This window comes from Lygodium microphyllum, chromosome 10 (assembly GCF_053477565.2).
Source record: "Lygodium microphyllum isolate KBCC chromosome 10, Lygodium_microphyllum_v1.1.10, whole genome shotgun sequence".
Classification (NCBI taxonomy): domain Eukaryota; kingdom Viridiplantae; phylum Streptophyta; class Polypodiopsida; order Schizaeales; family Lygodiaceae; genus Lygodium; species Lygodium microphyllum.
In genome coordinates, this window is record NC_141144.1 from 84,018,633 (window position 1) to 84,306,990 (window position 288,358).

Genomic DNA, 288,358 nt, shown 5'->3' on the forward strand with positions numbered 1-288,358 from the left:
GTTTTACCCCCCTCTCAGAGTCAACAAAGCCATCAGATTTGGGTTTTGAGCAGCAAAGAGGGAGCTGTAATTTTGATGCACATTTTATTCTACGAAGAAGCTCCAAGAGCTCTAATGCTTGGAGATTGCTTTTGAGTAGTGCAAAGATTCTAGATTCTTTCAATACATATTGATTCAATTCATTGTGCTTTGTCTTTATGGTGTTTACCACTTGTGTATTCTCTTTCTTCTCTTCAATCTTCTATCTCTACTTCCTTCTACATCTTATCCTCGATGGATTCGACCTTTCGACAAAAAACCCCTCCGACAACATGACTGTTCACATTTATTCAAGTACCCCCATTTTTATTATAAAACTGTCCAAAATCCTAAAAAACACAATAAAAACCATTTAAAAATTTTTAAAATTTCATAAAGATAGAAAAACAATTCTCTATCAAATTGGGAATTCTTTGAAATATTTTTCCAAAATGAAATGTTGGCAACTAATTTCTAAAAATTCCAAAACTCAACAATTCCTTTCAAATATATTTAAAAATAGATAAAATTTGTAAAAATAAAAAATTAATTCAAAAAAATATTGGAAATAGTCAGATCTTTTTTTCATGTTGATGAATGATAAATGGATATTCAATTTTTCAATTCATCACTTAATGATTTTTTGTTTATTGAAAATTATTTTCAAATACAAAAGTACTTAAAAATTTGTCGAAAATTTTAAAAACGACTAACAAATTCCAAAAATATTTCACAAAGTTTTTTTAAAAATATTTTTAATCTTTGAAGCTATTTCAATCACAATTTGACCAAAACAAATAAAAATAATAAAACTAAAATTTTAAAAAATAACAATAACACACAAACACTAATAAAAACCAAACAAACCAAATAGGACCATAGTAACCATTCCTTGATATTTTCTCTTTTTAATGAGATGTCACATTTTTTCCAGTTAGTGGTTTTTGTCTTTTTGGACTCATTGTATTTTTGGACTGATATGTGCGCATCCAGTTTCTTACATACACACCCATGCCAGGTATTTTTTAAATATTTCTTACTTTTTTTATTTTGGTTACCTCACAACCATGGTTAATTATTAAAATAAAATTTAATCACTCACTTTTCGACACACACTCGTGCCAAACACACATTTTTTTATTAAATTAAAATAAACACGTCGTTCACTTAACACGCTCTTCTTTTTCTACAGACCAGTGTAATTTTAATTAAAAATAAACCAATCGTCACAAAAAGCATGCGCTGGTAAAAAAGCGCTCCACACACCATTAATTTCTAATAAATAAAGCTACATTTAGAGACCTTAATCTAGAAAACAGAGTCTGGGTTTTGTTTAATGCACCCTTTCACTCTAACAATTTGTAATTAACATTTTAAGAAGGAACTGTCGTTTTCTTTTTGAGGTTTAATGCATAATAAAATTAAACCCATTTTTAAATAATTTCTTAAAACGATCCATTCATTAAACTAATATCTATCACTGCACTTTTTCCTCTTTTCAATTAATGTGCTTTGTGGGATGGGAACGTATCGTCTTTCGAGTTATTTCTATTGTCCAATTTGATTACAAAAGTTATGATCATGTCCTGAGTGGGTTATTGTATTATGGTTTGGTTGCTATGACAGGATTACAGGTACGGTCTGTAGTTTTCATTTTTGCCTGATACGGGGCTTCAAGGTGTCTATCTGTCTTACACCGCATGAAGCTTTCGGTCGCATATGTATAGAGGTCATGTCGAATTTTTTCTAGGATGTGGATTGCTTGGGGTGGTCAGTCGGTCGATGAGGCGAGACAAGCACGAAAACTGCACTAACGCAAGCGAGCCAAGGCAGGGAATGTGAAGAGAAGGTGATCAAACGGCCCACACGAGCTAGGCTAGATTGGGTGCACGGTGTGCGCGAGGACTTGGGGGCGTGCCATGACACACAAGGGCCGAGGCCAAGAAAACCCCGTCGAACCGAGCGGAAGGGGGACAAATCGATGCGGCGGGGGGCTGAATCTCAGTGGATCGTAGCAAGTCACGTCTGTGTGTGTCTATTCTGGTCAATCTCTTATTTACGGTTATCTTATTATTTTGCAGGCATTCACTGTGATTGTCTGTGTGTGTGGTGTATGTGTAAAACCATTTGAATAGTGCCTTGTACCCCTTCCCTGATCTAATATGTCCCTCTAGTATCACATGATTACTCCTTATTATTGGATTTGGACCTTGTCGCTAAAGCAAACTTATCCAAGTTTGTGGATTTTTCCTTACCACTAGTTCCAGATGCTCCTGCTCTCTGTTATCACTTTCTAGCCTCTTACAGTAAGAGGTCTGGTTCTGTCCATGGTACTACTATTTGAAAGGTGAGAAGGATCGAAGCTTGCACTCGAGAGCTATGGCGGGAGAGTAAGAGCAAAAAAGAGAGAGACAAGAAATGGGAACTCCAACAATCACAATGTGTGACCGGGCCTTCCTTTATTCAAACTATCACTAAAAGAATAAAGAATAAAGTGACGGTGATGGGTGCCCGCCACCTACAGTGTGCAGTGGTAGTGACTGTCAGTGTAGTAATACATGAGCGTCTAGGCGAATGCGCCTTTATCCCCAACAACCTCCCACTTAAAGGCGAATCTGCCCTAGTGAGGAACAAAAAGAAAAAAACAAAAAAGACAGTACAACATGTACACATGCACAACAGGATGAGGAAAGACGTCATCTCATCCCACACCCATCAACCTCCTGAGAAAGGCAAAGTGCTCTGTAGAGAGGCTTTTCTGAGAAAATCTGTAGGATTTTGGTCAGTCGAGATCTTGACAAGATCAACAGACTTGTCCTCAACGACCCCACGTATGAAGTGATACCTCATCTCAACGTGTTTCGTCTTCGCATGGAAGACCGGATTCTTGGCTAACTGAATAGCACTCATAGAATCTAAATGCAGTGTAGGGATAGCATCAATACCAAGGTCAGCAACCAAACAACCCAACCAAATGGCCTCCTTGCAAGACTCAGTGGCTACAACATACTCGGCCTCTGTAGTAGAAAGGGTCATGCATTTTTGCACCCTAGACATCCAAGAAACAACACCTCCAGCATAGGTGAATACATAGCTGGAAGTGGACTTCCTACTATCTACATGTCCTGCATAATTAGAGTCAATGTACCCCATGACTCCTGTATCTTGGCTGCCATAGAATATGCACATATCTACAGTGCCCTCCACGTACCTCATGATACCCTTCACGGCATCCCAATGCTTCTTGCCAGGTGTAGCCATATAGTGTGCCACAATACCAACTGCAAAGGCAATATCTGGATGAGTGGCTATCATGGCGTACATAAGACTGCCCACTGCGGATGCATAGGGAATCTTGGCCATCTCGGCCCTCTGCTCATCTGTCTGCAGACAATCAACCTGTGATACCTTTACATAAGAAGTCAATGGACAGCCAATAGGCTTTCAATCCTGCATGCGGAAGCGCTCAAGGACTTTATGAATGTAGTCCCTCTGTGACAAGTAGAGGAGTCCCTGATGCCTATCACATCTAATGCACATACCAAGTATGTGAGCGGCCTGTCCCAGATCTTTCATCTCAAAGCTCTTTTTGAGCTGAGCCTTAAGAGCATCTAGCTCATCATGAGCTTTTCTTGCTATTAGCATACCATTCATATAGAGTACCAAAATCAATAAAGAACCATCATGGGCTTTCTTCTGTAAAGACACGGATCCATAGCACTCCTGCTATGGCCCTGTGATTGCATAAAGGAATCAAACTTATGATACCACTCCATAGGTACCTGCTTCAAGCCATAAAGGCTTTTCTTCAATTTGCACACTAGGTGCTCCCTGCGAGGTTCTACAAAGCCCTTAGGCTCCTCCATATAAATCTCATCATGCAAGTCCCCATGTAAGAAAGCCATATTGACATACATCTGGTAGAAATCCAAGTCAAGCTAAGCAACCAAAGCCAAGACTAAGCACATGGTGGTCATCTTAACCACAGGAGAAAAGACCTCATCAAAGTCCACACCATGCTCCTGCTTAAAACCCTTTGCTACCAATCTAGCCTTGTATGCCGGCTTGGGGTGTCTAGGGGTACTTTTCAGCTTGTACACCCACTTACATGGCAAAGCCTTCTTGCCCGTAGGTAAGGAAACCAAATCCCAAGTGTCATTCTTATGCAAGGAGTCTATCTCAGACTGCATAGCCCTCTCCCAGGAATGACTGTCACCCCTGCGCATAGCCTCATCATAAGTGAAAGGCTCTCATGCATCTGTAACCAAGACATAATGCATCAAGGGCTAAAATCTATCAGGTGGATGTCTGTCTCTAGTAGACCGTCTCACGGCAGGCTCTGCTGCCTGCCCAGCTGCTTGTCTAATACCCAGACCATGAGCATCTGCTGCAACTATAGGCTGTACTGGCTATGTGGGAGCTCTCGGCTCCTCTTGCAATATGATCCTGTGGATCTCAACAACTCTCTCAGGCTGCCGATGCATCTTGTCTTCATGGAAGACTACATCATGACTGGGGATGACTTTCCGTGCCTACGGATCCCAAAGATGGTAACCCATCTTGCCTGCATCCCCATAACTAAGGAAAATGCATTTGACACTCTTGGGATCCAGCTTACTTCTCTTGTCCCTGGGCATATGGCAAAATGCCTCACATCCAAAGACACGTAGATGTGCCTAAGAGGGAGGTTTTCCAGTACATACCTCCTCTGCAACCTGGAAATCCAAACCACTAGAAGGTGATCTATTTATGACATGCATAGATGTACTAACTGCCTCAGCCCAAAAGCTCTGTGGTAGGCCTGCATGGCTAAGCATACTGCATACACACTCTTGGATGGTTCTATTTATCCGCTCAGCCAAACCATTCTGGGGGGGTATAGGGGGCAGTCAACTGACGCTCAATACCCCTCTCATCACATAGCTGCTCAAAAGCATGTGAGACATGCTCACCCCCATTATCTGTTCTTAAGCATTTTAGCCTATACCCATACTAGTTCTCAACTAATGCAAGCCATCTCTGAAACATAGCCAAGACATCAGATTTCAGCTTAATGGGATAAGCCCAAACTTTCCGTGAAAAATCATCTATGAGCGTAACAAAATACTTTACACCACCCATAGATTGAAAAGGCATGGACCCACAGACATCCGAATGTACCAATGCCAAGGGCTCACTCATGCATGGCCTACCAGACTTCTTATGCGTAGACCTAGTCTGCCTGCCATAAAGACAATGCTCACATGAATCAAAACATGCATAATCAAGGGGTGGTAAGTACTGCAAACCAGAAAGTATTTTCATTCCCTTCAAAGACATATGGCCCAAACGGGCATGCCAAAGAGATACATGTGGGATAGAACCCACAGACAAAACATTATCAAGGGAAGAAGCGGATACAATCAAGGGATAGAGACTGCCAGCCTTGGCATCTCTTGCAATCACAAGTCTGCCATGAGTGATCTTCGATGCAGAGTCTCCAAAAGATACATGATAACCTGCGTCATCAAGTTGTCCAGCTGACAGGAGACTATGTGTCAAAGCAGGTACATGACGTACATCCTGTGTAACAAAACTGCTGCCGGAAGGAAACTGTAGCCTAACATCACCAATGCCCACAATATCAAGAGAGTTGTCATCACCCAAGCGCACAGAACCTGAAACAGTACGATATGAATGAAACCACTCTCGGCAAGGTGTCACATGAAAGGACGCACCTAAGTCCAAAAGCCAACACTGTGCATACATAGAGTGTATCTCTACCATCTGCGAAGCACTAGAAGAAGCTGCAAGGATATAATCATCATCATCAACATCCTTAGGCTGCATAACATTGATCTCTTCAATTTTAACACTGGACTTTGCAGGCACTATGCTGCAATTAGAAGACTTATCCTGCACTTTGTCTTTCCCCTTATCTTTGTGCTTTTCATTGCGCAGTTCATGGCATTATGGCCTAATATGGCCCTTTTTTCCACAATGGTGACAAGTAACATCTCCATTCCTGCCACGGGATTTGCTACGTGACTTCCCACAAGACTTGGACCAAGATTTCTAAGAATCCCGTCCACGGCCACTGCCACTACCATGCTTTCCATATCCATCATTCCTACCTCTAACTGTCATAGCATGCGATACACGAGAGGCATCCAAATTCTTACGGTTAACCTCTTCCTACAGAACAGCACTCTCAGCATCAGATAATTTCAAGGTAGTAGTAGAGGCACATAATGCAATGCGGAATACATCCCATGACTCATTAAAAGTACAAAGCAAGAAAAGAGGAGTGACATCCTCTGCAAAAGTGATGTCCTACGAAGTCAAGCTCTTAAGTATAGTATGGAGCTGGCTCAAGTGAGCAGACATGGTCACATTCTCCTTCATGCGCAAATCCATAAGCTGCTTCAGCCAATACATCTGACTCATTGGACTTTTCTTGTCATAGAGATTCTTGATTTTATCCCATAATTGCCATGCACTCTGTTCTTCCTCAAATACATTGTAATGAACCTATTCTGTGAGAGATAATACAATAGTGGACTTGAATAACTCATCAAGCTCAAACCATTCCTCATCTCACATAGTTGCAGGCGGTTGCCCGCTGAATCTCAATGGTTTGATTTGCGATTTCTGCACCAACACCTGTCAAAATTTGGCTCTTCCAATAAGAGTAATTCGTACCATCAAGCTTAGTGATGTTGAAAATAGCATGATCAGTGGAGGACGAACTCGCCATAATGCAGGCTGGAAGATTGTAGACAGTTCAAAATTGCTTGCTCTTTACTGCAGAAAATGACCAAAAAAATCACTAAAATCGAGAGAAAATGGCAAGAAAAGTGTAACCAAAGCTACTGCCCACCAAGTACTAGTGAAAGTACAGCATTTCAGAATATTTCAGCATGAAAAATCCATGTCGTTCCAGAGTTATATGCTTGCTGTAATAAATGACAGCAGGGTATTGTGAGAGTCAATTTCAGACCAAATCACTGCACCAAGTCAATAAATGACAACCAAGACATGACCAGCCATAAACGGGCATAAATCAGCACAACAATCTCATCAAGACCCTTAGCAAACACCCAAACATGTCACCAAAGCATCCCTCAGTGAGTAGGCATACCCCCTGGACAATAGGGCAAAGTATACATAACACTGGCAAGACCTGACACCCGTAGGTGTATGCTCACAAGAGTGCAAAGCCCAAGCTTAGGTCAAAAGCAACTCCAAGATATCAGTGCATGAACCATGCAACATTTAAGTGTAAGAGATTCCAAAGTCTCAAGTATCTACAAAATGCTCAAAATAGCATAAACCTCCTGCTCAATGTCTGTCAAGCATACAAGATGCTCCCACTAGCATGAAAGGCAAATAAACGAGCTCAACAGCTCAATCAAACCAAGTCAGAGAACCAAAGACAAGTAACCAAGACAATGCCTCAATAGCATCCCAAGAGCATGATGGCTACAAAGCAACTATAGGTAGCATCCATGAGCAAGACATATATCCCAATAAATATATCTGACAACCAAAATAACAACCAATACAAAAATTTCAGAATAGCAAATGAGAATCCAAGCCAAGTCTTCAGAGAGCACTAAAGCTCAACAAGTACATGGTACATTGTGCCAAGACAAATGCATCAAGCCGTAGGCATCGAGTAAGCATGTACCCAAATAGCATATAACTATCAAAGCACTGACCACTATCAAGCATAGACCAATGTCAATAAGTGCAGGCTGAAATAAGCTCAAGCTTCCAAAAGCATCCAGATCCAATGACAAGCTCGAAGTCGTCCCTCGAAGATCAATACATCATAGCATAACCCAAGACATACACCGGAACCAAATAGGCATATGTCAAAGCATAACAGATAGCTTCAGCCCAAGAGTATTCAACATGCATATAATCTCTGTAAATTGAGAAAATCAGTGCTCAATCCAAGCTCAAATCCACGGGCAAACCATAGGCATACATTCCCGTATGTATAGGCACCAACCGGGCATAATCGAGCATCAAATGCCAAGACTTGTAAGTATAAAATTGAAGTAACAAATGGCTGCCCTATTTTGGACAGATCTGGGATTGTTCAAAACAGTCAATGGCTGAGCTAAATCAGCTCCAAATGCGTCTCACATGAGAGGCATAACATCCACAAGTGATTCGGTATCAATAGACATCAGTAGAAGCATCACATAAGCCATAGGTATACAAATACATGTTGTCTTAGACCTGAAATCTGTTACAAAATATTTTGTCATCAAAATTTGGCAAATTCAACATCATCATCACATTCATAATGTGCCAAAATCCCACGTTAAGACTCTTACCTTGCCTAAATTGGGTTTTGAATGCCCCAGATATGACAAAAAGAGTGATTTTTGGGCCAGATTTTGAAACAAACGCAAAAAAAAGTGAGCTGGCTGGGGGGTCTACTATCCCACGTGTCAACAATGGGGCCCAAAGTGGGCACAAATAGGGGCCAAAGAAGGCCTACACCAAGCCTTAGCAAGCCTTGATAGGCTGGAAGCAAGATCCAGGTGAAGGACGCTCCAAGAGGTGTGAGCTATGGCTGCCCACAACCTGTGAAAACCCTATTTACCTAGACCTGTGGACTGAGATAAATCTCTAAAATAATGAAGCAATACCTCAATGTCAATGCCCTGGTGGTGCCTCAATAGGCCAGGAAGAATCTCGAGAAGCCGGGGAGTGACGGGAACTCAAGAGAATGAGCTATGGCTGTCGAGAAGGAGACCCAATGCGAGTGGGGAGTCAATGGGAAGCTGAGAATGCCACAAGCCAAGCTCAAGAGTCGGGAAGTCGTGCTCTGATACTAGTTAAAAGGTGAGAAGGATCGAAGCTTGCACTTGAGAGCTATGGCGAGAGAGAAAGAGCAAGAAAGAGAGAGACAAGAAATGGAAACTCCAATAGTCACAATGTGTGACCGGGCCTTCCTTTATTCAAACTGTCACTAAAAGAATAAAGAATAAAGTGACGGTGATGGGCACCTACTACCTGCAGTGTGCAGTGGCGGTGACTGTCAGTGTAGTAATACACAGGCGGCTAGGCGGAGGCGCCTTTACCCCCAACACTATTCTTCTGGTGCCTAAGAGTATGGGCAAGGCTTTTTGTCTGCCATATTATGGGGAGTCTATCCCTACTACCCGTCAATTTTTTTCCAATGAGGATATTTTGAAGTTGTTGCAAAAGCAGACTTAGGATGTTTTAGATTCAAAGAAGGTTATTACCATGTCAGGGGTCAGTGTCTCCATGATTGCCAATCCCCTCTGGAAGTAAACATGCCAATTCCTTCATAAAAGGTTTGTGCCTGCCAAAACCCCATCTCTTTACCTCTCCAAGGAGTTGTTCATAGCTTCCTGTATGGTTTTGAAAGGTATCACTATTGATTGGAGTACCTACCTCCTATCCAAGATGGATCAACATTCTGTCCGAGTCACTCGAGGAAATGTGACTAATGCCACCTTTGGGTCTTTTCTTCATGTCTTCTCGACACATGCTGCTCCTGCTAAGGAAGTCCCTTTCCCTCCAATTCATCCTCCCGAAGTTTCTCCTCCTCCTAATGAAGAGGCTGATGTGATCATTGAGGATGATGATGCTCCCCCTCCATTAGTCCTGTAGAGAAAACACCTTAAGAGGGTGACTGAATCAGTTCCAGTTCCTCCTCCTTCCATTCCCATTACCGTTCCTACTCAATCATGCAGCGCATTGCCTGCTTTCCTTTAGACGTCAGATCTTTTCAGAGCCCATAGAGAAGGGATGCTGGACATTACTATTTCTTTTGTGCACCGCCTAGTAATGGGAGATGCCATTCCTTTTTTGTGCAAGGATATCCAGAGTTCCATTGAACTTTTGATTACTACTTTTATACAATAGCTTTGTTCTTCATTTTATGAAAAAGTTTAGCAATCTAAGAAGGAGCTGAATAAGGCCAATATTGAGTTAATCTCTGCTCAGGATAAATTTTCTGACCTTTGTATGCAAATAGAGCAGCAAATTAAGCTCATGGATACCGAGACAGATAAAATCTCTACGTTGAAAGCTAAGTTGGCAGAAGCTAGATCTCAAGTTGTTACTATAATAGAGGAGAGGAATAAGTTATAGGAGGGTCAAGAGATGAAGCCGATAATAGCTGTCCAAGCATAGCAATTTAAATCCACCACAGCTATCTTAGACCAGAGCCATGCTCAAATCCAAGAACTCAAAGATCAGTTGGCTTAGTCTCGGTCTACTACACAAAGTCCTGGGCAACCAGTTTCTACTTTATCCCTGCGGACTTGGCAGTTCTCCGCCGACAAGCCACATTATGTCCTTTGTTCCAAGCTAAAGTGGAAAGGCTTCAGTCCAAGATGGACTTATTATGGTCTTCATTTGAGCAATTTCAGGAGTATATTTCTCCCAATCATTCCTTTTTTGTCCACTATCAGTTGTAGAAGTTGGCCTTCTATATTAAACTCTCAACGACTGATCTACCTTTTCCTAAGGATGGTTGGAGTGGAGCCTGGTCTTCTGATTTGCTAATAGAAGTAGTCTGTATGGTCTTTGAAGACTCTATGACTTTGGATACAATGCTGATGTCTTATATGTATTTACAAGGTGATCTCTCGATTCCAGATGATGAAGATCTAGCTTAGTATGTAGGGGATGTGGTCTTACAGGCTTCTTTGTATGTCAAACATTTGGAGTTGAGGATCGATGAAATATTCCAGTGCTATTCTTCTAAAGTGGTTGCTTGCCTTGACACTGTATGGCATACAATAATCGATTATGTAGTCCTAAATCAACCACAAAACAAAGCCTCTACTCATGTGCAGAACACTAATCAACTGAGGGTAGATCTTTTAGCTTATCTTTCCAAGCACCATCCATTTGATTCATCCTTCTTTGATGCTTACCATCACCGATATGCTTTAGGTCCATCGGCTCCTACCTTATCTTACTATCAACAAATGGCCCATCGATATGATGCTTATTTTTCCCTTTATCAATCCAACTCAACCGTCATTTTACCTCCCCTTTTCCAACCTTAGGGTGCTCCTCAAATTCCAATTGTTACCTATTGTTCTTTCATAGAAGATTAAGTGTTTTTCCCTTCTCCATCTTGTCCTTTCCCATCCATACATATTCCTTCCACTTTTCTATCAATTAACACCTTTTCTAACCGATTTGCCTAAATTTTCAGCTAATTCTTTTTTAGCTTACTGCTAATTTAATGATTTTGCATATCCATCTCTTCATCCTATTTTATCCGTTCCTCTTCCATCTCCTACCACTTCTATTTCTCAGCCCCCTCAGTTGGTTGGTGGATATGAAGGGTTTGATCAAACGATTTCAAGAAGAAGAGGATGGAGATCAGCTAATTCTCTTACTAGATTGTAGATTAATTGGCCATTAATTCCAGGGGAGTGGACAACTGCTAGTCAAGCATACCAAAATTATCTCCATTTTACCCAACAATATTCACAATCTCTAGATCCTTCAATGAGATTGACAATCCACTTTGCTTGGTACCTAGCATATATGCATAGGCATTCACATAATAATCAAAAGGCCATTCCAAAGTTATGTATGAATGTCAATGTGAATATTGATTCCCAACAATTGGATGTCCTATATTTTCGTGCCCTTTGTCTGCCTAATAGATACCTTGTTTTGCTAGAAAGGATGTGCTACCTTCAATTCTCCCAGAATCCTCCAAAAACTTTTGTAGATGAATCCTTATCCATGGATCATTTTCGTAATCATCAAGCCTTCAAGAGCGATAATCTTCACTGATACGCTTGGATATATCTTTTATGCTTCTTAATGATATATGTCTCTTTTGGCCATTCAGACTCCATTCAAATGGTTGTTTTTTATTTGTGCTATGTTAATTTCTATGTGATGAGTTCATGGTGGTTGAATATTGGATTTGTTCGAGAGCTCTCTTTTCGACTATTGGCAATGATGGTGATGGTGGATGAGAAGCTTAAGATGCAAAGCTGACAAACCTCTCATATCCTTTACAAATTTGTTAGATTTTGTTGTTGTTTATATGATCTGTTGAATGATAAAGGTGTTTTCCTTTCGTTGTATTCTTTCTTAGATATAGGTGATAAGTTGGGGTCGTGGTTGGGTGGATTATTGAAGATACTAAAGAATATTAACTTGAGCTCCTTAATGAGCTTATATTCTCTTTTTCTTAGGTTGTGAGGACGCTCCCTTATTAAGTGTGGGAATATGTTGAATGCTGAAATGACTTGGTTTTTTTGGTTGATTTTTGTTGATTTTGAGGCCTGAATTGTTGATTTTTGAAGAATTTTGAGCAATTATTGATTATTTTGAAGTTTTTGACAGTGTTTTGGATGATGTTGATTATGTTTTGGAAGCTCATGATGATTTTCAGTAGAGATATGAGGCTTTGTGATGTTCTGATAGGTTTTTTTGAGGATATTAATCTCTTCAATCTTACCACTTGAAATGCTAGGGATGATGTTGTGATTATTATTATTGTCATGTACTTTACCCTTGCCCTTTTCTTTGCGCTTGTCTTTGCGCAGTTTATGGCATTTCTATCGAATATGTCATGCTTTCCCATAGTAAAGACAAGTCAAGGAGAACCGATGGCCACAGAACTTACTGCAAGATTGTCCATGTGACTAAGAGTGAGAATATTAAGAATCTCTCCTATGGTGAGCATTACCGCCCCTACCATTATTGCTTCTAATTGTCAAAGTATGAGAGGTGCAGGAAGCATCAATATTCTTTTTGTTAAGATCTTTAGTCAAGAGTGCACCCTCTACATCCTACAACTATCTCCCATCAATAGACATATGGGCACACATAACAATATCAAATATATCCCATGATTCAGGCAATGTAATTATGAGAAACAAGGGGAGAGAAGTACCCTTGAATTCAATCCTCTGCAAAGACAAATGACTGATAATGGAATGCAACTATTTTAAGTGAGCTAACATAGAAGTGCCCTCTTTATATGAAGTTCCATGAGTTGTTTCAACCAATACATCTGAGAAGTGGGACTCTGTTGGTCATAGACATTGCGAATCTTTTCCATAAGTCCCATGTAGACTTTCCATTAAAGACAACATTATAGAATACCTACTTAGAGAGGGACAATATGATGGTAAACTTACATAGCTTATCTAATTCAGCCTGATCCTCTACATCAATATGTTTGGGCTTGACACCTTTATGTTTCAAAAGCCTAACTTGCATTTTCTACACTAAAACTTGCTAGATTTGGGCCTTCTAGTAGATATAGTTGGTTTCATCCATCTTATCAATATTAAAGATAGCATTATTACTCAAGCCACCAACTACTATAATGAAGGTAAACAAGTGCACAAACTATCAAAGCAGGTTATTGTAATCACTACAAGCTGCTTAAAAACCATTACAAAATCAAGCTAAAAACAAGGGATACTAACCACGTAATGAACTGTCCACAAACTCAATGCAAAGAGCTGTCAAATAGATGTGATTTCTTGCATAAACAACTGGTGTGCAAATCGGATGTTGTATGCGTGCGTAGTGAACACCAGAAAGTCCCCAAGAACAATGAACTCTATAAAAGCTCATAAAGCAAGAAGAAAGGTTTGCACGACATGAGACAAAAAGACAAATTGGATACAATCTCCCCCCGTGCCTTGTGTGAGCGCTCCACAAGGCATGTATTTATAAATTTATTAATCTCCAAGCTCAAAAATAGCCTTATTTACAATTAGCATGCTTTGGCTTTTGTGTTTGCTTTTGTCCAAATAAAGAATAAAGCAGTTGTGTATCCCAAAAATCAGGTTGTGCCCAAATACAAGGTCCAATAATGAAATATTTAAATCGAGCTCATATGCGCATACAAAATTATAAATGTTTATCAAGTACTTCAATAAATAAGCGCACCTAAATAAATATTAGCACCACGTCTTTAATGATAAGAGGGGTGCCCATCAAAAATAATAATTATTCTAGGTAATTTGAATACACTCCATTGCCTAGTGCTTCCCAACGCCACCGCTGCCTGCTCTACACATCAACTGAAGCATTCACAATTGTTAAGAAATAATAAGATAAAATCCACAAAAGTGAATACCTAACAGTCTTTAGCTACAAAATAAATAAATAGGTTGGAACTCTGTCTTAGCCTTAATTTAATACGAGTGCACTCTAAACTCATAAATGTCTATTAATTTAAATATGTATTTTACGAAATCACCCACTGTGGAATCACTCACGTGCACATTAAATTAATCTGATGCCCAAAAAGGACAGGCATCCCTGTCAACTTCTCGCACAAGAAATCCACCTTGTGTATGAGCCTTGACAAATAAATATAGTTTTACGAAATCCATTGCAAAACCTCACAGAATCCACTGTGGAATATGCCTCCTGGCATCACACCCACGGGGTGGGATAGCAATTGTCCTCGATTGCTATTAGCTCAATGTGGAGCAAGCAGTTGGGGGTAAGTACTTAGGTCACGGGCGTGCATCCATTGGGCTTCTTCAACAAGATGATTTTTAAACTTTACCAAATATCTAGAATATCTACGGCTAGTTCTAGTGGTCATAAAGTTAGTGTCTAGAATAGTTTCTGGTTCAAGTATTTCAGTTTCTTCTTCTAACAAAGGTGGGTTTTCATAAACAGGGTGAACATGTAATTGGCCTCTAAAAGGTCGTAGTAAATTGAGATGAAAAGTATTGTGGATTTTCCAATGTGGAGGTAGTTCTAATTTAAATGCATTGTCATTGATTTTGTGAATGATTTTGAAAGGTCCATAAAATCTAGATACTAATTTAACAACAGGGTGTTTCTCAACACTTTGCAGTCTTCGCTTTTCAATGCGTAACCAAATATAATCATCAACATTGAAACTCATGGCTTTTCTTTTCTTGTTAGCTTGTTTAGTATATGATTGCTAGCCTTTTACAATCATGTCTTTGACTTCAACGAAAATAATAGCATGCATATTGGCAATATCATTAGTAGCTTTAACTTTGTTTGACAATGATGTAACAAGTGTAGGCAATCTATATCCATAAATGATTTCAAAAGGTTCTTTATGTGTAGCTATGTGTGGTGTATTATCGTATACACATTGAAGTAGATGCAAATGTGTATCCCATGTTTGTGGTTTTGAGATTGTGTATGCTCGTAAGAGATACAGAATTATACTGATAGTAGCTTCTGTTTGCCCGTTGGTTTCAAGATGGAATGCAAATGAGAAACCAATCTTAATACCTAAATTAGAAAAAAAAAAGTCCAAAATTTATTACAAAATCTATAATCATGATTAGAAATAATAACTTTTGGCAAATCATGGTTAGTGAAAACAGTCTTCAAAAACAATTGTGCAACTATTCCAATTAGCTTGAAAACTGGGATCATGGTCATATGTATCTTTCATAGAGATAAGGGAATCAAAAGATATAACGAAAATATTACGGATACTTGGTCTTCTACTCAATGCATCAGCAACAACATTCTCTCTTCCGGGTTGATATTGGATAAGTGAATGAAAACTTTGAATGAAAGCAGCCCATTTAATATGATGATCAGAGATTTATGACTGACTAAGGATATATTTGATACTTTGTTGGTCAATTTTGATCATGAATTTAGATCCCATTAGATAGTGTTTCCATTGACGTAAGGCTTGTACTATAGCTAACAATTCCTTACTATAGGTAGAATACTTCAGTTCAGAAGGTTTAAGTTTGTAACTAGAATAGGCTATGGGATGTGAATCTTGCATAAGGACAGCTCCTATTCCTAATCCACTAGCATCAATGGACTACTAGAAAGAATGGTCGATTAAAGTTAGATATTTGCAAAACAGGTGCATGTGTTAAAGCATGTTTTAGTAAATCAAAAGACTTTTGTTGGTTATCGAACCAATGATATACAACACCTTTATTTAACAATTTTGTCAAGGGTGATGCAAGTGAGAAAAAATTTCTCACAAATTTTCTGTAAAAGCTAGCAAGACCTAAGAAAAAACGTAACTCATGTACATTTTTTGGGATTGGCTAATTCAAAATTGCTTCTATTTTTTTAGGATCGACTTGAATACCATCAAAAGAAACAATGTGACCTAAGTATTCAATTTGGGTTTGGAAAAATTCACTCTTGTCAGGGTTAGCATATAATTGATTTTCTTTCAACAATTTGAAAACCAAAGATAGATGTTCATAATACTCATTCTCATTCTTACTAAAAACCAATATATTATCAAAGAAAGCAATTTACACAATGTTGATACTTCAAGAATATTCGATTCATCATACAACTGAATGTAGCTGATGCATTAGTCAAACCAAAAGGCATAACAACGAATTCATAATGACCAAACTGAGTTCTAAATGCAGTTTTAAAAATGTCAGGTGTATCCAATCATACTTGATGATATCCAGATTTAAGATCTATCTTGCTAAAGATAGTGGCTCCTTGTAGTTTATCCATGAGGTCATCTGCCCATCCTATAGGTATTATTTTTTCTTAACAGTGATCTTATTTAGGGCATGATAGTCAATGCACATCCTATAGGTATTATTTTTTCTTCTTGACTAATAGGACATGTGCACCAAAAGGAGAACTACTAGGCCTAATGAGTCCTTGGATTAATAATTCTTCAACTTTTGCTTGGATTTCTTTCTGTTCAATTTGATTGTGTCTATAAGGTGATTGAGAACTTGCAATTAAGTCTATTTTATGATATATGGTAAACCAGGGGGCAAGTCAACAACAAAATAATCTTTAAATTGTGAAAGAAATTGTGCATGCCTAGGATGCATCTGATTTTTCTTAGCTTCAATTTCATTCACCTATACTAAGTATGATTTACTACATTTTCTCAATGCACATTTAGCTTGTGTGTGACTAACCAATGAAAAATTATCAAAAGTGTGTGTTTCGTGTAATGTGATTTGTTTTCTGTTAGAATAAATTGTCATGGAATGTATGGAATAATCTATATTGGGATTATATTTGTGACACCAAGGCATTCCTAAAATAATGTCACTAGCTTGCAAAGGCATAACCAAGAAATTTTTGCACTCAACATAGTCACCAATTTTAATTTCTAAGTCATGTACTTCTTGTATAACATTATATCTAGTGGCTAAGAATGCATCCTTTATGCGATAATGAGTTGGAACAGTAGGTAAATTTAATTCTTTTACCAACTTTGCAGAAATAAAATCATGTGTGCTCTCATCATCATGCAAAATAATCTTTTCGTGGCCATGCACAAGACATTTCATTGTTAATAATGAATGAGGATTTGGCATTCCTGGTAAAGTATCTGAAGCACTGCTGATATCTTCATCACCTTCTATAAAATCTCGCATATCTTCATGGTATTCATCTTTAGTTGCTCCCAAGTAGTTGATTTGAACAACTGGCTTCTTGGATTGACAATTCATTGTTAAGTGTCTAGGTTGATGACACGTGTAGCAAACCATAGGTTTTGCTTTGGAAACATTCTTGATAATGGGCTGGAAGTTTGGGTATGTTGGGATTTGGCTGGAGAGATGGTTTAGGGTTTGAATTTGTGTTTGATGGTAAAGCAGGGGGTTGAGTCTAGGGTTTACAGAAAGAAGAAGGAACAAAGCGATTTTGATTGTATCTTCGAAAGCTAGAATTGAATTGCTTTGTACCAAAGTTAGCGTTAGTTGGAAATTGTTACGGTCACTTTTCTCGTCCATGAATTTTGTCTTAAGCATCATGGGCTAAATAAATAGGATCCTCCAAAGTCTTTAGCTTGAACATGTTCACTTTCGCATAGAAGTAACCAAGCAAATCGGACATATACTTGCGCTTGTGGATCGCCTCAGGAACATCTTCAAGTATTTGAAGTTGCAGTAAGGCACTCCAGAAACGCTCAATGTATTGCGATATAAATTCACAATCTCTTTGTTGTAGTAAATCCCACTGTTTGATTGCTTTTTCATGGAATTGAGGTGAAATAAAATTTTGCAAAATTTTCTTTTGAAAGGCCTCCCAAGTAGTAGGACAATCAATACTCTTGCCGACAACAGTCCACCATAATGATACTCAGTCTACTAGATGGTTAGTGATGCATTTAAGTTTATCTTTTTCAACATACTGTTCTTCATGGAAATAATCATCAAACTGACTTATAAAAGCAATAACACTTTTTCCATCATGTTGCCCATTAAAAGTAAGAAATTTGAAATTTCTTTTACTTATCTTGGCTTCTTTCCTGAGAGACTGTGCTTCGAGTGTTGCGTCAATCATACGTCGAATAACATCTTCGGGTTGTGCTCCATCTTGATCGACAATGGATCATTGAAGTGTGGCGAGTTGTGCTTGCAAAGTTTGATGTGCTCTTCGTTCCTCTTGAAGTTGCATCATAATTAGGTTCAATTTTTGCTCCATAGTTGGTTCCGGTAAATCACCTTCGGCCATAAAATCTTCCATGTTTTGATCGAACATCCTGCAAAATCTCAAACAACCTCACACACTCGAAATCTTGTTAGAGAGATGAGCCTAGGTCAAATTTGGGTTTACAATACTTTTTTTAAAAAATATAGCTTTTTGCAATCTTGTTTTTTGTGCATACGGTAATTGATGACGGTCTTCTTCCAAACGAATACGTCTTCCATATAGTCTGCGTGTGACAATCTGCTTGCTGACAATCAACTCTATCAAGGTGCAGGTGTGAACAGGGGCTTGTTGAGGTTGCAAAGCGGGTTCAGGATTGGTTCCGTGTGAACTTCCACTATGGAAAAGATTGAAGATTGAGTTTTGAACCTTCAGCAAGGCTTAAAAGCTTTGAGCTTTAGATAAAAACAAAGCTTAACTAATTGTTTCATCAGGGTGACGATGACGACAGCTTTTTCACGGCGATCCTATCGCCATGGTTTGTTGAATTGTGATGAGCTTAAGATTTTTATAAAGCTTATTAAGCTTTCTAATCTCAAACTTAATGAAAGTTGCTTATCTACTTCTCTAAGAAAAAAACGACTTGCAAAGGAGCTTGGAAACTGGTCCTCTGTCGCTTGAAAGTGGTCCTTCATGATGTAACAGCACAGCAGGGGGTTCTTCACCACCAGGAACATGCCGGTATTGACGGTTCATCATGAGACTGCTTGTAGAGCCCATTTATTCTAGGAGCTTCGCCTTCATACAAGATGGTAAGCGATTGGAAGCCTTGATCTCAGCTTCGCTCTGATACCACTAGTGCACAAATCAAATGATGTACGTGCGCATAGTGAACACCAGAAGGTCTCCAAGAACAAAGAACTCTACAAAAGCTTATAAAGCAAGAAGAAAGGTTTGCACGATAGGAGACAAAAAGACAAATTGGATACAATCTCCCCCCATACCTTGTGTGAGCACTCCACAAGGCATGTATTTATAAACTTATTAACCTCCGAGCTAAAATAATATCCCAATTTACAATTAGCATGCTTTGGCTTTTGTGTTTGCTTTTGTCCAAATAAAGAATAAAGCAGTTGGGCATCCCAAAAATCGGATTGTGTCCAAATACAAGGTCTCATAATGAAATATTTAAATCGAGTGCCTATGCGTATATAAATTAATAAATGTTTGTCAAACACTTAAATAAATAAGTGTACTTAAAATAAATATTAGCACTACGCCTTTAATGATAAGATGGACACCCATCAAAAATAATAATTTTTCTAGGTAATTTGAATACATGCCATCTCCCCGTGCTTCCCAACGCCACCGCTGCCTGCTCTACACATCAACTAAAGCATTCACAATTGTTAGAAAATAATAAGATAAAATTCACAAAAGTGAATACTTAGCAATCTTTAGCTACAAAATAAATAAATAGGTTGAAACTCTATCCTAACCTTAATTTAATACGAGTACACTCTAAACTCATAAACGTCCATTAATTTAAATATGTATTTTGTAGAATCACCGGCTATGAAATCACCCATGTGCACATTAAAGTAATCTGATGCTTGAAAAGGATAGGCGTCCCATTCAACTTCTCGCACAAGAAATCCACATTGTGTACGAGCCCCGACAAATAGATACAGTTTTGCAAAATCTACCACAAAACCTCACGGAATCCACTGTGGAATAAAAACCTCACGAAATCCACCGTGGTCTCACGGAATCCACTGTGGAATATGCCTCCTGGCATCAACAATGCAATAAATTGCAATTATAACATGTTGAAAATGAAGTATAATAGTAAGATATCAATGCCAAGGATGGGCAATCACACTGATATAATATAGAATACCTCCAACTAGCAATGAGTGAATGTTAACCTTGATGTAAAGAAAGTAAAGAAAATTAAAAAGATGTAGATAGGATAGAGCAAAAGAAGGTGGCCCAACAAAAAAAAACAAGAGGAAGAGAGCCAAAAGCACAAGAAGCAAACTCAAAAGTCCAAGGCAATTGCAAAAAGGAAAAGGCATATTTTAAATATAAAAGTGCACCCTAAATCCTTGTAAGAGAGCGCCACGCTCCCTCCTATGTAATTTGTAAATGTAGACGGGCATGGGTGACGGACCCATGTAAATAGGAAGGGAATAGAGAAAGAGGACCTAACCTAAAATGACTGATCATGCAAAAAAGGGATGGGCACCCAAAGAAGAGTACGGCATGTATAAAAAGACAAAAATTGAATGAAGAAGCTCATTCTTATGTGTGGCCAAAACTAGCTCTCTTATTCTTATTCTTCTTGCTCTTGCTTGTGCTTGTGCTTGTGCTTGAGAGAGGGAGTGTGAGGGAGTGAGGAAGTGAGTGTGTGAGGATGAGGGACCATGGAGGAGAAGCTCTACATCTTCTCCTCTCTTCTTCTCTCTTCACTTGCCTCGTGCACGGCAATGGAGCTTGGAGTTTGGAGCTTGGAGCTTGAGGATCGAGCTCACTTGAGCTTGCACCTTGGATCATGGAGCTAGTAGAGAGCTTGAGAGATCCGTGGGTCTTAGCGATTGAGCGAGAAGCTCCCACATTGAAATTAACAATAATTTTGTGTAAATATATATTATTATACATTATGCTTATTATATAGATTAACTTAAATATTATTTTTATTCAATAATTCTTTTTAAAATATAAATTTACTTAATTTTTCCTAATAAACTACTCATTGTAACTCAAAACATATTAGTTCCATGCCATATTTCTACGAAGTATAATGTGATCAGTGTCATACATGACATGTACTGTCACGATTATGTGGTAAATAGACAATGACAATCTACACATAAATAGTCTAAATTCATCTTATTGTTATAGTATTTTCTATAATATTGCAATCTCACAGTATAAGCTGTGATCCCTATTCCTAGCCTTATAACCTATAGAAAACTCACAAAGTAACAAGTAAATTCTATTTTTCATAAAAACTGAAGCAGTATGGTTATGAGCACCTTGTGGCATTTGGGAATTCAAGATGAAGACCAAAATTTGGTAAGAAGTGATACCCAACATTGCATCATCATTGCTAAAAAGTCACTATTTCATACACATGCCAAATATATAGAGATCCAGTATCCCTATATTTGTGATTTGATTGAGAATGGGATAAGTAAAGCTTATCCACTATCCAATAGAGGATAATGCAATATATATCTTCACGAGAGCTCTTACAAAGGATCTACTTCTTTGAGTCCATCTTTAAAGATGAGGATGTAGTTTACTTGTAGGTGGACACTTTGGGGGTAGGGGGGACATTCAAAGAGATCCTTACCCCACCCTCATAAGGTGCCACCAATGATTCGTGATGCTCAAAGTCACAAGGCATCCATTATGAGGAGAAGCCATATGTGAACTCGAGTCCTCACTTTGTAAATCAGGTAAGGTCTATGTGAATATATGGCTTAAACAATGTAGTGAAGTTGGTAGCAACTTGAGCCTAATAGCAAAGGAACAAATTTTCAAAATATACCCTAATCAATTAGAAAAGGTTCATAATGTGATAGGTCAGACAAGTTGACTTGACCACTTTTGCATTCTATAAAAGGAAGACTCCTTCTAGAGTCATCATCATCTATCTTTCATACATTTAGAGTTCATCTAGCTAGCCTTAAGCTCTTCACCTATCATTTGTTTAGATAACCATCTTTGTGTAAAAAAATTTGGAATTAAAGAAACTTTAGTCTTCTTTTATTTGCTATGTACTCTCTATTCCTTTACCAAAATGTGTACATTGCAACCCATATAATTTTTACAAAGCTTTAATTGCATATAAGGATGCACTTTATGCTTTAAGTAAAGGTTTCTTGATTGGAATAGTGAATCATAATTGGTTGAGAATTGAGCTAAAGTGAGGAACTGAAGTAATGACTTGTGGGAAGAAATGACCAATCAAACTCAAGTCTAAAATAAGAACAAATAAGGAGTTGAATAAACACAAGGCCAACAACTCAAGTTTGATTAAAATGCACAACTCCTACTCTAACCAATGTTTAAAAAGCTTCTTAAACCTAACCTAATCTGTAAAAGAAATTGAATAGCCTCTGACTCCCTTACTTCCTACCTAAAATCAAGTGTCATTTTGGAGTTGAACTCCTACTTCATCACTCGATTTGGAGGGTTTAAGCACTAAAGGCTTGAATCCATTGGTTCGAGTATCTATTATTACAAAGCTTCCCTAATTTTCTTTATAAAAGCAACAAGATCACGTGAAAAACAAGGGAACTAGGTAAAAACTTAGTCTTTTTGTTTCTTCCTTATCTTAAGTGGGAATTTCTAGCTTTTGGAGTCGTTTCAAGATTTTAGCATGTTTTGGGTGCAATGGTGATGTCAAAATGTCATAGTTCAATATGCAGAATTTTCTACATCATTGTAACTAGCTATAGCAAAACTCTTAATATATAAAACTCTATAGTTTGACTAATATTTACATTTTCCTTGTAATAAGATATATGATTTAAATGTAAATAGCTACATAGTCAATATTTCATAGTAGAGAATAGCAAACTATGGCTTTTGCCATTGTGAAGGTTGGGTCCTACCATGTGTTTTTCTCTTGCTCTTTGTGAATATATTAACTTATTCAATTATTTTATGTTTCATAACATTGCCTATAGTTTACACTTTTATATATTAGGTTTACCACATTATCTATTTTGCAAAATCTATAGTAGATAATGTCGTTGTTGGTTCCTTCGTATTGATCCAAGAGTCTAAACCGTCACCCATGAGGTTTGTAGCCTCATACGCCTTCTCTAAGAAGCTATAAGAATCACCCTTGAGTCTATACTCTTCTACTTTTTTGGCAATAAGGGGAATTTTTATTCGGTCTCTATTTTCAAGCATGTTCCCTATTTCCATTAGCAAGGTATGGACCATGTGTGTTTCCAACCTAGAGCATATTAGAGTTATCAAAGAATATGCATTGAATTGAGTTTAATATAGAATTATTAGATGACCCTACTATTCCTACAATTTAGAAGCATCTTCTTAATGATATCCATCTTAGCTTGCATATTAGCTAATAGAGTTGTTGCTATGCATCCACAATAAGGTCTACAAGTTTACTGAAGGGGCTTATGCTCTAATCCTTTAAGACCATGATCCTTTGCTTAAGTGTCATCTTTCAGAGATCCAATTTATAGTAATAGTATAGAAACTATCTAGGGACTCCTAAAGGTCTATTAGAATATCACTTGAGTGAGCATTCTAATCTAGCCATGGTGTTGTTGGTAAGTTTCATTGTCTCTTGGTTGATGAGTTCAATGACTTTAGCAAACATATAAAGAATTGGAGTATTTTTAATGTTTGATTTTCCAATATCTCATTCAAGGCTAGGATTCCTTCCCTTTTCTAGGATTGGGACCACTAGGACACTGTAGAATTGCATGTACCTATGATTCCTAGGCTCTTATGTAGCTAAATAGGTCATTCTTATCTCTTGGGATCTTGATTATTGCCTTAAGGTTTGGCTTGTTCTTGTTTATATGTGTTAGTGGACTTGTGTTGTTAAACCCTTTGTTTGTGCTTCTTTCAATCTGAGTTTGATTGGTCACTTCTTGCCACAAGTCATTATTTTAATTCCTCACCTTAATCAATTCTCAACCAATTATGATTTAATCAAACAATTTTTGCTCAACGTACAACATGTACATTTGTGTGTAATCAAAGCTTTGTAAGAATTACATGGTGCAATGCACAAAATTTGAGCATGGAATATTGAGAAAATAAGAGAATAACAAAAATTTCTTGAATTCCAAACAAATTTATACAAATATGGCTTTATCCATGCATGCACTTCCACTATGAAGCTTTGGTGACAATTTAGAGAGATAATAGGTGAATAGCTTAGAACTAGATGTTTGAAGAACTTTGACTAGATGCAATGATAGTTATGGAGGAGTCTTTCTTTTATCACTATGTTAGCCTACTAGACCTACCATATTATGAAACTTTGCTAGTCAATCAAGAATATTCTTTTTTTGTTGGGGAGGGTACTTTCCTAAGACTTGCATTACGAGGTGAGACCCCCCAAGTAGAGGCCATTTCGATGGCTCATGGTTCCCAAAATAGGGGTCATTGATAACTCCCATACCTTGCAACCCGATGGAGTATACCTCGAGTTGATATTCACTTAATTACTCTATCTAATTGAAAGGCTACACTACAAGATATAGACCTTATAGCGACGTTTAAAGCGACGAAAATACAAACAACAAAATTTGCCCCCGTCGTCGCAAAAAGCGTCGTTATTGACGACGCCATAGAATCATCGCTTTATGCGTCACTATATGCGTCGCAAATGCGACGCATATAGCGATGGTTGCAGACAATTTGCGACGCTCATAGCGACGCCAATAGCGATGCGTGCAGTAAATTTGCGACGCAAATAGCGACGGTAACAGAGAAAAAAAAATTGTGGCAGGGCAGCAAGCTGCCCTGCCACATATAGCACTGTGTGCTGTATGAAAGCCATACAAAATAGTTTCTGCATTGCTGCATACAAAGCGTTTGCAAACAAAAAGAATGTATACTGAAATCATAAAACTGATACATGAAATAAATACATGATCGCATACAATGCGATTGATACAATCATGAAACGATATCACTAATACATAGAAAATGTCTACATAGATCGAGCGACTAAAAACTAAAGGTGTGTGAGCTCTAAGGATCCAAGGGCGAGCTACAAATCCTCGTCCCCCGAAAGCTCGTCCCGCTGCAAAGGAGCATCAAACGGATTCTGCAGAAAAAGAAACAACATATCAATCCACCATACAATAATGCATTTAAATATCTCATGGTAACTACGGACAAGAAAGATGAGTGACTTACAGGGCCGCCGCGTCTATACAATCGGTCGATCAATGCCCTGAAACCGTGCCTCTCTGCATATCGAGTCTCAAGGCCTTGCGGATCGCAATTTGTAACGGAGTGCTGCAAAGAAAACAAAATACTAACTGTTAGAAACATGATTGTCAGTACAAAGAATATCTCAAAAAAACAAATAAGCAAAACAAAAGAGAAACTTACAAAGTCCTCCAAATATGTCCTGTGGCCGCCACTCCCAAGATGATGTACCGATCCGGTCTCGATTCGTGCCCTCGCCACCTCCCGCTACTGACTCCAACGTCCTGGCGAATTTGTAGTCTCCTCCCTCAGTCGGCGCCAGTCGTCTGCATCTAACCACTCGGGCTTTGGAGCCCCACTCTTGATTGCCTTGCGTGCGTCGGATCGTCTATGTGACATGTATGCACGCATGCAATCCATCATCCAGCCCGTAGAGAATCTATCCACTGTGGCTGGCACCGGGAACTTCTCGTGCAAGGATGCTACTATGTAGTCCTTGCTCCCCTCCGGTATGTTCCTCCAATGATCCAGGACGTTGTGCCGAAAAACTTGTTGGCACAACTCCCTCATGCGAGCCATCACCCTCCTCCCCTCATCATTCATGATGATGGCTCCTGACCTGCTATCCACTAGGTATCCATAACCCCTAGGAGTCTGCCTAAGATGGGTCCTCTCCCATCTCCGTCCATGCTCCTGGGCATATCCCGGAGACCCCTGTACATCCGGTATACCGACAGGGATACCCTCTCCCGGAGTGCCACTCAAAGGGGTGACACCACAAGGAGTGCCACCAAAAGGTGTGCCATCTGCCGACGGCTGCGCGAAAGCCGGAGTAACTGGAGTGGACGTCCCCACAGGTGTGACAAATCCTGGAGGTGACGCAGCTCCAGCTGAACGACGAGACGGAGACACCACGTCCGTGTCTCCACAGCAGCACCCCCCTGATCCTCCTGCAGTCGCAGTCCCTCCCTCTGGCCCAAGTCGCGAGCGTCGAGATCGTCTGCTCGAAGCTGAAGCATCTAATCGCGCTGAAGCTGATCTAGCAGAGCGCCCTGACGAAGAACAAGACAGCTCCTGATCTGCCATCTCTCTGAATCTCGCGAGCTGATCTGGAGACATGCATGCCATCATGTCCTAAAACTCCTCATCGCTCATCCCTCGACTCATCCTGTCGGGGGTTTGGATAGAAGATTACCTGTTCACAAACACTTACAAAGGGAGTTCAAACCATTGTGACATAAACCATGTCGTATTACAATTAGCAAGCAAATGACTATTTGTACCTGTTCACAATGGGCCGGCAACACAAAGGTGTCACGCAAATCCATCAATTTTTGTTCAAAATCTATTTCGAGAAATCCAGATGGACCTCGTCGAACTATTGCTCCAGCTCCTCCAAGTACCACTTTGAACCACTGCACATCGAATAGTATCATGGAGAAGCTACGGTAATCCACCGTAATAATACTTTGCAAGTTCCCAAAATACTCCATCTCATCCACAACCGTGTTCAGATCCGTTGCTCGTTGCCGGCTCTCTTGCTCAAACCTTGCCATGACACCACAGTCCATTGTGGAGCGCATTTGGTCAATACGCTCCACCCAAAAATGCCGTCCGCGCGACCACGCTGCACTATATATTTTGTATTGCACATTGAAACACTCAAATTAGATGTAGCAAGCAAATTTAGATACGACACATTCTAAACCCCTCATTACCTTTGGACTACATCCCCTCGAGAACTCCCACTCCTCCATTGAGACGTCTGTCGGTTCGCTGGATGCTGTGGTCAAGGCTCCATGCAACCATCGTGTTGACATAAACCGTGGCATCTCCTCCATGCCTTTGGGATATCGAATCGGTCGGTGACGCGTACTGCGTCGGAATTTAGCTCGCGCTTCCTCTCGATCTTGCCTTGCAATCTGGTACTTGGCGAGCCACGTCTCCATGGAGGCATGGTGCAACATACAAAAGCGATTCACCTTCTCTTCCATTGAGGCATCCATTCTTTTTTCTACCCCATTTCCAACCACCACATCTCCAGTCAGCCTATCATCGTCCTTCAGCGTCCATAGCATTTCATTGTCTGGTTCCACCGTTAGTAGCCATTGTGAGATATGCACTAACGCCTCTGACACCAACCAACCTTCCACCATGCTACCTTCCGAACGAGCTCGTTGTCGCACAAAGCCTTTCAGGGTTTTCATGAAGCGCTCCAGGAAGAACATCCATTGCGTATGGACAGGTCCAGCAATCTCCACTTCGTCCACAAGATGCACAAGAAGGTGAACTTCTCAAAGAGACAGACCGTCTCAACTGCTCCCCGCCTTGCGGATTCAATAGAGGACGTCTTAATCTCTTTCTGTGAGATCCATTGCACCAAAGTCGACAACTTGTAAATGGCCCCGCGAATTTCTGGAGTTAGGCATCCCGCGATCGTGGTCGGTAGAACAAACTGCCACAAATGAGAAAGCATTAAGAATAATGGTCACTTTTCAAATTTCAAAATGTCCACGCTAATTAAAATCCATTCTGTTCACAAACCTGACATATCTTATGCCAATATTTAGCCCAGACATTTGGTCATCTTTAGAAAATGCGGACCTGAGAAAACGCATCATACCCGTCGGAGTGCGGATAGACTTGATTACTTGCTTCACAATGCGCTCTTCTTTGGTAGATAAAACCCAGGGAGTGCGAGGAAGCTCCACTCCCCCTTCAGCACGCGACTGCGGCCAAAGCGCCTCCATCTTACCTACTTCCTTTAAATCCATTCGTGACCCTATAGTGTCTGTCTTTCCTGTGATGTAATCCCATAGCAAGCTGCCCACATTTTTGAAAATATGCATGGGATCCAACAAGTGGTTGACCTGTAAGTGGGTCCAATATGGCAACTCGTAGAAAACTGAGAACCGTCGCATTCCATTTGGATGTGATTCCGGGTTTACCATTTTCAGTTCGTACCAGCTTGCAGCGTTCATACGTGCTGGAGGTCGTCCAAGAAAACCTTCCCTGAGTTCATGATCCTCCGGCAAGAAAGCGGCGTGTCCTTGATATACCATCTTCTTCATGGTTCGTGACCTTCGGGAGTCTAACTGTGGCCCACACAATGGATATGCATGATAACCTGAGGTAACCAGACCTACAAGGCGATCCACGACCTAGTGAATACTTGATTGAATGAAATAAAATATAGATATTACCAGCGAGAACAAAGGTCTGCTCACCTGAGCACTCTCCCAATCCCAGAAAGTCATGCATCGTCCACATGAGAATGGCTCGAATGTTGGCTGACCGCCGACCATCGCGCCTGCTCATATCTTGCACCGTGACCCCCTCCTCCCACAAAATCTTAAGCTCATCGACTAATAGACGAAGATACACGTCCATATTTTTTACTTTGTAGCGGCCCGGGACGAGCAAGCTAAGGATGAGATGTCCTTTCTTCGTAGAAAGCCATGGAGGGATGTTGTAGTTGACAAGCACTATAGGCCACACACTGTAAGAAGTCAAGCGCAGACCGAATGGGTTCACAAGCAAAAAATAAAGTGATTTAAACATCCTCCAAGCAAAAGGGAGAGGGAGAGATACAATGCACTCTCCCTCTCTTTCTCTTTCTATCCCTCTCTCATTTCCTTCCCCTCCCTCTCCCTCTCGCTCTCTTTCTCTCTTATTTCCTCTCCTAAACAAGCAAAAAATAAAGTGATTCAAACATTAAACAAGCAAAAGGGAGAGGGAGAGAGAGAATGCACTCTCCCTCCTTCTCCCTCTCTTTCTCTTTCTCTCCCTCTCTCATTTCCTCCCCTCCCTCTCCCTCTCCCTCTATTTCTATTTCTCTTTCTCTTTCTCTTTCTCTTTCTTTCCCTCTCCCTCTCCCTCTCCTTCTCTTTCTCTCTTACTCTCTCGTTTCCTCTCCTAAACAAGCAAAAAAGAAAGTAATTTAAACATTAAACAAGCAAAAGGGAGAGAGAGAGAGAGAATGCACTCTCCCTCTCCCTCTCCCTCTCCCTCTCCCTCTCCCTCTCCCTCTCCCTCTCCCTCTCCCTCTCCCTCTCCCTCTCCCTCCCTCTCCCTCTCCCTCTCCTTCTCTTTCATTTCCTCTCCTAAACAAGCAAAAGAGAACGATTTAAACCTTCAACAAGCAAAAGAAAGAGAGAGGGAGACTCACCAATGAGATATGGCAAGCGTGGGCAGCTTCTCTTTGCAACGAGGGCTCCTCCTCTCCTTCGCGAACAACGGCGGTGGCGGCGGCAGCGACGGCAAGTCTCTTCCTCTTCTTCTCTCACAAAGCCTTCGCTCTCTCCCTCGCTCTCGCTCTCAAAAGGCGAAACAAAAGAAATGAAAACGGTGCTCGGGTTTCGGCCGCGTTTTTTTTCCTGCGGCGTCGCTATTTGCGACGCAAATAGCGATGCCAATAGCGATGCCGATATCCGCCGTCGCTAATTGCCCAATTCCTTGTAGTGCTAGTTCCTCAATTGTTACCTCTATGCAATCTAGTCACATAGATGTTATCTAACATGGAAATGAAGACCCAACCATTGTACTCACATATTGCTTCTCCTCATAATGGGGGCCTTAGAGCTTTAAGCACCATGGTTCATTACTAGCATCTTATAAGAGTGGGGCATTGAGCATATATATGATAAGGTTTGTTTTTTCTACATCTGATCCAAGAAACCTTTGATTTTTTGTTGCATTTATGTATACGAACCCATATCACTATATAGTATGCATATAATGAAAGATTTTGCATATTAAATGCAATGATTAAAACTTGCAAATTATGTCATTTCACAATCACATAGCCACACAAAGACCATCATAAAACTAGGTATCATACAAGTTTCAAGATAGAGAAAAGATGGAGGAATTAGAAAAAATAGTCATTATGAATAGATATATGACTTCTCAAGCATAAATTTCATATCCTAGAGTGTGGGATACAAACCTAAAAGTTCAGACTATTTGTAATAAAAACTACTCCAATATTCATTTATTCCCTTGGTATTGAAATTGTATTTGTATATGGTATTTATCCATTCTCTTAATGACTTGATGGGCCAAGAGAATCCAAATTTGAGGCATGTTGATGGCTCATAAAGTAACCTCTTTTGCCGTATCCTCACCAGGTGTGGTTAACATACTATAGGTATGCATGTATCCAATTATAGTAGGGAATGTTAAGTTGACTATGTCTAATCGAGCCAAATCCAAACACCATCTATACATAGAAGAATACTATCAAGAAATACATCCACCTTAGCAATGCTATCAATTACTTCATGTAAAGGTAAACAATTGGCATCATTAGTTTCATCCTAAGAATGGGGTTTGTTATTTCAATTATTTTAAGCATAGAGAGTTCCTCTAGTGTTGCAATCATCATCTTGACCATAACAAATTCACTAAAGTGATGGTTAATCTCACACTTCTAGATCCCCCTAGTCCTAGTCATTACTCCCATAGTAAGTATCACTTATTTTTTATCATGTTTCCATTCTCAAGAGTGGATAATACACCATAGCAAGAGAATGAGCGAAAAGGAAAAAAGAAGATCATAAAAAAATGATAATGTAATTGGAAGGGACAAAAAATGTATAATAGAAGATTGTCACCAAAGGGTATACTTGAGAATAATCCTAAAAGATTATGATATCTCATTTTACAAGTTCTCCGAGTTTCAATTTGCATTCAAAGAGACAAAAGCTTTAGGTCAAAATTTTGAATTCGACACACTATTTCAACCTCCCCTTGGGGCACCTCGATGTGCTGGTAGCAGATAGACACTAGAAGCTAGTAGCCCCACAACCTACAATAAAGCATACATGCTGCAATGGAACAAAAACATGAAGAACTTACTTTCCTTAAACTGTGAATGGATATTTACTTAGGGGAGAAAAGGATCCCAAAAGAAAGGTAACTTGAAAAAGTGAGGGAATAAAGAAGACACGTTAAAGTTGATGAGAAGAACTCCACTATAAATACTAGGGATGTCTTTGAGTTATCCTAAATATCACATTCCATAATGAAACTTAACATACCAACATTTTCATAAGCACCAAACAAAATTGCTACAAAAAGATATAAACCTATGACAACAATACTTTCAAGAAGATTGGGATTAAAGAAAGCAAGCGCTAGGTATAGACTACTGATGAGATATATAAAGTATATATACGATAGAAAATTTATATAAGATCACATTCAATATTTTACTGTGATGAGATTAAAAAAGGTACACTAACCATGCTATAGCCTTTTCCAAAAGTAACGAGTATCTATATTTGATTAACAATGTTTATTCTAATCAACAATGGCCATGGCTTTATATATCTAGGCTTTGCAATCACAAAACAAATTTTCATAAGAGAGAATACAGAGTGTCCAAGAGTTAGAGTGTGCACCTATAAACAAATGATTCAAGATTGAAGAGTCTATGTGTCTGCCAAAGGGGGGTTGAGGCTATAAATATCCCCCAACACTACTAAAATTTGGCCGACTAGCACTAGTAGAGGCCATAAATCTTGGCCAATCAATAATAAATGCTAGTCCACAAAAGAAAAATGCTTTAAAAATATGGAAGGCCTTGAAAAAATTCTAGATGACAATGACAAATTTTGGTAGTTGTAGGCAATTTGTGGAAAGTAAAACTAGTGTAGGAATGCACATAGGAAACTGATAACTAAAGAAAGTGCACCTAAATTGCCAAAGCTCCTATGTCTCCATTAGACTCTTGACAGGAGCTCAAACCAAGAGATGATAGACTAACATCGGCAAGCTAACGCCCCCTCTTAGATCTTGGGAGTATCTGAAAACCTAACAACTTCATGGGATGAAGCATAAAGGCCTTGGGCAAAGGCTTCATGAGAAGAGATCCAATGTGTTGTTGTCATGGAACAATAGGCCACTCCTAACTCGAAATCCATGATCCTTTCTTGAGCATAGTGATACTGAACCTCTATGTGCGTCATGTGAGCATGAAACACAAGGCTCTTTACCAAAGCTAGAGCACTTAGGTTGTGCACACGCAACTTCATAGGTCCAAGCTGGGGAAAGTCACTCTCTCCCAACATGCGGTGAAGCCCAACTGCCTCCATAGCTATAGAACACAATGCATGATACTCCACCTCTATGTAGAAGAAAGGGCCATAGTAGGCTGCTTCTTTACATGCACAAAGAAAAACTTTGTTGTCATAGATAAGGTGGCCTTTGAATCCTTCTCCTTTGGCTTTATATAGGGGTACTTTAGCCAACACTTCTCTTAGGGATGAGTGCTCTTCCCACAGTGTTGGTACTTGTGCTTCTTCTCCTTTTTGCATCCTTGTTCTCCTACTTCTTGTTCTTGGTGTGTACCTTCTTCTTCTTCCCTCCACTTTTACCTACAATGAATGCCTTGATGGAGCCAGAACCACTAGCTCCAACCTCTCTAAGTCACTCGTCATGCTCCAAGACAAGGAATGAAAGCTTCTTTCATAAGAGTGTCTCGAGGGTCCTCGATGTAATAAGGCTAGTGTAGAAGACATCAAACCAAGAAGATGGTAGCTAAGTCAAAAGGATCATAGCTATGTCTTCAAAGGATGTCATTTGACCAAGAGAGACAAGCTCACCCCTTATGTCCTCGGTGTTGTGTTGGCTCTCCATCAATACCTTTGTCTATAAGGCTTGGGCTTTTTTTGTGGTCTTCTATGATATTTGTAAGTCCAAAGCCTATCCTTGGCATTGTCTCCTAACCTTCTTATTTCAAGCATGGCCTTGCTCACTGGTTCTCTATGTTCAACATGCACTTGTATAAACTCTTTCAACAAGCCCTTGCTCTCGTTACTATACTTGCTTGGTATGTTAGAATATTCCTTGTCTTTCCCTTGAGGTTTTATGAGGTCACCCTTCCTAAAGGTTGTGATTATCCTCACACCCGTAGTGTCAAGTGTGTCCTCTGTGTTACATAATTGGCCTCACACTTCATCACCCTTTTGAAGGGTCTTCCTAGAAGGGTTTGCTGTCCACAATTTGCACTATTTGGAGGAACATGAAATAGGATAGGCAAGCTTTTCATTTCAATAGTTACAAGGATTCTACATTTCCCTATAAGTACTTGTGGGTGTCTCTCGTAAGGATTAAGAGTTGCATTAGTCGGTGTGAGCTCTAGTTGGCCTATAGGGTCCATGCTTCATAGGTCAAGATATTAAATTTTGCTCTTTGTCTATGAGAGCATCGACAGTGTGCTCTTTTTTGTGGTGAATTTAACCCTAAGGTAAGCAGGTGGTACTATGTCTTCATCTTTCGGATCTTGACTTATAAGTTCAAGCCTTCTAATACATGCCTTTCAGTCCCCAACTGCATAACTAGATGTGGATTCTCTACTAATGTCTTGGGTCATCTGTGTAGTGCCGTTCAAGGTGCATCTATCATCAGAATTGTCATGTCTAGCAGTTGTAGCTTGATGTTGTTGAATTCCGCTTTGGCTAGATGCAGAGTCCGAATGCAACATATACATGTTTTTGTGGTGTGGCCTTTTTGCCATTGTTGGCTAGATTAGCCCATTGAGGTTTTAGGGTCTTTGTTTGGGTATGGGCTTTGCTGTCTTGCAAGTGAGAATCTATGCTTATGCAGAGCCATTACTACACTAGGATCTAATTTGGAGGACTTGTCACGGCACGTGTTTTCTCTCCAGCCTACTTGGGGGAGGTCAGAGGGGGCAAAGTCCCCCTTTGCGAGGGTCTGGGGGTCAGTCCCCCCAGCCTGCAGGGCCGTTACACTAAACACCATGCACGATTTGAAGGACTATTTGTAGCCACGTTTTGAACTACTTGCTCTAGATTTCAACCCAGTGATAGATCTATGATGTGCTTTTAGCTCTATATGGTCTCTAGGTCGGTTTCAGGGGTTAGATGTGTCAAATTTCTATTTTGTTCACCTGTTTGATTTTGATAGTTTTCTGTCCAATTCTCAGAAGTCCGATTATTAGAATCGAACATCTGATTTTGGGTTGTCTAATCGGCCAATCGGAGGGTCTGAGTCCGAGTGGTCCTCGATTTTGGTTAGTCCAATTCTAGTGGTCCGATTTTTGTGTCTAATTTTCATGCATCCAATTCCTAGATAGTCCGATTGTCCGAGCATCTGAATCGAACGAGTCTTGTGTGTCCGATCAGACGAGTTTTTAGGGTATCCGAGTCCAAAAATCAGAATGTGCGAGTCCGATTCTAGGAATCGAACTTTGGTAACAGTGCCTAATTTCTGCAGATAAGTTTTCAAGGATGACGAAAATCAATTCAATTCTAATTATTTTGGTTATGAGGAGTAGCATAAACTTCTAGAATGTAAGAATAGACCCTAATGAAGGATTGTATACCTAGAATAGCAAATAAACTCCAAAATACAAATCGACAAACAAATAAAACCCTCTTACCCTGTTATGACATCAGAAACCCTAATGCTTGTTTTTCTTTTTTTTCTCTCTCTCTATTTTTTCCAACCCTAATGCATCCAAATCATACATCAAACACCTACACTACTTCAATCTGCTTTTCCAAATCCAAAAAACCAAAAACTTACTTGCTAAGAAGATCGAACACCTCTTCAAACTCCCTTGTTTCCTACCTATCTACCTCAAGCACCGATTTGGGGAAAACCCTACTTTAATGCTCGATTCAGAGAATGCAAGCACTCAAGGCTTCAATTCGTTGGTCTCGGCAATGAAACCAAAATGTAGAGGCAAGCTCAATCGCCAAGACCCACGGAGTGGTTATTATTCAAGTGTTTCAAGCCAAGCACTAATGGCTACCTCTCACATAGCCAACATGCTATCTCTCTCTACGAGTGTAGTGAGCTTACCTCCATGCTCGATCGAGTTGCCTCCTCTCCCGAGCACTCCGGTAGCTCCACGATCCAAGTGCAAGCTTCAAGCGAGCTCAATCCTCAAGCTCCATGCTCCAAGCTCCATTTTCGCGAGCAAGAGAAGATAAGATAAGATAAGATAAGATAAGATAAGAAGAGAGGAGAATATGGAGAGCTTCTCCACCACGGTCCCTTACCCTCAAACACTCACTCCCTTACACTCTCATACTCCCTCTCTCAAACACAAGCTCAAGCAAGCAAGAAGATGAAGAGGAGAACTACTTTTTGCCACACACAAGAATAAGCTTCTTCGTTCACTTTTTGCCTTTTATACAAAACCCTAACCCTCATTTCCTTTGGCGGTCACATCTCCTTATCCCCTTTTTGGTCCAAGATTGGCCCATTCCTCCAACCCTTCTCCTCCTCTTCCCTATTGGCATGGCCTCAACCTGTGCCTCTAACCATTTACAATTTACATGGATGAGAGCCCGACACTCTTTTACAAAATAAATCATAGTGCGCCTTGTGCTCTTTTACAAAAGTATTGACTTGCACTTTTTCTTGTGTGTCTCTCTCATTGATTTAAGAAATTTTTACACTTCTTGTGTTTCCTGATTTTTATTGGCACACTTTCGTCTTCCGTTTCACTTTTACCTTGGCCTTGTCTTCTACTTTATATTTTTCAAAATTTTCACCTTGTTTATCTGAGGGTTAACATGGGATTTTGTCTATAAAAACATAGTGTGTGAAAGGCATAGGAGGATGCTAAAGCACATAATAGTAATCGTGGTCCACATGAGTCAAGTAAAGTAAGAAAGCCAACACAACGATTGTCATATGATAGTTATGTATCTCATCACTATGCACACATGGCTAAGGTTATGTAGGATATGGGACCCACTTATTTTGAGAATGCAGTGGGGGTAATGAGTATTGGGATTGTGCTATGGATGAAGAAATGATTGTACTTATGAATAATGACACATAGGATTCGGTGCCTTTACTTAAAAGCAAGAAAGCTATTGGTTGCAAATGGGTTTACAAGGTTAAGATTGATAGGTCTATTTGAGTACTATAAGGCATGATGGATTTCCAAAGAATATGCACAGACTCATGGTATTGATTATGAATAGACTTTTACTCTAGTGGCTACAATGGCCACTATAAGAGCTGTCATAGCAACGATGTTGGGGGTAAAGGTGCCTCTACCTAGCCGCCCATGTATTACTACACTGACAGTACCCGCCACTACACACTGCAGGTAGCAGCCGCCTCTCACAATCACTTTATTCTTTATTCTTTTAGTGAAATTTTGAATAAAGAAAGGCCCAGTCACACATTGTGACTGTTGGAGTTCCCATTTGTGTCTCTGTCTCTCTTCTTGCTCTTGCTCTCCACCATAGCTTACTTCCAAGCAAGCTTTGATCCTTCTCATATTTCAATTGGTATCAGAGCTTTGGATTAGAGCTTGATCATGGAGCTTGGCCTGGCATTACTTCAGCCCGGATTGAAGACCTAGAGCTTGGAGCTTCAATGCCAGCCATGGCTTCTTCCCTCCGAGGTAAGATTTCATCTCCCGCCTCTCCCCGGCCCTCATAGGCTCTTTGTAGGTGTTGCTTGGCTTCATTGGGCACCTTGTATGTCCCCATTTGCCCCCTTATCCTCAGCATAACTAGCAGGCCCCACAATCAGCTCATGTTTTTTTTGTGCATGTTTCGAAATGTAGCTCAAAAATCCTATTTTTTCTCATATCTCGGGCATCCGGAACCCGATTTAAGCAAGATAAGAGTCTAACTTGGGGTTTTGGCACGCCCTGGAAGGGTGGCGATGTCAGATCTGCCAAATTCTGATCACAGAAATTTTTGCAACAGATCTAAGTTTATTTACAACAAGAAAATGTCATGCTCTTAGCTTATGTGATGCTCTCAAGGCTTGGTATTTGATGCTCAGATACTTTGAGGATGTTTGCCCAATATTTTGAGATGCTTTGGGACTTGGTTTGAGCTTCCATAGCTTGATTTATGTAGAGATTTATTGTTGTACATTGTTTGGGCAGCAAGGTTTTATCAGGGACGGCTTATTCATAATGCTCTTTGTTGACATTCGGGTGTCGTGTTGGATGTATTGATGCTTGGTCATCATGGTTTATGCCTGGATATGCTATTTGAGAGCTATTGAGCCTTGATTTAGATGCAGACACTTTTGTTGTCGGTTGGGATTTATGCTACCTTGATTGACATGTTATTTTACCTCCATTTTGGTTATGCCTATTGGTTTTGGGCTATGTCTTTAGGATATGCAATGAAGTATTGACCTTTAGGGTACGACATCAAGCTTGTCTTTGGTTTCGGATCTTCATTTGAGCTTGAGCTCGGCTTTGAAATGCATTTGATGCTCTGTCTTGGATGTACACATGGCATGTATGTTACCTATGTCTGACCGATCTTGACATGCTTGGCCTATGCCACTACTACATACTAGTTACATTGTTTCTATTACAGAATATACATCATGTACCTATGCTTACACGCAGTCTTATGTCTGCAGGGCAGCTTGATGATGCTGGGTTTCATGTTTCATTTGGGGATTCTGCTTGGAAGATCACCCGTGGTAGACTTGTGCTTGCTAGAGGTGCCAAAGCTGGTAGCCTCTATCCTCTTGTAGTTGATGGGTCCTCTGTTGACCATGTTTTGTCAATGAGTTCCATTCCACATGTATCTCTTTGGCATGCCCGTTTGGGCCATATGTCCTTGAAGGGAATGAAAATGCTTTCTGATTTGCAATACTTACCGCCCCTTGAGTACGCATGTTTTGATTCATGTGAGCATTGTCTTTATAGCAAACAGACTAGGAATACACATAAGAAGTCTGGTAGGACACGCATGAGTGAGCCCCTGGCATTGGTACATTCAGATGTCTGTGGGCCTATGCCCTGCCAGTCTGTAGGTGGTGCAAAGTATTTTGTGACGTTCATTGACGATTTTTCGCATAAAGTCTGGGCTTACCCCATTAAGCTTAAGTCTGATGTCTTGGCTATATTTCAGAGATGGCTTGCATTTGTTGAAAACCAGACTGGGGGCATAGGCTGAAATGCCTTAGGACTGAAAATGGGGGAGAATATGTGTCACATGCTTTTGGGCAACTATGTGATGAGAGGGGTATTAAGCGTCAATTGACCGCCCCCCTATACCCCACCCCAGAATGGTTTGGCTGAACAGATGAATAGAACCATCCAAGAGCGTGTACGCAGTATGCTTTGCCATGCAGGCTTACCACATAGCTTTTGGGCTGAGGCAGTCAGTACAGCTATGCATGTCATAAATAGATCACCTTCTAGTGGTTTGAATTCCCAGGTTGCAGAGGAGGTATGGATTGGGAAACCTCCATCTTATGCACATCTATGTGTCTTTGGATGTGAGGCATTCTGCCATGTGCCCAAAGACAAGCATACTAAGTTGGATCCTAAGAGTGCCAAATGCATTTTCCTTGGCTATGGGGATGCAGGCGAGATAGGTTACCACCTCTGGGATCTACAAGCGCGAAAAGTCATCCGCAGCCATGATGTAGTCTTCCATGAAGACAATATGCATAGGTAGTCTGAGAAGGTGGTAGAGATATGCAAGGTTATATTCCAAGAGGAGCCACGTGCTCCTGCACAACCAATTGGACATCCTGCATCAGCAGTTGGTACACATGGCTAGGATATTGGACCGGTTGTAGAGCCTGCCTACTAGAGATAGACGTCCACCTAATAGATTTGAGCCCTCGATGCATTATGTCTTAGATGCAATAGAGCCTCTCACTTATGATGAGGCTATGCGCAGGGGTGACAGTCACTCTTGGGAGAGGGCTATGCACTCTGAGATAGACTCCCCGCACACGAATATGACTTGGGATTTGGTTGCACTGCCTCAGGGCAAGAAGGCTTTGCCATGCAAATGGGTGTACAAGCTAAAAAGTACCCTTGGAAACCCCAAGCTGGCTTATAAGGCAAGACTTGTCGCTAAGGGTTTTAAATAGGAGCATGGAGTTCACTTTGATGAAGTCTTTTCTCATGTGGTCAAGATGACCACCCTACGCTTAGTTTTGGCCTTAGTCGCACTGCTTGACTTAGACTTGTACCAGATGGATGTCAAGACTGCATTCTTGCATGGGGATTTGCATGATGAGATATACATGGAGCAGCCTAAGGGCTTTACAGAGCCTGGCCAGGAGCACCTAGTGTGCAAGTTGAAGAAAAGTCTTTATGGCTTGAAGCAGGCACCTAGGGAGTGGTATCATAAGTTTGATGCATTTATGCAGTCACAGGGCTATAGCAGGAGTGCTATGGATCCGTGTCTTTACACGAAGAAAGTCCGTGATGGCTCCTTACTTATTTTGGTACTTTATGTGGATGATATGCTGATAGCAAGGAAAGCTAATGATGAGCTAGATGCTCTTAAATCTCAGCTAAAAAAGAGCTTTGAGATGAAGGATTTGGGACATGCCTCTCACATTCTTGGTATGCGCATTAAGCGCGGTAGGCATCAGGGACTACTCCACCTCTCACAAAGGGAGTACATTCATAAAGTCCTTAAGCGTTTTCGCATGCAGGACGTAAAGCCTATTGGCTGTCCATTACCTTCTTATGTGAAGGTTTCACAGGCCGATTGTCCACAGACAGATGAGCAAAGGGCCGAGATGGCCAAGATCCCTTATGCATCAGCTGTGGGCAGTTTGATGTATGCCATGATAAGCCACTCGTCCAGATATTGCCTTTGTAGTTGGTGTTGTGGCACGCTATATTGCTACACGTGGCAAAAAGCATTGGGATGCCATAAAGGATATCATGAGATACATGAAGGGCACATTATATATGTGTATTTACTATGGCAGCCAGGATACAGTAGTTGTGGGCTACATAGACTCCGATTATGCAGGACATGCAGATAGTAGAAAGTCCACTTTTTCCGGCTGTGTCTTTACCTATGTTGGAGGTGTTGTTTCTTAGATGTCTAGGGTTCAGAAGTGTACGGCTCTCTCTACCATTGAGGCCGAGTATGTTGCAGCCATTGAAGCTTGCAAGGAGGCCATATGGTTGGGCTGTTTGGTTCATGACCTTGGGATTGATACTATACCTACGCTGCATTCAGATTCTATGAGTGCTATTTAGCTAGCCAAGAATTGAGTCTTCCATGCGAAGACGAAACACATTGAGGTGAGGTATCATTTCATACATGGGGTCGTGGAGAATAAGTCTGTTGACCTTTTCAAGATCTCCACTGATGAAAATCCTGCAGATCTGCTCACAAAAAGCCTCACTATTGAGTGCTTTGCCTTCCTCAAGAGATTGATGGGAGTTGGATGAGATTACGTTTTTCCTCATCCTGTTGTACATGTGTACATTGTATTGTATTTTTTTTCTTTTCCCTCCTCACTGGGGTAGATTCACCTTTAAGTGGCAAGTTGTTGGGGGTAAGTGCATCTGCCTAGCCGCCCGTGTATTACTACACTGACAGTACCTGCCACTGCACACTGTAGGTGGCGGGCGCCCGTCACCATCACTTTATTCTTTATTCTCTTAATGACAGGTTGAATAAAGGAAGGCTCGGTCACACATTGTGACTATTGGGGTTCCCATTTGTGTGTCTCTCTCTTCTTGCTCTTGCTCTCCGCCATAGCTCACTTCCAAGCAAGCTTTGATCCTTCTCACCTTTCAAATGGCTACATCAAAGGGTTGGATCATGCATCAAATGGATGTAAAAAATGCCTTCTTGCATATGGAGTTGAAAGAGGAAGTTTATGTGGAGCAACCCAAGGCATGACATGACAAGATTGCAGAATACCTTGTTAGCATGGGATTTCACAAAGCACAAGCTAATCACTCACTCTATGTATGTGAAAGTGATACAGATATTGTGGTCATTACTATACATGTGGATGATTTGATCATTGTGGGTGATAGTGAGATAGAGATTGACCATGTGAAGGGTCTCCTCAAGACAAAAATTGACATGAAGAATTTGGGAGAGTTGCATTATTTTCTTGGCATAGATATAATAAAGGCTCCATAGGGTATATAGTTGTCACAGAGACAATACGCATTGGATATGTTGAAGAAGTATGGTATGGTTGATTGCAAGCATATTTCTATACCTTTCAATGTTAATGCTAAGCTTAGTACACATGAGGGTGACTTGATTGAGGATGTCACTATGTATCGAAAGATTGTGGGCAACCTTATCTATTTGATGATCACTATGCTAGACCTAAATTACACGATTGGTTGCTCACATTGGACTATGCCTTATTCTATGGTGCAAGTGTACCATCCAATTTGCATAGTTACACGGATGTAAATTGGGCTCATAGTATTTCAAATAGGAGATCTACCAGTGGTTTTATGTTTTTCTTTGGCAATGTTGTTGTTACTTAGAGTAGTAAGAAACAATTGATAGTTCCCTTGTCTAGTATAGAGGTGGAGTACATAGGTGCTACAATTATAGCATAAGAGATAGCATGGTTATGTAAGCTACTTGGTGATTTGGGGATGTAGGTGGACAAGAAGGTTATCGTTTATTGTGATAATCTTAGTAGCATTCAATTGGCTAGAACCCAGTAAATCATGTACACAAACCAAACACGTAGAGATTCATTACCACATCATTTGGGAGTGGGTTCTAGTAGATGATATTAACTTAGTTTATGTCAATTCAAAGGATCAAGCTGCTAACATTTTCACTAAGGTCTTGGGAGGTAAGAATCTTCAATGCTCCATGACTATGCATGGAGTTCAGGAGCTTATGCTGGAGCTTGAGGGGAAGTGTTGAGATGTCGAGCTTTACTTGAGCTAGTATCCACTACATGCCTTGGTGATGTGGTAAGATATTATTAATTGGCATGTTATGTGTTGACATGAGGATATGCTAGCAATTCTATAGCTAGACTATACCCACTTAGTCCACCCTTGGGAATGGCACACTTATTGTGCCACCTCTTCTTTCCTTAGTGGTTTACACTTAGTAATTGCATGTACATACGCTATACTACTTTTCATATTAGTCTTTTATCATATTGTAGACTTAGCTCTTTTGTGTGGAAGAAGGAAAAAGAAGAAGAACAAGATTTTAGTCCTGCCTCTTTGTTTTCTCTAGTCTCAATTACTTTTGTGTGTGTGCGCTCTTGGATTCTTCATCTCTCTCCCTCTAATCTATTTTTAGTTAATTAATAGTAGCTATAGCAACCTTTTGTTTCAGTGATGTTCAATTAACTTGTAGATCAATTATAACTTAACTTCTACTTGAATATTTCTCTCCTTTTTTGTTTCCTATCTTAATTATTGCCTAGAATGATGCAAATATATTGTAGCATAATGACATGGGAATAATCAAAAACAAGATTTAAGTAATCGCCAGAGAATATACTCACCAATGGCCACATCATGCTCCTTGGCTACAATCATGTCAATAACCTTCTCAAATTGCCAAACTTCCTTCTGAGGGCTACATGTTCCTACAAAAAAGTAAAAGCTCCATGTGTAACTGCTAGTCTTAGATCAATCATAAAATGCTTCATGTGCTTTTAGAGGCCTATGCATTGATTTTTGTGTGCATCAAGAATATGAACAAGTACACTAAATTTGCACATTTTAGAACTAATCAATATTGATGAGCTTGACCTATCATACATTTCCTAGGCTAGGGTATGTTCATGCTAGAGCTTCACATGCAACCCTATGATACCTACATTTACTTAGCCCTATCTTAAGAAACCAAAAGAGACTAGATAGTAGAAAGTGTACATGTGCATAAATCACTTGCATACTGCCACACAATCTTGATGTAAATATGCACATCCAAACATGCATAAGCATACATGCTCAAATTCACAATGCATGTACTCGCCAAGCACAAGTGCATGGACATGCAATGCATGCATATATATGCACAAATCGAGACACATTTAGGGAGCTTATCCATCATTCATGTTTATCGTAGAATTGATAAACCATGTAAATGACAACAAAAAAGAAACATGCTAATTAAGCTTTGATCCCACCAAAAGTGGCCATCATAGTTGTGTTAATCCAATGAATATCCATGCTTAATATAAGCTCTTGTAGCTTTCACATATGCTCAATAATCTTTATCCTCCTAGCCTACCTATAGTATAAGCAATGTGTGTACAATCTTACTCGTTAAATAGGTACATGGAGATGTGTGTCTTCTATATTTTGAAAACAATTAAACAATTCTAAAATGTTATGAGGATGAGTGGAAAAATCTCTTTTGGCCCTCGCTTTGTAGAAAGTTGCATTAAAAAGGATCTATCCAGACTTGTAACACTCACTAACCCACATTGATTTGATAAAGCATTACACTTTGTAGAATCTTGCCATGTAAAATAAACACTATTACAATGTGATAATCCCACACAAAGTATACAACCATATAGAGAATCACATGTAACCATTAATTATGACCTTATTAGAGTGCCATAGGATAGCTTTTCTCATTGCCCCTTCCTCTTTTCCTTGTACCACCATCATCCCAAGGCCCCAATTGATGATTCCCCAACATTGAGAGTCTAGTCTCTTTTCTATTAGATGAGTTTCCTAATGATTGCCCAAGATGTGTGATAAACCTCTTGCACAAATGCAAGAATTGTCTGCACTAATTGAATACTTTGTGATCAGGATATACTAAACACATAGGAGCCTTCAAAAGTGTATGATTTGTGACCACAATCTTGTCATGTTCGTAGGTACTGATGCAAGTTTCTTTTAGGAGTAGAGATTTCTAGGACATTGGTACACCACCACGTGTATTAATTTGAAATAAGACAAAGAAGGATTGTTTAGATGCAACAAATAGGTATGCAATTTATTATATTAAGCCAAGAAGTGCCTCCCTTGTGGGCAAAGAAAGAGAGAGATGTATTTATGTCTCCAAAGGCCAAAATGGCTCATGAGACAAAGAAATGAGTACATCTAACCATGATGACTCAACTAAAGAATAACAATGAAAATGAAAGGGATTAACTATGATTACTACAACTATAGGCTACCATCGTGTACAAAATGATCTCTTGATGATCCTTCCACAAACCTACAGGATCCTACCCTAATCAATATGACTCTCTACAAATAATGTACCCTCCTCAAGGCAAGAATATATACTCATCTTTGATGTGGCGAGTAAGAATGGCTAAAATTTGTTAGAGGTAAGGTTGTTGGGCACAATGAGGGGGTGTGCGCACCATGCTCTACGAATTGTGGTTGGTTGGTCTGCTATGACCCCTCTAACTTATGGATAGTGTGCTAAAGTTGATGTAGTGGTGACATCTATAATGGTAGCATGTAGTGAGCTAGCTTTAGAGCTAGTACTAAAAAACTCTATAAGAACTCACTAGCTCACTGACTCTACCTCTATGTTTGTGTTTCTCCTCAGCAACTTCCCTCTTTATGCCCAAATCTCCAATAATAATAGTCTTATGGGCATCTTTGGTCCTCGTACTCCATTACCCTACAGAAAGGCCGAAACCCGTATTGAAAAAGGCAATGAAATCTCTCTATGAACTCATAACATGAAATACATCTACAAATACAATGCTCCTTAAACTCAACCTCGTGGCTGCATAACTAGCAAATGTGTGCCTCCTCAGATATGTGTGTATACCATCCTGTCTCAATTTTGAGCTAGTGTGATGATGCTTGTATTTGTCTAGTAGCACTACATATCCCATGGGAGAGGTGGATATCCATGGATGGTGGCCTAACAATGAATTCCTTTTTCAACACACGTAGAAAATTATGCCAAAACTCTACCATCTTCATACCAAGGGACTTTAGGGGATGCATCTATGTATGATATGTCATAATATTTGCCCCTCGTTTGCCCTGATAACTTGATTCCATTTTGTATGTGTGAGATCTAAGTATGGGAAATCTAAAAAGTACTCGAGTGGTGGAAGTGCCTCTATCTGTAATTCGTGTATCTTGAACCATGATTGCATCTCCACATACGAGCAATGTGTATCCCCACTCTCCGCTAGCCATTTGGAGGAAGTTAATGCCAATCAGAGATGTCTATATTTAGGGAGCTCCCATATTTGCTAGAAGCAAGTTACGGCTCGAAATAATGCCTCCATGACCATAGATGCTACTTCAATCTTAGCTTTAATAATCTCATGCGGTACCAATGGTTTGCTTTGTATCATACTAGCAATCATCATCACTAGTGGCTTCTCAATACCCTTCAAAGTCTTTTTGTGAAGACCTAGTCCTCGTATTGTAGATCCATATAGCAAGGTTGGGGTAACCAATGTATCAAATAGCCATACTTTAGTTCAAGGTTCTTGGAAGTGAGCATACATATATTTTCCCTCAAGTGCTCCAAGTGACACGTAACCTCTATCCAACCTAGTAGTCACCACATATTGTAATGAAAATGTAGGTCCTATAAATCTAACTTCCATATATACATAGGATCTAGCCTACTCAACCATATCGTCATGGAGAGTAATTGATGTCTTGCATGGGTCACCGAAGCTTGTTTGGTATAAAACATCATCACCTTGGTCTTCTTAAGGTTTATTGTCAATCCTCTATCCATGCAAAATGCCAACATTGCATCCATTTGTCTATACGATCCCTTGAGGGAGTCCACGATTAATACCACATCATCAGCATACAACAAGATGGTTATCAATATCCTAGCCAAGCTTGTCACACTTTGTCCTCTTAATCTATCCACAGAATTTTTGAGCTCATCAACATAAACAACAAAAGAGAGTAGGCAAAAGTGGGCATCCCTCTCCATCGCGATGGTATTATCCATCATATTAGAAAGCCCTCTTGGAGCACACACCCTCCCTATCATTGTCTCATATAAGGCATAAATCCCCCATTGTAAGTATTTTGGAGTGCCAATATCCTATAGTTGTTGCATGAGCATGGCTTGGGGCCATGCAAAATTGATTCGATTGAAATGGGCCTTTCGATCAATATTGGGTTGGTTCTTGAAAAAGGAAGCAATGAATAATTGCATTCTTTAATTGTAGCTATATACCTAAAGGTAATGTTGAAAATCTTTGCCATTGGGATAGGAATATATGTGCATTGCATGTTTGTAAAATGCTACCCATGTAGCAAATAAAGTCATAAACAGACAAACATGCATAAGCCCATACCTTGTCAAATAATTTCTACATAGGCTATTTGATTAGTAAATAGGAGTTAAATTTTCTTACCAACAAGTTAATCCCCATTCAGACTCTAGACACATTTTTTCCCAGACATTGTAATGCAGAAATCAAGTTAGGTACCAGTAGGAAGGATTTGTGAAAGGCTTTCTAGAAAACGGGAGTTTGAAGCATCTCATACCTTAAGAAGCACAAGTGCTCTCTATAGGTACCATTGGTGATTGAGAAGTCAATGTTGAAGAAGATGACGGTCACAAATCTCAAGCCATAGAGTCATTCAACTTCTGTTAAAGTCTTAGAGCCATCATTGCTGCCAAAAACGAAAAAGGAAAGAAAGAGAGGGTTCGCTCCTTGGTTATTCCCACAACACTTATAGAGCCATTGTGTGTGCCTGCGCGTGCGCGCAGGTGCACAGGCACACGCACACGCACATGCACACAGAGAGAGAGAGAGAGAGAGAGAGAGAGAGAGAGAGAGAGAGAGAGAGAGAGAGAGAGAGAGAGAGAGAGAGAGAGAGAGAGAGAGAGAGAGAGAGAGAGAGAGAGAGAGAGAGAGAGAGAGAGAGAGAGAGAGAGTGTGTGTGTGTGTGTGTGTGTGTGTGTGTGTGTTAAGGAAGATCCATCACATTAACAATGATGAAGGGAGAGAGAATCTTATAAAAGGGATTGCCATAGTTGGAGCAGAAGGAAGACTAGTGTCAACATCTTCACATGATGTTAATGTCAATAGTTGGAGCAAAAGGAAGAGCAATGCCATGATTATGAATATCATGTACACTTTTGCTCCCGATCTTGGAATGCCATGTTTGCAAATAAGCGAATCTTTCCCTTGTGTGACATAGCCAATCAATCTTTCATGTGTTGTGTAGAGGTTTGTTAGAGACATAGAGAGCACACTTGTCTATTGAGGGCTGCATTGTCGACAAAGAAGGTGGGGGGCACCACATTTTGATGGAGGGTTTGCATGATAGAATGCACAGTTTCATGTTGCTAACTTGGAGTGGCGCTTATATTGGGGTGACAATGCCACTTGGTAGGGCATTGCTATGCCCAAAAAAAGAGGGGAGTCTTGTCCCAAAATATAGGCATTTTTAAAATGTCTATTTTTCATTTTTAAAGTTAAGTTTATCTCTAACTGCTACGTGGCAACATCAGGTTTTTTGTGGGGTATAAGGAAAGGTGCAGGCCTTGGCAGCCATGTGGTTAGATGGGTGGTTTAGCCTAGAAATTGCCAGAAATGGATGAAGCCCAATAAATGTCACACTAAAAAGGCCTCCTTACCCTAGAAGGTTATGAAGAGTGACTTGGAGTAGGCATCAAGACTAGCTTTAAATATTTATGAAATCTCATTGTGTATGCAATGAGTTCCATGAAATCTTTAAGTATTTATTAAACCATTTGCGTGCAGGGAAGGTTCTATTGCGCTCATAAATGGAGACAACCGAATTAAGTAGAGTGGAGGAAAGAGAGAGGCGCAGTGTCTTGCTTTGACAGCAGGCGATGGCGGACAACAGCAACAACGTCAGTCGAGTAGAGACGGCAGCCCGGGCCGTGCTTGCTGCTCTGGACTTTCAGTCACCTCCGGAGTCGCGTCACGCGGCTACTGTCTTCCTGGAATCCGTGAGTGACCTCCCATGGCTTTATCTTTTCTGTCAATGCCTAGCTTGTCTGAATATTCTAAGGCGCACTGGTCGGGCAAACGTCTGCAAGACCGAGTCATTGCTGCAATCTTTGGGCTGGCAATGCTGAGCCATTGCATCCGTTTCTTTGTTTTCCTTGTGCTAAAAGGAAGTTTCCCTCACGCGAAAGGAAATTTCTCTTATGAAAAGGAATTCTTAGTCATTTTCTCACGACCAAGTATGGCGATACGATTTTATTTACATTTCTGGCGCTCAATGTTTTTGGGATTTGGAGCTTCTAGAGTGGCACTCCGTAAAAACTATTTAGACAGCTTGCCATGAGCGTCTGATGATATCAGCTTGTTTGATGTAGAGGGGCTCATCTACTCAGTCCAGGTCACCGCATAAAGAATCTTTTAGAAATCAATCACGCAGAAATGATGGTATCGTCTAGGCAATGCAGCAACGTCTTACTTATGTCATCTAGCGCTTGCTTGTGCCTCACTATATCCCATAGCACAAAATGCAACTTGGCTATGGCCTTGCTTGTGTAGAGGCTTGGCAATAACCAAGGGACCTAGAAGGTGCTAGCCTTAGGGTGTTGCCACCATCACGCGTGTCCATTAGCTGGTCTCTGTGAATGAAACTTGTGTCGAGTTGAGGGAGTGGTCCTGAGTGGGGGTGCATCTAGAGACCTTGGAATGGTGCCTATAATGCATGTAGTGAAAAATCTAAGGTGGTGTGGTTAGTAGATCTATTGCCCCAACCTTTAGAGTCCTCCTATAAGATTGCGGTGGAGGGGGTTATCCATATGCCACTTGCCCCGTGATGTGGCTATGAACTAGGAGCAAGAGTAGTAAATGCAGCAGGAGCAGGAGCAAGAGCAGTAAATGTAGCAACTAGAGGAGGACCTCGTTTAGGGTAGAAAGGTGCATTACACATTAAACCTTCATTATAGCTCACGAGATAGCCCGAAAACTCAATGCACTCAGTGCGTTTTGGTGTCCCATAGCAAACTCCCCACTTTTTGGTCAGTTCGTCATCTATAAATAGGGAGTGTGCTAGGTCACTTGCAGCCTGGTCTACTTTGTGAAGCATGCAAGGGTTTGCATGGAGAAAGTACATAATGTACGAACACAACTAAAACACAATAACTTAGACAAAAATGCAAAATGCAAAATGTAAAAATACAAACAATGAAGATTGATAACTTTGAAGTGAATGAATGAATGCTGTAAATGAAGGAAAGAGAAAATACGTAATGTACAAACATGACTAAAACACGGTAACCTAGACAACAATGCAAAATGCAAAATTCAAAAACACAAAAAGAGAAGAAAGATAACTTTGAACTGAACGAATGAATGCTGTAAATGAAGGAAAGAGTGTACAACATGTTCACATGTAGAGATGGTCAATAAACAGTGATGCCAAGGGAGTAGTTGGAGAGTAATGCCTATTGGAGATGGATCCTAAGGGTGTTAGAGATTAGTTATCCCCTAGACTAGCATTTCTCCCGTTACTATTGTTGCAGTCGGTTCTTTTTGAGGTACTCTTGAAGGGCATTATTCATTATTCATGTCAATTTGTGGGCATTTCCAAGAGTCGCAGTGTATGGGCATCTTTTTGGATAGGTGACTATGCCACATGGCAGGCAGGTAGGTCAACATAGATTATTTTATGCATATTTGATGCTGTCGGCTGGTTGTCGATCAGGTTGGCCAATTTTTTGCTGGTTGACTACATTATTTTATTGCATTTATTTCCTCCTATTTAGGCCTACTTGGTAGCATGCCCCACTCACTTGCTTTTCAAGTGCTGTTGGGAGAGATACGGCTCAAGGAGATATGTCAACCGCCCTTGTATATCTGTCCTCTTCATTTCAACATTCATTGACTGCAAATTTTTGCATTCTTTTGTCTCTTTTCTCTCTCCCTTTCTCCTGTGTTCATTTTCTTTCGGTCTTGTCCATACACTTCCACATTTGCTACACTTTGACAAAGGGTTGTAACCAGTTCTAGCCCTCTAGACTGTTGCCTAATGAACTAAGTCAGCCCCTAGACAGGCATTGGTAGTTTGCTATTGTACAATTAGTACTCTTGGGCAGACTTACGTATTTCCTATTTTTAGGTTGGACAATTCTATGCAATCTACAGGTCATTTCCAACATTTTTAGGTAGTTGGGCAAGCTAGGAAAGCTATGTAGGATGCCATGTGGCAGCCACATTTATTGTGCAACATCTTATGCGTTATTTATTCAACGATTGCTTTTGTGCAATAGTCAGCTAGTTTTTTATTAGTCGATCTAATTATTTTGTGTTTGTTTTTCTTGTCTATTTCTAGGCAGCCTGCCCCGATCATCATTCTCTTGGTTTTTCAAGTGGAGAGAGATATTGGCTTGTGGAGATACATTGGACATTCGGTGTATATATCTGCCTTCTTAATTTCAGCACTCATTTAGTGCAGATTTCTGCGTTCTATTGTCTCTTTTCTCCTTCTCCATTTTCTCTTGTGTTCATTTTCTTTTAATTTGGTCATATGCTTCCACATTGATTGTGGGTAGACTTGAACAAGAGAATTTAGTGCGACAAAAGTTTGTGTTTTCAGCATTAGCAAGCTGAGGCGAACAAGTGAGTGCAGGAAAGGAGTGGAGTTGCTGTTTTTTGCAGGTTTTTTCTGTTTGTGAAGGAGAAAGGGCTGTGTTTTCAGCCTTTTGGAGAAGATTTTGAGTTTTCATTGTCTGGGTTGATTGAAACAAGTTTGGGACGAGTAAAGGAAGCTCTAGTAGGCACCATTTTGTGGTGTCAAAGGGGGTCACCCTTGTTTTTGTGGAGGTTATTTAGATGACAATGTCTTTCGAGATCAATGCGGAGTTTTTAGTCTATTATGAACCATAAGATTTGCATGTTATTGGTTCTTTCTTTTGATCAAAAGCTTGACGGGGAGAATTATCACATTTGGCAGGTAATGATGCTGTTAAAAGGGCAAAACATGCAATGGAATAATGAAAGACACAAGATCAAAGAAAGAGACAATGCGCAAGATGTAACTGGAAATATAAATCCACTATGACAAGAGTACAATGGTTGAGTGCTGACTCACACACTCCACAAGCTCCCTCTCTATGCACTAAGAATTTGCAAGTACATGAATGGGTAATGGATTGTGGCCACACTCCCTCCTTTTATAGACAAAAATAAAGGAGTTGTCCTACTACAAAATGGGTTGGCCAATCACCAAATAAAGAATAAAGTGAGTGTCCATAAATTAGGGCATGGATCCTCGTGAACTTGTGATATGATCACTTCTAACACCCTCTCCTAGAGCACAAGTGAACAAGCAATGAACAAGAACACCCAAGATGCACCATGGATACTCCAGTAGAGTGTACTCTATTGGATGTGCCTCGGTAAGAAAGCACCCTGAAGAAGAAGTCCAATTGCCACCCTCTCTGAAAGCAAAGTAATTGAGCTAGCTACCTTGCACCTCGTGTAGTCACACAAGCTCCATGGATAGCTCACCTTAATACCAAGATTCCTCCACTAGAGCATTGGCATGCTCTTCGGGTTTTCTTATGCGAGACCACATGAATACATCATGTCACTCATCCTAGCACGAACTTGGCATTGGACGTACTAGTCCAAGGTTTGGATCGCCAAAATATGTGGGCTTGACAACACACATCAAATCCACTAATACAAAAGAGCATCAACATGTCCTTTCTCGACGTGCACACTTGTCTCCTCTAGCTAGAAGCATGTGAGGTCATGCAACATTACTAGAGCTAGGAAGAATCGTCCACCTGAGCTAGCAATAGGCCCCAAGTGAATTAACATGATATAGACATGTATGCAGTCTCGTGCGCTGCCAAGCATGACCGTGATATTCATCACATGAAATAGCAACATGTCTTTTGTATCTTTCTTCTCTTCAAATGCTACACTACGCCACACCATTTTGTCTCTTCACCTTCATGTGTATGACTGCCACTTTGCCGCATTGTGATGGAGGCAGAGATTCTTCTTGAGGTTGGAGCAATCCAACACCTTGGCTGAAAAGCACTGGTAAGCATAGGAACACTCAACCATAGCTCCATGAGATGCATTAGAATATTGAATCTCGCAATCACAAGGACATTGGGATGATTATAATGAAGTGAAATGAGAATAGAAAGTACTTGCTCGTTATCTCGGCTTGGAAGAGAGTAGTGAAAGGAGTGTGATTAACATGCACAAAAAACTCAATTGAATGTAGTAAAGTATGCAAGCATGGAAATGAACAACCGCAAAGGCACTCATTAATAGTGGCATGTATATATTTAAAAAAATCTCACAAGAAGTCAAAATATCATGGCCAAACTCCACACTAACAGTATGATGATGAGGACGAACGACACAGGAGCACAACTTGCAGGTCAATGCACAGGGGTAATCTGCATCATTGCTAACAACCATGTAGTAAAAGTGCAGGTGATGCCCAATGCAACACCACACGATTGCATAGCAATAGGTGGGGTCAAAACATAGCTCACAACACTGATTGTAGCCAAAGACAATATAGTACTCAATATAGTCACTCGGCACCAATAGCTGGTAGCCACCCCAACAAGCCCCACGGCCTCACAAACGCTGCCACGTACACGTAGACTAGTATACGTAGCATAGCAATACATTGGTGTAGAATGAACAAGACTATATGTATGCTCCCTGTATGCTATTCCGACTAGGTCAACGGCTCTCAAATGGTTGATAGCAAGCATCACCTCATTGAAGTAGAGGTAGGCTAGGGACCTTTGTAGATAGGTCGATGGCACAACAATCAATGCAAATGCAAGGAGCACATGTGAACAGTTGCCACATCTACTACGCACAGAGACAATGCTCAGGTCAACAACGTCAAAACGCAAGCATATTCAATGCTAAACAAAGCAAGAATAGGCCACAAACCTAAACGATGCAAAATTATAGAGACATTCAAACATAGGTACCAATGGCATAAATGCACCGTATGTGTAGGGCAATAGGAAAAGTACAAAATGTGTCAGCTCATGGCATGCATCATTGGTATTTGACAATTGCCCGGATGCTTAAATGCAAATTGAGTAGAGCAGTAGCACAACGATTAATAGGTAGCTAAGCAAGCAGGTCAATGCAATGATGGGCACGGAGGTCAAAAGACGATAACAAGGTAAGGACGAGACCAGCCGCACATAGAAATGTAAGACTTGTTCACATGGAAAGGATTCTATGAAGTTAGTCGCAAAAGCAAAAATATATCTCAATCAACAAAGTATAAACATATGACATGATGTTAGATGAGCAAAGCACACAACGAAATAATGAAAGATACAAGGTCAAAAAAAGAGACAATGTGCATGATGTAATTGGAAATAGGAATCAACTTTGACAAGAGTACAATGGTTGAGCGTTGACGTACACACTCCACAAGCTTCCTCCCTCCACACCAAGAATTTGCAAGTACATGAATGGATAATGGACTATGGCCACATTCCCTTCTTTTATAGACAAAAATAAAGGAGCTGTCCTAATACAAAATAAACTGGCTAATTTTCAAAGAAAGAATAAAGAACAATGCCCATAAATTAGGGCATGGATGCTCGTGAACGTGTGATATAACCACTTCTAATAGATGCTTGCCATCTTGGAGTTGTATGATTTGGCGGAGCTTCTGACTGAGGCTATAGACCATCCTACAGCTCGCGATACCTCCAAGCTTTTTGTTGATGAGAAAGCTGAGTTGGTCAAGGTACAGGCACATTGGGATAAATTGAATGCTCGCATCCACTCTTTCCTTTTTCTTTCTTGTACTCTAGCCATTGTAGCTCACATTGAGCATTTGATAGTTGCTCGGGATATATGGCTAGAATCAGACTAGTTGTACAATCAGACGACTGTTATGAAACGGGTGTCTTTGGAGGTACAGATGTGGACGTTGAACTCAACCAAGTCTGCTTCCATGTGGGAGCATGTCAGTAAGGTTTGGCAATTGCAAATGCAAGTCTAGAAGGCAAGGAAGCTAATTACCTTGGAGGACATGATGATAACTCTTCTATTGTAGCTATCACCTTGATTTAGTGGATTCTACTCTGTCTTGATTGCTTCAAGGTGGACAGATACCCATAAGTGGGAGGAGTTGGTTTCAATGGTCATGGTTTAGTAGAAACGACTCAAAGGTTAGAACACTCCCAAGTTGGAGCCGTTGACAGGACAATCTTCCCAACAGAAGGGGAAGAACAAGAAGACCAAGCAAGATAAAGCCAAGGAGTCTACTTGTCACATTTGTGGCAAGACAGGCTATTAGAAGAAGGATTGCCCCGACAAGGACAAGGACACCAAGAAGGAGAAAACTATGAACCTTTATCAACCGCCCTCCTTCATTTGGAGATGATTGAGGATGCTCCTATGAGGACTCTAATTTGACAATGTTTGCATCCCGTAGCCTTGTGAGTGTTTGTGGATGGTGGCGATTCTTGCTACATGACTTCTTCAGATGGTATTGCTTGCATGTGTCTGATGGATGGGTAAATTCTCATAGGTGACAACTCTTTTGTTCCTATCAAAGGCAAAGGTGATATGCAGCTGATTTCGGATGGGTAAGGTGGTGCCCACACATCAGAAGTTCTCTATGTACTAGGTTTGTGATATCATCTTCTTTCAGTGAGTAAGGTCTATGCTCTTGGTCTTATAGTTAAGTTTAATAAGGACTATTTTTGAGTTTAGCATGGAGATTCTCGACAAGTTCTTTGTGCAGGTTATGAGAATGGGATCTATAAGATGTAGACTTCATTAGTGTTTACTTCTCTACTTCTCTCTTCTCAAACTCAAGCTGAGCTATGGCATGCTCGGTTTGGCCATCTCAATTGAGAGTATCTTTAGAAGGCGGCTCATGGTCAGCTTGTGCATGGCTTGCCAGAGATTGGGATGAGCCACCTACCATGTGTCTCTTGCATTCGTGGCAAGTAGCATAGAGATGGGATTCCCAGCAAGACTTTGCATAGTGGTAAGCAGCCCTTGGAGCTTGTTTTGATAGACTTATGTGGACCGATGAGGATGGGGTTCCTTAAGGGGAGTTTGGGATATCGTCTTCTTTTAGTGAGTAAGGTCTGTGCTCTTGGTCTTATAGTTAAGTTTAATAAGGACTATTTTTGAGTTCTTTGTGGAGATTCTCGACAAGTTCTTTGTGCAGGTCATGAGGAGAATGGGATCTATAAGATGTAGACTTCATTAGTGTTAACTTCTCTACTTCTCTCTCCTCAAACCCAAGTTGAGCTATGGCATACTCGGTTTGGCTACCTCAATTGGGAGTATCTTTAGAAGGCCGCTCACGGTCAGCTTGTGCATGGCTTGCTAGAGATTAGGATGAGCCACCTACCATGTGTGTCTTGCATTCGTGGTATGCAACATAGAGATGCGATTTCCAACAAGGCTTCGCGTAGAGGTAAGCAACCCTTGGAGCTTGTTTTGACAGACTTATGTGGATCGATGAGGATGAAGTTCCTTAAGGGGAGTTTATACTTATGCTAATTGTTGATAATTTTGGTAGCATAACTTGGATGTATTTTTTGGAGCTAAAATCTGAAGCTTTCTCACACTTTTAGGATTAGTTGATTTTCAAGAAGAATAGGTTTGACAAGAAACTCAAGACCTTGTTTTCTATCAAAGGAGGGGAGTTTGTCTCCAACAAGCTAGCTAGGTTTTGTGTAGATCGCGGCGTTCACCAGGAGTTTGCCAACATGAACACATCTTAGGAAAATGACATATTGGAGTGGAAGAATCATAGCGTGATTGAGATGGCACAGACTATGATGGAGCATCGGTAGACATCTGAGTGTATATGGGTTGAAGTAGTAGCCATTGCTGTCCACATCCTTAATCGATCCCCTACATCGGCCGTGGTTGATATGATACCTTTTGGGGCTTACTTGGTCAAAAGTTGGATGTGTCTTATTTCAAGGTGTTTGGGTGGGATGCTTATGTTACATCTCGAAGAAACAGAGGGATACATTTGAGTTAATTTCCAAACAATAGGTATTAGTGAGTTATAGCTTGCAGTCCTAGGGAGACAAGCTTTATGATCCCATTTCATGGGAGGTATACACGAGTTGAGATGTTCGGTTCGTTGAGTTTTCAGATGTAGAGGGAGGGGTGGTAAGTGAAGAGTGCGAGAGGAAGCAATCAGAATATGCACGCCAATCGAGGTGTGTGTAGTTGTTGAGTGAGCAGTGAGTGAGAGTGAAGAGTCGAGGGATAGGTGTGTATCGGTGTGGTACACACAAAGAATAAAAGAATGTATTTATACTTAGGGTACGGTACACTTACACCCGCAAGGGTGTGTTCACATGTGTAAAGTAATATATACTCAGGAGTAGCAGAAGGGCCTTTATATCCAACAACCTCCCACTTAAAGATCCTAAGCGAACCTTTAACCAACTCCCACTAGTCGAATGCAATGCTCATGTTGAGCCTTTGCTAGACTTTTAGTGAGAATATCCGTTGGGTTATCCTGTGATTTGATCTTAGTCAGTGTGACTAGACCATCATCCAAAACCTGTCTGATAAAGTGATATTGCACATCAATATGTTTGGTACGTGCATGAAACATGGCATTCTTAGCCAGGCATACAGCACTCTGGCTATCACATACAAGTACAGGTGTTTTGGTGGGCAGCCCAAAATCCTTGACCAAATGACCAAGCCAAACATCTTCTTTCGAAGCTTTAGTGACTGAATTATATTCAACTTCAGTGGTAGAAAGTGCTACTATCTTTTGCAAACTAGAGCACCAAGAAATTGCCCCACCAGTCAAGGTAAATATGTATCTGCTAGTAGACTTGCGAGTATCCAAGTCACCTGCCATGTCTGTATCACAATACCCTGCAGATCTAATGTACCCTTTCCATAGCAAATACATTTTCTTTGTGTGACGTTAAGGTACCGTAAGATGCACTTCACTACTTCCCAATGTGCTTTGCCAAGATTTGACATAAATGTGGCCACAATTCCCACTGCATGAGCAATGTTAGGTCTAGTGGCAACAATAGCATACATGAGTGAACCACAAGCTGAAGCATAAGGATCACCCTTTATAGAGTTGTTTGCCTTATCATCTTTTGGGCAATCTGCTTTGCTAAGCTTAAGGTATGATGGTAAAGGAACACCAAGTGGCTTAGCATCTGGCATAGAAAAACAAGAGCTGCTGCTCTCTATTTCTCGTCACACACATGCCCAAAATGTGTTCAACTGCACCCAAGTCCTTCATTGAAAAGGCTGAATTTAGCTGTCTTTTCAATGCATTAACCTGGCTTTTATGCTTACCGGCAATAAACATATCATCCACATAAAGCACAAGTATTATAAGGCTTCCATTGTCAGCCTTCTTTATATATAATCAGTGATTTGCATTGCTTCTTTTAAACCCATGTGAGAGCATGAAGGCATCAAACTTTTTATGCCACTGCTTAGGAGTGTATTTCAAACCATACAAGCTTCTCTTAAGCCTACACACAAAGTGCTCCTTTCTTGGCATAACAAAGCCTTTTAGCTGCAGCCTGCTTCATGTACAACTCTTCTTTGGAGTCACCATGTAGGAATGCAATTCTAACATCCATCTGATCAAGTTCAAGATCCATAGATGCTACGATAGCAAACAATACCCGAAGAGTGGTCAGTTTGACAACAGGTGAAAAGACTTCCTGAAAGTCAATCCCCTCCTTCTGTGTATAGCCCTTAGCCACAAGCTTGGCTTTGTAATTTGGTTTACTATCCACACACTTGATTTTATAGACCCATTTGTTAGGAATAGCTTTCCTATCTTTGGAAAATGGAACCAAATCTCAAGTGTCATTTTGATATGATGATTTCATTTCTTCCTGCATAGCTAGCTCTCACTTTTTCTTTAACTCACACGATAATGCCTCTTTATATGTAAGAGGCTCACCTTCGTCTGTGAGCAAAATGCAGTCCATAGAGCGATGGAACCTTTGTATAGGTCTTCTGACACGTGTAGACCTTCTTACCCAATGATCTGTGTTATCAGGCAATGGATCCACATCCAAAGGGATGTCAATGACCTCATTATTTGGCTGCTGAATTGCATGTTTAGGTTGCTGTAATACATCTTCAGGCTGCTGTAATTCATTTTCAGCATGCTGATTTTGTTGCCTAAATTGGTTTTCAACATCCCTTTGGTACCCATTTTCATTTGGCTCAATGATGATACACTGATTATCATAACCAGCATCAAATGGAGCTGAATTTTCAGTGGCTGATGGTTGGCTGATCATGCAGAAATTCCCTTTTCTTTTTGTCCAAGTCATTAGATGTGACATTTTTCAGTAGCTTTGACTCATTAAATACCACATTCCGTCTGCGTAGCACCTTTTTCATGCTTGGAACCCAAACTCTATAGCCCATTTTACCTTCATCTCCATAACCCATGAAGATGCCTCTATGAGATTCCATGTCAAGTTTGGTTCTGCTATCAACAGGTACATGTACATAGCAATCGCAGCTAAAGACCCTTAAGTGGTCATATGAAGCAAGTTTGCCAGAATAAATCTCTTCAAGGATGCTAGTTTCAAGTGCATGATGTGGAGATTGGTTGCAAATATGCACCATTTTTTTAAGTGCCTACTCTTATATGTTTCCCAAAATATAGTCATCATAAAAGTCAAGCTTTGACTTTTTCGTATCAACTCTTCCAAGTGAAGAAAGTGCTTGCAAACCCTTTTGGCTCATGTATCCAAGACGCTTGTGCCATAACTCCTTGTGTGACTATACTTCAGCAACTGCAACAAACTTTCCAGGAAGTGCCTTGCAGTAGAGATAATATAGAGTTTCCTTTTTACCACCTTTAGTGACTAGCATAGACCCTTTCTGTATCTTCCACATTCCACCACCAAAGGTAGTGAAGTAATCCATGTTGTCTAGCTGCCCAATAGAAAGCAAACTCTTCTTAATGCCAGCTACATACCTAACATCATGAAGGATCAATTCCTGACCATTTTCAAGAGCCAAGTGTATGGTGCCCATTCCTTCAATATCACATGCATAGTTGTTGCCTAGATAGACTTTCCCAAGGTTACCTTTTGCATAAGAAGAAAAACACTTCAAAGATGGAGTTACATGAAATGCAACACCATTGTCAACAATCTACGATTGTGACAAACCATCATGAGCTGACAACAAGGCATTTATTACATCTCTTTTAGTGATATGCATGCCCTCCGCTATCATAGCATGTTAATCTGAAGATGCAACTAGCAAATCAATATCTTTATCTTCTTCTATCTCCTTAATAACAACATTAGATACCATATTTGCTTTTTTTGTTTCTTTAGGGGTAGAGTCGCCATCCTTTTCATTCTTTTTGTCTTTTGCATTAGCTTTCTTCTTGTGTTCTTGCTCCTTTTTACAGAACCTGCAATCGGGCTTTTTATGCCCTTTGCGTCCACACTGATAACAAGTGACATCTTGCTGTTTTCCCTTGCTTTTGCTGCGATTTGTGTTCTTATTTGCATCGTTTGTCCTTTTTTCAATTCTTCCTCTTACATTGTAGGCTGATCCATTGTTTTCCCCACTTGCACGCACTCCATCAATTGTCAAGTTGGGTTTGTTGCTCAATGACACAACCAACGCTTCCCATGAATCGGACAAAGTCACGAGCAAGAAGATAGCCCTCAATTTAAGATCAAAAGCTGGTAAGTGTGCATCTTGTAACTGACTCAAAATACTAGTGAAAGCATTTAAATGCTCGAAGGTAGGCTTAGACTCATCAAGCTTCAAGTTGATCAACGTTCGCACGAGATGTACCTGATTAACAGGAGTTATATTCTCATACGTAGCCTTGAGTTTCTCCCAAACTGCATAAGCAATAGTAAGTCCCTTGATATCAACCAAGATATCATGTGTGACAGCCATTTTAATGTAAGTAATGACCTTTTTATTCATTTTGGCCCAATGCTCATTTGACAAAGCAACTGGCTTATGTTTTGCCAAAGTCTCATCACAATCCTTCAAAAAAAGTATACCCTGCATACGATAATTCCAAAGATCAAAGCCATTGCCGTAAAATTTACAAATCTCAAAGAGATTCTTTGTGTCAGATGTAGATGCACTGCCAGCCATCTTCAACAATAAAAGACTGCAATAAAATGCTGAATACTTTCAGCCAATAGCAAGGTTGCTAAATGTAACAAGTACTCACACTTGTACTTCCAAGGTGTCAAAGAAGCAGATGTTTTGCTGCAGTTTCAGTCTCAAGTAGTGATTACAGCATGTGCACCAATAAAATCTGATACATTTGCATAAATGACAGCTTCCACTTCAGTAATACATCACCATAATGCCCAAATGCAATAACCCAAGTGCTGTATATACCACTGTTTCATTGCATAATGAGCAGTCAACAATACATGTACCAAGAGAAGCTGCCCTTTTATAACATTTGAAACATCGCAAGTTCAAATTTCTCCTACTCAGCAATGAATCTGTTGTAATTTTAGTGTCAAAGCTCAAATCGGCTCAAAATCCATCACCGATGTGAAAAGGCCCAAAATTTTTGTAGTGAATGTGCCCCAAGTGCATCAATACATTGTCCTGAGTATCAAATATGGGCAAATGTTGCAGAAATTTTACAAATTCTGCAAAACCCCCAAATTTCGAGGTCCAAATGTGCACAAATTACAATGAAATTGGCTCAATTGAGCAAAATTTCACTTGTGCATGAAAATCCTTAAAATTTTCGGGGCATATGCACACAATGTCTGCAATTTCTGGGTCAAATGTCACTGTTATGCATGCTCAACATCGAATCTGGGAAAACCCCCAAATTTTTAGATGTAAATTTGCACAGGTCCAAACCCTATGTTTGCTCGCGTGAACCCCCGTTAATAAATAAGGGGCGTGATTTTGAAATGAATTAAAAATGCCAAAAGATTGTTAGAAAATTGACGAACGGCCCAGTCGTTGACTTGTCATGTGTCGCGCTGGTCGTGGCCTACAGTTGGCACTGCATGCCTGTCGCTAATCATAGTAGTTGTCGCGAGTCCTGCATCTATCACCTACTGGAAGTGTGATGCCCACTGCTACAACAGACTCTCGAGCTTGCTGCTTGTTGTTCTTGCTGTCGGCTGGTGAGCTGGTCGCTTGCTACGTGTCCCTCTGCTGCAGACCTAATGTTGATAGTCTGTCAAACCTATTGACTGCCCATTAGACCTACACCTAGTGTTGACAGTTGTTACCTGCCTGGTATTGGTCATGATTGCCAATGACTGCTGGTCATGATTGCTTGCATTGGTCCTTGAGCACACAAACATGTTTTCCAATGCTCTAATATTAGTTTGAAGAGTGCGAGAGGAAGCAATTAGGATATGTGCGCCAATTGAGGTGTGTGTAGCTGTTGAGTGAGCAGTGAGAGAGTGAAGAGTCGAGGGATAGGTGTGTACTTGTGTGGTACACACAAAGAGAAAGAATGTATTTATACTTAGGGTACGGTATACTTACACCTGCAAGGGCATGTTCACATGTGTAAAGTAATATACACTTGGAGGAGTAGTGTAAGGGCCTTTACACCCAATAGTAAGCATCTTGTACTTGGACTCTCTTGGAGATCCAAGTGATAATCTAGTGCCTTTGGTGCCTATGCCTCTTGAGGCTCCACAATTAGTGGAGGAGAAGATTGCTTCACCACTAGATTCATTCGTTGAGGTAGCACTAATGGACGTTCGAGGAACTTTGACAGAGGCACCGTGGTGAGGAGAGAGTTGGCCTCCTTGTTGGGTGCGTGATACACTCCATGATCTAGAGATTGAGGGAGTTCTTGAGGAGTGGCAGTTGCTGTTGGATGCCCCGAGGCGTTGTGTGGTTACATGGTCAATGAAGGAAAACCAAGGAAAAAACATCTATATAAGTATTCTAGATATATGCTTATGGGATACTTACTCATGATCCGGACGGGTTTTTCTAGGAATAAAATTGGTCCATTGAAATAATCTAAGTTTTCATTATTAAGTTCTATTAATTTGATAAGAATTTTTGGGTGGATTAAAATACATGCAAGGAGTTATCTTGAGGGCTACAAGGAGTCCAAGCCTAAGATACAAAAAACAACACATTTTTCAATAGCCACCATTTTCGACTATTTTGGAGGCATTTTTGGAATTCTATCAGTGTTGGCTTGTAAATCGGGTTTGTTTGGTTCGATTTGAGTACCTGGATGACCATATTTAGAGTTCGGATGTGAAAGTTAGAGAGAAAACAAGTTACAACCAAGCTTAGGATAGGACTGTTGTCATCAAGGTTTTGATCATATTCCCTTGCTTATAGGTTTTCTTGCTTAAGGCATCTACTTGTCTAATGTTGGTAGATGCTTTGGGCTATCAACGAGCATTCTTTTGGGAGATTTTGAGTTGCAAAGGAGTGATATTTTGCCACAATATATACCCATAAAACGGGGCTGAAGTACATCTAGCCGTCCAAAGAGCATTTCAGTTTATTTTGGTTAATATGTGAAGCACAGTCTTTTATTGTATTATTGTAGTAAATAGTTTCAGATTGCATAGAGTAGTCAAGCAATCATCTTGACAGAGTTTCGTCTAAGTCATTGTCTTAGACATAGAGTTTGTAATCTAAGAAGAGTGGTTATAGTGTATAGAGTTTGTCAAAGAACTATGAGAGTGCATAACGGAAGAAGGAACAAGTGTTTAGAAACCACTTCTTAAGTTTACATACTTCATTTAGGGTTTTGCAGTGACAACCCCAAGAAGGGCTAGTATCCACATTTTGGCCACTTTTTTAGTGGGCATCCACACAACGGTGTGCCATTCTAGACAGCTTATAGGCAGTCACTTCATTCATTCTTGACTACTCTCTCTTCAGTCCTTTTTTACCACCTTCTTTGGTCACCATTACTTTTCTTCTCTCACTAGCCCCTTCCATTGTCCTCACACCCCTTCACGAGGACATTGCTGTTCGTGGCTCGTGGCTGCCTTCATCCTTCCTCTTGTGCTTTAAGCGTCTTGTTCCATCATCAAGCCTTGCGTTTGGGGCATCTTCCACTTGGCGTCACCATCATCTGCTTGGCGTCAGCACCCTTCTCCTTCAGGCTCCACCTTCACTTGCTTTTTTTAGTCTGGAGGTCTTCTCCTTGCTTGGTGTTATTATCTCAAGCTTGGCATTAGCATCCTAGCCTCTGGCGACACTCTCCATCACCGAGCCTCAGTGATTTCATCATTCCTCTATCACATGGGCTGCTGGGTTCTGCGTTTTTGCAGCTTGGCTTCTCCTTCATCGCCTGGTGTCACTTGTTTGTTGTCATAGAGGTTGCTGGGACCTGCCTTTTTTGTAGCTTTACTCATCTTCCATCATTTGGCATCATCATTATCCACTTGGCGTCAACATTTGGGCTGATCTCCCTGTGTTTGATAGCTTTGACACTCTAGGATTTGTGTTTTGCTGCCCAAGTTACTCCTTGACATTCGAGGATTGCGGTTCGCTGCGTCGATAGCTAGTGATCATCTTCTACATCTCCAACGGCATCAGAGGACTGCAGTTCGCTCCCTCGAAAGCTATTCTTGACCTTCCAGTGATTACAGTGATAGCCCATTGCCCAAAGGATTGCGTTTTGCTCTCTTTACTATGTAGATTCCCATAGGTGTTGCCGCATGATTTAGATAGGACAATGCATTTATCTTTTGAGCTTTAGCTTCGCTATATCAACTTTTCTTCTCATAGCATGATTCAGTTTACCATCACCATGTTCTTTTTGTGTTTTTGAGTTTCTCTTCTCTCTTAATGTTTGCCGTACATACTCGGTGTTACTCATGCAAGCCGTACTCTCTTTTTGCAATGTCACTTATTATGATATGGTATTAGAGCATACTTGTCATTTTTGGAGAGAGAGAGAGAGAGAGAGAGAGAGAGAGAGAGAGAGAGAGAGAGAGAGAGAGAGAGAGAGAGAGAGAGAGAGAGAGAGAGAGAGAGGACCTAACTCGAGCAACGTTTGCGCTGCACTTTGACCCATAAATATTGTATCTGCCCCAGCGCCCCATCGTGCTTTGCGTGTCGTCAAGTCGAAAACTCTAATCGTCTGGTAATGTTGCGCGATCTGCGTTTCAACAGGGCTGTAGCAATCACAGATCAAGAGTGACAGTGCTTGAGGAGGGTTGCGCACAGTCTTCCTCTTTTCACTCCTGCAGAGGGTCACGTCTGCCTTGCTTGTAAAACGTGACCTACCTGTCAAAAGATGACGTACCAGCGAGACAATAGGGTTGGCGGGGAGGAACACGGAGTAAACTCAGCAAACATGGAGAAGAGAAGAGAAGAGAGAAGAAACTCTGATGAATGGAATGATGAAGTTCCGAATCATGGAGTGAATGTGATACAAGGTAACAAGGGTGCCGTAGCACAAGGAAGATGATGAAGATAGCCACGAACCATGAACCGCAATGTCCTCCTGAAGGGGTGTGAGGGTAGTGGAGAGGCTGGAGAGAAGAGGTGACGGACTGAATGAATGAGCCGTAGGGAATGAATGAGAGAGTGGCCTATAAATAGGCACAATCAGTCTAGGATGGCGCCCCTTTTTGGGGCTGCAAACCCTAAACACAAAACGCAGAAACACAAAAACGCAAACTGCGGGTGAAGGGTATATGCCCACTCAATCTCGGGAGGTGGCTCCATACTGACCAAGGGACGAAGGCAAGAAGATGTAGAGGACCCCTAAGATCCAAGATTGCCACCACAAAGGGAACTTGTAGTAAAGAATAGTAGATAGAGTGAACTGGAGAACCCGAAACTCAACCTCGGGAGAGAAGCCACTAGCTTCGTGCATCCATGCTGGAAGAAATACGAAGGTCTCGTCACCAAGTTGTGGCTGAACCTCCGAGGTCTCGATCTAGGTCGTACTTGAAGATCTTGGATATCAATAGAAGAGATAATTGGTCGAAGATAGCCACCCTAAGAAAGTAGAGGATGGGTGAGGAACGTCATGGGGAGTAGGTTCCCTTGCTGAGGTTGGAGGGTTGAAGAAGAAGTAGATGCCCCCTTTGAGGGCAAAGAAATAACATCCCCCTTTGAATCCCCCTCTGAAGTAGATAGGAAATCCAAAAACTAATGGATCACGAACTCCGAAATGTCTAATGGTGAAGGTAGTGCCGCCGGTCGTGCTAAAGAAGGTATCTGGGGTGCCAAAGAGCTCCGAGAGGTAGCCTCTTGAACCAGAGTAGTCGAGGGTGGGGAAGGGTGGGGCTCAGAATGAGCAAGAGGTGGGCAACAGTTGTCGTCTCTCAGTGGAGCGGACTGGGTAGCCAAAGAAGAGGAAGGAGTCGAGCACCATTGTCTCTCGAAGGAGCAGACTGACGAGGAGACGATATCAAACAATCACCGTTTCTTGGTGGAGCGGATTGCAGAGCCGTAGGTCGTGGAAGCCACTGTACTTGAAAATAAGTGGGAGAAGACTGTTGCGGGCATTGCGACGATCTCTAGGAGGTCGTAGCGCCAATCGATCCTCCGTGTGCTCGAAAGGACTTAGTGCGCATCGGATGTGTCTTATTGCCTTGAGCATAGTACTCTGATAGCCGATGCAGAACGCTTATTTCGGAGTGTTGGGAGGAAGTCTTGTATTGGTTGCTTCGCATAGATCAAATTATTGGCATTCTCTATGGCCTAGAAAGGAGAGGTGGCACAAGGAGTGGCTGGTGGAAGATGTATATACTCCGGGGGGGTGGGGAGCAAAGGTCGAAGTCAGCAAGCATCGGTGGTGTATTTGGGGATGCTACACTAGGAGCACCCGGTAGTCTGGTTATCTATTGGTAAATAAGTCATGGATACCAGTGTGCCTTGTTGAAGAAGGAAGAGGTCAGCCACCATGAACCACGAACCGCAATGTCCGCCTCAAGGGATGTGAGGGCAATGTGAAGCACGAACCGCAATGTCTGCCTCAAGGGGTGTGAGGGCAATGTGAAGTACTAACCGCAATGTTCGCCTCAAGGGGTGGGAGGGTAGTGGAAGGGTTGGAAGTGAGCTTCCAGTGGGAGGAGGATATGACCAGCAATAAGAGGTTGCAACCAGTAGAAAAACGCAGGTGAGGAGAGAGAGACTAAAAACGTAGGCATGACAGCCTGCAAGAGAGAGAAAGACTAACAACGTAGGCTCCTAATCCTGCAGGAGAGAGACTGAAAACGTAGGCAGTAGGACTGTGATGACATGGCAAACTGTACGGCAGCAGGTTTGCACAGGAACAACATTTACTTGACTGGAATCAGCTCCAAACTGTGTGAAGAGGGTTGGAAATTAGGCGCCAACTGATGGAGACAGCAATGGACAGCTTCGGTTGAGATGTCCTTCGCGAACAGGGTGTGGGCAGCAAGCTGAAACACTTGAAATCTGCAAAAACGATATTTTGATGCAGCGGAAGAAGAAGAGAAGTGGAAGCCGAACCCGCCACTGTCTTTGCCTTCATTGGAGTGGAGGATCTTTGCCACTGTTTGAGTAGATCCAGCTTTGATACCATGTCAAAAGATACGTACTAGCGAGATAGTAGGGTTGGTGGGGAGGAACATGGAGGACTGTGATGATGTGGCAGGTTGTATGGCAACAGGTCTGCACAGGAACAGCAGTCGCCTGTCTGGAATCAGCTCCAAATTGCGTGAAGAGGGCTGGAAACCAGGCGCCAACTGATGGAGACATCAATGGACAGCTTCGGTTGAGATGTCCTCCGTGAACGGGGTGTGGGTAGCAAGCCGAAACACTTGAAATCTGCAAAAACGAGATTTTGATGCAGCGGAAGAAGAAGAGAAGTGGAAGCCGAACCCGCCACCGGTCTTTGCCTTCACTGGAGTGGAGGATCTTTGCTGCTGTTTGAGCAGATCCAGCTCTGATACCATGTCAAAAGATGACGTATTAGTGAGACAGTAGGGTTGGCGGGGAGGAACACGGAGTAAACTCGGCAAACATGGAGAAGAGAAGAGAAGAGAGAAGAAACTCTGATGAATGGAATGATGAAGTTCCGAATCATGGAGTGAATGTGATACAAGGAAACAAGGGTGTCGTAGCACAAGGAAGATGATGAAGATAGCTACGAACCACGAACCGCAATGTCCTCCTAAAGGGGTGTGAGGGTAGTAGAGAGGTTGGAGAGAAGAGGTGACGGACTAAATGAATCAGCTGTAAGGAATGAATGAGAGAGTGGCCTATAAATAGGCATAGTCAGTCTAGGATGGCGCCCCTTTTTGGGGCTGCAAACCCTAAATGCAAAACACAGAAACGCAAAAAACGCAATTTGCGGGTGAAGGGTTTCTCAACACTAAGGCTATTGATGTAAAAGGGAAAGGGAAGGCGGTGGTTCAATAATTTGTCTCATTTGTGATTTATCATGAGAATTGCTTTGTGAAATATGAAAGGTATTTCTTTGAGCATCAAGCAGTATCGGTTGTGGAAAGTTGTGTTAGCTGGAAATTGGGATGCTTTTTGTGCTATGGAGCATAAACAACACGCTTAGACTAGATCTTCTTATGTTTATAAGGATTATGTAGTCTTTTTTAGCGGTCGAGCTCCACATAAATTTGGAGTTATGTTGGTTGCCAAATCTTCCTTGCAACCATGATTGGTTTCTCAGGACCCTCGCGGCCGATTTGTGATTTTGGAAATACTTTATGAAGGTGGGGTTTGTGGCTGGTGGGTGTGTATGCTCCTTCTACTGCGAGGGAACACCGTCAGCCATGGCTCGTCAAGGCTTTGTCATGGGTGATTTTAATGCATGTGTATCTAGGGATTAGGCGACTTCCTCGCATTCGGTCATGGATGGTCCTGAGCGACAAGCTTGGGATACTCTACGAGCTGTGTCTTTGAAACATGACATGTGCTCCTGGATGTATCCATCACAACTAGGATATACTTATCGTTCTTTTCAGCATCCAAATACCTGGGCTAGAGTGGATAGGATCTACATTTGCTAGAGCGATTCTTTTCTTCTTGCAGTCATTGACATGTGGGTGGAAAGACAACATATCTTGTCAGACCATTACCCTTTGGTCTTGGAAATGAGCCACAGACCTATTCATGCATTTAAGGCTCTCCTTGCTCGTTCGCCTCTTCGTTTTATCCAATCTTTTTTGCAACAAAATCAGTTTTTGGATGGTGTCCAACAATTGATTGCTTCTTTTAGCTTGAGGGTCCTATCTGGAGGGATGGATGCATGGACTGTTTTTAGGGAAAATGCCCGAGCGTTTTCCAAACAATATGGTATTCAACATGCTTCCTCTTTACGAGCTGAATTGCAGCATGCTCAATCTTTATTGGCTCATTCCTTGTCTCTCTGTCAGTCATGGGATTCCAATGATGACCTGCTCACATGCATTGAATGGTTGAAAGGTAGGGTTCATTCTCTTCAAGAAGAGGAATATGCAAAATACAAATTGCTGGCGAGAGCCGAAGCTTTACATGACAAAAATTGTCAATCCCATCAATTTTTTGCTCGTTTGCACGAGAAATATGCCCGGGAAAATATAGTGCGTTTAATGGATGGGCAAGGTGTTATGGTGACTGATCCTACTTCCATCATTGAGATGACTGTTGACTTTTATAGATCCTTATTGGATATGCAAGAGATTCTTTGTGATGATATTTACTCTACTCGCCAATATATTTGCGAGTTGGTTAGTAATCAGGTCAAACTTGAATGGGTGGATTTAATAGAGGGTAATATTTCAAAAGATGAAGTGGAAGAAGTGCTGTCCCACTTGCCTCCCGAAGGAAAAACCTGGCTGGGATGGGCTGCCTAATGAGCTGTTTTCAGCCCATGTGGAGTAGCTTAAGGACCCATTAACTCGCTTGTCGACAAGTGTGGAATTCTGGTATGATGCCTTCAGACTGAAAGATTGCTGTCATTAGGTTTGTTGCCCAAGGTTCCCTCTCCAACCTCTTTGAAACAATGGAGACCCATTTTAGTTATGGGTTCTTTATATAAAATCTTCTCCAAAATCATGGTCAACAGATTGCAGAAGGTATTTCCGTACCTAGTTCATCCACGTCAATATAGTTTCATTAAAGGCCGGAATATAATGCATAACATTTTGAATGTTCAACTGGGAATTGACTATGGCAAAGCTTCAGGCCAATAGGTGGTTATGCTTTAGCTTGATATTGAGAAGGCATTTGATCATGTTAGGTGATCTTTTTTGTGTCAATTAATGTCCACAATGGGATTTGGTCCTCGCATGATTTCTCTGGTAGATACCATTAGTTAGGGTGTTGTGGATCGTATTGCACTTAATGGAGGGATCACATAGGAAATTACGTTATCTCGGTCTCTTCGGCAAGGCTGCTCTCTCAGCAGCCCTTTGCTGTTTGCTTTAGTCACTCATGCGATGCTCTCGTTGTTGGATAAGTTGATTGATCAAGGTGAGATAGTTGGCTTGTCTCTTTCCTTTGGTACCCAACTTGTGTGTCAATCTTTGGCAGACGATTCTTTTAGGTTCCTCAAGGTTGATTGTACTAATGTTAATTGGGCAATGGTGGCGTGGAATCTTTTTGCTTTGGTATCGGGTCTTCATATTAATACTCAAAAATCTACTCTACTCTCTTGTATGGAGAATGATCTGCAAGCCTTGGGTTGGCATGGTATTGTGATCTCAAAGGGAAATATAACCAGACACTTGGGATATCCTATTGGTGTGGAGGTAGTTCCTCGTGCCTTGCTGGATTGGATGGGCTCTCGGATTCATGATAGGTTCATGTACTGGAAATCTCAAGGCTGGCCTCTACATGTCAGACTTAAAGTTGCTCAATGCATTATGATTATGATTAGTATGATTTCATTTTTTCTGCCACTGTTTCCTTGGTCTAAGAAGTCCCTTTTGGAATTGGTTCAGCCTATCAGATTCATGTTGTGGAAAAAGAAAGGTAATCGTTTAGGATAGGTGTGGATTTTGTGGCAGCATGTGACCACTCCGAAAAGGATAGGGGGTGCAGCTTTGTTGGATGTAAACTTGCATATGGTTGCTTTGAGGCTAACCCTTTTGCAGGCCCTATGTGTACAGAGTCATCCTTGGTCGGATATTTCTAAAATTTTTATAGAAAAGACCGTTATTCATGCTTTGTGGTGGCATGTGCTTAATTCCACGAGGTCTATTAAGGTCTCCCAGTCTTTTCTCTTTTCTCATTTGATTGCATCTTGGCAGGAGATGCTACGTTTTACAGTTTGGAGCCCTCCTGATATTTGTAAGGAGGAGAATTCGCTGCAAGGAGAAGTACTAGCTTCCTCCAGGTTGTTAGACTGGTTGGATAAAGATTTGCAGAGAGAGAAGTTTAATCGGATGGCTCGTTTGGGGTTGCAGATAGTCCTTGTTGGTGTTATTCCTGGGCAGCCCCATCTTTATTCTTTCAGACGTATTTGTTAGTACTTCCGGGTGCCTCGCGGATATAGTGACATTTGGTCATCCATACAGGATAGACTTCAGAGGTTCTCTCCTTTGCTTGCGTTATAGCCATTGTATCCATGGCGTGATTGGATGTTTGTGCTTCCTGATGATTTCAAGAAGAGGTCAGCTAATCAGATATATCATCAGATGGTGGAACTCAACACCCATCACATCGCAAGTTCCCCCCGTTCCATTGGATTGCGCCCACCCCCTAGATCGTTCGCGGCCCCTTGCTTCGTCTGATCGCTCCCTCCCGCTCCGTCTGATTGCGCCCTCTAGATCGCTGGCCGTTTGCCCCCCCCCAAAACACACACACACACACACCCCAAACTTGGCCGTTTTCCCCCCTGTCTGTCCGTCTTGGCAATACTGTCTCCCTCACCCCGACAGCTCGTTGCTCTCCCCTGCCCGCCCCGCTCCCCCAGGCCATCCTCTGCTCCAAACTCCCCCCCGGCACATTGCCTTCGTCCGCAACCTTGGATCCCGTCCGCGGTGTGTCAAAACAACGTTCTTTCCCCCCCCTCGCCATTGACTTTAGTTGTGTTCACACTAAGAACTGAAAAAGAACTAAAGATAAACATTGGGCATTGCCCATAGAATTGGCAAATTCTAACACCCCTTTGGCAACAAATTCCTAAGAAAAATAGGTTTTGCACACACTGCTAGAGATGAGCCATGTGGATGAGGCGTGTCGTACCAAGGCCCAAGGTCTTTCTCCTAGAAAACCATAACAAACTGGTGTGACAGCCTCCACTCTAGCTAGCCAGTCTAGTGGGGCTATGCTTCCTGTGGCTGTGCCATTGACTCTTTCTGTCCCAGCGGCTACTGGACATGGGGTACGCGGACAGCCTCAACAACCTATATCCTTCAGTACTCGTGAAGGCTTAGTTGATTGGTTTGCTAATGGCTCACCTATTGCACTTTACGCATCCCTTCATAGGACATCCACTGTACCTTTTAGGACCACTTCTCCACCTCGTCGTACGCGATGGTGACCACACACTTGGCCTTTTTCTTTTTAGACTTCTATTGCATATTTACATACCCATTGCATTGCACTTCGCTTTGCTTTCTTTTATGTTTAGTTTAGTTTTTTGGAGCATCTTACTACTCACATCTGTACTTGTAGATTTTGATCTCTTTTACAAGGTTTTGTATTTCAGTGTAGGGCTAATATGCTAGAGACTGGAGATGCGTGCCGTTCCTTTCATGGTTTCATCTACTTGGAGTTTTGCTCTTCTACCAACATGGGGGCTTTCCCTTGCGGCGGATCATGCAATATCTCTCTTGATGCTATCGTGGTGGTGACTTCTATCCTTGCTCTTCCAATAGGGAAGCTTCATTATTTTCATCCATATAGTTCTTGGCACCACATGAAGATCGACATCCCTAGGCTCCTCTTTCTTCTTCGGCATCGATATCCAAGTTGAGAGGGGATTTCTACCCTTCTTAGTATTCTACAGGTTTTGGCACTTATTTTCAACATTGGCTTTTTCTCCCTTGTTGTACCTTTCCCTATGCATTGCATGATTTTATCACCTTTGTACTAGGGTGCTTGGGCTAGTGAACAATTTTCCCATGAGGGACGGTCCAAGTGGCTCCTCTTGCATGAGCATTCTTCAGCATGTAGCATACTGTGCATCCCATTGTGCAAAGCACCATTGGACGGATTCTAAGTTGTTTCCATCGGCAGATTACACCATCATTCTTCTTCACTTGATACTTCATCACCTTTCCCTTGTCATTGACAGTCTCGAGTGGCTGGGTAAGCTTGGACTGTTTTGTGATTGTGTTGGGTATACCATCTCTACTCCCATCTTTTGGGTCACTGTTACTTAAGCAGGCATCACCCCTAAAATTAACTTTCCACAAAAAAAAAGAAAAAAAAATCAATGTGGTTCCATCTGCCTTTGTAGGGCTTGGTAGGCCACTGGGTAGCCGACAACGCCCTTTGTTCTATGCCTTGTCCTCTCTAAGGTGACTACTTAAATTCCCTTGGTAATATAACTATCTTCTCTATAGTCTTGGTAGGCTACTAGGCAACCGACATGCATCCGTTGTTCGATGCCCTGGCTGCTTTGGGGTGGGACACCTTGGGGTAAACATTGCAGTCCTTTCCTTTTAGGCTTAGTTTTGGGTTTGAGAGGAGGTGTTAAGCTAAAACATGCTTTACAGCTGATTAGCATTTTTAAATAGCCCCAAAACATGCTCAATTAATGAAAAACACAAATTTGGTGTGTGGTTCGATAGAGTTTCAGTGGTTTCTCAAAACCTGAATTTTTGGGGCATACTTCAATATCTATAAATAGGCAGGTTGCTGACCATTCAGCCTTATTCTTTTGTGGAGATTTCTCACTCTATCGTGTAGATTTCAGTCATCAGCCACCTACCATCTCTTGTCCAGCCATCATCGATTGTGGCCATCACTATCCAGCCCTAGGTGGTCTGTTTTCAGCCATCGCCTTGCTGTTTGGAGATCCATTTGCTGCGTCATCATACCACCTGATCAACCTGCGTTTTCAACATCTAGTGCCAGGCGACAAGCTGTTGCCATCTCTCCCACCAGCCAACTGCAGCAGTATCTGTGTTTTTGCTATCCAGCAGGCCGTCTACATCAACAAACACCTCTCTTGTTGTCGGCTCAATTTCCTAATACTTTGGTGATCAACGTTTGGTGTTTCCCGCACTCAGACACTCCGACTGGTGGTCATAGCACTTGGGATACATATCCGGTGGATGTCACTCTTCGACACCACATTGCTCTCTTCTTCGGCATTTTGTACACTCTTACATTCATTTACAACATTCATTCACTTTATAGTTTCTTCTCTTTGTGTTTGAGTTTTGAGTTTTTGTATTTTGTGTTTAGGGTTTGAGCTTTACTTGTCTTTGTTTGAGTCTTTGTGTTTCAATCTTGGTTGTACATGTTGTGTTTCCTCAATGCAAACCCTAGCATATCTTCACACAATTGAGTGCTACAGAGCAACTAACACTCAGGACAGAAAGTCTTGCTTTTCTTACATGCCATAGATTCTTCGCAGACATATTTAGAAAAGCTTCTTGCAGATGATGCTATAGAGAATGACTTGAAGACTAATTGGGCGGATGTCTAAGAAGCAATTTCAAAATTGGTAAAGAGGCAAAGAAGACATGAGTAGTTGATGGGTTTGCAAACTATGGCTACCCCTGCACGGCTTTAGCCTTTGCCTATGCCACAGCTCGCACCAGCAAAGTGTGGTGTCATGGACGAGCTTGTGAAGACTATGAGAGATTTGTAAATAAAGTTAACAAAGTTGGAAGGACTTGGGAGAGCTGTTTCTTCATAGACTCCACCTAGGAGTGAATTTGTTTGTAGATGCATATCGTGCAATAACGTCGAGTATGATTGTAGGGACTGTTTAGGGTTTTGAGCTTTGCTTGTCTTTGTTTGAGTCTTTGTGTTTCAATCTTGGTTGTACATGTTGTGTTTCCTCAATGCAAACCCTAGCATATCCTCACACAGTTGAGTCTATAGAGCAACTAACACTCAGGATAGAAAGTCTTACTTTTCTTACATACCATAGATTCTTTGCAAACATATTTAGAAAAGCTTCTTGAAGATGATGCTATAGAGAATGACTTGAAGACTAATTGGGCGGATGTCTCAGAAGCAATTTCAAAATTGGCTATGCCACAGCCCGCACTAGCAAAGTGTGATGTCATGGATGAGCTTGTGAAGACTATGAGAGATCTGTAAATAAAGTTAACAAAGTTGGAAGGACTTGGGAGAGTTGTTTCTTCATAGACTCCACCTAGGAGTGAATTTGTTTGTAGATACATATCGTGCAATAACGTCGAGTATGATTGTAGGGACTGTAAAGCCTATAGAGATGTTATGAAGCAAAATGTGATTTTTTGGAAGGATGGGAAGATTTGGGCTAGTGAGACATATTTGCCTATTGCCATGAACTTTGGAAACGGTAGAATGAAGAAGATTTTCGAAGATTGTCTATGCAAGTTGCATATGTCACTATAGATGTTGTAGCGTATGGACTGTAGATTGAGAAGCTTGAAGGTTAAAAGACAGAGAATTGGACCTATGTCAAATGGGCAAGTCGACTCAAATAGAGTTGACGAGTATAGGATGGACTATTGGAGCTCAGACTGGAAGATAGTTTATACTTTGGTAAAAACACAGAATAGAGAAGTGATTGTAGAAGAGAAAAGATAGAGAGATAAGGGAATCTTGGTATTTCGAAGAAAGTAATTAGAGGGGGTGAGAAATTTGTACCTTTTGCTAGACTTGGATCAGAATATTATATGGAGGGTGTACAACAAATAGAGCAAAAAGAAGGGCAAAAAGAGCAAAACATAGAGCAGAAAGAGCAAAAAGAAGAGCAAAAAAACAAAAAGAGAAAAACCAAGATGCTTTGATAGAGGGCATTTCAGAGGATATTGTAGATACTTTGGCAAAGTATGATACATGTGCTTTACATGACGATGTGGATATGCTAGAGATGATATAATTGCATACTGATGATGCTTTAAGTGTAAATGCTACAATGCTTGTGAATAGAGATGGAACAATGATCATGCATGGAGATACTTTATTGTGTGAGGGTGCATAGAATATATGTGCTTTGTCTAATGACTATGCTTGGATAGTGAATGTAGAGGATACAATGATCGTGATTGTGGATGATGCTTTGCTTGAAGATCTAGCTTTACCTGAAGATATTGCAGATACATACAACAAAAGATGTATTGCTTGAGGATAATATACATACTTTGTCTGATGATGTGGTCATGTTCTCTACCTATGCTTCAATGCTATAAGCAATGGATGTAGTGGAAATAGTGACTCAGGATGCAAAGGGAATGAATGCTTTGATTGATTGATGATGATGAATTGATTGTTGATGGTAAGATGCCAAAAAGTTTGCAAGAGATTGTAATGGAGAATGCAAACTATGTAGGATACATTCAAGTTTATGGTCCAGGTGATTGCTTCAAGTAGATGACTTATGCGAGATAATGAAGTGGACATTGAACTTGGCAAGCTCTGTGTGTTGCGTGATATGTGAGCTGTTTAGATGAGAAAGGAGTGTTTGGGTTGCATATATGATTTATTGGGTGATTATCAAGTGGCTATTTGATCTAGGAGAAGGATATGGATGTATTCTACTGCCGTAGGTAAGTTTGGGGCAAATTTGATGATTTCAAAATCTGTTCTAAGTCAAAGAGGTTTGGTGATGGGTAACACCTTTTGAATGGGCATTAGGGAAGAGGCCTAACAAGTTTGTTAGTCGTCAGAGTCAGTATGTAAGAGTCATATGCTCAAGAAGGTTGATGTTTGACCTACACTATGCGTAGGAAAAGAGAGTTACAGGTTGTGCTTTTTTTTTGAGGATAGAGAAAAATGCACTTGGGGTGTACGTTAGGTGCGGCGTTAAAGGGTGGCATTCTCGCCAACAATGTATCAAGGTGTAGAGTGGTTTAATTTTGGGTGTCTAGTGATGGTCTAAAACCTTGACGTACATCAAAGACAATGTGCACAAAGACTAGATAACTTATTGTAGGTCTAAAGTAAGAGTGGTTTACTTTTGAGTGTCTAGTGATGGCCTAAAACCTTGATGTGTATCAAAGACAATGTGCGCTAAGACTGGATAACTTATTGTAGATCTAAAGTAAGGATCTATATTGAAAGAAAAGGGCATAGTAGCTAGAGAAAGCATCATAGGATCCAAAGATGGAGTCGTTTGAGCCATTGTCGATCAGTTAATAGAGAGCTTGGTCTTGTGCAAACGAAGATGGAGTCATTTGTGTTTAGGATTCCTCTCGTGGAGATATGCTAGGTTTTGCAAAAGAGAACATTGAGACTTTAGTGTATAACCACAATTGAAACACAGAGAACTCAAATGCAAATGCAAAATGCAAAAGGAAAAAGGCAAAAATGCAAAACAAAAAAACTCTGAAGTGAATGAATGAATGTTGTAAATGAAGGAAAGAGTTGACAGAGGTGTCGATGTGTGTGTTAGCCTGCTCTATTTCAGTGTTAGTCTGTCATCTCCTGGTTGTGAGCTCCTGTTAGAGTCTGGCAGGAGACAGAGGAGCTTTGTCAGTTTAGGTGTTGCTGATTTTTGTTGTGCATTCCTTTCTCGGGTGGCAATCAGCCTTTAGTGGCTGTTTTTGGTGCTGTCAGCCAGTTTTGGCCAAGTCGGCCAGATTTGGGCCAATCGGTCAGTTTAATGGCTGGGGGGGCTATTTATAGCAGTGCCCCCCGCCGCGCCCCACCACCCCCCCCCCCCCCCCCCCAAACCACCATCAGCCACATATACTGTTTTGCAGATTCAGCACACACTCCCTCCTCTCCCACTCCGGCATTGGTGCTGCCTTTGTTTCCAGCCTGATCTGGTGCCCTCACTGACGCTTGGGGCTGCGTGCAGGGACTGATCAGTCCATTTCAGTGTATTCAGCATTCATTTCAGTTAGTGCAGATTTTCTTCCTTCATTCTCTGCTTTCTCTCTCCTCTGTGTTCGTGTTTCTTCTTTCGTTGCGCACTCTCACATTGTATCATCGCCTAACTGAGAGCACGGAGGATCTTCCCCGATAGAGAGACACTATCCCCTTCTTTTGCTGCTGCCGACTTCTCTCCAACACCAAGGCGGTTCATACTGGCGGCTCCAACCCTTGTGTTTGCTGTAGGCGGCAGTTTCTGAGGCAGCCACATCATCAACACTCCTCCCCTGGGTGCGTTTTCTGCAAGGCGGTCATCCCTACAGCTGGGCGACACTCCTGGCTGCGTTTTGCTGTTCTGGAGGTCGTTCCACCTTCTGTCGGCCCTCTTCTTGCTGGCGACATCCTCCCAGGCTGCGTTTTGGTGCTCAGCGGCTTCTGTCTAGGTGATCTTCATCAGACATCATTGCGTTTTGCAGCTCTAGGTGACTGTAGGCCTCCATAGCCTACGTTTTGGTGGTTGGTGATCCTTCGGCATCGGCAAAGCTTTCTTTGGTGTGTTTGGTGTTTGCAGATTTGGAAGATGCCTTTCCAGTTTTCAGGCTTTGACGACTCAGAGGATGAGCTTTTTTCTCATATCAGGAGTTTCATGGTCGACGACGGGAGGAGTTTCCTCGCACTAGTCCTTCTGTCCATGCATCTCAGAGGGTTCCATCTATAGTGAAGGTTCCATCGGTGAAGATTGCTTCAGATGTCCGGATGCCTTCCTTGATTCCCTTGATACAGGTGCCCATACTCCCTTCCTTTCCGAAGGAAGACAAGTTGGATGGTTCCAACTACTCCCTATGGTCGTGCAAGGTGGAGTGCATCCTCGGTACATTCGACCTATGGGAGCTTGTTTCTTCACACATCGACCGTCCCCCTGTGAATTCGTCAGATGGAGCTTCTATGGACCGTGCAGCCTTGTGGGATAGGCTCAACTCTCGAGCCCGTTCCTTTCTCTTTATGAGTCTTTACGACTCGGTTCTTGTTCATGTTCATAGGTTAAAGACCGCGGCGGAAGTATGGAAGAAGCTTGCGTCTTTGTATCAGCATAAGGCGTTCGCCCACAAGATTTCTTTGGAGAAGAAGTTGCGGATGCTCAATCTTGATGATTCTTCTTCCATGAAGGAGCACATCACGAAGATGGAGGACATGCGAGGCGAGCTAGCCTCTCTTGGTCGGGTGATTTCGTCCGAGGATATGGCGATGATTCTCTTGACTCAGCTCCTATCACCCCGGTATGATGCCTTCTACACTAGCCTCATCATCTCGAGGACCCGCGAGAAACTTCTATGGGAGGAACTTTCCCCGCTTGTCTTGGAGCATGACGAGCGTCTCAGAGAGGTGGGTGCCAGTGGCTCCACCAAGGCTTTTACTGTAGGTACCGGTGGCGGCAAGAAGAAGAAGCAACAGAAGGAGAAGGCCAAGGGCAAGAAGGAGGAGGACAAGAAGGATGCGAAGGAGACGAAGCCCAAGTGCTCACACTGTGGGAAGGGTACTCATCCCGAGGAGAAGTGTTGGCAAAAGTACCCCCAATTGAAGTCCAAGGAGGACTCAAAGGCGGCCCCAGCCACGACAGAGTCTGCTTTTGTGCATGTCTTTGTTGAGGAGGATACAACCCTAGCTTCTACCACTCAGGATCTTCGTTCGAGAGGGGGCACTGTCACCATTGGTGACAACTCTACAGTTCCTGTTCAAGGCGTGGGGACTTTACCTATGTTTTCTGACAGGCGGTCTTCTTCCGCCAAAGTTCTTTATGTACCTGATTTGGGTTTTAACCTATTGTCTGTGCATGGTCTTACTCAGCTTTGTATCCGAGTCATCTTTACACAGGATGCAGTCACAGTGGAGGATGCTTCTACAGGTGATGCTCTTTGGATAGGTACACAGGAGGGTGGGCTCTACAAGCTCACAGCCTTGGTTGCAAGGGCTTCCCACGAGGCTTTGGCATGCTTGTTATGGGCATTTGAACCTTGATTCTATTCGACGGGCTTCTCGGAGGAAGATGGTGGAGGGACTTCTAGATTTCCCTGCTCTACACACTTTATGCCCCAGCTGCTTGAGGGGCAAGCAGTATAGGTGGCCTCACCCACAGGTTGCTTCCAGGAGGGCTTCTTCTTCGCTTGAGTTGGTTCACATCGACCTTTGCGGATCCATGGGCACGGCCTCCCTTGGGAAGGGCAAGTATTTGATGCTGATTGTGGACGACTTTAGTCGTTATGTGTGGCCTTATTTCTTGGAGTACAAGAGCGAGGCATACTCCTGTTTCTGTGAGTGGAAGGTGTTTGTGGAGACACAAACAACTTCCAAAGTTTGCGATGTACGAGCTGATCACGGTGGCGAGTTCACTTCTCATCTTTTCTCTCAGTTTTGCAGGGATCACGGCATTCGCGTGGAGTATTCCCATCCGAATACACCATTAGAGAATGGTGTTATGGAGCGTGTGAATCGGACCATGGTGGAGATAGCCCGATCCATGCTGGAGCATAGGAGTCTTCCTCATTCCCTTTGGGGTGAGGCGGTGGCTAAAGCGGTGCATATTCGCAACCGCTCTCCGACTTCGGCATTGCATGACATGGCTCCTTTTGAGGCTTTCTTTGGGAGGAAGCCTTCCGTGTCCCACTTTCGCATCTTTGGATGTGCTGCTTTTGTCCATGTGGACAAGAAGAAGAGGAAGACGAAGCTCGACTCTCAGTCGAGACAGCTTATCTTCGTGGGCTATAGCACGACCACGAAGGGATATCGGCTTTACAACCCGACTACACGGAAGATTGAGATGAGTAGGGATGTGATCTTCAATGAGGCTTCGGCCTCCGAGGATCCGATTGATGGTTCTCTTCCAGGTGCTTCTTCGACATTGACGGACCCTCTTCCACCTTCTCTCCCTTCACTTCCTTCCAGGATACCTCTTAGTACCCCTCCTTCTTCTTCGGCTCCTCCTGCTATTCCTTCTTCTACTTCGGCTTCCCCTCCCCTTTTGGCGGATGTGACTCCTTCTTCGAGTACTTCCACCCCTTCAGCCTCCTCTTCGGAGTCTTCTAGGGATCCACAACCATCTGATGGGGAGCCTTCTTCAGATGAGGAGGATCTAGCTTTCCTTGGTTAGGGGGAGTCCCTTTCTGAGACAAGTGCTTTACAGGTCCCAGAGGCTACTCGGTCTCCCTCGCAGCAAGAGTCATCTCTTAGGATTCCTTTGTGGTATCGCTGGCTTATGCAAGATTCAGGTGTTACTCACTTTCTTGCTTCTTCTATAGGTCCACGCAGATCAGCCCGCTTACAAGCCCAGCGAGATAGTTCACTCTGTGTGAACTATGCTCTTATGTCACAGATTCTTCAGGATTCTGCGCCTTCCACAATAGAGGATGCTCTTGCACAGGATATTTGGAGACAGGCTATGCAGGCAGAGCTCGATTCTCGAGCGGAACCGTACTTGGGAGCTTGTACCGCGTCCCAAGAAACGGAAGGTGATAGGTGTGAAATGGGTCTTTAAGACCAAGTATGTTGCAGATGGCTCCTTGGACAAGCATAAAGCTAGGCTTGTTGCCAAGGGTTTTGCACAAAGAGCAGGCTTGGATTACTTTGAGACTTTTGCTCCTATAGCTCGGATGTCTACCATTCGAGTTATTTTGGCTCTTGCAGCTCACCACTGTTGGCGTGTTTATCAGATGGACGTCAAGTCAGCCTTTCTGCATGGCGTCCTTGAGGAGGAGATCTATGTTTCACAGCCTCCCGGTTTTCTTGTGCAGGGGAAGGAGGATCATGTCTAGAGGCTGCGGAAGGCCCTTTATGGCCTGAAGCAGGCTCCTTGTACTTGGTACTAGCGGATTGACCGCTTCTTTCTTCAGAGTGGTTTTCAGTGCTCCAATCATGACGCCAACCTCTACTTTAGGGTTGCGGGTTCTCTTTGTGTTTTGGTTATCTTGTATGTCGATGATCTTATTATTACAGGGAGCGACACTCCGTAGGTGGAGCATACTCGGTCTATTCTACGGCAGGAGTTTGACATGATGGATCTAGGGATCCTTCACTTCTTTCTAGGATTGGAGATCTATCAGATGGCACAGGGCATCTTTATCTTGCAGCACAAGTACTTCTCCAAGCTTCCTTCGGAGTTTGGTATGGCCGAGTGTCGGCCTATGTCATGCCCCATGGACCCTGAGTCCAAGCTTTTGGCAGATGACGTTCCCCTTTCTGATGCCACCCATTACAGGTGCCTTGTTGGTTCACTTATCTGCTTCTCTCACTTGGCCAGATATCTCTTTTGTGGTGGCTTTGTTGTCTTCTTTTATGAAGACTCCTACACAGGACCACTAGAGTGCAGCCTTGCGTTTTCTTCGGTATTTACAGGGGACTCGATCCTATGGGATCATGTATGGAGATGGGATCACTCTTTCTGGATGGAGTGATTCTGACTGGGTAGGTGATGTGGATTCAAGACGATCCACTACAGGTTATGCTTTCATTTTGGATCCAGTGCTGTCTCTTGGAGTAGTAAGAAGTAGCCTACTATGGCACTTTCTTCTACAGAGGCCGAGTATTGGGCCTTATGTTCGACTGCTATGGAGGCCGTTTGGCTTTGTCGCTTGATGGCGGAGATTGGTTTTTCCCAAACAGGACCTACAAAGCTGCGCGTGGACAACTAGAGTGCCCTTGCTCTGGCAAAGAATCCAGTGTTTCATGCTTGCACGAAGCACATTGAGATTCAATACCACTATGTTCGAGAGCGGATCGTGGATTTGGAGCTAGCGGTGGCCTATTGTCCCACGGCAGACAATGCGGCTGATCTCTTCACGAAGCCTTTGCCTCAGGCTTCTTTGCTTCATCACATGCTGTTGTTAGGTCTTCAGACCCTCCTAGGATCTGAGAGTGGGTGTTAGCGTGCTCTATTTCAGTGTCAGTCTGTCATCTCTTGGTTGTGAGCTCCTGTTAGAGTCTGGCAGGAGACAGAGGAGCTTTGTCACTTTAGGTGTTGCTGATTTTTGTTGTGCATTCCTTTCTCGGGTGGCAATCAGACTTTAGTGGCTGTTTTTGGTGCTGTCGGCCAGTTTTGGCCAAGTCGGCCAGATTTGGGCCAATCGGTCAGTTTAATGGCTGGGGGGGCTATTTATAGCAGCCCCCTCCCCCCCACCATCAGCCACATATACTGTTTTGCAGATTCAACACACACTCCCTCCTCTCCCACTCCGGCATTGGTGCTGCCTTTGTTTCCAGCCTGATCTGGTGCCCTCACTGACGCTTCGGGCTGCGTGCAGGGACTGATCAATCCATTTCAGTGTATTCAGCATTCATTTCAATCAGTGCAGATTTTCTTCCTTCATTCTCTGCTTTCTCTCTCTCTCTCTCTCCTCTGTGTTTGTGTTTCTTCTTCCGTTGCGCACTCTCACAGTGTGATGTCCATCAGAGATGGATCCGAGCATTGTAACCACTAGTTGGGGCTGAGATGAGGCTGAAAGTGGAAGGGAAGCAGGATGAAAACCAAAACGTAGCAATCTCTAGGGTCGGAACTTGTAAATCCAGCAATGTAACTACTGAAGGGAGTGAGCCTTGAAGTGGAAGCAAGAGTTGGAAGCAAGAGTTATGGTGGAAGGAGAGAGAGAGAGAGAGAGAGAGAGAGAGAGAGAGAGAGAGAGAGAGACACACACAATGTGGGAACTCCAACAGTCACATTGTGTGACGGGCTTTTCTTTTATTCCAATGTCACTGAAAGAATAAAGAATGAAGTGATAGTGATGGGTGTCCATCACCTGCAATGTACAAGTGTGGTTATGCAGATACTATTAGTGTAACTAATACATGGGCGGCTAGGCACAAGCACCTTTAACCCCAACAACCTTCCACTTAAAGGCGAATGTGCCCCTACTGAGGAGAGAACAAGAAAAAGTGACAAAGTACAAATGTACATAAGTACAATAAGATGAGGAAAGATATCATCTTATCTAACGTCCATTAACTTCCTAAGGAAGGCAAAATGCTCTGCTGAGAGACTTTTAGTGAGTAGATCTATAGGATTTTTGGTCAGTTGAGATCTTGACAAGCTCAATGGACTTGTTCTCAATGACCTCTCGAATGAAGTGGTAACACACCTCACTGTGTTTCGTCTTCACATGGAAGACTGCATTCTTGGCCAATTGAATAGCACTCATAGAATGTGAATGCAATGTAGGGACCCATTAGTAATACCAAGGTTTGCCACCAGACTGCCTAACCAGAGAGCCTTCTTGCAAGCCTCAATGGTTGCAACATACTTTGCCTCTGTAGTAGATAGGGCCATGCATTTTCGCACCCTAGACATCCAAGAAGTAACACCTCCACAACGACTCTTATATCTTGGCTACCATTATAGATGCAAATAGTTGCTGTGCCCTTTAGGTACCTTATGATACCCTTGGCTGCATCCCAATGCCATTGGCCAGGTGTAGCCATATAGTGTGCCACAACTTCCATTGCAAATGCGATGTTAGGATGAGTGGCTATCATGGCTTACATCAAGCTATCCATTGCAGATGCATAAGGGATCTCGGTCATCTTGGCCTTTTGCTCATTAGACTACGGAAAATTGGCCTGACTAACCTTCACGTGAGAAGATAAATGACAGTCAATAGTCTTAACATCTTGCAGATGAAACCCTCAAGGACCTTTTGGATGTACTCGTGTGATAAATAGAGAAGCCCGTTGAGCGATCGCATGTAATGCGCATCCCAAGAATATGTGAGGCCTATCCCACGTCCTTCATCTCAAGGCTTTTCTTGAGCTGACCTTTTAAGGCATCCAACTCATCATGAGTACTCCCAGCAATCAACATATCATCCACATAGAGGATCAAAAATCATAAAGTTGCCGTCATGAGCCTTCTTCGTGTATAAACACGTATCCATATTACTACGGGAATATCCTTGTGAGTGCGTAAAGGCATCAAACTTGTGATACCATTCCTCAAGTGCTTGCTTGAGGCCATAAAGACTCTACCTTAATCCGAACACTAGGTGTTCTTTGCCATATTCTGCAAAGCCTTTAGGTTGCTCCATGTAAATCTCATCATGCAAGTCCCCATGAAGAAAAGCCGTCTTGACATCTATTTGATAAAGATCTAAGTCAAGTTGCGCTACCAAAACTAGTACCAAGCGTAGGATAGTCATTTTCACAATAGGAGAAAAGACTTCATCAAAGTCCACACCATGTTTTTGCTTGAAGCCCTTAGTAACCAATCTAGCCTTGTATCCTGGCTTGGGATGTCCAGGGGTACGTTTAAACTTGTACACCCACTTGCATGGCAAAGCACGCTTGCCACTAGGCAAAGGAGTAAAATCCCACGTATGATTGTTTTGCAGTGAGTCATACTTTGATTGCATGGCGCTCTCCCAAGAGTGACTATCACCTCTGTGCATGGCCGCACAGGTTGGCGTCGATCTCTAGTAGACCGCCTCAAAGCTGGCCGTGGGGTCTATACATCCAGTGGAGCGTCAGGGACCTGGGCCATTGGGGTATCGGTAGCTGTTGCAAACTATCTCACTGGTTGGACAGTAACAAGAGGCTCCTCTTGAAATATCATCCTGTGTACCTCAACGACATGCTCAAGTTGCTTATGCATTTTCTCCTCATGGAAAACAACATCATGACTACAGAAAATCTTCTAAGCTTGTGAATCCCATAGGCGATAGCCCATCTCACCTGCATTCCCATAACCAAGAAAGATGCATTTTCTAGACTTAGGAACTAGCTTATTGCGCTTGTCCTTGGGTACATGGCAGAGAGCCTCACAACGAAAGACACACAAATGAGCATATAAGGGAGGTTTTCCATACCATATTTCCTCTGCAATGTGATAGTCAAGAGCAGTGCATGGGGATCGATTTATCAAGTTGTAGGACAATACAGTGTGAGACATCTGGAATTCAGGGAAGATCTTCAATGGTAGGTCGGATGGTGCTCTCCAAGTAATATGTTTCTAGATATAGTTTGTCTGGGTGGATGTTCTCATTCATATTCTTTGAGATTAGAATGTGATGGACAGGAAGATAATGTTCAGTCAGGAGGGTGTATGGAGGCCCAAGTTCCTACTGTACTTTTGATTCTGTGCTGCTTTGTAGCTAGACCAGTATGTGGGGTCCATTTTGTCCAAGGGTTGCTGCAAACTGAGTGCATACATTGCCAGGGCTTACTCTATATCACCTGTGAGAGCAGCTTAATCATGGGATTCCTTCCTTAAATCTCTAGCCTTCTTGATCTATAATAATTTTTGATCTATATGTGGTTTTTGTTTTGTGAGTGAATGTTCAATATTCTTCTTTTTGTCATTGCAGAGAGTTTGAGTTTGCTAAAGATATACCTGCTTGCTGGCTGGCAAATCCTTGATTGGTCACACACACAATTGTATCACACCCTGAAGACAAGAAACTGAATACATAAGGAATTAATGTGCTTGACTGTTACATCCTCGGACATCTGGATGTGCCCTAGTTGCATTGGTCACAGCAGCCATGAATTGACTTTGTGCAAATCACAAATGCTAGTTGTGAGTGTAGTTCTGAGAAGATATCTGTTACACTATTCTTTGACTTTGGTAACTCAAAGTTGGGCCTTTTTTGAATTTGCGGTGCCACTTTACTCTGCATATCTGCTTTATCAATCAAATTTCTTTTCTCAGCCATAACAAATGTGCTTACAGTTCTACCTACCATTAAATTGAGTTTGTTACATATGGTAACATGCTCAATTTAATGAATAAACTTGCTGCTTTTTATGCACAGCTATGGTCTATTCTAGGATATTTTGTAACTTAGCTTGGAGCTAACACTATCTCTGATTTGGGTGCAGCTGAAAGCAGGAGATGTGCAAATACTTGGTGCTACAGCATCTGGCTTGGTCAAAGGAAGTTCATTGGCACCAGAAGTCAGACATTATGGTTTAAAACTTTTGCAAGTGAGCCTTGCCATACTTTTTGGCTTTTAGAGGATTTAATGCTCTTTGCTGACTGTCAGGATATGTGGTTGGTGACAATGCGATTCATTACTTGTCATGTAGTATTCAGAATCTAGTCACACGTAATGTATAAGCTCATGACACTGCCTGTGCTTGAAATTTGGTACAAAGAGGAGTCACTTAGGCTACACTAATCAATACTACAAACTTTCTCCCAACAGGAATCACAGATGTGCAGTACTGCCAATGTGAATCTGATTATAAAGCCCATATGGTGAAACATTAGCCCTCATTGATGTGAATAAGCAATCCATGAATTTGCTACTTACCTCATTTTCACATTGCGCATTTTTTGATGTTTATCGTTTAAGGAGGTGAAGTGGCAAAGGGATTAAAATGAAGATCAAGGAGAAGAAACAGCTACTATGCCCGTCTATTCATGGAAATTATTTGTAAAAGCATGAAAAAGTTATAAGTTTCTTTGTATGAATCACAGTGTGAAAATCGCATTAATCATGTTCCATACGAAAGAATGTGGCGTTCCCATGTATGAGCTACATGTGGAAAAGTCATGATCCATTTCTTTTAACTGACAGGTGCATTTGTTATACAAGGGAAAGCTTCTCTCAATGAGTTGTGTGTATGGATACTATGGTCTATTTCTGTATACGGGCCACTAAATTATCTAATATGCTTGGAACTGGGATATCTTAATAGGATTCCTTCACAGTAGGCTGCCGAGCTTTAAGCCCTAAGAAAGCAGGATTTTTCAATAAGCAGAGTAAGCAATCAAGGGGAAGAAAAGAAATGAAGGGAAGGACAGATCTATTTTTATACAAATTGAACTAAGCAAACTTGACCATCTGACATGTAACAACACGGTGTCCTATTTGGGAATCTTATGTTTGGATGTCATGAGCAAAGCTACTTCTATGGTCTAGTACACTGATATTGTGAAAAGCATGGATAAATCTAAGGACTTGATCTGTTCTTTTTGTTCTGTGAGTGATAATAAATATCTTCCTTTCAAGCCTTAAGAGTTTGTGCTTGGCCTGAAGGGCAAAGACACTACTGATTGTATAGTTTGAAGTACTCTTGATACTGTGAGATGGAGTGAGGATCGAAGTTCAGCTGAGAGTGTAGTTGACAGTGTGAGAGTGAAGCATGACACCCAATGCAATAGACTGAAAAAGAGTGTAACCTGAAAGTACAAGGTACAACCCTTAATCCTTAGGGTTGTAGGGGGTGTGGGGTGTTCACACCCGAACACAATAAGTGCCCATAAGTGTGTGACATAAGCACATACAAAATAAGACAATAAGTCTAGGGGAAAAACCTCTCGTATCGAGAGTAAAAAGTGCCCTAGTGTCCTACTGATCACCGACACTCCTCTACTCTATGAGTGTAGATGTGAGTGGAAACCCAATAAACCCCCCTGGAGTGAAGAGTGATCAAAAGTACAAGGATCATCCGCCACCAAAGGAGATCAAATTTAAAGCATTGCGAAATGCTTCAAATTTATCACAAGGAAGAGCTTTGACTGGTCAGTGAGCAAGTGTCTAATCCATACACATTCAACTGTGGTAGTAAAAGCTGCCTTGTATTCAGCTTCACATGATGATGTGGCAACAATGGATTGTTTCTTGCTAAGCCAAGATATACAAGATGAGCCAAGAAAGAAACAATTGCCACTAGTGGAGTGACGTGAATCATAATCACCAGCCCAATTAGAATCACGGTAAGCATGTAACTGCAGTGATCCTTCCTTGGCATAAAGCAATCCAAGAGATCTAGTACCCTGCAAGTAATGAAAAAGTCACACTTAATAGCTTGCCAATGTGATATGCGTGGTTGATGCATATATCTGCTCAGGGCTAAAACTGCAAACTATATGTCTGGCCTAGTGTTGCATAGGTAAATAAGACATCCAATTGCTGGAGCATATATGTGTATATCAAACAAATCACTATCATCATGTAATGACAACTTTAGTCCAAGTTCCATTGGTGTACAGATTGGCTTGCAATCCTGTAAGCCAAAATTCTCAAGAAGTTTACCAATGTATCTTGACTGTGATAAACCAATACCTCTAGCATCATGTATAAACTGAATGCCCAAGTAATAATGCAAAGACCCCAAGTCTGATATCTCAAAAGTTTGCTGCAAATTTTATTTGAATGTTGAAATTTGATAAGCATGTGTCCTTGTAAGCAAAAGATCAGGCATATAGACAAATGATCAGCATGGATCCCCCCTCTTTACATACATAAAGGGTAGACTTAGACGAGCTGTTTATAAACCCTTGGTTGAGCAAAAAGGCATTTATCTTTGCATATCAAGCTCTAGGAGCTTGTTTCAAACCATATAAAGCCTTTTTTACCTTGCAAACCAAGTGTTCGGATGTCTCAACTGCAAAACCAATGGGCTGTTGTACATATACTTCCTTACGAAGTTCCCCATGTAAAAATGTAGTTTTAATATCCAACTGATGCACAGTCCATTGGTAATGGGGAGCCAAAGCAACCATAGACCTAATGGTCATCATCTGGGAGAAAGTGATAGAATCCAATTCAGCTTGCATTGCTGTCATCCAATGTATACTTTGTTGTGCATCCTCAAAACATTCAGGCTCCTCATCATCAACTGTGCTTGTTGCCATAACAACTCCATGTTATGTGCAATATCATGCATATGAGCTTGCTTTCTAGTATGACCAGCCATGGGTGTATCTAGATGACTATCTTTCATAGTTTTGTAAATACCATTTATGCATTTGTCTTGCCTCCTGACTGTGCATAAGCTCTTGCTGAATTTCAGTTTCAGCACTTTGCTGATTATTCAGATCAGCCAATGACTGATTTTCTGTATTTTTCAATGGACTAGCTGGCTGAACATTAAGTTCACTAGCTGAAATTCTAGCTAAATCACCAAATGTAATGGTCAGCAGTCCTTCAAATACATCACGGGCAGCCTAATATGTGTCAAAACTGGCAAGGAACAATTCTGATTTTTCATTAAATAGTACATTCCTATTGACAAACACCTTTTTAGAGATAGGATCATAGAGTCTGTAGCCTTTGCTTTCACTACTATATCCCACAAAAATGCATTTGACAGCCTTGTTATTCAACTTTTTTTTGAGTATTTAGGGAATGTGTGCATATGTAAGACACCCAAAGGTACGAAAGTGTTCAATAGAAGGTTTCCGGCTGTTCCAAGCCTCAAAAGGTGTACTTTTCTTTAATGCTTTGGTAGGCATCTGCCCAAAACATGGCAAGCACACATAACAGCTTCCATCCAAAAACTGTGTGGCAAGCTCTTCACTTTTAGCATACATCTGGCGTTCTCCATGAGTGACCGATTCTCTCTTTTTGCAACCCCATTTTGTTGTGGAGTATAAGCGGTAGTGAACTGATGAACAATGCCCTTCTGCTTCAAGAAGGAATTCAGCATAGAGGACATATATTCCTCCCCTCTGCCTGAACGGAGAGTCTTTATTTTATAGCCAAATTGGTTCTCAACAAGTGCAACAAAAGCCAAGAATGCATCATACACTTTTGACTTTTTCACCAAAGAGTAGACCCAGTAGAATCGAGTAAAATCATCAATAAAAGTCACAAAATAGTAACATTCTCCCAATGACTTTATCTGCATAGGCCCACATATATATGAATGCACTAACTATAACCTGGCTGTGGCTCTGAAAGCAACATCACGGGGAAACGAAAACCGATGCATTTTTCCCAAAATACATCCTTCGCACAAGTGCTCAGGAGGTCTCTCCAGAAGAGCTAATCCATTTAGCATCTGTGTACGTTGTAAGAGCATCAAGCTACCAAAGTTCACATGCCCCATGCGAGCATGCAATAACTCTGCCTATATCATAACATGAGTAAGAGTGGATGCCAAGTACGCTGACTTATTAACTGAAAGAGCATCCAACTCATATAACCCATTACATAAAGTGCCAGTCAAGACCAAAGTCATGTGTTCTTTGTCTCTCACCATGCATATGTCATGAATTGCAATCCACAACGTGCCAAAGAAGAAATAGAGAGCGGATTTTTCTTTATACCTGGCACAAATAAAGCATCCTGTAGGCGAAGAATAGAGTCATCAATGGCTGTGAGCACAATCTCGCCAATACCTCTAACAAGGTATGATGCATTGTTGGCATAATGTATAGACTTTCCAATTGGAGCTGCACCAACAAGAGAAGTAAATAAATCTCTGCGAGATGTGATGTGCCTAGAAGTACCATTGTCAAAAAACCAAGTGCTTGCATCCTTAGTAGAGCTAAATGCTCGATTAGCCCAAGAAGTGTCATAATTGCATGTGTAAAAGTAATAGTCCCTGTCTACAACAAAGGACGCGGACTCAGTAGCAATGGAAGGAGCATCAGAAATAGACATTCTTGACTCCTCCTTCTCCTTGACGATATGCTTTCTACACTCAGTGATGTAGTGGCCTGGCTTCTTGCAATAATGGCATTTGTCCTTTTTGGCTTGCGTGCCCCCTTGTTTTTTACTTCTTTGTGAGGTGCCTGAAGTCCCAGAGCTCTGCAAAGCATTCTTTACTTGGCTGCCTTTGCCCTTCTGTCTAACCATAAAAGCCTGCTTAGAGGCTATGACATCCATACCACTATTTCTTCTTGTTTGCTCCTCCTCTAGAAGCAAACTGACTAACTAAAGAAAGGAAATAGGCTGTGGGGCTATCCTCATTGTGAGGTTTAGGGCAGTGTGGAAGCCAAGTACGAAGGAGGTAATAAGTTCAATGTAGTAAATAACAGTTGTGCATCTAAATAGTACTCACTAACATTCATAAGTTGGTCACTCAAGTCCTGAATTTTGTTCAAGTGATCCTGCATAGAATCACCCTCATCTATCTTCAATGTCTCTAGCTCTTTCTTTAAGAAAGAGATGCGAGTCTCATTCTTACCAGCAAACATCTGCTCCAAAGTTAGCCAAGCTTCTTGTGAAGAAGCTACCGAATAAATGTGGGGGATGATGGATTGTTGAATTGCCAATGCAATCAGTGCCAAAGCTTGTGCATCCCGTGTATCCCATGCTTTTTGAGTTGCTAATCTTTGGGGAAGTTACTGAAGTGGAGCAGGTTGAACAGGTTGAGGTGCCCGTTGTCCATGTCCTCTTGGAGGAGGAGTAGCAAGAGCCACAACTCTGGGCCTAACTTCTTCTCCATAGTCCTAAAGATTTTTTGCAACAAGTACATTCTTCATCATGAAGGACCAAAGTGAGTAATTATTACCATCCAATTTGTCCTCTTTGGATACATTGGTAAATACATCTCCTCCTTGATTTGCCATGATAATCAATACCAAAAGAAGGCAAAAGAGCAATGTCCAAGCTGGAATAACCTGGAAATCTCAAAATTTCCAGAAACTACAGCAAATAGCTTGCTGCAATTAGTACATTGAGGTACACTCTGTCAAAACTGTCTGTAATGCACCCAGTCCAAGGTGCATTCAGTGTTCAACAACACTGTATGAGCAAAAAACCCCAAAATTTCTTGCCCCAAAATTGTCCAAAACTGTCTATCTCTGATTGTGACTGTAGTACATGTGCCAATGTCTTCAAAAAATTCAAAAGCCCCAAAATTTCTGATAAATTTGCAAATAAATTTGCAACAACTGTGTCCGAGACACACATACTCAGAGTTCTGTGCCTGCTCGAGCAGAAGCCTTGTTTCTAGAAGTGAATTTGGAATAAAAAAGTAAAATATTTAAAAAATACATCTGAAATCAGTCGACCAGGTACAGGTGCAGACTGCACTCTAGGCTGGCGTGGCATAGGGTGTGGCAGGTTCCCTTGCTGACTGGCAGCGCTTCCAGGCAAGCTGGCGAGTGTTGGCTCAGGCTCAGGCGGCAGAGTCCAGACTGGCGGGCGGCATAGGCGCCTGCACAGGTGCAGGTGACAGGTCAAAAGGGTGGCGGGCGGCATGGCAGAGGCCTGGCGGGAGGGCGCAGATTGGCAAGAGCAGGAAGGCGGGCGCTGGTCACATGTTGCAGGTTGCTGGCTCATAGGTGGTGCTGGGTGCAGCGTTTCTGCTGTAGACGAGCTGGAGGAGGCGCTGGGTGGTGCAATTGGCAAGAGCTGCGGGCTGGAAAGGGCGCTGCTGTGGTGAACTTGGGGGGTAGTGGCGACAGGGGGCAGAGCTGGACTGAGCAAGAACTCCCGGAGGCTGAGCAGAGCTGAACTGAACTGAATTCAGCTCTGATACCAAATGTGAGATGGAGTGAGGATCGAAGTTCAGCTGAGAGTGCAGTAGACAGTGTGAGAGTGAAGCATGACACCCAATGCAATAGACTGAAAAAGAGTGTAATCTGAAAGCACAAGGTACAACCCTTAAACCTTAGGGTTGTAGGGGGTGTTCTCACCCAAACATGATAACTGCCCGTAAGTGTGTGACATAAGCACATATGAAATAAGACAATAAGTGTGGGGGAAAAAACCTCTCGTACCGAGATTAAAAAGTGCCCTAGTGTCCTACTGATCATTGACACTCTTTTGTGAGCGTAGGCATGAGTGGAAACCCAATAGATACGAGTGTAAAGTCATGTTAATAGGAGGTAAGAGTGTGGGAAACTCAGATCCAGAGGAAAGTGGGGGACGTGTAAAAATGTGATGCATGAAAGTGTGTCATTAAGTATAGCCTCAGGTGTATCCTGAATGCTGAAACCATTCAAAATACAAAGCTAAGACCTTTATTTGTGAATACCTTGTGGTAACTCCTTAAAATAATAAGATTGTGAAAATAATGACCAAACATTGGAAGTGTGTGCTATAAGATTTTGGATGCTGTAATTAAGTCCAAGAGAATGCACTTGTGTGCTTCAGTCATGATAAATTCTGAAGTGAAATGCACAAATCTGCAAAAATAGTGATCAATAGCTGCTGAACTTGACAGAAGCTGCTATGAACAAAAGGAAATGAGGATTCAGCAGAGAGAGTCATCCATCATCTTTGTCGTGACTCACTTAGCTAGAGGGAATCACACTTTGCACCATTTTCAAAACTAGCCAGGAACTTTAAATATCACTCTAGGCCTGTTAGCATCAGCTTAATTGTGAGAAAGGAGCAGCAGGCCTCCTCGTTGGAACTCATGCAGCAGGCAAACACCTCGGTTTGGCTGGTAGTGTGGTTACAGCACCCTAATCACTCCAGGCTCTTTTAAAGCTGTTGAGCCATTATCCAGCATTAAATTGGCATGAAACATGCTTGACATGTAAACAGATTACAGAAGACAAGGTGTTGAAATCTCTTTAAGTGTAGATTTCAATGTCTTGCCAGAAGGAAAGTTATCCACTAGTGAAGGCTATTAGATCTGTTATATTGTTGAATTGAGTCTAGCACGTGGCATCATCTGCCATGTCAGCACCTTTCACATTAGCCTCCTGGGTTATAAATAATGCTTTGCATTTAGCTTTGGCTGATGAGAAGGACACATTATCTTGTTCCATGCTGAAGATACTAGATTGCAATAACAATACACAAGATGGATTTTACCACACCTCCATGTCAAGAAAGGAATACAAATTTCCGTTTCAAACCCCGTGTTCAGTTGCTGTTTTATATTAGCATGCAGCTTTTGTGGAGAGCCTGTGATGTTTAAATCAGCAACCTATATAAAGGAATGCACAAGCCATCAAATGATGCAAACATGGTGGGATTGGAATTAATATGACAATACTGGAAGCACTTATCAGTAAGAAAGTATGCATCTTTTATTACCATCCTCATTGTTCTTGTTTAAATCTATGTAATGCCTTTTTGAGAAGACAGACTTTGTCTTTTGGTCTGAGCCCAACCTCACTGCAAGGCAAACATCTGCAAAACACACAAAAGGGATTAAGAGAATGCAAATATGTAACTGACCCTCCTTATTCATTACTGCAGTAATACTGTGTATACAATGGGGAAAGGTTACTCAATAGTCTATGCTGTATTTTGAGCCCGAGTGCACTCCTGCACTCTGTGCACATTATTGTGTGAAACACTGGATTCATCGTGCATTAGAGGGAAACTTCCACTAAGAGCTCACATACTTAGCTTCTTGATAATATGGAAATGCTCTTTCCGCCTTGGAACTAATTTTGGTGAGGATTCCCCAATTATTGGTTTGTATCTGAAGATAATGCCACGATCCTCTCGAAGATCAACTCACATTAATGATTCTTAGCCTCATCCTTTTACTAATACCCCTGTTGACCCTTGCAGAAGTTCAATTCACACTAATGCTTTTTAGCCACCTCCTTTTACTGCTGTGCTTTAGTTCAGCAGGCTCATCCATGCCCAGAATCAACTGATCCATGTTCACAATCAGGTCTGCTACACAGTTGCTTGTAGAAGTCTCCAGTGCTGTAATGAAGGTATTGCAGGTTGGGTGGCCATGTACTATCTCAAACAGTGTCTACTTGGTGGAAGGGCCAAGTGTGTTGATTGCATACCGCTCCCATGCTTCTTATGTGTGTGTCCATGTTCCAGTGGCTTGGGCATTTCAAGATGTGGTCTGCTTATGTGGGTGCTTGATATTTTATGCATTCTTTATGGCCAACTGCATTATTTTCTGGGGTCGACCTGTATTTTTGGTGGCTCTAGATGCCGGCCAACCTGATCATGATTTTGGGCCTATTTATAAGCCAGGCACTGCCTCCTGTCACTCACTCTGCATACTCCACCAGTGCCTACACAGCTGGAGACTTGTGTTGTTTTTGTACCGTCTCCCATCTTGGTATACGGATTCCATTTCTTGAGCATCTCTCTTTTTCTGAGTTCTTTGTGCATTGTTTTTCTTTTCTTCGTAAAGTCTCTCTTCTCTTTTCTCTCTTTTGTGTTACATAGTCCTTTATAGCAGTTCTCTACGCTTCCATCGCTGCATCCACTTTTGACATGGTATCAGATTTCAAGATTGGGGTTTGACTTTGTTTCCACCATCTATGATTGAGATCTTGGCGCTGTTTTCTGCTGTTGCAGGTGCGTGTTTTACACTATCTGCTGCTGATTGAACATGGCCTGAACTGCTGCAAGTGTTCTTCAGCCTTGCTGACCACCTGCTACCAATTTTCAGCCTCTTTCTGCTTTGCTCAGCCTGCGTTTTGGCTGTAGCAATGTGTGTTTTGTCTCTTCAGGCTGAGGCGACCTGTTTGCTTTCACAATGATTCCATTTATTGCTGTCCCTGCCTGTGTTTTGGTCATCAGTACCCACATTTTGAATATTTGCTTTCGTGCAGGGGTGGGCGATAGTGTTTTCAGGCTGGTCTCTGTCTCAATGTCTGTGAACTTTATGTCTTGCTCTTGCTGAGTTATGGTCTGTCCTTTCTATTTGTCTCTTTTTGTAGCAATTGCCTTGTGTTGAGTGGAAGCGGATAATGTATTTCTACTTAGGGTACGGAACACTTACACCCGCTAGGGTGAGTTCACGTGTGTGAAGTAATATATACATGGAAGATGCACGGGAGAGCGTAAAGGGCCTTTACACCCAACAACCTTCCACTTAAAGGTCCAAAGCGAACCTTTAACCAACTCCCAGAAGTCTAATGCAATGCTCATGTTGAGCCTTTGCAAGACTTTTAGTGAGAACATTTGTAGGGTTATCCTGTGATTTGATCTTAGTCAGAGTGACTAGACCATTATCTAGAACCTGTTTGATAAAATGATAGCGAACATCAATATGTTTGGTACATGCATGGAACATGGCATTCTTAGTCATGCATACAACGCTTTGGCTATCACATCTAAGTACAGGTGTTTTGGTGGGCAGCCCAAAATCCTTGATCAAACAACCAAGCCAAATTGCTTCTTTTGAAGCTTTTGTGGCTGAAATATATTCAACGTCAGTGGTAGAGAGTGCTTATATCTTTTGCAATATAGAGCACCAAGAAACCGCCCCACCAGTCAAGGTAAAGATGTACCCGCTAGTAGACTTGCGAGTATCCAAATCACCTACCATGTCTGCATCACAATACCCCTGCAGATCTAACGTACCCTTGCCATAGCAAATACGTTTTCTTTGTGTGCCCATAAGGTACCGTAAGATACATTTAACTGCTTCCCAATGTGCTTTGCCAGGATTGTTTAGCTGCACCCAAATCCTTCATGGAAAAGGTTGAATTCAGCGGTCTTTTCAATGCATTAATCTAGCTTTTATGCTTACCAGCAATAAGCATATCATCCACATAAAGTACAAGTATAATAAGGCTTCCATCATCGGCCTTCTTAATATATAAGCAGTGATCTGTACTACTCCTTTTAAAACCATGTGAGAGCATGAAGGTATCAAACTTTTTATACCATTGTCTAGGAGTCTGTTTCAAACCATACAAGCCTCTCTTAAGCTTACATACCAAATGCTCCTTTCCTTGTATAACAAAGCCTTTGGGGTTGTTTAATGTATAACTCTTCTTTCAGATCACTATGCAGAAATGCTATTTTAACATCTATATGATCAAGTTCAAGATCCATAGATGCTACAATTGCAAATAACACTTGAAGAGTGGTCATTTTGACAACAGGAAAAAACACTTCTTGAAAATCAATGCCCTCCTTTTATGTATAGCCCTTAGCCACAAGTCTGGCTTTGTATTTGGGTTTGCCACCCACACATTTGATTTTATAGACCCATTTGTTAGGAATGGCTTTCCTATCCTTGGGCAATGTAACCAAATCCCAAGTATCATTCTGATACAATGACTTCATTTCTTCTTGCATGGCTAGCTCTCACTTTTTCTTTAATTCATATGATAAGGCTTCTTTATACGTAAGAGACTCACCTTCATTTGTGAGCAAAACACAGTCTAAAGAAGGATCAAATCTTTGTATAGGTCTTCTGACACGTGTAGACCTTCTTACCCAATGATCTGTGTTATTAGGTGATGGATCCACATCCAAGCGATTGTCAATGACCTCATTGTTTGGCTGTTGAACTGCATGTTAAGGTTTCTGTAATACAATTTCAGGCTGCTGTAATTCATTTTCAGCATGTTGATTTTGGTGCTCGAGTTGATGTTCAGCGTCCCCTTGCTGCCCATTTTCATGTGGCTTAATAATGATATGCTGATTGTCATAATCAACATCAAAAGAAGCTGAATTTTTAGTGGTTGATGGTTGCTCAAGGTATTGATCATGCTGAAATTTCATTTTCTTTTTGTCCAAGTCATGAGATGTGATATTTTTCAGTAGCTTTGACTCATTAAATACCACATCCCGGCTGCCTAGCACATTTTTCATGCTTGGAAGCCAAACTCTATAGCCCATTTTACCTTCATCTCCATAACCCATGAAGATGCCTCTATGAGATTTCATGTCAAGTTTGGTTCTGCTATCAACAGATACATATACATAGCAATTGCACCCAAAGACCCTTAAGTGGTCATATGAAACAGGTTTGGCAGACCAAATCTCTTCAGGGATACCACTTTCAAGTCCACGATGTGGAGATTGGTTGCAAATATGCACCGGGGTTTTAAGTGCCTCTCCCCAAAACAATTTGTGAGAGATTAGCTGTGGACATCATGCATCGAATCTTCTCACATAACATACGATTCATTTGCTCAGCCACTCATTGACATCACAAAACCTATTGAATTCTTTAGATACATACTTTGCCCCATTATCTGTTCTTATGCATTTAACTTTAAGGCCTTTTGAGTACTTACCAATGTATAAAATCTTTTAAAAGCATCCAATGCCTCACTTTTCTGCTTAAGTACATACATCAGAATGGACTAAATCCAAGATACATGGCTTCCTAGAGGCTCCATGAGAGTATAGACTCTTTACATGTTTACCAAGAACACAATCATCATTAAAGTCAAGCTTTGAGTTTTTTACATCAACTCTTTCAAGTGAAGAAAGTGCCTGCAAATCCTTTTGGCTCATGTGTCCAAGACCTTGTGCCATAACTCCATGTGACATTGTACTTCAACACAACTGCAATAAACTTTCCAGGAAGTACCTTGCAGTAGAGATAATACAGAGTCCTCTTTTTACCACCTCTAGTGACTAGCATAGACCCTTTTTGTATTTTCCACATTCTACCACCAAAAGTAGTGAAGTAACCTTTGCTATCTAGCTGCCCAATAGAAAGCAAGCTCTTCTTGATGCCATATACATACCTAACATCATGAAGGATCAATTTTTGACCATTTTCAAGAGTCAAGTATATGGTGCCCATTCCTTTAATATCACATGCGTGATTGTTGCCAAGGTAGACTTTTCCAAGATTACCTTCTGCATAAGAATAAAAACACTCCAAAAATGGAGTTACATGAAATGAAGCACCATTGTCAATAATCCACGATTGTGACAAACCATCATGAGCTGACAACAAAGCATCTATCACATCCATTTTAGTAATATACATGTCGTCCACTGTCATAGCAAGCGGATTTAAAAATGCAACCAACAAATTAGCATCTTTATCCTCTTCTATTTCCTAAATAACAATACTAGATACCACATTTACTTTTTTTGTCTCTTTAGGGGTAGAGCTGCCATCCTTGCCATTCTTTTTGCCTTTTGCGTTAGCTTGCTTCTTGCGTTCTTGTTCCCTTTTAAAGTACTTGCAATCAGGATTTTTATACCCTTTGCGACCACATTGATAACAAGTTACTTCTTGTTTTTTTTCCTTGTTTTCATTGCGATTTTGCAATTTCAGCCTTAAGTACTGATTACAGCGTATACTTGAATCAAATCTGATACATTTCCCTTAAGACAGCTCCCACTTCAGTAATCCATTACCATAATTCCCAAATGCAATGACCCAAATACTGTATTTACCACTGTTTCACCACATAGTGAGTATTCAGCAATACATGTGCCAAGAGAAGCTGCCCTTCTTCAACATTTGAAGCATCCAAAACTCTAAAGACTCCCACTCAGTAGTGAGTCTGCTGCAAATTTCACTATCTAGTCTCAAATTGACTCAAAATATATCACCAATGTGAAAAGCCCCAAAATTTTTGCAGTGAATTTGCTCCAATTGCATCAATACATCTTCCCAAGCATCAAGTACGGGGTAATGTTGCAGAAATTTCACGAATTCTGCAAAAACCCCAAATTTTGGGGTCCAAGAGTGCACAATTTCCAAGAAATTGGCTCAAACAAGCAAAAATTTCACTTGCATTTGAAAATCCCCCAAATTTTCGAGATTCGTGCACTCAATGTCTACAATTTATGGTTCAGAAATCACTAAATAATGCGTGTGGCACCAAATCTGGGAAAAGCCCCAAATTCTAAGGAGAAAATTAGTGCAGTTTCGTGTTCTGTGCTTGCTCGTGTGAACACTCTGAAGAGGGGAAATAAAATAACCCAAAAATTTTGGTTTAAAAAGAAAATGGGGCCATTGACCTGCCCATGACGTCAATCCGTGCAACTTGTGTCGCGTGACCCTTGTCGACTTGTGCAGCTCGTCTATCGTCTGTCCCCTGCCGCTCGTCACACGTGCGCATCTCTAGCGCCTACTGGCCTTGTCGCCACGCGCCGGTCAAGCCATTCGAGCCGTCTGTTTGACCTGCTCTCCCCTTGCTCCCTGCAGCCTGATTGATTGTCACGCCCGCAGCAATATTGTTGCCTCTGCAACTTGGCGCTTGTCAGTCTGTCAATACGCACCTTGTGCTGCTCATCTGTGCGACCTGTGTTGATCGCTTTTCCTTAGCTCTTCACTTCAGCTTGACCTGATGCACATATTGAGTGTTGTCTGTTGGTTGGATTTTGTGTTGCGACTTGTGACACTCTTGGAAAGTGTGAATGTTGCAACCAACAGCTTTGATACTAGTTTGTTGAGTGGAAGTGGAAGTAGAGAGAGCAGGAACATTAATTGAAGTGCTCCATAGTATTGGAGAGAGAGAGAGAGAGAGAGAGAGAGAGAGAGAGAGAGAGAGAGAGAGAGAGTTGATGGATAGATGTGTACCAGTGTGGTACAGACAAAGAATAAAAGAATGTATTTGTACTTAGGATATGGAACACTTACACCCGCTAGGGTGAGTTCACGTGTGTGAAGTAATATATACATGGGAGATACACGGGAGAGCGTAAAGGGCCTTTATATCCACCTCCTTGCTTTTTGACCAACTGGTTTGTGACCCACTGCTTAGCTTTAGAGATGGTTCTTGTATATCCAGTTGTCATGTTCTTTGCACTACACTCTAGTCTTCTCTATTTAGAAAATTCATCCACTATCATTTTCTTTAAGTGCCCCATTAAGTGGAGTGGTTGATGTCTGCTTGCAAAGATCAATATGAATCAAGCATAGGGGCGCGTGAGCTCTATGTGTGTTCTGTTGATGCGTGTGGTGCTATTTATTGAGCTCACGTGCTAGACAGACATCCTTGGATAGATTAAGGCATGGAAGGCTCTCAACCATCTGGCAGTGTGACAACTCATATAGCAAGTCATACCCAAGGTGTTTGAAGCAATAATGCGGAAGGCGCTCATTGTTCGTGGGCTCCCATATAGTGGCTAAAGCTTGGAAGTGGTGGAACTTTGAGTCCTTGGCTATTGGCTAGGAAAGAAACGGAGTCATCACTTAGAGGCCATTAGGTTCTACCTCGTCGCGAGCAATCATCCATTCTAAAAGTCTATGACCTCAACTCTAGTCATACTCAAGAAGATTGCTTGCGCTAATCGGCAAAGTTACTAAATGGACAAAAGGTTCATCCCAAGTTGGGGGATATAATAGACATTGGCCAATGAAGCAAGATCCTGATCCTCGTCAATATTAAACTTGATGCGACCTAGACCACGGATCTTGATTGAGAAGTTGTTCCCATATTGGATAATGGACATATCTGATTGTAGGGGGTCGTGATATAAAAATGTCTTGGATGGGGATCATATGATGGGTGGCTTCACTATCCACCAATCCGAACAGGAGAAGATGTGGTTGATCAAGTAGAGTAGGCCTTTGCGGTGGCCTCATGAGGAGGCAACCCACAAATACGGACTAAGCTCGCAACCTTTGATGTCTCCACGGAGATGAGATGGGCCTCGACCCTCATGTCGAGTAGACCGGTTAGACATGCCTTTTGGACTTGAGAATGCTATTGGTTGTGATGGTCAACTGATGGCAATGTATTGTGTGGGTTCGGCCTCGCCACTGTCCCTAATTTGGGTGGCCACCATCTTGGCTCCCCTCTTAGAGGTTACTTGACTTAGGGGCGGGGGTCCGAGTCTTTTGTTTGGGTTGTGTGGCTCTTGCCTTTGATCAGCACTTATTTCAAAATAGCCATTCTTTTGATAGTGTTTGGTAGTACTTTTTTTTCTTTGGTACATTTTGCCATTTGGGTTTTAAGGATGACTAGGAGTTCGCTTATGACTCACTATTTGGGTTTTGAATTTGAATTTGATTTGTTTTTGATTTTGAGTTTTCTTGCCTTGTCGTTGCCATCTCTTTTCAGAAGAAACAATGGGAGCCTCTTCTACAAAGGATGCGCTATGAAATAGGTCGAACAACCAAGCGTAATATAGTAGTTGTGATGACATGCTAGGGTTCTCACAGAGAAAACATAGAATGAACACGGTTGAAACACAATAACTCCGACAATAACATAATAAACACAAATCCTAAATGTAAAACCGCAAAACACAAAATGCAAAATACAAACATAGACATAGAAGAAATAGAACTCTGAAGTAATGAATCAATCGTGTAAATGAATGAGAGAATGTACAAAATGCTCAAGGGCAAAGTTGTCCAAGAGCTGGTGGCTCTCATGGGTGTTGATGACTGAGGGAGGTGTCGATTTGTGGCATCCAGCAGAGACGGATCTCGAGTGCAGTAACCACCAATCAAAGTGGAGGTTGATGAAGAAAAGTGTTGAAAATATAAAAATGACCTATTGTAGATGCAAATGCAAATCAAGCTGATCTTGGAAATGGAAGGGTAGCAGGCTAGAAACCATAATGCAACAACCATTGGGGTTGGAAATGGTAAATGCAGCAATGTAATTGCTTGAAGATGATGGCAAGGAATCATTGCCAGTAGTGGGAGTTTGGGTCACAGCTATATGTCATGTAGTACCAATAGTTGGAGGCTAGATGGCTAGTTGAAAAGGGCTGATGGCTGAAATCTTAAAGACAATTATGGATTGAATTGTGGGTAGCTTGTCTATTTAGAGGCTAGATGGCTAGTTGAAGAGGGCTGATGGTTGAAACCTTAAAGACAATTATGGATTGAATTGTGGGTAGCTTGTTTATTTATAGATGTAGAACTATCCTCCCAAATCAAGGTTTTGCTTATGAAACACAAAAATCTCTAGGACCATGTACGGTTTGATGAAGCTTTTGGTAATTTACATGTTTCAAGTTGCTCCTTAAAGAGAACAAGTGCATGGACTTACTGAGGATGTGTTGAATGAGCCATTGGCTGAAGGAAGGGGAAGGGGGGGGTTGCTATGAAGGAAGAGGGTGGCAAAATTCTAGCTGAGGGTTGGGGGGGGAGGGGGGAAGGGCGAGAGAAAAGAGAGCAGTTAATTGGGGATCGGAAGTGAAGTGGATTGTGAGAAGGCAAAATAACAGGAGGGGAGGAAGCGTGGGAGCTAGCAGAAGAGGACAAAGTTAGGGGAAAGATGGGTTGGTCAAAATGGAGGGGATTGTGGTGTCGATTGATAGTGGCGAATAATGAGAGGGGAGAGAGGCTCAAATGGTCACATCTCAAATGCAGTATTCCCCTTATTGTTCCCAGGAGAGCCATGGGAAGTCCTCTAAATGGTAACTACTATGTTCGGTTTAATGAAAAAGTTTGCTTGTGTGACATTCCTAGTCCCTCCTAGTTGTTTCCTTTTCCCAAGAGGGAGGGGATTGTATTGTTGATTGGTGTGGCAAATAGTGCGGAAGGGGGGCTGCTCAAATGGTAACATCATGAGTATGTTATTCCATCTTCGTGCCTAATAGTGGCACAAGGTATGAAGATATGCTAGGGTTTGCACATAGCAAACATAGAATACATGAGCACAATTGAAACACAATAATCCAAACAAAAACACAATAAACACAAATTCTAAATGCAACACGCAAAAACACAAACACAAGAAAGAGAACTTTGAAGTGAATGAATCAGTGTTGTAAATAAATGAGAGAATGCACATAATGCTTAAGGACAGTGCTGTCTCAACAGCTGGTGGTTCTTATGGGAGTGGGCTTGAGGGAGGCGTTTGTTATATTTATTAGGTAAATTAAGGGAAACATGCACGAGGCATGACCGTCCGGGGTCTTGGGCGCCCGAACGGGGTTTAGGGGAGCCTAGAATTAAAGAGAGTCCAAGAATAGTAGGACTCAACAAAGTTCGACAGCTGGCAATCGGATCACGATGAGTGTGGCCAGCAATGAACTAGGCAAGGCTGGGAGGTGAAACGGATCTCGTGCTCATTTTTTTGGATTGGACTGCTTTCCTCTAGTCTTCTTCATCTTCGGAGCTTGACATTGGTATCAGAGCCCGTCGTCCGTCAGTCGCCCGTTGTCCGTCAGTTCGTCAGTCAGTCATTGAAGGTTACCACATGAAGTTGTAAACGCTGATCGTGACACGTCACGAAAGTGTGACACATAGCAGCCGTGATGAAAAGCGTGAGGCGATGGCTGTAAGCAACTGTGACAAAAAGCGTGAGGCGACTGCTGTGAGACGGACGGAAAAACGTTAGATGGTACTTTAGGTGTTACATGTCATACGACTGTCTTTGAGGAGTAGTTTACAGCAGGATCGTGTTCACTCGACTGAAGTCAAGAGTCAGATCGCTATCAGCTGACTGAAGTCAATCAGACCCGTTCTTTTTTACATAGAAGATATACCGGTTGTTCCCATGATTCTTCCGTTTCTATCATAGAACTTCATTTCCAGCATGACTGGTTTACTGCTTTAGTCCGGGAAGGCAGAATTTGTTCCTTACTCTTCGGGTTTATTTACGAAACCAGCAACAGTTGCCTGCCATTATAATCAGGGAAGTACTTTACCTTGTATGCAAATTTCTTATCTTTGCTTTCCAATTCCAGTGTATTAATGGCAGAAAAAGGGAAAGAGGGAGTAATGGAAGGTTCTAGTTCTGGGGACCACCCTATGGTAGATCCCCATGAATCAGAGATGCAAGAAGAACAGTGGGAAGAATTCTTTGCTACACGAGAACAATTTGATGATCTTAGTGCTCGTGTGCAGGCTCAGGGGGTTTAAATGGAATTTTAAACTGAAACACTCACTGAAATAAAATCTCAATTAACTTTATTGTTAGAAAGAGATAAAAATAAGATAGAAACCTCAGATGTCCCATCTTTATCGAAAGATTTAGATGTGACTATGCGAGATCCTAAGGAACCCCACCACAAGTTGAGTAATACCTTATAAGTTAAGTGAAACGCAGCACCAAGAAGTTGAAAGACAAATTAAGGATTACCTTGATAAAGGGTTTATCCAACCCAGTAATTCACCTTGGGCTTCGCCAATTTTATTAGTAAAGAAAAAAGATTGTTCTATGTGACTTTGTGTTGACTATAGAGCACTTAATAAAATAACGGTGAAGAATAAATTTCCTATGCCCAGAATGGAAGATCTTTTTGATCAATTACAAGGGGCAAAATTCTTCACAAAGATAGATTTAAGATCAGGCTATCACCAAGTAAGAATTAAGGCACAAGATGTTCCAAGACAGCATTTCGTACTAGATACGGGCATTATGATTTTTTGGTGATGCCTTTTGGCCTCACTAATGCACCAGCTACCTTTATGAAGCTGATGAATAGTGTTTTACGGTCCTATCTGGGACATTTTGTAGTAGTCTTCTTGGATGATATCTTGATCTTTAGTAAATCAAGAGAAGAACATTTGGAACACTTACAATTAGTATTCCAACTGTTAAGAACACATTCCCTTTATGCAAAGAAAACTAAATGTGAATTCTTTGCACAAGAGGTCAAATATTTGGGGCATATTATCTCGAAAGAGGGAATCAAGATGGATCCAGAAAAAGTTAGGGCAATTATTGTATGGCCATCTCCAAGCAACCTGGAAGAGCTGCAGATCTTCCTAGGTTTATCTGGATTTTATCGTAGATTCATTCGAGATTATGTTAAAATAGCTGTTTCAATGACAGACCAACTTAAAGGGAAAGGAAGGAGCTTTAATTGGGGAACAGACCAAAATGAAAGTTTTCAAAAAATTGAAGTAGCTATTGCTACAGCTCCAGTATTATTAATAGTGGATCCCAATAAACCATTTGTGGTTGAAACTGATGCCAGTGAAAAGGCGATAGGCGCAGTCTTATTACAAGAAGGGCGACCGGTTGCTTTTGAAAGCAAGAAATTAGACCGTGCAAAACAGAATTATTCTGTTTATGAGAGGGAGCTATATGCAATAGTACATGCAATGAAGAAATGGAGGCACTATCTGTACGGTGCCAAACTTTTGATTTTATCGGATCATGAAAGCATTAAGTGGCTTAATGATCAACGGGATCTATACGGGCGTAAAGCTAGATGGGCCGAACTCCTCCAAGAGTTTGACTATGAGATAAGATATAGAAAAGGAAAGTATAATATAGTAGCTGATGCACTCAGCAGAATGCCCATCATTAATGAATTGAGTTTTACTCAGTTCACTTCCAACTTGCTTGAATCTTTAAAAGGGAAATGCTAGGTTGATCTGGCATATTGCAATATATGGGAAGCAATAAAAAATGGGGATCCAAATGAAAGTGCTTCTACTGAGGAAGGAATATCTGAGGATGTTCAACAAGGAAATGGAGCATTAGGGGTTGATTGCTCAAACCGGTTTCAAGTGGAAGAATTTTACCATTGATAATGGTTATTTACTCTACAAGGGTAGGGTATGTGTCCCGAAAGATACAGAAATAAGGCGCCAGATACTCTTTGAGTGTAATGATACCCCTAGCGCGGGACATCTAGGAGTTAATAAGACTTATAGTCTTATTAAAAGACAATTCTATTGGCCTGGAATGAATAAGGACGTCCTTGACTATGTGATCAAATGTAATAAATACCAGGTTAATAAAGCTGAAAGATTGAAAATGGGGGACTTCTCCATCCACTAGAGATTCCTTCGGGAAAATGAGAGAGTATCTCCATGGATTTTATTGTTGCTTTACCCAGAACACAGAGGGGGCATGACTCTGTGTGGGTGATTGTGGATAGGTTAACCAAAATGGCTAGGTTCATTCCAACTTCAACAGATGTTAAAACACCAGAATTGGCTAGATTGTTCGTAGAGAACATATACCGATTGTATGGCCTTCCGGCAAATATAGTTTTTGATCGGGATAGAAAATTTGATAGTCAATTTTGGCGTGCGGTATTTAGGAAGTTGGATACTAAACTTAGCATGAGTACGGCGGATCACCCGCAAACTGATGGGCAAACTGAAAGGGTTAACCAAATCCTTGAAGATATGCTTAGGGCATATGTAAGTAAAAGGCAAACCAATTGGGAAGAGTATTTACCGATAGCAGAGTTTGCATATAATAGTGCCAAGCACTCTTCCACTGGATATAGTCCCTTTATGTTAATGTATGGGTTTCAGCCCAGAGCTCCTTATGCAGTAGGACTGCATAAGGAAAAGGTTCAGGCAGCTAAGGATTTTTTGGAGGATATGAATAGTATGTTAAAGTTTGCTCAAGAAAATATTAAAAAAGCTCAAAGTCAAGTTAGAGCATATGCAGATCCTCACTGAAGAGACATCTCCTTTGAAGAAGGAAAATTGGTCTATCTTAAGGTGCCTGAACAAACCAAAACCATGAAAATAGGACAATGTCCAAAGCTTTCACCCAGGTATTGTGGTCCTTTCACAATACTTAAAAAGGTGGGAGAACTGGCTTACAAGCTCCAACTACCTGCTGGTAGTAAAATACATCCAATTTTTCATGTAAGTAAGTTAAGGAAGAAGCTGGGTGATTTGGATAATCTAATCTTAAATGATAACATTGAGGAGCTATTAAATGACCAATCTAATCCACATGAACCAGAAAGAATATTAAATGTTCGTAATAGACGAACAAGGAGTACTATTTATCAAGAATGTTTGGTTAAGTAGAAAGATTGTTCAGAAGAAAGCTCAACATGGGAGCGAGTAAGTACTTTAAAGAAAAGGTTTTCCAATTTACAGTTAGACCTTCCAAGTATCGTTTTTGAGGACGAAACCAATTCCTAAGGGGAAGGAAATGTTATATTTATTAGGTAAATTAAGGGAAACATGCACGAGGTATGACCGTCCGGGGTCTTGGGCGCCCGAACGGGGTTTAGGGGAGCCTAGAATTAAAGAGAGTCCAAGAATAGTAGGACTCACCAAAGTTCGACAGCTGGCAATCGGATCACGATGAGTGTGACCAGCAATGAACTAGGCAAGGCTGGGAGGTGAAACGGATCTCGTGCTCATTTTTTTGGATTGGACTGCTTTCCTCTAGTCTTCTTCATCTTCGGAGCTTGACAGTGTTGATGTGTGTTGTCCACCAGAGATGGATCCTCAGTGCGATAACCACTAGTCGAAGCAAAGGCTGATGAAGAAAAGTGCAGAAAACACAAAAATGACGTGCTATAGACACAAACACAAATCAAGCCAATGCTGAAAATGGAAGGGCAGCAGGTTGGGAACTAGAACATACTATTCTCTAGGGGTGGAATTGGTAAATGCAGCAACGTAACTGCTTGAAGATGATGGCAGTTGATCATTGGCAACAATGGGAGGCTAGACGATAGCTATAGACTACGTAGCATCAGTGGTTCGGGGTTGGATAGCTAGTGGACGAGGGACGATGTCTGAACCTTGCTAGACAAGGATAAGGTTGAATGGTGGCAGTGTCTATTTATAGATGTAGAAGGATCGTTCCAAATTAGGGTTTTGCATGTGGGATATAGAAATTCTCCAGAACCACTCCCTGTTTAATGAAGCTTTTGGTAATTTACATGTTTTGGTGGTTGTTTTAAAGAGCTAATCGGTTTGTAATGCATTTTTGGACCACCACACCCTCTTAAGCCCAAAATAGAAACCAAGAAGTGATTGGAAGAAAAGCTCAAGCCCATATTTATTCCAAGGTGTCCAATCCCAAAGTAGTTGGAGTATCAGACAAAGAGTGCATGTTGGTTGGTTAGTGGCCTACCAAGGCTATAGAGGTGATGGTCATATTAGCGAGGGAGCCCAACACGCTAGAGAGGCCAAGGCATGGGACAAAGAGTGCTTGTTAGTTGCCTAGTAGCCTATGAGGACTTGCTAACGTAGATTGAACCACATTGAGTTTTAAAAAAAAGCAGAGAATAGATGATTTGTGGCTTGTCAAGTAACTATGCACTGAAGAAAGAATGAAAAGGGATGGTTAGATCCACCACATCCTAAAATAGACAATCTATCCAAACCATCTGTGGATGTCAAGAGGGAAGGAAAAGGAAGAAGAAGTATGTAGGTGTGATGGTAAGGTGGTGAAAGAACCATTGGTGGAAATAACTAACGATCTGCTCAAAGGGTGCTCTACACAATGAGATACATAGAGTAATTACTAATGCTACATGATGAGAATACGCATGTAGCAAGTGCCACTTCGATAGTGTCTCTTGCTGGGAAATTGTTCACTTGCCCAAGTGTCCTTTTACAAAGATGAGGATAATCATGCAATGCATTGAAAAGACACAACAGGGAGGGGAGGTTGATGTCAAAGACAAATGCTGGAACTTGTAGAATACCGATGAAGGGTAGGAATTCCCTCTCAACCATGGATGTCATGAACAACGTAGTTGATACTCAAATTTATGAACCATAGGCATGGTGGGTTGTGAGATCACTTGTTTTACAAAATGGAAATATTTTCTAGGCAACTTGTTTAGGAACACAACAACTTGATCCCAAGGGACTGAGGAGCCCTTCTAGTGGAGAATTTAACGAGAAGTTATTAGTACTCTACCAACTTGACCTTAAGGTCATCGTGGTTAGTGATTTGAAGCTCATGTTCGAGGTTTATATAAGGGGTCCCATCTTACGTCACATAGTGGTTAGTTAAGTATTCCAATTTGAAACTAGGTCAAAGTGCTATAGCTATGAGTGAAATTTAGGAAATAGACCTTTCATCAGATGGACTATAGTAGAGGTAGTTTTGGCCTTTCATGAGTGGACAACCTTTGGTGGAACAAGGTGCGTATTTGGTTGGGATTCTCGCCCTTGGAGAAGGTCCCACAAGTTCTTAGAGTCAAGAACGTATTTCATCAGATTTGACCAAGTGCTATAGTTAGACTTATTAAAACGAGTCTTGTCAATAAAAGCATGCTTGGTTGATGAGGATGAAGAACTTTTAGGTGTCTGGAGAGAAGGATAGGGAGGGGGATAGGGTGGATGTGTAGGAATAGGTTGAGAGGAGCCCATAAATACCTATGGAGAAGGCATAGAGACTCTCAAATGTTGTGCAACTATCAGTTAAAGCACCATAGCATAACCAGATGGTCCACTAAGAATTGTTACAGTGGCAAACTGTGGCATCAATTGGCCCACTCCTAGGTAAGTTGGGAAAGGTACCCCCTATTGTGAATATCCCAAAGATACGTAAGGTAAAGGCTAAGCCTCTCCCAATGGTGCACTAGCACCACCTAGAAACGAAGATATAGAGTCCTAAAGGTCGTGTCTATGTTTGTAGAATCCTTGGTGTGGTATGTGGTGCCTGAAAGGGGAATGTAAATGGTACGAATGGTAATGGTGATGCAGTGGAAGAAGTGGGTGGGTTTTGCAATTGAGGTGTAAATTATGTGGATGTGGATGTGGATGTGGATGTGGATGTGGATGTATTAAATTGATTTTGTTGATTTAATGATGAAAATTAGAATGAAGATAAAGATATCGAATGCATTAAAGTTGGAACACCAAACTCATTTTGACTTTGAGAAGTATAATTGAAGAAAGGAAAAGGAGAAGAAGAGTTACCGTACTTTTCCTAATGATCCCCTCTACATGGGTTAACATACAAGAACTGATATTCAAGAGGATCTTTTTCATGATCAACATGTCACTCTAACTTCCGGACGATCTTTATCAAAATGCTATAAAGGATGAGAACTAAAAGAGAAAGAAGGGTTAAAAGTAAAAACGTGTGTATCTTGCGTCAGAGTAGATGCAAGAGTTTGAAAGAAAGAAACACACTCCGGATCTGTCTGTCTAATGGGAAGGCCCATCCTTGATGGAGGTCGACGGCCCAGCAACATCATTAGATTTATTTGCAACATTTGAACTGAAATAATCATATAGAAGTTCATTGAATAAGTGTTGTGGAATTGCTATTCTTTTGTCAAGCTCTTTGATCTTCTTGGCTTTGTGAGCCATGACCAATTGTAGCTCCTTGTTTGTAATAGGATAAATTCGTGTCTCTCTAGGGTAGTTAGAAATATCTCCTCCCATGTCGAAACCTTGAGGAGTAGGTTGTGGGATCCACTCTTGTTTCATTCTCGGTATAGGTTGTTGTGGAGACTTAAGTTGGTGTGGAAGCATTTGTTGTCATCTTTCTTATGTAGTTCCTGTTTTTGAAGACAAGCTCTCCAATCAAGGGCTTGGGTTTTTTCAATGAGTACCTAGCTGTAATATCACATAAAGAAGTGTGCATGCGACTACAAAATACAGACACAATTGTACGGCAAACGCATAGACTGATACAGAAGCATAGTTACAGTTAGGGTAACATAGAGAGAATGAATTGAAGTGAGTGATGTGTAAGAAAGATGAAATGGTCAGTGATGGCGATGGCAGAGAGAAAAAAACGTGAGTAGTAATAGAGAGTAGAGAGTGAGAGAGGGACACAATGTATGGGTACAAAATGAGTTGTATCTCTTATAGGTTTTTGAGATAGATATATGTACAGTACATGTGCCAAGGGTGTATTCACACTCATGCACGTATAAAAGGCACGGTGGCCCTTCATTTCCAACAACCTCCCACCTAAAGGTAGCGTGCCTTAGGGTTGAGGAAAAGAATAAGCTAAGTCTAAGTATGTACAAAGCTGAAATACATATACTGTCCAACTCCCATCGTGTGTCGGCAATGAGCAAACTGCTCCGTTGGAAAACCCTCCGTGAGAAGATCTACAAGATTATCATTTGTAACCTTGACAAGCTCAATGCTTTTGTTGTTAAGTATATCCTTGACAGAGTGATAATCTATATGTGCTTCATCTTTGCATGAAAGACAAGGTTTTGTGCTAGGAGGATAGCACTTTGACTATCACAATGGAGGATAGGGGTCTTGGTAATGCCAAGCTCTTCCACCAGATATGAAAGCCATAAAGCCTCCTTGCATGTCTAAGTGGCAGCCACATACTCTGCCTCTGTAGTAGACAATGCAAGACACATTTTGTAGTGTGGAAATCTAGGAAACTGCTCCTCCCTGTGAAGGTGAATACATATCCTGAAGTAGACTTTTTGTAGTCAGTATGACCAACATAGTCTACATCTGTAAAGCCAACGGGAGATGCCTTTTGCTTTCTAAAGCAGATGCACAAATCTTTTGTGTCCTTAAGATATCTCATGATACCTTTCACTGCTTTCCAATGCTTTTGACCAAGATGTGCTATGTACCTGCTAACCACTCCCATCACAATTGCTATGTTAGGACGTGTAGCAACCATAGCATACATTAAGCTACCCACAATTGAAGCATATGGAACATTGGCCATTTCGGTCTTTTCATCATCAGATGTAGGGTTGTTCTTTGCACTGAGTTTCACATATGGAGACAATGGTACGCCGATTGCTTTTCCCCCCTCCATATTGAAACGGTGCAAAATCTTGGATACATACTCTTGTTGTGACAAGTAAACAAGACCTTTTGATTTGTCTCCGAATATATGCATGCCAAGAATGTGGATTTGCCTCACCAAGATTCTATATGTCAAAGCTGTTGTGTTTGTTTTGCTTCACTATATTTAAAGTATGAACATCCCTACCAGCAATCAACATGTCATCCACATACAAAACCAACATAATAAGGTTGCCATCTGTTGCCTTGGTGTATAAGCAATGATCCACTTGACTTCTTTTGAATCCTTGAGATTGCACAAATGTATCAAACTTATGATACCATTCATGCGGTGCCTGTTTCAGCCCATACAAGCTTTTGTTGAGGTTACATATCATCTTTTCTTCCCCCTTTGCCACAAAATCTTATGGTTGTTGCATGTATATGCCCTCATGCCGATCACCATATAAGAAAGCAGTCTTTACATCCATTTGTATGAGTTCCATATCCTCACATGTAACCAAGCTCAATATGGTCCACAAAGTAGTCATCTTGACTACAAGAGAGAAGATCTCATCAAAATCAATCCCATGTTCCTGCTTGTACTCCTTTGCAACAAGCCGTGCTTTGTGCTTTGGGGAGGAACCAGAAGTGACCATCTTGTAAACCCATTTGCATGGTAGAACTTTTTGCCCTTTGGGCAAATGCACCAAATCCCAAGTGCCATTCTTTAGAGATTCCATCTTTGACAATATTGCTTTATGCCATTTCTTGTTGTCTTCTCCATCCATTGCTTCCTTGAAACATGACGGTTCACCACAGTTTGTCAACATGACGTAATCAACAACATAATTTGCACTAGGAACAAACCTATCTAGCTGTTTTGTATTTCTGGTTGATCTACGGACCTAATGATCAATGTTTGTTGTCTGTGCAGCCTGCAAATCTGCATTAACAGCTTGTTGTTCAAATGGTTCAGCATGCTGTCTTGCTTGTTCCGGGGTTGTTCTAATGGCACATTTTCTTGCTGAAACTGTGGTATATCATGGACAACTTCTTGCTGATCAACTTCAGCATCATTTCTTGCATTTATAGGGTCATTTACAATAGGTATTTGCTGCTGTACAAAGAGCACTCTTTGTTGTCCTATAGGTATCTTTTCTTGGATACAAGCCTTCTAACTTCCTTAGTCTTTTCGGGTTGTTTATGCATGCAATCTTCCCGGAAGATAACATCAGTGTTGCGTATAAATTTCCTTTTCTTAGGATTCCATAACCTATATCCCATTTCACCCTCATCACCATATCATAGGAAAATGCATTTATAGGACTTTAGCTCCAATTTATTGCGTTATTCCTTGCACATGTGCACAAATGCCTCCCAGCCAAACACTCTCAAGTGTGCATACGAAGGTGGCTTGTCTGACCACACTTCTTGAGGGACCCTCCCCAAAGATGTGTTTGGTGATTGATTTATCAAGTGTACAGATGTTATAATAGCCTTTGCCCAAAATCCATGGAGTAATGCAGCATGAGACAACATGGTATATACCTTTTCTTGAACAATTCTGTTTATACTGTCACGGGGACGTGAAATTTTGAGATACTTTAATCTTGCTAGTAACATTTGATTAAGTTATTAATCAAATGTGCAAGGTTGTTTAGCACATGTGATGCACATGGCAGTTATTTCATGGGGAACGGGCCAAGGACCCGAGGATGTAGTGGGTGTTAATGGCAAAAGTTGTGTTAAGTTATGCCAACTGGGTTTTGGTGGTCAGTTGGTGCCAGGTTGGACCCTAGGACAATTGTTTGCCCATTAAGTGTTAGTGGTGACACTAGGGACTAGCATTAATTAATTAATTAATGCTAGTCTAAGGGTCAATAGAGGTTGGGAACCACTCCAAGTTGCAAATGGCCTAGCCAATTTTATTACAGATGGGCACGTTGTTTAATTTTGGGCAGGGTCAAAGGGCTGAAATTAATTTTCAGAATTAATTAATTCTGAAAAATTAATTTAATGGCTGAAAATGCGTTAGGAAGGTTGCCACTTGGCAAAACTTTCCCATGCAACTAGGGAGAAGGCTGTTGGAGGGTGGTGGAAGTGAAATTGCAGCCGTTCGGAGCTTGGTAGGGGAGAGGAGGTATCAGATTTGACTCTAAGAGGCGACGACGACTGATCACGCGCCGCAACAGTACAGGGGGCAGCAGGATTTCTCTGCCGCTTGAAGAGAGGCGTCAGCAGAAGAGGAGGGCTCGTCAGCTGAGCTGTGAGCTGATGATTTACCCCCCTTTTGAAGCTGTTGGTGCCATCAGATTTGTCATTAGAGCTATGAATCAAAAGATACGTTTCAACTGATTTTCTCTCTCTCTATAGCATTCTCTCATCTCCTCTAGTCTATGCTCAAGCATTCTTAGTAATTCTCAGCCATTGTTAGCAGAGTACAGCCAAATTTGGTGGACAACAGAGAGTTTACTGCTGTAAACCGGTTTAGCAGCCACCTTGGGACCTGTGCCATTAGTCAAAGGCATTGTACACTAAAACCAGCACCGGAAATTCGTGGAATTGTGAGGATTTCAGATGCCAGTCCATCTATTGTGAATTTGGGGCCGCATTTGACTAGTTGGGGTTCCATCAGAGCAAGTCCTGGGTGAAAATCAAGGGGCAATTCGCCCGAATGCTTTGCTGATTATTGGAACAGCAAGGGGCTTCTGAATCACCCAAGGAGATCGTGAAATCTCGGCTTGTAATTTATCCATCAGTAATTGAAATTAAAGAAATACCGAAAGGGGCGCCAGTTTTGGGGCCAACAGGGTGTCCACTGTCCAAGTTTATGAAGGTAAATGAGCATTTCAGCTTATGTTCATTTGCTAATTGCTGTAATTAAGTGCTTAATCAGGTTAAACCACCCTATCCAAGAAGGAAGGCTGGTTTCATATACGCACTACAACACCGTATTGGGGTGGATTATAAAGAGGCAATGAGCTCTCTCTTTATCCCTTTGTTGTCACAAAAGGCTTAAAAGGCTTTTGACACATCTTCTCTACCATTGTTAGAGTGAAGACACTTTAATGTCTTGTTGGTCATATTTTCAGCAAGTGCAATTTTTTTCAAAACTTATCTAATACCTTGTTTTTACAAGAGATTGGATAAACCCATACTTTGCGTGTGGCATCATCAACAAATGTAATAAATATTTATTTCCCCTTAGAGACAACCTTGAGATATCACATACATCTAAATGCAGCAATTCTAAGGGTGAAGAATTTCACAAAAGAGACTTTTTATGTGACTTTTGAGCATGCTTACAAGTATACAATGATCATAGTGGTTAAAATCAACATATCTCAAACACGGCAAATAAGCTAAATGAGAAAACATTTTCATTCTAGTTTAACTCATGTGCCCCAGTCGGCCATGCCACAGAGATCCACTTGGCTGCTCGGTTATGGTGACAACATGGTCACGCACACTAGATACATGTAATGGATATAGAGTGTCACTCTTAGAGCCTTTAGCAACAATCCTAAATCCCTTACATATCTTCCATTTGCCATTCCCAAAAGTGGTGTGATAGCCTTCATCATCTAGTTGCCTTGTGCTTATCAAGCTCTTTTTGAGTTGGGATATATGCCTCACACTATGCAAGGTGAACACTAAACCATGTTGAAATGCCAACTGCACATAGCCAATCCCTGCAATGTCACATGCATAGTTGTTTCCCAAGTGGACAATGTCATGAGGACATGTATTTTTGATGCCTCACTTAACATGTGGATTAATTTTTAATCGCATGATTAAATAAATGTTGCACATGTGAGGTGTAACTAGGGTTAAAGTAAATTTATGAGCCCGCGACTCTAAAAAATCACGAGGTGTCAAATGCAAAAGTTGCTATAAGTTATGTTGCACAGGTACTTGGTGGTATTTGGTGTCAATTGTTGGTTTAGGTCATTCATTTAGCCATAAGTGTCAGTTGATAATACTAGAGATGTGGCGTTTAATGGTAACTAACACCGATCTAATGGTCAAAGATGGCACAGAGACACTCGAAAATGGAAGTTGCCTAGCCAATTTAATTATTGGCCAGTCAGATTATTTTTCAGAGCAGTGAAGTAATTATTAGATTAATTTTCAATATTTAAAGATTGAAAATTGATATTTAATTATGGATAATGTTGGAAAAGCCATTTGGGAAGGTTGCCACTTGTCAAAAATGCCCATGCAAGATTAAAAACGTTTTCAGAGGCTGGAGAGAGCCATTTTTGGTATAATCAACCTGCAAAAGAGAGGAAGATCAAGGGTAAGAGTTCCAGAAGGTACTTGGTGAAGTTTCAGAATTATTCACCAATGGATGCCAAATGGATGGAGGAGGATGACTTGGTAGACCATCCTTAGTTGTTGCAGCTTTACCTTGATGCTTTCCAGTTAGAGCCGACTTTAGTTCGGGCTCAATCAGGTTCAGCAGAGGAGAGGTCCAGAGTATTACTTGATGCTTGTGAGAGACAGGTAAATTTGTATTTTCAAATTTGCATTTATTGTTTGATGCTGTAATTAAGTTGTAATCAAGGATTTACCACCCTATCCGAGGAGGAAGGCTGGTTACAGACAATACCTTGTCTACCACCATTGTAGTCAGAAAGCCACTCACGGTGTGGTGTCACATGGAATGAAGCACTTGAATCAAGAATCCAAGTATACATGCCATCATCAGAATTTGCAATCAATGACTGTGCACTAAAAGAAGAAGCAAAGAGTTCATCATTGCCACTGCCACTCTTGTGACTGATTACATTGACTTCCTCTATCTTCACACTGCTCTTCTTTGCATGTGGGTTGTCCTTTTTCTCATCTTTGCTATCATTTGTGCCTTTGCCCCTACCCCTCTCTTTCTTTCACTTAAAGCAATCCTGCTTGAAGTGCCCTTTCTTGCTACCACAATGATGGCACTCTATATCTTTTCCACGAGACTTGTTGCGTGCTTTGTTTTGAGACTTGCCCTTGTACTAAGGTTTGCCTCTAGTATGCAATGCATTGGAAGACTTGCTTCCTGAATTATTTTTCCTATTTAGCTCTTCCATGCGTAAAGAGCTCTCCACATCTGAATATAACAACATGGCATTGGAGTTGCTCATTGCTGTTCTAAAAGTGTCCCAACTTTTAGGCAAAGTGCATAGCAAAAATGTCAGTTTTAAGGTGAATCTAGTGGGTATTAATGCACTATAATCAATGATTTGTGCAAACCCCTTTTTGAAGTGGCTCAAAAAGGGGAGTGCCCAACCACCTCCTCGAATATTGCAGTCTCCTCGTACTCCTCCATTGCCCTAACAGATTGAAGCTACTTCGAAAGAACACACAGATGGTTGTTGATTGGGGTGCACCCTTCGGTTTTGCTAGCATTGGACTAGAGGCTTCCACTGTAGATATTGAGGGGCACTCTCTTGCCAAGAACCTCTGGGGATCACATGGTTTCCATGTTATAGGTTTAAATGTCAAGTTACTGTAGTGAATCCTTTATTCTTTACTTTTTTGGTGTGCAGTTTTGGTTTTTACACATTGGTTAGGCACCTGAATTGAGGGCATCTTTATTTGTAGGTGGAAACAAGAGAATAATGAGTGAATTATGTACCTATGTGCATACATGTGTACTCTTTTGTTGCATGTGTTACTTTCTATGTTCACTATAAATCTTACAAATGGACTGTTTTTGAAGTGCTTCCAGTTCATAAACACAATAAGCTAGCATCTTATGAAATAGACAGGAGATATGTTGTTGGGGGGTATATCTACTCACAGTACTGTGATATTTTCTTGATGATGTAACAGTATTTGGTGCGAATGCGGTGGGAAGAGCTAACAACTGAAAATAGGTCTCAGTTAGCAGATTTGGTACTTGGGATGATTTCAGAGATGGCAACACTGCATGATCAGTGGGTTTTGAAAAGCCAAACAGCAGCGCTTGTGGCTGAGGTATGGGTGTGAGTATCACTCTTCCCCAAACCCTCAACCTCCCCACACCCGTGCCCAGCTAAAATTTCAAAATGCAGAATCATACCTATATTTGATTGGAAAATTTGAATCAGATTTTATGATCTCTTGTTGAAAGTTTCTAAGGGCAAAGTCTTATGCTTGCATACAATTGTGGATGAATTTGGTCGACCTAGACCTTTACCTTTTGCATTTTGATGCTTTTTAAGTTCTATTACGAAGGTGATTTTGCATTAACTTTTGCACTTTGATGAGGCATAGTTGTGTAGGTCTATGCCTCAAAAGCTTATCATCATGCATGCAGCTTGTTGCTGTTTCAAGCTGATGAATAAGATGCAATTTGCATGGAACAGATGTTTCCCAGACTAAGTATGCTAAAAGCTTGTGTCAAACTTGTGTCATTGTGAATTTGTTTCTTTTCCAGGAAGCAGTATTGTTGTATTTTACCCAAACATATGTTGTAGTTTAGCCAAGTATATGTAGTATAGTTTCTTGATAATGAGAGTGGATTTGCAGGTGATCAGACATGAAGGACCAGCTGTCTGGGAAGGATTGCTAAAAAAATTAAATGAGCTAACGAGCATTAATGCTTCTCATGTACGTGTGCTTGAACTTTCTTCTTTTAGTGTTGAACTTCATCTCTGTATTTACTTCAATGTACAAGCACTTGAAACTTCCAGTTGATTCTGTTTACATCCACACAGCCTCTTTATTTCCTTACTCTACTGAATATGTATTTGAGCAGGCAGAATTAGTGATCACGGTTTTCAGGTGGCTTCCTGAGGATATAACAGTTTATAATGAGGATTTGGAAGGTGCGTCTCATTTGCCTTCTGATGCGTCATCTCACACTTCAATAATCTGAAGTTTTTAAGTTCAAGGTTAGTTAAACATAGCTTTTGCTGGCAGGAGAAAGACGTAGGCAGCTTCTCCAGAGTCTGACACAGGCTTTACCACATATTCTTCCTTTATTCTATCAGGTTTGTTCTGATACTGAAAATTATTTGTGTCTTGTTATTTGTCAGGACTACATATGAAGACAGTTATTTGTCTATAGAATGTTATTCATTCATGCCTCATGGGTTCCTTACTGAAATGTAGTTCCTGTTAGCTATTGTAATGAACTGTTTCAATAAATAAGAGGCAGGTCTGCTGAAAGATCTAATGAGTTTCTTAGCAGAGCATTACAGCGCATGGTGCATCCCATTGCTTTACCAGTTAAGGTTGATATCTGACTCCAAAATAATGAATGCACTTGACAGGGTTTGCAGTCTTTGAAGTTCCTCTGTGGATCAGTTGAATATAGAAAGGAGTTGGGAGGGGTTAGGTGGGGCTGATGAATTGACTTCTCCAGTGTTCAACTCTCACCTGAAAAACAATGACACACCTTCACTGTAGGAGAACTTGTCAATGTGTGGGTGAGGCTTTTCACAGAGATTTTTGCAGAGCGTCTATTTTCATTTTAAGAGTGAAGGCTTCTGCTCAAGGGGGCAAAAAGTTTATTTAGCCAATAAGATGACACACAAGAACTCTAACTTGCATTGAAGTTATATGACGAGGCTTACATTAGTATTCAAGGTTTTCTATGTTTGTGGTCCTCATTGTGCAGACAACATAAGATGATGCATGCATTACAGAATCTTTTCTTTGAAATGTCAAGGTTTGTTATAACCCATGGGAAGGGTGAGAAAGCATCCACAAACACATCTTATTTCTATTTGTGTCCTCTTGTTTTTTAAGGGTTTGTGCAAAAGACATCAGGTCCAACTGTTCAAGAATGGCCCCTCCATCAAGACTTATGGTAAAGCCTGCAGTGTATTTAAGGGCTTATGAATTATGTCGTTAGAGGTGCACTTGTGCAAACAGAAAATGGAAATTGGCGAAGGATTACATATAGCAAGCTACAAAATGAACAGCCTGATGGCATTATGGCTATTTTATTGAAGTTTGCACATGTTTGCAGTGTGATGATAATAAACAATTCAAAGTTTGCAAGGGATAAACCTTAATAATATAGCCAGACAGATAAAATGTTGGGGCTGATAGAATTTGTATACAGTATGCAGTCATGTTAAACATAGTGGATGGTGACATATGCACTGATATGGAATGGTAAAACAACAAATTTTTTTTGCAAGTAAAATGTGGCTGATTATATTACTCAAAAAACTGATTACAACGGAGTGCTCATGCTCAACAGACTAGCTGGAGCTGATGAAAGTCACAAATACTCATGTGTACAAGCCTCTCAATGTGGTCTGGGGAGGATGGTGGCAAGAAGCCATGGAGGGGGGTGTATCGCCATCTGGGGCTGCCTGCCTGCATCACGAAAAATAGGTCCTGGCCGCCCCTACCACGCATGAAGTGACATCGGAGCTCCTAATGAGCCCTGGACTCGCCCTGCACCTGATCCCATTGGCATTGGAGGGAGTGGATGATGGAGGTCCAAAGCTTTGCTAAGGTCGCATGTGTTGAAAGTCTCTCTACGTCGAAAGCCTCCTAACACTGCGCCTTCCAGATATGCCAACTGGTAAGACTCCCTATGATCTCCCATAACTCAAAGCAGTCTGCTGTGGGCTCCAGTACTTGGCGGATGGGTAGAGTCTCCAAACCAACCACTGCGCACCACTGTGCCTCGATAATGAATATCGTGTCTTGTATCTTGGCCTCGTACAGAAGGTGACGACATCGCCTGCTAGCAAAAAGCCCCCCATGAGATATATCCAAGGCTGGGTGCTATACGGTGAAGGATGCGGCGTGCTCCTTTCCACATGACCAAAGGTAATGCTTTGAGTTTTCCAGAGGCTGTTGTGTGCAGCGCTTATAATCTCCCTCTGGAAACCCCAAGCCTCCATATGCCACCAACCGTAAAAAATAGGATACCCTCCTCGACTTCTAGCTATCCCATAGGTGGTGCCAGAAGGTCCGTCGGAAAGGCTCCGTGATGCTTTGCTCCGCCTAGTGCCTGCTACCTGACGGTGCCCACTCCATATCCTTCTGCATCAGTACGTGTCTACCAATCCTGGCGGTGTACTCGAGGAACCTCGATGGCTTCTTGGCGACTGCAGTAGCCATAGCCACTCTCCCGGATCCCACTTCAGCTCATCAAGTAGCCTGCCTTCCGGATGCCTGTTGGTGAAAACCTAGTGGCCCATATCTCCCCGGGCTCTATCAGCTCTTGTATCGGGGGAGCAAGTCACTCTTGAGGTATTGTTGCGTCTATCTCCCTTCTCCTCAACTCCACTCCTCTCTGGTAGCCTGATACTCGCTGCAACACCTCCTCGTCCACCATCCTGTACACCTCCCGCCATGTCCTGATGGTACGAGCCAGGCCAGCCTCCCAACCAGCCCATTGGATGTGGGGGCGCTCGCCAATTTGTGCCCCTTTCCGATCTCTGATGTGGGGGTTCCAAATCATCAGCTGACGGTCTATCTCCTCCTGGCAGCCTGGGGGGCTTTGGATTAGGGCCTTACGGAGGCCCTGCCACATACGGAGCAAGCTACGTAGGAAAGGTGATCTGGGCTGACGTGAAGATCCATCTTAGGGACGGCCTCCACTCACCTCCAAGCCTTGATCTACAATCCTGAAGACCCTCCTGCAATAGGACCTTCCAGGTCTGTCCTCTTGGTGTGAGGTCGCGGACAACTAGCTTGCCCAAGAGGGCCATACTCTTACTCTGGATCTATGATCCCAAGCCCTCCCTCTGACCGATGCCGTATGATAGTCACCCACGCCACCTTGGCCTTGGAATCCCTGGAGCTGTTTGATTCGGACCAAAGAAAGTTCCACACTAGGCGGCGAAGCTGTACTACGCAGGATGAGGAGAAGCACCAACACGAGGCCATGTACTAGGCCGTCGCTAGGAGGACCTGGTTAACCACCAGCAGGACTCGGATTGCTAGTGAGAGGCGAGCGGTGCTTTAATAGGTCAGCTTCCTCTGAATAGAATCGAGGACTGGAAGAAACTGCTGGGCAGGAGTGATGTTGAATCCCACCTGGAACCCTAGGTAACGGACGGTCTGCCCTTTGCTCACCCATCTAAATCCCAGGTGGACGCCTCACTCGGTGTTAGAGTCTGGGTCTATGAGGAAACCAACCGACTTTCGCCAATTGATTTTTACTTCTTCTGCAGAACAGAACACCTCAAGAGCCAGCCGCACTCTCTTCAGCATCAACTCATCGTCCTCTATGTAGAGTGCTGTATCATCTGCATACTGTGAGTCTAACAACTTAGTCTCCTCTCTCACGGGAAGTCAGAGGCCGCGTAATCTGCTCACACGTGACTTGAGGAAGTGAGACATCGCCTCTGCAAAGAGTAGGAACTGGTGCGGGGCCGGGGAGCAGCCCTGCAGGATTGATCTCTCTAGCCGAAACTCCCCCCCTCGCCTACCACGTATGAGAACCTTGCTGGTGGCCAATCTGTAAAGTGCGGAGACTTGCGAATCCAAGCCTAGGGGAAACCCAACCTCACCATGGTGCCCTCTAGGAAATCCCAGTCCACCCTATCATAAGCTTTCTTGAAATCCAAGAGTAGTACGGCTAGTCTCTGCCTATTGTGCTGAGCCCATTTTGTTGTCTCAAAGAAGGTGAATACATTGTCTAGGATACTTTGATCCTAGACAAAGCCTATCTGTGTATCATGGATGATGTTTGGAAGCATGGGGCGTAGTCGCTTACCAATCATCTTTGCCAATGCCTTATAGGCCACTAACAATAAGGTGATTGGTCTCCACTGGGAATGCTCCACCTGGTCTCCCCTTTGGGGAGAAGACTGATAAGGCCTGCCAAGAGACTCCCTGGCATCTCTCCTAAAGTAAAAATCTCCTGGAAGGCCATCAGTAGGGGGTCCTTTACCACCTCCCAATAGGTACTGAAGAAGGCCTTAGAGAGGCCATCCTCCCTCGAGCATTTTTGCCCGTTCTGTTTATGGAAAGCCTCCTCTAGTTCCTTCTCTGTAAAGGGGGCTAGGAGGGAGCGTCCCATCTCCTCTGTGACGAGGGACGTGATGTGATCCGAGACCTGCTGTCTACATCGTTGTTCTCTAGCTGAGGCTGTTTCCTATTGGAAAAGGCGTCTGTAGTAGTCGGTGGCAATCTCCATCACCTCATCTGGGCTAGAATGAATCCTCCCATACTGATCTTGAAGGCTGCGTATCTGCTCTCCTGAGATGGAAGGTTGGTGCACTTGGAAAAACTCCTTGCACATTGTGTCCCCCTTACGCGCCCAGAAAGCTGCAGAGGTGCAGAAAGAGAACTCTGAGGGCCTGTCCTCTAGGCCAACAAAGGCTGCTTGCGCACACACCTCTTGTGCATGGAGGGTGAGATCCCTTGGTGCCTCCTACAATAATCTCTGCGTGGCTTCAAGGTCCCTCCCGAGTGCCCTCTCCTCCTCCCAGCTCTGCTACCTGGCCTGTATGGCTGCCTCTTTGCAGATACTGTTCGACTCGGCTAAGGCCTCTGCAACGTCCTCTGCAATCCGGTCCCTCCTGCTCCGCTCCCTAGTCCAAATTTACTCAATCTTTCTCGTAACCTCGTCCCTCCTATAGATTGAGTCCAGGATTCGACAGGATTGTGCGTTTAGGGCAAATGCTGGGGGATGAAGTGTCAGGAGAAACGGGCAATGATCGGACAGCGTGGTGCCCACCAACTGCCCAATCTAGCCTCCGTGAGAGCATGCCCACTCTCCCACATAGAACCTGTCCAACCGCTCCAGCAAGACTCCACCTAGCCGTCTGTATCCCCAAGAGAAGTCCAGTGACCTCTCTCTCTTGTGGAAGGCAGGATCTTTCCAAGCATTGCGTGCTCCTATTGCTAGTAGGAAGACGTCCCATGCCTCTTGCTCCTCCCCATTCATGCCTTGGTAGTTTTTGCCTCTTCCCTGCTAGTCCTCTAAAGCCTCCAGGTTGTTGAAGTCTCCTCCAACGAGCCAGGAGTCCACCTCTGGGAGTCCATCTGCGATCTCCACCCGGAATCTGCTGCGTGCCCTAACCTCAGTAGGGGCATAGACATTGAGGACTCCAAGGCATGAGTCCCCAATATGCAATCTGATCCATAGAATCCTCCTTGCCACTATCGTCCCGTGGTCTCGTACATAGGCGGTGAGACTCGGGCCAATAGAGGTACATATGCCTTTGCTCCTGCCGTGGGCATCGATGGCGTGCTTCTAGTAAGTGTGTGAGCTGCGCGGGAGTACCTTCCCTACCCTTTGGGTTTGGGTGGGAGTGAGCTTGTGCTCCTGTAGAAGTAAGATGTCGATCCGTTTGGCAAGGGAAGGCTGCAGCTCATGCCGAACAATCAACTTCTTGGAACCACGTGCCCCACTATATTGGAGGCTATTCACATTCCAGGATGTGAGGTGTAAACTCATGGGGAGACCTGTGATTGACCGACCAAGCATCTGTTCGGTGTGGAAGCTGCTGACAAAGAAGAACTACGAGGCATGTGGATACACTTCATTGTTGCTTGGATGGTGAACTCCATTCCCCCTGGTCGGACCATGGGGGTGATGGATGCGTCTTGTGGTACTGCCAGGGTATCTATCAACCAGGCTGAGAAGTGAGACTTTGTACATTGGTAGAAACGCGCCGCTTGTGCTAGAGGCCACTCTATCACATCTATTGGCACTCTCCCTTACGGGGGGGGCTCGAAAGATAATGCTCAGATGAGGGACCTCGGCCCTTGCCCACCAGTTGATGTCCATCATGCAACCCAGGCACTGCTGGGAGAAAGTGTCAGTCCACCTTCTCGCATCCATTGGGAAATGTGGTGTGCCACCTGGCTCTTCACCTCCTCCTCTACGTGAGTCGTCGTCCAGCCTCATGTGTGAGAGGTCTGATAGAAGAAGGCATAGTTTGGTCCATCTAGTGGTGCTAGTAGATGGATCTTGCCGCTCCTAGACTTGCGTACCACGAAGATTCCCACCTCCAGCGGTAGTGGGAACACTGCGCTCCGCAACTCTCGAGTAAGACCACGGCCCACTGCCAAAAAACTCCTGTGGTAGCAGCTGTGCATGTCTCGGGTAAGTGTGGTGGGCGGCATGGACGGATGAATTGGTGGTTGTGTGAGGGAGGGAGGGGGGGCTAGACAGCTGATGGGTGGAGGATGTCGGCGTCTGGGGCTCCTCACCTCTTGTGGGAGCGGCGGGGATGGGTGGGGGAGGGGTCACATGTACTAGGTGGGGCTCCTCACCTCTTGTGGGAGGGGCGGGGATGGGTGGGGGAGGGGTCACCTGTACAGGGTGGGGATCAGAGGGGGGGGGCCGCGGGGCAGCAGGAGTGATGGTGGGGGGGGGATTGAGAGATGGTAGGGTGGTCGGAGGCACCTCGCAGGTGTGGGGGGGGGCCCAGTGTCTCTAGAGGAGGGGGGTTGTAGATTGGGGTTGAGGGAGGGGCCGTGGGGAGAGGGGGGGGAGGAGGTGGGGGTTGTGGGCCCCCGGGTGAGGTGGCTTGTGACGCCTCTGTGGGGGGTGGATGTGTAGACCTGTGGACCTGTCGGGCAGGGTGAGGAGGGGAGGACCGCGTGGTGCTCTGTCAAGGGGGGGGGGGGGGAGGCTCGCTCTCCAGCTCCCTGTCGCGGCAGTGTCTGAGGAGCTCCCTGTGCCCCCCCCGCCGTCTCCCTCTTTGTCGTCTCTGTACTCGTGTGAAACCGTCCGCATCGACTTGAGGGCCTATCGGCGGAGCCGCCCTAGCATTGAAGCGCATGCACTCTGGTGCCTGGTGCTCAGTGCCCAAAGTCATGGTAGTGCAGGCACTGGCTTGGTTGCCCAGTCACAATGACCTATTGCCTAAAGGAGTGTCCGCCTGCCTCAATCTCTAGAAACTGTGGGATATTCTTGACCTCTTTCATTGCCACTCGTACCTTTGGGACTCTTGCGGCTGTCACTACATCCGCGAAAGACGCGGGAAGGATAGTGCCGAAGAGCCGTCCAAAGTCTTCCGCCAAATGGCGATACTCTATCGCTAGGCTGGGAAAGAAGAGGGTGACCAGATGCTAAAGAAACCTGTTGTGGAGTGCAAATACCTCCACTGTGAAGCCAGTGTACCACGGGACCATGTATGTGGCCCCCTTTGTGGACTCATAGGGTGAATTGGCTAGTAACTCATGGGCTGCTTTTGCCAAGGTGAGCCGAGAACCATGAAGATCCCTAGGCCCATTAGAACCGCCTCCACTATCTGTGTTGTGCCGATGCGCAGTGTGGAGTGAAGCCAATCTTGAAGCTGGGCCCTAGATGGGGAGTGTCCTACTACTTGACCATAGATCGTTGTTTCCTTTAGCTCCAGCTCTGTAGCCCGGACAGGTAAGAGCTGCTCCTCAGAGAGGACAACGCGCAAGGTGTTTGACTGGGGGGCACTTGTTGAATGTGCTGGCATCTGACTAGAGGTTTCCATTGCGCGTCCCTTCTGAAAAACTACCAATGATGTTGCAGTGCTACCTGAGGGGGGAAAGTTGCTGCAGATGGAGGGAGCAGATGGATGAACAATTGATTGTCAAGGCAGGATAGAGGTGTGTTGTTAAATCACTTGGGTCTTGGCTAGGTAATGTGTATATTTACTGGTGCAGATCTTTCAGAAAGAAACTGCACATAGAATAACCTATAAAGGTAAGTGTAGATGTTCATCATCCACATTGCTTGGTCATATATCCTGAAAATGATGACTCATGCAAGAAGGAATTCAGTTGTCAAGGGCTTTGTAACACATTGCTTTCAAATGATGTGTCTTTATAACGTGCTTGTGTTCAGATGATATGTCTTTTTCAGAGAGATGAGTGCTTTTATTTCTTTTGGTTTATTGTTTTTCTACATCATTTAAGTGTCTGTAAAAGGTCAGAATGTTTCTGTATAAGTGAGCAAGTTTCTGTTTCTTGTAGATGCTAGAAACTCATTTTGGTGCTGCAGTCAGACTATTTGAACAAAATCAGTTGGATCTTGCAAAGCAACATGTGGCAGTAGTCACTGCTACTCTGAATGCTCTTCTTGCATATGTTGAATGGGCACCGGTTCATAGAATGGCAGAGACTGGCTTAATTGAAGCGTCAGTTATTTTTTTCTGTTAGGTTAGGTTGTGCTTCTGTTTACTGCATTTTGTATGATATAATGTTGACACATCTTTTGGCTATCTCACAGCTGTGGATTCTTACTGAATGCCGTTGACTTCCGGCTACGTGCTGGAGACTTTTTGAAGCAAATTGCATCAAGGTTGGCTTGGAGCATTCAACAACCACTCTTGTTTGGGCTTCTTAGGATTGACTCTAATACTGATTATTCTACTGTGTCCATTCTGCTTGCCTTTATACTGCAGAAGCAATACTGCAGAAGCTATATTGAGTAGTTATTACCGTAGGGTCAGTTGATTTTTCTATGTTAAATGAGTCTTAGAGTTTCATGGATGTGTCTGTAAGGTCTTCTACATTTCATATGGGTGCGTTGCGTCAATGTTTATTTTGTCAACTCAACTTCTGATATATTTGAAAGCAATTTTTACTTCATTTTGTTAATTTGGAGTCTTACTTTGTCCATAAATGCTTCATGTGAGCTGTACCAATTTTATTATCATCCTATTCTATTATTGTAAAACTGAAGTCTGCTAAATGAAGGCCTTTCCAAAGATGGTTGGTTCTTTCCGTCGAAATGTAGAGGGTATAAGTTCATGTATATAATGTGGGAAGTATGATTGTGCAGAAATCTTGTAAAATCTATAGGAGCTGTTCTGGGCTGAACTCATGTAAAGGATAGGTTTCCACAACCCAATTCGGTTTATGGTGATGTCACCCTACATTTTTTAGTTGATAAAGAGAACCACAGATTAAATTCTTGAGAAAATAATACAGTTTGATGACATGCAGAAGGTTTGTTGATGTCTTCTGAAAACAGAAAATATGGGTATTGTTTTGTGGAGGATTGTCTTTGCATAGTTTGCATGAATTTTCTCAAGACATTTTCCATCTGCTTGCTAGAAAAGTTGTGTATTAGAGGAATACTCTAGATGACAAGACTTGATTGACCACTGGTCGTATTCAAGAAACATCATTTTGTAAAATTGCAGGAGGAGACCAATCGATGAAACCGCATCTGCTTATGATACTGCTTTGAGACGTGTTTTTGAGGTTCTTTGTCATGCCTCAGCCATGGTCCAAAGCAAAGCTTCAACAGCTGAGAGTGAAGATGACATGGAGTTCACAGAATGCCTATGTGAGGCATTGGTTGCTCTTGGCTCTCAAAATCTGCAATCAATTGCTGAACTACAGGATCACATTACAATGTATCTTCAGCAGGTGCGTCTTTTATGCCTTTTGTTTTAGGACTCTTCAAACCTGCCAAAGATTTGGTAAACAGGATGAAATTTGCTGAGATAAATTTGATTACTTGGAAAAGAAATGAATAAGGTAGATAAGCAAACTTATTATGTAATGACTCTTACTCATTAATTAAGTCATGCACTTAACAATTTGAAATCTGATAGCTTTTACAATCCATTCATACATTAGCTTCTATGCATGGCCATGGATTAGTTGCCTTTCAAAGTTGTAATGCACGAGCCCAAGGTGTTGATACAAGAACCACAGCACTTTTCCCATGCCCTGTCAATAGTGCACTTGGCTCATTATGGGTTCCTTAAGCAGCCTTTCAGGTACCTGTAGAAAGTTATGGGGATGACGCTCAGGCCAGTACACTAATAAGGATGGTTGTAGGGTTGACTTTGATGGAACACGCCAGGAGAGGAGCAGCTTCTTCTCTTGGTGCTTACAAGAATTTGGTCACTCTCTTCATGCTCCTATATGTTTGTATCATTGTTCATTTCGATCTTGATGATCATACTTGTAAAAGGTGCTTGGGCAAGTGGACAGTTCCCCTACGAGGGCACTTGTCAAGGGACGCCATTGCATTTTGCAGGTTGTCTTGTTTTACATGACACCTTGCATTACTCTTGCATCTCCCATGCATTGGCATTGTATTTATATGAAATAGTGCCTTGGGATTGAATGGAAACTCATGAAAGTAAGCATCCCTTTAAGGTGAAAGCCCTTGCATTATGTAAGCATATTCCCCTTTTACCTCTTCCAACAGTGGTCAACTTGGATCCACCATATTCATAGCAATTACTCTTGGCAGTCTCACTTGGGCAGTTACATGGCAGCTTACCCTTATCATTACTCTTTTACACCTCTGCATCGATACCCTTATCACAGAACGGTCCTTGTAAGTTTTGCTGTCCATATATGACTAAAAGAAAAATCTAAGACCCATTAAATTGGGCTACACCAAAGAAGATATCCATCACCTCTGTGATCATGGTAGACCCTTGGGCAGCCCATTGAGGCACCCTCGGGTGATGCCTTCGCTCCTTCTGATGGTACCTTTTGGGTAAGGAGAGGGTGGATAGTGGATTCTCTTTGTCTTGGGACTTGTTTCTACTTAAGAAGGGGACTTGAGCCACTAAAATTAAGGCATTTATCAAGCTAAAAGTAACATGCATTAATGCCTAAATAAATCTCCTTAAAATGGCCCCAAACAACATTGAAAAGCAATTACCAAAAATAAAAGGCCTTATTATCAAAGAGTAGGACAAATGCCCAAGGATCCTCTATGTAAGAGCATATTGTGGGCATGGCACTTCAATCCTTGATCATTCCTTCCAGCTAGCCTTCATTTTCTTGCTGGCCACACCCACTTGAGCGTCATTGTCAGGTTGAAGGAAGTCTTTCTAGCTTGTATACTACACCACCCATCATCCCCTTGTTGAGCTAAAAATGCATTACAGACTGATTAACTCTTTAAAATAGCTCCAAAACATGTAAATTACCCAAAGGTTATCAAATGGTGCGTGGTCCTCAAGAGTTTCTATGTCCCATAAGAAAAACCCTAGTTTGGGTGGATCCTTGCCCTAAGTGACTATTGCTATGTGGTCTATAGCTGTCACTTAGTCTCCTATTGCTGCCGATAATAAGCTGCCATCATCTTTAGGCAGTTACATTGTTGCATTTATCAATTCCAGCCCCAAAGATTGCTGCATTTTGGTTTCCAGCCTATTGTCCTTCCATTTCTAGCATCGGCTTGATTCGTGTTTGTATCAGCACTTCTCTTCATCAGCCTTTACTTCGAGTGGTGGTTATTGCACTTGGGATTTTTCTATGGTGGATGACACACATCGACAGCTCCCTCAGCCCCCTTCCACAAGAGCCATCGATTGTTGGACAGCTTTGCCCTTGAGCATTCTGTACATTCTCTCATTCATTCGCAACATTGATTCATTCACTTCAGAATTCTCTTTCTTCTTTGTTTGTGTTTATGCTTTTGCATTTTTCATTTCTTGTTTTTGTGTTTTTTGTTTTGTGTTTTGTATTTTGAATTAAGGATTTGTGTTTATTGCATTATTGTTTGAGTTATTGTGCTTCAATAGTGTTCGTACATTTTGTATTCTCTTTATGCCAACTCTAGCACATCTTCACATGATATAGAGCTAGTGCTCTTTTAAAGAGTATCTTGTTCGGTTGTTGTGGAGAGCTTGGTTTTGTGTGAGATACACAAACGACACGTAATTGATTCACTATGGCTCAAATGACTCCATCTTTGGATCCTCCAATTCTTTTTCTAGCTCCTTCTTTGATAGAGGCCCTAAGGAGACATTATGGTCTTGATTTGGAGGACAATGTTCCTTCTACTAACCTTTCTTGTAGGGACCACTCATTGAGGCCCAACTCTTCTTTATCTCATACTTCTTCACAAGGTGCGTCTCAATTCAAGCACTCTGCTGATGTGATTGATTATCTCTTAGTTTAGGAAAGACTCTCCACTTGGGACACAATCGAAAGTTAAAACTCTTTACAATCAAGCCTAATGACAAGTGTGTACAATCCATTTTTATGTGTGTTTGATTTCGTCTATACTGGTCCTTTTGTTATGTAGGAATTGATTGTAAGCCACCATGGGACCCAAATTGATACGAGTAAGGTTTTGAAGAAAACTGTGTTTAGAGATGTTCCACAATAATCCTTCATCCTTTGTTTCATTTGAGTATAAGTTTGGTGCTTCCCATTCACCTTTACATTTCACACCCTTCCCTCCCACAATCACTTGACCGTTACATTATTCTTTTTTCAATCTAGATTCTTACTTTAGACCTACAATAGATTATCAATCTTAGTGCAAATTGCCTTTGATGCATATCAAGGTTTTAGGCCATCACTAGATACTCAAAGGTATACTCCTTTGTACCCTAGTACATTGTTAGTAGGAATACCACCCTTTAACACTATGCCTTACACACACTTGCAAGTGCAATACCTCTATCCTCTGGTCTTGTTGTGTGGGGAATCTCCCTCTTGCACATTGTACCACCCTTGGTTATTCACACGCATGAATCTCCATCTTATGATGATCATATTTTTCTTTGAAGGAAACAAGGAGTGGAAAGGAATTGCCTCTACATTTAGACCCAATTTTGCCTTTCCCATTTGACCCTAAACATGGACCATGTTTCGATGTCGATGGTTAGTCTCCTTCTTTGAACGAAAAAGGGAGTGGTATAGTGACACCCTCACAAAGACTCTCTTGGCACTTGTTGCCTAAAAAGAATAGGTTTTGTAATTTTGCTAAAAAGTGGGCTATATAGATAATAATTGTTGCTCTAAGGTTTAGGATGTTAGACCCATATAAATCAACCTTAGCTCCTTTCGGTAGTGGTAGTGCCACCTAAGGAGGTTGAGAGGGGGGTCTTCCTTGGGGAGGTATGAGTGTTTTTCCGCTCTTTGGTATCCAAGTTAGTTAGTGGCTGGCCACGAGTGCACTCGATCATGGATCTTTTCTTGAGTTTTAGTGCCTCATGGCATCTCTGATTGGTTCAATTATTATCTTCCCTTAAGCTAGTTTCTTAGTCATCCTAGGTTATCCTTAAGAACCTTAGGCTAGTTCCCTTTAGGCTTAGGCATACTTTTTCAAGTCTTCCGCTGCACACGTCCTTTTTTCATTTAACACACCACACCCAAAATCACCTAGTTCCAAGCTAAGACTCTTCTACCCACACCAAAGTTAAATCTAATTCCCATCCCTAAATCAACCTTAGCCCCTTTTGGCAATGGTAGTGCCATTCCAAGGAGGTCGAGAGGGGGTTCTTCCCCAAGGTGGTAGTGCTGCGTCTCCACCCCCTTGGTATCCAAGTTCATTAGTGGTTGGCCAACGGTACACTGGATCATGGATCTTTTCTTGAGTTTTAGTGCCTCATGGCATCTTTGATTGGTTTAGTTATTATCTTCCCCTAGGCTAGTTTCTTAGGCATCTTAGGTCATTCTTAAGAAACTTAGGCTAGTTTCCTTTAGGCTTAACCATACTTTTTCAAGTCTTCCATTGCACACTTCCTCTTTTAATTTAACACAACATCCAAAGCATCTCAATATGAAACATGTGGTATGCAAGTTTCTTTCTTGATCTGTTCATGTTGGGTTTTGAATGTCAGTTAGGACTAACATTGTAGGTCCTACATGAGCTGAAGGTTTGTTTTTCGGTTCTTGGCTTGAGTATTAACTCCATTAGCATGGAGATGAAGATAGTATCTTCTCTCCATCTCGGGTCATGGGCATCATTCTTCTCTTGGTAGCTATCTTTCTTTTGTTTCAGTTGAGATGTTTTAATCATTCGGCCATCATCTTCTACACTTCTAGCTTATTTTTTCATGACAGCTGGACTACTACCTTGGTGGTTGTGCCTTCCCATTCTTGACTAGCATAGGAGCCATCTCTCCAGATCAAGTTTCAAGTGTGCCTATGACACTTAGTTAACAGTGGACTTATCTTCCGAGATTGAGTATGGGCACATCTTAATTGGTTTGGTGGCTGATTTTTCCTTGCTCTTCCAGTTGGGGAGGGTCAAGTCTTCCTCCGACCAATGTGATCTATTTGTATGGTGGATTGCTATTGCTGGCGCTTTTTCAACTAGCATGGAGCCATCTCCCAAGATTGAGATTTGGGCTTATCTATGCCTCTTGGTCAGCACGTGAGTCTTCTCTTGAGATTGAGTACAGGCATGTCTTGCATGTCCTGTGGCTGATTCTCCTTTGGCTATTCTAGTTAAGGCATATCAGGTCTTACCTTTATCATTAGATTCATCATGGTTCTCGACACCACTCAAAGATCGACATCAAGTTTCTCTTCCTCCGACATTGACATCCATGGTTAAGAGGGGATTCCTATCATGTTGGTATTCTATAGATTTTAGCATTTGTCTTTGATATCATTCTCTCTTCCGTATTGTACCTTCGCTTTTCATTGCATGATCATTATCACCTTTGTAAAAGGGTGCTTGAATAAGCGAACAATTTCCCTACGAGGGACAATATCCAAGTGGGACCTGTTGCATGTGCATTCTCATCATGTAGCATTACTCTTTGCATCTCATTTTGTAGAGCACCCTTGAGAGGATCTTGAGTAGTTTCAATTGGTGGTTCTTTCACCACCTTTCTACCACATCTACATATTTCTCCCTTTTCCCTTGTCATCAACACCCTCGAGTGGTCGGGATGGCTTGTCTATTTTGTGAAGTGTTGGATCTAACCATCCCTTTCGTTGGTGGGATGCCTTGGGGTAAAAAATGGGTTTAAGCTTTTCTTTTGGTCCCTTCTTGGTTCTAGTTTTGGGCATGAGAGAGGCTGAGCTAAAAATGCATTACAAATTGATTGGCTCTTTAAAACAGCCCCAAAACATGTAAATTACCAAAAGTTTATCAAACGGTGTGTGATCCTAGAGAGTTTCTATGTTCCATAAGCAAAACTCTAATTGTGGAGGATCCTTTTGCATCTATAAATAGACAGGCTGTTCACCATTCAATCCATCCTTGTCTTGCAGGTTTCAGCCATCAGCCCTCTTCCAATAGTTATTGAGCCCCAAGTGGCTATTGCTACATGGTCTATAGTTGTTGCCTAGCTTGCCATTGCTGTCAGTGATGAGCTGCCATCATTTATAGACGTTACATTGCTGTGTTTACCAGTTCCATCCCCAAAGATTGTTGCATTCTCATTTCCAACCTACTGCCCTTCCATTTTTGGCATTGGCTTGATTTGCATTTGCATCTATAACAGGTTGTTTTTGTATTTTCAATACGTTTCTTCATCAGCCTCTGCTTCGACTGGTGGTTAGTGCACTCCGGATCTATCTCCAATGGACGACACACATCGACACCTCCCTCAACCCGTTCCCCCAAGAGCCACTTATTGTTGGACAGTTTTGCCCTTGAGCATTCAGTACATTCTCTGGTTCACTTACAACATTGATAATTCTTTCATGTAAGAGTACTCTTTCTTCTCTGTTTGTGTTTGTATTTTCGCATTTTGCATTTTGCGATTTGCATTTTGCGTTTCATGTTTTTACATTTTGTTTTTTGCATTTTGCGTTTTGAGTTTAGGGTTTGGGATTATTGCGTTACTAGCTGAGTTATTGTGTTTCAGCTGTGTTCGCACATTTTGTGTTTTCTTTGTGCAAACCCTAGCATATGTCCATAGCCCACTATGTTGCCATCTTGTCTTGAGGTCTGCCTTGCTCTTGCCTGCCAAAACATGGATCTAGAACATGGTTTGAGGTGGAAGCTATGGAGGTTGGAAGGGAAAGAGTGAGTTTATGAAGACATTGACATGACTGACTGTTACACAAGTGAATTAGGTTCCAAGATGGAAGCTTGGACTCATAAACACAATCTTGTGTATAGATTGACAATGACACAGGGACTTTACTGAAGGACAAAAGTACTATAATCTATGACATTTCTTAGAAAAGAGAGCAAGTACAATGCTTTATAGGAAACTGAATGGTAGCACTTCTCCTATTGTGCTTATGGGATTCTAGTCCTGAGCCCACACTGCTCCATACAAAGAGGCTAAGTAGGTGTGACTGCAGAAATCTCAACACCCCTCCTCAATCACAATCTGAAGTACAAAGTGTGTAGAGTCTTTATTAGTAAGAGCAACACTTGCAAAGTGTGGGCACACCATAAACATGGCAAAATACCAGAGGCTATCGTAGAAAAGGCTAAGTGTGGGTACCATAAACATGGTGGACATCCAGAGGCTGTAATAGGGGCCTCACAAAGTATACAGAGGCTGTAGTACAAGGCTATATGAGGAGTTTACAAGTTTATGTCCGAACCATTAGGGCTAGGCAAGACAAGGCTAAAAAAGTCTATCTGAATAGAAGGATTGATGAGGTTTGTCCTTCTCCTGGTGGTCTTCTTCTTCTTCTTCTTCTTTTGCTCCATGTTATTCTTTTTCTTTAATAGCAACTAGATGGGTCTTTTGGGACCTCTTTCTGGCGTAGCAGAACTTCTTGATATGTCCGGTCTTTTTGCAAAAGTCACAGAAAAGTTGGTCCTTCTTGCCTTTGTACCTGTTGCCGACATATAATGTTTGTTCATCTCTAGAGGTGCTTGGTTCTTCCTTAGTTTTTAGCTTCTTTTCCTCCTCTAATAGTGATGCTTGGATATCAACAAGCTCAGGGTTTGGCATATTGATTAGATTTGTTGACACATTATTATATTCAAGAGGCAAACTTTTGAGCAGAACACCAATGCAAATATCTTCTTTCATTTTAATGTTGATTCTTGCAAGTTGGGTTAGAAGTTCTTTCATGTAATTTAGATATGTGGCAAGTGATGTGCTAGACTTCATTTCAAGTATGAAAAATTCAATCAAGAGACCATACTTTGATGACTTAGACTATGCACCAAACAAGGTGTCAAGTCTCTTTCATGTATCTTGTGAAGTATCACAGTCATCCACATGGTGGATATAGCTGTTATCTAGCTCCAATTTGATAATGGCCTGAGCCTTATCATCATTCTTTTGCCAAGTAATTGCATGGTCCACATCACAAGGCTTATTCTCTTTGCCACTGGTGATGGCCCAAAGATCCTTCTTCATTAGGATGAGCTTGATGCAGGTCTGCCAGGTGTGAAATCTGACCCCTTTGAAGTGAACTGTCGGAGAGTCCTTTCCCATGCTGGAGTTGGAGGATCAGCAACAAATTAGCTTTAAAAATTCTCAGATTTCAGTAGCAGAAGACTTGATCTTGAGTGTAGTTGATAAGCAAGTGCCAAAAAACACTAGATGAGTAGGTTCAAGAGACACTGATGCTTGTGGCTCGAAGCTTGAGACCTTCAGAATCTCCCCTCCTTGATTTGATACTAAACAAAGTGCTGGACAACTTCAGATTCAGTGGATCAGAGTGGCAGAAGCTTGGTTTGAGTGTCAGAGAGAGAAAATAATGGAAAGATGAAGCTTTGAGTTCTTGGCTATGGCAGTCATAGTTAGGGTTTGCAGGGCAGCCTGGTTTCTCACAGATTGGAGGAGCTGTATTGTGTCATTTCCAAAACTTTTTATATGGAAATGAACTTGTCTCATGGGCTTCCAAAGCCCTATCGTGGCAAATTGAATCGCGGCCTACACGCAACACACTAGCAGTACGATAGCAGCGGGCGTAATTCTGAATAGCGACGTGTTGCAAGCGGAATGCTGAGCCAATGGAGGCTTATTGTCAAGGTGTTATGTGATAGGAAGCTTCGTCTTGAGCAAAAGCGCAACTCTCTAGAAGGAAGCTTCCAAAGATATGACCTCTATGGTGAGATATCAAAGCTCCAAGTACAATAGGTCCTGTTTGGCTATGGCTGCCATGGAAGGTTGGTGAAGATAGAGTAAGAAAATGAACTCATTGGTTGGACTTGAGCTGAGCAGAGTTGGAGAGAGGCTGGAAGGGGAGTTTACTGATCTGAACTGATGTGTGCCATGCTCACCATGGCTCTGATACCATATCAAAACATGAATCTAGAACATGGCTTGAGATGGAAGCTATGGAGGTTGGAAGAGAAAGAGTGAGTTCATGAAGACACTGACATGACTGACTATTACACAAGTGAATTAGGTTCCAAGATGGAAGCTTGGACTCATAAATACAATATTGTGTATAGACTGACAATGACACAGAGACTTTATTGAAGGACAAAAGTACTATGACATTTCTTTGAAAAGAGAGCAAGTACAATGCTTTATAGGAAACTGGATGGTAGCACTTCTCCTATTGTGCTTATGGGATTTTAGTCCTAAGCCCACACTGCTCCATACAAAGAGGCTGAGTAGGTGTGATTGTAGAAATCTCAGCATTGCCTAGCCTCAGCTTGCTTTGCCCAGCCTTAGGACGTGCCACCTTGCCTTCTATAGTCTTTGCTAGCCCTTCTTTAGGTTTGTCGGGTGCTACGACGCTTCTGAGACTGTTGTGGACTGCATTTTACCTGCTGCCATAGCTTGCAATTTACTGCTGTTTATGGCCAGCTTGCTGTTGGCATCATGCCTCTGCCTTTGACTGATTATGGAGCTGCCATCCCAGCCACCATACCTGTGTTTTTGGTGCTTGGAGTCTCCTGCAACATTATGCTGCTCGAAATGTTTCACAAACTACTGCTGCCTTTGATATCATCACTAATGCACTGCGGCTGCTGCATTTCAGGACCCATCACAAGTACTAGACAGTCTTAGGGCTGCTCGAAACATCTTTGGCACCACTCTCAGCTCACCACATCTGCAATCTTTAGACATGGAGACTTGAGGCTCCATATAGTATTGTATATCTTCATATTCATTCATTCTCATCGAACATTTTGTAGGCCATTTCGTGGGCTATGCATTGATGCCCTTTGATCCATTACCCGGGCTCCGTAGGGATTTAAACTATCATTAAATGCAGTTGTTGCCCCTAATGTCCTAGGCACTAGGGGATTGGGACTTTAACTAGGATTTCCTATGATGGTTAAGCATTAGGGTTTTATTTTACTATAAGAAGACACTTTGTGCCTTGTTAGCACATAAGTGTGGCATCATTCATTGTGATCGCCTTGAGTGTTGTATTCTCTTCCACTCATTAATACGTTGCCTCTTATTTTTTGATTGAGTTATTGTGCATCAATTAATTCACTCATTATATTTATTTCTCTATCAATTAATCGCGCAATTACTTCATACCTGGGCCAACATGTTTTGCTTTTCTCTTTGTTTGCCCTAACATTTCTTTACTGCCTGATCCTTGCTATAGTGACACTTAACTTTGGTGAACCTGTTGTCATCCGCTGCAAGGTGGGATTTTACCTATCAAACAAATTGCTGTTTGGTGTGCTTGCATTTGAACCACATGTGCTCTAAATTGGTGTTGGAACTCATGGCATTTGAGGCACTAGTTGGGCTGTTGTCGACTATGAACTGCTGGTGAACTGAGTTCTTGCCACTATTGGAATGGTCGTTGGGATGCTTGGGATGTTTGAGAGTGCCAAACAAACCTTTAATACCCTTGCATTATCATGCGATTGCAAATATAATCATGATATGCAATGCATATGTAGATGCACTTTCTCATGAGATGGTAGCAACAAAGTTATTTCATCATAGGTAGTCACTTCTCCAAGTCCATTGGTTCTGTGTGTCCTACATTTTGTGTGGTTGACGAGAAAATGCACATTCCTTGGAAATATTTGAGACAGTGGGGTTTTGACAACTATTGCACCCAACAGTGATGTGCGAACTTTTCTGTGGAACTTTTAAGGACGCCATGAAGCTAGAGAGAGGGGCCATGAATTGGAGAAAACCATCAGTAACATATGAGTTATGGAGGGCTCAAATTGATTCATCCCCATTGGCAATAGAAGCATCTTTGAAAAAACTGGATATAGCAGCAACTTGATCCTCATTGCATGTGAGAACTGTAGTTGCATGTTTATTGGGCTCTGAATGCAGCCATCATCTGATATTCTTAAGATTAGATCTTGATTGATTTTGGGATATCGCAGGAAGGATCATGATCTCTTTCTACGTCCTCTAATGGGCAACATGCAACATCAGAACTTTTTGGCTTCTTATGTAGAGGGGTTAGTCAGGAGGCCATCTATTGCTAGCCTTTTCTTTGCAAACTATTTGGGTACTTTCAGCAAACCAACAGTAATCCTAGCTCCTTGTAAGATGTTGATTCATGATCTATCTTATACATATGTCTCTTTGCACAAAATTGGGAATTTAATTAGGGAAGTGGCATGGATTTGTAAGGCTTGCAGTACAAGGAGATGATAGTCTTTTGATATGTAATGCGACATAATAGATTCGTATCTAGATTAATTGTCTCTTGAAGTCCAACTCGCACATGCGCATAGATGCTTGGGGCTCTTCCTAAAGGCAGATGGTGGAGAGATGCTAAAGTTGGAAATACATTTATACTGAACAGATCTTGGCAGGCCACTACATACTGGTCAAACACATCAAAGATGTAGAAGAAGAGGGCTCAAGGAGCAACCAAGGTTGCATACGAGAATTCTTTGGACATTCAGCAATAATAAGCTCACTGATTCCAGCCGGCTGGATGGCAGCTGGGGATTTATAAACATATAGTTCAAGTCCATGAAGTGAAGTTGGGTCCCCTTTGAGAGATTCTCTAGTCTGATTGCTCTGTGGAAATCCTCCAGTTTTTACACTTTTGAAATTTCCTCACTATTCTCTATCTGCTGTAGGGATTTGTGAATGAGAAATGGATCATGTATTGAAAAGTCTTTTCCAAGAATAAACAAACCTACAAAATAATGAAACAACAAACGGATGAAACATTGACATTAATTGCCTCTCTTCTATGGTGTAGCCATGCAACTCATTCTTTAAAAATAGCAAGGTTTCATTGTCAAAGTACTAAGCATATAGATAAACTTATCCAAGCTTTAATGGACTGTTTATAAAGAGCCACTTGATTGTTCTGCAAGTTGTATCAAATTTAGGGCTTAATTTCTCTTTCAAGGAGGAGAGTGAAGGCCAAACCTCAGCCCAAGGGGCAAATTCATTCAAAAGCTTGCTATAGTCAATTTTAATAGCAAGAGACAGTTAGTTAGTGGCAAAGATCTAAGAATCTCAGTTGTACTCCATCCATTAGTTTTGGGACCAACAAGCTGTCCATTGTCCAAGGTTAAAGTAGTGAAGTGTACATTTCAGTTTATGTGAATTTTATACTTATTCTCTATTGTTAATGAGGTCATGAACCACCCTCTCTGAGGACAGCTTTCCTTAAATGCTAGTAAGGCCGTGCCACATTTGAAGGTTTTGCACATTTCTTTAGGGGAGGCAGCTAAATCTTGCTGTTGCTTCAAAGAACTTCAAAATTCAAGATGATAGTGGGCAATGTGAATTTAAAACTCACACTGCAGTGATGTCTTGAAGTAGGTTTTGAGTTTCAAGGAATTAAGGATGCTAATACTCTGTAACATCATGTGTGAAAAAGGTTGGCTGCCTACAGATGAAGCAGGATGAAGAGGCAGTGAACCCAAGGATGCCTAGAAGTAGCAGTTCGCTTGACCAGGAACATGAAATTGGTATGGGAAAGTTTGAGAATGACCAATCCCTGTCACTATATATATTATGTAGAAATATGAAATGGCTGTGGGCATGGGCAGAAATTTCTGTCATTCCACATTCTCAGGCAGCCTGGATGCCTATCCCTATGTTTATTATTGTTCATATCTCATGACTTTTTGTGCTGTGTTCTTTTCTTCCCTGTCGCTGATCATTTTTCCAAGAAAGGTCTCTTTTCTTGGAAAAAGAAAATGCACAAACTCAGGTTGAAAGTGAGAGTGTGCTTTATGCTTTCCGACTGAGGTATGTGTCATGCACATTTATATATAGCTTATTGCTGAGTGCACACACTGACCCTATGTCTATCTTTGTAGTTTCACTTTCAACATAAGGTCCTGCTGAGTCTAGATGCCCAAAACATTTTTTCAGAGGAGTTTGAACTTCTTGTAAAAGCTGCTGAATGTGTCTCATAATACTGCTCGAGAGAAACAAATTTTGGTGCATTGTGCAGGCTCATAATTTGAGCTTTTGAAATGTTGGCCAAGTTTTCTTAGCAGCTGTAACTAGCTCTGATGATGAATATAAACTACGAGGATCAAGATCCATTTACACTTGACTACAGCACTCTTTCACATTTGTCCAACATCTTCATTCTTGTTACTCCCTGTTAATCTGTTGATTCCTGTAGTTATGAAGTTTCATTAATTTGATCTTTAAATGAGTTGATTTTCAAGCAGTGGTTGTGATACTGTACAGATGCTGGGGTTTATGCAACATGAAAAAATTTGTGTACACTACTCAGCTCTGAAGTTTTGGCTGGTAAGATTCAAATCTTGTATCAAGAAAACCCCCCAAGCCGTCTCCCCTTCACTTCTGTACTTTCTGGTGTTGCTTTCAAGCTTCATGCACTTCGTATTTTTGATTTCAGGCATTGCTAAGAGAAAGGCAACCAGATTCTTCTTTCTACCCTGTAAACGATTCTGTCAAAGAAAAGCTTGGTGTTGTAGGACCAACTGTCAATGAAAAGAAGGGTATTTCAATTATTATCTCTGATGATGTGTACACCAGACTTTTGAATCTTGCATCCCATTGGTTTCTGACAAAGGGCCTGAAAGCTCACTCAAGTGAAGGGCCACTTGCAAAAAATGATGAAGATCTCTCCAGCTGGAAAGATTTAAGTGACTATCGCGGACGTTTGGTATTTGCTATTGCATTTGCTCCTTTGGAATCAAATAATCTTTGCTAATAGAAGTTCTCGTTCGACTTTTCAAATTCAATGGTGTGCAACTTGCTGTTACTGGTACTGTTCTGAAGAAGTACCATTTTCTGAGAAGGAAGTCCCCATTTATGTTTAAAGCCATTTTTATTTATGAAGATGACTTGATCATGCTGGATTATGCTGTATGCAATGCTGTGTAGTATGTGGATAGGTGTACTCCTGAGCCTGGAGACCCTGAAAGCCAAGCCTTTGTTTGAGTCTGGTTCTCATTGTATAATTCCTTTGTAGTCATGATTTGGCCTGCTGTTGCTGTACGTCAGACAGAAGTTACAGAGTCCCTCACTTTCAACAACAGCATCTTGTTCAGCCTGTATAACCTATAATACTATTCAAAATACACTGCAGTTAGTACGAGCTCTAATAAGCACTCTTGATCAACATACTAGAGCACCATAGCCTTAAGATTTTGTACCTCTTTGAATGGTATTTACTTTTGTGCCCTTCTCTAAAACTTTCAATGTTTGAACTGAAATGCATCTGTTTCATAGGAGGTCAGCATTTTGGATTCGTCTAGACAAAAAGTTACAGCATTATTGTTTTGTTCTATTTTTGTTTTTCAGCTAGATTTGGTCCGTTTGGTGGCAGTTCAGCGTCCTGTTTTAGCAATTGTTCAGATTTCTGGGAGAATCAAGGAAACATGTGGGGGTTTTCAAAGTGTAAGTCACATGTTCTTCCCGAGCCTCTGCGAGTCCTTCATACTCTATCTCATCCCACACTTGAGATCTTACTAGGCAAACACCATCTGCTATTTTTCCTTCTTTGAGCAGTATGATATCACTTGCAAATATAAATAGATATAACGGGTGTCTGTGAAAAGGAATGTCTAGTTATCAATGATAAACATTCTAGGTAATAGTTAATATGCACTCCAACATAATCAGATGGCTGTTTGCATTCTGGAATTTGAATAGTATCTTTATTTCTTTCTGATTGCTGCTAGATGTTTAACAGTTTGGATTTTAACTTGAGATGGTGCTTCAATCTTGAAACGTTGTCTGTGCTGTAATAATGTTCCATAATAAATTCTACTTCTCTAGACCTAAATTTTGCATAGTTTAGATGCTGATGTGGGTGTTTACTTCTGATCCTTTTCAGATGCACATCCTAAATTAGTATGCTTGAGATGCTATTTATTATGTCACTGACTTCTTGTCATGAACATGCCAATGACAGTCTTTGGGAGTTCTAGATAGCCTACAGAAGCTGCTGGAGGCAACAATCAATTCAATTTTCAGTGGAGAGCGTGCTGGTTTAAGTACAATGTTACCAAGCTTACAAACACATACAGAAGGTGATTCTAATGTCAGGTCTCCTCATGCTCCTGAAAAGTGCCATATAATAGGGAATTTCACCATGTGACAGGAATTCTTGACTATCTTCTTTCAATGAGATGGAATGGTGCTGCCTTGGTTGAGATTCATGGGCGGTTCTTGGATGCCATGGGTTCATTCTTGAAAACTTCATCAACTGCAACAGTAGCTGTATTGAACAAAATTTTTGAGCTTCTTACAAGCATACCTGTTCAAAAAGTAAGTGTTTGCTGAAGTATAGGTCGACTGTTCACATATTGTGTTGAATGGATCATGGCAGTGGCAATGAATTACTGCACTACAGGGACCTGGAAAAGATCCATTGGCTCTAGAAATTTCACGGGCGAGACTCCAAGTTTGTACCTCGTTTCTGCGGATTGCAAAGGCTGCAGACACAACAGTTTCTGCTCACATGGAGGTCTGTTATTTCCAACTGGAGAGTGAAATCTCCTTCGAACTTTCCAAGCTGAAATCTCTGTGACTTTTAAAGTCTTTGAAAAGTATTTCCTGCTTGTGATGTGATTTGGTATTTGAGTATTATTTCTTGTTGAAGCAAAGTTTTGATGCTATTATGAGTTCTGCCTCTCTAGCCTGCATTTTGTTTCTTTATTCTTGTTTTGTAAATTGAATTGAGGTGAGTTTCTTAGCTTCAAGCTTCTATCTGCTACTGCTTCAAAAAGTGCAGCTGCATGTTGGCGCTGGTGCCATTCATGCTGACCATCTTTGGTGTTTTTCAAAGTATCTTTCCTGCTTCCTTGTTTGTAATTTTGTTAAAAATCACTTCTTAACAAAACTAAAATATTGTTCATGTGGATGTTCTTAGACAAGGCTGTGCTGTGTATGCCTGCATTATATCAAAAAACAAAGAGGTTGCCCCTTTTGGTAGGGCATATGCACGGAAGGAGCAAGTCAATATGAACAGAGTGATAGTCAAAGGAGGTTGAAGGTAGAGTGCATGGATGAGAGTGGTGGTGGAAGGTAGAATAGACAAAGTAGACTAAATATCAATATGTCAAAAAAGGTAGCATTGTGCATGTCATGCGTTGATTAGTGGTACAATACTTTTTGAACTTTTCTATTCATGTTGGGTTTTGATCCCGCCCCACCCCCCGCCAACAAAAAAAAAAAAAAAAAGTATGTGTTGGCATCTGTGTGTGCATTCTTCGTTTTTGGTGAATCTTTACTTGTTGATGCTGATACTTCCATACACTGCATTTTCCCAATGTCTCTAATACATGTTTGTGGTGGTGGTTTCCATGGTAGGATGATGTCATGTAAATTGACTCATCAGACATTACTTTGACCAAAAGAACAGATGAAGAGAGACAGTGTGTGTATGTAAATGCTGGTACAGTCATCACTATTGGTCTCTCTGGAACTTCATGCCGAACATGATACAGATTTTTCAGCCAGTTCCTCCTTTGAAAATAAGGATAGAATTTACGCCTAGATGCTTGGCAAAAAAGTGCATGGCCTCTTAGCAATTGGAACACTTTTCGCAAATGCTCCAACATTCTCCCTTAGTTTTACTATTGATTAAGATATCATCAAGGAATACTACAATACAGTGACCTATATTTTTTTTTTTGCAAGTAAAATGTGGCTGATTATATTACTCAAAAAAACTGATTACAATGGGGTGCTCATGCTCAACAGACTAGCTGGAGCTGATACAAAGTCACCAATACATAATGTATACAGGCCTCTCAAGGCGGTTTGGGGGGGATGGGGATTAAGAAGCTGGGGGGGGTATCGCCAACTGGGGTTGCTTGCCTGCATCACGAAAGACAGACCCTGGCTGCCCAGGTGCGCATGAAGTGACCTTGAACCTCTTGACGAGCCCTGGACTCGCCCTGCACCTGATCCCATCGCCGCGGAAGGAGTGGATGATGGAGGTCCAGAGCTGTGCTAAGGTTGCATGTGTTGGAAGTCTCTCTCCGCCGAAAGCCTACTGACACCGCGCCTTCCAAATATGCCATCCAGTAAGACTCCCTATGATCTCCCATACCTCCGAGCGGTCTGCTGTGGGCTCCAGTACCTGGCGGATGGGTAGAGCCTCCAAACCAACCGTTGCACACGACCCTGCCTTGATAATGAATATCGTGTCCTGCATCCCGGCCTCATACAGAAGTTGACGGCCCTAGCTGATTGCATGCCAACAGAATGCTCCCCATGAGATACATCTAAGGTTGGGTGCTATACGGCGAAGGATGCGGCATGCTCCTCTCCACAATTGTTGTGCCTCCTCACATGACCAAAGGTAGTGCTTTGGGGTTTCCAAAGGTTGCTGCGTGCAGCACTTATAACCTCCCTCCTGCATCTGGGCAAGCCAACTTCCCACCACTAAGCCTCCATGTGCCAGCAGCCATAAGAAGTACGACACCCTCCTCGGCCTCCAGCTATCCCATAGGCGGCACCAGAACGTCCAACGGAAGGGCTTCGTGATGCTATGCTCCGCCCAGTGCCTGCTACGTGATGGGGCTCAGTCCATATCCTCCTGCATCAGTACATGTCTACCAATCCTGACAGTGTACTCTAGGAACCTGGGTGGCTTCTTGGCGACTGTAGAGGCCGGCCATAGCCACTCTCCTGGGTTCCACTCCAGCTCATCAAGTGGTTTGTCCTCCTAGATCCAAAGGCGCCACTCCTTGAGCTCCTTTTAGAAAACATAGGGATCTAGTCACCAAGTCTTCCCCTGAAGACCCACCACCCGAATCCTCCTCCACAAAAGGGCAGCAATTCCCTCATCCTGTTGCCCTCTGTCAAGGGTTAGACGTCCCCCCTTCTGAATGGCGAAGAAAGTCCCCTGCGGGGCGTCGCCCACTCTACCTATCACTTGAAGGGAGATGCTTGCTAGTGAAAACCTAGCTGCCCATATCTCCTCGGGCTCTATCAGCTCTCATATTCGGGAAGCAATCCACTCCGGAGGTATTGCTGCATCTATCTCCCTTCTCCTCAACTCCACTCCTCTCTGGCAGTTTGATACTTGCTGCAACGCCTCCTCGTCTGCCATCCTGTACACCTCGCGCCATGTCTTGACGGTACGAGCCGGGTCGACCTCCCACCCAGCCCACTAGATGTGGAAACGCTCACCTATCTGTGCTCCTTCCTAATCTTTGACCTGGGGGTTTTAGATCACCTGCCGATGGTCTATCGCCTCCTTGCAGCTTGGGGGGCTTTGGATTAGGGCCGTGCAGAGACCCTGCCACACGCGGAGTAAGCTGCGAAGGAAAGGTGATCTGGGGGGCGGGGTGATCTCGGTTGACGTGAAGATCCATCTTAGGGAGGGCCTCCACTTGTCGCCAAGCCTCGGTCTACAATCCTGAAGGCCCTCCTACAACAAGACCTTCCAGGTTTGCCCTCTTGGTGTGAGACCGCGGACAACTAGCTTGCCCAAGAGGGCCATACTCTGATAGTCAAGGTCTATGATCCCAAGCCCTCCCTCTGACCTATGTCGTATGATGGTTGCCCACGCTACCTTGGCCTTGGAATCCTTGGAACCATCAAACCCTAACCAAAGGAAATTCCGCACTAGGTGACGAAGCTGCACTACGCACAATGAGGAGAAGCACCAATACGAAGCGATGTACCAGGCCATCGCTAGGAGGACTTGGTTGACCACCAGGTCTCATCCGGCTAGTGAGAGGCAAACCGTGCTCCAGTAGGTTAGTTTCCTCCAAATAGAATCAAGGACAAGAAATTGCTGGGGGCAGGAGTGATGTCGAGTCCCACCTGGAACCCTAGGTACCGGACGGTTTGCCCTCTGCTCACCCATCTAAATCCCAGGTGGACGCCCCACTCTGTGCTAGAGTCCGGGTCTGTGAGGAAACCAACTGACTTTTGCTAGTTGATTTTCGCTCCTGCTGCAGAACAGAACACGTCAAGAGCCAGCCTCACTCTCTCCAACATCAACTTATCGTCTTCTATGTAGAGGGTTGTATCATTTGCGTACTCTGAGTCTAACAACTCAATCTCCTCTCACTGGAAGTCAGAGGTTGCGTAATCCGCTCACAAGTGACCTGAGGAAGTGAGACATCGCCTCTACGAAGAGGAGAAACATGTAAGGGGCTAGGGGGCAACCCTGTCAAACCAATCTCTCTAGACGAAACTCCTCCCCTCTCCTTCCACCTATGAGACCCCACGAATCCAAACCTGGGGGAATCCCAACCTCACCATGGTGCCCTCTAGGAAATCCCAGTCCACCTTGTCGTAAGCTTTCTCGAAATCCAAGAGTAGTACAGCCAGTCTTTGCCCATTGTGCTGAGCCCACTCTGTTGCCTCAAAGAAGGGAAATACATTGTCTAGGATGCTTCTATCCTGGACAAAGCCTGTCTTGTGTCATGGATAATATCTGGAAGCACGGGGCGTAGTCGCCTACCAATCATCTTTACCAGTGCCTTATAGGCCACTGATAATAAGGTGATAGGTCTCCATTGGTAAAGCTCCAACCGGTCTCCCACTTTGGGGAGAAGACTGATAAGGCGTGCCAAGAGACTCCTTGGCATTTGTCGTGAAGTGAAAATCTCCATGAAGGCCATCAATAGGGGGTTCTTCACCACTTCCCAGTAGGTAGTGAAGAAGGCCCTAGAGAGGCCATCCTCCCTCGGGCATTTGTGCCCATCTTGTGCATGGAAAGCCTCCTCTAGTTCCTTCTCTGTGAAGGGGGCTAGGAGGGAGCGATCCATCTCCTCTGTGACGAGGGATGGGATGTGATCCCATACCTGCTATCTACATCTCTATCCTTGAGCTAAAGTTGTCTCCTGCTCGAAAAGGCGCGTGTAATAGTCGGTGGCAATCTCCATCACCTCGTTTGGGCTAGAACGAGTTCTCCCATACTGATCCCGAAGGCTGCGTATCTGCTCTCTTGCAGTGCGAGACTGGTGCACTTGGAAGAACTCCCTGCACATCGTATCCCTCCTCTGTGCCCAGAAGGCTACTAAGGTTCAGAAAGAAAACTCCGAGTGCCTGTTCTTTAGGTCAGCAAAGGCTGCACGCACGCGCACCTCTTATGCCTGGAGGGTGGGGTCCCTTGGTGCCTCCTGTAATAATCTTTGCGTGGCTGCAAGGTCCCGTCTAAGTGCTCTCTCCTCCTCCCAACTTTGCTGCTTGGCTTGTATGGCTTCCTCTTAGTAGATTCTGCTGGACTCTGCTAGGACCTTTGCAACCTCCTTTGCTATTTGGTCCCTCTTGTCCCACTCTCTGGTCCAAATCTGCTCAATCTGTCTCGTCACCTCCTCCCTCCTATAGATCGACTCAGGGATCCGACAGGATCGTGTGTCTAGAGTGGATGCTGGGGGGTCAAGTGTCAAGAGAACCAGGCAATGATCGGACAACGTGGTGCCTGCCAACTGCTCAATCTGGCCTCCACGAGAGCCTCTCCACTCTCCCACATAAACCCTGTCCAACCTCTCTAGCAGGGCTCCACATAGTCGCCTGTATCCCCAGGTGAAGTCCAATGACCTCTCCCTCCTGTGGAAGGCAAGGTCTCTCTAGGCATCGTGTGCTCCAACTGCCATCTAGAAGACCTTTCATGCCTCTCGTTCCTCCCCAGCCATGCCTTGGTAGTTTTTGCCTGTGCCCTATTGGTCCTCCAGAGCCTTGAGATTGTTGAAGTCTCCTCCAACGGTCCAGGAGTCCACCTTTGGGAGTCCATCCGCGATCTCCACCCAGAACTTGCTGCGTGCCCTAACCTCCGTAGGGGCATAGACATTGAGGACTCCAAGGCACGAGTGCCCATTATCCAATCCAATCTGACCCATAAATCCCTCCCCGCCATTATCGTCCCGTGGTCTCGTACACAGGCAGTGAGACTCGGGCCAATAGAGGTGCAAACACCTCCACTCCTGCTGTGGGCACCTACGGTGTGCTCTCAGTAAGTGTGCGGACTGCCTGGAAGCACGTTCCCTACCCACCGGGCTTGGGTGGGGGTCAGCTTGTGCTCCTGTAGAAGTAAGATGTTGATCCGTCTGGCCAGGGCGAGTTGCAGCTCCTCCCAAACAATCAACTACCTGGAGCCACGTGCCCCACTGTATGGAGGCTATTCACATTCCAAGATGCTAGGTGTAAGCTCATGGGGGAACGTGTGATTGACCGAACAGGCATTTGTTTGGTGTGGAGGCTACTGATGAGAAGGAGAAATTGTGAGACATGCAAGTACACTTTGTCACTGGTTTGGATGGCGAACTCCAGTCCCCCATGGTGGCCCTCGGTCGGACCATAGGGGTGGGGGCCATTGGATCACGTCCCCCGGAGCTCTCCATTGTGGAGGGACTCGAAAGATAATGCTCAAGTGTGGGACATCAGCACCAGCCCACCCGTTAATGTCCATCATGCACCTAGGCCACTGCTGTTCAAACAGTGCTAATCCTTCATCTCCCATCCACTGGGAGATGTGATCCGCCACCCACCTGACTCTTCAACTCCTCTATTTGTGTAGTCGTCCACTCCCCTGAGTGAGAGGATTGAAGAAAAAAGGCGTAGTTTGGTCCATCCGGTGGTGCTAGTAGATGGGCCTTGCCCCTCCTTGACTTACGAACCACGAAGATCCCCACCTCTAGAGGTAGTGAAAACTCTCCGTGCTGTATGGGAGGGGGAGGACTACTGGTGCGAGGAGGGAGTTGGTGTGTGTAGCTCATCGCCTCCTGTGGGAGGATGGGGGGTGAGGCTAGGAGGGACCACTTGAATCGGGTGCGGATGGTGGGGGGGATGAGGATCAAGGGATGGTGGGATGGAAAGAGATGCATGGTGGGTTGGGGGGGGATTGGTGGCCCTCAAAAGGGGGGGTTGTGGGCCATGGTCAGTGGGGGGGGGGTGTGGGGGTTGTGGAAACTCAGGCAAAGTAGTCTGTGACGTGGGTGGTGGATGTGGGGGGCTGCGGTCCTGCCAGGTGGGACGGGCAAGGGGGGGCTGTGGAGTGCTTTGCCGAGGGGGCGTGGCTCCCCCCTTCTACTCCTTGCTGACGAGGCTGGGTCTGAGGGGCTGACTGTGCCCCCCTTGCTGTCGCCCTCTCTGTTGTCTCTAGACCCGTGTGAAGCCGTCAGGAGAGCTGCCTTGGAGAGCCGCTGGGAGAGCCGCCTTGGCTCCAAAACGCGAACAAACTGCTGCTTGATGCCCAAAGTCGTGGCAGCGCAACCACTGCCCTGGTTGCCCAGTCACAATGACCTACTGCCTAAAGGAGTGTCCTCCTGCCTCAATCTCTAGGAACTATGGGATATTCTTGACCTCTTTCACAGCCACTTGTACCTTGGGGACTCTTGCCGATGTCACTGCATCCGCAAAAGACGCGGGGAGGACAGTACCAAGGAAGAAAACGGTCGCGACTGGGCGGTCAGGCGGGGGGGGGAGTGGTCAGGTGGGGGGGAAGTGGTCAGGCGGGGCGGACAGACGAGGGAGACGGCCAATGAGCTGGAGGGCGCAATCAGACGGGGTGGGAGGGAGCGATCAGACAGAGTGACGGGGCGCGAACGATCTGACGAAGCGGGGGGAGCAGGCGACTTGACGGTGCCGAGCATGACGGGTTCGGGGGTTGACCTAGCCTCTCCCAAAAGCATCTCAATATGAAGCATTCGTTACGGTGACCTATATAGGATTGCAAATAGAATTCACACCTAGATGCTTGGGCAAAAGTGAATGGGCTCTTAGCAATTCTCAGGAAACATTTCTCTAAATTCCCTTGATAAATATGCATTTCCATTATCACTTATCAAAAGAACATTTTTGGTCTCACTACAAATTAGAAAAATGTAATCCGTTGGCAAAGGCCGAACAAGTATATGTCACAATACTTCTGTTAAATCAATTGTTGTAGTTCAAGTGAACAAATCAGAGAAGCGTTCATGACATCATGTTCAGCTTAAATAACAAAAGTTCTATTGTCTTTTTTGAAATTCCAAAGAATTATGATGATATATTTTTTAAAAAAGATAGTTCTAGGCTCCAAATCAATTCTTTGCCTAGAGCTATATTTTCCCTATTTGTATTCATTATTTGGAGATCAAGCTTTCCTTTATACCCTTGGATCTCAATTCCCAAACTGAACAATGTTGTGTCCCATATCTTACTATCAGGTGCTTTCATCGTTTCAATGATATATTGGTGTTGATTGGATAGTTGGGGAAGCTTAAGTTTCTTAACAAGGGAAAGATTAATAAAATTATGTTTGATTGAATCATCAATCATGACTATAGCACTATGCCCTGCTGTTGATTCATGCATTCTCACTAACTCGGTCCAAATGAGAGGGTGGGATAATGAAGTGGACACGTTACGCCTATGTGATAGTAGTGAATTCTCAATCATAGATGCAAGCACAACATTAGTACTTCCTCCCTGCATTGCCATGTGGGAATTTTCTGCACAGTCATGGCTGTTTTCTGTAACTTTGTGGTTGTTTGCAGCAATAGATTCTGTTGTGACTGTTTGTACTGATGGCTGGGATAGATATTTTTGTAGCAGATGCAGTCATGAGGCTTTTAATAGTGTCCATGTGGCAATTTTGGAAGCAGGTGCAGCATTTAATGCTGTTGAGTTGTCATTTCCATCAGTTGCTCACTGTTTTAGAGATTGGTGCACATTTGCTGCAGTTATTACTTTATGAAATCTTTTAAGCAAATAATAATGACTTATCTTTAGTTCCCCGTTCAGTTTAGGCTCTGATACTGGTGATACATAAGACTGAATTAGTCTGATTTGTAAATCTAAATTTTTGCACTTAAACAAGAAAGAGGAGAGAGAAAAGAGTGTTTGAGCTGCGTGATTCAACCCCAGCCTCAGCACAGCCACTTTTGATATTAATTATCTTGCCTGCATGGGCTAGTATTTCGGTTTACTTTATTTGACACTGTTATCATTCTTCTAGCAGCTATAATAACGATGTATTCCATGAGTCAAATTATCTTTTCAGATCTTGTATGGCGGTTTGGCTTTTTGTAGCTATTTAGTTAAGATCCTCTGTCCCTCCTTATTCTTTCTCTAGAGCTGCAATCTAGAGATTGAAACTCAACAGAAGGCTTTTGCAAGCATTGTAACTATAACTTGTGGCTCCTGGTGGGAAGGTAGGACATGAAAGTCCTTATGAAAGCTTTCACTGACCTTGATGGGACAGTCTGTGATTTGAAAATTGCATGTTGGCTGGTGAAGTGTGCTCGCCCTTCCATGTGTTACTGGCCTAATACAAGCGTGGCTGTGCTGGTGGATGAGGTGTTAGGGTGCATTACAACCATGGTCAGAGGAGCAATTCCTTACGACATGTTCTTTAATCCTGAAAAATGCATTTAGTTATGTAGCTACAATATTATTATGCATATGTTTAGCATAAATGGCACACATCTGATATTTTTGGTGATGTATTAACTCAAATGGTAATGTATGCTAACCAACTTTTTTACTTGTTAGTCAAATTCTTTGATTATCTAAGGTCTATATGCTTATGTATAATTTTGATGCACATAGCATATCATGACAGCTATAAGGCCAGCTCTAATTTTGTTTTGTAGGCCATTTGGAAAACCATATCTGCTCTTCAAGAGCAGGGTCTATTTCAGCGAGGTGAGCACAATTTAATTGCAGAGGGTTTCTTGATAGCAGGGTCAGCTGCAGGGTAATAATATCTCAATCCTTTTGATGGAGTGCTTTTGTGTTAGTTGTCTCTCTTTTTTTGTTTCCATGTGAAAAGTGTCAGATATGCATTTGACATTCACTTGAAACTGAAAGACTGTCTATATTGATGCTGGTGGCAAACAACTCTTGCAACTCTGTTTTAAAGATTATTTTCCCTCTCAAAACTCTTGAAAAGTGCCTAAGCCTGTAGTTTTTATTTTTCAATTCAAATCTCTTTCTGTTCTTTATCTTCAACTGCAGGCAAGATTGTGAAGCCAAAGTGTTGGACTGCTTTCTAAGACCTTTGCAGGAGAGTTGGATCCAAAATAATTGGCAAGAACGGTACTTACTCCGACCTGAGGATCTTATGAGCTTAATGGTCAGAAAAACAGATGATAATTCCCAGAATGAAGAGCTTTGGTCTATGTTCCATTCGATCACTTTTATTGAGCGAGTCTTAAAAAGGTGTGATTACCAGCATGGTAGAATAGTTAGTGAAGGATCGCCTTCAGAAGGGCAGGCTTCCTTTAATCATCCCATGAACAGCCATTTGATGTGGATCATTCCATCAGTTTTAAAGGTTTATTACTTTACTGTTTTACCTTTTACAATTGTAGTAGTGTAAGGTGCAGCTTGCTATATCCTTACTACAAAGTTGCTCTGTTTTGCAGCTGTTGCGGTGTATACATGCTTTTTGGAATCCATCTTTCAGATGCTTACTACCCACCTCAGTGCAGCATGCTTTATTGATGAGTTCTTCTGAGCAGTCATCTATTCTAGGGGAAACAGGGTCAAAGCCTTCAAGAGGAACTATTTGGCCATCTGCAGATTCTGATATTCAGACAGGTGCTGAAATAGATGGAAAAGAAACTGAGCTTCGCAACTGGTTGAAAGGAGTTCGAGATAGTGGGTGAGCTAAGCTAGTAGTCCCATCTTGCTGTGCAGTTTTTGATGGTTTTGGTTCTGAAATTTCATAAAAGTAGGAAAAGACAACTTTCTTTATGACAATTAAGATACAGGGCTTAAAATAATCTCTAAGTTGCAAGACTCGGAAAATCAAATGCTATAATGGAGGTGCATATTTCCAACCTGTGATACAGATTGGTGAAAAGAATCCTAGTCTGTAATGATGGGCCAGGGAAGTTTGAATTCCTTGAGTTTGGGGATTCCCAATCTCTCATCTGTAAACTCTGCTTCGATCCTTTTTTCTTCAAATTCTGAATTGAAAAATGTGTTAGACAGTTTTAGCCATGGATTGAAGAAATGTTTGAACAAGCTGTCTCCTGCCGTGTTCATTTCCTGTCTCAAAAGGGTGGTTGTCTCCCATTCAAGTTTCCACAGCATATTACTTTGTCACTGAATGCTACCATATTTTCTATGTGGAAAAACGTTTATAGGAAATGTTCCATGGCTGGTAAATTTGAGGCTTTTGGAGCACCTCATGTTAGGCTGAAAATTTGGGAATTCTTAAATCATGAAAGTTTGCAGCAATGTTCCTTGACATTGTCAGCAGGACTTTTGCCTGATATTTGGATTCAATTAAAAAATCTGAATAGATGAGACATAAATCTGAAGTTGAAGTGAAGATGCTGAGCATGACCTAGCCTGCTGAACATTAACAATCACAGATTTGACAAACTGCTTTGGGGATCATGGCAACTCAACAGAACCTAGACATGGTGCACCACAACTAGCAATTTTTCAGTAGTCTGATTAAATAGGGCTAAACTCCTGTCTGTCACTTCTATGTAGAGTTATGTTCAGGATACCAATGACAGCAGGATAGCAAGATGGAATGAAAATATGTGCAATATTAGAACATCATTACATATGGAGAGAGAGTGGTTTCATGGCTAATTTGCACTCCATGCAATTGGTAACTTTGAAAGGAAGTGAGTTTAAAGTCAAGCATGCCCCATATGGATTTAATTGATTTATTGGTCAGTTGAGATTTTTAGCAGTGTAAGTCTTTGCTAGATGATCTAAGCTGAACATACATTGGTTGAAGGATCCCTCTTAAAACTTACATTTTCGTATCTCAAAAAGTCTCCAGTTAGGCAAGGGTTTAAACCCCCACTCAAACTACATGAACTCCATGTTCTTGAAATGGGTTACAATACTGTAGCCACTGCACCGGAACTAGCAATTTTGCATTTATGCATAGGCCGCCTACCCAGCAGAAAAATGTGTAATAACTCTTCCTAGTGTACAGTCATGTCGTCTGTGACCCAAGTGCTTGTGGGACCTTCCAGTGAAGATGCTTGTGAGAATATCATTTGAAATGATGAGCATGTAGTCTCATGCCTTCGTGGCCCCATACAAGGTTCATTGTGTATAGTTTGTAAGGAAAAGTTATTCTTAGGCAGGCTCTTCTAGCAAATTGGACTTGCTGAGCTGACTGTTGCTCCAACCCTCCACTAACTGGTCTCCTTGCTCCCACATGCTCACAAGCCTGCTGGCCCTCCCCTTTCCTCTCCGTCTTTGTGCTGCCAATCTTCTGCTTGCATGCACTGCTATCCCTACCTAATCACTGTATGTTGTACATGAGGCTTGTTGGCTATTAGCAGCCTCAACTCCCCAATTCGCTCATGTTTTCCCCTACCATTACTTGCATGCGATGAGGCAGCATGCCACCCCATATCATTATCCCAAAATTTTTTAGCCATTCAAGTACAATCTATCCAGGATATACGGTGTATTTGAAATGATACAAGTCTGGAAAAATTTGCAAGCACTGGGCAATTTGCTTTATACCAATTATCTGGTCTTGTTTCTGGTGGAAACCTTTGGTCAGACGTAGTGAGAAATCACCCAACTCAAAGATGGTAATAGCTAGAAAGCTGTCTCACTCTAAAGACCTGATGCCCTAAACCTTGGAATCCCTTGCGATGTTCCTTTCAATCAATGAGGAGCTCTTCAAATCAGAGTACAAAACTGAACGCTCAGTTGATTAGGGTCTGTGGCTGACAAACTTAAGTTACTACAGCAACAAATCAGTCCCTATTTTGCCTCTTAATCTCCCATCGATGCTCCTCTATTGCAGTTCAGCTTTGCCCTTGATGCCTCTGCCCAGGCCCCACTGTTGGCAAACTTCTCATGCAACAAAATTGTCTCAATGCATTCTAAGGAGCATCAACATGCATTTCCATGGTTGCATGGCCTCAGCACATGCATCCCAAATTCACCACCTTGAGCACATGCGCCATTGCAAATTGATCCAATATCTTCCTGATCTGATGTCTATCCACAAACATGGGTGTTTACTTTAGAGCAACAACTGTGATTAAGTATGTTTGTTTGTGCATTCCCAAAATAAAAATAAAAATTTGCTTAACCAAAATTGGCTGAATTTTATTGTGGACAATTAGCAACACACCTGAATGGGTCCTTGCAGGAACACCAGCATAGAAAAGCTTGAAGCCATGGCAATGCAGGATTCTCCCCGCTTCTTTTTGTAACTCTTATGCTCCATCACACACAAAACATCCCGACCATTAGAATGCAAAGTCTGCCACATAACATGTTGCTTACTGTGAGGACAAATACCCTGTACTTTCCATGTAGCGAGGTTTCATGAAGGATAGAAAATAAATCAGGGTTGAGTTTGTAACTGCCTCTCTGCGGTTCTATTTTCTAGAACTGCAAGAACATCCTCATCCAAAAGTTTGCCAATGAGCATTCATCGCATGGCTATGCACTTTAGAAGTTGAGGGTTGATCCATGTCAATTGTGCTACAATGCGGGTATGTGCGGTCCCATGGAGTAATCGCTTTACCACATTTATCAAAGACCAATTGTTAAAGGGGTTATGTGATTACTCCTGTCGGGACCTTACATCATAGGTGGTCTTATTGCTCAAAGGTGCCATACTAGTACCATAGTTGGGGTGCCAAATAAGCATAATCAACCAGAAATTAAAAGAAAAATAAAAGTAAGTTGTAAGATCAACCTATCATTATAAGATGTTGGTATAATATGTCAAAGGTCAATCTAAACATGAGCATGAGAGAGAGAGAGAGAGAGAGAGAGAGAGAGAGAGAGAGAGAGAGAGAGAGAGAGAGAGAGAGAGAGAACAAAGATATATTAATATCTTTTCAGGTCAAAATCGGCCTATGAGACAAAATCATGTACAATGTCGATCGTCAGTGGACATCAAAATGCGATGTACTGGAAGTGATATATTGTAAAAGAAGCCAAGGCGGTATACATGACCAATTAGTGCTCGTATAGGGGTATAATGGGAAGATGAGATAGTACATGTCTAGCTGTGTGGTTGAATGATACTCGTATATCTAGTTCCACCCAATCAGGATCAATGATTGGGTAGAGTATGTTATACATCCCAAATGAAATAGTACGAGGGTAGCATCTGGGCTAGGTCCTCAACTCTTTAACTAGCTACTCATGTCGCTGGTCTCCTTCATTGCTCTCTGATGCAGTATATGTGTCTGGTACCCTTGTATCCATGGGCAGCATGTTACTCGTCTCCTTAGCTCTCTGGACTCTCACCCCTCTCTATGTGGGTGACATGTAGGTGGTCACTGTCTCAAAAAAATTAGTAAGCTGACGCCCCTCTCTCTATGTAGTGCTAGCCTATAGTAGTGATGTGCGGAGCCTTTGAATCTCAACTAGGAACTGGCCCAAGCGGCACTAAGGTAGGGACTCCATAACTAGTCTGAGGGAGGTGTCTCCGAATAGTGTGGGTTATCTAGCTTGGACTATGCGATAGGCACTGCATCTACAGATGTGTTGCTCCTGAGTCCTTGCTCTCTACCTCCTCTTAGCATAATTTGCAAATCCGCTCAACTCTAGGGATGTGGGCTGCTCTCTTGGTCTCGATCTTGAGCTAGTGAAAGGATACCCTAAGTTGGTCAATGGCTACCCACCTCTCATATGGCATGTATACATCTAGGTATCCAAGTCTCTCAATGAAGCCATCCATGGTAGTCTACATGAAGTGGTCTCTGTAGTAAGACATCTTCAGTGGGAGGGGCTGCTTGGAGTGGAATTCGGTGGAAGAATCCCTAAATCCCGCATGGTTTGTTGGTCCCAATGAGATAATGGATCTCGCTAAGGAGGCTTGGGAGTTGAAGTATCTACATCAAGGTCAAGAGCAAGCAATAGACTCGGTTCAGTAGGTACGATCTCAAATGATGTGAGCGGAGGCGAGGATAAAGAGTCCAGTGCTAAGGATTGCACTTTGTCCCTCTCATCAAAGACAACATCCCTCCGAATGATCACCTTGTTCGTGTGAGGATCGAACAAACAATAGGCTTTTGCTTTGGAAGAATAGCCCATAAAGATCAAGAGATCTACTCAAGGGGTGAGCTTTCCTATCTTGTCATCAGGAGTGTGCGTATAAGCACGGCTACCGAAAACTTTGAAGAGAGAAATAACAAGCCGAGAGCCCAAAAAATGCCTTGTGTGGAGTCTTTGTGTTAGCAACCTCAATCCAAAGGTGCTCAACGAGCTATGCTAGGAACGGCATAGAGCGTGCCATATTCATGATTGTTGGATTTCTATGCTTTACGACTCCATTTTGTCACAACTCTATAGAAACAGAATTTGTATCCTTTTTTATTAATTTGTCTATATAATGATTTATTAAATTTATTTTCTTTGCACTAATTAGATATAAGGAAAAGTGCATTGGAGCTGGCCACTGATGAGTGGTCACAGGTTATGGTGGACCCACGCGGTGGGTTAGAGAAAAGATAGTTCACACTTCCACCTATATGGCCCGATTGGGTGCCTGTGACTAGAACTCACTCATATCAGGGTTAGACTCGCACACAGAAAGGATTGATGCCTTGAAGTGTGGGCTAGATCCACCAGAACAGACAGTTACAATCAACAAGATGGCATGATTATGAAATGCTTGTATAATGTGCATGTGTGGGTTGAAAGCTTGAAAATCACATTTCTTTGCATAGGAAAGTCACATGAAGATTCTGATACCGTTTTTGCGATGTACACGGAAAAAGCTTTCATATGACATCCATATTGGGAGGGTCCCTAAATTTTAGGAAATCTCTAAATTTTAGGAGGTCCCTAAATTTTAGGAGCCTCGAATTAGCCTAAAAATGCTAGTCCTAAAAAATAGGGATGTCATTCTAAAAATAGTAAGTTCTATACTCTGACTGTGCTTACTAAATTTGGTTGTTTCTATTCTTGACAGTATTCAGCCCAAAAAGGAAGGCCATAGAGAAGAGACAAGTGTCAAGACACTTGTCACACAAGTTTTCAAGTGTCCCACCACTTGTCACATCTCATGACATGTGGCTGGACACTTGTCTTGTGCTACTCCACTTTCCCCTTTCGTACTAGCTCTTCCCTCTCCTATAAATAAGAGCTCGTTTTTCTTCATTCAGCATCATTTTCTTTGCTGTAAACTCATGTACAGTACCCACAGATAGCCAGAAACTGGCCCCATCCATCCCTATCATCATCCCCGACTTCTCTATTATCAAATTCCTCCATATTCCCTCTTCTATCACTGCTGTTTTACAGGACAGCAAGCTTGTAAATTCATTATAGCACCTCCTTCTCAAGCTCTTTATTCCATTTTAGCAACAAGAAGCAAGCCCTATCCATGTACTACTGTTCAACGATGGAGAAAGGCTGATTTTTCCCTCTTTCTTCTCTCATACTGTAAAGAAATCAGTTCTTATCATTGCATAATAGATAATACATGTGTGTTTATACATCTTTGCATGATCTTGTGAGAGTGAGAATTACTTCTCCTCACTCTCAGTTTGATTGTAACTGAGCTCTTCCCTAAGGGACTTGGGTTGAGCAGAAATACATTCCTTCGGGGGGGGGGGTTGCCCATCTTCAACCCTCAATCTTGTCTCCATTACTTTTAAATTTTCATGGCTGTAATTTTGTGAGTAATTTTTCATTTTCAGCTTTAAGTGCTCATTCTCTTTTATATTAAATCTAAAAAACAAGCGAATATCATAATTGTTAAGCATACTACGTTGTTTGGGGCGTTTACAGTGGTATCAGAGCTTTGGCTCGGTCCTCACCCCAACACTGGTAGTGCTTACAATTATAAGTTTGTTTGTTTTCAGCCCTTGCATTGAGTGCTTGAGCATATTTTTTTCTTAAGAGTCTCAATGGATCAGTTGAGTGCTATCCTTCAAGCCATTCAAAGTCTTAGAGAGGAGAATCAGCAAATTCGTGACCAACTTCTCAAACTAGAAAAAGTTGAGAATCCCAAAGAATTCAAGTAAAGAAGCCCATCTGCTTCAAGGAGACAAAGCCATACCAATGAAAGGAGCCGATCAAGAAGTCCAACAACTTCTAAGAGGCAGTCCCATTCTACTTCAAGACAAAGAAAGAGATCGCGTCGAAGCTCATCCTCTTCTTCAAAGTCATCTGGCGCCTACTCTGATGGACCCTCTTCTAGTGACGAAGAGTCACACCCTTCTCGTGGAAGACCCCATCATCGTCAAAAGCATCGACATTCTTCACCCTCGTCTCCATCTTCATTCCCATCAAGCACTTCATCACCTTCAACCTTAAGATCCGGGCATGGACGAAGGCATAAGAAGAAGAAGAAGACTAAGTCACTATTTCAACTTGAAAAGAAGATCAAGTTCAGTATGTATGATGGTTCCTGAAATCCTGATCTTCTTCTGAAGTTTATTCGTCAATTTCAAATTTTGTATGGTCGTGACAAGTATAAAGAAAAAGAAAAGATTAAGTTTGCAGCTTTACATTTAACCGACTTAGCCCATACTTGGTGGACGGGGTTGGAATATGATCATGCTGCCCCAAAATCATGGCGGTCCTTTGTTCGCATGATACAAAGCCAATTTTTTCTTGTTCATTTCAAAAGAGATGTAAAAATGGAATGGGATCGACTTTGGCAAAGGAAAAATGAGTCACTTGGTGACTATACCAAGAGATTTTGGGAGCTATTTTTGAAGGTCCAACATTTCAAGAAGATCAGCAGTTCGGAAAAGCTTAGGAAGTTTCAAGGAGGTTTCCATTTTAAACTTCGTACTGCTCTTAATCATTATCATTGTTCTAGTCTCAGGGAACTCATTGACGATGCTGAGACATGGGAAATGGAGCACAATGGCAACAAATCATTCCAAAAGAATGATAAGAAGAGAGTAGCTGATGATGAGGAGTATTCAGCCCCAAATGAAGGACAAAAACAATGGCAAAAGCAGCCATAAAATCAAAAGAAGATGAAGCCCTATGCACCTCCTAATGCTCCTCAATTTCGCTCAATTTCGCTCCAATCTATACCCACAAGCAAAGCAACTTTCCGAAGAAGAAAAGCAACGCTTCATAAAAGAAGGGAAGTGCTTTAAATGTGGACAAACAAGCCACATAGCAAAGCAATGTCCAAACAAGGGACAAAGCAAGGTTTCTGACAACAAGCCTAAGTCGCCAGTGAAAATCAATGCTATCAGTGATGTAGTTGCAAACACAACTCACACTCCAGAGACGCGCAAATTATTAAAAGCTTGGGGACAGTTGCAAGGTAAGCAAGCACTATTCTTGATAGATCTTGGGGCGAATGAAAATATCATTTCCTTGCAATTAGCTAAAGAGCTTGGATTAAAGAATGAAGAGATGGACACTCCGGCAGAAGTTCGCCAAGCTTAAAATACTGATGAAGGTGACACAGTGAAGACTGTGATACCCTACATTGGTAAGCTCAAGTTTCAAATTCAAGGCTACAGTGACGAAGATATCTTCTGTATCGGAGACCTTGATGGTTGCGATGTGATTCTTGGCATGCCCTGGAATCATAGAGTAGATTCAACCATCTTCTCTCAGAAAAGGAAGGTAGAACTCACCAACAAAGGAAAGAAGTACGAGATCCAAGCTGGAGTTTCTGGTGACACCATACCTATGGTAAGCCATATGCAAGTCTCTAGAGCAATGAAGGATTGTGTTCAATGTTGTCTGCTTTATGTCACTGATGTAAAAGATAATATGAATGCTGAAAACCAAGAGCGACTTCAGCTCTTGGAAAAGTATAAAGATTGTTTTTCGAAAGATCTTCCTTATCAGCTTCCCCCAGAAAGGCCGGAAGACCATCATATTGATATTATCCCGGGCAGTTATCCTCCTAATATAGCACCATACCGTGTGAGCCGTCCTCGACAAGAAGAAATCAGAAAGCAAGTCAAAGATCTACTCAACCGTGGGCTAATTAGGCCAAGTAGCTCACCATTTTGTTCACCGGTTCTTCTTGTTCAAAAGAAAGATGGCACATTCAGGATGTGCATTGATTATCGAGCCCTCAACAAAATCAATGTGAAGAATCGGTTTGCTATTCCTAGAATTGACGACATTTTGGATCGTCTAGGAGGATCAAAGATTTTCAGCCGCATTGATCTAAAGAGTGGTTATCATCAAATTAGGGTAATATCACAAGATGTACACAAAACTGCTTTCCGCACTTCATATGGTCTTTATGAATTCTTGGTGGTTCCTTTCGGATTAACCAATGCACCAGCCACCTTTAATCGAATGATGGAGGGCATCTTTAGAGAGCACCGACAATATGTCGGTACTTTCTTTGATGATATTCTTGTCTTTAGCAAGAATGAAGAGGAGCATCATCAACACTTGGAAATCATTCTACAATTACTTCAACAAAATCAACTCTTGGTAAATGGTAAAAAGAGCGAAATTTTCATGCATAAAATAAATTACCTTGGGCATGTCATCTCTTCTGAAGGGATTCAAATGGATCCTGAAAAGATCAGGATCTTCATGATGTACATGAGGTGCGATCGTTTCTTGGCTTATGCTCTTATTACCGCCGCTTCATCAAGCATTTTGCACATATGGCTTCTCTACTTCATGACCTTACAAAGAAGAAGATCTCTTTCCAATGGAAGGAAAAAGAGAAGGCAGCCTTCACAAGGCTGAAAACAGCTCTTACTTCTGGACCTGTTCTTATCATTCCAGATCTGGTAAAACCATTTGTGGTGGAAGCAGATGCTTGCGGTGATTGTATTGGTGCAGTGCTAAATCAAGAAGGCCATGCCGTAGCCTTTGAAAGTCACCGTCTAAATAATGTGGAGAAAATGTATGACATTTATGAAAAGGAGCTCTTAGCAGTGGTTCATGCTTTAAAGATATGGAAACATTATCTTTTAGGCAATGAATTCCTTATTAAAACTGATCATCAAAGCTTGAAGTATTTCAAGACTCAAAAGCATTTGCAGGAGAAACATGCAAGATGGGAAAATTTCTTATCTATGTTTCATTTTCAAATTATGTACACTCCAGGAAAACAAAATGTAGTTGTTGATGCACTTTCTAGAGTGCCTGGCATTGCAACTATTACAGTGGCTCATCATGAAGATTTCCAAATGATGAAGAATACTTATGATGAAGATACTGATTTTGCAGCAATTTGGTCAAATTTACAGCAAGGAGGTTCTCATCCAGATTATTCCATCAAAGACAGTTACCTTCTCATGAACAATCGCCTTTGTGTCACTCTTTCTGTTCGACAAAAGGTACTTAAAGAAAGTAATGAATCCCCTTATGCAAGGCATAGAGGGAGGGCAACCACTCTAAGTGCAATTGAGCGCTACTTTTATTGGCCAACATTACGAAGAGATACACATAACTTCATTGAGGCTTGTCTGGTATGCGAAAAATCCAAGTATGATAGGCAGAAGATTCCAAGATTGTTGCAACCTCTTCCAGTGCCCAAAGATCCACGGGAATCTATCACAATGGATTTCATCTCAGGTATTCCCAGAACACCTCAAGGTCATGATATGATTTGGGTCATAATTGATAGATTCAGCAAACAATCACATTTTATTCCATGTCATAAAATATTGAAATCCGCACAAGCTGCAAGACTTTTCATTCAACACATCTTCAGATTACATGGTATGCCTTCTGAGATCATTTCAGATAGAGACTCCAAATTCACAAGTAACTTTTGGCGTGCTTTATTTGAGAATTTGGGAACCACTTTAAAGTTCTCCTCAGCTTTTCATCCTCAAACTGATGGCCAAACAGAGGTGATGAATCTCACTCTTTTGGATATGTTGAAAGCTTATGTTAGTGAACATAAGTCACAATGGGAGAAATATCTTCCATTATTGGAGTTTGCTTACAACAATACAGTGCACACATCCACAGGGAAAGCTCCAAATGAAATAGTACAGGGTAAAGTGACGACTCCTCCAATTATTCGCACTAAAGATAAGATTTTTGCTGCTGATAAGTTTACTTCAGATTTAAAAACAGCAATGGATCAAGTTCGAGCCACTATTAAAGTTGCCCAAGAGCGACAAAAGAAGCAAGCAGATAAACGAAGAAGACCTTTGGCTTTTGAAAAAGGTCAATATGTCTTGCTAAAGTTTGATAAAAGCAAGCTCAAACAAGGTTTCGGTCAAAATTCATCTTTTCCAAAGCTCTCCAGTAGATACTTTGGACCCTTCAAAGTGATTGAGAAAATAAATGAAGTTTCTTATCGACTTGAGCTTCCTGCTCATTGGAAAATACACAATGTTTTTCATGTAAGTTTGCTAAAACCTTACATAGGACTAGAACCAAAGGAACCCATTACTGAAGATCCCCCAGAAGTTGAAGAAACAGAGCAACTCTTGGAACCTGAACAGATTTTGTTTCACAAGGATCGAACCACGAGAAGTGGCCTTGTGACATGAAAATTCTTACTAAAATTCAAGAATCTACCCACAACAGATGCACATTGGGTAGATGAAAAATTCATGAAGGATTACCCAAATATTCTTCAGCCATATCAAGAAGCTTTTCAGCTGAGGACAGCTGAATAAAAGCCAGAGGGCTATCACAACTCTATAGAAACAGAATTTGTATCCTTTTTCATTAATTTGTCTATATAATGATTTATTAAACTTATTTTATTTGCACTAATTAGATATAAAGAAAAGTGCATTGGAGCTAGCCACTGATGAGTAGTCACAGGTTATGGTGGACCCGCGCGGTGGGTTAGAGAAAAGATAGTTCACACTTCCACCTATATGGCCCGATTGGGCGCCTGTGACTAGAACTCACTCATATCAGGGTTAGACTCGCACACAGAAAGGATTGATGCCTTGAAGTGTGGGCTAGATCCACCAGAATAGACAGTTACAATCAACAAGATGGCATGATCATGAAATGCTTGTATAATGTGCATATGTGGTCTGAAAGCTTGAAAAGCACATTTCTTTGCATAGGAAAGTCACATGAAGATTCTGATACCGTTTTTGCGATGTACACGGGAAAAGCTTTCATATGACACCCATATTGGGGGGGTCCCTAAATTTTAGGAAATCTCTAAATTTTAGGAGGTCCCTAAATTTTAGGAGCCTCGAATTAGCCTAAAAATGCTAGTCCTAAAAAGTAGGGATGTCATTCTGAAAATAGTAAGTTCTATACTTTGACTGTGCTTACTAAATTTGGTTGTTTCTATTCTTGACAGTATTCAGCCCAAAAAGGAAGGCCATAGAGAAGAGACAAGTGTCAAGACACTTGTCACATCTCATGACATGTGGCTGGACACTTGTCTTGTGCTACTCCACTTTCCCCTTTCGTACTAGCTCTTCCCTCTCCTATAAATAAGAGCTCGTTTTTCTTCATTCAGCATCATTTTTCTTTGCTGTAAACTCATGTACAGCACCCACAGATAGCCAGAAACTTGCCCCATCCATCCCCATCATCATCCCCCACTTCTCTATTATCAAATTCCTCCATATTCCCTCTTCTATCACTGCTGTTTTACAGGACAGCAAGCTTGTAAATTCATTAAAGCACCTCCTTCTCAAGCTCTTTCTTCCATTTTAGCAACAAGAAGCAAGCCCTATCCATGTACTACTGTTCAACGATGGAGAAAGGCTGATTTTCCCCTCTTTCTTCTCTCATACTGTAAAGAAATCAGTTCTTATCATTGCATAATAGATAATGCATGTGTGTTTGTACATTTTTGCATGATCTTGTGAGAGTGAGAATTACTTCTCCTCACTCTCAAGTTGATTGTAACTGAGCTCTTCCCTAAGGGACTTGGGTTGAGCAGAAATACATTCCTTCGGGGGGGGTTGCCCATCTTCAATCCTCAATCTTGTCTCCATTACTTTTACATTTTCATGGCTGTAATTTTGTGAGTAATTTTTCATTTTCAGCTTTAAGTGCTCATTCTCTTTTATATTAAATCTCAAAAACAAGCGAATATCATAATTGTTAAGCATACTACGTTGTTCGGGACGTTTACACATTTTGTGTGGTGAAGTTGGTAGAGGTGAGTTGGCGTACAATGCCTTGCTCTTGTAGAAACTCAAAAAAATTATGGGAGATAAACTCGCCACCAAAATCACTTTTCATAGTACCACACAAAGACCAATTTGGTTATGCACCAGCAGTACCCAAGCTCTGAAATAAGTGAAGGCATCTAACTTGTGCTTTAGAAAGTACATCCACATATATGTGGACAAATTGTCCATTATCAAAAAGAAGCACATTATGCTATTTAAGACAATCACCACACAAAGACCAATTTGGTTATGCACCAGCAGTACCCAAGCTCTAAAATAAGTGAAGGCATCTAACTTGTGCTTTAGAAAGTACATCCACATATATGTGGAGAAATTATCCACTATCAAAAAGAAGTACATCACGCTATTTAAGACAATAGTGGATGTGGGACCACAAAGATCTACATGAATGAGTCTAAGAAGTTCAGCACCATGGGTGAGAAGCCATTGAGAAAAGGGTGTACGATGATGCTTACCTAGCTGACATGCTTTACAAACCTCTCAATATAGTTTTAGGTATGGAAGACCCTCAACCTTCCCTTGACACAGCAAGTCATCAAGAGAGTCGTAGCTAAGATGTCCTTATCAAAAATGCCAGAGACACTCAAAATCCGTGGGCTCCCGTATGGTAACCAAGGCTTGGAAGTGATGGAACTCCGAATCATTAGCAGTCGGCTCAATAAGAAAATGTGTCATGTGGTAAAGACCATTAGGTTATGCCTTGCTTGGAGCAATTACTAAACCAAGTTGAGAGTCTAGGATCTCTACTATGGTCACAGTGAAGAAAACTGCTTGCCCCAATTGGCAAAGCTGGTGAACAAACAATAAGCTCACCCCAAGGTAGGAAACATGATAGACATCATCTAGCGATTCAAGATTTGAACCTTGATCAGTGGGAAAACTGATGTAACCATGGGCTTGAATCTTGACATAGGAGTTGTTTCCTACATAAACACTCTCGGTTGCAGGGACTCAGGAAATGAAAATATCCACTATAGGAGTCATGTGATGGTTAGCTCCATTATCCACAATCCAAACAGGTGCTGAGGTGCTCGGTTGTGGCTAGTGGGCCTCTGTAGGCACCTCTTTAGGAGGCAACTCGTAGATGTAAACGAGACTCATATCCGATGTCTCTAAGGAGACGATGTGGACCTCTGCAGACTAAGCAGCATACAAACCCTCTATAGTTGAGTAGTTCTCTAACTGCAATGGCTAACCGATGGCAATATGGGTTTGTTCTCACCACTGCCCCTGTTGGGGTTGCCACCACCTTGCTTCCTTGGCTAGGGGCCACCTAACTTGGATGGAAGGGTTTGATTCTTGGATTCTGGCTATGTACCTCTTGCCTTAGAACAACATTAATCATCATAATGGCGAACCTTTTGACAATGTTGACAATGTCTATTCTGCTTAGGTACATTTTACCATCCAGGTTTAAGAGTAGATTAAGTGGTTCCTTGGAATTCACTAGCCTTGTTTTGATTTTGATTTTGATTTTGACAATGTTGACAATGTCTATTCTGCTTAGGTACATTTTACCATCCAGGTTTAAGAGTAGATTAAGTGGTTCCTTGAAATTCACTAGCCTTGTTTTGATTTTGATTTTGATTTTGAGTTGAGTTTTGTTTGCCCTTGCTTGCCCCCTTTGAGAAGATGCAACAAGAGGCTCTCTGTCAAGGACGTGTTATGAAATTGATCGAATAATCATGCATAGCACAACAACTAATACTCAGACTCATAAAATGTGGGCATGTGAGGTTGTGAAATTACCTATTGCACAAAATGGAAATATTTTCTTAGCAACTTGTTAAGGAACAGGGTAACGTGATCGTTAGAGGACTGAAGAGCCCCAGTGGTTGAGAACTCAACGAGGAGATGCCTATACTCAACCAACTTGACTTTAAGTCATCCTTGTCTATGATTTTAAAGTTTTCGAGCTCATGATTTAAATTGATGCGATGGATCCTATCTCGAGCCATATAGTGGTCAGTCTATTGTGCTGAATGAGAACGAAACTCAAGTAATAAGCCATGCATAAGCTCGACAATAGTGGAGGTGTTATGAGCCTTCCATGAGCAAACGATCTCATATGAAACACATGCAGGATCAAGTTGGGGCTCCAACCATTGCACTAAATCTCAAAGGTTCTAAGAGTCTAAGACATGCCTCATCAAATTTGACCAAGTGATGTAGTTTGACTCGTTGAAACAAGTCTTGTCATTAAATGCATGGTTGGTGGATAAGGAGCTAGAACCATGAATTGTCTGTAAAGAGGGATAAGTGGGATAAGATGAAGGATAAGATGGTGGGAGTAGTGATGGTGGTGGATAAGTAGGAAGGGGTAAAGGTGGATAGGTAGAAATAGGCTACTGATATCCAAGTAGTGCCGATTGTTACAGGGATATCAAAATAGACATAGGTCCATATGATACCATAGGTGGAGATGGAGGCACTGGGACACGATAACCCTGTCCAAATGTCGGCGAGGGCACAACATAATGACCCGATAGTCCACTAGGTAATGCCATAGAGACAAACTACAATACCAAACGATCTACAATCAAGTAGGTTTGGGATGCATTCCGAGATGGATAACTCGAAAGTGTGTGTGGGAGGTTGAGCCTTCGTCACTGGTACACCACCCAGAAACGGGTATGTAGAGGTCCTAAAGATTGTGCCTAAATGTGCAAAACTCCCCAGTGTGGTGTGTGGTGGATAATGTGGTGCGCTTAATTGAAGTAGAAAGGAAAGTGTAGCGGAAGATGAGGAAGGGACGGGTGGCAGCACAAATGGATTTGTAATAGATGTTGTTATGGGAAACATGATAGGTTCCTTTTGTCCATTAAATGCATTAGATGAAGATGCACCTACTCCAAATTGACCATGAGTAATAAAATCATTTGAAGAAAGGGAAGGAATACTTACAAGTTCTTCTTTCAACTTATTACCTAGTTTTGAGTTCATAAAGAAATACCTATCTTCCTTATTACTCAAAAACCAAAGGTTGTTTTGAAGAATCCCTTCTTGACGCATCCCTTGATCCAACCAAAAATACATAATCAGTTGGCATAGAATTTAAAATAATAGGATTCGTACCTGGCATTGGAGAAAAGATGTTTTGTGGTGGTGCTAGCAGTGCCACCAAGTATACCATGAAACAACAATTGAAACTCCTCTTGGTGATGAGAGTTTCTCTATATAAATGAAGAGAGTGTGGAGCCATCCTCCATCCCCACACAAACCACCTTGAGAGGCTTTACATTTATGTGATGTAGAGTTTACTACCCCAGCCATGCTATTGAGCTCACATACTTTGTTCGATTCTGTGTAATTAATCAGCTGCAATTTGATTTGCACAAGAGAAAACAAGGTTTCTAGTTTTTCTAGGTATGGGGTGAGAATTCAGACTAGCAGGTGCACTTTTCTGAACATGATTGCTCACTTCAATGGACACCTGAAAAAGCTCCCATCTAAAACCTGACTTTCATGCCTCAAAAAGTAGATTTTGCAATTAAGGTCCATACAAGGCCTTGAACTACCCACTGAAACTGGGTAATTCCACATTTCATGAGTATATTTTAAACTGGACAAATCCTTTTTTGAACAAACGCAGCTTTAGATAATAATTGGAGCAATACTATTCAAGTCTGAAGTAGCTTTGCCTGGGGTTTCAACATTATGAACAATTGTTGCAGGTTACCAGGTTCTTATAAGAATTTGAGATTTGTATTATGCATGCATGTGATGGAGACTTCACTCATGGGGCCTGGTTGAAGATGTTTCTAAGTCAAGGTTGTTGTTTCATGACTTACAGCTACAGTATCATAGGTTTGGCAGCTGCTCACTTTGATCATCTCTTCTTTGGTTACATGGACCCTGATGCTGTGCAAATTGCCCTTCTGGAAAACATTGAGGCAATGGAACTTAGACATGCCCGTTCTTTGCTACATTTTACTCTGATTCCTCTCGTTAAATCGTGCCCATCAGAACGGAGGGAGTTATGGCTTGGGAAACTGCTACCACGGCTCCTGGCTTTTTGCGAGCAAACTTTATCGCTGTCTTGGATGAACCTAATGAAGGGCAAGCATTCAGAAGGTGCTTGCAAGGTTGAAGGACAGGGTTTGCAGGCAGAAGTGATAGAAGAAAAACTACTTAGAGACCTCTCAAGAGAAACATGTGCATTGTTGGCAGCAATGGCATCTCCCTCATTAAATCCTAATTTGCCTTCTGGAGATCAATTACTGCAGTTTCCTTCCACAGAGCTTTCTGGAGTAGATGCTTCTTCCCTGATCAAACCTGACTGCATCATGAGGTCAGCTGTGTTACGATTCTGTAAGTCTGAGTGGAAATGCACTGTTTATTGAAGACAGACCTTTGTGATGAACCATTTGCCCTCAGCAACATGCACTAACTGGATTCCCATTATTTCAACTGCACTTTGCAAAGAAATACTGATGATATCAGATAGATTGTCTGATATATGCATCCTATAAACACTTAGCTTTGCTTTGCAGGTTTGTGATCCAACATTACAATGTGGCTAAATCATGCTTATCAATATGCATCCAAGCTCTCAAATGGCCAGATTCAGAAGCTGTACACAAAGCATTGGTTTTTTGTGGAGCTACTGTAACAGTAGCTGCTTTGACCAATGACACACAGCTGCAAGATTTTGTAGCAAGAGATTTATTTACCGCTGTCATTGAAGCTCTTACTATTGATTCAAACCAACCTGCACAGGCAGAGCTCATCAATTTATTCAGAATCATTTACTTGCTAATGTCACGGCACGGTGCTCCACGGCAGGTATTCTAACTTCCATAAGAATACAGATATGCGCACCAGGTGAAAATAGTGATAACCTCATGTGTGCTGGATGCAGGTTCTACAGTCTTCACCCTCCATAACAGCTGAAGTACTCTCTGCATTTGACAATGCACTGACCACCACAGCCAGTCCCAAAGACCAAAAGCAATATATCAAGAGCCTTCTGTTACAGGCTGGTGGCAGCAATCTCAAGGCTTTGATGGCTGAAAAAGCTACAACCCCAATCACAAATGTCAACAGTATGTAAAGGCTGCATTGCATGAGCATGTTTCTTTGGGAGTAGGCAAGGCTGTTGGCATGTTTGATTGGAACCAGAAAGAGAACTAATGATTGTGTTTTTTAACTTCTACTTTGCACTGTCACCAGGTCGCCGAGTGAAGGGTTCGCAGGTGGAGGAAACTGGGCAGATTGGTCTTGCATCAATCACCTGACAAGGTCTATCCACTACGAATGGAGACTTTTGTATTGATAATGTACAGTGGTCTGGAGGCCATTTTTCCCCACAAACCCTCGTGCAGCACCCCAGTTATACACCCCATAAGTGACGGACTTATCAAAATCTTCTCTAGGGAACTGTTTATAGCGTGAGTTTGTTCATGATAGGCAAGTGCAGAGGGTACGCATCCTTGAATGACTTTGAAATATCAGGCCAACCATAAACCTCATGGCAAAACATCTGGTGTGAGGTCAGTTAATTAACAAGGGGTGCACAGCACATGAGCATATGCTCCAGATGGGTTCATATGACATGCTTCCAGGTCAAACAATAGAAATTGAGCCTGAAATGCTTATTGATTGTGGAAAAAAAAACTGCAATTTGGCACGTGTACTACTGAACTTAGTTAACTTGATGTAATTCGATTGCTCTACCTATGAGTGCTCATGAATCACATAATAGCATGTTCTTACGGTCAATGCTAACATTTCCAAGGAACTACAAAGTTTGGGTTGATGTTGATTTCTTCACATTATTAAAAGTTTAAAGGCCTTTCTGGCTATTATGTTAAACAATTTATAACATAGTATTTTGACTAGTGCAGTGGTAGTCATGAAGAATATACAACCATTGGGTATCCTATGCAATCCTTATGGCGCCTAGTGGCAAGCCTTTGGGTTATCAACCCACAAGCTGAGTTCAAATCTTTCTTTTTTGTTGAACTCTTGTTTAAGTGACTGTAGATATGTAGCAATTAAACTCAAGACTTATTGTTCACCATGCATTACCTACTCTCTCAAAGAGCTCTAGTGCATTCTCATGTTATCATGTTCCACAACAAATGCATATTGTGAATGTATTTGCACTTATGGTGTCTTGGATTGGCAATAACTCAAAGTTAGATCAAAGTATAGGTTTGTCTTTTTGAACTCATAAACAAAATTATTTCTTTGTTATTTGTGTCATATTTTTTACTAGTCACTTTTGCTACATGGCAATTAAATATAGCAACCAATAATAATGTTAAACAATGGGAGTGTACATCCACTCTTTTCTCAATATTTGATTTTACAATAGACATATGCCATATAAGGTAGCAATTGTCCTAGCAATAAGGATGATAGATTTTCCTTGTGTCACAACTCTACCATACATTTTGATAGATGATTTTTTATATCAAGAAGTGCTTATAAATAGTCAAAAATTACGAATATTAGGGAAAAATATACATCGTCGAAGGCGGCGGCAACAATCAATACGATTTTGAGCGGCAAGTCTTTAAAGTGCGATTGCTAATTTTCGTGGGAAATCAAACGGTGGTGGATAGTCAAGGTGGAGTTTTTTTAGATACAAAACAATGTCAGGAATCCAACGAAAGTCTCAGATCTCAATTCCAAGGTCGTTTGATCTTCCATTTAATCTCCGTAAGGTTCGGGGTTGTGAAGCGCCTACTGGATCTAGAAGTGGAGAAGAGTAACGGAGCTGAGCTTTGTAGATTTTGATGTTACGGAGCTAGTCGTTCAATCGGATTGCGAATCGGAGTCCGTTTGCACCTTCAAATACGTTGTCCTTCCATAGTAGTGTAAAAGTGATTTTTAAAAAAATAGATATTTTATAAATAAAATAAAATGAAACTCTAAAGAAAGAAAACATGAAAAAATATGTCATGATGTAGGGAGATTTTTTTTAATTGAAGCTCTATTTTTTGGAATGTATGTGCCTCTTGGATACTCAATCATGTAGAGGGCAATATTTTGATAGTAACTACGTATAATATGATGAAGGGAATGAAATTTTGGTTTTAAATCTTTTTCTCCCTCTCTTGTATAGAGGCAATTCTTGTGCAAGAAATCAAGGAGAGTGGTTGAACAATGCTTGTCCGGCTGTGATCGGATTGCTTCAAGATGAAGAGGCAGCTGAGAAAAAAGATTCAACGCTAAAGAATGGTTGTTGGTCGGTTTGTGGGTTGCTCAAAATAATTATTAAAAAATCCGCAACACGTAAGGCACGTGGTATGTTTCAATTTTATAAAAAAGTTTGATTGCTTTTGTTGTTATATGGTCCAAATGTTGTTCATATGCGATAAATATTTGTTTGAACTTTGGTTGCATCATGATTTAGGGTTGCAACTACAAAAATACAGAACCCATAATGATTTAGAGTTGTCATTAATTATTTAAAACTCATAAAATGTCATTTTTTATAAAAATTAGTTATTTTTTCGATTTTGAGTTGAAAAAAAATGGTGGAAATGGGATAAACTCAGAGAAAATATTGAGATTCAGTCAAAATAATAAGTCAATATAAATAAATAAAAATATCTATTTTTTATCAAAAATAAATCTAAAAATAGTAAAAAAATTAAAAAATTAAAATTTTCGCACTCAAAAAATGTGAAAAAATAAGATTCATGTGTGAATGTTTAAAAATGTTAAAGCATGGGATTAAGGCTCAGTTTGGTCTCGTTCTTTGTGTTATAGTACGTGTTTATTATTTTTTATATACAAAAATGATACAAAACAATCATTTACATCTATGCACCGCAGCAATATCTAAACGGTGAGGGGGGGAGGAAAGTTTATGCGACGATCTAATTGCTGAAAAGATACAAATTTTGATTTTTCTTTGTGCATAGCATTTAGGGATCGTTCCATAATTAAATATAGATGACTAGTAGCACGGAAGTTCCGGTGCTAGTCCCTAAAGCAGTACAGTACATAACGCTTAATTAAAAATTCATGAAAGGGTTGTTTTTCGCACCTCACATGGCTGATTTTTCTATCATAAAATGGTTGTCCACAATTGTCATACACCTTGCATCAAGCATGCCACGTGGTATCTCTTGGAATACATTGTACTTGTTTGATAAACTTTGACCAACGCTAAGAGGACAGGAAACCTAAGCTGTAGGATTAGACGGGTGCTTCCATTGGGGAAAGTTCTGTGAGGCAAATCAAAATCTCTTGGAACACTGAATTATGAAAGAGTGGAGTTTGTGCGAATGTTATATGTGTTAGCGACGCATCTTAAGGCTAATCCCCGAGGTGTTGGAGAGTAGCAGTGGAGCTGCGACAGTCAGCGGAGAGGTGCTTCTCTATGTGTGTATTACGAGACATTATGTCTATATGTTATGGGATCTCCCTCTCAAGAGAAGGGAATGTGAACGTTGAACTACATATTGGACGCAAACGCAAAATCGTCATAAGCATTTAGTGCAAAGTGAGTTTTAGACGCTCCTGGCCCGCGAGGCCGTGTGGTGGGGTTTTCTGTCATATGCATGAGGTCCGGCTAGTACCATAACCAATGCCGGCCCATTTTAGGTCCCATCATTGGTACGTCTGTCGAGAGCTGTCTATAAGTGGCGGTCTTCGAATCTAGATTGTAAAGGAATCTAAGTTTAGAATTTTCATTAGGAGTATGCTAAGCTAACCATAAAATGGGGTTTGTTCAAGGATGGAAAACCTTGGCTTTCCCTATATAAAACTTACTGATTTACTTAGTTAGTTATGTAGAGTATGAGTCCTCTACAAAAGATAATTTAGGTGATGAGAAGAGTAACCAGTTAGTGGTTACCCCATCCTCTAATGTGATGGCATGGGCCGAGGTTCGCCTTGGTGCGGTCTCTACCCAAGAGAAATCATGTATAATCATCCATCAACCTAGAGGTCATGGAACAAGTATGTTGGAAGCTATGGCGGTCTTGGCATCAAGTGATTATGCTAAAGCCGTAGTGCCATGGGAAAAACTCGACACATAATGGAGTGCAGTTATGGCTTAAACATCCCATGTAGTTCGGTATCATGCCAAAATTTTAAGTATCACAAGGATGTTAGAAGCCCTAGATGTAAAGGAAGAACCTTTGCTTAAAAGATACCGTCCCCAGGTCCTAAGTACTAAGGATAAGTTTTCTTTTGATGAGGGGCAAAAGCTCCTAGATAAAGCCATCATGGAACTCCCTAGGAAGGGGCAAGATATGGAAGATCCTCTAAGAAAGGATCGGAATGACATACTAAGAGCTATAGGTCTCCCTAGACCACTTTATGAGTTGGCAGAAAGGGACATTAATGATAATATTAACCTCCCTACACCAGTTAAGGTGGAAATGGAAGAGGTTGGAGACCCTAGGACACTGGGATTAGGCCATTATTACAAGGATTTTAATGCCCCAGTGCTGATCCCGAAGGAAAGGACTAAATGCTCTCCTTCATATAGGGATCTCCTAGTGTTTCATGGGCTAGTTAATGAGGATCCGATGGTGCATTTACGAGAATACGGCCTAACTTGCCTTGCAAGTGGGTTCAATGATATTCATCGGATGCTCGTATTCTCAAGTACCCTAAAGGAAGAGGCTAGAAAAATGGTATTGGAGCCTCCCAAGGGGGTCTATTAAATCCTTTGAGGAGTTGAGTGATCGATTTTTAGATGAATATGAAAAGAAGGTGCCTATGACCTAAGTTTTGGGGCAGCTGATGCAGATTACGCAAGAGTCCTATTCTTCTGTTAAAGAATATGCTAGAGCCTTTGATGATATTCTGAGGCTTTGGCCAATAAGAGCTACTGCATTGCCAGGTGATGTGCTATGTGAGCTCTTTTTGAGTGGCTTAGAGATTAACATGCAAATCCAAGTGGGATTGCGGAATCCTAAGTCGTTAAGGGCAGCAGAGATGTATGCCATTGATTATGAGGGTTTTGGAGTTTTTCCGACTCAGTACAAGTGCATCCTAGCTTCCAACCATTTCTACAAGGAGACATCTCACTTGATACCAAGGCAGCCTATGAGAGGAACCTTGGTAGCCAAAATCTCCAAGCAGAAAATGGCAATAGTAGGGATAATATCCCCCCTAGGGATAAAAAGATTCCAAGCCCAGTAAGTTCCATCAAGGCTTGTAATACTTCCATGTGAGGTAGTTGTGACGATGGAATTGATAGAACCATTAGGTCTACAAGCTTAGATGAGCATTCTATGAGTAGTTCTAGTTGTGCTCCTAGTAAGGCTCTCAAGAGACCTTTCCAATTTATAGATGAATCATGCTTTCGAGTAGATGCTATTCCTTTTAGTAAAAGCATGGTTCCTATGGCTAAGCAGTTGTCGCAGAGTGGACAAAGGCAAGTAAGAACATCTCGTATAGAGAATATGCGGCATGCCAAAGGTCTACCTGTGCTAAATAGAAGCCATAAGGCTGTGAGGCCATCTGGTAATGGTGATAAATCCACTGTGAGTCCATTGAACCAATGTGGGCAGATGAGGTAGTCTAAGAATATGAAAAGGAATATGAGATGGGTTTGGAGGCCCCAAACCCCTAAAAATATTGTTGGTGTGTCAGATGAAGGGCCAGGAATTGCATGTGGACATGCTTTGATGGATTCCCAAGAGGATGCGACTAAAGGCCATAATGTGACATCTGACAATAGGGACCGCTGCCCTGAGATGCATCTATGTGATGGGTCTAGGCTTGAAGCTCTGTCTAGTTTGGGTCGTATCATTGACATATGCAATGGTCCAATTAGAGAAGAGTTGAATGATCATAAATCCATGATTCTCCCTCTAGGAGGAGTTACTGGAAAGTTGGGACAAGCGATCCGTTTGAATGACGACCAAGGGAATGAGATATATCAACCTAATGATGTCATTCATTCAGTTCATAGTACCCAAGAAGAGATGGCCATTATTACTGAGATATCAGTAGAAAGGCTTGGACTAGTGGATCTACAAAGAGTGTAGATCAAGCTTTTAGTTGACTCGCATGAGGAGCATGAGGCTAGTCCTCCTATTTTATGCTATCCTTGGTATCCTGATTAGTTTGATAGGATGTGATGTATATGCCAAGGAGATCATATATTGGATGGATTACAATGAACTATCCATTTTAGGCCAATCAGGCCAGTTGTTTTTAGGTTTTAATAATCTATCTCTTTAGGCCAAGAGGGCCACTTAGTTTGTAGTGAAAAGTGCTATTTCTTTAGGCCAAGAGGGCCCTATCTCTATTTGGTGCAGGTATGTTTAATGCTTTGTTGTTTTAGTGATTGCACCATACAGGTTGACGAAGCCGTTGGAGGGAGCCTTTGCTGCGAAGAAGCTTCTTGTGGCCATTCCAGGTGGTTTCATTTCCTTTTCTAGTTTTTTCCCTTAAGCAATTAATGATATATGTGCGGGTGAGGGTTTCCTTTCTTGTTGGGGACTGGCACTTGAGGCATGAAGTCCCAGGTTTAGGTTATGTTTGTCTGGGGGAGGTCTGAGTAGTCGTTGCCTCCTGCAAGGCATTGTCAGGCATTGAAAGACCTATTTTAGATGGAAATTCTAGTGACCCTGTTCTGCTAACCTGCTAGGCGGCCGTTCTAGGAGTTACTATTAGTTGTGAGGCAGTTAGAGAAGCCTATTAAAATAATAATGGAAATCGAAAAAACCCTAAAGATCTGAAAGATAATATCTGAATACATGGAGGTGTGTGAAAAGGGTTTTGACCCTTATAAAAATAGAAAAGGAAAGAAAGAAAATCCCTTGAGCTGTTGTTCATCGCCTTGCAAAGGCCTGGCAGATTCCTGGGGAAGAGCAAGACTCGGGGCCGAGGCCTTGCCTTCCTTGGGGTGACATCTTGCCATAAAATAAAGAAAATTAAAGGTTGGAGCGAAAATAAAAGTGAGCGTTAGAAAAGGATTAAGTGTCACCTTGCGAGGGCTTGGTAGGTTCTTAGGTACCGAAACAAGACCTGAGGCTAATGCCCTGTTCTCCTTGGGTCACTACGCTTAACTCCCTCCTTTTTACATGCACGAGTATGGAAAATGAGAGATTAAAAGAAGAAATGTGCTAAAAGAAACTATTTCTTGATTAGGCTATAGGAGTCCTCGCCTAGGAGGAGGAGCTCCTGGTTGAGTTGTCCTTAGTTAGGTATGCAGTTCAAACCACCACTTAGGGCGACCTCTTTGATAGTTCTTTTTAGCTTGGCTGTATTGCAGTAGATGGTTAGTGACTAGCTTCGGGCCTTCTATCCGATTATGTTGGGTCTACTCCTCGTGGATTTCATGCCTTGGTTTTGTCATGGGGTACGGTATGAGCTGTGAGGTGTTGTGTTGTGTATTTTTTGTATCAGTTTGATGCTCCTTTTTGTTGTTTATGTGCAGATATATTCATGGGATTCGACGAGCTGAGTCGCCCTATCCCGTGGTCGCCAATGACATATGATTTTTTATGCCTAGAAGTGCTTAAAAATAGCCAAAAATTACGAATATTAGGAAAAAAAAATAGACTTCGTCAAAGACGGCGGTGACAATCAATACGATTTTAAGTGGCAAGTCCCTAAAGCACGAGTGCTAATTTTCATGGGAAATCAAACTGTGGCGGATGGCTGAGCTGGAGTTTTTCTAGATGCAAAACGACGTCAAGAATCCAACGCAAGTCTCAGATCTCAATTCCGAGGTCGTTTGATCCCCCATTTAATCCCCACAAGGTTCGGGGTTGTGAAGCGGCTACTAGATTTGGAAGTCGAGAAGAGCGTGACAGAGCCCAGCTTTGTAGATTTCGATGCCACGAAGCCAGCCGTCCAATCGGATCGCAAATCGGAGTCCGTTTGCATCCTTAAACAGGCTGAAAACCCTTCCATATTAGTATGAAAGTGATTTTTTTTTAGGTGGACATTTTATAAATGAAATGAAATGAAACTCTAAAAGAAAAAATCATGCAAAAATATGTCATGATGTAGGGAGGGGTGTTTTTTTATTGACGCTCCATTTTTTGGGGATGTATGTGCCTCTTGGATACTCAATCATGTAGAGAGAGAATTGAAGATCCATAATCCATGTAGAGAGAACAAGATTTTGATGGTAACTACGTGCAATATGATGAAGGGAATGAAATTCTAGTTTTTAGTATTTCTCTCTCCTCCCTCTCTCTCCTGCATAGAGGCAATTCCTGTGCAAGAAATCAAGGAGAGTGGCTGAACAATGCTTGTCCGACTGTAATCGGATTGCTTCAAGATGAAAAGGAGGCTGAGAAAAGAGGATCAGCATTGAAGAATGGCTGCTGGTCGGTTTGTGGGCTGCTTAGAATAATTATAAAAAAACCCGCAATACGCAAGACACGCGGTATGCTTCAATTTTATAAAGAAATTTGATTGGTTTTGTTATTTCATGATCCAAATATTATTCATATGCGATGAATTTTTGTTTGAACCTTGGTTGCATCATAATTGAGGGCTGTAACTACAGAAATACAAAATCCATAATGATTTAGAGCCGTTTTTAATTCTTTGAAACCCGTAAAATATCATTTTTAATGGAAATTAGTGGTTTTTTTCGATTTTGAGTTGGAAAAAAGAGGTGAAAATGGGATAAACTCAGAGAAAATGTTAAGTTTCAATCAAAATAATAAGCCAATACAAATAAATCAAAAAATACATATTTTTAATGAATAATAAATAAAAAATAGAAAAATAGAAAAAATTAGAGTTTTCGCGCTCACAAAATGTGAAAAAGTAAGATTCATGTGTATGAATGTTTGGCAAGGTTAAAGCATGAGGTTAAGCCTCAGTTTAGCCTTGTCCTTTGTGTTATAATACGTGTTTATTGTTTTTTACATACAGAAATGATACAAAATAACCATTTACACCTATGCACCGCAGCAACACCTAAACTGTGAGGGTGAGGGAGGACGTTTGTGCGACGATCTAATTGCTAAAAAGATATAAATTTTGATTTTCCTCTTTGTGCATAGTATTTAGGGATCGTTTCATAATTAAATATAGGTGACTAGTAGCACGGAAGTTCTGGTGCTAGTCCCTAAAGCAGCGCAGCACATAATGCTTAGTTAAAATTCATGAAAGGGCTGTTTTTCGCACCTCACATGGCTGGTTTTTTTATCATAAAATGGTTGTGCATAATTATCATACACCTTGCATCAAGCATGCCGCCACGTGGTATCTCTTGGAATGCATTGCACTTGTTTGATAAATTTTAACCAACATTGAGAGGACATGAAACCTAAGCTGTAGGGTTAGACGGGTGCTTCCGTTGGGAAAAGTTTTATGAGGCAAATCAAAATCTCTTGGAACGTTGAATTATAAAAGAGTAGAATTTGTGCGAATGTTATATGTGTTAGCGATGCATCTTGGGGCTAATCCCCGAGGTATAGGAGAGTCGCAGTGGAGCCGCGGCAGTCAGCCCCGAGAGGCACTTCCCTATGTGTGTATTACGAGGCCTTATGCCTATATATTATGGGATCTCTCTTTGAGGAGAAGAGAAGATGAACATTGGACTACATATTGGACACAAACGCAAAATCATCATAAGCATTTAGTGCAAAGTGAGTTTTAGACGCTCCTGGCTCGTGAGGCTCTGTGGTGGGGTTGTCTGTTGTATGCATAAGGTCTGCCGACTAGTGCCAGAGCCAGTGTCGGTCCATTTTAGGTCCCATCACATTTGGTATAACATCATATAAAAAGTAATATGTTTTTTTTGGCACAAAATTGATCATTTCACCTTCTAATCTAATCAATGTATTTAAGCTTGTTGTTCAAAGAAATTAACTCTTATCAAACTCTTGTCGAAATTACATTGCACATTGAACAGAATTTGAGCAAGGAGTAGAGAACACGCAACAAATATGAGAAAAATAGAGGTTACTTTAATTTCAAACAAATGAATACAAAGATGGATCTATTCTCTCATGCACTTTCATTGTGAAACTTAAATGGTGATTCAAACAGATAATAGATGAAGAGCTTAAGGGTAGTTGGGAGACCTTTGATTAGATGAAAATTAGATTAACAATAGCTTTAGAGGGGTCTTTTTTTTAATGGCTTGGAAAGGTAGTCTAGTTGGTATATTTGATCATATTATAAATCTTTTTTACTTAGCTTGGAAATATTTTCTTTATTATTAGGTTGTGGGTATTATTTGTGAACCCTCATCATGGGGATTATTAGCTCCTTTGAGACCCTCCAACCCAAGGTTCCTTTTGTGGCCTTTGAATCCCAAAAGTAGAGGCATTTAAAAACTTCTACACCTCATAACGTCATGCATTGCGCCTTGAGTTACTATCAACATAACTACTCTATCTATCCCAAATGTTAGATCTATAAATGTTATCTTTTTGTCATTTGATCATATAGACCTCATCATTTGACGCACAAGTCAAGATCCACTCAATGTTTGTGCTCACACATGGCTTCTTCTCATAATGGGGACCTTATAACTTAGGGCACCATGAATTATTGGTGGTACCTCACAAGGGTAGGATATTAAGCATATCTAACACTCAATGTCCACCTGTAAGTGAATTACATTCTTGGTCTAATGTTGAGTTTGTGGAGATGAATTCAAAGAAGATTCTTTATGCACATAGTTCCTTTGCATTAGCTCTTTCGCATCTAGGTTAGGTTGATTTCTTTTACACTAAAAGTTCATTCACACCCAGGATCCTTCACATCTAGTTCACCAAGTTTCCTTACACCTATAAGATCATTTGCACCTAGAATCCTTCACGCTAAAAGATCATTCACACTTATGATCATTTGCACCTAGGTTAGAGTCCCTTCCTACCTAGGTTAGAGTTCCTTTGCACCTAGTTTAGGATAAGTTCCTCCACACTAAAAGATCATTTTCACTTTAGATCATTCGTACCTAGGTTTAGAGTTCATTCACACCTATGTTTAGAGTTCCTTCGCACTGACAGTTCAATCACACCTAGGTTAGGATAAGTTCCTTCACATAAAAGATCGTCCACATAAGTTTATTCGCACTTAGATCATCAAGTTCATTCACACCTCTCAAAGTTTCTTTGCACCTAGGCCATTGCACTTAGCTCACTCCATTGCAACACTCTCACCCATACTATCTACCCTTGCACAACATTAATTGCATTTAGTTGCATCTGGGAGGCTAGTCCTTGCATTGTGTGTGAATAGTTTTTACACATTGATATCTTATTGACTATGATACATGTTGTATTGCTTGCATAAGTGCTTTTGAAAAGGAAGAAAGCCTGATTTTTCACCACTCACTCTTGCCTATTATGTTTTGAAATCAAAGTGTTGCAAAGTGCCTTGCAAAACTGGTTTGTTTTGCAATTAAATATTACAAGTAATTGCCATAATTCTTTAAGAACTCAACAAGGAGTGTATAGAACACCAAGCTCAAGGAAACCAAGAACACTTTGTCACATCACATGGACCTAGCATACATCACACACCTAGGCCACACACACATTAGGCTAACTCCATCTAGCCCTAGGACCCATTGCAAGTCAAACGGGGAAATCATCATAGCCTATCACCATGAGTTGAATTCCAATCATTGTGTGGGCCTGACAAGTAGGAATCTATTGACCAAGTTGCCAAGAGTGCTAAGCCAATTCAAATCATTTTGAGCCCAATTCAAAGAAAGTACCGAGACCAAAGTAATTGATGAGAAGCCAACCACTGGGTTCACAATTTCAACACTTGTATAATGATCACAAGGAAAATTGACTAAAGAAAGACAAATTTGAAGGATAAATATCCCAAGAAACGAGTTGATAGACCAAGAAGAATTCGCAAGCCTAGAGAGATAAAACAGAACATATACATGAGGAAACCACACAAAAACTTAACTTTGCAAGAAGAGTTGAAGTGTTTTTATTTGGCTAATAGGAGTCCATCACTCCTCATTATAGACCAGGCCTTAGGTCTACAAGTCCTAAAATCTTAGGAATCAACAACAAAGAAAGACCTTCCCATTCATCTCTCCATTAACAATATGATTGAGCTAGCAATTCAAGAGCCTAGGCCAAAGCTAAAAGATTGGATGGGGATAGACACATTCATAGAGTTAACCTATGATGCCTTGAGTGTGGCATCACTCATATGTATCACAAGTGCCCCGACATGCAAGGTGAAGGGAGTAAACCCAAAGTGGAAGCATGCGAGCGAAAGTAAGAGCTATGGTGGAGAGAGAGAGAGAGAGAGAGAGAGAGAGAGAGAGAGAGAGAGAGAGAAGATGTGGAAACTCAAATGCTCACAATGTGTGATCATCCTTCCCTTTATTCAGATATCACTTAAAGAATAAAGAATGAAGTGATAGTGATGGGTGCCCACCACCCTACATTGTATAGGTGTGCGAGTACTGTCTGCGTAGCAATACATGAGTAGCTAGGCACAAGCACCTTTACCCCCAACAACCTCCCACTTCAAGACAAATGTTCCCTTAGTGAGAGAGAATAAGAAAAAAGTAACAAATTGCAAATGTACATAAGTACAACAAGATGATGAAAGACATTATCTCATCCAACGCCCACCATCAATTTCCTAAGGAATGTAAAATACTCTACTAAGAGACTTTTCATGAGCAAATCTACAAGATTTTGGTAAGTCAAGATCTTGACAAGGTCAATAGATTTTTCCTCAAAACGACCTCTCTAATGAAGTGATAACGCACCTCAATGTATTTTGTCTTCACATGGAAGACCAGATTCTTTGCTAATTGGATAGCACTCATAGAATCCGAATGAGTTGTAGAGACCACATTAGTAATACCAAGGTCTGCCTAACTAGATAGCCTCCTTGCAATTCTCAGTGGCTATAACATACTTAACCTCGATAACAAAAAGAGCCATGCATTTCTACACCTTGGACATCCAAGAAATAGCACCTCTAACAAAGGTGAAGACATAGCCAGAGGTAGACTTCCTACTGTCTGTATATCTTACATAATTAGAGTCAATGTACTACACAATCCATGTATCTGGTCACCATAACATATGCACATAGTTGTTGTGTCCTTCAGGTACCTCATGATACCCTTGATGACATCCTAGTGTCGTTTACCAAGTGTAGCCATATAGTGTGCCACAACTCCCACTGCAAATGCTATATCATGACTGAAAGGAGAGAAGGATCGATGCTTGGACTCGAGAGGTATGGCGGGAGAGCAAGAGCAAGTAAGAGAGAGACAAGAAATGGAAAATCCAACAGTCACAATGTGTGACCAGGCCTTCCTTTATTCAAATTGTCACTAAAAGAATAAAGAATAAAGTGACAGTGATGGGCGCCTGCCACCTGCAGTGTGCAGTGGCGGTGACTATCGGTGTAGTAATACATAGGCGGCTAGGCAGAGGCACCTTTATCCCCAACAACATCCCACTTAAAGGCGAATCTGCCCTAGTGAGGAGTGAAAAGAAAAAGAAAAAAGACAGTACAATATACACACATGTACAATAGGATGAGGAAAGACGTCATCTCATCCCACGCCCATCAACCTCCTGAGGAAGGCAAAGCGCTCTGTAGAGAGGCTTTTCGTGAGTAGATCTGCAGGATTCTGGTCAGTTGAGATCTTGACAAGATCAACAGACTTGTCCTCAACGACCCCACGTATGAACTGATACCTCATCTCAATGTGTTTCGTCTTCGCATGGAAGATCGAATTCTTGGCTAACTGAATAGCACTCATAGAATCCGAATGCAATGTAGGGATAGCATCAATACCAAGGTCAGCAACCAAATGACCCAACCAAATGGTCTCCTTGCAAGCCTTAGTGGCTGCAACATACTTGGCCTCTATAGTAGAAAGGGCCATGCATTTCTGTACCCTGGACATCCAAGAAACAGCACCTCCTGCATATGTGAATACATAGCCGGAAGTGGACTTCCTACTATCTACATGTCCTGCATAATCAGAGTCAGTGTACCCCACGACTCCTATATTCTGGCTGCCATAGCATATGCATATATCTGCAGTGCCCTTCAAGTACCTCATGATACCCTTCATGGCATCCCAATGCTTCTTGCCAGGTGTAGCCATATAGCGTGCCACAACACCAACTGCAAAGGCAATATCTGGACGAGTGGCTATCATGGCATACTTAAGACTGCCCACTACGGATGCATAGGGAAACTTGGCCATCTCGGCCCTCTGCTCATCTTTCTGCGGACAATCAGCCTATGATACCTTCACATAAGAAGGCAATGGACAGCCAATAGGCTTTATGTCTTGCATACGGAAGCGCTCAAGGACTTTATGAATGTACTCCCTTTATGACAAGTAGAGGAGTCCTTGATGCCTATCGCGTCTAATGCGCATACCAAGTATGTGAGCGGCCTATCCCAGATCTTTCATCTCAAAGCTCTTCTTGAGTTGAGCCTTAAGAGCGTCTAGCTCATCATGAGCTTTCCCTACTATTAGCATATCATCCACATAGAGTACCAAAATCAATAAAGAACCATCACGGGATTTCTTCGTGTAAAGACACGGATCCATAGCACTCCTGTTGTAGCCCTGTGACTGCATAAAGGCATCAAACTTATGATACCACTCCCTAGGTGCCTGTTTCAAGCCATAAAGACTTTTCTTCAATTTGCACACTAGGTGCTCCCTGCCAGGTTCTATAAAGCCCTTAGGCTGCTCCATATAAATCTCATCATGCAAGTCCCCATGTAAGAAAGCCGTCTTGACATCCATTTGGTATAAATCCAAGTCAAGCTGAGCAACTAAAGCCAAGACTAAGCACAGGGTGGTCATCTTAACCACAGGAGAAAAGACCTCATCAAAGTCCACACCATTCTCCAACTTAAAACCCTTTGCTACCAATCTAGCCTTGTATGCCGGCTTGGGGTGTCCAGGGGTACTTTTCAGCTAGTACACCCACTTCATGGCAAAGCCTTCTTGCCCTTAGGCAAGGAAACCAAATCCCAAGTCTCATTCTTATACAAGAAGTCTATCTTAGACTGCATAGCCCTCTCCCATGAGTGACTATCACCCCTACGCATAGCCTCATCATAAGTGAAAGGATCTCCTGCATCTGTAACCAAGACATAATGCATCGAGGGCTGAAATCTATCAGGTGGACGTCTGTCTCTAGTAGACCGTCTCACAGCAGGCTCTGCTGCCTGTCCAGCTCCATGTCCAACACCCCGACCATGAGCATCTGCTGCAGCTATAGGCTATCCAACTGGCTATGCGGGAGCTCTCGGGTCCTCCTGAAAGATAACCCTGCGGATCTCAACAACTCTCTCAAGCTGTCGATGCATCTTGTCTTCATGGAAAACATGACTGCGGATGACTTTTCGTGCCTGTGGATCCCAAAGACGGTAACCCATCTCTCCTGCATCCCCATAACCAAGGAAAATGCATTTGACACTCTTAGGATCCAGCTTACTTCTCTTGTCCCTAGGCACATGGAAAAATGCCTCACATCCAAAGACACAAAGATGTGCATAAGAGGGAGATTTTCCAGTCCATGCCTCCTCTGCAACCTGGAAATCCAAACCACTAGAAGGTGATCTATTTATGATATGCACAACTATACTAACTGCCTCAGCCCAAAAGCTCTGTGGTAGGCCTACATGGCTAAGCATACTATGTACACGCTCCTGGATGGTTCTATTCATCCACTCAGCCAAACCATTCTGGGGGGGGTGTAGGGGGCGGTCAACTGACACTTAATACCCCTCTCTGCACATAACTACTCAAAAGCACGTGAGACATACTCACCCCCATTATCTGTCCTTAGGCATTTTAGCCTATACCCAGACTGGTTCTCAACCAATGCAAGCCATCTCTGAAACGTAGCCAAGACATCGGATTTCAGCTTAATGGGATAAGCCCAAACTTTAATTGAAAAATCATCAATGAACGTAACAAAATACTTTGCACTACCCATACACTAACAAGGCATGGGCAGCCAAGACATCGAATTTCAGCTTAATGGGATAAGCCCAAAATTTAATTGAAAAATCATCTATGAACGTAACAAAATACTTTGCACCACCCATAGACTAACAAGGCATGGGCCCACAGACATCCAAATGTACCAATGCCAAGGGCTCACTCATGCACGGCTACCAAGCTCAAGCCATTTCTCATCTGGCGTAGTTGCAGGCGGATGCCCGCTCAACCTCAATGGTTTGATCTGCGATTTTTGCACCAACACCTGTTAAATCTGGCTCTTCCAATAAGAGTAATTCGTACCATCAAGCTTAGTGATGTTGAAAATAGCATGATCAGTGGACGAACTCGCATAATGCAGGTTGGAAGACTCTAGACAGTTCAAAACTGCTTGTTGTTTACTGCAGAAAATGACAAAAAAATCACCAAATTTGAGAGAAAATGGCGAGAAAAGTGGAACCAAAGCTATTGTCCACCAAGTACTAGTGAAAATACATCATTTCAGAATATTTCAATATGAAAAATCCATGTCAGTCCATACATATATGCTTGCTGTAATAAATTATAGATTTCAGTAAATGAGAGCTAACAGTCAACGGGGCAAAGTGTTCCTGCCACTACCAAAACTTGACACAAGTAGGTGTCAGCTCACAAAGTTACGAATCCAAATCTAAGACTCAACTCATAAGCATACAGTGAACCAAGACATATAATGTATCATCCCAAATGGTAAGAAATCCCAAAGTCTCAAGTGTCTGTAACTGCTCAATACATAAAGGCACCGCCTGCTCAATGTCTGATAAGCATTCAAGAATGCTCCCATTGGCACAAAAGCCGTATGTATGAGCTCGAGATCTCAAACCAAGCCAAGTCACAGTGCCGATGACATAAGTCCAAGACAATACATCAATAGTACATCCCGAACATGTAGGCGGTAGAGCATCCGTATGTAGCATCCATAAGCATGTAAGACATCAAGTACATCCCAATCCAAACTATGACAAGCCAAGTAACATCCAAGGCAACTCCAAATAATCCAAGATGCATCCAAGGTAGAGCTTCAATGAGTACTCAAGCTCAACGTATGCATAGGGTAATCAACCGGGACATGAGCATCAAGTCGTAGGCAACGGGTATGCATAAACCCAAGGAGCATGACTGTCAAAGCATATACCACTGTCAAGCATGAACCATGTCAATGAGTGAGTAATGTCAAAGCTCTTACAAAAGCATCCGGAATGAAATCCAAGCTCGAAGTCGTACCTCGAAGATCAATACTTCATGGCATATATCCAAGACATAGGCCGGAACCAATAGGCATAACTAAGGCATGTGTAATAGCTTCAACTCGCTTTTATTATAGCCAAGAATGACTGTCAAAACTAAGAAATTTCAGCATGCAAATCAGCTCCAAATGGTTGCCAAACAATAGGCATACATTCCCTTAACATGTAGGCATCATACGGGACCAACCGGGCATCAAATGACAATGCCGGACAAGCATAAACATCAAATGTTACTGTAGCACTATTATAAACTGTCTGTGGATTGTTATGACGGTCCCAAAACAATGCTAAATTAGACCAGAAGCAATGTCAATGCTCAAACCTTTGATATCAAGCATCAAAGCATGTGCAAATGTCCCAAATGAAGCCTGTTTAGGTGCCCAATGGCCTGGAGCTTGAGTAGTCTGGTGTGACGCAGATGGAGATCAGCCTGGAATCAGGCGCAAACAGTGTGATGCTGTCCTAGGTGGCCTGCAACCCACATGGCACAAATGGGGTGGAGGAGGGGCTCAAGTAGGTGCCCAAGGGGACACACAACAAGCCTTAAGGGGACTTGATCAAGGGCAATGTTGATATGGAGCAAGGGAGCTTCAATGGTGGCTTCCCCAAACTATTCACAGCCTATGTGACCTGAAAACAATACAAAAATTTGTGGAGAATGAAGCAATACCTCTGATGTAATGCCTTGAAGGTGCCCAACAATGCCAGGAAGAAGCTTGGGGAGCCGAGGAGTGACGGGAGCTCAAAGGAGTCGAATATGGCTGCTGAGAAGGAGACCCAATGCGAGTGGGGAGTCAATGGGAAGTTGAGAATACCATGAACCAAGCTCAAGAGTTTGGAAGCCGAGCTCTGATACCAATTGAAAGGAGAGAAGGATCGAAGCTTGGACTCGAGAGCTATGGCGGGAGAGCAAGAGCAAGTAAGAGAGAGACAAGAAATGGGAACTCTAACAGTCACAATGTGCGACTCAGCCTTCCTTTATTCAAACTGTCACTAAAAGAATAAAGAATAAAGTGACGGTGCATGCACCCGCCACCTGCTGTGTGCAGTGGCAGTGACTGTCAGTGTAGTAATACACGGGCGGCTAGGCAAAGGCGCCTTTACCCCCAACAATGACATGTGGCTATCACGGAATATATCAAACTACCCATGATGGATGAATAAGGGATCTTAGCCATCTTGGCCTTCTGCTCATCAAACTGGACATGAAACTGCTCAATAGGCTTACCATCCCTTGCATATGAAACTACTCAAGGACTTTGTGGATATACTCTTTCTGTGACAAACAAAGGAGCCCATTAGAGCAATCGCATGTGATGTGCATCCCAAGATTATGCAAGGCATATCCCATGTCTTTCATCCCAAAGCTCTTCTTGAGCCGAGTTTTAAAGGCATCCAACTCATCATGAGATCTCCCACAACAATAAGCATATTCTTCATATAATCTACCAAAATCATAAGGTTACCATCACAAGCCTTCGTCATGTATAAACAAGAATCTATAGCATTATGGCTATATCCTTGTGAAACTCAAACTTGACACTAGACTTGTTAGGCACAATGTTATGATCATCATTCTCGTCCTGCACTTTACCCTTTCCCTTTTCCTTGCACTTGTTTTTGTGCATTTAATGGCACTATGGCCGAATATGACCTATTTTTCCACAATAATGACAAGTAATATTGGACTTACAACCATGGGACTTACTATGAGACCATCCAAGTGTCTTAGATTGAGACCTGTTAGAGTCTCTACCATAGCGATTCCCATCTTGTTAGCCACGTGTCCTAGACTAAGACCTATAAGAGTCTCTACCACAGCTATTTCCATCATGTTGGCCTCTCATAGTCAATGCATGTGATGTATGAGAAGCATCTGTATTCTTTCAGTTCACTGAGTCTTTTGTCAAGAGAGCACTCTCAATATCTTGCCATTTCAGCCCATCCTTAGCAAAAAGAGTTGTATGAAAAGTGTCCCACGAATCAAGTAGAGTACCAAGTAGAAATAAAGGATGCAAAGTATCCTTGAACTCAATCTCCTATAGATCTAAATGGCTAATGATGGAATGAAACTCATTTAAGTGTGCAAACATAGAAATCCCTTCCTTCATGCAAAGGTCCATCAATTGTTTTAGCCAATACATTTGAGATCCAGGACTCTACTTGATTCTTAATCTATGTCCAAAGCTCATATGCAATCTGATTTTCAATTATAAAATTGTAGTGAACCTACTTAGAGATTGATAAAATGATTGTGGACTTGTATAGCTCATCTAATTCATCCCAATCTTCGACTACAATGTTTTCGGCTTTGGTCCTATCTAGTTTCTCAATATTGAAGATAGCACTGTCGCAAGAACCATTAGCCATAATGAGACCAAGCAAGTACATAGAAGGGCAAGATAGGCTATTGTAATACCTTGCAAATTAGCCCCAAGTCAAGTGCTAAATCAAGTGGAAGATAGGAGATATTGCCAAAGTAATGAGCTATCCACAAACTATAACCAAAAGACTATCAAGCCCAGGTGGCTGCCCTCAAATAGAATGCATAGAATTAAAATGACAAGTTGCAGTAATAAATTGTAGCAATATGCCAACAACTAACTATGAGCAACCAAGAAGAAAGAAGCCAAGAACAACCAACATTGAAGACTATCACAATTGTAGTGTGTTAGAAACCATATATGCAATAGACATAAACATCATGCATAGGATAGGTCTTAAAGGTAAATGAAGAGAACTACCAAATGCATAACCCAATGAGAAAAGCTCAATACATAACCCAAAAGCACATAAATACCACCGACAACACCTTGACCAACATTAGTATCTAGTCCAAGCCAATAGATCAAATTAGCCCACAATAGGGTAACCGTGTCCAATAAATATCAAGAGAGCATGGAATAAGTTGGAACAAGATGGATAAGGAAAGACTCAATGCATACCTCGAGAGAAAGAAACAATGGCTACCATTAAAACCTTAAGTTAAAGCTTTGAATCCAAGGTGAAGCAAAGGATGAAGAAGCTCCTCAAATGGTTGGCTCTAATACTAATTAAAGGGAGCGAGCCCCTGGAGTAGAAGCATGTGAGTAGAAGCAAGAGCTATGGTGGAAGGAGCAAGAAAGAGAGAGAGAGAGAGAGAGAGAGAGAGAGAGAGAGAGAGAGGTGGAAACTCCAATATTCACAATGTGTGACCAGCTGTCCCTTTATTCAAATGTCACTAAAAGAATAAATAATGAAGTGACAATGATGGGCGCCCACCACCTGCAGTGTACAAGTGTGTGGGTACTATCAGTGTAGTAATATACATATGGCTAGGCACAAGTGCCTTTACCCCTAACACAAGGCATCCCATAGTCCTCTCACATGATCTACAAAGCCTACCATCTAAAAGGTCAAAGCCACAACCACCACTGACCGTGAAGATGAAGAGCTCATTCCTCCAACATATCTTAGGGTCAAACAAATTACCAAATGAGAGCACACCATTGATATCTTTGCTCAGTTGGTTGCACAACTATGTCATAGTTGACTTGCATTTAGTAAATTATAGTTATGTTAACAATATTAACTTGGATGTAACTTCCAATAGAAAATGGATTATAACTAAACTTCAAGGGAACACCTTCCATATAACATGGATGAGAGTAATCAATGGTGCTTAATACCATGTGGCAATGGGTGACAGCATCTTGTGTCCTTGCACCCATGCTTTTGCATCCTCATTCAACTTCTCAAATATTAACACTGTTCAACCTGCCCCAACATTCTCGCTTCGCACACGAGATCTAGATATGAAGTGTGAAAAACCCCCTTTTGTGTCCATATGTATAGACACTAGTCATGCTATAAGCATCTTCATTCCACTGATAATTAACTCAATTTAAAAAAATCAATCCAACCTTTGAACAAAAGTTGCGTACTACATACATGTTTGTATGAGATATTACTAATAATATATTCTCCTTAACCACACTTGTCACCCTCACTAAGCGACAATTCACATATAGATTTTGATAGGAAGGCCCAACCACTAGTAGTTATCCATACCTCGACCTTCTCATGTTTCTTTAGCCCATCAGTATCCCATTCTTCTATATTTTGGTAGATATCCCTCTCTTTTTTATGAGTAGTTCTAGTGACTACATGACATCTAGCTCTAGGCCATGGGGGCAAGTCTATGTCCTCCTCTGAAGACTCATTTGATTGTTACTCTCTTTCCTACATTGATCCACAAAAAGTAAGATGGGTAAGTGAAATCTGCTTATTAACTTCAATAAAGAAGCTACTTATTGTTAATTCAATTGGCTACCATAGAATCACATTTTCTTGGATCTTGATTTCATTTTTGTTAATGACCAAGCACTTTACACCTCTATGATACAACAAGAACTCTGCAATATCCATGAAGTAAGACTTGTGAGGCCATTGTTTGTCAAAGAAAGTCTTATGCAATGCCTTCATTACCCTTAGAAAGGGTGACATGATTTTACCTTTTAAACTTTGATCTTGCTATGAAGCTAGGTTGTTGATGTTTGCTAGATAGTGAGATATTTCTTGTTGGATTACTTGCCATAAATAACCAATGATTAGTGGGAGGTAATGATGGTGGAAAAATACACACAAGGACATAGATAGATAGATAGAGAGAGAGAGGGGGGGGAGGGAGGGAGGGAGGGAGGGAGATAATAGTGAATAAGGTAATTGAGGGTAGACATAGAGCGAGATGGAGTATTAAAGAATAATAGAGAAAGAAGGAAGGCTTTTGTATAAGCAAATAAGATAGAAAGGGAGAGGGAGAGAGAGAGAGAGAGAGAGAGAGAGAGAGAGAGAGAGAGAGAGAGAGAGAGAGAGAGAGAGAGAGAGAGAGAGAGAGAGAGAGAGTGTGTGTGTGTGTGTGTGTGTGTGTGTGTGTGTGTCACTAATGAAAATGCTTCAAAGCATACAAACATATGAAGAGGGAGAGAGTGTGTGCACACACATAGACAAAGGCATAGAGCTCTAAGAGAGAGAGAGAGATAGTCAGACAAACAAACAAACAAACAGATAGAGAGACAAAGAGAAAGCAAGAGAATATTATTGTATACAAAGGAGATAGTTCTCATCTTAGCACATTTGGATGGATTGTAGTGCCACCTAGATGCACTACATACCTTTTATCCACCATCAGGATAGGGATTTGATAGTAGTTAATCCTAGGAAAACCAAGGTTATGGTGTTTAATACCTCCACCTTGGGATTCATGGATTGGTATCCCATTTAACATATGAAGAGGAGATAGTGGAGGTGGTCCAAATATGTGCTTGGGGATTACATTTTTAGGACTAAGATTCACTTTAAGAAGGGCAGTTGAGGATAGATTGACATATGTGGCTCTAGGATCGATGGACAGCTAGTGTGTACACATACAATTTTAGGAGCCTTAGACAAAGCTCTAGCTCTTTGACACTTTGGTCACACTAGAACTTCTATATGGGGTACCCATATGGGGATTATTCAAACCTCTATCATACAAGGAGAGCCACAAAGGATCTAGGGGGAGAGGAGATATAAGAGGGGTGGGAGAAGATGGAGAGACCCCTAGTACTAATGATTTCATAGATGATTCAAAGTAAGCTCTCAATGCACATGAGATCGTTAGAGTAGAGATGGGAGAAACATATGGAGAGGATATAGTGGAGGTGGTCCAAATACATGTTTACTTGGGGATTACCTTTTTAGGATTGAGATTCACATTGAGGAGGGAAACTAAGGATAGATTTACACGAGGTTATGTTGCTCTAGGATCGATGGAGAGCTAGTATGCACACCTACAATTTCAAGAGTCTCGGACAAAGCTCTAGCTCTCTGACAGTTTGGTCACATTGGCACTTCTATATGGGGTCCCCATATGGGAATTGTTCGAACCTCTATCATATAAGAAGAGCCACACAAGATCCAAGGGGAGAGGAGATATATTAGGGGTGGGAGAAGATGCAGAGACCCCTAGTACTAATGATTTCATAGATGATCTAGACTAAGCCCTCAGTGCACATGAGATCATCAGAGTAGAGATGGGAGCACCATCCATCGTAGTAGAGGGCCTCTTCCAAATAGTGACTTTCATGCACAAGCTCTAGAACTTGCCAAGATATAGATACTCCCAACTCACAATAGAGTCATCTAAAGAGCTAACATTATAGGGGGGGATATTGAGTGCTGGTATGCTTGGACAGAGGCATGGCTATAGCTACATGGATTACACATGGATCACCTCCCACCCTTATAGTATAGCCTAGATTTCCCTCATTTAGAGATTAGTTGAGAGGAGTTGAACTACATCATTAAGATGGACATTATTGAACTATGCACAGTTGGGACATGGGTGATACCAACTGAGAATCTAGGAACAAAGATGGCTTTCTATCACAAGCATCTCCTACACATATACCCAAATGGCTTTGTTATTCATCTAAGATATATGGATGCACACTTTTCTCATGGTGTAGATGCACCATTGGATAGCTTTGTATATCATCACACCAGCTACTACGAATCAAGACATGTAGATACGGAGCATAGTTCATCTCCCTAGAGGATAGGATTTCCAACTCTATCAGATTGAGCCACTGATAGATGAGTAATATGTATGTAGATGATGAGTTTATGATGAGATTAGAGGATGCTTCCATTGCCTCTTTAGAGAGGGATTTGGGCTGTTATCCAAGATTATGGATTTCCTAGTTCAGGCTCTTCCTAGTGGAGCTACAGCCCTAAGAAGGCAAAGGATTAAGTGCTTAAGAAGGCAAAGGATTGATGATAAGTACCCCTTTTAAGTAGGACATGTCTTGAGGCTCAAGGAAGCCTAGAGGGGCACTAAGCCAATAAATTCCATGTTGATTGCAAATAGAGTGCAATCACATGTAGCCCAATCATGTGGGATTGAAAGGTATTATCCTAGATTAGACAGTGTCTTTCTACAAAAAGATAGTTTTGTACCACTCTACAAAGTGAATGTTATGATTACCATTATGAAATTTAGTATTTAATTAATGAATTCTTTGTTATGTGCTAAAGATTGAGTTTCATGAGCCTTATTTGATGGAATAATAAAAGAAAGCAACTTTAATATGTTCGAAAGATTGTGATAGCATGCTTTAGTAATTAGAAAACTAAAGCAATCCCAATCAAGAAAAGTGGAAGGCTTCCATCCCAATGATTAAAAGCCTATAGTTCGGGTAACTTTTCAACACTAGATAGAGCTTATTAGATCGTGACTCCAAAAATGTTGGTAGGACTAATTGTGGGTTTAATACCAATTTAGGAGGCCAAAGTTGAGATTTTCGCTTATGGGGGATCAAGTTACACTCTCCCCCATCTCTCACTCTCTTTGAACCAAGCGTCGTGTTAACCTTGCTCTCACTTTTGATTGATTACAAACTAATCTTTCTTAGGTGGGCACTAGATTGTTGTTAAAGGTGACTTGTCCACACTTCCCTTGTGTAGTAGAACCTAGACTTCCATGTTCAACTAAGCCCAAAGTTTCCTATGGGGAGATTGGGTGGCCTTGTGTACGGACACGAACTTTGGTCGACTACTAGAGGACTCCTCTAGGCATGATGGAGGAGGCATCCCAAAGATTCCTTTAGTGGTAGATTGTACAAGTTCTATTAATTTATTGTTTGTTGATGTGGCATTCTCATGGATAAATGCAATATAAATTGCAAATAATCTTAAGTCGAAAAACACAAAACTACTACAAGTTTTTTTAAAAACCACACATAGATGAGGACATTATCTAGCTAAATATACATCCTAAATGCCCATCCCATCATACAATACAATATAATTATAAAGTCATGACATTGTCTTTCCGAAAGCATGACCAAATACTCATCACTCTATTATTGTAGCATAGCTAGTCAAGACGCATTCTATCTAAATTCATGATCAAGTACCCAGCAATACCCTGGGAAGAAAGGAAGGTTGTCAGAACCAAAATGACACCTCTATATTGAGTTTAGACATGATGCTAAGTCAATTGTGACATACTTGCATGAATGACATGTATGTCATATGCCAATCTCTCAGTCTTGACTTACCAGTTTACTCGCTATGGACCCCAATAAGGTATGACACTAAAAGAGTTGACATGGATAACAACTAGGTGGGTCTCTAACACCTCTAATATGCACTAGAAGTCATAGGTCTACCTTGCTCTTTTTATTATGGATGTAGGTACCGTATTATACCTCTACTGGATTTGCAATATACTATTTTTAGTTCTACTAATGTTGTAAACTATTACAAACTACATTTTTGTACCACAAAAACTCCTTTTGAATACATCTCTCCCAAGTTGAGATTACCCAATGTTTTATGGAGCCTTCTGTTATTACAAATTTTAATTTAAAAATCTCCTTTCTTTGAGTTGGTGGAATATGGATAAGCTCAAATTTGGTTAATTTTCTACGTGGAATGCCTCATCAATTCTCATGGCATGCATATCTCGAGTTCTTAATGCATGCTAATACGACGATGCCCCTTGCACACGTGCACACGTGCGTGCATGTATATATTTACACATGTTGACATAGTGAGCAGTAGGAGAGGAATGTGTCATGATATGCATATACCTAATGCACAGCATGAGAGAGAGAGAGAGAGAGAGAGAGAGAGAGAGAGAGAGAGAGAGAGAGAGAGAGAGAGAGAGAGAGAGAGAGAGAGAGAGAGAGAGAGAGAGAGAGAGAGAGAGAGAGAGAGAGAGAGAGAGAGAGAGAGAGAGAGAGAGAGAGTCTAGCAAAGACTCAAAATGAAACTCTTAATAGCCCAACAATTTTTTTTAAAGATTTGGGGTCCATTGGGGTTTCAATCAAGTATGGTGGGAAAATTAAAAACCTCAACAGACTTTTCATAGATTATCAAGTAACTTGTGACCTACTCGAGGGAAAACAAAAACTAGTGTAAACATATCAACATGGTAAATACTCACCCTATTTATAGAAAAAATTGAGTAATTACAAACATATGTGACCCCTTTAGACCTCAATATTGCTCCTCAATATAGCATGTTAGGATTTGATGTATCTTTTGAGTGCAAATCTGAAGGACAAGTGTGCCTAGTAGGACATTTCACATGACAATGTCCCATTTGCCTTCTTTTTCTTCAATTCTTTGGGTAACTTTCATGTATTCTAGTCTCCAAAGAATTAGCAAAAGGCATTTAACATTTCATGTAAGTTGCCTTACCCATTGAGATCAACATAAAATGTAGTGCATTAAAGAATGGTTTGTCAAGCATGATCCTAACACTTAGTGATGAGTTCAAAAAAACTAACAACTAGGGTGCTAATAGGGAGAAGAAACATTGGTAGCAAGAAAGACATTGAATGCCATCCAAAAATATTAGACCTTCATGTCTATCTCTTGTCTAGATGCTTTCCACAATAACAACTATTCTTTGATGGTGTTAGATTTGGAGTTAACCCTTGCAATGACATTCAGTGTCTTGAGATTGAATAGTGTGACAAGGTGCATTCACATAAACTGGTGTGGAATAATGAAAGACCACTCATGAGAGGAGGACGTAGGTCAATGTAACATTTATGATTCAAGCACTAGAGCAACACCAATCCATCAAAGATTTTATGTGTATGTGAGTCAATGACCATGATGCTAAGCAAATGAGATGACACCATAAAGTTGAATAAATAATTAGTAAATAGAATGTCATGGTCTATGTATAACAAAATCGTTGATTATCATTGCATTAGGTACTTATAGTTTTGGAGACATATGATTGTCGATGTGTTGACAAATGCAAAGATGGAGTGGGAATCACCTTAATGTTTTACAAAAGTTGATAATAAGATCAATCTTGAGCTTTATCATAGGCCTTCGAGTTCTATGTTTGCTACAACTTTGAGTGATCAATGGGTCAAAATGTATTTGAAATTTCTTACCCTTTGGTTTGTCTAGTTGTCCTGTTGGAACCCCAAGTACTTAATGGTTTTGTTAATTACTCACTCACAAACTCAAAAATGTTCTTTTGATTACTTTCAATTCAAGAAAAACAAGAGTGATGTGCTTGAAAATTAGGCTTTATTCCTTCCCAACTCAATGTGCATGTGTAAAAACAAACCCACGCCTAGCCACAATCATGAAGAGGCAAATATGTGAAGTTAAGTCTAATTCAATGCAATGATGAGAGTCCTAAATCCAATTAGAATGCAAGTACGGTTCAAGTATGATTGGTGAATAGGTATTGAGTGTGTGGCCTATGGCATGGGTTAAGAGATGGATGATGGCGTACAATGGTATGTGTAGGTGTAAGTGGGTGTGAAGATGTGAGTATACAAGTGAATGTGAATGAGACCTAGTGGTCAAGAGGTTGGTAGAGTGAGAGGCTAGTGGGACAAGAAGGTATTGGAACAAGAGGCTAGTGAGATGAGAGGTTGGCTGGGACAAGAGGGTGTTGGAATGACAAGGTATTGGGATAAGAAGCTAGTGAGACAAGAGGTTAGCTGAAATAAGAGGCTAGTGAGACAAGAGGTTGACAAGAGATTGAAATGAGAGGTGGACTAAACAAAAGTGAAATGCTATATACATGATTGCGATAAGAGTGGTATCAAGATGAAAGAAAATAACAAGAGTAAAAAGTAAACAAGTGACTCAATATATGGCAATAAGTGAGAACCAACCAAACAATGAAAACAATGGCCATGTGTTGGGTTCTTACATGTTGAGTTTTGTGTTTTTTGAGTTGTGATCACTTCCCTTTCTTTGATGCACCTACAATTAGGCAACTATGATTAGCATAATCTATTTTCAATTATAATCCACAATAGTGTCACACAAAGTATTCAAGTAAGATGAGTTTGAGTTTTGATTTTGTATCTTTGCGCTTTATGTTTTGTGTCTTTTGAGTTTTGCTCACTCTTCTTCCAACAATGAAGGATAGTTTAATCATCGAGGCTCACACCCCTACTGTGTGGTGAAATAGGAGGCTTGTTTGCTTGAGTGTTGATGGCTTAGATGGGGTATTGATCATCATACTTTGCAACTTGCATATCCTGAAACACATGTAGCTAGTTTAGGAAGGCTAAATGGGGGGGAACCGGTTCTCGTTGAAGTGAGCTAGGAAATATTGGATTTGCAAAACTAGAAGAAAACACAAAACTCAAACTAAAAAAAACATAAAAATACAAATTGTGAAACTCAATACTCAAAATATTCTTGCTGAAACAAACCATGTGACATTATTGTGGATTGAAGATACATCATGCTTGTTTGATTGTGTGTGCATTGAAGTGAAAATAATATAAAAACACAAAATGTAAAAATACAAAACTCAACTCTTCTTGCTTGAACAATTTGTATGTTATTATTGTAGATGCATCTTGCTTGTTATGGGTGATTGGTAGTACTATCCATGTATTCTTCTCTCTATCCCAAGCAAGTAAGAATACAAGACTAGCTTTGAGGTGTAATGAATTCACCAACTTAGCTGCTTGCATTGTAGTTTGAAAGCTTGAAAGGTTGACGATGGTTCCATGACCCAAATAACACAATTCAATGCCGTTGCTTCTTCACATCCACCACCAAGCATACCAATGTCGAGAAGCTTATAAAGAAGAAGAAGAAAAGCAAGAAAGTGATGTAGAGCTTTAGATTCCCTCAATCCCTCACTCAAACACACCTTTCACTCACACACTCTCTCTCACTTTCCCTCAACAATGAAGGTAAGATGATAGACTGAAAGAAATGAATGGAAAGCTTCAATGCTTGCACTGATAAAGCTTCTATAGTACTGATGCATCAAAAGGGTAAATACAACTAAGACTTTCTACCCTTATATAGACCAATATTAGGGTTAGGGTTAGGTGGCTTCTCTAAGGTTTGTATTGGTCCCTTTTGTGTTTTAGGATTTGTTGAGAATAGCAAATGATGCTTGGCCATCGAGGTTGAATCTATGCCCTAAAGAGGCTAGGAGATATGACAAAGATGTATGCTCTAGAAGCTCTGGGAAGAAATCCCATAAGCATAGAGAAGAAAAGTGGTACTATCCAAAAAGCTAAAGGCATGTACTTGACACTCATTTCAATATGAGAGTACTATCATTCTGTGTCACTCGAGATCGTGTTTATGAGTCTAATTTAATCTATCTTGGAACCTAATTCACTTGAGTTACAATTATTTATCTCAATCATGTTTCATGTTTATAACCTTCGTTTGCCATAGCTAGCATAGCTCTAGATTTGTGTTTCTCGACATAGTATTAGAGCCATGGCTGAGCTAAGTAGCTAACGATGTGATTTTTTTTTTCTTTGCAAGCTCTACAATTTGTCCCTCTTTCAATCTTCTCCTTGTATAAGTCCACTTCCATTTCAATCTCTCAAGCCATCCAACATCAAGTGTGTGTACAAGACAAAGAAGCTCAAGGAAGCAGGTATTGTTGGACGAGCTCAAGAAAGAAGATGCTACTCAAGGCAATCAAGAAGCTTGGGAGAGCTTCATTAACTAGGAAGTTTGTGTCGAAAAGGCCGAGAAGGCCAAGGAGGACATTGTCTCCAAGTGCCATTAGGTGACCATGCCTTCTCGAATGTAGGAAGGGGCATACTATTTAGGATGCCGAGGTGGTTCGAAAACTGGGGGAAGACCTGGGAGCTGCATGATGTAGAATGAAAAGGAAGTTTTGAAGGGCCAAGAGGAGCTTCTACAGCAAGTGTAGAGAGAAGCTAGAAGCTCGGGGTTGGTGGACTGTTCGAGAAGGGGAAATCCCTTTGTGATTTGATTTTATGAGGTTTATGACATCAAGTCGATGCACCAGTAGAAGGATTGAAGATGTACCTAATAGTGTTTGCAGGAAACCTCATAGATCAGAGAGTTCTGTCTCTCTCAAGCTTCTAGGTTCAAAAATATACATAAGGAGTAGGCGATCAAAGAGGGGCTAGGCGAACATCACAATGAAAAGGGGTCTCAACTGGATTATGGAGCAGTACTTTTCATTGTGAAGTGGGCTCTTGCTGAGGGGGCCATAGCCTGTGAAAAGGAACGATCGACATCCAGAGTGATAAGTTAGGACCATCTCCAAGTCAACCTTCTATTGTAGATGAGCCCGGTGTCTGGATTGAAAGGGAAAGACAGGTCGCTACTGCTGCTTCACGATGAGAAAGTGGCAGTTTCTTAGGAACTAGAAAGGGAGTAGTGATTGCAGGCCCGGGGTGGAGGAGTTTCTACTGAAGATAGAGAAGGGTCTCCATTATTGTTTAAGGGGGAGAGCTAGCTACAGGAGAACCCATGAAGAGGGCTGACTGGGCAACCAGCTAGGTATTCAAGGGGGATCGTGATGTATGCTACGTGGAAGCAGACTAACCACTCTCATTTTCTTATGCAGCTCGACATTATCTTCATTTTGTTTTTTTTCTTAAAGGCTAATAGCCCTTAAAGGCCATTCACACCAGCTCATCCTCTCTCTCCCACACTCACTTAATCACACAGCACTTCTCCAAAATCCATTGCCATGTCAAGCCATTTCATTGATTGTCTATCCATTGACTCGAATAAAATCCAAAAATTCATGTATCCCGAAATTCATCTCATGTATGAGAGTTTGTCAAACCAAGCCCATGTATCCATCAGTGTGTTCGCTTGTAAAAGCATGAAGTAAAATGACTGTGTCAAGAAGACTGAAGCAAAAAGAGAAGTACCACACAAAAGAGATAAGAAGCACAACAAACAAAAAGAGCATGAAGACAAAGAAGAAATTTGAAGAATGCCAAAGAAGCATGAAGAAGAAGATACTTTCTGCTGCTACAAACAAAATGTTTTGCAAAAAAATTCCATCATGGATCTTGTATTCCCATAGTGGATGTAACAAACCCTATCAAAAATGTAAAGTTTCAAGCTTGACCTGACTAAGGTTGCCAAAGAGCTAGTCTCCTGGTCCATGTTCGCATGTAGGGGGGGCAAATGCTAGCAGGTGTAGGAACTCATCATTTGAGGGGGGGTGTTGAGAATAGCAAATGATGCTTGGCCATAGAGACCATATGTATGCCCATAGAGGCTGAATCTATGCCCTGAAGAGGCTAGGAGATATGAAAAAGATATATGCTCTAGAAGCTCTAGGAAGAAATCCCATAAGCATAGAGAAGAAAAGTGGTACTATCCAAAAAGCTATAAAGGCATGTACTTGATGCTCATTTCTGTTGAGATATTAGTAATCACACCTAATGTAGCCTCTTTGTATGAGGCAATTTGGGATGAAGACATGCAGGCTGCAGAAATCCCATATGCACAGAAAGGGAAAACTGTACCCATCCAACAACTATAAAGCATTATACTTGACTACCACTTTTGATAGATGAATGAATACGTGATGATGCTTTTCTTTATCAGTTAGTGTCAGTCTTGTACTTGTCAGTCCTACACAAGATTGTGTTTATGAGTCCAAGCTTCCATCTTGGAATCTAATTCACTTGTGTAACAGTTGTGGTCTTTAGTCAATGTCATCATGAGTTTAGTCTATGCTTACAAGCCACCATAGCCATGCTTTGGATCCCGCATATTTTAACAATTTCAATACAAGAGTACTATCATTTTGTGTTACTCAAGATCGTGTTTATGAGTCTAAGTTAATCTATCTTGGAACCTAATTCACTTGAGTTACAAATCTTTATCTCAATCAAGTTTCATGTTTATAACCTCCGTCCGCCATAGCTAGCATAGCTCTAGATCTGTGTTTCTCAATAGGTTTTCATATCCCTTTTGCATTTTAGGATTTCGAGAATTGCCAATTAGGGTTTCCACCCTCTTTTGGGTGTCCCATCCACTTTGTAGAAACTTGGATAGTCATTCCTTGAAGTATGTGTTTACCTTAGCATAAATAGACCTAGCCCACACTATTGTAAGTACAAATTCATGTGTGCAACCCACATAATAGTTGTGGGTGTGACAAATACAACTATGGGCAATAAATACAATGTGCACATGAGCAATGAACCTAACCCTCATAAAATAATACAACTATGATAATCACATGTCCATGAAGTACAAAAGTAATATAAGTTAAAAAATAGTTACTAAGCACTCTAAAAATAGTAATCCACCATAAAATAAATTTGACACTTGCACTTTGACTTTACTTTGACTCTTGGCCTTTGATTGTACCCTTCCACATTTACTGCTAACATATGGATTGGTTGTTTTTAGTTTGTGTGATGAGGATGAGTCCATTTGTTTCAATATGGCACAAAATTTAAAAAATTAGATAGTTGCTATATATAATTTGAATTTGATTTGTCAAAAATAGTACTAGGCTTTATGTGACTTGCCCCTAGCAAAAAGGCCATTGGCACTAAGTGGGTTTACAAGTTGAAGCATAAGCCAAATGCAATTGTTGGTTGTTTTATAATACTTAGCTTATGGAAAAGGGGTGCTCAACAGAAGGGCATCGACTTTGATGGTACCTTTATTTCCACTTGCTATATGACAACAGTTCATAATGATTGAAATATAAATCACTTAGACAATAAAGTTGCATTTCTGAATAGTGGTTTGGATAAGAAAGTATATGTTTCTTTTAGCCTCGTGGTTTGTTTATAAGGGGCAAGAAAACACATGTGGTTTCTAGAATAGTCCAATTGAGAGCACCTTATATATGTCAAAGATGAAGGCCATGTGCCTTTGATAATTGTGGTTTATGTCAATGATATGTTGCTTCACTACTTGTAATGAAATACATATTGTTGATTTTAAGGTTGATTTGAATTCAACATTTGATATGTCAAATTTAGGCATATTGCATCATGTCTAGGCATTTAGTTCAAGCAATGTGAATTACTTTTTGTCAAACAAAGTATATTGCGATATTATTGTAGAGATTTGGTCTTGAGGATTGTAAACCTATTATTGTTCAGATAGAGACATGTTTGAAGTTGAGCTTTCATGATGTTGAAGACTACTTTGATGTCTTTCTCTATTAACAAGCCATTGGATGCTTGATTTGTATGCATTATGAGGCCTAACATTCAACTTGTAGTCTCACAGATGAGTAGGTTTATGCATAGCCCATACACTAAGCATTTTGACATGATAGGTTGCGATGATACTCATGTAACCACAAGTGGTTTTTGTATTATGCTTGGTAGCTCGTGCACATCATGGTTGAGTAAGAAACAACCCACTATGGCCACTTCTAGTTGTGAAGTTGAGGATAGAGAAGCTTTCACAGCTACCATTGAGTGTGTTTGTCTTCGATGCCTTTTGGCTAATTTAGGTGTTGGATAGGTATTTGTTGCCACCACCATATTCACTAATAGTCAAAGCTTATTGGTAGTTACATGAAGTCTAGTGTTCCATGCATGTACTAATATTATTGAGGTGCCTTATCATTAGGTTAGGGAGACCCTATCTGTAGGAGAGATCAACTTGGCCTATGTGTCAATATAGGATAACCTTATAGATCTTTTGCAAAAGGCTTTGCCTTGTGAGAAGTTGAAGCTTTCCACAAATCTTTGGGCTTACTCCCCTTTGTGAATTGTTGTTCATCATGTCCCTTCCATAGTGGGGTTTATTACCATATTCCGGTAGTGATGGATGTGAATGTAGTTAGGATCATCAGGGCAGTTTTTTCCCTTGCTAGGAGGTTTTTTCTTCTAGACTTGTGTATATGTCTAGTCAATTTAGGGTATACATAGTCTTATAAATATTCTCTATTGATACCTCTTAGCGCACATTGAGCTGTACTCTCTTGAGCTTCTTCTTCTCCAAGTCGTATATGTATATTCCTCCAACCCTATATCCAACACAGGGAAGTCTAGAGGAAAGCAAATAGATTGGTATAGTATGTTGGATTGAATGGTTATGCATCCTTTCACAATGCCATTTTGGGTTCGATATTGGCAAGTTTGATGAAGAGACTTGGATATTTTTGCAGGTAATCAAGTTGGTTATTCTAAAAACCATTTGGCTTCATAGAAATGAGGTAGTTCATATTATGATTGGTATTGAGAAGTCTCTTTTAGAGAGCTTGGACACATGAGGGATTTAGGTTGGCTTTCAAAATGAAGATCGTGGGGTGGTAATTAAAAAATGGGAGCATCCACCAAATCAAAAATTGGAATAATGGAGAGGTTGCCTATTAGAGCCTTCCAAAATACACCAGTAATAAGTAGTGTCCACCATCAGTCAAAGATTTAGGTTGGCTTTCAAAATGAAGATCGTGGGGTGGTAATTAAAAAATGGGAGTGTCCACCAAATCAGAATTCGGAATAATGGAGAGGTTGCCTATCAGAGCCTTCCAAAATACACATGTAATAAGTAGTGTCCACCATCAATCAAAGATAATGTATTAAAAAGCTCTCGTCAGTTACTCCTTTGCATGTTGTAATTCTTATCATAACATGTGCCCATATCTCCAATGGTGTTTGACATAGTCTAGTACACATATGTGCCTTTGTTTATACCTTTGGTCTCACAAATAGTTGATACTCAGAGGTTTGATAGAAAGCCTAATGTGCTTAGGGTGAGAGGAGTTTGACTATACATTTGTTGTTCCTTCCATGGGGGGAAAAGCAAGAAAAGATGGATATTTTAATACACAATGATAAGATGGTAGTGACATTTCCTCGTATGGATAAAAGGGTTCTTTTCCCTTGCTTTTCCCAAAGAGTTTCTAATATCATTGGGGGGCACAGCATATGTATCTAGTTGTGGTTGGAGGCTTGCAGAAACTCATGATATTATCATAATTTAGCAATGTGGGAATTTGTCTCAAACTTCTTGTGAATGGGGGTGTTCAACAAGAGCGCAGAAAAGATGTATCATCGTGTAACAAAAAGAAAAGGCAGATTATCTCTTTAAGTAGAAGCCTAGACTGCAACACCCATCTGATCATTTGCAAAAATAAATCTGCACTCACTGGAATTCAAGCAAAGTATCAGAAGCAACACAGGTAATCATATTCAGTGGATGTAGGAAGGGTGCGAGGTAGGGGATGGGACCCCTCTGCCTCTGCAATTCCGTCAATCTACTGGCTCATGCCCATCATCATCATCCTCCCTTGGCTTCTGCATCGGCCTTCTTGCCTCGGCTTCCGGGCCCACACAGGCGCTCGCTCATTCTGTGGATTGTCAAGAGCTCCTCCACCCTAGCAGCAGCTCTGTCATCCCGTTTGCATGGTGCGCATACCAACAGTGGCGATGGTGGTGGCTCACTTGATTCCAATGCCATTAAGGGCCCCTTTGGCTCGCTTCGATTCGAATTGCATGGTGCTGTCGTACCTCTGGGACTAGGAGTGGCAGCAGCTGTCGCAGTTGCCCTAATTGCAGGTCGTCATCACGCCTTTTTGCTCATCCCATTGCCCTTCATCGTATGTCACACTGTTTACAAAATCAAACCGCAACACTCGGACCTCAGGATTGCATTGCCGCCTCCAATTCTGCATGGCTTGCAGCAGCTGCTTACTTCATTTCAGTCTGGCATCTTGCTTTTTCTGTTATGGATTATAAAAATATCGGTAAAAGTGGTTGAGTCTATTGGTCGCCATGAACAGCAACAGGAGTTGCATGATGCATTTCGTAAGAGAGGCAGAGATGTGTCTGTATCTCCTAGCCGGTCTGAGAAAATCGATTCAGTTCTATCAGATGTTAGAACCTGTGTACTTAAATTGGAAGACAAAATCCAAAAGAACTATACCATTGATACTCCAGTTTTGGGCGAAGTGAAGGAGACTCTTACTTCACTAAAAGCTTTAATTTCAGATCATTTTGCAGCAAGAAACAGACAAGGATTGACCAGTTTGCAGTTTGCTTTGGCAATAAAAGAGCTGGGCAAGCAGTCTTTTGAAGTGCTCGAATCACTTTATCCCGTTCAGTCTGAAGAAAATGGAAGTACGCTCTTGACAAACGAGAGAGAGAGACAAACAAATGGAAGTGTGTTTTATGATTTAGAGAAATCCAGTTTAGAGCTAAATGTTAGCAATGAGAGGTCCTATTTGGCACATGCAAATGATCCAGAGCTGCCAAAGAGTGGAAGTAGAAAGAGGGACAAAGGTGCCCTCGACAAAGAAACTGACAAAGGGATGGCTGCAGGTGCAGATATCAGTGGAATTTGTGGTCAAGATGAGCTAACTGCTCGTAGCAGATTTAACAGACAGTTTTCAGAGCTCACAGGTGCTGCAGAGATGGTGAAAGCAGAGAAGACGGACCAAAGCAACACTAGTGTTGTGAGCAGTTGTCTTTCAGTTGACATGGTAGATAGTGTAAATATTCATTCAAGAGAGGCTACTGGAAATGGGGCTGTTTCAGCTGTAATCCCGGAGAAAACACAAGATATGAATGTCTCAGAACAACGTGTAGAGCAGAATGGTACTAGCTGCATGTCTGAAATCTCCAGTATGCCAAGGAAGTCCAGGGATGTTTTAGCAGGTGACCCACAACAAAGAGAGCATACTTCCAGAGAACAAAGTTCAATTGATGCAGCAGGGAACTTTTTGAAAAATGATCTACTTAGAAATAATGATCAGTTTAGCTTGTTGGCTTCATCATCTTCAGAGGAATCCAATAGACCTAAAATTTCCAGTGCAGGATCTAGTTCCATGTCAGCCAGTGAGATTTTCGATGGAAGAGATAGTCAGGTGGAAGAGGCTGAAACATTCAGAAAATCTTTTGATAACAAGCAATCTGTTGCACCTCAGTTCTTGCAAAGTAGAGAGCAGTCTGAGAATTTATGGGCCATGCCAAGAAACTATTTGAGCAAGGTAGAAGACAGCAAGTCAGAGACAGGGGAAGATGTGCAGAGGTTAACAACTAAGGAAAATTCAATACTCTCAGAAAAGCAATCCGGCTCACAGCAGGATGTCTTTGACAATTTGCAAAGATCAGATAGAAGAGAGATTGAATCTTCTTCACCAAATTTAGGGAGGTTATCAAAAGAGGAATTTTCTAGTGAGGGTAATAATATAACATCTGCAGCCACAGTGTCCACCAAAAAGAAAACAGATGAAGAACTTCAAAGGCTGATGAGGACAGGTGAGAATTACTTTAATAAAGGCAATGATGGTCTTGTTGGGAAGCTTGAGGTTGGTGAGGCTGAAACTATGCTGTATAACTCCACCAAAAAGAAAACAGATGAAGAACTTCAAAGGCTGATGAGCACAGGTGAGAATTACTTTAATAAAGGCAAGGATGGTCTGGTTGGGAAGCTTGAGGTTGGTGAGGCTGAAACTATGCTGTATAAGGCTGCAGATATGTTTGCTTCTGCAGTGACCGTGGATCCATCTAGTCTAGAGGCTGTTGGTTTTTGGGGAAATGTTCTTCTTGTTCATGGTGAACTTAAGCTCAAATTGAGCAAGGAATTGAGAAAGATGCTCCCTTCTCAGGAAAGTTCACGTCAGCTTGGGCGAGTCAATCAGAACCGACGAAAAGAATCTGCTGTTGAGCGAACTCTTCAACTGGTTTGTGAAGAATGTGAACAGCTCCTTGTAGAAGCGGGGAGAAAGTATAGGATGGCTCTCTCTCTTGATAAGAGCGATGTTCGTGCGTTGTATAATTGGGGTTTAGCACTTTGTTTTCGAGCTCAATTGATTGCTGCTGAAGGAAAACAGGTAAGCAGATCCAGCGTTCTGTGTCTTAAACTTTTTTTCCGATGAAGTGAATGCTCAGATGTGTTAAGGGTATTGTTAAAAGTGATTGCTCAGGCTGCAGACCCTGATGTGTCAGACAGAATTAAGCTTGTGTCTTTGGAACTGGATAGAGAAACTAATATAACTCTTCTTAATTCATCCAATAAGTTACTGAACTATTAGAAGTTGTCATATTTGGTAAAATCCATGTTTAATTTAGGGTGAGCACTTAGACCACCATTCCTATGGTCTACAAATTTAGGGACCTCCCAATATGGATATCATATGAAAGTTATTAGTGTGTACGCTGCAAAAACAATTGTAGGATCCAAATATGAGACTTACATGTACAAACATGTGCATTCTAAACTTTCAATGTGTATATGCACATTACACACAAACTTTTCATGATCAATGCCCTATTGTTTGTTTTGTTAGGTTGAGCCCACACTCCAAGGCATTCATCCTTTTTATGGTTTGAAGTGCTCTGTGTTCCAATCATAGGCATCTAGTTGGGTCATGCAGCTAGAAGTGTGTACTATCTTCATTCTTACTTGTTCCGTTGGTCGACCATCCATATGACTTAGATACCTTTGACCTTTCTTTCCTTATGTGCCAAAATCTGCTTCGGTACCAAAATCTCATCAAGCTCCTCAACCTCAGGCTGAATTTCAGCAGACATATCCTTTGGCACATCACCATGAAAAGGACTCAACAAACTAACATGAAAGGCATTGTGTATTCGCCAATGTGGAGGTAATTTCAGCAGATATGCCACATCGTTGATCTTCTCCAACACCTGGAAGGGCCAATAGTATCTCATACTCAACTTCAGATACAATCTTTCTCTTCCTTTCATCTTTTCCAGCCTTGTCTGCAGCAATACATAATCACCCTTTGCAAATTGCAAAGCACATCTGTGGCGATCAACCGCCCTCTTTTGCTTTTCTTGCGATGTGTGAAGTGCATACTTTATCTTTGCATAGTTTGCATCTAAGTTTTCCACATAACGACCAACCTCAAAGATCTTATTCTTAGTTTGGAGAATAGGCGGTACCTTCTTGCTACTCTCAACTACCTCAAATGGAGCTTTTTCCGTGGAACTATGCATTGTGTTGTTGTAAGCAAACTCAACCAAGGATAAATACTGCTCCCACTATGTCTTGTGGTCTGAAATATAGCACTTCAAAAGATCCAACAGTGTGGAATTTGCTTCTTCAGATTGATTATCTGTCTACGGATGGAAGGATGATGAGAGTTTCAGCCTGGTACACACATTCTCAAACAACCTCTTCCAAAATAAACTGGTCATTCGAGGGTCTCGATCATTAATGATTGACTTTGGTATACCATGATACTTAAAAGATGTATTGTAAAAACAATTGTGTGATATGATCAGCCTTTATTTTCTTCCTCACCGGAATAAAATGGGCTTGTTTACTAAACCTGCAAATGATAGTCCATATTCCATCATTCCTTGTAGGTGTCCTAGGAATCTAAAAAATAAAGTCCATTGCAATGCTTTGCCAAGGCCTATCCGGAATAGACAAGGGCTGTAATAAAACTGACATCTTTTGCCTATCATGCTTTACCTTTTAACATACGATACATGTCTTGACAAACTGTTCTATATGATGTCTCAAAGCTGGCTAATAAAAGAAATGCTCCACTGCCTCGATTGTGGCACCGATATCTTTGTGTCTTGCATACGAAGGAGCATGAATTTCAATGTAACTTTGGGCCTTAACTGCTTTGTGACAGTCATCCATGCATCATCAGAAATCTATCTCTTAGCACAAAGTGTTCATGCCTTTGGGCATTGCAAAGTTAATCATAAACATTAGTAAAGTCTAAATCAGCAACATCTTGCTCTTTCATGGTATCCAACTCAGTGTGATAAACCATGCGGATGGGTGAAATTTGTGGCTTACGCAATAGTGCATTAGCCACAACATTCTTTTTACCATCAATATGTACGATTTGAAAGTGAAATATAAAGAGAAAATTTACCCTACCATCTCATATGCTTCTTTGACAATTTTCTGTGCCTCAGAAAGTACCTCAAAGTTTGATGGTCTGTTTGCATTGTACAATCAGCTCCCAACAAATATTGTTTCCACGTAAATAATGCATAAATTATTACAACCAAGAGCTTTGTGTACATACTCCCTACAGTAAGAACATAAACCCAGGAAGCTGCAGATCTCATGCACATTTCTCAAAGGTGGCTATGATCGTATTGCCTCCACCTTTGTAGAGTCCATGCAAATACCATCAGCTGATATAGAATGCCCTAAAAAGTGGATTTCATGCAAGAAGAATTTACTTTTCTTGTCATTGATAACCAACCTATGCTCACCAAATCATTGAACACAATGTCCAAGTGTCTTCTATGCTTTGTCTCATTCTTTGAATAGACAATCATGTCATCAAAGAAAGTACCCACAAATCCTCTATGTAGCTTGAAGATGCAATTCGTCATCCGATTAAAAGTGGCAGGAGTATTCGTAAGTGCAAAAGGCATAACAAGAATCTCATACAATCCAAAAGATAACTTGAAAGCTATCTTAGGCATATCTTCCTATCTAATGCGTATTTGATAATATCCACTTTTCAAATCTATACGGTTGAATATGGTTGCCCCTTGTAATCTATCCATAACACCATTGATTCGAGAAATCAAAAAGTGATTCTTTATCGTATCTTGTTTAGAGCTCAATGGTTAATGCACATATGCCATGAACCATCATTTTTCTGTACCAAAAGCATTGGAGAACAAAAACGAGATGAGTTGGATTGAATTAGCCATTTTTTTAATAGTTCATTCACTTGACTCATAATCTCCTCATGTTGGGCTGTACTAACTTTGTATGATGGCTTATTAGGTGGGCTACTTTGAGGGATAAGATCTATGCCATGATCTTCTGGCCTTTCAAGTGGTAGCTGCCCTGGAAGTGACCGAGAGAAGCAATCAGCATACATTTTTAGAAATGACATGTGATCCTTCTCTAACTTAGATATGTTTTCAACATTCTCACTATTGTCTTTATATTTAGTAAAAGCCAAGTACAGTGAAAGATGATTTTTCATTACTTTTGAAATGGCAACTGTAGATACAACAAGGACAGATTTATCTTTCAACTTTACATCAAGTGTGAGTACCTTTCCCTCATGCTGAATAGTGATATTTTTTAAACAAAAATCAATCACTACATGCATACGGTGACACCATGGCATACCAAGCAATACATTAGACGGGCTTTGCATGGCCTTTACATGCCATTCCAACTTTCCCCATGGGTGCTATCTCATCCTCTCTGATGCCTAGACGGGTTGCCATGTCAATAGAGATGAAGTTGGCTTGTGCACCATTATCAAAGAAAATCAATGCATGCTGATTCCTAATTCTGCCCCATGCTCTACACAACTCAGTAGCATCATCATCGGGCTGATCACTAGTAACGTCAACTACCAATCCCACTGATGTTTTGGGTTTCTTTCCTTTAGAATCTCCTTGATTTTTTGATTTTCCAACTTGTTGCTGCCTATTGGGACAGTCCCTTGCAATGTGACCTTCCTGTTCACAAATAAAACATTTATTTACAGCCATCAATTCTCTACATTGTGCCAATGTTTTCGAGCCATTTCTTTGCTGTTGTGGTCTCTTTTTGGCTGATTTTCAGATCTACCCCTTTTCTTAGCCTTTAACAACTTTTCATTCAGCTTTTGTCCGCTCTCTAGGAAGCTCGAATCCTTCCCATGCAGCAAAGCATCGGCTGTAGTAGCAATCTCTATGAGTTGAGACATGTTAGACACGGTGGATTTAATGCAAAAATCCTTGATTCCTTTGGATAGCCCACCGCAACCATATTTTTTTACTTGCTCATGAAGGGGTACGGGGCATTAAGAAGTAATAGGCAGCAATGCATCTCAAAACTTCTTATTATATTGCTCCAAATTCTTATATTCCTTAGCATCCAACTTATTCCAAGCTGTCATGATATCCACCTCAAAGGTACTAGTCAACCAATTCGATGCAAACATTTGCTTGAATTGTATCTAGGTTGATAGTGCTCTACCTTGTATCAAAAGAGTGGACCACCATTGTAATGCATTTCCTCTCAAGAAAGTGGTTGCCTTTCGAATCTTCGAGGACTCGGTGAAGTTTCCTCCAGGATAGGTTGCATCAAATTGCTGAATGAAAGTTAAAGCTTTCACCCTATCTTGTGCGCCATTGAAGGACTCAAACTTCACTGTTTTTCCACCCTCATCATAGTCTTTTGCTGCCTCTTTTGGTGTCAAGTTATCATACAGTGGCTGTTGCAAAAAGGGTGCATTTATTGAATTTACATCAAAACCAATGCCAAACAGAGCATTTGCATGACCAGTATTTATTTCTTGAGCCCCATAAACATTCAAGGATGCAGATGCAGTACAAAACATGCTACTTTGTGTCCCAGTCATCAAACCAATACTGCCATACGTAGGGCTTTGCGTATTTCCAGCCTCTGTAGTAGACAATGCAACACACTTTTGTAGCTTGGAGATCCAAGAGACTGCTTCTTCTGTAACGGTAAACACATACCTAGAAGTGGACTTTTTGCAGTCCGCATGACCAGCATAGTCTGCATTCGTAAAGCCAAAGATAGATGCCTTCTGCTTTCCAAAGCAGATACACAAATCCTTTGTGCCTTTGAAGTATCTCATAATATCTTTCAGTGCTTCCCAATGCTTTTTACCAGGGTTTGCTATGTATCTGCTAACCACTCCCACTACAAAGGCAATGTTAGGACGTGTAGCAACCATAGTATACATCAAATTGCTAATAGCTGAAGTATATGGTATCTTGGCCATTTCAGCCTTTTCATCATCAGATGTAGGGCTGTCCTCTGCATTGAGTTTCACATATGGAGACAATGGAATCCCAAAATCTCCCCCCCCCCATATTGAAATGCTGTAAAACCTTGGAGATATACTCTTGTTGAGATAGATAGAGTAATTCTTTTGACCTATCTCTGAGTATTCGCATGCCAAGAATGTAATTTGCATCACCAAGATCCTTCATGTCAAAGCTGCCATGAAGACTTTGCTTCAGTGAGTCCAAGGCATGAGTATCCCTGCTGGCAATTAGCATGCCATCAACATACAAAACCAAGATAATCAGGTTGCCATTTGCTGCCTTCTTGGTGTACAAGTAGTGATCCACTTGACTTCTATGAAAACCTTGAGAGTGTACAAATGTATCAAACTTATGATACCATTCTCTCGGTGCTTGTTTCAGCCCATACAAACTCTTTTTGAGTTTACATACCATCTTCTCTTTCCCTTTTGCCACAAATCGTTCAGGCTGCTGCATATATGTCTTCATGCAGATCACCATGTAAGAATGCAGTCTTTACATCCATCTGTATGAGCTCCATATCTTTAGTTGCAACCAAGCTCAAAATGGTTCTCAATGTAGTCATCTTGATTACAGGAGAGAAGTTCTCATCAAAGTCTTTGGTGAGGAACCAAAAGTGACCTTCATTTTGTAAACCCATTTGCATGGAAGGGTTTTCTGCCCTTTAGGTAACTGCATCAAGTCCCAAGTGCCATTTTTCTCAAGAGATTCCATCTCTGACAACATGGCTTTATACCATTTTTTACTGTCCTGTCTGTCCATTGCTTTCTTGAAGCAAGACGGTTCACCACAGTCTGTCAACATGACATAATCAGCCACATTGTTTGCACCAGGAACGAATCTATCAGGTTGTCTTGTAGCCCTAGACGATCTCCTACCCCAATGATCATTGTTTGCTGGCTGTGGAGCCTGCAAATTTCCATTTTCAGCTTGCTGTCCTGGTTCAGCTTGCAAATTAGCATTAATAGCTTGTTGTCTTGGTTGCTCTTGCACATCCAATGGCTCACCATTATGGGCAATGGCTGGCTAATCATTTCCAGCATTATTTTCTGCATTTGCAGGTTCATTTACAGTAGGTATTTGCTGCTGTATAGCGGGCACATTTTGCTAACCAAAAGGTATTTCTTCCTAGAATACAACCCTACGGACCTCCTCAGTCTTTTCGGGCTGTTTATGCATGCGATCTTCCCGGAAGATAACATCATTGCTGTGCACTATTTTCCTTTTCTCTTTTTCATTTGTCACGTTTAAAGTGACCCTTCTTGCCACAATGATGGCATTCAACATCCTTTCCACGTGATTTACTATGTCTCTTGCTATCAGATTGGCCTTTTTGCTGTGATCTGCCCCTAGTACGCAAAGCACTGGAAGACTTACTGGATGCATTGTTTTGTTGATTCATTTCTTCCATGAGTAGAGCACTCTCTATATCAGCATACAAAAGGATTGCATTAGAATTGCTCATAGCAGTCTTGAATGTATCGCAACTCTTTGCCAGAGTGCAAAGCAAGAACGTAGCCTTAAATTCTTCATCAATCATGAACTTCAAGGCAACCAGCTGGCTGAAAATGGAGTTCAACTCACTCAAGTGAGTAGACATTGCTGTACCCTCTTTCATATGTAAATCCATAAGCTTTTTCAGCTAGTAAACTTTGCTTGCGGCACTCTTCTGGGCATATAGTTCTTCCAGTTGAGTCCAAATAGCGTAGGTAGAATCGAAACCTTCAATGTTAAACAACAAGGCATCAGAATTCGATAGCTTGATGGTTGAGCATGCAAGCTCATTTAACTCATCCTAGTCTTCCTGTTCCATATTTGCAGGCGTTGCCCCTTTGGTCTTAATCGGCCTTGCCTGCTTCTTCTGCAACAGGATATTATAGCATTGTTTTTGTCAGATTGCAAAGTTATGTGCTCGTTCAAGCTTCTTAATGTGCATGAGATGATTGCTGTCACTATTGCCAGCCATGATTTTCAGCCCAAATGTGACAAAAAAATTTAGCAAATGCAGGCCGAAACTGTCTCACAAGTGACCAAGTTACAAACAAGTACCAACTAGCAATAAATAACCACGTAAGAGCAGAAATTTCAGATCTGCAAATAAATTTTCAGAAGCACTAAACCTTGTGCTACAACACTCCACAACTGATTACAGCTGTTCCAAGGACAAATGCATCACATTACATGAGAAGTCCCAAATTTTAGCTGCAATTTTTGTTGTACATGCACCCATGGGCACAAATTTGACATGCACGGTCAAAAGGCCCCAAAATTTTTGTGCTCAAAGCATCAACCATACATCTGCACTGTCTCTGACATGCATAGAATAGGCCAATTTTGCCAAAATAGAGCAATTTCAGCAAAACCCCCAAATTTTTCCAATTGCTAGATGTCCAAATTGCATGGAATTAAACCTGCATGTACATAAAATGACCCAATGGCGCACAAATTTCACCCAAACAGCAAAAACCCCAAATTGCACGGGGTCCAATGTGCATCAATGTCGAGAAATTAGATAAATTTCAGCCCAATTCTTGCATGTTCATGAAAAGCCTCAAATGGCGGAGGCAAAATGTCACAAATTCTTGCAATTTCTGAGACAAATATCACTATTGTGTCTTGCTCACATCAAATCTGAACAAATCCCCAAATTTTTGGCACAAATCTGCCCAAAATTCTGAACTGTGCTTACATGCATGAATGCCCGTCAGTGAGTGAAGGGCTTGCTTGTAGGAAACCTTTGAAAAAATTAAAAAATTTGCAAAGGAAAAGTGACGAATCTGCCCCCTTTACAGCCGCTAGCCCGTCGCCTGCTCGTGTGACGTGCTTGTGACATGGAAAAATGACGTTTGACCTGTGTGCAACCTGGAACTATCGCCTGATTGAAAACATGGCCCGTTGATCTGCGCTTGACTGAAAACAACGTTTTTGACTTGCGTCTGACTGCACGTGCTGTGGCGTGTCTGTCTAGTGAAAGAACAATGACGAGTTGACCTGCACGAACTCTGAGAAGTGCGAAGACCTTAGCCGCAGCTCTGATACCAATTTGAAGTGAGCGATGCGTAGTGACGATGCAATGTCCTGTTGTGAAAATGTCAGGTAGAGAGCAAAACGTGAGCAAGAGTAGAGAGTGAGAGTCAAAGAGAGATGCACGATGTTCTTGGGTACAATTTGTTGTGTGTACCTCTTTAGGTTTTAGATAGATACATATGAAAGTACAAATATGCTAAGGGTGTATTCACACCCGTGCACATATAAAAGGCACGATAGCCCTTTATTCCCAACAATTTGCACAGTGAAGGGAGTGAAATGAAATTCTTTGGGCAGTGGGCTATTGAAGTAATCACTGGAAGGTGAAGGATAGCTGTCGAGGGAGCGAACCGCAATCCTCTGACGCTAATGGAGATGTGGAAGATGATCACTAGCTGTTGAGGGAGTGAACTGCAGTCTTCTGATGTTGGGGAGTGACTTGGACAGTAAAACAAAAATCTCAAAGTTTCGGAGCTGTCAAACGCAGGGAGAGCAGCCCAGATGTTGACGTCAAATGGATAATGATGACGCTAGAGAACGGAAGTTGAGCCGGGCTGCAAAAATGTAGGTCTCAATAACCTTTGTGAAAGAGGAGCGACGCCAGGTGATGGAGGAGAAGCCGGGCTGCAAAAACGTAGGTCCCAACAGCCCATGTGATAAATGAGTGACGCAGGTGGAGGAGGAGCTAGGCTGCAAAAACGTAGGTCGCAACAGCCCCTGTGATAGACGAGTGATGAAATCATTGATGCTCGGTGATGTAGACTACTACCAGAGGCTAGGATGTTGTTGGCAAGCTAGAGATGATGATGCCAGGCAAGGAGAAGGCCTCCAGAGTGAAAAACACAAGTGAAGGTGGAGCCTGAAGGAGAAGGGTGCTGATGCCAAGCAGAGGATGGTGATGCTAGGTGGAAGATGCTCCAAACACAAAGCCTGATGTTGGAACAGGGCATCTGAAGTTGAAGAGGAAGGGTGAAGGCAGCCACGAGTCACCAACTGCAATGTTCTCCTGAAGGGGTGTGAGGGCAGTGGAAGGGGTTGGTGAGAGAAAGGAAGAGTGTCTAATGACAGAGGAAGAGGGGTGAAGAATGACTAAAGAGTGGTGAAGAATGAATGAAGTGACTGCCTATTTATAGGCATAGGTTGTCTAGGGTGGCGCACCACTATGTGGGCACCCACTGAGAAAGTGGCCAAAATGTGGACACCAGTCCTTTTTGGGGCTGTTAGTGTGAAACCCTAAATGAAGTGTGTAAACTGAAGAAGTGGTTTCTCAACACAAGACATCCAAATGATGTGTACATCCATGTACTATGGTTTGATGATGAAAGCATCCTTTAATAGCTGCAAAAATGCTCCATGCAGAATGACATTTTTGTGCACAACAGTGCTCTTGCTGCAGTCCAGGTTCTCTTAGTTTCTATCTTGATGATTCAGGCTACCTTGATTCAGAGGTGGAAGGTTCTTTGTTGGGGCAGCACGTGCACGCGCGCGCGCGCACACACACACACACACAGACACAGATCCCCTTCTTTTGTTATTGCAGTGTTGTGTATTTTATGGCCTTTTGACTCGATGTTGTTTTCTGCTTGTCTTGAAGTCCGTTTGGTTGGCCAGAAGGTTCTTTGTAAGTGTTTCAATTCATTAGCTCAAACCTCTTCATGAGAGAGAGAGAGAGAGAGAGAGAGAGAGAGAGAGAGAGAGGTAGGTAAGTTCTGTGATGGATTTTTGTAGGATGCAGTTGGAGCTGCAGACAGGCTGTATTTAGCGGCTATTGATAAATTTGAAGCAATGATGGGAATAAGTAAAAAAGCTGCACCTGCTGGTAAAGTTCAACTAGTTGTTCATTGTACCTACTTTTATCATGTAGTGTAAATATACAGATTGTCATCTAGCAGTATTTTGAAAATGTTGAAATAGAACATATCTATGATACATGCTCGCAGCAACAAAAGACTTGTTTCTTGCTAAACAATCTGGCAAGTTTTACAGCAATAGCATTTAAAATTTTTTGAGAAATCTCTAATCTGTTTCCTTTCCCCAAATTGGGAACTGAGCAATACCCAAACATTCCAACCTGTGATTCATTTGAGACTTTTCTGCTCTGTAACCTAATGGTTATCATCCTCCATTTGCAGCTTGTACACTTCATTTTCTTGCTTGCTTTCTTTATAACTTTTGTATACCTTTCATCCTTTGCTTCTCTCCATTCTTTCTCCACCTGTTCCTCTTTTATTCCCTGCATTTCTCACCTCCTTGCTTCTTTCAGTGCTTTGGTTCTCATCTTTTAAAGTCCTCATGTTTCACTTGCATTTGGCAACTGCCCCAGGCAGTTACTTTTTTTCTCCGCTAGAACTTTCACCTTTCAGCCGCAAATTGTATAACGGTACTCTCTTAACCAACCCCCCACCCCCCCCCCCCTTTTTTTTGTCTGCTTCTCATTCTCTCTCCTTCCCATCTTCCAAGTCTTTGTGCTAATTTGGTTTCAGCAGTTCTCTATTTGTAGTGTATTCAGTTTCAGCAGTTAGATACTTTACAGAAAAAATCAAGCCAATGAATGTCAGTTAAATTACCTCAGATTTTTCAATATCTTGGCTGCTCACAGCCTATGTTTCTTACCTCTTCCTTCCTGCCATAATAAAGGTAAAATGTCTTCATTGGATTTTCAATTTCTGCCATTACTTGGAGCATGGAGGAACTTATCCTATCTGTAGGTACTTTCAAGAAAGTCAATCTAGATGGTGAAGAGGCCATCAAAGCTTGGCCCTTTTTGAGTAAATATGGTGTGTGATGCATGAAGAAAGTATGACAAGTCAGTATATACCCACACAGTGCCACAATGTATGTAAAGTTTTGGTAGTCAAGTATGATCACCCTCTTTGGAACGTTCATCTAATGGTTGCTACTACTATAAGCAATCATCATTTCTCTTATCTTCACAATTCTCAGTTTTTCTTTTGTTGTCACTATGATGCAATGCCATGTTAATGTGCGTGTGCTGTATTTCCCCCCCCAAGAATTGAAAATTCTATTAAATCCACCACTGCAATGAGCCAATGTAAAATATGTACAACAGAACCCATTTGGGAACTTAACGGAAGATTCTCACTGTACTATTTACATGTGAACTGCCAGGTATGCTCAACTGGGGACTTGCTTTGCGTGATAGATCCAGACTTCGTCCACCTGGCAGTCAGGAGAGGGTTAGCCTAATGCAACAAGCAAAGCAGCTGTTTGAGGATGCACTACGCTTGCATCCAAATGATCTCCAAATTCGAGGAGCTTTAACTACATGTAGAGTTGAACTTCAGCAGATGGAAGAGCGAACTGAAGCTTCATCTGGCAAAGCTTGGAGGTCCAAGTGGGGAGATTAACTGAAAGAAAGATATTCAGCATTTCCTTTTAGAGATTTTAGATGATGTCTCTGTATCATCAATGTGACAAAGTTGCTTTTCCCATCTGTGAATGCTGCTCAGTTGGATGCTTCTAAACACAATCCTGGCAAGCGATTTGTCCCTTTGTTTCAACTAGCCAATAGGTATGCAGAAATGGTTTTTACATATCCTGTAGCCATTTGAAGATGTCATGTTTGGGATACTCCAAACAAGAGGCCTTAAAACATGTACAAGGTATATAGATAACCTCAATCTTAACCATAAAATGTCTTGCGGTGATTTCCAACCACGAGTGATTGGCAGTCCAGATGGCTCTGTCTGCAGATAGTTATCAGGAAGGAGCTCAGTGATGGTAAATTGGTATGGCAGCTTCTACTCTATTACTACACTAAGTGTCATGATGGGGCATTGCCCCTTGTACAAATTTGAAAAAGTTGGGAAGTGGATTGTATGGTGATTTATGAAATGGAAATATTCAAATTCTTCACTTTGGTTTATTGAATCACGTCATGCTTCTATTTCTTCCAAAAGAGAACAAGGTGATGTAGTGCAAATATCTAATGCAAACCACAAAACTCGTGGAGTAACAAGGTCATTCTAAATGGATGAGGAGGGAAGATGCCTTTTTTAGCACTTGTCTTTCATGTAGAGCCACATATGGTTTGGCAGTTGCAGCCCATCAGACAGGCTGTTTACGCAATCCTTGTATTAGACTTATTCCCTGGTGTATCCTTATGTTCCTATACATGACTTATTTTGCATATTTACCTTGGGAATTCTCCCTTTAGAAGTTCATTAAACAACTTTTTCTTTTCTTCGGAAAAGAACTTGGGTCTAAGTGCATGACATGCATCATTATGCTAGTTCTAACATACGATAACCATAGTGTCATAACATTCAACTCAATCACTATCTATAAAAGCACGTATGCATGGATGAGACTCCAGAGAATAGAAAAGTCCCCATGTTTGAGTATCTTTTGAGATATCGAAAGATGTTCGCGGTTGCTTGCCAATGTGTGAGGCCTATGTTAAAAATATGAGAGAGAGAGAGAGAGAGAGAGAGAGAGAGAGAGAGAGTATTGTCAATGAGAATATGGGATTCAATATGCATTTGCTACTAGAGTTGGTGTGATCCTCAAAGAGGTGGTTGCTCCATGGATGGATATTGTTTGCACTACATTGGTTATTCTTGCTTCATGATCTCGTTCTTCTATTCTTGTGGACAATGTTGTAGTCTTTTGGCTCCATGTCTTGTTTTCTACTTGTCTTTGAGTTTGCATGGTTGGCTAGGGGACCCTTTGTAAATATTCCAGTTCATTAATTCCAACTTCATGAGAATGAGAAAGAAAGAAAGTTATATTAACGCCTACAAAAGGCCAAATCAGCCTATGAGACGAAAATGCTACATATGATAAGTTTGGGAATTTTCCATGTCCCAAGAAAGTTGTCATCTAATGCTATAACTAATTAAATGGAGAATAAACATGGAATAATACATAACCGAAGAGGAAAAAATGATGTCTAAGCCAGAATGTGGAATTGCTCAGGAGGCATTCATCCGTGGATGTGTCTCGTAGGTCTATCTAGAATAGAGAAGCTGAAGCAGTGAGGCAGGGTCCCCCGGTGGTGTAGGATACTGTGTGTATGGAGATGATGCCTCTGTGAGGGCATGGACTAGCTGGGATGGGATGACAGGCTTTGCACCTCTTTGTGGTTATATCTAGGGTGGTCCCTCATGGTGGGGGTGTCAGACGGATTGATGAGGGTTCTGTAGTGGAGGGAGTAGTCAATGCTCTGTAGAATTCCATGAGTGTATGCTTGTGTGTGGCTCCATGTCTTTGTTGCTGGGTCCGTAAGAGGTGCTCTTTGTGGCGGCATAGCTCCAATAAGAAGAGGTCAAGTCATCTTTGATCCGGGAAATCCATAACCTTTTATAGTGGTCCAAATCCCTCTCTGAACAAGCAATGGAAGCACCCTTGAATCTTGTAGTACATTGAGCATTTGCATAAGTAATGCTCCTTCTTCTCTTGCTTGAGCTAACAAAGTTGGAAAATCTTGTCCTCTAGGGGGAGGGAGTGCACTATATCTACATGTTCTCTTGATTTGGAGTTGGTGTGAGGAGCTATCCAATGGTGCATCATACACCATGAGATGTGTGCATCCATGTATCTTAGCAGGTGGACAATAAGGCCATTACGTGATGTGTAGAAGATGCTTTTGATAAAAACCCATCTTCATCCCTAGATCTCTAGTAGGTATCACCCATGTTGTGGTTGTGTGTATCTGAATAATGTCCATCCTGATGAGGTGACTTACCTCCTCTTGGTAAGGGTAATCCAACTTGTACTGTGGTGGTGGGAGGTGATCCATGTATAATCCACGTGACTGTAACCATGCCTATGTTCATGGGCATCTGTAATGCTAGCTATCCAGACAACTCTAGTGCGAGCCATATCTCTATTTTGGCAAGGTCCAGAGCCTATGCAAGAAAGTTATCGTCTAGAATAGGGCCTCTGTTAATATGAGTGGTGCTTCCATATTTTCTCTGATGATCTCATGTGGTATCGAGGGTTTACTTTGAATCATCTATAAAATAATCAGTACTAGGGGTCTCTCCATCCACTTCCACACCTCATGTATCTCCTCTTCCTTGTTGGCTCTCCTTGTGTGATAGAGTCTCGATCCCCAAATGGGTCCCCCATACAAAGGTGCTAGTGTGACCAAAGTGTCAAATAGCATGCGTACTGGCTCTTCATTGACCCTAGGGTTGCATAGCCTCATGTCAATCTATCCTCTATTGCTCTCCTCAAAGTGGATCTTAGCCCTGAAAAAGTAATCCCCAAGTAAATATATCTCTAGACCTCCTCCACTATCTCCTCTCCGTATGTAAAATGGGATACTACTTGCTGAATCCACTAGGAGGAAGTGTTGAATACCATAACCTTGGTTTTCCCAAGGTTCACCATGAGAATCCTGTCCTAACAAAAGGCTCATAGTGTGCATTTAGGTGATGCTATAATCCCTTTCGTGTGTTGGAGACGAGGAATATGTCATTAGCATACAATAGTATGGGTATCAATGCCTCGTCTCCAACACACGAAAGGGATTATAGCATCACCTAAATGCACACTATGAGCCTAACAAAAGGCTCATAGTGTGCATTTAGGTGATGCTATAATCCCTTTCGTGTGTTGGAGACGAGGAATATGTCATTAGCATACAATAGTATGGGTATCAATGCCGCCCCCGCCCCCCCCCCCCCCCCCCCCCCCCCAACCCCCCCCCAAATTTCATCTCCATCCGGATCTCCAACTCATGTAGTCTTTGCACGATCCTAGCGTGTGGTTCTATGTTAAAGGCCTTATAGAAATCTATAAAATAGTAGTATACTCACCTCCCCTATGCCCTACTCTCCTCAATGATGGATCGAAGGGTGAGGATATGATCAAGAATGGAGTAACCCCTCCTAAACCATGCGTGTCCACATGCTCGATGTTGATGCTTCTCCTACCATTTTCTCAATTCACGCTCTAGTATCGATCCATAAAGTTTGGCTAACACGTGGCCAACCATGACCATCCTATAAATCATAGGAACCATGGGGTCTCTAGCTTTTAGGATCGGTACTATAGTATTAGTTGACCAACTAGCAGGGAAACCTTCACACAGGGCCCTATTGAATAGGTGGGCTAGAAGGGGTGCTAGGATATCTCTAGCATGTGATAGGTGCTCTACTACTAGTCCATCATGGTCATGGACCCCCGACCATTATGGAGCTTATTGATGGTGTCACAAACCCTTGTGGTGCTAAAAAAGGTGGACGACGTGGGTCTGTCCTTTGGTGTCGGGGCAGTGGGGGCTGCTCCTCCCTACACAACATAGCTACTCCAAACCTTTTGGTCCCCCCTTGTGATTGGCTTTAGGGTGGCATTCTATCTCCCATCTATATCCTCTCACCTTTGGCAAGTACATGCCCAGGCTCTAGTGTGCCTTTGTATATAGGATGATGTCCATGTCAATGAAGGTCTCTTGAAAATCCTTGTGGATCCATTAGAGTTCCACATTGTGAACTTCAAATGTGTCTCATAGGTTGTGCCTTGTCATTGGTGCCTATATGTGATAACGATGCACCCATATCTGTATATTGCCCATTTTCTCGCTTTGCGAGCCTCCATAATCTGCTGCATGCACTCCTTGCAATGGGCTACTTGGGTGGGTGTGAGATCATCCTCAAGATATACATTTTCTCCTTGCGAGCCTTCCTTTTGGAGAGAAAAACTTGTTGTGACTCTAGATAATCAAAATCTGATGATAAGGGGCAGGCCCTTTTCTAGATCCTTCTCTACACACCATGCATTGTCCATTGTCGAGGGGTCCTCCACTCCACATATGCTCTTGGCATCTTCTAGAGGGTTGTCTCCCTCTTTCCATCCAACCACCCGGACATGCAAGGCTCTAATTTTCTATCTTTTCTCCTCTTCAAGTGTTGCATTCACAACCTCTTCCACATCTTGATCCATTTGGAGTTTTCAACCACCTCCACTTGTGCTTTTTCACTATGGTCACCCATGTATTAATCTCCTTCATCATGTGTGTCTTCAGCTCATCTATTTTAATTTGCACATTGTTGGTCATTATTTCAACGATTTCCCTCTCCTCCCTCTGAAGGAGGTCAAGTTGGATCCTGGTGATCTCATGTTGTTCTTCAATCGCCCTATTTCCCTCTTAGAGAGACGCTTCAATGTCAGTCCTTTCAGAGGTGAAGTGTGCTACAAGCTTAGAGAGAGGACCCAAAACTCCATAGCTTGTATTCTCTAAAAGTAAATAATGAACTCTTTTTGCAATTGATATATCTCACTCACTTTTATCTAATCCTAACCCTAGCTTTACACAAGGTGTGTTCACATATGCACACATAAATATGGATTTTATCTCTCCACACCCTCTTAAAATAAACTTATCTTCATTGCCATAATCCAATGCATATGTTAAGATCAAAGTAGATCCAAAACTTGAGGGTATTCCCCCCCTCATGGGTCTTCATTTGAAGAAGGGAAATATGATGTATGTAGTTTCTTTTGAGTACATCAACATGAACTCTCTACAAATCAGTGAGTGCCGCATTAAGCTCATAATCCAACCTATAGAGATTATCCATGTAATTCTTGTTCTCATATTGAAATTTGTTATTGTGCATTACATTAACTTGCTTATCTTACAATCATGCATTTTGAGACATGGATATATCAATGTAGCTATTGTTCATAACCATCTCATGCATATCACAATAACCATACCTATATCCAAAAGCTCAATTGCATTTAGGCCATTGACAACATCACATGTAATCATGTAAAATATTGAGATATGATGCCCCTTGGTAGTTTGGACATCAACATTATCTATAATCACCCATTTAGTGGGTATGCCTATTTGCTTCAAATCAATCAGGGGTTGTAGTTTGAATTCCAATATTCTCCATGTCAAGATTGTGGGAGAGAAAGAAGGAGTCTCACTTGAAGCTTTCTTGCTTGCACAATGGGGGAATACACACAAGGGTGGAGGCTGAAAACAGTTTTCCTCTTCTTAGTTGTGTAAGCCAAAAAAGAACTCTAGTACAAAGAAATAGAAGAACCCTATATATGGGTCTCAAACCAAACTCAACTAACTAAGGTGGCATAATAACTGAGCCACGAACTAGAGTAGATAAGGATAGCTATCATGTAGCTATTATTCATGGGCGGTGTACCAACCGCGTCTGCAACTGACAAGTCGGTGACATAAATACACAACGGTCACCCTGGCGTATCACGAGTGGAGATTGATATCTCAACACTCCCCCTCGAGCTCAATCCCAATTCCTGCACACCAAGCAGGTCTCTGAACTTGCGCAGCTTCTCTGCGCCCAATGCCTTCGTGAATATGTCAGCTACCTGATCCTCTGTGCTGACATAAACTAGATCAATAAGACCTAGTAAAACCCTCTCTCGCACATAGTGATAATGCACCTCAATGTGCTTTGTTCTAGCATGATGGACTGGGTTATTTGCCAAGTGTATACTACTCATGTTGTCACAATAAATGACAACTGGCCCATTTGTAGACTGATGCATATCATAAAGTAGCTTATGCAACCAAGCTACCTCACATGCAGCCATTGCTGCACCCCTGTACTCAGCCTCTGTGCTCGACAAGGCAACTGTAGGCTGTTTCTTGCTGCTCCAAGTGACTGCAGCACTCCCAAAAGAGAACACATATCCACTGGTAGATCGTCTATCAGAAATACTACCAGCCCAATCAGCATCAGTGTATCCATGCAACTGTATCTGAACCCCAGTCTCATAAAATAGTCCATACTGCAATGTGGACTTCACATACCTGAGTATGCGTCTAGCCGCATCCAAATGTGGTTTCCTTGGAGCCTGCATAAACTGACTTACCAATCCAACAGCATAGCTCAAATCTGGCCTGGTAATAGTCATATAAATCAAACTTCCTACTATGCGTCTGTACATAGTAGGGTCTCCTAGAAGCTCACCTGCATCTGTGCTCAACTTCACATTCTGCTCCAAAGGAACTGAAATAGGCTTACAGCCTGTCATCCCATATTTAGACAGCATGTCCAATCCATATTGCCTCTGCAAGAGCTGTATCCCACTTGGTGATCTAATCACCTCAATGCCCAAGAAATAACACAGCTCTCCCAAATCCTTCATCTCAAACTTCTGCTTCAATAGCATTTTTACATGAAGGATATCTTCATCACTGTCACCTGTCATAATCAAATCATCAACATAAATGACAAGTAGCATAATACCTTTCTCTGTTTTTCTCACATAAAGTGAGAAATCTGCCTTGGAAATCTGAAAGCCAATAGTGACAAGATACTGTCCTATCTTGTCAGACCATGCTCTAGGTGCTTGCTTCAAGCCATACAAGGCTTTCTTCAACTTGCAAACAAACTCAGGATGAACAGCATGCACATAACCTGGTGGCTGCTCCATATATACCTCTTCTTGCAAATCACCATGCAAGAAGGCATTCTTTACATCCATCTGATGTAAAGACCATCCCTTTGATGCAGCCATAGCAATGATTGCTCTTACGGTTTCCATCCTTGCAACTGGACTGAATGTTTCTTCATAGTCAATGCCATATGTTTGTGCATACCCCTTGACTACTAATCTTGCCTTGTATCTGTTCACAGAACCATCTGCATTGTGCTTCACCTTATAAACCCACTTACAGCCAATTGCATTTTTACCTTTAGGCAAAGGTACCAATTCCCATGTAGCATTTGCTTCCAAGGCATCCATTTCTTCATCCATGGCTTTCTCCCATTTTTCTTTTCCCATGGCTTGCTCAAAAGAAGTGGGTTCTGGTTCCTGTATTACTTTGACCATATATGCATAGTGAATGGCTGTAAATCCATCATATTTCAGCCTATCCACAGGATACCTAGCTCTCGTAGACCTGCGCAAAGTAGGTTCACTCCCAGGTGCTCTCAGAACATCCCTGGTCTTCCTTAATCCAGGTGTAACAATAGAAGGAATACCCAACTCATCATCAATGCTCTGTTCTGAGCCACTGGATTCACCATCCACATAAGAGTGACCTGCATTCACATCAAACATGGGCTGATCAACCTTCTCTTTTCCTTTTGGTGATACCTGCATACCACTATCTGCATTGCTTTGAGAAGATTCTCCTGATCTAAATCTGCCTGTCCATGGCGAAGAATGTGAACCACTGTTAGAGGACCCTCCAGGTCCACTAATATTTTGTGACTGCTGCTGTGAATTCTGTGCAACATTACCATTTTGTGCATCTACATCATCAATCACATTTACTGGTTTATACCAGCTACTCATCTCATCAAAAACAATATCTCTGCTCACTGTAAACTTACGAGTAGAAGGGTTATAGCATCTATACCCTTTTTGCTGCAGAGAGTAACCAATAAAGATGCACTTCTTAGCTTTTAGATCCAACTTGGATCTCAACTCATCTGGCACATGTACATAGGCAATGCAGCCAAAAATTTTCAAATGAGAAATATCTGGTTTCCTACCAGTATACCTCTCCTCTGGAGTCATTCCATGTATTGCTGCAGTGGGAGTCCTGTTCATTATGTAGACTACTGTAGCAACTGCTTCAGCCCAATAAAAATCTGGCAGGTCTTTTTCATTAAGCATGGCACGAGATACCTCTCCAATATGCCTGTTTTTTATTTCTGCAATTCCATTTTGCTGTGGGGTATGACTGCATGAATATTGCTGCTTTATGCCATGCTCCTGCAAGAACCTTGTAAACTCATTTGAGAGGTACTCTCCCCCTCCATCTGACCTTAGGCATTTTATTTGCAGGCCTGTTTCTTTTTCAACCATAGCTTTAAGAGTTTTGAAATGCCCAAAAACTTCACTTTTCTTTTTCATAAAATACACCCAAACTTTTCTGCTATAGTCATCAATAAAAGTGACAAAATAATCACAGCCTCTAAGAGATGCAGCTTTAGTAGTCCACACATCAGAGTGGATTAATTCCAATGGCTTCTTACTCTCTTGAACATGTCTAGGAAATGGTTTCCTTGCCTGTTTTCCAAACTGACAGGCTTCACATACCTTATGCATTTCTGCAACCTTGAATTTAGGCAATCCTGCAACAATATTTTGGGCCTGCATTGATTTAAGTCGCTGTACATTAACATGACCAATGCGTTTATGCCAGATATCAATATCTGCAACTACACCGGTCCCATGTGCAAACATTGCTGCACTCAATTCAGACATGTCTGCATCCAACGTAAACATTCTGCCCTTCTTCTTTCCTTTTGCTATCAAGCGACCTTTATTTTTCATATCCTCAACAAAGCATCCATGAGGATTAAATCTGACCTGCAAGCCTTGCTCAACCATTTGACCAACAGAAACCAGATTCTTGGTGATATTTGGGACATGAAATACATCGGACATGTATTTCTTTTTCCCATCCTGCATAGACAAAGGAATTTTTCCAATCTGCACAATAGGATGTGCAATATCATCACCAGTCTCCACAAATCCTGGTTTTTCCATTTTCCTTGCATCCTCCATCCATTCTGCATGACCTGTCATGTGGTTTGATGCACCTGAGTCAACATACCATACATCATTGCTTTCTTCTGCACTTGTCACAGAATTGTTCATGTGCTGCACCATGAACAAATGCTCATTTCTGTCATCACCCTGTCTACTAGAAGATGCATAATTCCCTTGTTGCAGTTTTCCATTCATGATGTCATTCTGCTTTTTATAGCAGACTTTAGCCATATGACCCATTTTACCACAGTAGTAGCATTCAATATTACTGTTTGCATTTTGGCCTCTTTGCCATCCACCACGACCTCTTTGGCTCCCCTTGCCTCTAGAGTTACCACGTCCTCCTCCATAGGACTGGTTTTCTTGAGTTTGCTGCATATTCTGATTTTTGCAACGGCCTCCAAATCGGCCTCCTCTACCTCTGCCTCTACCTCTTCCAGCATTTGAGTAGAAGACAGTTTCTTTTGAAGTTCCTCCTGAAGAAGATGCACCACCATTTCTTTGCTCCTCAGAAATTAGAAGAGCAATCAACTCCTCAAAATCAGGAAATCTTTCACGAACTGAAATGGATGTCCGAAACTGTGCATAATCCTTTCCTAGACCATTCAAGGTCACAGAAACTAAATCATCATCTTCCACTGGCGATCCAATGGAAGCAAGTGCATCTGCAATCTTCTTCACCTTCATGTGGTAGTCATTGATGCTCATATTTTCTCTTTGCACATTATGCAACTCTTGCTTGAGCTGCATTTTCTTGGCTTGCGCATTTGTGCTATACATTTTTGATAAAGTATCCCATGCCTCCTTTGGCGTACTTGCATCCTGAATATGCACAATCATAGAGTCTGAAATACTGATAGACAGCCAGTACATAACTTTCCTGGCTCTCTCATGCCATGCTTTAAATGCCTGCATTTGCTGTTGATTGGGAACATCAGGAAGAACTGGTTCTTCTTCATTTCCTGCAACAAATTCCCAATATCCTTTTCCCATAAGGAAATTCGTCATTCTAAACTTCCATGCTTGGAAGTTGTTCTTGTCAAGCTTTTCAGTTACAATCTGTGAAAGAGAATCAGACGCCATTACAGAATACTGCAAAAAATTCTATCACTGAAGAGAACACAGCTTCAGCCTCACAAAAGGCAAATCTGTAGAACTGACGAAAGTGGTATTTGACCACACAGTCACTTCCTAGTGATGATTTTGCATCAACAGGCAACAAGGATGATTCTGTAACTCCCAATGTCTCTGCGCACAAGCATACGATGCAATTTCTACAGTAACTTTTCACCGACCTGTAGAACAGTGGTCGCACCGCATAAAACTGGGCCTTTTCCTGAGTGCGTGCAGAAAACAGTGTGTGTTGCATGCGCGCGCGCGCACACACACACACACACACACACACACACACACACACACATACACACACACACACATTGTACTATACAATACAACATAGAAGAATATAGCACATCATTCTTATGGATCTCTTTAATTTTATCTATCACATTATCATAACAAGACATATGTTAAAATGAATTGAGAAGGGGTGGAGCAATACTTCACATAAAGAACTCAAACCTCTTACTTCCCATATACTTTGATGAGGACACGAACCACACAAGTATTATATTAAGCATCATCAAGAGTAGCATGAGGGTCACAAAACCTTTACCTTTGTAAAATGAGAGAGAGAGAGAGAGAGAGAGAGAGAGAGAGAGAGAGAGAGAGAGAGAGAGAGAGAGAGAGAGAGAGAGAGAGAGAGAGAGAGAGAGAGAGAGAGAGAGAGAGAGAGAGAGAGTTATATTAACGTCTTCTAAATACCAAAACTGGCCTATGAGACAAACTGTGATACAATTGATGAGGTCCAGCTATCCAAAAATAAAAGTGCTGAATGAAAAGCTAAAAACTGGAAACTGAAAATACGGTGCTGTGAGTGTGATAAGTGTCGTGTATGTGTATGTGCGTATGTAGCTGTGGTACTCCAGATAATGGCTACAAAAGGGGAACAAATGTCAGCTGTGATAGGGGAACAACTGTTGGCTGTGATAAAGTGGTGCAATGTGTATATGTAACAGATGCAGGGAGATATACTATCCTGGGATGTAGTAGCAGTCGTCAAAGTCGCTAATAGCAGGTGATCCCTCCTCGATGCAGGATGTGGTACATCGGCGGTGGAGAAAGAGCAAACTGGAGATTTGAGATCCAATGTGTCGAGTGTCGTCAAATCTCAGTCTGCTGTCGATGTAGATCAAGAATCCTCCGGATCTCCTGTCGGTGTGGCTGTGGGGTCCGAAACCCACGGATCCTCGTGCGGCATCGGGTACGCTGGTCCTCAGCCTGCTGTAGTGTGAGCCCGGAGGTCTGGCTGGAGGCTGGTACAGCAGCTCTCACTCTGTCTGTCTGAAAGAACTGTGTAATAGTCGTCTGGGTGGGCCCCTCTCTGACTGGGACCCGCTGTGTGCTCTGCTCTCTGATGTGCCATGCCTCTCCCAGAAAACGGCCAAATGATCTCTGATCCATATCAGTCATACATCCCTGAAGTGAGCTGCTCAATGTGTATCTAGATCTCAACTCTGAGTATGCCAGGCATCTGAGAACAAAATGCTCCTCACTCTCCACCTCTGATCTGCAAAGGGGGCATATCCTCTCCTCCCGTGGGATGCCACTGGCTCTGCCACTCTCAATCATAAGCTGATGTGATGATACCCTGAGCTGTCCAATAAGAACTCTCAATCGATGTGGCATATAGATCTGCATATATCTCGGAATCTCTATGAATCCGTGCTCTGATATGCTCAAGAACTTTGTATAATAATGTTCCATCTTCGATGGCAGTGGCTGTGCAGGGTTGATCCATGTCCTCTGTATATAAATATGCCATATCTCCTGTCTGATGACTCTGTTCCTCTCAGAGAGAGAGAGGGTGTAAGTGGGAGCTGAGTATCATATAGAAGAGGTGGGAGTCTATCAATGTCCAGCCCATGTCTGTCAAACCAAGCTCTAGTCTGTGCATACCATGATGTGGTATCCCCCGCTCGAGCCATCTCCTGAGATGCCATATATGCTTTGTATGCAATGCGATCTCTGTCCATATCCTGAAATCTGTGCAGGAAGCAGACTGTCTGAAATAATGCCTCGACTAGCATGGGCGGTGTGGCAAGCTCTGCTCGCACAATGTCATATGGGACTGAGGCCTTGCTGCGAATCAATCTAGATATCATGATCACCTGAGGTCTCTCCATCAATGTCCATACATAATCGGCAAGGCCTGGCCCCCATATAGCTGCTCCATACATCAGTGCTGGAGTGACTAGAGTATCAAAGAGCCACCCCTTGGTGCGGGGCTCCTGGAAATGTGCCTGATGACACTGTCGCTCCATAAGAGCCAATATTGAGTATCCTCTAGTGAGGTAGTCACAAGCTGCCTGTGTCATCGAGAAAGTCCCTGAAGTTGCTGTAAAGGTGACTCCCAAATATACATATGATCTAGTGACCTCAATACTCCCTCCTGCTACCATGAAAATGTCAGAGAGAGAACTAGGGAGAGAAAAAGAGGAGAGAGAAAGACTGCAGAGGAAAGAGAAAGACTGCAGGAAGAGAGAGAAATAGAGTGACGAGGAGAGAGAAATACTAGAATTGGAGAGAGAAAGACAGGAAAGATGAAGAAGCCATGGAAGCTTGGAGTAAGAAGGGAGAGAAAGATTGTAATTGTATTAATATGTCAAAAGATGTGAAAAATTACAACTTCTCTCCTTATATACCAGTGTCAATGTGACATGGCATATTATTAGTATTCTAAGTATTCCCAGCTTCTTACAATCCATCCCTTCCCAAAAGTTTTTGTCCCCAAAAACAAAACTAGAAAGAGCTAAAGAAAAGATGGATAGAACAGAGTACTACTCTGTTTTACAGCTTTACAAATAGGGAATGAGTGAAGAATTTATCATTACAAGGGCTGAATTTGAAGTACGGAAAGTGGACCCTGCTATATACATGATTTGAAGAACTTTAGAAGCCATTGGAGCCATAGAATCTTCAACAAATAGTTCCAGAAGAAAGTAGACAGCTTGCTGAAATAACAGTCCCTGCTGGACCAAATCAGCCATAACTTTTGATAGAAGTGTCCAAATGAGGTGTACCACATATCAAAACGAAGCTCTTGAAGAGTACTTTAAGCTCATGTAGATAGCTCAATTCTGAAAATGAAGTACGACAAAAATTGTTCTAAAACAGCGTGCTGTCCTGAACCAGTCTGCACCAATACTAGCTCCATAAGCAATAGGCTTCAGCCACCAATGTATCCTTCAAGTATGGATACTCATCCAACATTGAATCAGGTCTCCAAGAAGCCTCTTCAGAGGGTAAACCTCTCCATTTAATCAAATATTCCACAATAGAATGTGATCAAAGCTTCTTTTCACGCTGACCTATAACAGCCTCTGGGATGTACTGAACGATACCATCTTCATCAATAGGTGGCAGCTCATCAACTAAATCCACTGGATCACCATAATAGGGCTTGAGCTGACTAACATGGAAGACGTTATGAATTTTTGTAGAAGAGGGAAGCTCTAGTCTGTATGCCAAATCTCCAATCCGCTTAAGGATCCTGTAAGGGCCATAGAATCTGTGGGCAAGCTTATTACTGGATCCATCTTTCAATGTAGAATACTTGGATTTGGGCACCTTCAACAAAACCAGCTCTCCTTCCTGGAACTCTAAAGGCCTCCTCTTCTCATCAGCATACATCTTCATCTGATCTTGAGCCTTCCTTAGATTCAGCTTGCATTGCTGAAGAAGGGTTTGCATTCTATCCAACTCTTCCTTCCCATGAGGGTTGATCTTTTCATTAAAAATGACTGTGGGTAGGGGCACCTTGTAACCATACAAAGCCTCAAAGGGTGAAACTCCTATGCTCACATGAGTGGAATTATTATAAGCAAACTCAGCCAGGTGTAACCAAGAATCCCATGAGGTTTGGACATCATAGCAAAAATGGCGAAGATAAGTCTCCAACCATTTATTAACTCTCTCTGTCTGTCCATCAGTTTGGGGATGATAAGCCGTAGATGGAGCTAACTTGGTACCCATAGATGTAAATACCGCTTGCCAAAAGTTACTCATAAACTTTGAGTCCCTATCATGGACAATCACCTGCGGTAATCCATGCAATCTAAAAATATGCTCCATAAACTGGTTGGCTACCTGAGAAGCAGTAAACTGAATTTTTGTTGGGATAAAATGAGCTGCTTTGGTGAGTCTGTCAACCACCACATAAATACTATTCCACCCCTTCTTGGTAGTAGGTAAGCCAGTGATAAAGTCCATAGTAATATGAGTCCATTTACCCGTAGGAATAGGCAATGGCTGCAATAAACCCCCTGGCTTATGGGTGCTATCCTTATTTTGCTGACAAGGCATACACTTCATAACGAAGTCCTTGACATCTTTCCACAGTCCTTTCCAATAAAAGCTCTTGCTGATCCTGTCATAAGTCTTGAAAACTCCCAAGTGTCCAGCTAAAGGCGAAGAATGCATCTCCTCCATAATTTTTCGCTTGAAAGAAGAAGTAGAGGGAATAACAATCTTGCCCTTCCACCAAATAAGACCATTTTTAAGCTGGTAATGTGAGTTTTCTTCCATAAGACCTTGCTGTAATTTCTGAAAGATTTGGCTGAATTCCTCATCTAAGAGATATGCCTCTTGTAGCTCTTCAATCCAATCACTACGTAATTCCGTCATGGCTGATACTTTGCAGGCCCACATACGAGAGAGAGAATCAGCCACTATGTTATCTTTGCCCCTTGTATGAGTGATGTCAAAGTCATAATTTTGTAATGTTGCTACCCATCGTCGTTGCTTTGGAGTAAGATTTGACTGAGTAAGGAAATACTTAAGTACACGATGATCACTATGTACTTTGAATCGGCTGCCATATAAGTAATGGTGCCATTTCTTGATTGCATGCAAAATAGCCAACATTTCCTGATCATAAACATTCATGGCCATCTCCTTATCAGTAAGCTTACGGCTTTCAAATGCAATTACTCCATGCTCCTGAAGCAAAACAGCCCCAATGCCACGCCCACTAGCATCACATTGTATAGTAAACTCTTTAGAGAAATCCGGGCATACAAGAATAGGAGCGGAGGTAAGTAATTCCTTTAACTGGTTGAAGCTGCTATCTGCAAGAGAATCCCAAAAGAAAGCCTCTTTCTTCAACCTGTCAGTTAAAGGGGCTGCAATTGCCGCATAATGCTTTATAAATCTGCGATAGAATGAAGATAGACCAAGAAATCCTCTAAGAGAGGTAGTAGTAGTAGGCGTTGGCCAATCTTTTATACATTGCACCTTCTTGGGATCAGCATGTATTCCTTTTTCACTGACTATATGTCCCAAGTATTCCACTTCAGTCTGCATGAAAGAACACTTCTTCTCCTTAGCAAAAAGCCTATGATGTCTCAACACATCAAAAACCTTCCTCATATGCGACAAATGATCCTGAAAAGTCTTGTTGTAGATCAAAATGTCGTCGAAGAACACCAAGACAAACTGAAAGAGGAAAGGTTGTAGAATCTTATTCATCAGGCTTTGAAAGGTAGCTGGAGCGTTTGTAAGGCCGAATGGCATCACCAAGAAATGGTAGAGCCCACGATCAGTCCTAAAAGCAGTCTTGACCTCATCACCCTCTCTCATGCGAATCTGATGATACCCTGATCTCAAATCAATCTTCGTGAAGAATCGAGCCCCCTTAAGCTCATCAAGCAAATCATCTATCCTGGGTATAAGATACCTGTTCTTCACTGTTATCTTGTTAAGATCCCTGTAGTCAATGCACATTCTGAAAGATCCATCTTTCTTTTTGACTAACAGGACTGGGGATGCATACGGTGAAGAACTTGATTCAATGAATCCCATTTCAAGAAGCTCTTTGATTTGCTTGGCTACTTCCTCTCGTTCACATTTTGATAGTCTGTAAGGTGGCTTATTGATCGTCTTTGAGTTGGGTTCCAAATCAATGGGGTGATCCACTGCTCTCTTAGGAGGCAATGAAGTAGGTACTTCAAATAAATCTCTATACTCCTCAAGAAGAGCTGTCAAGGCTGGATGGTTTACTGAATTATTGGGCTGATCCTGTGTTTCTTTGTTCAAATGCAATACAAATATCTGTGAGCGCTTCTTGTACTATTTCTTGAGTTGTTGAATGGTGATAAGCTGAAAATCAGATCTACTAGGGATTCCCTGTAAACGGATGAGCTGTCCATTGGAGAAAAACTCCATATATAACTGTGAGAAATCCATAGTAATCCTGCCTAAGGTCATCAACCAGTCACAACCAAGTACAATATCTATGGGCCCCATTTCCAAAGTGATCAGGTTTACTTTGACTTCAAAATTTTTAGCCATCTGCAAAGCAACCTGTGGACAAATCTGTGTGCTGATTTCCTCTTCACCATTAGCCACTTGTACTCTAATGGGTTGCTGTAAGTCGGTGGGAACACAATTCAACTTGTACAAAATGGATTTATTGACAAAACTGTGGGTACTGCCACTATCTATCAGGATGAACACTGGCTTTCCACATATGCTTCCCTTCATACGAAGTGTATTAGGGTTCTTAGATCCCGTCCAAGCATCCATAGAGATAGAACAATTAGTGGCAGCAGGCAACTCATTACAAAATCCACCAGGATCAAATGGAATATCACCGCCTGGATCAAAAGGAAAAGAGTCAGATGGATCATAGAAGTACTCCTGTCCACCATCATCCTCGAAATCTTCATTTTCAGCATTGATTGGGACTGCATTAACTTCATCTATGTCATTTTCAAGATCCTCAAGAACTAGCATACTCTGAATTTTTGGCTTGGCATTTTTGTATACACACTTTGAAGCATGGTCAGGAGTATACTTTTCTCCACACTTGAAGCATTAGCCTTTGTCCTTTCTCTCCTTGTAAAGATCCATGGGAATATTTCTGGAATTTGTATTGGCTGAAGTAGACTTAGGCTTATTGTCACCTTGCTTAAATTCAACCTTTGGACTGTTTGCTGTCCTGAAATTGCTTTGAAGCCTAGAAGCATTAAATGGAGGATAAGTTGGTATCCGTAAGCTCCCACTAGGCATATGATTGCTGCCATAATTGTTACCAACTTGCCCTTGCTTTAAAACAGTCCTTGGCTGGCCATAACTTGGCTGAAATGAAGACTCTTTCCTATACTTCCTTCCAAAGCGCTCTGCAAGCTCAATAGCCTTGAAAAGTGAAGTAGGATTCTGTGCCATAACATCAGCTGACAAGGATGGTTCTAAACCATACATGAACTTATGTAACTTGGCCTCATCACTGATGTTTTCCACATACATGGTCAAGTTGAGGAATTGGTTTGTATATTCTCTTACACTTAGGCCCCTTTGTTCCAAATTAACTTCTCTTTTTCAAGAGGTGAAACAAAAACTTCAGCCATAAGTGCCTTGAAAGCTTCCCAATTCTCAATAAGTACATTCTCTTTCTTGATATACCTCCACCAAGTGTGAGCAAATCCTTCTAAGTGCAAGGAGGCAAAGTGTATCTTCATAACATCAGTTTTAGGAAATATGTCAAAATAAGACTCCATCTTAGAGGTCCATTCCTCTAATTCTGATGGTGAAGATGACTGGCCATTGAATTTGGATAAAACAATTTTGTCCTTGAATTCTCTATCATGGAAGGGTTGCTGTCCCAAAACTGGCTGATCAGAATTTCCAAGTACAGAACCCCCAAAATGAGATTGAAATCTTCCAATAGGTGGCTGAGAATTACCCTGTAATCTTCCTGTTGGTAAAGCACCCCTAGAATGCTGAGTATGCAGTCCAAAAGCTTGAGTATTGGCACCGTTCAAACTGCCCAAATAGTCATCATGCCTTTGTGAAGATTCTCCCACTTCATATTGACTATTGGGTATGCCTCTTCTTCCTATGATTCCATCTCCATGACCATTTTGGTTGGATGGCTGAAGTGGAACTGAAGGATCAGTATTTGAACAGGCCTTTTCATTAGCTTCTTTTGATGCCACTTGTAATTGTAAAAGTTTAGAGATTTGTGCCATGAGTAGGTCGTTGGACATTACCAATCTATCAATGGAAGCCTTGGTCTGATCAGTAGATTGAACCATCTGATCCATTCTTGATAGCATGGCCTCATGTCGCTCTCTATGCCTTAGTTCATGGGCACACAAAGTATCATTGAGAATACTAATTTCTCCTTGTTGAGGCTCTTCAGGGTTCTCTTGAAATGTGCTTTCCATCATAGAATCCCTGATTTGCTGTGCATAGTCCTCCTGGACCTTATTTTTGCCTTTATGCCCTGCCATACTAGTGCAGTCCTGCAGTACCCCCTGTCAGTAAAACGGCTATAACTTTGGCTAGAAAACTCCGATTGCAAATTTTTTTTGTGCAAATCGAAGCTTACAATGCCCTCTTCGAGATGAGCTATAGCATGCTATAACAGGTCAAGGACAGAAAATTCTGTAACTGAATTTCAGAGTCTGAACTGTCCAGTCCTGCACCCTGTTTAGACCTGTAAGTGCCCTGTTTTGACCCTGTAATGCAAGAAAGTAACCTCAAATGGCTACCAAACCCTGCAAAGGGGTATATAGGACCTGTGGGTACCCTGTAGTACCTACACCTGTACTTCAGTATCAAAGGGTGTACCTGTATCCACCTGTAAATACCCTGTGGGTAACCTGAAAATGCCCTGTTTTACCCTGTTTTACTCCAGTAGGTACTTGAGTCGTTGGAAAGTCTTCAATCTTCAATTCTCCACTCGCTGTACCTGTGTGAGGGATAAAACGGCAGGACGGGCTCCCTACACGGGCTCCGAATCACCGGGAGGTGGGCAAAGTTCCCCCCGGGTCGGTTGGTTGCACCCCTTCGGGATCTTCGATAGTGAGGGAGGGTCACCTCTCTTTTGTCCCACTATCTCCCCCGGCATCCACCTTTTTCCTCAGTGGGAATATCAACATGGCAGAGGCTAGTGTACTAAGCAATCAGCATGATATGCATTTGAAAAATATTCATTCAGCCTTTCATGAGATGCAATTGATTGAGATAAAAGAACTTGAGATGGGAGAAGGGTTTTACCTATGCAATTCAGTGACTCACTGATTGCTAGTACTTACCCTTTACAATTTTCCAATTTAGGCAAAAGAGAATCAACCAATCAATTGGATTAGAGTAAGCAAAGGAATCAATCAATGTATTCAGTCCATAGGATTCAAATGTTATGCTGAAATCTCAGATTAAGGCCATTCATTCACTGATTGAAGCTAATATGCATTAGGCAAGCATTGCATTCATGAATAGATGAATTCAAGCAAAGGTTGGCTGAGAATTTGATGAAAATGTTCAATTCTTTAATCTCTCAGTCAAATGGCTTAAGCTTAGCAATTGGATTAATGAGAGAGATTAAAAATTGAAGAGAAATACCTTGACATGGCTGAAAATAACTTGCCAAATGCTTGATAGGGCTCCCGGTTGTCCAATGTTATCAAAATACTCCATGAAGCTTGCTTATCTGATGGTAGAGACCAATCTTGAAGCTTCAAATGCTTGAAATTGAAGCATTAAACCCGTTTCCCCCAAATTTTCGCTCCATAGAAGCTCTTGATCTTCAATCTTAAGCCATCTCGTGCTTAATCCTTGCAATTTGTTGAAGAATCCTTGCTGAAATGATTCCACGAGCCAAAAGGATGAAGAATCTTCAAGAAATTGTCAAGAAATGGAAGCTTGGGCTGAAGCTTTCATGGCTGCCCATGGACTGTTCACCTAGGGTTCAAGGGAGCTGAGGAATCTTCAAATGTTGCTGAGAATCTCAATGTGGCTGAAGATTAATGCCTGGAATGGATGAAGAAGAGTGCCAAGTCTGAGGGGAAGCAAGCTTGGAGCAGGGCAGGGCTGGAATCAGCCCGAAAATTGCGCCGCAATTTTCGGGGCTGTTTCTGGCCTATATGCTGCCCAATCTTGAGCAATCTTATGCTCAATCTGAAGCTCTTGAAGTCAGGGATCTATTCCAGGTAGATTTTGGTCAAGAAGATCTGAGGTGAGAGAGATATGAGTAGATCTTGGGGCTGAACCTCCATGAAACCTGCAGGAATTTCCAGGAAAGGGGAAAGAGAAACCCCTCTTTTCAAAGTAACCACAGTTTGTTCTCAAACTAAGCCCGGTTAACCATCCTTTACCCTAGTTACCTCCATTTTTGCATAAAATTTGATGACATCCAACCATTTAAGCCTTTACCCGCCATATCTGACCTTGGATATCTCCAGATGTAGTCATTGCTAACTGTAGTTGTTCTGCAGCACTCCACTAGTCACTGTCTTGTACCATTTTTGTCTGAAATTGGTTTTGAAATAGGAAAATGAGAGTGAAAATGGAAGAAAATAATGGATCAAAGACTGAAGCTCTGATACCACTTGTCAGAGAGAGAACTAGGGAGAGAAGAAGAGGAGAGAGAAAGACTGCAGAGGAAAGAGAAAGACTGCAGGAAGAGAGAGAAATAGAGTGACGAGGAGAGAGAAAGACTAGAATTGGAGAGAGAAAGACAGGAAAGATGAAGAAGCCATGGAAGCTTGGAGCAAGAAGGGAGAGAAAGATTGTAATTGTATTAATATGTCAAAAGATGTGAAAAATTACAACTTCTCTCCTTATATACCAGTGTCAATGTGACATGGCATATTATTAGTATTCTAAGTATTCCCAGCTTCTTACAGAAAATACTCTGTCTGCGTATCTGAGCTGATGTATGGAATATAAGAACCTTGGTTTTACCAAGGTTCACTGTCATGCCTCTCTGTATGCAAAAATCATCCAATGCTAATAAATGCTGCTATAATCCCTGAGCTGAATCTGAGACCACACAATGTCATCTGCATATAGTAAGATATGAACTGTGGCTCCACTGAGATCTATACCTCCACCGGCTCGCTGTTGAATAAACTCTGCTATCTCATCAATGTATAGCCCAAATAGAGTTGGTGAGAGTGGGCATCCTTGTTTCACACCAATGGTGCTCACAAGGGGATCTGATATACCTCCCGAACATCTGACTCTGCCAGTAACCCGCTCATATAGTGCATAAATACCCCACATCATGTCATCATCCACCCCCAGATCAAGTAGGCATCTGAAAAGCCTCTCTCTCGGAACCATGTCAAAGGCTTTGCGGAAATCCACAAAGCAACAATACAATCTCTGTTTCTTCACTCGTGTCTGGTCGATCAGACAACGGAGAGTGAAGATGTGGTCTATGGTAGAAAATGCCCGTCTGAAAGTTTGGCCAAAACTGGCCCAATCATGATGGTCCTATATGTGTTAGGATCCATAGGATCCCCTGACTTGTGGATAGGTACAATGGTGTGTTCTGTCCACGAGTCAGGGAACCCCTCAGACAATGCACGGTTGAAGAGGTGAGCAATGAGTGGAGCCAATGTGTCTCTGCCATATATAATATGCTCTACCTGAAGATCAAACTGGTCTCGAGCGCAGCCATGCTGTAACCGTGAGATAGCATGTTTCACCATACTAGTGGTGAAAAAGGATGAAATACCCGGTCTCGGTGTACATGGTGTGGGTATCAGTGGCTGTGCGGGTACATGATATAAACTCTGTGCGTATCCATGCCATACTGCAGGGTCATGTATCGGTGTGGGTGAGCATGGTTCTCTGATCTGCCTCCATGCCTCTGCACAATCTCTGCTCATAAGAAGGTGGTATATATCCCAATATCTCTCCTCCTCCCATTCCCGCTTTTTACGGCGGGTCAAGCGGTGCATGCGTCTCTGTGCCTGTCTGTGTGTGATCTCTCCTCTGGTCTCCAAATTGCGTAGCTGTCGACGTAGATCTCTGCACTCATCATCATACCACTTGTTCTGTGGCATGGTACCGGTCCGAGGGGGTGCGTGTATGTGTGATGTGGAAAACTGAGTGTAGCAGAATCATGCAGAATGCGTGTGATATCAGTGGTCAGTGTATCAAGGGGTGCATATGGATCAAGTGACGTGATGTGCTCCTCTAGATGCTGTGAGTAAACATGTGAGAGCTCATGAGTGAAGTGTATGGTAGTATGCATGTGGGGTATGATATCTGCAGGTGGTGATGGCAGTTGGTTCCCTCCACAATGCACATATTGCACATGAGGTCATAGTGGCCTTTGTATTGACTCTTGTAGTCTGGTTAGCTCAGCTATCGCTTAGGTCTGGTCGACACTCTTTCCTTTATCTTGCTCACTGGGGGCTACTCGTTTGCTAAATGCTATGATTCTCTCAACATTTCTAACCATGCTACTCCCTTAATGCATAGCCCTAGAGCTTCTCTCTTTGAGCAAGTCATCCACTCATATGGCCTCCTCAAAGACTCTTACCAACATGTCCCTTTGTAGGTTCAAGTTGCTCGCAAAGGCCTTATAGAGTTCTTCATTGTAGATCCCGTTAATGAATACAGTGGAGATCACTCTCTCATTGGATTTCTTAGCTACTGCAAGTATCCTCTTGTAGAGACTCCTCACATGTGTAACATAGTCTCATATGTCCTATTTGTCTCTTTGGCTGACATTCATAAGCTTGACAATAGGTTATCAGAGTATTGTGCCTTTGAGAATCTCTTGATGAAGAGATCCTTCAGATCATTGAAATTATTAAGTTTGGCATTATCTAGGTTGTTAAACCAAGTTCATCCTCTGTCTCCTAAGCAAATACCAAATGCTTGTGCCCATTGAGTAGGGTCCATGAGGTTGTTAGCATTGCACACCTATTAAAACCGCTCAATGAAGCTATAGGGGTCATTGCGTGCTTGATATTTATCACATTTCTTTGCAACTATGGGTATCTTTTTTTGGCTCATGGCATTTGAGGTGACTCCTAGCTCAATTAGCAATGATGCTACCAAGGTTGCCTCACTTTGCTCGGTGCTAGTGTTGTCTAGCAATCATTTTTTGAGTAGCTCGCTCACTATAAGGTCAACAACTAAGGCTCTCTCTCTATCAACATTTCCTCCCATTTTGTTTCTACTTGAGATGGATATAATCTTGTGAGCCTCATTGAGCTATCTCTCCTGGCGTAACCTCTGAGCCCTTTTGCTCTTGGCTATAGCTCGCTACATGCTACATTACTATCCTTTCTTATCTCCTCTCCTACTCAAGGTTGTCTATGATATCGACTTTGCAGGTCTTCCATGATGTGCTATCCTTGTTTATTGGTCATACTAATTGATAAGTCGCTGAATGTCATCCGGGCACCGAACCACATTAAGGTTGAGGTCATTCTCATTCAAGTTGGTGCCTTCCATGGTGGTTGTCTCCTACCTTGCTAGTACTTCTATGAGGTTAACTAGGCTAGCTAAAGTTGTGTCTCTAATCTTGGCTAGTCATTCCTTCCCTTAATGGTTTGATGGTTCTATCTTCCCTAGATGTTTGTTCATGGTGTCTTGGGTCACTTTTGTGGTTTCAGGGGTTGCAGTCCTTCTGGTGGTTTGTTTCTTAGCTCAATCCCTTTTACTATGTTCCTTGTTGATCTAATCAGTCTACAAATACATAGGTACTTATATACTTGAGCGGTACAATTCAATGTCAATTGTGCAAAATAGAGCTTTCTACTCCCGAGGGGTTCACTAGGGTTTACCATATGGTACCACATGAGTGTAAGGGAGGGGGGTTATTTAAGGGAAGGAAGGTACATTTTATAAGGTAAGGTCCCATAAATAGGGGGTAGATAAGGGGCATTTTTATATATTTCTTGCATGCAGGTGACATCTCCTTATTACTACTAGTGAGTCCCCCATGTTTTCATTTTTCACATGTGCATAACTGTTTATGATGCAAGGTGCAATCTTCACGATGAAGTCAATCACATCCAATCAATTTCATGTAGTTGTAGCTCTTTTGCATAGATGGTGATTACTCCTAACACTCGATTTTGGATTCCTCATGGGTTTTGATAGGTGGTCTAATTGGTATTTGGCACATGCATTCAAATTGAGTCTCTACTAGGGGGTAGCAGTTGGTGGTCAGTTGTTTCAGTCACTCCTGGACTATTAGGTTAAGGTTTGGTGGTGAGAATTGGCTCTATTTGCAGGCATGTATTCCACCTAGAGTGTTAGACTGTTGGCCCTAGCAGGTCTTGGAATGATCAAACATGGTCAAAGTTGGTGTTCTAGACAACTCATCCTAGTCCTAGACTCAGCCATCTGAGTCCCAGACTCAACCATCCAAGTCCTAGATTTGGCCACTTGAGTGGGCTCTTAAAAGAAATGATCATCCAAGTGATCAAAGACTTAGATTTAGATGAGGGGTACCCATCAAGTATCTGAATCGGTTGTTTTGGGTGGCATGAGGGTTGGCCATCCAAGGCCCACCGAAATTGGTCAAAGTCTAAGAGAATCTTGTCCAAGTTAGACATTCCAGTAGACTTAAGTGACTCAGACATCCGAGCCTGATGGAAATTCAGCTGTATGAGGCCTATGGTCACTGTCCAAGTAGTGTAGAAAAATTGCCAAATGGCACAAAATGCACACAACCAATCCAATGCACTACCTATTAATGCACCCAAGGTTCTGACTTAATGTAACAAACACTAAGGGAGACTCAAAGAATACATGGAGCCCCCAAATGTGAGTATACCACACAGATTGCTATTTGTTGATGTCTCTTGATGTGTAGCTCTCTCTCTCTCTCTCTCTCTCTCTCTCTCTCTCTCTCTCTCTCAGTGTGCAAATGAGCTCTCTCTTTCCCCTTTCTCACCTTTTGCATTCTCTCTTTCTTCCCTTACTCTCTATTTTCCTTCCCAGACATTACAAAACTTTTTAATTTTTTTGTTCCCCTATTTTTTGGTTACACAAAGACTTATCTTTTTCTTCTTTTTTTCTTATTTTCTAAACCTTAATCTCTCAAACGTGATCAAAATACACTTCTTCTACTTTAACCAATGCACACAAAACTTCCTAAACCCGAACTAATCCACAAGAGAGATCGAATGGTCTTCGACTCCCTCACTTTCTACCTAAAACTAAGCACCGTTTTGTAGATGAACTCCTACTTCATCACTCGATTTGAAGCGTGCAGGAACTCAAGCTTGAATTCGTTGGTCTCGATAACAGAACCAAAATTTCATTGCTCTCACAAGCACACTATCAAGACCCACTTGATTTCTTATTGTTTCAAGTGTTTCAAGCTAAGAGCTATGGCTATCTTTCACATAGTCGTGCACACTCTTCCACACACAAATATAGTGAGCTTACCTTTGAATTTGATCAAGTTGCCTTCTTCCATAAATTTGTCAGCAGCTCCATGATCCAAGATGCTCTCTCAAGCAACCTCCATCTCCAAGCTCCAAGCTTCGACCTCCATAGCCATGGGTGTGAGAAATGAGAAGAGAAGAAGATGATGATGAATAGAGGAGAAGAAGAGTTTCTCCAAGGTCACACACACACACACATTCTCCCTCTCTCACACTCCCTCTCTCCCTCTCTCATATGCAAGAATGAAGCAAGAGTAAGAAGTAAGAAGAGAGCAAGTTTGGCCACACAACAAGAATGAGCTTCTTCATTCACTTTTTGACTTTTATGCATACCCTATCTCCTCCTTGGATGGCCATTCCCTTTTTGATCCACATTCCTCTACTCATTTTTCTCCTCCTTCCTATTAGCATTGGCCTTACCTCATGCTTCTCATTCTTTACAACTCACACATGAGAGAGCTTGGTGCTCTTTTACAAAATAAATTACCGTATGTGCTTGGTGCTCTTCTTGCTAAAATATTAAGGTGCACTTATTCTTGTGTGCTTCCTCTTACATTTAGAATTTTTCCTGTGCTTTATATCTTCAAATTTTCTTGAGGGCACCTTTGTCCTCCGTCTTCCTCTTGCCTTGGGATTGTCTTCCACTTTCAATTTTTTGGATTTTTTCATCTTGGTTTTTCGAGGGTTAACACAATGTAAAGTGGCATCTACCTGGTGAATTGAAGACCTTCAAGTACATGTATGATGTCTTGAAAGGAGCCAATTCAAAGAGCCTATGCATATATTGCATGTGTGTTGCAAAGAAACTTGATTAAAAATTTTGAAAAAAGACACTTAACATGTGCCTCAAAGATCTAGATTTTAGAGCAATTTTGGATATTTCCTTGTTTAGAGTCCAAATTTGATGCCAGGAGGCATATTACACGGTGGATTCCGTGCCACGGTGGATTCCGTGAGGTTTTACGGTGGATTTCGTAAGATTTTATTACCGGGGCTCATACACAAGTGGATTCTTTGTGTGAGAAGTCGATGGGGACACCTATCCTTTTCGGGCGTTTTGTTAATTTAGTGTGTACATGGGTGATTCCACAAAATACATATTTAAATTAATAAACGTTTATGAGTTTAGAGTGCGCACTCGTGATAAATTAAGGTTAGGATTGATTTCTAACCAATTTATTTATGTAGCTGAAGACTACTAGGTATTCACTTTTGTCGATTTAATTGTATTATTTTACTAACGATTGTGAATGCTTCAGTTGATGTGTAGAGATAGCAGCGGTGGCAGTGGAAAGCATTGGAGGATAGCGTGTATTCAAATTTATCGTCAATATTTTGATGGGCGCGTGTCTTAGGCATGGCGCCTATATTTTTGTCACGCTTATTTATCAAAGCGCTTGATATTTATTTATTATTTTTGTATCCGCATGGGCACACGATTTAGATATTTGTATTGGACATTGTGTTTGGGTTCGCCTAACTTCTTGGGCGCCCATCAGCTTTAATTCTATTTGGCACAAAAGCAAACTCAAAAGCTAAAGCGTGCTATTTTGTAATTTGGGCTATTATTTGAGCTTGAAGATGATTAATATATGAAATACATGCTTTGTGGAGCGCTCACACAAGGCATGGGGGGAGATTGCACCCAATTGGTCTCTTGTTCATGTCGTGCAAGCTTTCTACATTGATTTGTGTGCAAAAAGTAGAGTTCTTTTGTTCTTGGGGACCTTCTGAGGCTCACTACGCACGCTTATGCCATCCGATCTATGCACTAAAATTTGTACAATGCATGGTTTGTGTAGATTTGTTGAGAAATTAATTTTCTTGTATAAATGTTTTGCATAGACAATGCAACCTAGGTCTATGCAAGTCAAGGAAATTGTAGTACTTGAGAAGCCATTGTCATATGTTGATTTGCATGATGAAAACGTGAAGATTGCAAAGCATGAGAAAAGGTTTAAATATAGTTGAGACATGCCAAAAAAAATTTCATTAGAGATGTGAAAGCAAGAATATTTTTATTTGCACCACCCTTTGATAATCCTTGTCAAGTAGCACATTTCACTAAGAGAATCCAATTTAACAAGTGGAAGAGTATCCATAATGAGTTGTGGAGCCCCGAGAGGAACACCAAGGAAAAGGGAATTCTCTTGCAAGAAAATCTATCTTGTAACATCAACAAGCTTGTTTTTCATATTTCATATGATCACAATGAAGAAAAGAACACCAGGCACAACAAATCTTCATGCAGCATCATGTAAATCTCCCACGGTTTTTAATAGAATCAACCATATTCTTCAACATCTTCATAAAATCCATCAATAGACCAAAGAAAGCAAAGAAATACACCATCTTTGAATGGAAATACATCACATAGTATTCATCTTCAATATCTTCATAGTCTTCTCTCTCAATCTCTCTTATACAATCACTCTGTTTCAATAGAATTGGCTATCTCTGACTCTCTCTCACACACTCCATCAATAATACATCATATCCTCACTACAATCTCTCAAAATCACCCTCAATAATCACTCTTAGGTCGTGGATACCCCTCCCAAGAGGTATGTCTGATATGAAGGGTCACCAGAGCCACTACAGTGTCTCTTCACAGCTCACTACTATCACTTCACTCTAGTCTTCACTTGAGTCTTCAGCAGCTTCTTCTTCCACTTCTTTCAGCTCTTTTGCACTTGTATTCACCTCTTTCCAAGGCTAGAAAACTTTCCCAAAAGTCACACATACATTCCACAGAACACTTACAGAACAGTCTACAGAACAGTACCAGAACAGCTACAGTACAGAAGCAGAACAGAAACAGAACAGAAGCAGAAGCTCTACAGAAGACCTACAGAAGGTTACAGAAGGTCATCAAAACCTCATAACTCACTCTCAAACCATTTCAAACTCTCACAAAACATTCACTAAGCTTTCACAATATCTCATTCTTCATCAATCAATACTCCATCCCTCCTTACAGAAGACAATCAGAACAAAACAGACCAAAACATAGCAAAACAGAAGGTATACAGAACGAAGTCAATGCCCCACTTCTCAAACGGCTTCAACGGAAGGATAGGTTGCAATGGCATGGCACTTGTCTTCGTGGGTTTCCCCATTCTTTGACAAGCATCACATCTTTTACAGTAATCATAGGAATCTTTATGAATGGTAGGCCACCAATATCCTGCTAGCAGAGCCTTCCTGGCCGTAGCTTCTCCTGCAAAGTGACCTCCACATGGCTCGTCGTGGCAAGCCTTCAAAACGATCCCAATCTCTTCTCCTGCAACACATCGTCTGAGTACTTCATCTTTACCTTTCTTGTACAATGCACCGCCTAGCAGAGTGTAGGGGGACGATTCTAGCATGAGCTTCTTCCTTTCCCGACTAGAGATACCAGGAGGGTACTGTTGGGTTGCCAGCAAATTGGCAATGTCTGCATACCACGGAGTTACAGTTTCTACCAAGAATAGGGAAGCATCAGGGAGGTCTGGATCATCCCGCTCCTCGTCTGCAGTTTGTGGGATACGCGATAGATGATCAGCCAGAACATGGGAACGACCAGGCTTAGTAATCACCTCAAAGTTGAACTCCTGGAATAAAAGGAGCCATCTCATCATTCGTCCTTTCACATCTGCTTTGTTCATCAAGAAGGACAGGGCCTCATGATCCACATAAAATTTAAAGTGGGTGGATAGGAGGTAGTGGCGAAACTTCTCCAGGGCAAACACCATTGCCAAGCACTCCAGCTCTGTCACTGTATAGTTCCGTTCCCTATCAGTGACTTTTCGGCTTGCGTAATAGATCGGTTGATCCAACTTTGAGGAGCCCTTTTGGCAGAGGACAGCACCTAAGCCTTCAATTGATGCATCAGTGTGTACGTGGAACTCTTTCGTCCAATCAGGAGGTTGCAGGATGGGCGCCTCTATCAGACACTGCTTCAGAGTGTGGAAGGCTTTGTCACATTCTTCCGTCCAAGTAAACTCTGCATCTTTCCTCAGAAGTTTGTGCAAGGAGGTTGCCTTTGTTGCAAAATGGGCTATGAACCTTCTGTAGTAACCCACATGGCCTAGGAATCCCCTCAACTGTTTGAGGTTGGTGGGTGCTGTCAGAGCTGCAATCTTTTCGATCTTTGCAGGGTCTGTTGATATCCCTTGTGCTGAGACAATGTGGCCCAACAGGACTCCAGAAGAGACCCCAAAGATGCATTTGTCGGGGTTGAGGGAAATCCCATACTCCCGGCATCGGTCAAAGCATTGTTCCAAATGTCCCCAGTGTTCACTGATCAAACTATAGACACAGAAGTCATCCAAATATACTTCAATAAAGTCGTGCAGATGATTTTGAAAGGCAGCCATCATGACTTGTTGAAAAGTAGCAGGGGCATTGCAGAGCCCAAATGGCATCACTCGGTAAGCGTAGGTCCCCCATTCTGTGGTGAAGGTTGTTTTGGACTGGTCTTCTTCTGCGATTTGGACTTGGTTGTATCCACTGAATCCATCCAGAAGGGAATAAAGCTCATGTCCTGCCACTGTGTCCAACAGTTGGTCTGTGAAAGGGATTGGAAAGTGATCCTTCTTTGTCTTGGAATTAAGCTTTCGGAAATCCACACATATTCGCAATTTTCCATTCTTCTTGGGTACAACCACGATGGGTGAAACCCATTCACTATTTGCCACTGGATAGATGAACTCGGCTTCCAGAAGCTTCAGCAGCTCCGCTTTCACCAATGTGGAATAATTCGGGTTCATTCGCCTCTGTCGTTGCCGTACTGGCTTGGCATCAAGCTCCAAGTCAATATGATGTTGACATATTGTGGGATCAATCCCCTTTAGGTCTTTGTAGGACCATGCAAACACGTCCAAATTTTCTTTCAACAAGTTGTACAAGGTTGACAACTCCTCTTCTGGGAGGCTGCTACCCACCTTCAAATGGCGTTCAGTGCCTTCTGCATCCACAAAGGTTAACTGCCTTTCACCTTCTACTTCACGAATGAAGGTCCCGCGGACTGCTTCTGGATACAGATCCGACTCCTTCAAGGGAGTGGTATCCTCTTCGGATGTCCCACTAGAACCAACTTCCTTTGGTGGAGACTTAGGTTGCTCCTTAAGACGTTGGAATGGGATTAGAGCTGTTTCGGGTTTGGTTTCAAAATTAATTACCTCTTGGCTTGAAGACTCATCTTCTGATGATACATCCAGGAACGTCACATAACAGGGACCCTCTGATGCCTGTTGGGTTGGTGGGACTGGAGCTTGTTGGCACGGTGCATCATCATCATCTTTCTTTGGCAAGGATGGGTTAGGACGGCAGGAGCCACTCTTGAAAGACGGCTTGTTCTTCTTAATCCATCCCTTATAAAAGTTTTGCATATGAGAAGATCCATTTACCAGACCAAATGGTACCATCATCATTCTGTCCCATAGCATGAGCTCATCGGCTTCTGATGCTTCTGGAACTTCTTCCTCAAATGTATCCTCTTCAGGTGGGATAGACTCTTCCATTTCACTTTCATAATCTTCTTCATCCATATCATATCCATCCTCTTCTGTCTCTGTTTCTATCTCTGCTTCTGCTTCTGCTCCTGCTTCTGTTTCTACTTCTGCTTCTGCTTCTGTAGGAGCTCTGTAACAGAAGAACAAATTCTCTGTTTCCTCTTCTACCTCTGTCTCTGTTTCTACTATGGCCATGTAACAGGGAGAGCAATACATCCATGCTTCTATCTCACTATCAGAAGTGATTTCAGAAGTCATTCCCGGTTCAGGCAGGAAGTATTCACCCATTGATAATGGCTTTGCATCTTTTGGAAGTCGGCTTACAGTATCCACTGTTAAGGAATGTGCCACTGTTTTCTTGGGAAGGATCTGTTTGACAGCATCTTCGTCTGCTGATGTTCCATCTGTAGCCTCGTTAGGGGAATCAGAAGATAATTCCAAGGAGGTGGATCCATGTCCTTTTTGAGAACCATACAGTTTCAGCACCACTTTGTTGGGTCCTCTGCCCAAGGTCAAAGTTCCTTTGAACCATTCCGTCCTTGCTCTGGCTTCAAAAAGCCATGGTCTACCCAGTAACAGAGGATAGGATGTACCATAAGAGTTTGGCTTCACCACCAGATAGGTTAGCCAATAATCTTTTCCAGCCACTGTAGTCTTCACATATGGAAGAATGCCCAAAGGCTTGATTCTACTCTGATCTGCCAGTCTGATGAGCCATTGGGTGGGTTGCACACCTTGTAGGCCTAGATCCTTCATTGTCACATCCGTCATAATGTTCACTGATGAACCACCATCAATCAGTGCATTTGCAATGAAGCAGCCTTCTATCCATACGCCAGTCTCTGGAGTACCTGGATCTAGGAAAGCATTAGCCACATCCACTTCTTTTACAGGCTCTGGAGCCTTGTTGGACTTTGTTGCTGTTGAGGGAGCAATCCTTAAGCTACGTCTTCTTGTCAATATACTTTTGAACCTTTTCCGGCAACTGGGGGACAACATCAATAATTGTCGGAATGTGAGGTTTGGTTTAAAGGTATCTAGATCTCTGACCAGATCGTATTCCTTAATAGGATCCACTGGCTTCTCTCACCGATTAGGGAATGGGGCAACACCCATTTTCATTTTCCCTCTTTCTTCCAACAGAGGAATTACAGGAGCTTCTTCTGCCACTTGTGGCATTTCCTCCTCTTCTGTCTCCTAGACCTCTGGTCCTGTCTCTGTAACTGTCTCTGTAACTCTCTGTGGCACTGTAGTGCTCTGTACGGCACTGTTAGGCTCTGTTCTGTTCTGTTCTTCTAGTGGAAGATTGAACTTCACTGTTCTGGCAGGAGGGTTATTTTCTTTCTGGATAGGTGGTTCCTTCTGCTTTGCACGCGTGATGGCAGCAACTTCCAATTCCACTAAATTGGAGGTAGGCTCTTGGGCCTTGGACGGACTATCAGTAGCACTGTTTTTCACTGGGGCTGGGCTTGGACAGTCTTTTGCAGTGTGGCCTTCTCCTTTGCATCGACTGCATAAGGGCTTGTAATCCACTGACCTTCGAGGATTTGGACAATTTGGTGAAATGTGTCCCTTTTCTCCGCATCTGTAACACTCCACTTCTGATCTCTGACCACCGCCAGACTGTCTTCCTCTGTAACTTTGAGAAGGAAATCTTCTGGGTCCGAAATTAGGACCAAACTCTCTAGGCTTGGGTCCAATATCTTGTGTTGTCATTTTGGATTCCAGCAGGTTGAATCTTGCGTCTTCTTCCTTTCGTCTCCTATCATGCATCTCCTTCAGGGAGCAAATGTCCTCTGTATGGTTCTTCCGCAAATAGTAGGAACAGAAGGCTCCAGGGATGGTTGGTTTCCGTGTACATTCAGTGGCTAAATGGCCTGCTTGATGAAACTTACCACACCAAGTATTTGACCGCATCACATCCCTTCCTGCTCCTGCAACGTTGGATATGCTAGCGGTATTCACTTTCAACGTCTGTAGTTGTTCTGTAATCACATCCATCAACTCCTTTTTGATGTTTGCAACTGAGTTGGATAAGTAGTCCTTCAAGCTTTCTCCTCCTGACGTACTGGCAGGAGGGTTTTGAGGAGTCTCTGCAATCACTGCATAAACGGGTTGAGCTGGTACAGAGGGGTCTCTGTTCTGGTTCTGATTCAGAGCTCCTGTTTGAACTGTTGGCTGTTGACTCCAGTTGGTAGGGTTCCACTGTTGCTGTTGATTTTGCATTGAGGAGATTGGTTGGGACCATTGTTGTTGTGGTTGAACCATCATTTGAGGCATGGATTGTGGCCACTGAGGATTTGGTGCACTGTACTGTGATACCGGGGGCATCTGTTGGTAGGGGTAGGGAACAGTCCCTGGGACTGCATTTGATGGGCACATCATTCCTGGCACCAGAGGAGGTAGGACTCCTCTTCCTGTATTCATTGCTAGTCTAGCTTCCACTTCATCGTACAGTCTTGCACCTTCTGTTGCAGCTTGCAGGGTGGCTGGTCTTTGCAGCTCCACAAACTTACGGACTTCTGGTTGTAATCCTCTGAGAAACACTCCCTTCTGAATGCCATCATCTAGATTATGGTTAGTCCACCTCTTCAGGATGGATTCCATTCGTGAGACATATGCTTCTACTCTTTCTCCAGAGGACTGACTTAGGTTCATAAATTCCTCTCTCATCCGCTCTTCAAAACCTTCACGCCTGAATTTAGTGAGGAAGGCCAACTTCAGGTCGTCCCATGTGCCAAAAGTTCCTGCTGCTTGTCTTTCATACCACTGAAACGCCGCGCCCTTGAAAGTGGCGGGGAATATTGCCAACCAATGCTCAGGGGTTCTGGCATTGTTAGCCACACACGCTACCATAAACTCTGCTACATGAAGATCGGGGTCTTCATTGTACTCTCCCTTAAAAACTGGCAATGGGACTACATTCGCTGGTCTGTCATCAATATTTCCAGGACGGATCTGGCTTGGAAGTGGACCTCCAGCAGGAGGAGGAAGGGCTTGATGTGCCATTGGGACTTCTGTAAAGAGTTCCACAAGGGCGTCAAAGGCGGCTTCTGCTGCGAGCTCGCTCTCAGCCTTGATTTTTGCTTTCTCTCTTCTCACGTACCTCTGGACTCGTTCTAACGCTTGCCTTTTTATTGCGTCATTCATCAGGGGGTTGGCTCCACTATGTTGTTAGTGCTCCACAGAGGGTTAACAGAAGGCTTCAGTCTCTGTAGGACTCTCTTGCCAACATTTTTTCTACTTCTTTCTTTTCAACGTCCCTGAATTCTGCTTTCATGCCACTGCACAGGGGAAGGTATTCGGTTCTGAAGGTGTCAAAATGCATACGTCTGAGCATGGTGGTGGTGCCATCATCATAGTAATGCCAGCTTCTGATGGTTTCAATAGTGTATGTTGTGAAAAACACTCTGTCTACCAACTTCCAGTGGGTTTCTAATTGAACAAACAGAAGATTATCAGTACACCAAGCATCCCATGTATCTTGCTGTTGAGCGTCCACGAACAAATTCCAACTCTTTTCCTTCTTGTCTTTGTGAACCTCTACAGACCAAGACTCCTGAAGCTTCTTCACAATCTCCCACTTGATGTTGTCTGGAAACTTCTCAATGAATGCCAAATCTTCCATGGATGTTCATTCTCTCTGTTTTTGCTCTTCAGTTTGTTCCCAAACAGTTTGCCACCAAGATGCAAGTTTCTGCTGCTTCAATAGGAAGAGGAAATTGTCCACCACATAGAGCATGCATCATGATGGTGATGTGTTTCCGCCATTGTGGGATGAACTTCTTATGGAAAGTGGCTTTGATTATGAGGAATTCCAACTCTTCAGTGGAAGAAGGAACTTTACAAACATCCATTGAATTCTTCTCTTCTTGGCAATGCCAATTCCTTCATTTTCAGCCTCTTTTGGTGCTTGTTGATGGCAAGTTTCCCCGGCTGCGCACCAAAAACATGGAGCCCCGAGAGGAACACCAAGGAAAAGGGAATTCTCTTGCAAGAAAATCTATCTTGTAACATCAACAAGCTTGTTTTTCATATTTCATATGATCACAATGAAGAAAAGAACACCAGGCACAACAAATCTTCATGCAGCATCATGTAAATCTCCCACGGTTTTTAATAGAATCAACCATATTCTTCAACATCTTCATAAAATCCATCAATAGACCAAAGAAAGCAAAGAAATACACCATCTTTGAATGGAAATACATCACATAGTATTCATCTTCAATATCTTCATAGTCTTCTCTCTCAATCTCTCTTATACAATCACTCTGTTTCAATAGAATTGGCTATCTCTGACTCTCTCTCACACACTCCATCAATAATACATCATATCCTCACTACAATCTCTCAAAATCACCCTCAATAATCACTCTTAGGTCGTGGATACCCCTCCCAAGAGGTATGTCTGATATGAAGGGTCACCAGAGCCACTACAGTGTCTCTTCACAGCTCACTACTATCACTTCACTCTAGTCTTCACTTGAGTCTTCAGCAGCTTCTTCTTCCACTTCTTTCAGCTCTTTTGCACTTGTATTCACCTCTTTCCAAGGCTAGAAAACTTTCCCAAAAGTCACACATACATTCCACAGAACACTTACAGAACAGTCTACAGAACAGTACCAGAACAGCTACAGTACAGAAGCAGAACAGAAACAGAACAGAAGCAGAAGCTCTACAGAAGACCTACAGAAGGTTACAGAAGGTCATCAAAACCTCATAACTCACTCTCAAACCATTTCAAACTCTCACAAAACATTCACTAAGCTTTCACAATATCTCATTCTTCATCAATCAATACTCCATCCCTCCTTACAGAAGACAATCAGAACAAAACAGACCAAAACAGAGCAAAACAGAAGGTATACAGAACCAATCAGAACCTATCAGAACATCACAGAACCATCAACAAACATCATGATCTTCCAAAACACAATCATTATCATCTAAAACACTCTCAATCCACTTCCAAATCAATCAATCATCCCATAAAATCAACCATTCAGCTCTCAAAAACAACAAAAATCAGCCAAAAAACAAGTCATTTCAACACTCAACAAGTTGCTGACCATGCTAATAGTGGTGGAGCATGATCACACAAGGTGAATGCTTGAAAGTCTGTAGATATAATCTTTTTCTGATATGCGAGTGTGGAACTCGCATGACTATCAAGTCTGTGAAACAATATTAGAGGAGCTTAAAAAGTCACTAGTTAGTATGTATGGACACATTAACATATTACCCACTACACTGTACCTTTTCTTCGTAATGTTTGATAAATAATAATTTCTTAATTGAGAGTGCATCACTAATCTAGCATCCTTTTTAATTCTTTGAGAGTAGTCACATCCCTTGATTTACCAAGGAATGTGGTGGTCCATTAATGTGGTCAACTCAAGGTATGGAGACATACTAGCTATTTCAACCATACAAGACATGGTGGAGGAGTGGAGAAAGCCAACAATTTGGAATAATTATACCAACAGACCTATAGAAACCTTATCCATTGAGCTAATAGAAAAGAAGCACTAAGAACATCTAAAATTAACGAAGCAATGTAACGTTTGGAAAAGACAAAGAAGAAAGAAATCATGAAAGAATTCTAATGTAGCAAATGAAACATATTATGTGGCGACAAACTAGACAAAGACAAGGAAAGGCTTGGATACCCACACATTTCCTCATAAGCCCACACACAATGGAATAAATACTTAAGGTGTTGTGGAGAAATATTGACACAAAGGAATACTTATCAATTTTTGTAATGATATTTTACATAATAAAATATTCCCATTAAAAAATATTATTTCTTAGTAAAGTAATAATACTATTCTCAATGTCACATCTTTACTCCAAGTCTCTTCAAAGATGGTCTAACTTCATCATGTAATTGTTGCTCTAGTTTACTTGCTTATTAATTTTTTAAAATGATCTACTTCTAAGTAGGCACCTTTTTCCATATTCTACAAGCATAATTAGTTCATTGATATCATTTGTTAGACCAAATGTTGCATACGCTAAGTGATATTTACCACATCATACATGGCAACCAAGGCCCTGACCAAAAATTTGTAGAGCTTCTTGTTTTTCCAAAAACATTATCTTCTCTATGCTCCACCTAATAGGATACCCTCCAATATATCTTAATAGGGTCTTCAGTGTAAGAAGAGGAAATTTTGCATTGTCCCTTGAGAACTTATGATGCAAAAAAAAAAAAAAAAAAAAAAACTTTGGAAAGGTGAGGTCTTTAATGTAGTGGCCCAAGGAAGACTCCTTGCCTAACCTCCCCTTCAGCTTGCCGACTATACAACCAACAAACCCATCCTCATATACAAAAAGCTTTAAAAAATAGCAAACACACCTAGTGAATTATAGTGATTTTTTAATGGAAATTAATATGTATCCAAATGAACATAGCTTGTGAAACAAACATTTTGATTTTCATACGAAAGTAACAACTTCTTGCTCCATATTTGGATGCTTGATTACCCAATATGCAAGGACTTGGGAGTCAACATGTTTGATCTAACCAAGTGAGATACTTTTACTTTATCTTATGTTGCTTTGAACTCTTCCTTTGTAAGTATTCTGTATCCTTGACATTTGAATCCACAAGTAGATAATTATCCCAGTTCGGAACAATACATTTAGAATTTTTTTCAAGATTTTGTGTAATGGTAAACCTCTTCTTGCTCATTAATTGAACCCGCCTTTGTGTTCTTTCTTCTCAAAGCTTCATCTAGTTGGCCACATTTCTCCCTCTCTCTTGTCACATCTATTGGCTATGAAACCTATTGCACTTTGTCAGTCTCTACTTCAACTAGTTGCAGTGTATCTTCCGGACTCTTTCCCTTCATCCCCTAGTAACACATGTAGAAAGAAAATAAACTTGTGAAAGTATTCCATGACATGGCACTATAAATCTAAATTCTTTATGCCCTCAAGAACCCTCAAAATAGCCATGTTGAACCTTCTCCTTAGGGGATTTTCAGGAAAGGCATCCTGCATATGAACATACCTAAGGCCCTCAATACAAACCTCTCCAATAGGATGTCTACTCCACAAAAGTGGCCTCTTGCTCTTCCAGGTACACTCATGAGGCCATAATCCATTTCCTTCATAGAGACAATAATGGAAAACACCTACGACACATGTGGGTAGAAGATGTTCTTGTTCCACTTGAGAAAGGAAATCTAAAAGCATCTCACTAGGGTTGCCTTCACTCCTCTTAGGCTTGCCTAGAGGAGTGTTAGGAGTGCCTTCAATCCTCATAGGCTCTTAAGTATCCTCCACATGTTGCAACTCGATAGCATCAATATGCAAACACATAAATTCATAAGGAAATCCAATGGGAATTAGGTTTGAAGGTGGACCCATAGAATAGGGGAGACTAGCACAACACCTAGGGGTGGGGGGTAGTGCAAAATTTTCAAGGCTTCTGCTTGTGATGTGTAGGTTAACCTTAGGACCTACATAATGTGAAGGTGTAGGGTGCAAAAATTTTAAGGCATCCCCTGGTGTTGTGTGGTCTAGCCCCACAAGATTGACATTATGTGACCAAGAGGGGGAGGGAGGGTGCAAAAATATTGAGGGCTCCCCTTGCATTGTGTGCGCCACCTTGAGGACCCACACAATGCAAATAGGGGGTGCAAAAATATCAAGATATACCCCTCGCATTATGCGAGTCACCCCTAGGACCCACACAATTTGTGTGGGGGGAGGAGATGCAAAATACTCAAGGTTCCCCTTGCATTGTGCATGCCACCCCAAGTACTTGCTCAATGTGAAGAAGGGGCAACATAAATCTCAAGGCCCCCCTCCCCCCTTGCATTGTGTAGGCTACCCTTAGGACCTACACAATACAAAGGGGTAGCATAAAAAATATCAAAGCCCCTCCCCTTGGGTCACCCCTCGATACCTACACAACGTGAAGAGGGGGGATGAAAAAATCTTAGAGCCATGTGGGTCAACTCCAGCAAGACAACCTGCACAATGCAAAGAGGGGGGATGTAAAAATCTTGAGCCCCCCTCTCATGTTGTGCAATTTATCCCAAGGATGCAAATACTGTAAAGGAGGGGTGAAAAATTCTCAAACACCCCCTCCATTGTGCTACAATGAGAATCTTCAAAAAATGATTAGGACAAGGGCTACACCTTAGGAGACAAATAACTTTGATCACTTGAGAGAGAGAGAGAGAGAGAGAGAGAGAGAGAGAGAGAGAGAGAGAGAGAGAGAGAGAGAGAGAGAGAGAGAGAGAGAGAGAGAGAGAGAGAGAGAGAGAGAGAGAGAGAGAGAGAGAGAGAGAGAGAGAGAGAGAGAGAGAGAGAGAGAGAGAGAGAGAGAGAGAGAGAGAGAGAGAGAGAGAGAGAGAGCATATAGATGCACACCACAAGTTAGGGGGGAGAGAAAGAGGCAAAGAGAGATCACAAAAATGGGAAGAGAGAGATCAAAAAAATGCCAAGCCAATCTGTTTCCATTGGCTCAACCATGTGGCATGTACATTCTTAATCATATCTATGCACCTAGATCCTAGATCAATTTTCACATGTCTATCTATATTTTTGATGATATGGCACTGAGTGACATTAGTATATGTAATCACCCTATTTAGCTCAAATTTGAAATTAAGATTTTCATTTCACAAGTTTCATACTTGGTGGAACTCCGTAGCTTTCTTGACCCAATGATTCTTGGAGCTCTTGCGGAGTCATTGTTTCCAACTTGTGAAGCTCCCATATTGTGATAACACATATAGAAGCTTAAAGAGCATCCTCTCCTCGTGTTCTATTGGCCCAAGTCCTACACAACCCAAAGGATTGTGCTAATTCTCAACCTTTATATAAGTTATTGATTGCTTTTAGTAGATTGAGAAATGCCAATTGTCTATGAGGCACTTAAAAAGGCATTGATATGAGCCCTAGACTAAATGTAATCTTCCACGTGCACATTGATGCTTCCAAATTTGATGTGGGGGTAGTATTGTGTGTGCCTAGAGAATACAATTTAGACTACCCATTAGCTTTTCTACTTGACAGCTTATTAATATGGAAATGAAATACTCCACCATTGAGAGAGACGACTTGGCAATGGTATTTATCGTGAAGAAGTTCCACCACTATTTATTAGCTACAACATTCATCTTGTTTATGGACCATCAATCTTTGTTGTACTTAGTGAATAAAATATTTGTTACAAGACGCATACATCAATGCTTACTAATTTTACTCAAATTTGATTTCCCAATGGTTTTGAAGAAAGGAAAACAATGCTAGTGGCTAACCACTTGTTGCATATATCTAATGAAGAACTTGTAGAGAATGACATTGTAGTTAACCTTCTTGATGCATATTTGTTGAAAATATCAAAGGAAGAAGATCTTTATAAATTGTACCTTACCTCTTAATTACATCATCAAAGTATTAGAAAAAATAAAATCTGATCACCCAATAGATGAATCTTAGCTTCATTGCCTCATACTCAAAGCACGAACCTATCAACCAGATAGTTATATTGTTTATATTGAGAATACATATTTGTGAGCATGAGATACATGATGTCCTAGCAAAAGCACACATTTGAGGTGTATGAGATCACTTCAATAGAGACTTTATTGCTTGCAAGGTCTTACAATTTTAGTTATAGTGGCCCACCCTCTTTCATGATGCTACTAAACTTATAAAACATTGTGATGAGTGTCAAGACACCAAAGTGCTACTAAGTGTGGAAGCTTTAGCTCAACCGCCAAGACCCACGGACCGCTTATTGTTTCAAGCGTTCCAAGCCAAGAACTAATGGCTACCTCTCACATAGCCGACACGCCATGCATGCAAGGGATTATACAGTGGATTATCAAGTGCACATGACGAGAAGGGGAGAGGTGAGGCATGCAATGTTTGTTGTAGATGTTGAACGATGTGGATCTAGGACATGACAGAAGCTATGGTGGATCAAAGATGTAAACCAAGTTCATAATGACATGGACAAGTAGAGACAAACTATTACACAAGTGAATTAGGTTCCAAGATAGATTAGCTTGGACTCATAAACACAATCTTGTGTAGAATCGATAATGACAGACACTTATCTGAAAGTACAAAGCGTCATGATATTGTATTCATTTCATAGTCAAGTACAATGCTTTATAGACTTTGAGTTGTTCCACTCTACTCACTGTGCATATGGGATTCAGGACAGCTCCTCTTGGAGCATACATCATTTATCTATTTCTCAACACCCCCCCTCAAATGATGAGTCCCTACACTTGTTGGCTTTTGCCCCTCCTACATGATAACATGGCCCGGAAGACTAGCTCATAGGCAGCCTAGTCAAGTTAAAGCTTGAGACTTTACATCTTGGCAAGGGTTTTACAAATCAAATCCACTAAGGGAAACATATTCTTTAAAACAGTTTGTCATAGTTGTTGATGGTAACAGAAGTATCTTTTTCTCTTCTTCATTCATGAATTGATTTTGGTGGTGGTTATTCTGCATCTGCTGTGCTCTTTTCTTGTGGAAGCATTCACTAGCAATATGGCCAGTTTTACCACAATAATGACATGTCATCCGATTCCTGTTGTCGATGTTGAATCCTCGACCTCTTCCTTTGGGTCCAGTAGCTCCTCTAGTGTATAAGAGGTTTTCCCTTGGGCTAGTTTCTTTTACATCTTTTTCTTTTAAACTTGCTTTCTTCATCAAGCAGTGAGTGCTCAATATCTTCGAGTGAGAGACTCGGAACATTACTTAGAGTGGACACAAGGTTCTCATATAGATCCTTGTTTACACTTGCAAGCAGTACCGCTATTGCTTCATCTTCATCAATATTCTTTTTAAGAGATGCAAGCTGAGTTTTTAAACTCTTAAACTTATTAATGTGTATGGTCATAGAAGCATTGTCTTTGATATCCAGTTTATAAAACTGCATGAGAAGTTTTACCTTTGAATTCTTTGCTTGAGTACCAAACATTCTATCAAGTTCCTCCTAGGTGGTTCTAGCATTTCTAATGCCAGATATATGATGTAGCACATCATCACTTAATCCCCAAGCAATGATGCCTAGTGCCTTATTATTCATCTTCTTCCATTCTTTGGATTTGAATTGTCTTCTTCAACAAACCCGTCTTCATCATCTTCCTTGTTGTCTGCATCATCTTCAAACAGGTCCCACAAGTCTTTCCGCATTAGGTGATACATGGTCTTTTCCTTCCACGCATGGAATCCTTCTCCATTGAACTTTGCTATTTGTTCAATCTCTGCCATGTTGAGCAGCTCCAATTTACTGAAAAAAGACCAGTAAGGGAGATTTGTGAAGTGTCACAAGTAGATCAGTGTCAACTAACACTAGTTGATTATCAATAGATACTATTCTTGAGTTTAGTATTGAATGTCAGTGCTTGATCTTCTTCTTGCTTGTTGATCTGAAGTGTTAATCTTGCTAGAAACTGAGTTCAGACTCAGATAAGAGTGGCAGTGTGTCCCCTAGATTGAAGGGAATAAGAATTTGAAGAAAAAAGTGAGCTTGGACCTTGATGGCTATGGCTTCCTGGATTAGGATTTCTATATCAGCCTGGTTTTTTGGTCTGTGTGGATTACACACTTGATCATTCTCAGAACTTTTTACATGGACATGAAGCTTATCTCATGGACTACAAAAGCCCTATGGTGGCTGCATCAATTGCGATGTGTGTTGTGCGTGCAGCTGTACGAAACATCACACAGTTGCAGACTGCGCCATTTCTGTAGATTGCGCAATGCTGCCTGCTGTGGATGCTAATGTCGCCGTCCGATGTGATAGGCTGAAGCGCCTGGAGCAAGGGAAGATACTTACAGAAGGATTCACTTGAAGATATGGCCCCTAGAGAGAGATCCAAGTGCTCCAAGGTGGGTAGGTGCAGTCTGGCTATGGCTACCACAAGGTCCAACTGAGATTTGAAGTTGAAACTGGAGATATGAGCTGAATGTGAGCTGGTTAGAGATCACCATAGGTGAAGAGAGACTAGAGATTCAGAGTATGAGTTGTGCCATGCCCAACTGGGCTCTGATACCATGTTGAACAATGTGGATCTAGGACATGACACAAGCTATGGTGGATCAAAGATGTAAACCAAGTTCATAATGACATGGACAAGTAGAGACAAACTATTACACAAGTGAATTAGGTTCCAAGATAAATTAGCTTGGACTCATAAATACAATCTTGTGTAGAATCGACAATGACAGACACTTATCTGAAAGTACAAAGCATCATGATATTGTATTCATTTCATAGTCAAGTACAATGCTTTATAGACTTTGAGTTGTTCCACTCTCCTCATTGTGCATATGGGATTCAAGACAGCTCCTCTTGGAGCATACATCATTTGTCTATTTCTCAACAGTAAGGGATGTCCCCCATGATGATGTTCATTTGGCCTCCAGCCATTAGCAGATCTTGGCTCATGCTAAGTTGTGTGGATTGGTTGTCATGGAGTGGGGCAGGGCTCATCCTCGGAAGGATAGACCGAAAAGGGGGAAAGGTGTATAGAAATGGATGGTACCCTATCTACACCATCAGAGATGTTGGTCAGGGCTTCCTATGGTGGTAATGAGGGTTGCATGCCCTCCATCTGGAGGCGGGTATGGTCACACAACTTCTAAATGTGTGGTGAGAGGAGGACCTGAGGAGCTTAGCCTGTTGAACCCAACTCTTCTCCCTGCACTTGACTATCATTGCTTGTGTGTGTTGATATTGTCTATACAGGGTCACAAAAGTCATTGTTTATTTATATACATATCTACGAATCCATATCTCACGAGGATAAAAGCCAATTGTAGAACTCCCTGGAATGTGGCACATGCATCTAGTACTCCTAGCAGCTTACTCAATACCGATAGATATTTTGCAACATCGAGTAGCATGGAACCTTGTCCGAGTCTACTGGTAACATGTAACTCCTCCTCAGTGTGAGAACGTTATCAGACAGAGAGTTCTCTTGGCTAGTTTCAGCTAAGTCCCTACCCCGAATGGCAGTCAGCACTCGAAAGGACGTTGGTGCCACATAGGTTGGTTCTCTTTGAGACCGCCATTTGGCCAATCGCTCCTCTGAGACTGTCATGATCTGGGCTCCTAGTTTGGCCATTGCAATGCGATTTTCACACCAACATTGTTCAAATTGACTTCGACCCTCTAATTGTCACTTTAGTTGCTCTATCTCTAAGAGATTTGGTTGGCAGAGCACATCATTCAATGTTACAATTAAGCGTAGTCGTCGGCTTTCTCGTCAGAGATGAGTCACATGCATTCATGCAAGAGCCTGTTATAGTGCTCATCAAGATGTTCTTACTCTTCCTAAGATAAGGTAAATGGCAAGTATTCTTCAAGCTGCTCTTTAGGGAATGCGCCCATGTCTGCCAGGACATAGACACGTGCGAACACTTTGAGCTTAGCATCCAACTCGGTTAAGCATTCTGCAACACTTCTATGTTCAACGAGGGCTTTCTCGATTGCTATCTCATGCAAGATTCTAGGAGTTTGCCTAGGCTTTAGCATAGCTGGGGGCTCAGGCCTAGAGGAGCAAGATTGGTCAACGCTAGGATTTCTTATGCTCTTGAGGTTTCCATGTTTCTCCTGAGGCTTCGTTATTGCATCATGGTTCTCCTTGGATGTGACTGGTATAAATTTGTCGCCCTGTTGTGACAGCGGTGTATCCACTCTTGATTGGTCAATGAGAGTTCTATTGTTGGTGGATTGAGTGTTGCAAGCAACCGTTGATGGTAACGACTGCTTTGATTTTTCAGAGCACACGGATGTGTCTGAGGTTTCACCGCTATTAGGAGAGGCATCAATGGGGTCATTGGTGGATGGACTCAATGCTTTATTCATCAACTCTCCAGCGCTCTTGGTGTCAATGTTCTTGGGGTCCACAACCACCTATAAATGATGTTGTTTTTGCTATTTTTTCCTCTTTTTCTTAGTCAATGAAGGTTTCACTAGTGTGTCCTTATGGGACATAGTCGTGGCCTGGTGAATAGCCTCACTAGGTTGTGAGGGTACAACTGCCTCCCTTTTCGGAGAGTCTAGCTCTTCCCTTCTGTTTAACTCCTCCAGCCTAGACTTTAGGCGCTTTGGAAGTGCTGGTTTCGGAGAGTCTAGCTCTTCCCTTCTGTTTAACTCCTCCAGCCTAGACTTTAGGCGCTTTGGAAGTGCTGGAGTTGTCAATGAAGTTGGTTGCGACACCTCCTCCAAAGGTGAACTACTAAGGACACGTTCCGTAGGGGGCATTGTCACGGTCAAGGGCCATGACTGCTGTGATCCCTGATTGGAAGTAGTAGCAGCTAGTTCAGTGGACTTGCTATTATTGGTGGATTGCGGTGTCAAGTCCTTAGGTTGATTGGAAGTGATCGTGTCTTTTGTTGCCCTTAGAGCATTCACTTGCGTAGATTGAGTATCAGTTGAGCTAGCCACGGTGGATTGCACAGGCATATCCTTAGGTTGAGAGCTAAGGGTGGTGTCGTGTCCTGCCTCTTGGACATTTGGAAGCTCTGATGTAGGTAGAGATTGGGATTGAGTAGCTGCACTTGATGACAATTGTGCTTCATGTGTCCGTTTAGGGGAAGAGGGTGTAGGAGACTTGGGACTCCTAAGTGGCTTTGACACTGGCTGGGAGATTTGCTCGTGGCTGTTAGATGATTTTGCTATTTGCTTTGTTGAGCATTTACCCTTGCCATGAGCAATGTTGTGCCTATGATGCCTGCTATCCTCTTGGGGAATCAAAGGCTCCTTGGGCACTAGTGGCTTTTGCGTATCCTCAACGATTACATCTGATATCTGCTTTTCAAGCACACTAGGCTGAGGATCTATCCTCTGATTGGTCCCATTTGGTTTCCTGATTTCGACTATGAGGGGCTCGGTCACTCCACTGTTGTTGACTCGAGACTTTATTTTTCGTTTAGATCTCCTCCTACGCTTCTTTGCTCTTGATACGATCTGGCCTTCAGTCAACAAGGGAGGTTTAGCAAGGGGTTTTGGCACCCAAATCCATCGGTTACCTGCATAATACCCTTGAGCACATAGCAATGCTTTGGATATCCATCATGGCATTGTGCTGACCCTCCATTGATGCCTTTGTCTATAAGGCTTGGGCTTCTTCTTCTACGATATTTGTAAGTCCAAATCCCATCCTTGGCATTGTCTCTTGACCTTCTTGGTTTAGGCATGGCCTCACTCATTGGTTCTCGTTGTTCGACCTGTGCTTGTCCATGATTCATAGGTCAAGATATTAAAATCTGCTCCTTCATCAATCAGAGCATCGATAGTATGCTCTCTTTTCGCATCGAGTTTGACCCTAAGATAAGCAGGTGGTACTATGTCTTCATATTTTGGGTCTTGGCTTGTAAATTTAAGCCTTCTGACAAATGCCCTTGAGTCCCCAACTGCACGACTAGATGTGGATTCTCCACTTATGTCTTGGATCATCAGTGCAGTGCTATTCCAGGAGCATCCATCGTCAGGACTGTCATATCTAGTCATTCTCGCTATTGTAGCTTGATGTTGTTGCTTTCCACTTTGACTAGATGCAGTCCAAATGCAACACGTATGTGTTTTTGCAGTGTGGCCTTTTTGCCCTTGTTGGCTAGATTGGCCCATTGATGTTCTAGGGTCTCTGTTTCTCTCTATTTGGGTATGGGCATTTAGTTGCTCTTTTGCAAGTGAGAATCCATGCTCGTGTAGAGCCATTACTACATTAGGGTCTAGTTTGGAGGGCCTGTCACGACGCGTGTTTTCTCTCCAACCTACTTGGGGGAGATGCGGAGGGGGCAGAGCCCCCTCTATGAGGGTCCGGGGGAGCAGTCCCCCCCAGCCCGCAGGGCCGTTACGATAAATGCCATACGTGAATTGAAAAACCATTTATAGCCAAATTTTGAACTACTTGCTCTAAATTTCAGCCCAATGATCGATCTATGATATGGTTGCGGCTCTATATGGTCTCTCGGTCAATTTCAGGGTCTTACAAGGTGGTCCGATTGTGAAAATCAGACAAGGTGATCCGATTGTGGGACTTGGACAGGGTGGTCCGATTGTGGGACTCGGACAGGGTGGTCAAATTTTACTTAGGTCTGATTTTCCTAGTCGGACAGGGGGGTCCGACTATCGCAATGGGTCGAGTGGTCCGATTGGTCTGATTTTCACACTAGGATCAATGGTCCGATTTTGGCACCGGGTCCAATTTTGGGACTAGGACACGAAGGTCCAATTTTGAGACTGGATCCAATTCTGGCAGTGGTCCGATTCTGGGAATCGGATCGAACAGGGTTCCTTAAATTAAATCACGATCTGCTTGCGCTCTTTTACAAAAGTATTGACTTGCGCTTTTCCTTGTGCATCTTTCTCCCTTATTTGGGACTTTTCTACGCTTCTTGTGTTTCTAGATTTTCCTTGTGCGCCTTTGTCTTCCGTTTCACTTTTCCTTGGCCTTTTTCTTCTGCTTTATCTTTTCTAGATTTTTCACCTTGTTCATCTGACAGTTAACACTAAGGAAAGACAAAATGGAACTTATGCTAGTGATAGCATGCCAACCTTCCAAAAAGTGGGGAATTAACTTTGTCATTCTTATAAGTCATGCTCAATATTCTCAACCTAGATATATCATTGTTACACTTGATTACCTCACCAAGCAAGTTGAGGTTAGATCCACTCAAAAGAAAAACATTGAAACAACAACAAAAATCTTATGGGACTAGGTGACCTTTCAATATGGCTACCCCATCAAGATCGTGAGTGACCAACACACACATTTTATTGATGAGATGATCACACACTTGTTGACCATGTTTATGAGTATTCATAGAAAGATTTTTCCTTGCTACTCTCAAGCAAATAGCCAAGAAAAAGTGACAAATAAAATCTTGATCAATGTACTGACCAACATAGTTAGCTTCTCAAAGTGACAGAGATAATAAACTTATGGTAGCTTTGTGGCATATCGTATAGCCTATAAAACTACAACTGGACAAACTCCATTCAAATTGATATGCAGTATATTGATGCCATTATGCCATTTGAATTCTTTTTCTCGATCTTAAGAGTGCCTTTTATAAGAACAATGGGAAGGTCAGGAGGCTTGGATCAACCATTTGATTGAATTAGAACATTTATTGGAAATAAGGCTACTTGTTTTGCATGCCCTCATTTGTGAGAAAGCTAGATGGAAGGCTTGGTTTGATAAGCATATCAAACAAATATATTTCAAAAAAAGGCAACCTAGTATTCCTTTATACTATAAAATGTCATAAACAAGAGATGAATTTTAGAGGCCTTAGCCCTTTTTGTATAATTAGCAAGACCAACACATGTCAAACTTGAGACAATTGACAATGAAGGCATTGGGCTTTTCAATTCTAGCTGAATCAAAAAGTATTATTCACTAGGATAAACTGATACCTACAACCTACCTTAGGGTTAAGCTCATAACATAGAAAGCATACACAATTAATACTCTAATTGATAAGGAAGTTAGCTGTAATGTCAAGATATACAATGATTGGAATCGACTTGGACAAACTCCTCTTATTCCTCCTACTACAAAAGTGAATCCATATAGAGGCACTCCTTATGCCTTATTGTGAAAATTCAAAGTGATGTTGACTATCTAGACTAAGAGTCTACCTACCATCTTCTATGTGCTACGTATCTAATACAAAAGTGATTGGAAATGAGACATTGTTGGGTCACTCATTTAAATGATAGACCAAGTGTATGGTCGAGTATGAAATGTAGCACATACACTTAGAACTACCGAATGTAAAGATCATCAAAACCTTTAGCAAGGGTTCATGTGCTTCTTCAAAGAGAATGGCACCACCGACATCCACAACTTCACCCAACGGGGGGTTGGGTGATACCCTACTCAACAAGTTACTCCAAATGTAAGAAAATCAAAGAGAGCCAACGAGCAAGATAGCTAACCACAAATAATGGATTCCCAACATAGAATGCCAAAGTAGAGAGTTGTCACATTCCACAGAACCACACCTTCCCAAGATGATAGAATGTTTCAATCACAACATCACTAGCTACCCGAATCGTGCCTAGGAAAAGAAGCACCGTAACACCCAATGAGGGATGCTAAACCTCGACTAGTCTATAGGAAGAAAACTCATCTTTCAACTCCCATACATAGTACCAAAACTAACATAGATATACAACAAGAGTAATTGCCAAATGATTTCACAAAAAAACCAACTCTAAACAATCAAACATGATATAACCAAGTATAGAGATCAAAGGAAACGTAGACCACACTCTTGTCAAATCCAAATTGCCCCATTACCATGCAATGTGTCCCTGACTATGAGACAAAATCTTCTAGTGCAAGTGTTTATTCTAACAATTTGGATCAATGACCTCCATATGCAAAAAAATAGAGATAAGAAAAACTCAGGACCCCAATAAGAGCCCCAACTAGCAAAGAAAAGATAGGGGTAGAAACCACCCAAAACCTTATGACTAATATTATAAATAAATAACAAGAGATCTTAAAAGGTTTTAATACTCTAAAGCAATCACATCCTTATAAAGTAGAATGTGCAGTGCATACACTATGGTAGAGTCCATGTCTCATTGGAACCTTTAGAATGAATCAACCACATATCACTTGTGGATGTTTTGGGCATGAACTAGCCCATTTCAAAGCTTTTAGAAGGCTTCCACAACTTGGTACTTCTACAAACAGTAGTTATACCAACCATCAAACTAAGGACTTCCATATTCAAGATAGTAGTAACTCGCATTGCCTGTTTCACAATATCAAAGCTTGTTGAGCTAATATGAAACCACTCTTCATTAGATTGTCTTAAACTGACCTCTTGATATTAGATCAAACATAATGAAAGAAGATATTGATGAAGAAAGATCTAACCAAATGCATTAAATTCATGTAGAAACACCCACATGTGATCAATCATGTATGACCCAAATATCTCCTACATATCTTGCTAGAAAGATGCTAGCGCATTCTTGAGAGTAAACCATATTATTGTGCACACAAACACTCCCTAAGTGGTGTTGGAGGTTAAAGGTCGCTTGTGCCTTGTACTCAATCCTTTACACCTACACACTAGAGGTGGTAATCACTCACCACTATCATCTTTATTCTTTATTTTTACTATGATAGAATAATAAAGGGAAGGTAAGTCACACATTGTGACCATTGGAGTTTCTACACACTGATCTTACTCTCTTGAGTTCAAACCTTCATAGCCATAGCTCTTGCTTTTGCTTATGATCTTCTCACTCTCACTCTTGCTCACCCTTTCAATTGGTATTAGAGTGGACATTTGAGGAGCTTCATTCATTCTACTTTAGCTTAACAAAGTGAGCTCCAAATGAGCTTCCATGGGAGCCATGTCTTCATCCATTTGAGGTAAGCATCATCTCACCACCTTCTCTAGCTCTAGGAGATCATTTGATCATTGCAAATTGATTTTTTAAGGCCAACCATAGGAGGAAAAAACCAAGAGCAATCCCACATTTTTTATGCATTTTTAGGGGCTACCCTACTACTCCTACCTCTCGCATTTTCTCTAGCCATCTTCTCCTATGCTTTGCCTTGTTATTGGGAATTTCTTCTAGCATTTTGGACTTTGTCCTTAGTAGGCATTATTTGGGAAGAGAATGATTGGCCATTGATTGACAGTTGTGGATAGACGTTGTGCTCACAATTTGGGGAAATAAACATTTTAATTTTTATGCTCCTTTGATGCTCATTCACTCAATGTTTTATGTTCAGATAATGTATTGATGCTTGGGGATGCTCTATGAATCAATTAAAGCTCCCTTTGCTCAGCCCCATAAGATTCACTATTGTCATAAATAGTGGACATCAAGCATATGTGTAAGAAACTAGGAATATATATATATTTAGTGTATGTTAGAGAAATAGTTCCATGTCACATTGACATAGGTATTAAGATGTAGAGACTTGTAACCTTTTCATTATGTAGTAGTACACAAGAACAATCTCCTCATCTCACCTCCTTCTCCAACTTTCATGGCTTCTCTCATCTCTTTCCTCTCATTCTAGTCTTTCTCTTTTCTTGTCAATCTTTCTTTCTCCTCATTTCTCTCTCTTCTACACTTTTCTCTCTCCTCCCTAACCTCCTTTATTACAAGTCATATCAAAGTTTGGACTCTTGTCCACTTGATTTCCCTATTTTTCCTATCCATTTCTTTCATTTTCATTTTGGAAAATCCAACACAACAAGTATAGGGGCAGATGACATGTTCTTGTAGGATATCTATATGAAGAAAAGACTATAAGAATTCTTGAGGAATTTAGCGCAATCATGGCTAAAATGGTAGATCATGAGATCAAGTTACAAGCCATCTTGAAGGGAACTTGGTAAAAAGAGAGATAATTGGACTTAGCGTTGAAGCTTTAACCTCAGTTACTTTTTGGAGAGAGGTCCTTCTTTTTCCTTCAAGATTTTTGTGAATCTTTCATAGATTCCACTTGAGAAATATCTATCTCCTTCAACCATTCTTGCTTCTCTCCACAAATGGATTGCGTAAGGACCTACAATGCATCATTCCCATCAAGTGGAGCACCATTTCATATGCCATGTCAACACGTGATGCATGCAGCAACTCAACAAAATTTGCACTGCTTTTTAATACTCTCTTTCTTCATCTCTATAGCTCATGGATATCATAGGGGCTCCATGATCATTATAGAAGTGTTGTACCTCAAGTATTTGGTCTATATACTCCATATTGAAGCCTATTTCTTATTCTCTTATACTCTTAAGTCCATTATGAATTTGAAGCCATCTTCTTGCTTGAATGCCCTCTTGTTTTAAATTAATAAGCTCAATTGTCTTCAATCTTTGCAACAATTAGTTTGAGCATTGATCATAGTGGCTCAATAGAGTGGAACGTTTCATTCCAACATTCAATCTTGATTAGTGGGTACTTTGATCATTTGAAAAACATATATAATCCATTGTAAATGGTAAGTGGTAGTAGTAAGTCATTACCTACATGCAATAAATCCCTATTCCCAACTCCATTTCTTATAAGCTCAAATGCATCTCATTGAAAGCTAAAAGCTTTGATTCAAGTGTATGTATAATATGTTGATTGATCAGCATAGAATGCCATTATCACGTTTGAATTTCTACGAGGAAAAAGTGGATGCTAAGTGAGCAAGAGAGAGGATGCTTCCTTATATTTAAGATCTTGAAGGGGTGCACAATCCTTCTTGAGGAGGAAATTTGCACAACCCTCAAGTCTCGGAGTCATGTAGGTAGTCTGCCCTACCATTTTATCCCTCACATAGGTACATCATTGAGGAGGATTGAAGATAGTGTTATTATTGAAGTTTCAGGCCTATTTCCAATCTGTACAATGTTTAATAGAGTGCCCCTCAATCCATTATAGATTAAACATGTGAAAACATGGCTTATATTGAGAAATAAGGAATTTTCAAGTTCAAACACATGTGGTAGAGGTCATTTAAGCTTTCAAAAGGTCATTTGCAAATACCTCGGTATCCTATAATGTCCTCTTAGACCAAGCAATGATCGTACAAGGTTAAATAGGGTTGTAATTGAGTTTACATGTGACCCATAGGGTCATTTAAATAGGGACAAGGTCTCTCAAAAATATTTGGGCAACTATGAATTTTTATATTCTAAAACAAATTGCATAGTCAAGTGCTTTCTTAAAAGAGGAAAAAGTAAGTGATTTGAATTTAAAAGCTTGTCAATCATAGCTCTCTAGCAAAAGTTATAGTAGATTTAGCGATAATGTACTTCATGATGACTACACTACCATGACATGGCACAAATGCAAAAATGAGGCTCTAGAGGAGCATGCAATACAAATAAGATATTCCATCTTGGAAAATGATACTCGAAGGTCTTTGGATGATACTCAAGTATATGGGGAACTTAGCCAAGTGAATGCTACTTTGTGTGAGCATGAGATCCAACACACTCTTCTAGACATAAGTTGATTCCATGCATTAGACCCAATTTTTCATTGATAAGCTTGCTGACCAATTTGAAAAATGGATGGAATACCAAGCTAGGGAAGAAAAATTGAGTTAAGAAAAACTAAACTTCAAATAAAGGAGAAAGAAAGGGAAAAATTGCAGGAAGAAAGGGGGGAATTGCAAGCACATGCTGAAAGAGTACAAGATAAGGACAATTTGCAATAAGAAAGGGAGAAATCATAGACACATGCTAAAAGAGTACATGTTGAAAAAGTACCATCCCAATCTATAAATGTTAATGCATAGGGTATTCTTGGGAAAACATGGATTCCTCCTTCCACTTTTGAGTTAGAAGAGACTTCCCATAAGAATGGTGACCCTATTGGCAACATTGATGGGGGAAATCTTATTCCTTCAAGACCACCTATACATGTAGCAAGATCTCAGTCTTCTTATGGTAAAAATTACTCAAGCAACAATTGTTTTACATGAAATCAAAATGATTAGATCCATAATTGGCAGCCTATGTATAATGAGTGGAAACTAAAAGATAAGATAGTACTAGCCAAATATAATGGCCAATCTTCTTCTCCATCTAAACTTGAAGAGTGGGTAACTAAATTGGAATCTTGTAGTGGCATTGTATCAATGATGGATAATCAAAAGATTCAATTTTTCACTTTACATTTAAAGGGCTTTGCACATACATGATGGCACTATATGAAGAAGAAAAATCAACTTGTAGACATTTAGAAAGAGTTCAAGGCACTCTTGGCACACACGTCTTTTCTCCCTAGTTGAAAAGGAAAGACTTGCTTGAAGGTGGTATAGCTTAAAGTAGTGAGGACTTATTGTATGGGAGTATACAAATAAATTTCTCAACCTTACTATATATGTGGGAATAATTAGTGATGATGCTAAACTACATAAGTACACATATGGGCTAATTTCTCTAGTGATGTCACAACTCAATCTCCTACCACTTTGTTCAAAGATCTTGACTTAGCTGAAAGGTACTCAAGGAAGTATCAGCAAGAGCCATCATTTCAGCTATCTTATGCATAGCAAAGGACTGTTAAGAGGCAAAGACAATTTGGGAATTGTGGTGGAATTAATGTACCCAATACTAGCCCTAGAATGCCTACCTACTTTCCGTTTAATGCCTCAGGATCCCAAGCCAATTTTATACCAACAAACTATCATAAAGTGGAAAAGAAACAAGTTGAAAACAAAATCAAAAATTTTACAACCTAAGGTGCACCAAAATTCATCAATATAGGCCTCTTTAAAGAGCACAAAGAAAAAAGGTTATACTTTGAGTATGGGGAAAAATATTCAGCTACCCATGCTTTGTAGTGCAAATACAAGAATTCAAAGGCCAATAATTATAAGCCAATACATCACCTTTTTGTCTTTCACATTCCACTCCATGCTTTTAACTCATCTACAATCGGAAGAATACCCAGCTCTGGCTTCTTTTCTTCACCTGAAACAAACTCATAAAGGCCCTTTCTAATGATGAAGTTTTTCACACAAAACTTCCATGAAGGGTAGTTGTTCTTGTCGAGCTTCTCAATAATGGGATTTCCACTCTTCTTTGCCATTATCACAAACAAGGATACAATACAGCAAGCTAGTCTTCTGCAATCTTTCACAACACATGCATAACAACACACCAAGCAACCTTTTTCACTGATTGCTCAATAGTACATGTAATCTGCAACCTGTTTGCAAATAAACCTTATATTTTCTCCCTACAAACACCTCAAAAATTACATATTTGCAATCTGTAACCTGTTCACCCACTTTCGGTCAATACAACCAAAATCACAGTGTACCCTGAAACTGTTGTCCACAACCTTGCGGCTCTAAAATGGGGCCTGAAACAGCCTCAAATGCCCAAAATAACTATGGGCGAGCCCTAAATGACTCAATCTACAGAATATACAGTGCTATGCTTGCACACCAAATCTTGTAGCAATCTGAGATTTTTGCGAGACCCTGCTTCCGATGCCTCCACATGCACTATCCAAGAGAGAGAGTGGAGGAATAGGAGAGCTTCTTACCCGTTGCTTGCTTGCTCAAACCTTGCTTCTTCTCCTTCACTTCAACCTTCAAAATCAGCCTCTCTCAGTGACGCGGCTCTGATACCATGTCAAGAATCGCGTGGTGGGGGACTTTGCTCGAGCTGCTGCGCCAAACACACACTGTATACACAAGATGAAGCTCACTCAAGAACACAAGAAGAGAGATGGATGCCAAAACGTTTTCTTGCTGGTTTTTTCTTCTTCTTCCACACACTATACAATGTACACAAATATACACAAAGTATAGATAAGATACAATGTAAAGGAAAGTGGCCTTCTAAGTCAAACAGTGTATAACCAACTACACTAATCGACTGGCGCTATATCCTTACCAGCTGTAAGTAGGTGTAACAAACTAAATATAATAAGTGATGAGTCAATGGCCATGTGAGTATCATAATGACCACCAAGGTGCTAAGTATAGACATGCGGACTCATCTAGCCAGGCGGTCCATCATCAACGTCTACACGTGTTGAGCTTGCCATCTCAACATAATTTCCATCTCCGCTATTCATTGAGACAGAGGGTATATCACTTTGGCATGCGCATGAGTTCATTTTAACAAGTAACCTAAATTTATTTCTCAATAGTTAATGAACTCATAAGGAATTATGGGATAGATCTTTCTGCAACCAAAGATAACCTTGCATAGATTTATGTATATGACACAAAGTCTTGTACCCAAATACAATCATTGCATCCCAGTGCTACACGGCAAAATCAAACGTAGCATGAAGGGCATATAAGGTTGTCTTGAGGGTTGTGCATATAGATAGCACACGCATGGAAAAGGTTATACAAAATAAGCATCGATGGTACACAAGTTGATCTTACATTACATTCTTGCATCCATCCTATGAATGTTTCACATTGAGTAATGGTTAAAGAGTTATTTTGTGTTGCTAAACCATGAGTTGAGTACAACTCACACAATAATTCAAGGATTACTTTGCATTAAAAGATAGTCTTGCATCATTACAAATTTGTCTTGCATTCTTTAGGGGAAAGTAAGATAAAGTCAATTAAAATTCTAGATAGTATTGCTCTTTGATCCCAAGGGGGAGAGCGGTTATGCGATGGAAATGATATCGTGATCTTTATTGCATTGTTTGGGAAAAGATACAATCATTTGTTGGTTGATCAACAAACATCACCCTAAATGGTTTTACATTTAGCTCATTGTTGGATTGTGGTTTGGATGAATATTCCAAGTCTTGTGATTGATGGTAAATACATGGCAGGGGTCAGTGGTGACAAGTTTCCATGGGGAAATAAGGAATGTTTTCTTGGAAGATAATATTAGGCTGATTGCCTTGATTGTGGTTGATTCTTAATTGGATTAATTAAGGAATGATATTTTGTGCAGGTGGATCATCTCCAAGGTCACGCCATGTTTCAACCCGAGAGGGCATTACTCAATTCACGGGCTGAAGGTCGAGCGGTGAAAAGGCCAACCACATAAGTTGTGTCTCACTCCTAGGTCGCTTGGGGTCAGTGGAGATTTAGACACCCCTTGCCTAGTCCGGAACGGAGTTGTAGACTGCCATGAGCCCAACATCTAGGGTGTTGGAAGATCCTATTCTGGATCATGGATGGAAATTATGGTGCCATGAGATTTGGACCGAGTAATTTTCTTGGATAGAAGGAAATATATAATTTATCCTGTATGGGAAGAGACAAAGATTCACTTGAAGATAAGTTAAGGAACTTTTTTGTCAAAAGGATTGCTTGCTCTATATTCGTGTCTGTGCCATAAATTACACAAACGAATCATGTTCTTTAAAAGGCCTAATTAAGGAAGCTGATTTTTGAATGTCACACATAAATGTTATAGGACTAATTAGGAAACTAAAGTTATCAAGGGAAGTGGTGGGCGGAACCCCCGATGGGTCCATCCTACGATAGGGTGGTCCTATAGAATTGGGAGGCTTCTCACAAGGTTCTACAATCATATGATCTTCATGTATTTTTAGGTGAGAACCCGATTCATGCCATTTTAGGGGATCGGAATGGGACTATACCCTACAGGTAGAGAGGTTGAGGGACGCATCCCTCTCATTTTCCATCCTCTTTGAACCAAGTGCAGCATGGGTCTGCTTTGGCTTGGGTATCTCTGCGTAAAGTAGGATGTTTAGGACCCGACGCTAGAATGTTGTCAGGGGACCTTGACCACTAGGGACTCAAGTTTCAGGTTGATCCCAGTGGGTTTGTGGCCGCGAACGTTGCGTTGCGAGGTGGACTCAAGAAACCTTAGGCGACAAACCTTGTAACATTCCATGGGAGTGCCGGGCAGCGTCTCTTATATTCAGACCACTAAGAATATGCTTGCATAGAGCCGATAAGTGAGAATGGTATGGGGTACTCTCTAACCTTAGCATTTCCCTTCTCCCTTGTCTTAGGAGCAAATGTTTCTGCTTCTGCATCAGTAACCTGCTTTCCCTTTGTTAAGGTGGTCACACTCTCTATTTTGAGCATTATTTTTTCCTCTGTCTTCTTTCTTCTCCTTCGTTCGATTGTTCTTTCCCCCATAGAGGCTGGATCTAGGTTTCCAGATCCATGCAGTGAAATACCGGCCTTCTTTGTTTGGGCTTGTGTCATGACATTTATGGGGATGGGTGTGGCATTGTTGTCAGGTGACTCGACACAAAAGAGTCCAAGTGACACATATGGTATGATTTTTGAACTAGTGGAGATTTTTGCATAGGGCAATCAATAAATAGATGTGCGACTCTACATTTGGGTCACCTCAAGTTGGCCTTCTCCCTATTTTCTTCCTTCTTTTCAGGGCAGTGGGATGAGATATGCCCTAGAGGCCACATGTCAAACATGCTATGGGCTCATTGTTCTGACATTCTCTTAGGCCGCTGCCTCTCCCTTTGGCTAAAGCCATGACCGGCACAAGCCTAAATTCCATTAGTATGGGATTACCATCCTCGTCATAATAGACATAAGGGTTCATGTACGTGTCTTCCTCTAGTGGTTTCTCTACAAAGTGCACTAGAGCATCACTTGGTGGATGGGTCACTATAGCTCTTAGTGGTCTAGGAATTCCTATGGGATTAATGTCGATACTTGAAGTGGTTGTCTTAGGATCATTAGGTGCAGGTAGAGCCAAAGATGCTCCTCTTCCAAAGTAATACTGCCTAACTCCTTGATAGTATGACTGAGCATAGGGTTGTTGTTATGGTAACCATGTTGGCAATCGGCAGTACATAGCATCATGCTCGAATCTTCCACAGCTGGCACAAGGCTAGGATCTAAGATCAGATGGTAATGAGGTGAGGAGTGAGAAACTGAGAAAGGTGTGATTGGCACCGAGTGGAAGTCTCCCAAGGCCGAAGGACTCGATAGTATGCATCCCATCGATCAGTCCGAGCAGATAATCTACAGTACTCTCGCCCCCCCATGTGGGAAGCATGTAAGACCTCCTGAATATGGCCATTGTGCCATCCCGTTATAAATAACGAGATGATGTCTACTACCAAGCTCAAGTAAATGCCCTCTATACCCTGTGCCATCTGGCCTAGTATCTGCTGACTCCCGATTGATCCCCAACTCCTCAGGGTCTAATGCTCTCATGATCTCTGGCTGCTCCATATCAAAACTCTCACACTGTCGACTCTGTGTGCGCCCGTTGAAGTCCCCCATAAGGAAGACCTCACCCAAACTAGAATACAGAATAATGTCCTCTGAGAGCTGTGAATAAGGGGAGGGGGAATCTCTGGCATGAATATCACCCTGCGTAGTAGTATATCTGGACCCTCATAGTGAAAAGTAGCATACTGCCATATAGATCCATCTCTCATCTGATATCTGCACTCTGATCCATATGTAACTGGCCTCCTCATCTCGTCTCACTAACTGGATATGTCTTTGTATCCCCTGATGGAATAGAACTGCCACCCCTCTTGAGCCCCTAGATGTACTCTGCCTAGTAGTAGCCCGGTATGCAGATACCCACTCAAATCCTGTAATGTGTGGAAGCCCTCTCTCTGGGCTCTCATGTGTCTCTGTGAGGCATATAACATCATGGTCGGGTAAAATATCCTCAAGTCTGTCCGATCGTGACCATAGGGAGCCATTGCAGTTCCAAACTGCCACACATATCGGGGTCTCCTGTACAGTCCTCTGCCCCGTCTCATAGGCCACGGCCCCTATTTGGTGGGGCGTCCATCTATAAAAATCCGGCCATCTCGATAGAAGGCCTTACGGCCTTCTCTACGTGCTTGGAGTATCTGTGGCATGCATGCTCGTCTGTGTGCAATCTGCATCTGAGTCAGGTCCTCATCCATGAAGATGGGAGCCCCAGTCATCCCTCGGAGCGAAATCCGCTTCCGAAAGAAAGCGGCTCTGTCCTTCGGTGTGCTCATATGTAATATCAGAGCTCTGATCCTGGTAGTATCTCGTCCTGCACGCCATGCTTGAGTAAAGGGCATGCTCGTGTACCCTAGTCGGGTGCATAGCCCGTGTGCGTCCTCCTCCGGAGAGGCCCCTTTGGGGAGCCCGGTAATACGCACGTTCAATCTACGCGCGTTCCTGAGCCTCTCCTCCTCTAAGGTCTCCTGAACCCGGACTACCTCCTCCTTTTTATTTTCTTCATGGACCTCCTTCTTAATGTTCTTCTTCACTACCTCAATCCACCCCTCCTTATTCCCTTCTAATTCTTCCTTCATGTTTGCTTTGATTTTTTCCTCCCATCCCTCTCTCGAAGCCTCAACTTCGGTTTTAATGCATACCTGGAGGTCCTCTCGGCATTCCTTCATGATAGCCTCTCGGAGGTCCGCTTTGAAATCCGCATTCTCTCTTGCCTCCCGTAGATGTGACACTTCCGTTTGTAGCTTGTCCAGGTCGGTTTTGAGATCCCTCTTCTCTTCCGTGAGTGACTTCACCATCTCCTCCAGTCGCCAGATCCTCTCATGGAGCCAGCGGGTTTCTTGGTTCAAGGCATTATCCGCATCCTTCTTGAAATTCCATTGAGTCCATAGTCACTTTCAATAAATTGGATGAGTAGGACATGTGGGTTCCCTTGACCATAATGAAGGGAAGTTGGATAATTATGTAGCGAAGAAAATGGAAGAGATCTTTGACAAAGCCAACCCTTTTTTTATCATACTAGAAGGGCAGAGTAACAAATTTTAGGCTTGGTGGCTCCAAGAAGACAATCAAAGAAGTGTGTGTATAGCATGTTTTCATGCATAAGGAGAGCCTTGTCTAACCTTCCTCTTTAAGATTTGAAGAGCAGAGAGTGGCCATTACTAGATTCTAGAATAATCGAGAGTTGTTAGTGCAAAATTTTTCACAAGGTAGAGAAACACCTAAAGCCCAACATTTCAAGTAGTCAAAGTAAAATATCAACTTTTATGTCTATATCCATTTTCGTGGACTTCTTCTCTAGCACTTAAGTCCAAATCTTAAGAACCATATTCCTAGGTGCCAAGATGTAGACAATATCCTAGAGTTTGTAGATGTAGGCTAGGATACAAAGGTACAAGTTGGAATCACCTGCATGATACAACTAGATTCTGTTGTCTACAAGTATATGATTGCCACTCAAAACTTCATCATGACATTTTTGTATAGAAGATGGCACCATATTTGTGGAAAATTGGTGCCACTAGACTAAGACATGAGGGAGTTTTCCAAAAATTCATTACAAGATATTGATGTTTTTTTGGATGGTGAACTTTTGATCATTATGAAGGTAGGGTCAATGTGCACATTATGAAAATTGAGGTTGCACTTGCACAATGAAGACATCCAACTTCCTACTTTGTTTAGCTTCTATGTTGATGATAAAAAGGTGCATTGCTATTTGCATTGTTTATCTTGCTTTACATTCACATGATCACATGTAAAGAGATAACAAACAGTGTTGTGCATCTACATTGCCATTAGCAGCCTAGCACAACTACCTCTAAGGATCGAATAGTTACAAGACATCACGTATCTACTTGCAATATTCAAGGAGATACACCTAAAATCAAGGCTTGGACTGTGAAAGAAAGATACATGTCATCATCACCTAAGAAGTTCATCTACACTCAATAATCCAAAATGAAGCTAGTCTCACTTTTATAAAGAGATATAGCTATTGCAACAATGACAGTGTGACAAACATATATAGAGGTAGAGAGCAAGAACATTGAAATAAAACAATGACAGTGTCCCTCTTGAATCATTCCATACTTCTATCTATGACTATCTTTACTGGTGGTTTTCTATGTCCTAGGGTATCAAAATTGGTGATTTTTGGTACTTCCTTGGTACCATTACTATCGGTCTCACTGTACCATTATTGATAGTCTTGGTACTTTCGAGTATCAAATTTGGTAGTACCAAATACCTTTTTGTGGCATCTAGCTACATTATGTACATGATAAATAGGTTCCTAAATGCACATTCTTCGTGTCTCATTTGAGCAATCTCTCATATTAGTGCGTATTGGTCTGCTTTGGGCTATGAGCAAATCACATTAGAGCTAATTGTCATTGAGAATGGCACCAAATTTGAGAAACCTACAGTTGGAGTATCATGACCAAGTGATAAGGGGGCCATCGCCCCAACGAGATGCCTTGCTTGCTCGGTGGCAACCTCTATGGGGTTCGGTGCACACTTGGGTCAACACCAAGTGAAGTGGGGGCCCTTTGGCCTAGAGAGGGGCCTCCTTTTCTTGGTGCTGGATCTTGTGGGGTGCATTGCACATGATACCCAATTCAATCAATCCAACTATAATCAAAATAAATGAGCCTTTTCATAATTGTAGACATAGGTATTTTCCACAAAAGAAAGGTAAATGTTTCACGAGGCTTTTGTACTCAAGAAAGACCATACCATTAAAAAAATATAAATAACAAGTTTAGCAATACATATGATAATTTTTTCTTATTCTTTTTCCATTTTTGCATTTCTATTTCCATTTAGAAAGTGAAAAATTAGTAATGAAGAACTAAGACAGAGATCTTGAAGGCCAGATTCAAGGGTTTTCTTGAGGGTAGGGGCCAAATCTTTAAGTGCCAGCTCGATCACAAGGGTAGAGGGGTTGTCCACGAGGGTGGTGAGGTTATCCTTGGGGTTCTTGTTGGGATGGGGGGTGAGGTTGTGGCTAGGGTTGGGAGGTTTGGCATGCCCCCTCTATATCATGTCCCTATCATGCCAAAGAGCTTCCAATCTCTATGGTCCCCTCTCTACTACTTGTGACCCGCTCTTTACAACTTCTCTTAATTCAATCCATTGATGAATGTCTTCCATGGCAGCCTCATAACCTTGTATGGCATCTTCCATTTCTTGTGGACCCCTTATCTGCTCTTGTTCTTGCTCGTATCTCTTTTGAATTTTCTCTCTCTCGCAATCATCTCTCTACAACACCTCCTTCATGTGGTGCTTGACAATTGTAGATGTAAAAGAATTGAGTGGCGTTGATTTGAATTTCTTGAATTCAAACTTTGAGTGGCTCCCTATATTAATATCTTGTGCCAAAGAAGAAATTACAAACTATGAGCTTTGATTGGCAAAACAAGCTTGCATCATAAAAACCACTCACATTTGGAAGACTGTATTTAGAAGGAGAAATGTGTTGAGGCATGTCCTCCATCCACAAGTGATGTCTTAAGAGTCTTGTTGTGGAACTTGCACAATCTTTGTAGTCAAGTTACATAAAAGGGTTGTTACAAAAAGAATGCCCTCCATGTAGGCCACAAGTTTGCGCTTAGCCCAAAAGACACAAGTGAAGTTAGTTTAGGGACAATACCTTTAAAGAGCAGGAGCTAAATCTCAAAAGAGAGATATAGATACTTATTGTCAAGATATTTTGTGATAGCCCCTACCAGGAGTATTTATAAAATAACAAATGTTTTGATGCACGTCATACAATATTAGGCTCCGATGAGACCTATTCAATCATCAAACCAGTTAAATCACCAAAACAAAGATAAAAGAAAGTCCAAGTGCGCATAAACAAGCAATGCTATTTAATCAAGTAGTTATTGGTGATGATATGAAATGAAAACAACTTGCACATCATCGGTCAATATGTAACTCCACTGCTTCAAAGCATCCATCCATGAGACATTATTGTCTTGGAGAGGACCCACCAATAGTAGAGCAGGTTAAGGTAATATACAAATCTCTAGATCTCTAGTGGTAGTAGTGATATTACATAGCTACTAAACGCAAGGGGTATGAAAAAAATATTATTTGGGAAATTATGTTGAGGAGGTGACCATCGTGTTGATATAGCCCGTTATCTCTTGGTGGTGACCTTCATGTGCTATGAACCCCACATAGGTGTCAGGATTGTGGGAGAGAAGGAAGGAGTCTCACTTGTAGCTTTCTTGCTTGCACAATGGGGGAATACACACAAGGGTGGAGGCTGAAAATAGTTTTCCTCTTCTTAGTTGTGTAAGCCAAAAAAGGAGGCTCATACAAAGAAATAGAAGAACCCTATATATGGGTCTCAAACCAAAGACAACTAACTAAGGTGGCATACTAACTGAGCCACGAACTAGAGTAGATAAGGATAGCTGTCGTCTAGCTATTATTCATGGGCGGTGTACCAACCGCATCTGCAACTAACACGTCGGTGACATAAATGCACAACGGTCACCCTGGCATATCACGAGTGGAGCTCGATATCTCAACACTCCCCCTCGAGCTCAATCCCAATTCCTGCACACCAAGCAGGTCTCTGAACTTGTGCAACTTCTCTGCGCCCAATGCCTTCGTGAATATGTCAGCTACCTGATCCTCTGTGCTGACATAAACTAGATCAATAAGACCTAGTAAAACCCTCTCTCGCACATAGTGATAATGCACCTCAATGTGCTTTGTTCTAGCATGATAGACTGGGTTATTTGCCAAGTGTATACTACTCATGTTGTCACAATAAATGACAACTAGCCCATCTGTAGGCTGATGCATATCATAAAGTAGCTTATGCAACCAAGCTACCTCACATGCAGCCATTGCTGCACCCCTGTACTCAGCCTCTGTGCTCAACAAGGCAACTGTAGGCTGTTTCTTGCTGCTCCAAGTGACTGCAGCACTCCCAAAAGAGAACACATATCCACTGGTAGATCGTCTATCAGAAATGCTACCAGCCCAATCAGCATCAGTGTATCCATGCAACTGTATCTGAACCCCAGTCTCATAAAATAGTCCATACTGCAATGTGGACTTCACATACCTGAGTATACGTCTAGCCGCATCCAAATGCGGTTTCCTTGGAGCCTGCATAAACTGACTTACCAATCCAACAGCATAGCTCAAATCTGGCCTGGTAATAGTCATATAAATCAAGCTTCCTACTATGCGTCTGTACATAGTAGGGTCTTCCAGAAGCTCACCTGCATCCGCGCTCAGCTTCACATTCTGCTCCAAAGGAACTGAAATAGGCTTACAGCCTGTCATCCCATATTTGGACAGCATGTCCAATCCATACTGCCTCTGCAAGAGCTGTATCCCACTTGGTGATCTAATCACCTCAATGCCCAAGAAATAACGCAGCTCTCCCAAATCCTTCATCTCAAACTTCTGCTTCAATAGCATTTTCACATGAAGGATATCTTCATCACTGTCACCTGTCATAATCAAATCATCAACATAAATGACAAGTAGCATAATACCTTTCTCTGTTTTTCTCACATAAAGTGAGAAATCTGCCTTGGAAATATGAAAGCCAATAGTGACAAGATATTGTCCTATCTTGTCAGACCATGCTCTAGGTGCTTGCTTCAAGCCATACAATGCTTTCTTCAACCTGCATACAAACTCAGGATGAACAGCATGCACATAACCTGGTGGCTGCTCCATATATACCTCTTCTTGCAAATCACCATGCAAGAAGGCATTCTTTACATCCATCTGATGTAAAGACCATCCCTTTGATGCAGCCATAGCAATGACTGCTCTTACGGTTGCCATCCTTGCAACCGGACTGAATGTTTCTTCATAGTCAATGCCATATGTTTGTGCATACCCCTTGACTACTAATCTTGCCTTGTATCTATTCACAGAACCATCTGCATTGTGCTTCACCTTATAAACCCACTTACAACCAATTGCATTCTTACCTTTAGGCAAAGGTACCAATTCCCATGTAGCATTTGCTTCCAAGGCATCCATTTCTTCATCCATGGCTTTCTCCCATTTTTCTTTTCCCATGGCTTGCTCAAAAGAAGTGGGTTCTGGTTCCTATATCACTTTGACCATATATGCATAGTGAATGGCTGTAAATCCATCATATTTCAGCCTATTCACAGGATACCTAGCTCTCGTAGACCTGCGCAAAGTAGGTTCACTCCCAGATGCTCTCAAAACATCCCTGGTCTTCCTTACTCCAGGTGTAACAATAGAAGGAATACCCAGCTCATCATCAATGCTCTGTTCTGAGCCACTGGATTCACCATCCACATAAGAGTGACCTGTATTCACATCAAACATGGACTGATCAACCTTCTCTTTTCCTTTTCGTGATACCTGCATACCACTATCTGCATTGCTTTGAGAAGATTCTCCTGATCTCAATCTGCCTGTCCATGGCGAAGAATGTGAACCACTGCTAGAGGACGCTCCAGGTCCACTAATATTTTGTGACTGCTGCTGTGAATTCTGTGCAGCATTACCATTTTGTGCATCTACATCATCAATCACATTTACTGGTTTATACCAACTACTCATCTCATAAAAAACAACATCTCTGCTCACTGTAAACTTACGAGTAGAAGGGTTATAGCATCTATACCCTTTTTGCTGCAGAGAGTAACCAATAAAGATGCACTTCTCAGCTTTTGGATCCAACTTGGATCTCAACTTATCTGGCACGTGTACATAGGCAATGCAACAAAAAATTTTCAAATGAGAAATATCTGGTTTCCTACCAGTATACCTCTCCTCTGGAGTCATTCCATGTATTGCTGCAGTGGGAGTCCTGTTCATTATATAGACTACCGTAGCAACTGCTTCAGCCCAGTAAAAATCTGGCAGGTCTTTTTCATTGAGCATGGCACGAGATACCTCTCCAATATGCATGTTTTTCCTTTCTGCAATTCCATTTTGTTGTGGCGTATGACTGCATGAATATTGCTGCTTTATGCCATGCTCCTGCAGGAACCTTGCAAACTCATTTGAGAGGTACTCTCCCCCTCCATCTGACCTTAGGCATTTTATTTGCAGGCCTGCTTCTTTTTCAACCATAGCCTTAAGAGTTTTGAAATGCCCAAAAACTTCACTTTTCTTTTTCATAAAATACACCTAAATTTTTTTGATATAGTCATCAATAAAAGTGACAAAATAATGACAGCCTCCAGTCCACACATCAGAGTGGATTAATTCCAATGGCTTCTTACTCTCTTGAACATGTCTAGGAAATGGTTTCCTTGCCTGTTTTCCAAACTGACAGGCTTCACATACCTTATGCATTTCTGCAACCTTGAATTTAGGCAATCCTGCAGCAATATTTTGGGCCTGCATTGATTTAAGTCGCTGTACATTAACATGATCAATGCGTTTATGCCAGATATCAATATCTGCAACTACACCGGTCCCATGTGCAAACATTGCTGCACTCAATTCAGGCATGTCTACATCCAATGTAAACATTCTGCCCTTCTTCTTTCCTTTTGCTATCAAGCGACCTTTATTTTTCATATCCTCAACAAAGCATCCATGAGGATTAAATCTGACCTGCAAGCCCTGTTCAACCATTTGACCAACAGAAACTAGATTCTTGGTGATATTCGGAACATGAAATACATCGGACAGGTATTTCTTTTTCCCATCCTGCATAGACAAAGGAATTTTTCCAATCTGCACAATAGGATGTGCAGTATCATCACCAGTCTCCACAAATCCTGGTTTTTCCATTTTCCTTGCATCCTCCATCCATTCTGCATGACCTGTCATGTGGTTTGATGCACCTGAGTCAACATATCATACATCGTTGCTTTCTTCTGCACTTGTCACAGAATTGTTCATGTGCTGCACCATGAACAAATGCTCATTTCTGTCATCACCCTGTCTACTAGAAGATGCATAATTCCCTTGTTGCAATTTTCCATTCATGGTGTCATCCTGCTTTTTATAGCAGTCTTTAGCCATATGACCCATTTTACCACAGTAGTAGCATTCAACATTATTGTTTGCATTTTGGCCTCTTTGCCATCCACCACGACCTCTTTGGCTCCCCCTGCCTCTAGAGTTACCACGTCCTCCTCCATAGGACTGGTTTTCTTGAGTTTGCTGCATATTCTGATTTCTACCACGGCCTCCAAATCGGCCTCCTCTACCTCTGCCTCTACCTCTTCCAGCATTTGAGTAGAAGACAACTTCTTTTGAAGTCCCTCCTGAAGAAGATGCACCACCATTTCTCTGCTACTCAGAAATTAGAAGAGCAATCAACTCCTCAAAATCAGGAAATCTTTCACGAACTGAAATGGATGTCCGAAACTGTGCATAATCCTTTCCTAGACCATTCAAGGTCACAGAAACTAAATCATCATCTTCCACTGGCGACCCAATGGAAGCAAGTGCATCTGCAATCTTCTTCACCTTCATGTGGTAGTCATTGATGCTCATACTTTCTCTTTGCACATTATGCAACTCTTGCTTGAGCTGCATTTTCTTGGCTTGCGTATTTGTGCTATACATTTTTGACAAAGTATCCCATGCCTCCTTTGGCGTACTTGCATCCTGAATACGCACAATCATAGAGTCTGAAATACTGATAGACAGCCAGTACATAACTTTCCTGGCTCTCTCATGCCATGCTTTAAATGCCTGCATTTGCTGTTGATTGGGAACATCAGGAAGAACTGGTTCTTCTTCATTTCCTGCAACAAATTCCCAATATCCTTTTCCCATAAGGAAATTCGTCATTCTAAACTTCCATGCTTGGAAGTTGTTCTTGTCAAGCTTTTTAGTTACAATCTGTGAAAGAGAATCAGACGCCATTACAGAATACTGCAAAAAATTCTATCACTGAAGAGAACACAGCTTCAGCCTCACAAAAGGCAAATCTATAGAACTGACGAAAGTGGTATTTGACCACACAGTCACTTCCTAGTGACGATTTTGCATCAACAGGCAACAAGGATGATTCTGTAACTCCCAATGTCTCTGCGCACAAGCATACGATGCAATTTCTACAGTAACTTTTCACCGACCTGTAGAATAATGGCTGCACAACATAAAACTGGGCCTTTTCTTGAGTGCGTGCAGAAAACTTCCGCCTCCAAAACAGGCCCCGAAATGGCCTCAAATAAAAAAAACAGGGTCGCCAAGGGCTAAAGCCCAATCCCGCAGCATATACTGCCCTCTTGCTTCACCGCGAAGGGCGTCTCAACCTGAGACAATGCACTCTTGTAATTTCTGGCTGTGCTACCTGCAGAGATATGCTCCCAAAACAGAAAATGAAAGCAACACTGCTCCTCTTACCAGAACACCGCGAGCTTGGCTTGCTTTCTTGAGCTCCTTACCACGAACAAGGCTCTGATACCATGTCAGGATTGTGGGAGAGAAGGAAGGAGTCTCACTTGTAGCTTTCTTGCTTGCACAATGGGGGAATACACACAAGGGTGGAGGCTGAAAACAATTTTCCTCTTCTTAGTTGTGTAAGCCAAAAAAGGAGACTCATACAAAGAAATAGAAGAACCCTATATATGGGTCTCAAACCAAAGACAACTAACTAAGGTGGCATACTAACTGAGCCACGAACTAGAGTAAATAAGGATAGCTGTCGTCTAGCTATTATTCATGGGCGGTGTACCAACCGCATCTGCAACTAACACGTCGATGACATTAATGCACAACGGTCACCCTGGCATATCATGAGTGGAGCTCGATATCTCAACAATAGGTCACCACCAAGCAAGAGAGCCCCATCACAATAGTGGAGTTCTCTCCTATCACTTGGTGGTGAGCCACCTGGATAGCGAGGGTGAGAACCACAAATGTCGTGTGATATGATGTTGTGGGTGGTGATCTCCAGGCTTCTAAAAATATCAATGTTAATTATGGTATCTTGGGAAATTATATTGAGGAGATAACCATCTTGTTGATATAGCTTGTTATTACTTTGGTGACCTTTATGTGC

At 41.7% G+C, this 288,358-nt stretch overlaps 3 protein-coding genes across 8 annotated transcripts; 2 read left to right on the forward strand and 1 right to left on the reverse strand.

Annotated features, from left to right (window-relative positions):
* Positions 1-47,696: 47,696 nt before the first annotated feature.
* On the forward strand, positions 47,697-171,247 carry LOC148030229 (ARM repeat superfamily protein). Of its 5 annotated transcripts, XM_087686496.1 has the most exons (23): positions 47,700-47,945; positions 50,288-50,368; positions 85,672-85,776; positions 117,310-117,453; positions 117,988-118,068; positions 118,217-118,286; positions 118,381-118,451; positions 126,340-126,503; positions 126,596-126,667; positions 127,515-127,743; positions 140,571-140,633; positions 140,743-141,012; positions 141,654-141,749; positions 142,267-142,384; positions 142,456-142,622; positions 142,708-142,821; positions 151,898-152,001; positions 152,262-152,580; positions 152,672-152,910; positions 169,089-169,586; positions 169,789-170,080; positions 170,157-170,340; positions 170,468-171,247. In XM_087686496.1, exons 1-23 carry the CDS (start codon positions 47,826-47,828, stop codon positions 170,530-170,532), a joined length of 3,666 nt encoding a protein of 1,221 aa, XP_087542622.1. In that variant the 5' UTR covers positions 47,700-47,825; the 3' UTR covers positions 170,533-171,247. The 5 variants fall into 5 exon arrangements, with proteins under 5 accessions (XP_087542625.1, XP_087542622.1, XP_087542623.1 ...); XM_087686497.1 differs by lacking the exon at positions 50,288-50,368 and having other exon boundaries at positions 47,701-47,945; positions 170,468-171,243; XM_087686499.1 differs by lacking the exons at positions 170,157-170,340; positions 170,468-171,247 and having other exon boundaries at positions 47,697-47,945; positions 169,089-169,606; positions 169,789-169,929.
* A 33,910-nt stretch (positions 171,248-205,157) lies between these two features.
* LOC148030230 (uncharacterized) lies at positions 205,158-219,873 on the forward strand. 2 transcript variants are annotated; one of them, XR_015692146.1, is made up of 3 exons: positions 205,158-208,037; positions 217,718-217,801; positions 219,112-219,249. XR_015692146.1 is itself a non-coding variant. In XM_087686501.1 (3 exons), exons 1-3 carry the CDS (start codon positions 205,428-205,430, stop codon positions 219,348-219,350), a joined length of 2,940 nt encoding a protein of 979 aa, XP_087542627.1. In that variant the 5' UTR covers positions 205,161-205,427; the 3' UTR covers positions 219,351-219,873. The 2 variants fall into 2 exon arrangements, 1 of the variants encoding a protein (XP_087542627.1); XM_087686501.1 differs by having other exon boundaries at positions 205,161-208,037; positions 217,711-217,801; positions 219,112-219,873.
* A 58,553-nt stretch (positions 219,874-278,426) lies between these two features.
* LOC148030231 (uncharacterized) lies at positions 278,427-278,957 on the reverse strand. Its single transcript, XM_087687227.1, has one exon. It carries the CDS (start codon positions 278,943-278,945, stop codon positions 278,427-278,429), a length of 519 nt encoding a protein of 172 aa, XP_087543353.1. The 5' UTR covers positions 278,946-278,957.
* Positions 278,958-288,358: the final 9,401 nt, after the last annotated feature.

What these genes read in the sequence shown, in the direction of transcription:
- LOC148030229 (XM_087686496.1), top strand. Translation starts at nt 47,826, where the DNA reads ATGGCGGACAACAGCAACAACGTCAGTCGAGTAGAGACGGCAGCCCGG. An exon ending in GAGACTGGCTTAATTGAAGC is followed by an intron (nt 126,504 to 126,595) that starts GTCAGTTATTTT and finishes GCTATCTCACAG; the next exon opens with CTGTGGATTCTTACTGAATG. An exon ending in CTTACAAACACATACAGAAG is followed by an intron (nt 142,385 to 142,455) that starts GTGATTCTAATG and finishes ACCATGTGACAG; the next exon opens with GAATTCTTGACTATCTTCTT.
- LOC148030230 (XM_087686501.1), top strand. Translation starts at nt 205,428, where the DNA reads ATGGGACCCCTCTGCCTCTGCAATTCCGTCAATCTACTGGCTCATGCC. An exon ending in TTGCTGCTGAAGGAAAACAG is followed by an intron (nt 208,038 to 217,710) that starts GTAAGCAGATCC and finishes GGATTTTTGTAG; the next exon opens with GATGCAGTTGGAGCTGCAGA. An exon ending in TAAAAAAGCTGCACCTGCTG is followed by an intron (nt 217,802 to 219,111) that starts GTAAAGTTCAAC and finishes GTGAACTGCCAG; the next exon opens with GTATGCTCAACTGGGGACTT.
- LOC148030231 (XM_087687227.1), bottom strand. Translation starts at nt 278,945, where the DNA reads ATGAAGGAAGAATTAGAAGGGAATAAGGAGGGGTGGATTGAGGTAGTG.